Source organism: Ischnura elegans, chromosome 4 (assembly GCF_921293095.1).
Source record: "Ischnura elegans chromosome 4, ioIscEleg1.1, whole genome shotgun sequence".
NCBI classification, from domain to species: Eukaryota; Metazoa; Arthropoda; class Insecta; order Odonata; family Coenagrionidae; genus Ischnura; species Ischnura elegans.
Window position 1 is genome coordinate 100897124 of NC_060249.1, and position 288358 is coordinate 101185481.

The following is a 288358-nucleotide window of genomic DNA, read 5'->3' on the forward strand; positions in this document are numbered from 1 at the left end:
CACCTTCTCCCTCGCCTAACCATCTTTTTTCACACTTCCTGATCCTGCTTTCCCCACACCCCCTTTCCGATCCGCTCGGAGGGCGAGGACTCAGAAACCCCATTTGGGGTGCGTCGTATCCAATCCCGTCTGAAGCGAGTAATTCCCGGCTGCTAGGAGAGCACGCATCGCTCACCCACCCCAACCTCTCTTTGCTTCCGCTATTTTCTTTTTCATATTTATTTATTTTTTTTCCTTGAAAGGCCTCACTTCAAGGGCTCAAGCGGATATCCAAGAGTTCCATATAAAGAAGCTTTATAAGGTTCGCGTCGCAGAAAATTATAATTTTGAGCAAAATGTATGGCACGATATTACATTTTCCGTGGTATAGAATTGTGAATTACTGTACGGTGAAAATGGTCACCGAATGAAGTTGCTATGAATTGCATTTCAAATGTGCTGCTGTGTTAAAAAAAATATATTTTGAACAGTCATTTCGCTGACACCATTTTGAATGCACGGTATTTACACTGTAGGCATAATTTCAGCCTAAGTATGTTTTTTGGAAAGTGAGGAAAATTCGAATATCAACTTTTGATTTTAAATTTACTTAAACTGTTTTCAAGTAAATCAGTGAAACAGTCCGAGTTATAGGATCCAAGGGGTAATATTCAAAGAAGCAGCCACTTCACATGCATTCAAACGCAGAGCTATACTCGGAGGCAGTGGCGTATCTATGGGGGGTGGGGAGGAGGGAATAGATCCCCCCCAAAAGCCTCAGACAAATAAAAAAATATTTGAAACTATTGTGTGATTTTGACAGATAATCAATGCATCCGCTTAAAATTAAATTGTTAGTGCCAAAATGACGTAAAACATATTTCCACGCTATTCATTTTTCAAAAATTTTCCTGGAGCTTCCGTTTCCTGGGGGGGAGGGCCGCTACCCCAGATCATCCCATCCCCCCCCCCCCAAAGCAAATTCTTAGTTACGCCGCGCCACTGCTCAGAGGTGCTAACGAAAGCGGCCGAATTCAGATTTTTTCGGTTTCACTCCAAGATCGGAGAGGCATGGCTACTGATTTAGTAGTACCTTTATCTAACCCGAAGAAGGCTTTGAAGTGGTTCACACAAAATCCTTTCAATTAGGGGTGGCCAAGGGATAGGAACCATGAATATGTTAATTTCATACGTTTACGGCTCAAGTTGAGTCTTGACCTCATCCATCCAAATGAACATTCATATTATGTCAACGAGTTTTTGAGTCGGAATACGCACCTAATGAAAACTTTTTCTAGACTCCATATTGCTTTACTGTTAAATCAGAAGGAATTAAAACCAGAGTTTAATTGAGAATACGATATAAGTCATTGCATTAAATTCACCTTAATAAAACCTGAATTTAAGAAATTTATTTTATATTTAAGAGAAAGGTTTTGTTAAAGTGCTCCAATTAAGAGTAATTTAGGCACGTTAAAGGCAACTTAAGAACCCAATTTTACTAAACTTTGTCCTATAAATGTGTAAGCAAACATTGAAAAAAATATCATGGAAGCAAGTAAAAGTATGCTAGGTGTTGGTCGCATGAAAAAAAAAATATATATATATTGACGTTTACCTCTGAGAGAATTATCGAAGGAGTTGCCTTTTTAATTCATTTTGTCCCACAATTACCTGCAAATGCTCGTTAGTTCTTTATGATATTTTTTGGGAAATTTTGAGATAGCAAGGCTGTGCAGGAGAAATTCATACTTGTCCCATAAACATAATTTAGTCAGCATGATAATCTAGAATTTTCAAATCATTATATCGTCGTGAAATTGCCGACTAAATCTTGTATCTATTTAAAGTAGTGCACATAGCAAGTAACTTTATGCGTAGTCACGCGCGTCAGTGCGAAGTTCTTTACTCCATGAATGAATTTCACCATAAAAAGATAGTTTTTGATATCTTATTCGTAAAACCGATTCATAAAATCCGATAATTCAACTAAATTCTACTTTTGAAAAAGTTGGCTTAGTTGGTTGACCTATGGCATGCGTATTATTCATGTAATGCGCATGTATTCTGGCCATTAATAGTGGTCACAGACTCATGTTGGGGAAGAAAGAAGAGAATTTTGCTACCACTGTTGTACTATCTTCTTATCGCTGGTTAATTTTTGGTGTCACTAAGCCTTAGCGACGAAAGAGTCCAACAAATAAGGCGAATAAATGATTTTGCCGGCAAATGAGAGATATTGGTTCAAATCTCGTATAATTTAAATAATTATTTTATGACAAGCGTCATACTGTGATTATAAAACGATAAATCGTTTTGAAAGAGAAAACCAAGCGTGTAAAATACTTCGAATTCAGCCTACGTTATGAGGGATGACAAATACGATGGAATATCTTCTAATAACGTACTGACAGTACCAAGGGAGGAATCATATCGCAGTAGACCTATTGCGTTGTCGTGCTAGAATCTAAACAAGGCGAATAAACACCTTTACTGGCAAATGAGAGATACGGCTTAGAATTCCGTTTCAGTCAAATAATTGAGAGGGTGAGAAGCCAAGGGGTACAAGTGATATTTTTCTCAACAGAGTTAGGTTATGTTAAATGTTAGAAGAAATACACAAAAATTGGTTGCCAAGGGATACGAGTGAGTCTCAGCTCTGTGCTGACATAGAGTGGAGAATCAAAAGGCGCCATATCAAATATCTAATTCATCTCGTTTGTTTTCTATAACTAATTTCGGTGCCTAACAGTGTAGAGAAAAAAGAAATCACTTGTACCCCTTGGCATCCAAACCACTCAACTGATTTATGCTGAGCGTCATACTGGGGTTATAAAACAATAAATCAATGTGATAGCAAAAATAATAAGTGTAACTTATTTCAAATCCAATTTACATAGTAAGGGATGCCAGATACAATGGATTGTCATTAAATGACGCAATGAGAGTGAAGCATATCGAAGCAGTCGACCCGTTGCGTTGTCGTGCTCGCGTTAATGTGATTCCCCTTTTGTGAGCACATTGAAAAACCCTCCGATTCTCCCCAGCACTCTTCCACATTCGACTCATTTCCCCAAACCTTACTTATTGCCAACATCTCGCGCCTCCCTCTCTCCCCCTGCGTCAGCCCCGCCTTTTTCCGCCCACGCCCCTCCGAATTTCCCTTTCATCTCAGCCACACCCCTCTCTTCTCTCCCTTTCCAGATTCCTTCGAGCGTTTTTCCCGAAGATTAAAGACGAAAATGGATGAAATCATACGGTTCGAAGGCATGTAAGGGCATTCAGTCATTAAAATGCGCTGATGCCCTCGCGTAATGAAGTCAGTCCCGCCGTTGCCTCAAAACGGGCAGGGAAGGTGACTATCGCCGATGGGAGGGAGGGTTTTCAGCGTGGAGCGCAGGGGAGGACAGGGAAGGGATGGGCGTGGGTGGTTGTCTGAAACTAAAAGGAGTTTACCCCGTGACGGAGAAATCCAAAATGAATGCTTTACGCATGCGTCGTTAAGAAAACTTTTTTCTTTCATAGGCCTAGCTAGCAATGTTAAAAAGTATGCTGAAATTTTTTATATGTTTTTGCATTTAATGTTGAAAAGGTAAAATTGTGTGCAGAGAATGTGTAACCTAACATCAGAAGTGTATACAGATTATTTATTTGGGGAGGTGAGTATCAACAAAGGTTACGTTAAGTAATTCAACTATGTTAATTTTGTTTGACATGCGGCATGATATGGTGGAGGTTCTTAATATTAGTTAAATGAAACAGTACAATATTTCCAAAGGATTTATTTGAAGACGACGCATTTCGTTGTTACAAAAATTTGATAATGTTATAGTTGTGCACTCAATAATGTTGTTGTAACAATCAAACGCGTAGTGTTCTAATAAATCCTGTGGGACTATTGAAGTTACTCATTCAACTAATAACTAAGTAACCATTTTTTAAAACCATATATTTTTTATTTTTGCTATAATAGTGTACGAAAATATAAAAATGAAGTCAGTATGATAGTACTTTTTGTTGGATAGGAAGTGCTATAAAAGCACCAAGTGAAGAGCGGTGTACAGCTTAAAGTCAAAACTTTCATTTCGGGGGGCTCAGTCCCCGTGCACCCCTTCAAATGTACGCCTCTTAAAATCACTATATGCGACATGGGCCTGCTATCGACTCATCTCTGGGCGATGGAGTTACGTCATTGTAATCGATTCATACAGTGGTATAAAAATAAATGCGAACGTGTGCAAAGTAATTGATTAGTACGGTGATTGGGACTTAACTCCATAAAGTAACGCCAGATACCTTCATTTCATTTAAAACCGACGGACGATTTCTGATGGGTTAATTTGTTTTCTCTCTGCCAATGAGAAAAAAAAAATAGTCGTTGTTGATGAATCGCATCCATAAATTAAAAAAATTCTCGTTAGAGTTTTGCCACATACCATTTTCATTGGATTCTCACAATTATTCTCATACCTTTACGGATTTCCCTCACCATTCACAGCGTCTATCAATAATATGACACACGAAGTACGTAATCCCCAATGGTTGTTTTAATATGAAATATCAAAATGATACATCAGAGCTCCCTAATATTTTTTCCCGGCGGGCAACTATGCATTGATGCGTGAGACGTAAATAGTTGTAAGCACTATATTTATTAGACATTTTCAAAGAAAATGCTGGAAAATTTCATCTTAAGCCGCACTATATCTAAATAAATACCTATTTTCCTTGGGTTAAGTATGTAAATAATTAATAGCATCTGATCAGATTGTGTGATTGCTTCCCTTAGCTTGACCACGATTATTTATCTTAATTCTTGCATTTTAAACAGACGCAGAGAATAAAATTGTACATTTAATTAAAATAAAGGTTTAACATTATTTCATCAGTTAAATAGATGAATTTAGCAAAATTAAAATGAGAAATTTGATTCAACAGAAACTATATTCCTCCTTGGTTTCAGGACATCCACGATCTAAGGGTGGAGTTCTTTAATTTCTGTGGATCATTTTTCTTGTTTGCATATCAATCAAGACCATGATCAAGACATACCTTACTGGAAGATCCGCTGATAACTGCTAAGAATACATTGTGGGATGAAATTGGCTAATCTTTGTTTACTTTGGTCTAGCGTTAGCCTTACCTAATGGAATTAGAGAGCTTGCCGTAATGATATTGATGAATTGAGAGAGTAAATCACCATTGAGCTACGAAAAATAGTCTATATCGGTCAAAAATAAATAATGAGTTTAAACAATGAAAGATTACTGGCATTTTGATTTTTAGTCTGCGAAAGGGCATGGCCACTAAGCATTTAACTATCGAAAAATTTTCTTTCCCTATCAAATAATTCTGTTTGTTCATATACACTCCATTATCTCTCGCGAAAACAAATACGAATTGCGTTCGCCAATTGTAAATTAACAGATTTTTATTTTATATGCCAGGGGGTTGGAATAATGTACCGAAGATTAAAGAATGAGTGTGAAAACAAAGAGAAAATTCGGTTTATAATAAAAATTACAAGCGAATAACGAAGCCAAATAGAAAAATATTATTCTGATTTAAGGACTAACAATTGAGGGAATTTAATCAAAGAGGCTTATTAAGGCTTCCTCGGAAAATTCTCTGTCACAATCCCATTTAAAACATATCAAAATAGAATTTACATTTTTAAGCAAACATACAAATGCCAACGTTTGTTTTACTGTTTATTCCTTTAGATTAACGATAAATATTCGACGTGTAGAATCTCATGTCATCGCTAGTTTCATGTTTTACTTATCCGCCAAAACTCTACATGCTGAAAGTAAAAATCGTGGAATGAATTCGTAAATCGGGAACGGATGAATAAAATTAGAATAAATAAATTATTTAGCATATAAACGCTTTCTCAAGTAAGTATACCTCTATCGCTTTGCCAAGTGCGAATTCAATTTAACAAGCATAGGATTTATCATAGCCATTTCATTTTTTTGCGTATGCATAGATAATCGGCGGAAATTATCCGATTCACTGACAGTTTTCTTCACCACTAACGAATCAAGGTACGAATCAGGAGTTGACGCACAGTGGACTGCAAATAAATAATTTGGCAATAAATGAAAATATCTTCACGTTTGGCCATCTCCCGAAAGGTAAGTGAATTTTGGCACTTTTTAAGGGCATACATTAAGGCATTATTGTTCTTCCACGCAATATGAGTTAATTATTGCTGCAAATAAGAGATGAAATTTACTTCTAAAGATTTTATTACACGACTATTTTTCTCAAGATCTTGAACAATTTTGATGAAAAATATAATTATGGAACCTGGATAGCGTAATGGCCTGCGCAGTGACCCAGGAAACCAAAGGCCCGAGATTCTATTCCCAGTCCAAGGGAATTTTTTTCTCATGGCCATTCATGTATAAGTATCGTCACTTACCACCACTGAGATATTACATCAATAATTATTAATGCTTACTTTGTTCGACGGAAGAGAAAAATCATACTCCACCTCTCACCCTCTAATTTTATAAAATGGAGCACATTCAAGAAAGAAATATGAATATTTCCGATGGTTTCCAGCCTCATTGACATACTACTAAGCCCGTTTTGGCAATAAAAAGAGATAAATAAAGCATGTAAGGTTATATTGACGAAGTTTAAAGGTCATCTAAAGAATTTTATGCTTTTACGATGAGTGAGAATGATCAACAATTATTGAGCGTATCCAACCCGCGTGCCACACAAAATGTCTGCCTGGGGTGGCGCGCCCGCACTCTTGGTATTACTCGCATGATCTATCCATTTGCTCTTTGTTGTTCATATATATCAAAGAAGATTTGAAGATTTTCGGATGAGGCAGTAAAAGAAAGTTGTTATTTCTCACTTGTCCGACCGGGAACCAAAGGGTAATAAGAATGAAAGGTATTTGAATTGATCCACTGCAAACGTCTAACGAGTCGTTGTCAAAAAACAGAAAAGTGATAGAATAATCCGAGAGTGACATCACCTTTTGTTATGTCCGAAAAACACCCAAAAATACCAACATTTCAAAACTTTAAGTGCGATGCGGCACGTTTTCCCGGTATCCGATTGCAAAAATAATCACGATTTATTTTCTCACCAAATGGTACGAAACTGGGGGGCCTCATGAAAAATAAATTCGAAAAAATTAAAAATAAGGACCAACCTAGCGTCATAAGCGTGGAAATTTTATTTATTCATCATCACCAGTAGCCATCAATCCTAAGATTGATTCGCAGCATATCACCTCTTTTTCTTCAATATTTTAACACCTATATAATTATTCTGCTTCACATCTTTCATCAACTGGTACATATATCTCATCCGTTGTCAACATGTGTCGTTATTCCCTTCCAACTGCCCTTCAACGATGATTTTCATCATACTATTGTGTCTCGTAATGTGGATGATTAGTTTTTATCCATCTTCTACCCAAAGTTTTCAAGAGACTTCCTCACCTACTTTTCTTAGAAATTCCGCATTACTCGCGGGATCTATCCATTTGCTCTTTGTTGTTCATATATAACAAAGAAGATTTGAAGATTTTCGGATGAGGCAGTAAAAGAAAGTTGTTATTTCGCACTTGTCCGACCGCACCTTGAACATGCAGCGAGCGCATGGGATCCGCTGCAGAAGGACTCAATCCGCGAACTGATTAAAATACAAAGGAAAGCTGTGCGGTTCGTCAAAAACTGCTACGGGCGTACAAACAGTAATACCCAGACGTTGAGAGAATTAGGCTGGGAGCCGCTGGAGACTCGAAGGTTGCGCGCTAGGCTCAGATTGCTTGAACAATTGAGAATGGACATCTTTAAGAGCAACACGGAGAACATAATATTAGAGGCCTACTATATTTCCAGGTCCGACAGAAGCGATAAATTAAGAGAGATATTTTGCCGAACGGATAGATATGCGAATTCCTTTTTCACCCAAACCATAAAGGACTTTAACAAATGGCAGTCGTAATTACGTAAGAGCATTTCCTTTTTATGTGCAAATGGTTGGTGTCCTAACACCCCCTGCCACATGCCTTTTAGGCGGCTTGCGGGGTAGTATGTAGATGCAGATGAACAACACATTAACAAAATCTTGTCAGCAGCGGAGAAGTCAATTTTACATTAAACTTAAATTTTACATATAACATTGACTTCTCCGCTGCTGACATCGTCCATACCTCACTGCCATAAAGAAGGGTGCTGCAAATGTAACCTCAATGACTTTCTTCCTCGCTTCAATCCTGAAAAAGCATGCTGCAACGCCGGCTAAAATGTCGTCACGAAGATCAAGCGACGCGTAGGACAACCCGGAAGCCTAGCTGCGCCTACTTTACCATTCCGCGGAGGCCACCATCAGCACGTAATGCCATTTTTAAGGTGCCTTGAAAATGGCATTGTGGGCCGAATCGTTGGTCGGTTGAAATAACGAAGAGTGAAAATGGGCAATTGCTTTCATTATGTTAAATATCAAATAATTCCACACCAACTAGCTGGCCTATCTTACCCGTGGATCGACCCATACCTCATAGGAATGCCGTCACTCTTTGTCTACGACTGCTTATTTGACGAGTAAACTTGCTTATATGGCAGTTAACATCATATCTAAAGGTAGACTCACCTCCCGCAATCCGGTGGATGCAGTCGGTGGCTTTAAGCTTGGTAGTTATTCATTAGTCTTCATTATGTTGGATATATTGGACCAGTGTGTGATACCTATCATTTTAAAAGTTCTAAAACAAACTAATTTATGTCTTCAACACGCAGGAGGATAAATAGGAGAGAATGTAATCTAATAAAAGATTATTTCTCTTAGGAGCATCATCTCTCTAGAATCACCACCGTTTCCATCCAGCCCGTCTGCTTCCCTCCATGATTCTACTCAATTGTTTCCGCCTAGACGACGATCTGGGAACCAATAGGACAATGCCGTGTAGCCATTTTTCCGCTTCCCTTTTTCCCATTAGCGCACGAAATGGAAACTCACAGAGAGAGAGAGGGAGAAGGAAAGAGAAAGCTACTCTCCTTGAGCTATAATTTATATTTATGCAAAAATGCAAATGCCTCGGATATTTGTATTCTTGCCTCGGGGGACTGTTGCCCCGGTATGATAAAACATTGCTCAATTCCTCGATTTCCCGTCTTCCCTCACTCCATTATAACCCCTCCCCAACACCAATATCCCTTCTACCTAGTTCCCCGACCACAGTTCCCCTTCAACCCCTCTCCTTTCCTCGGGCTCTTTTCTCCAGAGTCCCCAGGCTCCATTCGTCACGTCGTTCGCGCATCTGCGAACTCCATCATGTCCCCGAACCGTGAAGGAGAGTAAGAGTTGAGGGCACAGATTAAGATGCTGGAGCATTAGTAAATGTTACATTTGCTTGTAACTGACTCGTAGATAATGCGAGGTAGTTAAATAGAAAGCAAATAAGCTTGGTCCTCACTATCATAAGTTAACATTTCCATTACTATTCCAATCATCTACAACAAATGGTGGATTTCAATATTAAAGACATGTCTTTAAAGTCTTTCAGAAAACTACAGTTTGAAGCTTAAATATAATGTCTCCAATTTCATTACATTGGTTGATGGAGCAAATGGAAACAACTTACGCACGGAAATAATGGGAAAGTCATCATTACAATGTCGACGATTCTGTGTTAAGGCCTGGTTACACGATGCATTAACCGGTACGAGTTAATGTATAAAATTATGAACACGAATATGCACCGTGTAACCACCCAACTTGTGAGAATGCATGAAGAGAAAATTGAACCTGCTCTAGTTCGGTTCATTCGTTTACACATGTTCCGTTTCGGTCCACACAAATCTTTCACGTAAACAGACATGAACTCGTGCATGTTAATGCACCGTGTAACCAGCCCTTTAAAATTAGGATGTACCAATATTAGAGGCCAGTAATACACACAGTTACTTCCATTCTCACTTATGCAAAGTTCTTAGTGTGCTACTTGGGACTCGGGCGACGTAGGTGAAGCAGATCCGTGAAAGAGGATCATAGGTCGTCCATCGATGAGGCCGTTATCTTAACGTCTTTAAAAGTAGCGGATAGTGCGTTTATCTTGGCAGCTATTGGCCATCCTAGCTAGGTATATTCATGTATCATGTGCATCAGTGCAAGACCGTCTCATATAAGAGCGCCAGGTTGCAGATTAAGAATGAGTATTAAAGAGTAACTAGCAATACCTACATTTTTATATCCCAAAATATATAATGCTCTACCCTTACCTGAGAGAAAAGACAACGAAAAATATTTTTTAACCTGAAATTATGTAAATTTCCGACAACTATCCCCACTATTTGTCACAATCCATGCACCTTTATGAACGCAGTTCAGAGTTTTTACGGCATACGGTGATTATGGATTGGAAGTCAAGAAGGAACAATTAGCAAGAGTGAATAAAATGAAATGGACAGAAAGTTTTATCGATATAAATTGTGTAAATTTAATGTTTGAATTACAGTTTCTGTTATTATTCTGTTCTGATTTTCGATACAATCAATGCTTGAAACTTGCTTTAACACAGATTTGTTTTTGGTTGAGAAGAAGTTGTTCGCAAAAAGAAGAGGGTTGATGGTTGTCTTCGTTGGATTCGGGAAAATAGAGGAGATAGGCTGATGCTGAAGAGATTGATACGATTAAAAATTTGTTATTATTTTAAAGCCATTGTAAATTACTATTGCAACAAAAAAGAATCTGATGATACAGAGATCATTCGATATTAAAATACAAATCAGAGACGAACTACCACAACTATCAGCTAATTGGAATCTAACCAGTATAACTGAATAAAACAAGGCTCCAGAGTGCTACAAAAGAAACGAAATGTACGAATACGAAAATCTAATAGAAGTTCCTCGGGTGGATAGACCAGGGGGAACGAGAAATTGTGCGCTAAGGGAAACTTTCAAGAGGAAATGGAGGAGCTTCTCGAAAGATAAAAGCCATCTCGGAGAAGTATTCCCTGATAAGATAACTCAATTACGGACTCGACGAAAATGCCGTGAGGAGCGAACAAAGAGCAGGAATTATGGACGAGAATGAGCGAGAATTGGGAGGGAAAACATCGCAAGAGAGAAGGCTAGTGGACGTTATCAATGCGGAGAACTCGGACTGGATTCTTCAAATTGAGTCTTTCATCCCGCGGGGAAAAGGAGAGCCGCAGTGGGAATGCTCATCGCGGGCGCTGCAAAAAGGAACGTTCATGACACGAAGGAAAATGGGAGGATAACACAAAGTGATGTACACCAGGAGAAAGAGGGGGAAAAAGAACGATTTACCTCATACTTAACCCCACAAAAGACAAAAGTATTCTTGAAGAACGAAAAAGAAATCCACAAATGAAAACAATGCGAAGAGCAACAAAAAAGAGAGTTATTTAACCTCCCAAGGGGTATAGATATTCATTCACGGCGTGGATTGCATTCGGAGAGGAGATAGAAAAAGTTGGTCCATCTAAAAAAAAATGGCATTTCATAATTCATGCCTCAGTGGCGATAAGATTGCAAATGAGGGTACGGTGCCTTGGTAGTTGGTGTTGTGAAACACTATCTAACGCATCTACTTGTGCTATGGATGGAGAGAGAGAGCAAAGGGAGCATATGGTCGAGGGCGTAAGATGTTCCACTTCGTTATCGGTAAACAGTTTTCGATAAAATATTCACACACGCCCCGGCATCTAATAGAAAAATAACGAATTTATGCAAGTTAATTTCATTTTTTAAGTGAAAACTAGATAATTAGCGTGCATAGAAAAGAAAATAAGTTTTTAGATCAGGACGTCGTCAAAATTTGAAGTTTTTACAAACAATTATACCTAAGCCTCACAAGCTCAAGCACAGAATGTCGCTTACAGGAATGTTTTTGAGAAATCTTACATCTAGGAGACTTACAATTAAATTCAATATAGATAGATTCATGATTCTTTTTCCACAAGATAAAGCGTAAAAAGTGGTATGTACCATACTGAAGATTAAGATGAAATATCGCCACAGCTTACGACAAAAACGTTACTCAAGGAAAATCTAACGTCCAAGATCGGAGCCAGCCTGACCTATGATTATAATGCGTTTCTAATTAGATTTGCATTTACACTAATGAGGAATTTAGTAAGAATTTTTAATTTAAAAAAATGAAGGCAGCACTCACAAGGAATTCACGATTATAAAAAAAATAACCGCCTGAAATAGGAGTTAAAAAGAGTTAGCAAACTCAGACACGTAGAGAAAAAAACGGAATACCTGAAAGATTCATAACATATCAGTTCAATTTACTATCACCTCTGGCAGCTTTGAAATGTTAAAATTTTATTCGCCGTATACGCTGTGTAAATATAAGCAATCACTTAAAAATCCGTAGCAGTAGCACATTTTGCTTTCAAGTTTTCACACCAGGAGTATGAATTCAACACCATTAGGAGAATTGCTGAAAAAATAAAAATAAAAATTTCTGCAACGAAAACATCCCACTATCACGAAAAGAGAGAAAATTTAAAATCACGAGAAAATATTGATGAAATAATATGAATAATAATTATATGAAATGAAAAATAAAATTTCTAAGCAGAAAACAAAATTTGTGGCATCACCTCCAATCTAATCTCTCTGTGAATACGGTTTATATTATTGGGAATTAAAAAACCATAGGCATTTTAAACTATACAACTTCAGTAAAATAAACATGGCTTGACTAATATATTATCTTCCTAGTGCCATTAGTAGAAAGTTTGAATTCCAACTTATTTCAAAGGAGAGTCAATTAAGTGAATCGACAGCTAGTGACCCATTTATTTCCGTCAACTGCGTATTTAAGGCCATGTTGTGGCCCATATTTTCTTACAGGGAAGAATTTAGTTTTGATTTGACTAAAGATGAAGAGTAAGGGAACAAATTCTGGGAACCGACAATGAATCAGCGATGAAAAGGCTTTTTTTCGAATTTGCAGGAATATAATAATTTGCAATGACTTAACTCCATTTGGTCTTAGAAAGTATTCACAGGTACCATATCGTCGTAGATAGATATAATCGAGCAATCAGAGACTCAATTGAAGTTGTTTTAGACAGTTATTATATGAGAATATAATGCTAAAAATCTTGTGTATATTGTATCAAATGTGTCATATTTAAATTTAGAAAAAATCTTACAAGCTCATCATGAAATCAAAAAGTAATAGCAAAGGAATTACACCAACTGTCCCCCGAATGATTCCATCTTATAATAATCGTTATTCCGCAGCTACTATCTCTCATTTGAACTATTCAAGATCTAAAGATCGATGACTACCCGATATCGTATCCAAAGCTTTCTTTGTCCGATCATAGCGAACGTAATTAACATCTATGGAACGAAATAACGATAGCTTATTCCCGAATTGAGTAAAAAGTGAATCTGGACATCTTAAAAAAGGCCACTAAGAATATCCCAATGAATTTAATTTTTGAGAAATCTATTCGTATATTACGTGACATTTTTTTTTCTACAAATCGAGCTTTAATTTTTCCTTTGCAAATTGAATTTTCTTTTCTAATTCTCCAACTTCTTCCGCACTTCACAGTACAGAGATTCAGACTTCAGTATGTGAATGTCCATTATACAAAGAATAAATATAACTTGGGATGTGCGAGTGCTCGAAAATTCGAGTCGAGTCGAGTAGTTGGTACTCGACTCAAATGTTTCGAGTAGTTTCGGTTAAAGAGGTGTAGAGGCCATTAAATTCAGAAAGCTGCTGATAGGGGTCGCTATCAAGAAACGCATGTATTAATGTATAGTGTTTTAAGTCAATAAGTCGTATTCATGCCTTAGCCTAGGAGTTTGTGCATACGTAGCAGTCAACCACTATAGTAGTCGACCTGGCCGCCGAATACCTTTTCGTCAGCCGCGGCGGCCGACCGTCTTCTGACCTGGCGGCATAATCGGAGTGGACCACTGCGCTGCATCGTGCATACCGTAAATGCTAAACACTATGGTGCATACTTTCTTATGCGATACTTTTATGCCCAACCATACTTTCCTTACTCAAAAACCGAGAGAATACGTAAAAATTGTTAATAGATATATGGAAAAAATGCAACATTCCGGTTTAGGCGGGCAATGCCAGCTTTTCCCGGCATTTGACTTCACAAGTGGTGTTATCTTTTAGTAATAACTGCGTACGTCCGACGTTAATTTTAATTTATTTCTTGCATTTAGTTTACTTGTTGAACCAGCAAAAAAAGAATTGCTATGGTTGATTAAAAGAAGTAAGAAACAAGGAAAAATATTTTTTGGTCTACAAACCTAAAGCGAAGTTCTATAGTTCGTTCGATTTGTCCTCTTAAATTCCATGAAGATTCAAGATCCATAAAAATCGTTGATATAAAATTTAATAAAAATTCCCAAGGTTCCCAAGTCTTGAAACTCTTGCAAGAAGTACTTGTCGAGCCCCACTAGTGTGTTGCGAAAGGAAATTACTACAGAAAGTAATTATGTAATATGAATTCAAAACCTGCTGCCTGAGCATGTAGAGCAATTAGTTTTTCTGCATGAGAATTTTAAAGGATCAAATATTACATTATTCATTTACGTATATAATCTTTGCCACAATTGTATAAATGCCTTTACTGAGGGCTCTTACAAGCAGTTTGGATACATATATTAATCAAATTGAAGACATATTATTAGAGGTAAAATCATTTAAATTGTTCTTAAGGAACTGTTAAAGACACATTAATTTTCATTTATGTCCTAATTGTGACTCAATTACCATCAACGTTCCTCATTATATTTTCCTTTTTAGATAAAAATAAGCATTCAGAATAGAAAATTCAAAAGGGATTTGGCAAAAATGAGGACATATTAAAGCATGCACTGCTGTATTGCCTAGTTCTATTGTTTGTATTGCCTCGTTCATGTATCGTCATACTCGACTCGACTCGATACTCGCGAGTAGTTTTGAACTCGACTCGATACTCGACATCAAAAAGTACTACTCGCACATCCCTAAATATAACTAATCGGTACTTTTTCACAGTAAAATTTATTATTTTCACCGGTTCCAGCTCCTTAATCCCATTTTTAAGGGGCTAAAATTTCACAGCTCGTGAGACTCAAAATGCAGAGCTCCAACATGGGGGGATAAACAAGTCAAAGATAACATGATAAGTAAATGCCATCTTTTAACTCATTTAAAAAATACCAGTATCAGGATGGGAAAAGTGTTTGTCCCAGGGATACCGGGAAAAATCAAGGATATTTAATTTCCTTTCATTCTGTCGTAACGAATTTTTGCTTTTCTAGTTTAAATACAATCAAATAACGTTGAGTCTTGTTTTACATAAGTATTAAGGAATTTAAGACATTTCGATATTAGTATGTATCCCAAAGAAAAAAATATATCTGAGAAAATAATTGAAAGGTAAAATTATCATATTTTTGATACAGGCAATTCTTTATTACAGTCTACTTAACATGCACTAAATGTTTCACTACATAAGCATATTGTATACCAAGGATGAATTTCGCCATGTCAAAATATTTGGATAAACCGGGATTCCAATCTGATTCCTCCGATTGCTGGTCAGGCGTGCCAGACAGTTAGCCCAAAAAGACATCTTAAGAATGTGTTTTACCGAGCAAGGTGTCGGATATTGGCCAGTAATATGAAGTTCCGCGATTTTTTCGTGGTGAGCTTCATCCTTGGTGTATATTAATTTGCACCCGTATGTGCAACTGCGTTCTAAGTCACTTGTTTCATGCAAAGATATATAAGCATACGTTTTAATCGAGTAATACGCAACCAAAAAATACCGGTTGTACAGTAGGTAATGGTCCTCTTAGATACGCTACCGATTTGAACCCAGGCCCGCGGAATGGGAAGCTAGCACTCTCTTAACTATCGCACCGACACGATTCCCCTCAGAAGAGCGAAGCGGATGTGCGTTATGCGAAGGCTCTTCCCACCCCCCGCTCGCGCGGCACATCGAAACACCCCCTGCCAGACGCCCACGTATCGAGGGAATAAATCACGCTCCCTTTGGGTTGGCTGCGGAGGAAATGAAAACGAAAGGGCGGGAAGTAGTGGAGGGGGGGGTAGGGAAGGTTGAGTACAGGGGGGGGTGCCGCTAGGGGAGGCGCGATGCTAGCGCCGGAGTGGGCAGAAACGGAGAGAACGGGAGGAAAAAAACAGGTTTTGAGATAAAAAATAATAATGGAGGGTGAAGGTCCATAGTATGAAATGAAAGCAGAAATGCAGAGAGAGAGAAAAAATAAATAATTCCTTATACAAAATTTATAGTTGCCCAGGTGGATAATGTGTCGTAAAAAGTTAATGAATCGACGAATAATATCGCCCCAACCCGCTGCCTGTGTAATGTTTTATGATATATTCCCAGGACACCATTCAGGCATAACAATATTAATAAATTTAAAATATGATGGAAGTCCCTGAAAATCGATAAAATTTACTTGAATCATAAACTTACATGTATCAGGAAAGGAAATTTAAACATATGGTATGGCAAATTAATCCAGAAGCTAAATCCAACATTGGCGCATCGAGGGATAATTACTTAAAAATTGTGTAGTTTTAACAAGAAAACGGCCATTACATATAGATTTACATTTGTAGCATAGCAGACTCTTCAATAACAAATGGAATTTATTGGGAAGTAATTAAACGAATCTATCTCAAGGCTCACATTTTCAACCCGAAGGTTAGTTTGGTTATATAATGAGAAAACTCGCCAAAATTCTTGCGACAGGCGTGTGAAAAACGCTAATTCAGGTTAGGAGGCCCAGTTCCTTTCCCTGCAACACCTCGTTCATTGCAGAATTTGGCTGGACGCATCTGAACCCATCATTAAATATTTAAACGTGGCACCTTTTATTAAGGTAATGGTGTAAACGGTAGCATTGTGGAACTAATGCATGATCTTAATACTCAAAGTTTCTTTTCTCCTTCCACGGTATTTTTTTCATGAGCACTAGAAGTTTCACTCCGTTAAAGAGTCCGTAATAATGCCGTAACTGGCTATATCAGAAATGTTAAGCATAAAAAATGGAAGACACATTGATTTTTATAACCTGCACCCATCGGCGAGACACCACAAGCTCTGACTACTAGCTAATTCTTAATATAATTGAGGGGGGAGAAGGCAAGGGGTACAAGTGATTTTTTTTCTAAACTGAGGTATAGAAACTGATAGAAGATATGTACAAACATTTGGTGGCCAATGGCAAGGAGTGTTTCACTGTTCTGTACTGACATCGAGTGGAAAATAGAATGCAGTACTAAATATTTAGTTGATCCTGATTGTTTTCTTTACGTAATTTCCTTACCTAACTCTGTTTAGAAAAAAAACTCTGTTTGGCTTCTCACTCACGTGAGGACAAAGAAGTTTTTTTTAATCGGGCCACAATACAGTCATTTAGCAGTGTGCTCATCTCAAGTCCCCACAAAAGGGAAGCACATCAAAGTGCCGGGGGACCCAAATCAGAAGAATGTGAGATGATGACTGCTAGTTTTGTTTCGGTGAGCGGGCCTGCCGAGCAGCCTTGGGAGGCCGACTAGTGACTGAGGTGAAGGTAGATTGGTGGCGAGTGCGGTTGAGGGCGGCGACGCCTCCGGGTGCGGGCGGGTGCGGTAAAGGGGTGCGGGCCAGACCGACGACCTGCCCAGGAAACAATTATCAGGAGATTATGCGGCGCCATTTAGAGGAGGCCAGCGAAAGATTCGCATTTTTTCCCCTTCACCTCGGAAAGCTAAAAAAGAAAAGGAAAAAGGTACGGGTCCCTCTTTTTTATGGCGTCCAGAGCAGTATTTAGGAACGGCGGAGACCACTGCTAATGACTGCCGTTGGCTTAACTTGAATGGCAATGTTTTCACATACTACAGAGAAGACAAATGCTTAAAATCCCTCTCAGGACAAGAATGACTCATTTACCGACTCATCATTTCAGGAGATACTTCACTAGCGCTGTGAGTCTAAAAAGGAATCCGGAATAAAATTTAGCGAAACCAAAACCTTTAATATGAAAATATGAATCGGAATCTTGAGCACTTGAAAGAAGATACGGATATTTGGGAAGAAAAATTCTTTAGGTCTATGCTGACGTCCTGAAAACAAAAATATGCCAGAGGGATACTCACAGACTGAAGACGCGAAAAATTGTTAGGGAATATGATGACAGCACGAAAAGCGGTGTTGTATGTCTTTGAAATATATACCTGAATGGTTTTAGATCATAAATCTTAAGGAAAAAGAGATAAGGACCGAGATTACAATATTCAAGTCGAAAATGCAAAATAACTTTCTGGAGTTCAAATTGCTGTTCATTTCAATATCCAAATATTTCATTTTGTAATTATTTAATTCCACCAAGTCTAAATGCTGAACACCAAGTTTAACTTTGAAAACTTTTATAACGCAACAACAACAATTCTGCAACAAACTGGCCAAATAACAGCATCATATATCTTAGCGTTCGCATTTCTCAACACGTGTGTAAAGAATTTCATTTTCGGAGCACACATTTGTCATTCCCAACGTTCATTCATCATCCAAATCCGTCTGGAGCAATCCGTGGTTTAGCAAAGCATTTCAAATCCTCAACCGGAGTTCGCGAAATTTTAGATTGAAACGCAGCTCTTATTAGAGGCGGATGACGCTCGCGGAACGACTGCACGAAAGAATTATGACAGGCATCGTGTGAGGGTAGAAGAAGAAATTTCGGAGTGACATCTTTGACTGAGGGTGAGGTGACATTTTTGACTAGATTTATGAAAGCGTTCAGAGTAACGATGACGAAGATTGAATGAGTTCAAAGACCACAAAAAAAGAAAGGTATCCAAGAGAAATCTTTTATATTCTTCCCTGAATTAATGAAATAAAATGGCTGATAAGGAAAGAGGAGGATAGCTGTTTCATAACATTTTTTCAGGTTAGAATAAATAAAACATGCTTTGTGTCTATATGATGTCCAATACATCTAATTCCTGGATTCACCTGCTTGATAAAATCCTTACGTTTAATTGTTGTTTTCTCTTTGCTACGGATCTTCATACTCTGAATACTTTTATTTTACTTGAAATCTCACCACTGAACTAAGAAAATAAAAACCACGAGTAAATATTTTACTGGTGTCGAATCGAGTAATTTCAGAATTTTGAAAACAACTTAAAATACAACATGCTCTACAGCCAATATAAAAACATACCTAGGTCATCAAAAAATAAAAACAAAATGATATGATATGTTGAATTCTACTGTCTCTGCATGCAGGTTACAATAAGCAAAAATCAATTTTAGAAATAAAAGCCAAGTAGCAGGCTATGAAACTTTACGACGAAACCCGTAAATGCACTCTAAGAGCGAAAGGTTTCTCGTCGTTTACTGAGGAAAAATCATTTGCCTCATGATCATCCGCAAACCATGGCCCTCAGAATATGTACCCCTAATGCAATAACTGTTTATCCACTTAGGTGAAATTTTAACAATGTAGTATTAGTGGCCGGTAATAGGAAAGATAGCGTATTGCAACATGGCATAATATGTCTCGTACCATGTTTTTGCGTTTTTTGTGCTGCAATACCGGGAATAAAGAAATTGAACGCTAAGAAACGTTCGTACATTGTCATATCATTTTGAAATACTCTGGTTTGAGTTTTTTGTATCACTTGGTCCGAGCGATTTCTAGATTTGCCTAATGAATTATCCAGGGGAAAATTCCCTTACACAGGGAATCGAATCACATCACGGACATACGGCTTTTGGGCCCACTGTTCAGTTCACTACGCTTTCCAGGTTCCTTGATTCCCGTGGAAATTTTAAGTGGTCACCAACAGAAAGCCAAAGCCCACGGCCCAATTCATGTGAATTTCAGCGCTGTTATCACGGAAGACTTGAAATATTACGAAGATATATACGTTTAACGTTAAGACTTAAACAAGTTATCTATTTTAATTTTATTCATATTACACTCAAGATTGTGAAGGTAATGTACTATTGTCAATCAGCTTACCATTATTGCATGCAGGTTACAATAGACAAAAATAAATTTTAGAAATAAAAGCTATTTAGGGGGCCATGAAACTTTACTACGAAACTCGAATAGCGAAAGGTTACTCGTTGCTCACTCAGCGGTAAGACTCTTAAGTCGGTTAGAATAGGCTTAGGAATATCTCACCCCAGACTAAGGTGAAATCTAGACATTAGGAAGGAGGGCCAGTTACTTCACTTGAGCCACCTCGAATCACAATTATTTTTTGGTTTTGCGGTGTCCAAAGACTTCGGGTATCGGGTTAGCAGCCCAAAGCTCAACTGACTGGGCCAACATGGCTGTCCTTTCTCTGATGCAAATTTGTGTGACGTTACGGGACCTACTCACTTGAAATAAGCAATACGTCACCAAATGACTAAAATCAGGGGTTAGGAGAGTACGAGATCAAGAGCCGTTTTCCAATCTGTAGTAAAATTTTGTTCGTTTACTATTCTGTTGTTAACTTCTGGAAGTAGCCACAGCATGTGCTGTTCAAATGTGAGCAAGAGAAGGAAGGGGTCGTATGCGAGCCAATGACTATGTTCCCGCACCTTCCCTAAGCCCAGCTTCCATTTGGACAAGTCCTGTGTGAATTTTCTAGTGAACTGGATATCAAATTTGTCATTTCCTCTTCCTCCTGTTGATATAACCATATTTTATGACGATATTGTACCGCATTGGCTTAAGCATATAGCAACGCTTTGGAATTAGCTTATACATTCATGGTAAGCTAACCAAATTTGATGCACTTAGAATGAATGTTATTATTATTATTAGTTTATTATTTATTACAAAAATAGTTCCTTGAATATCCGTCATTCCCTCTGAGCGCTAGCGAGTGAAAGAAGTGGACAAGGTAATGAGGGAAAAAATGGAACGCAGTTCACCGTATGCCAATTGGAAACACCCAAGAAAGTGCAAGAAAGTACGATATATTCAGAGATTACGTGGTGACGAGCAGCAGCACTGTTCATGCCTATGGTTTATCGACCATCCGAAAACAGATTTGTGCATTTGAAATCCTGGGCACATGACCTCTCATGAGATTCGAGCACATGCCCTTGGGGCCAACAGCTGCTCGTAATCACACGAGTCACAGATAGCACGGGCGTGCGCGATGACAGGGATTTCTCGACAGAGCCAAGATAGCTTAACGCAAATGACATTTGCAGGGATGAGGGAGAAAGTACTAACTGACAAGTTGAACGGGTAATTAGTGCGATCGCGGCATAAATTTAATCATAGGTCTGACTCGAATACCATCGGTGCGGTGCCACTCTTGACGCTTTAATACACCGACGGGAGGCAACAAATGTGACATATCCGGCGAAACTGATGCACGGCGTTAGCTTTTGGGATTATAGCGGGATCCCCCAGAGGTGGCTATAGTCGGACGTAATCGGTAGGTGGGATCGACAGGGATTCCGTGGGGAGTTCAGCCACTTGGCGCGCGCGGGATACGGTCGGCTAATTCGAAGGGAGTGAGACAGTTTTGGAACTGTCAACCTGAGGAGAAAGTGACGCGGAACCGTTGTTGGAAGGTCGATGAGCGCAACTAGCTTGATTACGTTTGAATGCTCATGTATCAATCGCACCTCATCCAAAACTGATAAGAGGACACAGCAGCGAAGTCTGATTAATGACTGATTTTCACCAGTTTGTCTTCTTCAACCACATAGCCTTTGGAATCATTATGTGCGTTAAAATGGACATGACGTTTGCGGGATTGTAGCCCTTTATTGTCTTTAACTGCTCATTATTATGGACAGCGACCACAAAATTTAATAATACACGACATTTAGCCAAACGCTTTGGCTAATGAATGGCTGAATGGGTCAAGAGAAAATGTTTCAATTAATACTTCAAGTTATATCTACGTTAAACAAATATTGGAGGACTCTTCAGCCGGAGGTTGATTAACACCTATTTTCACTAGTGTTTTCCTCCATTGCATCAAGAGGAAATGTATCTTACACGGTTTAAGTTTCTACAAGTAATGTTTAAAAAATTCTGATGATAACAATGTTTTAGTTAATGATCAGGCAAATCATTTATAATGGTATCAGGACGGTTCATTCGTAAAATTAGAAGCATGAACTACGAACAAATTAGTGAAAATATTCAGCCACATAACCGAATAATTTTTCAAGGGTAAATTTCTTCAATTTTGAATGTCTTCCGGGATTCACTCTTTTTTTGTAAGCACTGAGGCCAACTAAATGAAAAGATAGCAGTAAAATGTTGCGACGGTCAAAGTTTTCAAAATTACATTGGAGGGCTCTAATATGTAATATATAATGGAAATATTTACGAAGTCCTAGAAAAGCATTTGCTGGAACTCGTATTTAATCATCGATGAAAAGCATGGCGAATATTTTTGTGGCTAGTCATTTATACACTGTAGGTGATTTGAATGTTTGAAAATGTAGATTATGTAATTCCGATTAAATCAGTAAACCAGAGATGAAATTTTTGATTGAATCACAATCAATAGGAAAATATGATAAGAAAACTCAATGGTTCACACCATTCTTTCAAAAGATAGAAATGGATTGGGAGACTTTCTCCATGATTGCTCTATTCGGCCTTCTTCAGAAAATGTGGGATCACGGTAGCGTGAGAACGTTCTTGATTACATTCGCACCGAGGGAAATCTCCTGATGCTGTACATCAATTATATCAGACGATATAGGGCTTTTGCTTGCAATGGTAAACTACCCATGATTACAAAAGCAGCTCTTATAACTCTGATGAAACACTCGCAGCTGAGAACCGTAGGATCGTAAATAATCAAATCTCACTCCATGTTCACCAAATATTATGGGGGTAATTAAAAATGACCATTGTAACGTCTGATGTTTTGTTTGATCTGAGTTGTTATTTTGGTTGTGAAGGGTTTGTTTGGGGAGAGGGGATTGTTGAGTGAGATGTAAAAAAGAGAGGTTTTGTGGAGGATTTTGGAGATAATAGAAGGAAATAAAAAGGGTTCTGAAAATTAATAGTCTTACGTTACACCATTATTGATCTTTAGTTTAAATGTAACTATCAGAAAAATAACGCGAAATAAAAATAAAGAATAATTTCCTCCTTAAGTTTAATTCATTGAATAACAGAAAAAACTCTATCAAGAAAGGGTTTACCTACGCTAACGTCTATGCCTACGTAACTTTTTGCCAGCCATAAATTCTCTTTTCTGAGGGAAGAGCTCACCTCATATTAAGCCACTTGCGCGTTAATTCCAAACATACAGGATAGTAGTGTCAATTCCTCTCCTAAGACACCCTGTCCTTCAAGCATTTTTGTATGGGTTTTAAGAGGATATTCATTAAACCAGATTAAAGGCGATATTCAAAATATTTTTACATAGGGATATGAAACATACACCTCGATGACCAGTGGCGTAGCCATGGGGGTGAGAGTTTCCGGGGTATAATCCCCCTTGAGCTTTTAAAAGAGTCACCAAAACCGAGTAAGATAGCCTCAATAAATAAGAAAACACTTTATTTCAATAAACACTCGAAAAACGTACTGTTTTTAAATCCTAAAAATCATGTTTTCATCATCAAAAATCCCAAAATTTACCGGACCCCCTCGTCACCATGGGGTGTTTTCCATAGACCCCGGAAGGGCCCCGAAATCTTCGGTAAACCCCCATTTCAAAACCTGAATCCGCAACTGGCCTTTATCTATTACATATTTGCAAATGATACACTCACCCATACAGAAACATCAAAAGCAAGCCGATGGCAATGCGTAAATCGTTTGCAGCCTTTGAATAATTATGAATCGAATGAATAAATCAATTCTGCCGAAGGCGTCTGGAAGCTTCGCGCAAGCACACGGTCTATAGCGCAGCACCATAGACACAGTTCAATCAACTGTATGAGCATTGTTATTTTTCCAGCCATGACATCGACCGCCAGGCTTTTGACGTGAGTATTCCAGTCTACACAATCTGCTGTAGACGCGTGCACACAACGCGGCATAAACAGCGCTGCGGTGGAGCGTACTGCTAACTACGAGGGTTGACGATGTTCACTGCTTTGTTTGACTCACCGGACTACGAATATTCGTCTAGACAAGACACAATTCTCACAGGGTGGGCCAATGCACTCCAGAGATTCCACCGATTCGACGTCTCTGTCACGGCTTGTAGGAACATCATGCTCTATAGCAAGTGATAACGATTTTTTAAAATAGCCTTTAAATTTAATAATAAATCTCTTTTCTCTGTTTTTAAATCATACCTCCATTGTAGAAATAATTTTTACGGCAATGTTTTTTTAACAGATGACTGATGTTCGGAAAAATGGACTTCTTGAGGAACTCAATTATTTTGCACAATTATTTAATACAAAATTGAGAAACTCGATCAATTATTGTTAGAAGCTCAGTAGGGCAGTAATATCCTACATAATGGACTAAAATTCACCGAGAATAAAAAATAAACCCTACAGTTTAGTGGACTTCCATAGTCAAAATGTGCTTAATCCACACATAACAAGATTATGTGTATAAAGGTAGGTGCATTTCAGCGTATTTTAGAGCAGTGTCAAGAGTGTCATATCTCTTTATTTCAAGTCTTCTTTTTGTATTAAAATAGAAGTTTGGATGGTGTTTTTTCAGACAGTATAAGTTTCTTTTGTGGATCTTCTAGTATTATTGCCTGGTTATTTAGCGACAGACTCGAAGAATTTGTTGCTCATGGGAACGAGTCGGTGACCCCAACATGAAGTTTCTTCGTAGGGACGCCTATATTCCGCAATGAATAATGTACTGAATTTCAGTTGGTATGTGTGTGGAATATAGATAAGATTATTTACAATCATAATTGAACATGTGTAGGATATGATTTAGTGGCTCCAAAATATTTTTATCAAATATTAGTTCACGAACGATATTTCACATATTTCTTCGTGATCATTTTATTCAAACCCGTAAGTAAAGACTTTGCTTAGAATTCTGGGGATGCTGATTTATCTTGGTTGGTGATTCTTCCCTTAAAAACTCGAAGAATGAGTAAAATTAAGGTAGTTACAGACACTCCATAAGCCATACGGCCAAAATAGACTACAGAGTAAAATTATCACGATAAAGAGGAAAGTATCGAACCGTCCAAATATATTTTGTTACTCGGATAACTTATTCACTTCATTTATCTGCGATCTTTTCCATTAAACGTTACTTTAAATTCTTAAATGGGAAATGTACCGCAATTAAAAATGACAAAATGCATGGTCAAAAACACCATCCTCTCTTTTTCAAGTAAGCAAATCCAGCATGAAAGGTGAGAAAATAATAGCATAAAATGAAATAAACTAGATTAAGCTCTCCAATGCACTCAAAATTTACCCCTGATTCATTGAATCAGACGACAAGAGGTACAAAAATAACGGATTTCAAGTATATGCTCGAAATTTTGAACTTGAGCTGGGTTTATACGCCATGGTTTTCCGATGCAGCAGCCAACTATTAAAAAAAATGCTAGACTAATACTTTAGAACAGCGAGTACGAAGGAGACAAGAACCGATTGAAGACGTGGTCAAACTTGATTCCATCCATAAGCAGAAGTTGAAGAAGCAGCAAAACGCAATATGAATCGATAGTTACGTAATTATACCGCAAGTGACAATTTTGATTTAATGGCATGGCAAATAATGTAGTTATAGCTTGCTATTTTCACAATTTATTGCTTTTAAGAGAGCAATCGCAACCCAAATTTTAAATATACATAATAAAAAATCAGAGATGTAAATGGATCTCTTTCGCCGTTGGAATTTCATTTCATTCTTTACACCATCAAGCATAATGACACTTCATGATAAAAGAACACAAACGGTAATTTCCACATTTTTCATTCAAAACTCTACAACCAAGGTTGTTGAGTTTTGAGTTGAGATCTTTTTTGTTCTTTTATCATGGATATATCGAACTTCTACAAAATCGAGCCTGAAACGATATCATACGTTCATAATGACACTCTTCGGACACTTCTGTATTGAAAATAGAGGAAAGACATTGTTTCTGAGCTAATATCATAGCAGTCTGCTTCACCGTGCAAACCGCGTTTAGAATTTGAAATGGCAAAATAATGGAGTTATTTTTTTCCTCTCCCCTTTTCATTCCATTTGCTATCCTAATACCCTGAAGCCCTGGAGGTGTTTGGGACGATGGTATGTGAGCGTTAGACCTTGAATATCAAAAAAGCATACATTAAGAATCATACATGATTAGCTTAGGGTGCCAGCTTTTATCACCAAAGGGAACCTGTAGAGTTCCGGTTGGCTTCCCTCATTCACGTCCTACAATGACGAGGGAGGGAGGAGTGGTGTCGGAGCCAAAAAGACGAAGAAACGTTCGCGGAGCGCACCAAAATCGCTCCTTAAGCAGCAGCACGCGCGTTCCACGTGAGCGGCGTGGGAAATCACGCGGAAGGGACACGATACGCAAGAAAAATGAGAAAAAGCGGCCCTGCGGAAGAAAATGACGACAATGCAAATCAATCACGCCAGCGTCATGTTCTTGTTGAAAGGGATGTATGTGTTTGGATAAAAAAATTTACACGGAGGATATTTCATTTTCGACTCCAAGAATGGCCGGGAAAGCTGAGTGGGCTTCTTTTTGACGAAAAATCGATGAAACTCTGCGGCGGTCAGTTGAAGCTAAAGGTCGGAATACCTTTACGGGCAAGTGCTACGGTCAAAGAAGTGTAATATATTTCACTTGCACATGAAAATTTCACCACACACTCTTCTATTTGACCTCTGATAAGTAACGGCCACAAAATAGGATTTCATGACAATTTTTTCTGTCATTAAAAAATCACATATTTATACTTATTCGCTTGTTAGTAATTGTAATAGATGTCTTGTCGATAATTTCAGGAATGTATAATGAATATTAGCTTTGATCTCATCGTCTTAAACCTACCTCCTTTGAATTTGATTCCTTAAAATTAAGTTTAAATACGAGTTTCCGAAAATAAGAAAGTGCATAAGAAAGATCAAACGAGTGGAATGTGCTACAGACCCACTCTGATGGATTACATAACTATTCGACACCAACGAGCGCTCAGCTAATTTTTTAGAACATCCTTATTTTTCAAAAATTGAGTTATTAAAAATATCTATAAATCGAAAAGTCAATAGAAAGATAAATACATGGTATATTCCCAACAATTTTGGAAATAATTTGCACAAAAATCTTTGAAAATACCAATAATTTTCACACGAGGTCTTCTTATCGACGAAAGCTACGAACTTCATTTTCTATATTTCGTTAGTAAATGACAATTTTTATGATATTTCCAAAGCTGAGGCCAAGAAAACATTAAGTCTCGGTGGTTTTGTAAACAGTTTTCTTCGTATTTGAAACAATAGCCCCCGGTTTGGCGAAAAAAAACGGCCCATTTTGATATAAAAAAAACAGACCTGAAATTTAGTCGTTCTATGTTTGTTTCTTTATTTCAATCTACCACATCATAAACATAGATAAATAAGCACCCGAAAATACCGATGTTAAGTTACTAAGAATGATGTATACCCGATAATGATGGTAATGGTAATATTCATGAAAGAACACGCAGTTCCCGCACAATAACTCTCTTAACATTACTTCAGCGCAGCCAAGGAGGCATGTCTAAATTTTTGTCTCAAAGCCACCTGAAGTTGATGTGATCTTCGCAGACACGCGGACCCACTTGTTCATTATTACGTACGTACTCGTACAAGATAAAAATATCACCGACAACAAGCGACCCACGGGGTTGTAAGAGATTTATTTTTTTATAGGGGCAAAGAATTTGTGTGGGACGAATATTATTGGCTCGTTAGAGAAAATTAATTCGTGATGAAATAAAAGAACTAATTTTAGACGAAAGTATTCAGTCTTTATTTTAAGTAGGAAGATCAGTGGAATGAAGAAAAAAATAATTTTGGATGAGTAAAAAAAAAAGGGCTGTGATTAAAGATCACAATAAAGCTTGCGCTACGGTTCAAAAAATAAAAAAAGACTTCATTTTCAGAAGCTGGAATTTTGCAAAATTCAATGAATACATTGATTGAATAGATACTTCATTGCAATATATAAATATTATTATTAAAAGTGGTGATGGCTGCAATATTGAACTTTAACTTGATGCAAAATACTTCTCTTGTCGTTGAAAGGGCGGGAACAAGTTACGATAACGGATAGAATAAAAAAAGGTAGAGCGAGCCATACCTTAAAATAATGCGATAAGAAAGAATTATTTCTTATCAAGAAAAATTTATAAATCGAGAGAAATTATTTTAGAAAGAAAAAAAAAACGTGGCATTAGGTTCAAGTATGCCTTATAATCAGCCCTAGCCATGAACAACTTGACAAGAGAGAAAGAAAGAGCTCAGTCTCTGATACTGTGACAAATGATACTTAAAAAACTAAACTTGCGAACTTAAGTGTTAAGATAGAATAGTGGAAGTGGAGTAAATGAAACCTCATAAAACAATTGTGAACTCTCAATGGGGTACAAATTAGTTGTTTCAAGCCATGGAAACCAGCGTAATTGTAAGCAGAGGAAGATAATGATTCATTTATTGCAAATAAAAATTAGCATATAAAGTAGGAAAAAAACTATCTACACACAAAATAATGTTATCGAAAAAAAATAAATTTACCATCACCTTTCATCGAGAGAAGCAGTTTTCAGGCCACAAAATATAACGTTAAAAATCATTCACTATAAATTAAAATTTACAAGTTCAAATTATGTTTTTAACCGAAATATTAGCGGATAAAAGAGATAAAAAGCATACGCATATTTTGGCTTAGCCAATAGGTATTTAGGCTCAGATGGATATCCTCAGAAATTAATCCTTGGCCGTGGGAAAATAAGTGAGACGTATTTTTTAAACATCAGTGGAATCCTGGAATTTTGAATTTTCCTCCCCTCTAACTTAACATAAAGGTGACATTGATACGTTTCTGAGAAAGAAGAGATCGCATTATAAATAGGCCTTTGAAATTCAAGTTATAATAAAACAGCCCAGCAACGGGAATCCATGTTTCTGCTAAGTTGCAATTCAATTCATACCATTCATCCATTAATATAACCACCTCCTCTGAGGAAGTCCATAATTTGAAATATGGAGTATTAACCAAAATAGTTACCATATTAGTAACTGCAATGCAATTCAAATTTTATGCAGCTAAAATAAAACCCTCAAAGAACTTATCGAGAGAATTAAAAACATTCACTAAAATGAGATTTATTTCCTCTTGACCCCCGCATTTCATATTCAATCAATATATTGGAAAATACAAGATCTACATCAACATAATGATTGAATACACAATTTTCGTTAAAATTCTAAAACACACAATGATATCCGAAAATATGACTGGTGACGAAAATGAAAGAAAGGCTACACTGTGCAATATGACTGAATCGTACCGAACAATGTTTTAAATTTACAGACTAATAATGAAATGCTTCCAAATCCACCTAAGACTAGCATTAAAGGCATCCAATTTCAAATATTGGTTCCCTGTAATGCTTTCCCCTTTCATTTCCAGGATGGACTCACTGTTCTATTATCTCCACGGCATTTATTCCTTCAAAGTCTTCCAGCTTCCTCTCTGAAGGAAGACCCAGCGGCTAAACAGTCAGCGTCCCAACACCCACTACTCCCGCACCTACTTTTTCCTACTACATCCACCCCTTGGCTCTCTCCTTCTCACAATTCCTCGTCACCAGGATGCCCTCACATCAATTTCCTCCTGAGAAGTCATCACTAACATCGTGAAATGGAGCGCTTAAGGCAAAGCAACGTGATGGAACGATATTGTATCGCAATATATCACTCGACAAAAATCGCTTCGAAAAAAGTATCACGATAAATCGTATTATATCAGATGATACCAGGGGCGCAGCTAAGAATTAAGGCTAGGGAGGGGTTTTAGGCGCAATTAATACTTAGGAGTTTGGGGGTATTGCATAAGCGGGATTTGCGGGGGCCCTCCTCCAGAAAATTTTTAAGTTTAATGGTTCAAAATGGCGAGTTTTACGGCTTTCTGAGGGATATTTGATATATCCTGACACTATTCTATAAGTAATCCTAATCCAATTAAGTAAAATGGATTAAACTTGAATATTTCTCTGATCTCTTGGGGGGGGGGTTTATCACCCAAAACCCCCCCTCGCTGCGCCACTGGATGATACATTGTAATATTTTATCGTGTGGCGACTCTTATTAGGCGATACTGGGTGATGGACACGTTACGATGCTTTATTCGACGTCTTATTTTGATACTTGCCTTCGGACTATACATCACGGTTTTTAAATTATTACGGAGGCTTCCACGGTGAGTTGATTGGTGATAGTTTTCTGGGTTTACACCGCGTTGATTAACGTATTTATTTAAGTTTTTTTATACATCTATATATATTTTATATAACAAGAGATCAGGACTCTTTGGAGTTGAGGGTTTTAAATCGGATGGTCGGGAACCATGCAAAATCAACGCGGTGTAAACCCGGAAAACTATCACCATCACGGTTTTTATCGGACGACCATACATCGCCATTTTTCAAAGTTTTATGATGAATTCGCGATATATTTCAATATTGCAACTTGTTCCATTATTCTGAAGAACCTTCAAACCCATCATGAGCTCTCTTCACAATGTACGAATATATCGGTAGGTATGCAGAGTTTTGAAAGATCGAAAGAATATACTAAGGGTGAAAAATTACTGTGACCGTCTGATTTCTGCGACGGAGTGAGCTAATAATAGCACCACTTTCTGACAATTATAATTGAATTAATTTATAAGGTTATCCATAGCTAGTAACGTTTATTTATGTGGTGATTATAAAATCATACGCTACAAAAATCAATAATCAACTAAGCTACCACGGAAGAATAAAGAGATACAAAAGCACAAACCAACGCATTTAAAATACATGCAATATATAATTTGGCGACGGTCGGTTAAAAAAAGGCTAAAAGCCTTTCTCGACAAAGAACTATAGTGGGCTCACCCACACAGATAACATGAGATTTTCCTGGAACATACGCGATCGAATGCAAAGGGAATAGAAATATGAGTCAGAGGAGGAATGGAAGTAGAAGTGGGGGGTCCGAAAAGAGTGTTTTTTTTGGCGACGCGGACTGTGAAATCCTTTTCCACGAGAGGGGGATGAATTGGCGGCGATAATAATAACGAGTCCAATTTGGGTGCTCGAGAGAGTGTTTCGCCGGATAAAAGAGGATAGAAGGTTAAGTGTAGGTTGAGTGCGCATGCGTGGAGCAGCCCTTGATCCCGCAGAAAGGGATATTAGGCTAGAACTTGGGTATGGGGAGAGAGAGAAACGTATTTATTTACGTTTTTTATACATCTATATATATTTTAAATAACAAGAGATCAGGACTCTTTGGAGCTGAGGGTTTTAAATCGGATGGTCGGGAACTGTACAAAAAAAAAATAAATCGCTCTTGACTTATACGCGCCCACGCACTCAAAAAAGATATCGAAGAGTGGTAGGTAGAGCGGTGGTAGATTGGACGAAAGAGACAGGGATAAAAGAGGACTGTAGTGGGAAACAAATTAGAATGAAGGTATCAAAAGGGATATTCGGCCCTCGGAAAAGCTGTGAATCAAGTGCGGGAGGCTCAATATCTCCTCGCACGACGACTACTCTGGCTGAGTTTAAATGGGTTAGGGAAGATACGAAGAGAAGGTCTGACGCAGATGTGAGGGAACGAGAGAGATAGTCGATGCTGCATTGAGGGTGAGGGAGAGGCAAGTGATTCATCTTTCATTAAAAAACCCACGTAATGGCGGTAGCAACTTGACCTTTCAAAGCGCTCTCTGCGATACACTCCAGTGGATCCGTCCCGTACTTCTTATGAATGACTGTAATGTGATTACTGTCGTCCAAACCGCGTTTTTATGCCACAGGTATTACTTTTTTACTGCTTTAATTCGGGGAAATAGGGTAATTTGATATTTCGGGTAAAGCAAGAAAGTTTTTACTTTTACTAGTTGCTGACTTTATTTCACACTTCGGACCCCCACGCATGATCACTTATCTGTATCATCTAGTGCTCTGTTGTTTAGCATGTCTGTTCACTCTTTTCCAGCATTTTCCTCTCCAAAGTTAGTCCTTTTAATTCACTATATTCTACACTTCAGTGTATCCAAGGTTTTAACACGAATTTTTCCCATCCGGCTCTTTCCTCTATTGTTCCTTCAACTGTCGTCTTCGACATGCCCACATGCTTTGGAAAGTGGTCAACCCATTTCCTATAAATGTTCATTATAACGCCCAGAAAGTTTCTGGTTTCTCCTACTATACCTCCAACTTACTCCCATCATCCATTTCCTTGCTCACATTTAAAATGCCTAAAATGTCTCATATTTTAAGGTGCTATGTTTCTGACCTATGAGAAAACACACTCCATACATTATATGAGTAATTCTTCAGGATTTTCGTCAGGCTGAAGTAGCTTAGTATTTCTCTCACCAATGCCTCTTCTATTGTTGCAAATCCAGTATTTCCCATTTCTGTTCGTTCACCTGGGCACAAAAACCCATCATTTTCTCTATATAATCTGCTGCCGAGTTTATCCAACGCTCTTTAAAATTTGTATCGCGCTGCGGAGTCTAAATTTCTGATTTCTTGCCTGAGACCGTTGTGAGGGTTTAAAATTCATACAAAAAATGTAGTGTTAGAGTCAAAAAACTCAGTGTACTATTTGTCTCCGTCTCATTCTGACATCAGTTGTTTGGCTTCTCGGCCACGTTGATTTTTCAGCTGTAGGGAATCACGAGTCATGGAGTCTTGAAATTATGGCTATTTTTTAAGTTGATACAGAGAAGTGAGATTTCCGTCAGAAGGAGGAAATGCAGTGGCGTAGGAGGGGGTCCGGACCCCCCGAATTTCGTTTCAAAAAAACAATTTGTTTCCTTCATTTAAGAAAACAAAATATTGAAAATAATCAATTTACAAAAGATTTCTTTGACAATGGAAGTTTTTTCGATAGTGAAAATTGTTGAAATTTGTTAAAAACCCTATATTTAAAAACCCGTTTTAAAAAAATTTCCACCTTGGTTTTGGACCCCCCACCCCCCGAACAAAAGTCCTGGCTACGCCACAGAGGAAATTTGTGAGGCCTTACCATAATTGTATCACCATATTATCAGGGGTAATTAAGGGTCTTATTTTTTGGTGTTTGGCTACGATTTTTGAAGTTGAAAAAAAATGGGCGAAGGGTTTCATTGAAGTCGGGGAGATGGAGGCCTTTTTTGGTTGTCGCATATCCCGAGTGGTGTTGCACATGGGTCTTATTATAACTTTTTTCTTGTTATTTAATGTTGTTCAAAAGGAAGCGGCAAAGTGGGGATTGGGAAATTAAGGCCAAAATAAGTCACCTAGGTCTGAGCTGTGCTATCTTTACTTGTATAACCATTAGACTGTCAGGGGAGGTCCAGGCAAGAAGCGGATTCCTACAATTAGAAATGGAGGAAGAGTTAAAATATGGAGAGGCGGAAATAGGAGTATGAGAGAAATGGAAAGAATTGAAGATGAAAGAGAGGATGGAAAAGAACTTGAGGGGAATATTTTGAAGAATTAACGCTCTAATCTGTTTTTATTACAGGGATTGGAACAGAATGGGCACATAAAACGACCTCCTACAAAAAACACAGTTGGAAAACCAGTGACGAGAGCTTCAATTTTCGTCAATGTAAACGAAGAGGATTAAGATCTTCTTTTCGGCCATAGCTTCGAAAACTTTACGAAATTAAATAAAGTTTGTTTACATAGGCTTGCGTAGAGACAATTTCAGTTTGAATAAAGTAAAAATTGGACTAAAATTCCTGAATTAGAAAGCACTACAGTGAGAGAGTATAATTCCTATCAAGGAATAAGAATATCTTTATTTGTGAATTTGACAGCCATATTCCTAAATATCCTTCAGGTACAGATTTTCAGTATGTAGCTACATTGAGGATGTGATATCCTCAAGATACGCCGAGGAATTGCTATTTAAAGATAAAAGTTTGACTACGATGGATAAATCTTTGTTAAATAACAGTGACAGCAATTTCGAATTTTAATTGAGGGTGATAGAATATTTTTAATTAACAATGAACGCGATAAAATGACCGTATCATTTTTAGTTTACGGTCTGACTTGGTAAAGCGGTTGACATTGGAGTAGAAGATTTTTAAATTTAATGATGGACCCTCTAATCAGAATCTTAGAACTTAACCGCGGTAACTAGGGTACCGCGGTCGTTTATTTAATCTTCAGAGATCGCATCAACTGGATGCTTTCGCCTTAGTATAGTAGTAAAGTATAGTGATATCGTTCCATAATCCATAGTCTCTCAATTTTTTCAACCAGTCCTGGCTTTTGTGCACCCCCTCTATTCTCTAGGTATCTGTATCTATTAAAGAGCCGCAAGGCATGAAATGAACGTCGAATCGCGCACGAGAACAGGGAACGAGAATAAACGACCAAGCTTGTTTCGATCATGATAAGAATTCTAAAAAGGGCTGGAGGGGAGTTTGATTATTGACAATAGAAAAACCAGATATAAATTATTATTGAATTATGACTCTCTTATCAAATATATCCAATGAGTTCTTTTTGATAGTAATTTTACTACCTTATGTCATAGAATGCATGTGATGCCAAGGCTTACAACAGAACCAGGCTTCTATGCTTCACCTAGGAGCGCCTTATTCCATACTTACGCTGGTTAGAAAAGTATAAAAGATTCACGAAGCATAAAATTACTTTTATGTAGTGGAAAGGGGAGAGGCGCCAGATGAGAGTAGTAGGTACCATGAAAAATTGGGAAAAGACGAATGGGCAATTAAAAGTGTGCGCAGCTTAGCAATTATTCCGTATATAGGTTTAAAACGTCTATGGTGGAATAGTATTTGGTAGTAATAGTCAATGGTCCCGTTTATAACTTGTCCTCACATAAATCACTGTTCTGCCTTCGGCTTCGTATGACGTATTGATTAAAAACTCACTTATTCTATGAAAGTATTAAAGAACCACGAGGCAGAAAATGAACTGCGAATCGCGCACGAAAAGAAGCGGCCACGCTCGTGTTTTTCTAGATAAGGATACAACGAACTGACAGAGAACGGACGGAGGGGGAATTTTGAGTGTGTGCGACCTGGTTATCGGCGATTAGCGTCGCAGGGCTTACGCAGCGGGGGGTCAGCTTTTGAACGGGGAGGAGTCGCGAGGACCAACGTCCCTTGACAGTAGAGGGGCCGCCCACCCACCACCCTGCTCTTCGTCGTATCCGTGCCGAAGGGGTGCGTCCGGAGCGACGCCGTGCCTCTTGGAGGGTGGGGTTGGGGAAACGTAAACCGAGGCAGAATAAATGAGGGGAGGGAAAAGGGATGGATAGACGTGTTCTCCACCCCACTCGAACGGTCTCGTTCTGTCTCTCACCCGGAATGACCTCACGGACCCCACGTACATGCCCAACAAAGCGTATCTCAATTCACACCCCCTCTCTCCTCAGAATCGCTTCCCCCGGTTCGAACACTTACTTCATATGCAACGTTCGCACCAAAGGCGATTTATGCAACCGGCTTACGTATCGGTGGTAAATCCTCCTGGACATTTTTACTGGTTCCGTCATTGCTAGAGGTTACACAAAACTAAAGCCAGTCAGTCATAGATGGTAGACTAACAAATGCAGCGAGAGATTCCAATGTATTTGCTTTTGTAATGAGTGACCTCTTTTATTAACCAGAGTGAAATTCTCTGGCCTGAAAGGGATAGGAACGCTTATGTTAAACCTATCGCTTTTCTTTAACTGATAGCAAACACTGGGTATTAAAAATAGCGCTCACAATACTAATAAATAGCATGATATTTTCAAAACAGCATATACTTATCGGTTTGATGGAAAAGAAGAAATCTGAGAGATTTTGAGAGTATAAGATTCTTTTTTCGGCGGAAAATAGTAACAATTAGTACATAGTGAAAAAAACCACCGAAGAAAATGTACTCCTTAGTTAACGGTTGATGTCTTTGCACCCCCTGCCACACACATTGAGGCCGCTTGAAGTGCTGGGGATTCGGTTAGGGCGGTGGCAGGAGTGTTGGTTTCCCACCCCGTACGCCCGGGGTCTTATCCTAGCGGAGGCACGCATTGCAGGGGTCATATGATTCCCGATCCCGGAGTGCCATGTGGACTACACTGTGTAGGAACTTCTGGTATAGCACTCCGTCCGTCGGTTGAGAGGTTAAACCGAGGTTCCCTTGGCGCCTTTCGTTAAGAGCAGGTCCAGGTATCTCTCCACTTTTCCTTCCTGATCTTTCCCTCTTGGTGAAAATGATCGTAGCCGATCGTCGCCCCCTTCAAATGCCACACAATACCAACCCAAATGGTTTAGTTTATCAAATAGATGTGGAATTCAATGCAAGGTTAACTTATGGTCAACTGTAAATTACTATATTGTAAAAACCAACTTAGAGCAGTGCTGCGAAAAGCGGAGGACCCTATTATCTTATAGTCAACGTTCAATAGAGTATTCTTTCAACAAAAATATTTTCCGGAGTAAGAAGAGAAACCCAGTCTTGGAAGAGTGAAGGTTGGCGTTAACATAATGAGCTGCGGAATCTTCATAGAAATAATTTTAATGGTTGTGGAGGCATAAACATGACTATACTAGAGGCACTCCAGGAAAAGGGCTGAAAGGACGCGATTGGTTAAACGTACCTACTTCCTCCATCGGGTCGATCATGGAGGATACGCTATAGCAGCACACGGTGGATGGAGGCGTTAGCGAGAAATATTCTGGAAAGATCTAGGGCACCATGTATTGTGTTTGCATGAGACCGATGGTTAGCTCTGGACGGTAAAATGAACGGAGAATCAGTAAACGCTGGAAATGAGCACAACATCCCTCATCTCGCTTCACGGCGACCTCACCACTAGAAGGACAGGTATAGCCATAGGGATAGAAAACTTACGGAAAGTTAAATCTAAGCCTATAACGCGTCACTCATACAACCCAAGATAAAACAATGTTCAAGTAAACAAAACCAACTTAACCAGCAATAAAATTCCAATAGCATAGATTAGTATAGAGTATTAACTTGAATAACTTGACTAAGATCTAATAATTACACAAGTAATATAAAATTTTACAGCCCACGTCATCTTCACTCATTCAGTTTTAATTTCCTACATCTCATCATTCCTCATCTTTCATTTCTCTAGCTTTGTTTAACTATTCGTCGCTTCAGGTTCATTATTTGTATTTCAAAATGTAGTCTTTTCTCTGAGAGTTCTGATTTAAATATTTGCCCGACCACCTTGTTAATGAGATCCATTCTGCTAATAAGACCGAATTATAGGACTTGTCACCTTTGAGCTCACATATAACATCCGTTATTATCTGAATAATTTACAGTAGCTCTTAACATATTTAATGTCGTCAGGATTTTGCCTCTACTTTTGAGTTAACCCTGCATATCAGTGGAGCCTCATTTTGATCCTCTCATTGATTGTTTTGTGTGCCTTTATTTTTGATTTTCTGCACTTGGTACTACCATTTGTTCTCTAATAATATCTCTTCTTTCCATAATACTGAAAATGCTGCGTATGATCTCTTGGTCGCTGCTTGCGTCACTGTCCAATATCAATCTTCGATGTATCGTTGAAACTTTTCTTTTGTATAGTAATTTTTAAAATGATAAATCTATAGTTACTACAAACCTTTGACTTGAAAAATGTTTCCCACGATTGGTGGTCCGACCTTTAATTTATGATTTTTCATAGTTTTTATCGGCAGAGGCTAGTTCGCCAATAAAATAAAAACTATGGCTGAATTTGTCAATACATTATCTTAAAAATATCTAAACCGAACGATAGAGTGAGGAAAAAGTAACTTTTAGAAGAAGTCTGCGAAAACATAGTATAACTATTAATAATGAAACACTGACTTGCAATTTTCCACAAAAATAAAATTTAATTCGACTCGAGTTTCGATGTTACTACATCATTTTCAAGGAACAACTGAGAGAGGAGAAATGGGATGGAAAGTGCTCAAGGAGGTGGCTGGAATGTGTAGAAGTGCAAGGCGTGGGGGGGGGGGGGGAGGGAGGGAAGAGTGGAAAACCCCTCGAAACTCGAGTCGAATTAAATTTTATTTCTGAGGAAAATTGCAAGTCAGTGTTTCATTATGAATCAATTCCACTCCATCTCGCTTGATTCTTCGAATTTTATAGTATAACTATTCATTTATAATCTTTAGAAAAACAAGTAGATGGAATTTATGCATAAGCTGCATTTTTACGTACGTTTTTACCATGAACTACTCTCATCTATATTACCTAACGCACGCAGAAACAAAAAAATTGCCCTTTCTATTGCGCTAACTCTAAGGAGGAACAATCGTCTGTTTACGCCCTTTCCAGACAGGCGGACAAAAGCGACAGTTTCTCTCCAGCCCGCCCGTGGGATGTGTGGATGACGAAAAACCCCCCGCCAGCTAGACGCCCTATCATCACGAGGAAAACCCCTGACCATATCCAAGCCCAGAGAATACCCCTTATAGTAGGTGTCCCTGCCATAAAAGTCCTCCCACCTCTCCCCCTAATTCTCGCCTCTTACTCCCCCCCCCAATCAGCAGCCAGGCCTCCCCCTCTCCTGAACACCCGAAGACCCTTTGACCCGAAGGACATTTTCCCCGGGAGATTGGGACTTGTAGGGAGGGAGAAACCTGGAGGAAGAACAACTACATCTCCTGACTCGGGAAAGTGTGAGGGATCTCACCCGGGTCGAAGGAGCGCACTGTTCGCCCCAATAACGGGCGACCCGGATGTTTTATTGTCGCGATCGGAATTCCCAGCGACGATCTTCCCCGTACCTTTTCCGATCGCTTCTTTCCCTCTCTTATATCCCCCTCACAAACACCCTCCGGGATCGTTAGGGGCTGCGGGGTCTATTAGCAAACTAGGAGGGAAGATACCTTGTAGAGGCGGAGGAGACAAACAAAACTAACGCATTTAGCGAGGCAGTTAGACTGGTTATCTCGTAATTACAACCAAGTCTCGTTAAGACAGTGCACTGAGTAGTATTAGAAGATATCTGGCTATCCGTTTGAAGGCAAAGGAAAAAGCTCTTCAAAGCACCGATTAAACAATGCTTACAATAAAATTTTTTCACCTCTTGGAGTGCTATCGTAAATTTAGCTCCTTCAGAGTGAAAATAGTATAAAGCCTCTTTCAATACCTTATATGGTCCATAGTGAAGCTCCTATTTCCTGTATAAATACCTATTTGCTGTACCTATTTCTGAATAAATTCAAATGCTGAATCCAGCCATATTAACCATATCTTTAAAGAAGCACCTTATTCAGGCCAATCCTTAAATTTTAAAAGAACGAATTATAATCCGAAACATGCTTATTTTCCGACAACAATATATTTAACTATGACTATAGCATCCAGAAAAACGGACTGCGGTACTGTTTCCACCAAAATTGATACAAGATATATTGGTGACAACTTTGAATTTTTTCTGTGATATTTAATAATGCATGATGAGTGAGGTCCTCAAATTTATCTCTCTAAATCTTGCACGCCTTTGAAGGAACATTTCATCGAATCCAATTTTGACCCATCTTTGTTTTTTTCGTGAGGTTTCATCTATGATCTGTAACCATTCCTAATCAAAATATATTCTATCCTAATTTCAATTCTTTCTACTACGGAGGACTCAATGCATTAAATTTTACTACGCTCCTCTCCTGAACAATTTTTCGTCTTAATAATCCGATAATTTAAGCTTAAACAGACCACTGGGTTTCTATGAATACATTTTCTACCCTGACTCGTTAAATACAGCTCAGCCATTTCCACATTTTTTCTATGGTCTTTCTATTTGCTCATTCCATTTTCTACGAACATTTTGTTTCACGGCCAAATGTAAGTCTTATAATTTATTTGAATGAAAGAAAAATACATAGCCAGGAATATGCGTGCATTCGAAAAATTTTATCTAACCTATGAGTCATATGGATGATAAAAATAATTATTTCTGTTATCTGAGCCACGAGATTTGATGCACCGAAGGAATATGGAGGACATTTTAAATTTTTCAATAGACATGCAGCCGTTCAAAATTGTGTCAAGAAAATTTTTTCAGGCTTTATACCACGTTAACACAAGGCGGTTAAAAGCTTTTTATCATGGTTCGAAGCCCCGGAAAACTTCATTGGTATGAATCGCCATAAGAGTACGAAATCCTATACTAAAAATATTTTAGAGGGAAAAAAGGTATACAATAGCGTTACAATTATATTTTATTGATGCCGAAATAGGAAAGTTGTCCGCTTTAAAATTGTTTACTTAAATCCAGAGTATTTATTTCATGAGGTAAAACCATAATTTCGTTTCAAGATCGAAACACTCGAAAGAGTAGAATTTGATCCTGGCACATATTGCAACGAATAATACGAATCACGAAGAGCCAAGTCAGCGGGAACACTACCTACTAACGTCGAGTGGAACGAATAAGATCAAGCACCACTGTTTGCCATTTAACCATGAATCATGCTCATGCAATGACCATTCTCACAGCGCAAATCGCAAACGGTATGCATGCAAGCATTACTACTTGAACTTAAAAAGGATATAATTGGATGGGCGTGATAAACGATTCTCGGCATTAATTAAACTGCTTGTCAAAATACGACTGCCTGCATTATCTAATCGCCGGGAGTGCTGTAAACTGGTGGCGGTGCATTCGAAGCATCGCAAGCGCGAACACAGAGTGGCGCAGGGATAGGACGATGCGTCAGCGATTTCGGTATCAATTGCAGAAAGGCACACGCTACCTCGTAGACGCAGGTGTTATGGAAATTCTCCAAGTCATCCCGGCTCCACAGAAAGGAGATTAACGGTGATTCCATCCATTACGCCACGCTGTACATGAAAATACATGCCATGTAATGAGACAAGAGTGACAGGAAGTAACAACGCCAGCTTTGTCTCGATGACTTCGCAGAAGGAGCAGAGAAACGAAGTGACTAACAACTGGTACGTGGCCAGAAATTTGTTACGCGAGTGGAGGCCATGGTTAAGCTTGCAGCAAGTGATAGCGTCTGAAGCTTCTCCTCATAGTGTCAAAATAAATGAAATACCGCAAACACATACGTCCACGCTATAGAGAAGTACAAAACTACGGTTTTATTCATAACTTTTTGTAAAATATAAATTAAAATGAAGATATTTTGATGAAAATAATGTTCACTAATGGAAGAAATTTCTACCAAAACGTTTTAGGTAAGAACACGGAATTTTGGCGATCCTAAAGCCCCAATAACCGCCTCGTAGACTACGTGCCTAACTAACTACTTCCTTGCAAGCTAGTTCAAGTAAAATAGGGAAAACTTCGGATGAAACTAATACGTGCAATATCTAGAAGAGTAGGTGTGTGAAAGGAAGTCTAACACGATGAAAATATAGAGGGAAAAAACTTTAAATCAATAATGACTTGCAAATTCTTACCAGTACTTGGTAAAACGTGTATATAATATCGTGGGTAAACTCTTCTCGGGATTCCCACCGCGTTAATTTTTCCATAATGGCCAACGTTTTAAGCTACGACTCGGGGCTCATCCTCAGGGCTGAATGTTGTTTTATTTGACAACAATGGACATTGCGGGAAAATTAAACCCGTGGGAATCCCGAGAAGAGTTCACTCACATCATTCGCCGGGAAAGCATCAAATCATGTATATATCGTTACACACAATGACGTGAATGAGAATAAATCAATTGATATTCCAAAAAAATGTCGAGGAAAAGCTTAAGCTCTGTTTCATTATACAATGGATTTACACGACGTTTTATCACAAATCAGGCAGTGGAAATTGTTAAAAGAAGAATAAACTTCAATGGAAACCTATTTACGAATGGAGCTGGTAAATTGAAAATTTTTACGTAGTAAAGCAGCACCAATGAAAGAAATATTATTGGGTTTAAATTAATAAATAGTATGGGTACTTATTGAATCTGAATTTATGGAGAAATGACTAATCTCACGACCGAATACTTGTCACTGAATTGTGCGACGCGTTGGAAGAACTGGAAATTCAGTGCCACGCCAAGCGTTCGCGGCGAAATTCTAACACTTTAGACGAGTCCTCAAGATAGCGTAATAATGTTCTCAATAACCCTTAATTGATGGAGTGTTCTTGAAGCATACGATTTAATGGAATTTACTCCCACTTACTTTGTATTGGTAGTTTAATTTTAAAAACTTTTTCAGAAATACGAAAAAGTGCCGAGGTGTGAGGAACGGAAGACCAAACACATCCCACTTCAATTGTAAGTAATTCACACGCCCACCTTTTCCCTTTTCGCCGAAGAAGAATTTAATGCATAAGCGTATCTATATATATACGTTTCCACGGGCACATAAATTCGAAGGATTTCTCAGCCTCTCCTCCCCGCCTCAACCCACACGAGTGAGGTGAGGTAAGAAACGATTTCCAGAAAGCCGAGAAAAGTGTTTTAGAGCACGTATGGCCGCGTGCAGCGGGAGATGTAAATGGATACATGCGGAAAAGGGAGCCCGAGGCAAACTGGGAAGGCTTCGAGGAGGGTAAGGGCGGGATTTTTCACGGAATTTAGAGTTCCAAAATCCCTGGAAAGGGTTTCCGGAAAACAGGGTAAAATGCATTGTAAAATAATAGCAGAAAGATTGGATGCAGGAAATTTCGCGAGAGCAAACTGCGAGACGTCAATGATTTTTTTACGAGTGAAGACTAAGCATGACCGCCATCTATATGGATTAAATATCTCATTTGAGATTGATATTATGATAGTTCGATGTTTGTTGCGCATACCACCCACCAGTGAACAAGCACTCAGGAGAGGCGCAAAAAGGCCATCGTTTGACGTCCAGTGCGATCCGGGATATTTCGCCTATCTTTCGTTTTCTTAGCTCTAAGAAGGCCGTCGCAACGTTTGTAATTTCATTATTCACACACTGTACAGGAACGTCGATTAAATAATCTGAAAAGTCAGAGACCTGTGAAAAATCATACAACCATTAATGGTAATCTACCGATTGCCGAAGTAATAGTTTGTGCACAAATTAGTGCTCACAGCTTCCATTCTCTCTACAATTCATTCATCCAGCTTATCTTTTCGGCTTTATGCATCTTTTCAGCCATTAATCTATAAATTTCCTTATTTTTCTACATCTTTCTATTATAAAAAGTTTCAGATGACTGAATACATGTGTTATTGGGAACAAAGGGATGAACTAAAAAGGAAGGTTGTTGATAATCGAAGAGAAAAGATCAAAGACCGAATGTATTCTTCTAATTCGATGTATCGACAAAATAAAAAGAAGCTATGAAATATTTTATACCATTTCTGCGCACACTGCATTATTAACCCTTTATAACCCAGAGCTGCTTCTGGGATAAATTAAATTTCAAGACTTCTCATTTTAGAAATATGAAAATTTTCTGCTCAATCATAATTATTGTGGTAACTACATATTTCGCCATTTAATTTTGTATCACAGAAAAACGCGCAGTTTGAATCTTTTCTGAATAGAGCTGAAAATGTGGACATTTTTGATATCACTTTAAAGCAACATTGGGTTAAACTGGATTAATATTATATCGCTTGCATAAATGTATTGAATAAGGTTTTTGGTGTTAACGACGGGAGTGAGCTCTTGCAAATCGAAATAAGGTAAGGAGGAAAAGACGGATGTAAAAATGGAGGTGGCCATGGAGAGGTCCTGCAAAAGTGACGTTGATGCCGACGCAGACGTTTCGTGCTTTTAGCTCGCGTGTAGCAGCGGAGAGGGTTCGTTACTCACTGCCTGGTCCGCACCTCGAAGAGATTCTGCTGAGTGTTGCGTTTAGGGTGAAAAAAGGAAAACACGAAGACATGGTCGGAGGTTCAGCACTCTATGGGTGGGCGGCCCACCCCTAGGCGTCGCCTCCCACCCCTAACCGGTCTCTTGCCCTCTCCACCATACCCCAATCCTTCCTTCTCGCACCCAAAACTCCCTTCTCCCAGCCATCCTTTTTTTCCTCACAAAATTCCCGCGTAGGGAGTTTACGATTACCCGACATTACCTTTCCGGGGCTTGAGGAATGTAGATAAGGGATTCTATATCTCCGGATGATATCGTTTTCACGTTTAATGTTTGTCAATCTTCCTCAGTAAAAAGGTGTGGTACTTGTGGTATTCGTTGATGAATTTTAATATTCAAGTAGTTATAAGCAGTTCTTTCACCTTAGTTATTAACGATTCTTACTAAACCTTCCGTTTTCTCTCACATTGTTTTAGAAAATTTCCCCTTTTCCGGGGTAAAACTACCCATCAAAATTCCTATATTTTAAAATGAAGCGTTGTGGTCAAGTTTTATTACATATTCTATCCTTGTTACACACTCTTAGTTTTCACTTTGCGACTAATACACTTCCGTTTTCTTGGAATGATTTAGCTCGAGAATTTATTTTATCGAAATAATTTCATAAAATGCACAAATTTAGTAAATGGGATGCAAATAAAGACGTATTTCCTATTTGACCATTCCTCTGACCGTGTGGTATATATTGGAATGACGATGTAAATATTTGGCCCTCAATACGCCTTATGAAACAAAAATTTTATGGCTAATTTGTTTAAATGTTAGGGAATTTATGGCTTCTTTTTCTTTTGGTGCACTTTTAATGCACTTGAAGTTGTTATGTATCATTTTTCAGATAGGGGTTATTGTTTTCCTTTTATTTATTTATTAGAGCATACAGTTGAGGGAATTTGGGACACCTACATTCTCCTGCTCTCTCTGATTATCAACAACCTTCCTTTTTAGTTCATCAAAATATATACAAATATATATATGTATTTTTATATATATAAAATCTTGATGAAAGCGCACTAAGCGATAATATAAATATGTGGCCGATCGAGGCGAACGAACAAAAATTGTACTACTAAAACATAGACACACGTAAAAAAAAAAGGGACACACAAATAAACGTTCAGACGTTTCAGCGGATTGATCCGCTATCCTCAATGCTGAAGGTGACCTTCAGCATTGAGGATAGCGGATCAATCCGCTGAAACGTCTGAACGTTTATTTGTGAGTGTCCCTTTTTTTTTACGTGTGTCTATGTTTTAGTAGTACAATTTTTGTTCGTTCGCCTCGATCGGCCACATATTTATATTTTTATATATAGGTATATATTTGTACATATTTTGTTTTTTTCCACAAAGTTCTCATGACTACGCCTGTTCCAACAGGTAAGGAATTAAGCATTTTAAGTAAAAGAGATAATACATTTTCGTCATATGCTATTGATTCAATTCCTTCTTAGTGAAAATGCCAACCCTACGAAAGGTAACATTAAAAATTATGAGAAGGTTTCTCTACTCACTAGAAAATACAAAAAATCCCCAAATTGTGTAAAAGTATTTAATCCGATGCGTCCACTTCAATGATGAAAAGTTTATGAAAAAATCTGCCCACCTGTAATTTTATTGCAAAATGAGACCTTTGAAACTAATCCTAACCCTAAAGTAAAATGAACCGACAATTATGCGCTTAAGAGAGATCAAGTACCCCAAAAATTTTGGGGGAAATTTTTTAATTTAAAGCGGCAATTTCTTAGAGCTTATCCTTTTGGCACACAACGGGGGTGGGAGCTATATTAAAATCTGAAAGACACGCTGAAGAGAGAGATACGGGGGAAATGAGTGAAATGAAAGTGAACAGCGGGAGAGGAAAGCCGGCGATGGGAAAAATATGAAAAAGAGACGGAAAAGTCGGAGCTACTGGGGCGGGGGCGGAGGGGTAAGGGGATGGGATCAAGAGCGTGGGAGAGAATATGAGCAGCGGCAGGGGGTGAGTGACGAGAAGAATAGTCGGCAGAATTGGCCGGTGAAGCGGGAATGAACAAGGGCAGGGGGTGTTATGAGAGGATAATATTGGATGGGTGAGTGGAATAATGGTTAGACCCGTGCAAGACGGTGTCCTCTATATATTAGAACGGTATGCGGACTATAGTATCATTCAGCTGTGTTCAACCATATTTTCATAAAGGAGCAAATAAATTATCGACTTCATTTTTTGATACATAAATTGCATACTCCCAGAGAAAACTTTTGGTGTTGCGCAGTGGACTGAACTATTTCGAGACTGAATTCATTTTATAAAAGCCGGTTGGAGCGGTTATAAAGGTAATGCCGGCGGGCCAATGTTTACCAAATTCACGACTAACTTTGAAATTGACGTATGCTTTTTATGAATTCAAGTGCCTACATGTATTCGCTGCGGTGAGATTCGGGGAGTCGGCGGCATGATGTATACTTCAGGAGGAGTCGATTTGTGTACTGCAGCTCGGCCTCCAATTCCTACGATAAGACAACTCATTGGCCATTGGCCATGAGTGACGAAATTGAAGTTTTGGTGACATTCAAACTCCAGTTTTTCAGTTTTTAGCGCTTTTCTAGCTCTTGCCGTTTTCTACTTCTTTTTTTGAGCCGTACAAATCACAGATGTAACCTATTCCTTTATTTCATTGAGATAAATTTCATTTCAGAAATAGCTTTATTCGTTTTCTCCGACATTTTAGACCATACCTATCATATTATATTATTCAGCTCATATTTGTTTTTTTTACTCTTGCTTTTAAATAATAATCCTGGCATATATATTGTGAGACATTATAGAATTTATAGAATAATTGCAGAGTTTAATTAAAGTTTTTAGAACGACTTTAACCATTAGTAGCGAAGTTGAGATGACCCTAAAACTCGTGGATTTTAGTTTCTGGCGTAGTGAGTCTCAACTCTGGCCATTTTCCCCTTCGTTTGAGCAGTATATTCGTAATTAACCCCTCCATTTTATTAGGTTCCATTCCATTCTGTGGTGCGGACGCTCATCCCAATTTTCTTCGAAATCTGCTTTCTCTCTCCATAGCCCAGCGGTGAGCAGCCCTCACTCACCCTCCACTCTCATACAAACTTTCCCCGCAGTCAACCGGCTGATTCCTTCAGTCTCCTCCCATTCTCATCCCACCCTCAAATATCCCCTTCATCAACCCTCAAATTTTACCCCGCCTCCACTTTGACCCGCCCTCCTCTTTAACCATCTCCTCCGCTTAACTACTTTCTCTAGTCTTTCCTCTAAACAACCGCCCACTTCAACGCCATTCTCTGCTTCCCCATCACTCTTGCTCTTGAATTATCGTCCTCATTGGTTTTCCGAAAAGCATCATTCTCTCATAATTTTCTTCATTTCAGGCTCCGACGGAGCTTGGAGCGCAATAATTGCTATGGTTACCAATAATTTGCTATATTTATACCTTTTTGTAGTCGGCAGTATGAAGGAAGATGGCCGCAAATTGGAGATGGAGAAGAGGATTAACAGACGGGTGGAGGAGAGATGCCTTTAAAGGTCACGTTTACATGAGTAGAGGCTTATTCCGACGGTTAGACGGAAGTGATGGCTTAAAATTAATTAATTAATTGCTTTCGCCTATTTAAATAAATCATACTGGGGTAAAATTGCAGATAAATGGGCTTAAAATAATCACTTATGGCACAGAGTAATTATTAATACATAGATAAATTAAAAAACATCCAGTATTCAGGAAAAAAACTCATAGGTGTAGTTAATCTTCAACGAGTCGGTGACAAACATTAGATGAATGCACTTAGAGACTTGGACATGTACCTCGGTCTACGATGATTTAGATTTTTGTCATATAATGAGAATGTGGCAAGAGAACAGAAATGATCGCAGGGACTAAACTTGTTCCTGTCTACATGCATAGACGTGGTGTTCTCATTTTCTAAGAGATATGATCCGAAACTTACCTTTTGAAGAGCTTGATTCTGATTCCTGGCCAAATATCTAAGGTCCACTAAGTTTGACAAAAAAATCAATTGTCCACAGCTTTGGTGCCATTATTTTACTTTTTCATATCAATTAATTTTATCAATGGAAGTGGAGCTATTTGCCAACAAAGAATGCGATAATACGAAATAAATAATTCAGTAGTGTTCCACAAAACTTCATCATTCTTCATCACAACTTAATCAGAAAGTCCTTATCAAGGTTTAATAATGAAATATAGTAGTGGAAACCCAGGGTCGGAGCAATAAAGTTTTGTAGAACATTACAAGTGAATTTTTTCGCTCTAAAGATATGTGGTTCCACCAAGTGAATCCTGAAAACTTGATGCATAAAAGTATGCGATGAATTATCAAAGTATTTGTTTTCAGTTGTTCAATCTCGTAAAAAGCTGCCTGAATGAAAGAAGTGGGAAAAGAAAGATACATGGGGTAGAGTATGGAGAGGGATGAGCCCTTAAACCCATTATAACCCTATGTTGCTTCTAAGCAACATCAAAATTGTATACATTATATGTTCAATTTAAGAAATATCTAAACTACGCATCATTTTGTGGCATTGATTGTAATGACGAAATATTCAGCTGCCACGATAATTATGATTGGTTGCAAAATTTTCAAGTTTTCATAATGAAAAATGTTGAAATTTGAATTCTCCCAAAAGTAGCTCTGGGTTAGAAATGGTTAAGTCGAATTTTTCGAGTGTAGAAGAAGGGTAATGGAGGTGGTAAGGGTGTGCGGCTGCTTGGGATAGTTTAAGCGGTAGGAAAGCAAATGGGGATGAGACGGGTACTCCCACCTCGTGCAATGAAAGGCTATGAAGGGAAGGAGGAATAGTCGAGGAGATAAGAGGATTGCAGCCACTTCAAGACGAGGGGGAGAGAGAGAGTATATAAGGGAAGACAGAGATATGTATATGAAGGAAAAGCAAAAGGATGAGGGAAAAGAAGGAGGAGGAGAAGATGACGACTCGGAACTTCCCGCTTTACTCTTCGAGAGGAGGAGCTCAAACCCCACTCCCTAAAAACGAGTCCCCTCATCCCTAGCTTTTGTTTTCCATGCGACGAGCACAAAGCGGTGAAATATGAGCGATAAGTCTTGAATATTAAAGAAGGGCTGAAAAATTAATAATGGGAGACCGGAAGGAGATGTAATTTTCGGGGAGGGGAAGTGAGGGAGGGGGTACGAGTGGAGAGGATAAGTTGACTCCTGGAATGGGGAAGAGAAGAAGATAGTGGGCCCGCGAGAGAGACATGGAAGGACAAGGAGGGTAGGGCAACGGGGGGGGGGGGGGGGGGGGGTAAAGGATGTCATCCGAGGGAACGCACGAGAGAGGTTGGGCCGAAGATTTTAAGCGAGCCGAAACAAATGAGAAATCCCAAAATTCGGTCCGTGTTGATAGAAATATATTCCCTTCTTGGATGACACCCGCGTAACATTGGGAAGGAAAGAGCAGTTCCTTGCATTATGTCTTCTATTTATTTCTTTATACTCATCATCCCGAAAACAGCACTATTTGGCTTTTACATGGGGGGGCTACAACAAATGACATCGGGCGACCACAAACAACTATTACCTGGTTATCGGTAACCTACCCAGACGGGACTCGAACCCGCGATATTAAGTTTAGCAGGCTGTACCCCGCCGCCAACGATGCCGAGGGTAATATTTTATATACATATTGATGAAAAATTATGTGACAAAATTTTAATCCTGGATAGCTGATGCCAGTAGGAGCCTAAATTATTATTGATATTTAGTTCGAAAACAAATAATTTTTTTAACCACAGAAACTTTGAGCCTCGAGCTCCAATTGGCAGAGAGTTCGCTCAGTTGCCGGATTCCCTGGATATATCGCGATATTCTGCTGGCAAAGCGTTTGAAGTCCGTAGTTGTCCAGAGTATCCGGCAATAGGGCACACTCGCGGCCAATCGAATCGCTCGGCTCAAAGTTTCTGTAGTTAAAAAAATGGTGCGTTTTCCACCTAAACATCATTTGTAATTTTGGTTCATACTGGCATCAGGTATCCGGGATAAAATTTTGTGACAATTTTTCTCTACCCTGTATATTCATTTGTACTTTATCTGGAAAGCGGTATTTAATTAACAGCTATGTATAACATAGTTATCAAGCTTCTAAGAGGCAAAGTTTTTGTGGATTGATGTCATAGAGTAAAATAAAAGTGCATGGGCCATGGAAAATTTAAATACTATATTTATACCTTATGCTAATAAAGCTTTATTAGCTTACCTTATTGATAGTGAGTATTTTCACTGTGATGGCAGCCGATAATCATTATTTGATAATTCACAATGAAGAAATGTAATATCACCTTTGATGGCATTCTAGCTATTCACTGAAGTCGCTGAATCGCCAAAAATGTAAGTAGACCGTTGTACAAACATTTAGATGTAATAAAATGTCACCGTATTCTAATTTCTACATCTTATCTTCCGTTAAGCCCAAGTTCACCAAGCAGTTAAAAATTTGTTGATATGGAAATACAGTGAAACTTGGTTATAACGTCATCAAAGGGACCAGAAGGATTTTAGCGTTATATCCGAGTGGCGTTATAAAAAAAGTAGCCTTAAATCTGAGTGAAAGGACAAAGTAAAAACGCAAATTTTCTGCCATATACAACACTGTTTACTGTGATGTGGCTGATGATCTACCGTACCTAACGAAACAAACAATACAATACAGTGTGCCTGTGTCAGTGACCTTGTAGAATGGGAAGGGATAAGACCCAGGTATACGGGACAGCCCCCGCTCCCTCCAGACACAAATTAAACAAAAGAGTTGCATCCCGCCACCAGCTCAGCGTCCAGCTTGTGACCTGTTTTTGCTTTTGATGTTTCTACACATGGTTTCTATGAACAATCACACTACCACTTTTGCAACCTAAGAACCGCAACATTTTTGACGCTATACCCGAGCGTCGCAATATTTGTTGACGATATAAACGGGTTTTCGTACAACATAAAATTTTCAATTTTGGCTGGTCTGTATAAAATGTGACGTTAAACCCGAGTTGACGTTACAGCCGATGCCGTTATAACCAAGTTTCACTGTATATTACCATAACTTTTAGTTTTTCAATGAAAGTTGAGAGAAAAACTGAAGATGTGAATCAAGAGGAACATGCACAAAAAAGAATAAATCTCTGATGTTTGCAGACTAACATCAGACGCAGGATTTACTAAGAGAAATCAGTACCAAGAACTTATAGAAGCATAATCAAAACGTCTATCAGGTCTCCTGCTAGAAAAAGGATAAGGACAAATTAGAAAATGATAACTTTACTAACATAGCTAGGGCATTAAAGGTGATGAATCCGAAAATATTTTGTCGCTAATCATTGGAGTGAGCTCTGATTATTTCTCCACTACAGAAACCCATCGGATATGCTGGTGTTTCTCTTGGAATATTTGTGAAAAAGAACACACATCCGATACAGAATATGATCACAAAAGTAAGCTCTACATCATGTTTGTAACACTAGAGTCAAAGGAAAAGACATTTACGAAAAGGAAGTTTGATAACATGAAAAATCCGCCTCAAGGTTATCGTTGACCGAAAGTCCACGTAGTTTACCCGTCTTCTTTCTCCAAAACAAAACTTCATAATGAGAAAGGCATTTTTATAATAGCGTGAAATATTTCACCGTATTCCTTTACAAAGAAGCACTGCTCTACGTAAGTAAGAATAATACTTTTGAAACCGTATAAAATAGTGTGAGCTGAGAAAACGATGCCCAAATAGTCACCGAAAAGATGGGCAGACGGAATTAACGCATATGAATTCTGCATATTTTACGAATCTCATTACTTTATGTCGGAAAATTGCAAAGGAGACACTGTTTATAACAGTAACGTTGATGTGCGTATGGTCGTTATGCTGGTAAATATATACAGAAGGCCTGAACTAAGATAAAAAATATACAACTATATTTTCAAACCCGATAGCGGTTATCACAGAAAATTTAGACTGAATGACAGAAAATCAATCGTGTTGCCAAAATTATTATTTCATCGACTCTGTCCAAAAATAGATACTTTTGTATGATTCATATTAGATATGTGTTAGATTAAATCTACGGCTCGCCTATTTCATACGATAAGCATGATACTTGTAATCCAGATGTTGAAGTAGCAAACCTAACGAGGTGAATGAAAATCAATGGTACAAGGTGAATCTAATGAAACTAACTCTTACGCATCTTCAGGTTTGAACCTGAACATGGAGACCTTTAACCATCGCGTGGGAGTATCGCTTGCTCCTGAGGCGAAGCATATACTTTTGATGTAAAATATAGGTGACAGAATAGTGAGTTTTGACCGGTAAATACCTAAAATGAGGTTTTTTACAAACAAACTTAAGGAATATAGCTTAATGCAGTGCTTAGGAAATGTACAGATATCAATTCAACTTAACATATGCCATGGATCATCATCATAAGGACATTTTTCATTACCGTTGGGGTAAAAAAATAATCCAAGTGTTCATCCGCGCCCTTAAATATTATGCTTATGCCCTGGCATTGATTTATTTACAATTATGCCCAGTGGCATGAAAAAAATCTATAAATGAAACATATTATTTCCGAAACGATTTTGATCCACTTCCTTGAAATTAAATAAAATTATCCAAGCTCACAACTTTTCTTTAAAAAATAAAAAATTTACCCTGCAAGCTTAGAGCTACATGATAATATAGTTAAATGACTAATTTAAATGGCATTAACTACAATATCGATTCCTCATTTAAGAACACAGTTACGGGCAGTCCCCTTGAATATGCAGAACGGCAAACCATGTGAGACTTGAAGAGCGGCAAGCGTGGAATGCTGTCGTCTTCCAAGAGTCACGGAGATGGAGGTCACCAATGACATTTGGAGCGTAATAGGCTGCGGAGACTTCAGAGTGCTTTCCGCATTCCACAAATGACAAAGTTTGGTTAGTGAAGGAATATAAGAAAAATCAAGTCAGAGGTAGTTGATGAGATTCGTACTCTTGTAAAAGCCGAGTTTTGCGACCGTTACCGAGAGGAAGAAATGTGTGGTGCACTATTTTAAAATAATGTAGGAAATACGAGTATGCTATATTTTATACTAATATTTGTAACCATCAATCACGCAACTCAGGTTTATTAGACTTTATTGGAGCAGCGAAAGCTTCATAATCGTACTTTGTATATAATTTTTTCATAGAGAGAAATAGTTAATTCAAGCTACTGATCTCTGATTTTAACGTAATGTAAAACGGTTGCATGTAATTATCATATTAAAACGGTTAAATGAAGGTTGGAAAGGATTTTTCTTTTCTTTCCATTTAGTTCTTAAATGTTCATTAATAAAAGATCTTTTATTGATGACACAGTAATTTTCTGACCATGGCTAATAGTTGATCACCAAGATTTATTAATTTTAACGGCGAACTATTCCAAATGTTCAACTTACTCAATTGAGTGCGATTGATTTTTTACTTCATGCATATTGCTTTCATGTGAGAGGTTTATTTTATCCTTTGTCATAAAAATTTCATAAAAATTATAGACATTAGCTGCACTCAAGAATTAGTAATTTCATTTCCTCTAAATAAAATATTGTCAACACTGAGTTACTATAATTAATTACTCCGTACAAAATATTGAATTAGTTTGTGGCAATAAGTGTGAAAATGCTTCCAGAAATTACTAGACTTGAAGATTTGAAATCGATTATTCTCATTGCCAGTAACGGATTCAATTGCAACAGCGACTTTTTCCTCTTTTTAAAATTTCCTAGAAAAAAGATTCACTCGAAAAATGGGGCTTTTTAGCATAACACTTTGATATCCACATTGCCATTCATATCTAAATTTATAATACTAGGTATAACTCAAAAGAACATGCTTCATCATTTCACTATTTTTTTAACTTAAGATAAATATCAACGCTTAAAATTTCTCTTCTTGGGTTTCCTTCCGAGGGTAAGTCTACTTTTTGACCAAATCAATATCATTTGGCGGAATATATCGTCTCCGGGTCTTATGACCTCTTATACAACCATAAAAACCGCAATAAAAGCACTTTAAGGGTATTAATCTTTCCATTTACTTCTAAAAAATTCAAATTGCTAGTCATGGCATAGGATGTTTAAGGCATAGTAAGAAATTTCCCATGCCATAAATCAAATCGTTTTCTCAAGGAGTTGATCAAAAGGTAAGATAAGCAACAACTTCATTTAATTTTAGGGAAAATTTGGGCTGATGCTATTCCGTCAACTACTTTAACCGAGTAACAGATAAGCGAAACTCGAGAATCAACAATACTTCGACATTTTTCCATCCATCAATCGCATAAAAATATATAGCTCTCTATTTAAAGCCATATCATCTCATGAGCAAATCATACATTCTCGGAAGTTTCTATTAAAAAAAAAAATGATCGTTCAAACGGAATATCTCTAATTCATTCTGCGTTGCTCAGCAACGTTATTAAATCCCACGTCGATCAGTCATCCAATTCCACGCCAAGTAGCCACAGCATCATCGTATTCATCGCGAGGCTCAATTTCCATTTAGACCGACGCGTGGCACGGAGAGGTATGCAGGATGAGGAAAGTCTCTCATGGAAGACAAAGACTCCGCGCCGTCTCAAGAGACACACGAGGATGGAGGAGGAGAGAGATATAGAGGGAGAGTGTAGCATTCAACTGGGCCATTCAGCCTCTCATCCACTTCTCCCAGCAATTACGAAGTTGAATTTGGCGCACGGGCGACCCGGCCAAGGCCCCGTGTCGCTTCCCTCGGAGAAAACACTTTTGCAACAGACTCAAATCTGCTAGCGAGTAAATTACTCCTTGGGATTTGCGAGCGGGGATGGACTGGGAAAAATCAGACGTCCGCGCCCCTTTTTGCGACGACTTGATGGGAAGCTTTAGTTTTAGACGTGTTTAGACCACGGGTGGGACTTGATGGGGGCACGATTGGGATTTTGCAAGAGTGAAGAAATCCATGTAAAATTTTACCCAAACGCGTAAATACTGTCTTTGCATACTAAAATAAAAATTGCAATTTTGAACGATTATAAACGTTTATTCCGACCTAGATTTCGATGGTGCTATATTATCTTCAAGGTAAAAATGGTTTTTGCACCTTGTACATTCATCGGAACCGGATGACCCTTTACATTTTGTACCTTGAAGGTGATGTAGTAATATCGAAACCTGGGTTGGAATGAAAATTTATAATCGTAGAAAATTGCAGGTATTTATTTCGGCATGGAAAAATTCCACTCCATTACGCTTGGATCTTCGGATTATATTCTATGATTGCAGTCAATCACCGCGACAAAGAGGCCATCCTCTAACCAACTCTTCTAACAAAAGTGCAGCCACAGATTAAAAAAGGAAAGTAACTGCTGAGAAGTATGTCGAGAGCATTATTGGACAGAGTTAAAAACTGGATAACATGCGACTCGTTGACATATTTACACCATATCAGGGTGGGCCTCTTCCGTCGTATCAATTTTGGTTGTGGTGTTCAAAATCTGAGTATAAGTATATATTTTTGGAAAGCTCATTTGAACTTAAAAAAAAAACTGCTAGAGTATTTCACTGGGTCAGGCACTGTATTGCTTCCGACGTTACTGAGACCAAGTTATAAGGGAATCGGAAAAAACCCATGTATTCCCTACTCGTGGGCTTGGATTCAAATCTTGGCAGTAGTGGACAGTTATCCGTGATTTCCCAGTCTATTCATGAAAGCCATGTATCCGATTCAAGAGCAACACTCCATAATTCAGATGGGACGATAAGCGGTGATCCGTTTACCGCTCTGTCCTATCATTAAGAGCAGGCTAATACCGACGCCAGCTTTCCCAAAATTTATTCTCTCCTACCCTTCTCCACGGCTTAAAGATGACCTAATGTATTGGTGACCTTCTCAAAATAACTACCGATATTCCCTCTATCCTCAGTGATGATACATGGATGTTGGAGATGAAGAGGCACTTCACACCTAAAATACTGGCAGCAAAATATATCTAGATCCCGACCAGATTGAAGGCCTGAATGAAATGATATCTCGGACATAAAGATCATTTATCAATGATTAGCAAAATACTATTCCAAAAATTGAAATAAAACACCAAATTGGCTTCATTACCAAAAAATAATTGTGTATCATCAACATAGGATAACTAATCTCATTGTAAATGAAAAAAAAATACTGTGTAACAGCTGTGCTTCATGGAACGTGTAACACATTCCGAGAAATTTTTTTAACGTTAAGTTATAAGTTTCTGACGGCATAGAACGGCCTCATTTCAAAAGATGAAACAGAAAGTTGCTCATTTAAGTTAGCGAAACTTTGAATTCCTCATTGTAGCAGATTCCTAAAGGAAAGTCATTAAGGTAATCATTACCTATCGCGTGGAAACACTTTTCTCGGCATTTCATGGAAAGAAAAGAAAGAGTGTATATATCAATGTATAGATGTATATAAAGAATAGAAAGAGGACATAAAGTTCTTTTAACAATAATGCGGTCACAGATTAAAAATAGAAAGTTAATGTTTAGCTGCATATTGAGAGCATAAGTGTATTTTAATTCAGCGATTGGTTATAAAAACAAAATTGGTTACAATGGCATAAGAATAAAAGTAATCCTTGAGTTAAAAGAGGAAAAAATGTTTGCGTGGCACAGAGCTGGGCAGACAATTCTCATTCCTCATAATTTTATGTGAAAAATGTAAAATGGCAAAACTACTGATTGACCACAAGTCAATGTCAGGTAAGAAATTTATGATCAGCTTCACATAAAGTGCCAGGTATCTTTTAGGTAAATCATCAACGGATACACAACAACTTTGGTAAATAAATTTGAAAATTGAGATCAATATAAAAACTGAATGTAAGGCCAACGAAAAGCGTGGAATACTTGTTGTTTAAATTTGACGTCAACTTCACTCAAAACATGAGTGTTGATGCACACTCATGTACGATTTCCCCCCCAACCCTTTCCGAGCATGTCAAATCCCGACTCTTCAGGAATTCCCATCCATGAACCCTTTAAGGACCAAAACATACGTATTTTCCAATTAGAGCTGCGAACATTGTGCCTGAAGTGCGGTTCCACTTTGATGATGATAGACTTGAAAACGGTAGCAGTGTTTGAGACAAGAAGAAGGGGAAACTTGCAGTTTCACGCTTGTTTTTGTGAGGATGACAACTGCAGAGCTTCCTGCTTGCCGTGAATTGCCGCAGCAGCGACGTGTTTACCACCTACTCAGTTAACGAGTTTTCCTCAGCATCCCTATACGAGGCACAAGTCCCTCAGAGCGATAATGCCTCCGCGAAAATCAATCTTCTTCGGCTTGTCTCATTAAGAATTCCTGTATTCTTGCAATCATTTTTCATGAACTCTGAACATTTTGCTCCAGAACTATTAAGATGTTATTTTGATAGTACACGGCATTGGTAAGATAATAATATTTCTGATATCTCTGTGTAATTGGGAGTGTCCTAAAGAAGTTCGTGAATTCAGCCTTCAACATAAATTGACAAGTTCTTAAAGTAGTTTCCTTTCAAAATTTTTTCCTCTCTTTTCTGTTTGAGAATACTGGAGGAAAAATTTTACCTACCTTCGAAATCTTTTGGCCAGATATTTTTAGACTGATGAAGTTCACGAAGAATCATATATATGCTTCCACACTACCAGCTAAACGTCCAACCTATAAATTCGGATTGAATATGTCGTTTCATCAGTTGCGCCTAGCAAAGTATTCGAAGTACGGGAAACAATGATAAAACAGGGCATAAGTACTAAAAAGCAGGATATTAATTTTAAACGTACTTTGCATAATAACATATTTTCAATTTGAGACAAAAACGACCAGCGTTAACGCGGCACGTTTCATGTAGAGTTTTAATAACCTCACAATAGCAACACTAGTGTCATTAATGTTGTTTTAATGCCGAGGAACTACGCAATAAATTATTCAAAAGGTTATGTATACGTTATTTGAGGCTTAGAAGAGTACCACAGCTGAAAAACAGAACGTTGGAAAGCTGATAGGCCCAGGCACTAAGGATTTCCTGGCTAACACACAACCCTTGATAAGAGTACCTATATCCTCCTATCAGAATGATAATTTGACTATTCCTATTAATCTTCTTCCTATGCCAAATACGCAACTCTCACAACAAGTGAACACAATCGGGAGCACTATAACAGGCGTAAGAGTTTAGAGGTCAAAGCTAAATATTGCTTACCTGAAAAACAAAACGAAATTTCGCAGAATACTCCCCATGTAAAACTGCAGGAAAAAACTTTTTGTTTCTCCAAATAGACATAATAATTTGCTGTTGTAATCAAGTTCTTCACGATAACCAACTGACAAGGCTCTTACGGAATATTTGTACCTAGAAGATGGCACTTATTGCAGATAATTACCAAAGAAAAGTTTTTCTTCCGCCGTAATACACATAATATTCTAAACATAGACTTATCTAACGTAAAGTATTGGCCGCGTAAAGGAAAAATCATCCCAACCAGAGACTGAATTACGACTACGGTGGAATACATTTGAAAACGCTGAAGGTCAACGCAACCAATGAACACCAAAAAAGAGTTATTGTGGTAGTGACATGCTTGGTGATTGATAATTATATATTTCAAAAAGTCATAAATAACTTTCATTCCCATGCGATTGAATACTATTAAAAATTAGAGCTCTATGGTGGAACTAATGTACGTGAACATTAAGAATTTATGTATTATTTTCCCCGGCATTTTTCAAACAAAAATACATTTTTACAAAATGATAAAAAATTGGTGTACTCATATATAAGAAAATTCTAAACGGTTATAACGTAAATTCAGACTTACGATTTATTGCTGAAATACACAAGTATGCAGCTGAAGACGATATTCCAAAAGAAATCTCGAGAGTTTACGAAAATATAGTTACCAATGCTGTATATGGATGCAAAATGTCGCTTAAAAAAAATAAATGATCGTTATGGTAAAGAATCATAACTTTTTAGGAAGTAAATAAACCTGAGAATTTCATATTTAATCGTAACAAGCTAGCACAACTCTCATTAATTATTTACTGAAAGAGGGTCTGAAATATTCAAGAAAAGTAATAATAAAAGGGAGTATTATGAGTGTTAGGAGGATTTAAAAATGAGCACCGATAAATATTTGTTCAGGGAAATGGAAGGCGTCACGTTAAAAGGCAGAAGGTAAACATGGAAAGGAAATGTAAATATACAAACCGTGGATTCTGCTCAGTAGACTCTCACTCTTTGTTGCCTCATGAATGGATTTAACACCGTGTGACAAAAAGTGTCAAGATGAAGATAAAATAAGGTGAAATATTTCTAACAAATGGATCAATATGCCCTATATCTGAGAAAATTTCGAAAATGATTACTCATAGAATTTAAATGCACATAATTTCGCAATTTCTCCATCTCTTCCGGAGATATTCAGGATGATGCCAATAAATGTGTAAAACAAGCCTCAAGAATTAATGTAAACATTAAAAATATTGTGTGTCAAATGATTAAGTTCAAAATAATTTCATAAATATAATTTAAAGATTGAGAATACCGAATGACACAATTAAAAAGTTACTTTAATGAATATTATTTATTTTATTTTTGACTATTCAGTTTTAAAGTTACTTTAATGAAGTTTATTAATTAAAGTAAATTGAAAAACTCAGAAAAATTCACCGTTAAATTTAACTCACGAAACACATTATCCTTGAGTATATGAAATATAGCAAACCTTAACTGTGCTGAGTGTTGCGTCATAAATCCTGAGGGATATTTTCCCAAGTGTTCTCGAGCTGAAAATATTGACTGTCGACGTAGTCTTAACGGTAAAATTCGACGAGTGTTCTCAGTGTTCCAAATGAAAAATGAAATGGATTGGGGCGACGGACCCCTTTCGTGAGGTGTGTTCCCCAATTTCAGTAACCTATTATTAACCAATTGTTAATTCAATGAAAACGGGAGAGGATGGTAAGAAAATCAACCCTTAGCAACTTTTTGGTTATTTTAACAAAGTTAAATAACGTTTTTTTCAATTTTAAATTGTACACGTCTTATTTTCGGAACCCTCCCTATTTGTAAGACTGCTAAAACAAACCAACTCCAATTTTCATTTGTAAAATATTTTCCGTGATTATCATTAAAAATTCCATGTTTTTCTTGAGTCACTTTATATCGAAGTAGAGTATACGCTCATTAGTATTCCCTGAATTCCCTTCATTACCGATTGATTGCTACATTAGTAGTTACTAATGTAACTCAGTTATTTCTTAATTATACACGATGTTGTTGTCTCTTTTAACTTATTTATTCAACTGCACTGGTAACTAATCAACAACATTTTTCTTACCCTTGACAGTCCTTTGATATTTACAAACTTCAACACTTAATGAGGTTGATTTAAATTAACATTTCGTTAAAATAATTACTCGAACTCTTTCCCTTGCTAATTAATCAATAATACAATTCTTGGATTCATTACTTTAGAAAAGACCCATTTTAGAGCTCAATATCTTCAATCAAACCCTTGAGAACGGCTTCGTCATGATGTCCGCTACTTGCTTCTCCGTTGGAACTTGCTGAACCGCGCAAGGTATTTATTTTGTGATAAATGTTAACTAATATAACCCATTTGCATTAAAATTTATGCATCACATATCGATATTTCAACACAATTTACGTCGAAAATGTTCGAAATTAATGACTGAATAAGTATAGTTCCGTCAGTAAATTTTCTTCATAAGTTATCAGACATGAAATAAGTGACTAATGTAATGCTGTAATATTCAATATGCGTTTATTTTTGCCCAGTTAGAAAAATTTCCATTTTAATGTTACTTACGTTAACTTCTCATAAAAAATAATGCAGTGATTAATTTTAAAGTACCTAGATAATTAAAGAATCTACGCGGCTCTAGATTTCATACTTTCTAATATCACCGTTAGGGAAAATGCAATTGCTCAGTCAAATGACGGTAAAGAGTTTGAAGGAAAAATCTTTACAATTTGTTCGGTATTTATTTATAATAAATATCTTATATCTTATGTAATTATATCTTAAATATATAAAAAAGTCATGGAAATCATCAGAAAATCAAATGGAGAAATTTGAACTGGGAACGAGGATACCAAAACACATAATGAAAGACATTAAAATACAATTGAATTAATTTTTAACATTAAAATTCATCTTAATCAATAGCCACAAAAATATACTAATTTCTAACTTTAAAAAATATTCGTTGGAGCTCCAAGTTTCACAGATAACAGGAATTAGATTATACGCATGAAACATGATAAAAACTAAAATATGAATTGATGCTTTCCCGGCGAGTAACTTGGGAAATCTCTTCTCGGGATTCTAACCAGGTTAAATTGAGGCTGCTTAATGCTGTTTAAAAATAAAACAACATCAGCAGCCCTGAGGATGAACCCCGAGTCGGAGCTTGAAACGTTGGCAATATGGATAAATTAACTCGGTGGGAATCCCGAGAAGAGTTTAGCCATGATAAAAACTGATAATATATTAATAAATACTCAGGCTACACTAAAATGTGCATAGTGAATTAGTTCCTTTTTTCGCACAAAAGCATGAGAAAATGAACGAAACTCATATCTAAATAAATTTAAATGTATTTAAAGTTGGAGTAGTTGGTTGGTTGGACTTTCCCTCACTTAAAATCACTTTTTGTGCCTCTTAACTCCTCTATGCTACCTTTTTAAACAAGAATATTAGGTGAAATATACATAATTATTTGAAATGCTGTAATAATTCCTGAGCCTTTAAAGATATAGGCTTGATTCTAACATTTCTAGAAAATAAAACGTCATCATACGTGTGACACATGTGTTTAAAATTCTCTCCAAAATTCTTTTCTCAGAACTCGTCATTTAATGAACATCGGAGAGGAAGATTTTATCTCGGTAAAACGGAGAATTATCCAGGATTAGGAAGCTTGGGAAGGCTTTGAAAATGTGTGATGGAATGAGTGCGAATGAAGACATAGGAGGAGAAAGTATACCCCGAGATCTTGGAAGTGGAGCAGTTGGAGGGGAATATAATTAATCGGAGAAAGCAGGAGGTTAGGAAAAGTAGGGAATTAGGATTGGCGTGGATACGGTGACGCGGAGGTGAAAAAAAAGATCCAAGCGAGGCGAAGACCCTCTTCCCTTCGGCGATTACCAAGGCTGACGGGGATCACTTAGGGCCTTTTTCCTGAACACGAAAAGGCCGTTCCCCAGGCGCTCCGCAAGATCGACATGCTTAAACGAAACAAGTCCTGTGCCTTCTCAGCAAAAGGAGAGAGAGAATCATCAACGGCTATCTGACAATGAATAACACCGCAATCTCTTTAAATCAGTCGTGCTTAGAGACTTTTCTCGGTGAAGGGTAAATAAACTCGGATTATGTTACTATCGCGCAGAATATCCCGCGGTATTTTCATAGACTTGAAACCAAAGCTTTCGAGTTCAATCCCTTCTACCGTGTATTCAAGTGCATTGTTTGACCTTAGGGTGGAATGGATTGTACCCATACTAGTATGGATATTTATAGTGAAGCTAATACATTTGGACTTTTATGATTCTATTACGATACATTACAATTTATAAAGATATTATTGGAAATATGGGTACAAACTGTTACTATTGGGCATTCTTCATCAACTTATTAAAGTTAAATGAATGTTTTTTCCTTATTAATCACAGCTTTAAATAACTATTTTATGGATAGTATGACCAGTTTAGGACAGCGCGGGTTAAGACGTTGTTTTTTGTAAGTTAAAGGGAGGAAGAAGTCGATTGCGACAGATAACAATTCATAAACATTTTATTTAAAATATGGGTGCAAACTACTATCGGGTATTATTCTTCACCAACTTACAAGAGTTAAATGGAAGTTTTCTCCTAATTGATCACAGCTTATAAGAACTATTTTATTGGATTTTATGACCAGGTTTAGGGTAGCGCGGGTTAAGACAGTTTTTTTGTAAGTTATAGAGAGGAATAAACGAAGGATATGAAAAGTTAATCTCTGTGGTTAGTAGAAAATGAGAATAGGATGCATGCTTGAGAGATGGGACATTGAAAGATACATATCTCAAATGTAATTTTCTGCTTCAGAGTTTCGCAACACTGGATTGAAGCTCACTCCATGGTATTCGGATTAGCCGCGTCTAATTTGTTTTCAAGATGACGTTTCGTGTTCTATGATGGCCAATTCTTCAGATCAAGTCCGAGTGCCGATAGATGGAAATGGCCCCCTACATATACCATCCTAAAGGTGGCCTTCCAGTACCGTAACCAACCAGCGTCGAGGACCCCGATATTTGGTGTGGGTTTGCGTATAAATCTTTTCCATCACAAATGTAATTTATAATTATTCCATGCAATAAAATAGGAATCATTTGTATATTACCAATAACTATGGTATAAAATGCGACCCAATTCTTGGCAAACTATTTTACGCGATACATTAACATTCCAGTGTCTGAACTTTTTTATTTCATCATATAACTCTTATATTGATTATTTTACCTATTATTTTACGGTATTAATATCCGACATCCTTTTGCTTCACATGATTTGGAAACATCTTGATTTAAAATCTTCAAACTCAATGCTGCATCTCACTTTGGGTAGGCCTCTAATTATATACTTTACGGTAGCATTATAACGATAAAAATCATTTACATGTAATATGTCATGAAGGTATATGATTTTGGCCTTCTGATTCAGAATCCAGCTCCATATTACTAGCTCCCTTTCTGAGAGAAATCTTGGGTGAAAGGTGGGTGAAAGCACTTTACTGGCTGACTGGAAAACTCTCCTTTATATCATATATAAAATATAAGATAAGGCGTGCTTATAACATTCCTAGAAAATAAAACGTCATCATGCGTGTGACACATGCGTTTAAAATTCTCTGATAACTTCACTGAAACGGAGTTCAGTGGTATTGACAGTACTGGCCAGTATATTGGGGAATTGAACGAAGGCTATTGAAGGAAGCTATGAGTGGGATACAAGAGGAATTTTGGGCCATGCGAAATTAGCTTCGAAACGCGATACACTGGTGCCGGCATGTCGCTGCTAAGCCCTGCTAAGGGGTGCTAAAAGGAGAGGGAGGCGTCTCTCAATATGGAGGGGCGGAGTGAATTTGGATGGTGCGGTTCCCTCATGGTATTGGTGCGGGGAGAGAAATGAACGATAAGAAGCTGGAGGAGAGAAAAGAGAATGGGAAGTTGGTAACGACATCCACTTAGCTTCGGCGGCACTTGTAAGACCAGGCTCCCACCCAACTTCTCACCCCAAGAATGGGCCAGAATGGAGGAGGTGGAGAGGGTACAAGATATGTCGGAGGTAAGAGAAGGGGAAGAGGATGGTGAATAAAGGAGAGGGGGGGTAAGAAGGAGCCAGTCGAAAGATGGGTGCTTCAAAGTTGATGCCCTGGGCCATAATGGAGCCCAGAAAGGGATACTGGGGAGAGGAAGACTTTGGCGGGAGAGGAGGAAGAATATAGGGTGGCAAGGTGGCACGTGTCGGCCACCCCATTTCGCAAGGCGTTCCCAGGGTCCGGTCCTCAGGGGGAGTAGGGCGAAGAAAGGGCCTGCCGCCCCTCCTCTGGAAGTTCTGTGTCTGAAAGGCGAAAATAAAGAAAGGAGGATGCAAGGATTCAGGCAACCCAATCATCGTCAACCATCGGATTAGACTAAACCGTGGAGGTCTAGCAAGTAGTGCCTTTGACAATTTATGGAAAGGCCTTGGTCGTGACCCTTGGTGAAGGCTACGAACTTAATTCAGCTACATTTACGCAATACCCCGCAAGTCGTATCAATAGGCGTGTGGAGAGAAGTGCCAAAATATCAGGGTTTTAGTTGTGTATAAACTAAAAAAATAAGGTGTGTGTATAGGGTGATATGAATTCACTTTTGCATTTATTATTGTTTATTATGCACAGCCCATTGTTTTTCGATGGAAAAACGAATTCCTATAACAAAATAGACTATCCGTTGAAGTAAAATTCCCTTTATTTCATCATTTCTGTCAGACTTGGAAGTAAAGGGCAATTTTTAGGCAAAGGACATATAGACTCGAATAAATACCAAAGGAAGTAATAGAAGATGGTGAGACATAACGGAAGAAGAGCAAGAATGTATAACGCTGTTAATCCAATGACATCATGATGCGATGGAATATGTTTTAGAACGAGAAGGAAAATAGTGGAACTGCCTTCCCTACCCTGATTGTGTGAAATTCAAATATTATCGATGGGAGGCCACCAAAGTCTTTCGCGTTGAAGAATCGAGTGAAATCTAAAATCTTGTTACGAAAACTTCACTAATCGTGACGTAGTGTGAATAAGAAATTAAGATCTCGAGTACAGCGTCGAAAAGCTCACCTTAAAGCGCCTTTAATTATGTATTGGCGTAGTTATCTGTTGAAGCAAAGCCAAGTCAACTGCAAGGAAGACAGCAAAGCCTCAACTTAGGCCTAAGAAATACCAAGTGACCGCAATAATTACTTTTATAATGGCTGCTTGGTCTCTGCTGATTTTGGTGGTGAATTTCACTGATTGCTCTATGTCATATTACACCAAGTTAAGAAAAGTTCATGCAATCTCGGCTTAAGGCTTACACCTCAACCTTTACTTATTTCGAGACTAGACCTCGAAAGAACTGTTTTTACTAGCGCCCACTCTTAATAGGCAACACTTTTTAGAAAAACCATTCCAGCATGATCTACTTAAGAGAAAAATGGTAAATGTGGGTCTATTAACACACACGGCCCGTTCGTTTAGCGAGAACGCGTGTGCCTTTGCACGCAAAGGCTCTAAGAGGTTTGAATCTAACCATAAAGTAGGTGCATTGAAGCTAGATGAGTAGTAACAATACAGAAACCATGAAACTTATGAAGTCAGTTAATCCTACGGAAAAAACTAAAGACAGCCAACCAAAGATGAATATTAAATTTGTGTGTATATGCATGTAATGCTCACCAGTGACTCGATAATACCAATAACACGAAGACTCTCATTAAAAATACTCGTGGCATAAAGGGAAGTGGAGGTCATTTCTATAATGATAAAATAAAAATGAATTGGTGGCGAATATTCATCCAGTTGATGAAAATTGCATAAGATGGTCGGGGGTACGTTTTTGTTGATTTAAAGACATAAATGGCTAACAAAAGAATGTAAAATCAAATAGTGAAGCAGAACAGAGCATGAGATGATGCACATGAAGATGTTAATCGAACGACTTTATCATACGCTAAAGATTGCGAATAAGTTAAGTGCAAATTGAGATTGAAATGGAGTACCATCTTGGGTCAATCTCGGGATTTATGACTGCTGATGATACACTCTCCAGGGCTGCAGAAGTGCTTTCATGGGTTAAAAGACGTCATGCCCCCACAACTTGACCCAGGAGAACAAAATTTTCCCTTCCAGCAGCGAAGTAGGGTAATTAGGGGCAATTATCGGTTTCATTATTTCGACGTGTTGAGAGAAATTAATGTTTCAGCCATTTTATTCTTACGCGAGAGCAGTTTTTTAATTGCTGAGTTCCTAAAATATTGGAGTGAACTTTGGGGGAAAAAGTGGAATGTTATTTTTTTCGTCTCAAGATGTTATCCAGCGGAACTCTGAGCTTCATTATCTTAGAGAGGAAGGAGTTCGTATTTTTCGACAACGGCTTCCCACCGGTTTATTATCTCAAGGGAGTACTATATAGCATTCTAGGAGAGTAGCAAAAAAATTAAAGGCAGTCGTATAGCTCATTCGAGAACCTTAAGGGCAACGTTGAGCGAAAAAATGAGTAAAATATGGTATTTTGTCCGTAATGAAGTGCTAATTAAAATTAAGGGGTTACTTATGATAACTATTCCAGTTTTTAATATTTTTACACAAGAGATAGAGAAGAATGACTAGTGCATCTCAAGTCAGCAACGTATGCAAATAAAAGGCTCACAATTGAATATTTATTTATACAGCTTTTCGTAATGGGTTTTATAATTATTATAATTTTTAATTCTCTTTGCTTGAAAATTAGGGAAAACTTCAAGAACGTAAAGTTGATTAATTTGCAGTAAATTTTCTGGTACCATTCCCGGAGGCATTTGAAAAAAAAATCCACTAAGAATGCTTTTTATATGATTTTTTGCACATTTCTACTACATGAAAGTGATAAATTTGCGATATATTTCTACGATTTAAAATTTACAAGAAATATTTGTAACAAAACTTAATGGTATGATACCGCTGCCTTAGAAACTCAATATACGAAAGATAGGTTTTAACCCTCAGATCTTATCAGCTATTTGGTCTACGAACAAACAACATCTTACGTTAATGGATGCATATCGTCGTTCGTTGAACCGCGAGCTTCATGTAATCCCAAGCTTTTTGAATTGTTCTCACAGTCTAAGGTAAATATGGGATCGCCATTATGGGGTACAAGAATAAGAAGAAATTGGTCATTTGAAATGTTCAGTGACTCGCGCATAGAATGCTCCACCCCCCGTTATTTAAAAATGCACTCGTAGGAGCTGGTCGCACATTATTTTCGTGAATAATGGCTTCATCGATTCTGGACACGTGTCACCCACGTGCGGGCGACACGAGGAGAGAAAAGAAACCTCGGTCGCTGACAGCACATCATGCCAAATTCACGCCGTTAACGCACGCCGCCACCTAAATAAACTCTGCTCCGACGAGAGGGAGAGGAAACGGAAACTTGAGCATGACAGCGAGGAGAGGAGGTAGTAATGCAGAGGGTACGCGAATGGGAGCATTTTCGAGTCTAAGCGAGCAGCTTTCTTTGCAGATATCTCATTCGTTGTCCGGCGGGCTGGAAGAGAGGAGGTCGGCCTGCCGGTCGGGAGGACCTTGTCGCGTCAGCCAGCCGCTCGGCAAACAGTCCCAATAGACGTCGGGAGCGAACCGAAGGCGTGGCGGGGCAGTGGGGATGGGGAGGACAGGCAGTCGGCGACCGATGGGTGCTCGTCAAACACGAGGGAGACAGTCCCGTGATGTTCCTTGCCTTGCCTCTCCACTAGACAAACAGATGGGACACGATGAATATCCGAAGGCCTTTTTGTCCCATTAATCTCATGCATGCGAGGCGGTGGATCGAGGGACTGTGATGAGTGTGTACGGTCGAGTAAGCACGGCGAATGGGGGATGGACGAGGGTTGAGGGATGCTGCAGAAGGGATGGATGTGCGAAAACGGGTGGTTTCGCATTGTGGAGAGAGGTAGATGAAACGGATGCAGTCATATATTTGCTGGGTGAATAAAAAGGTATATATAATGGGTTATTTACCAATGCTCCAAACATATTCAAATAACGACGGTAGATAATTATGCATTTTAGCAGAGAGGTTTCTGGGATTTACACCGCGTGTATCCATCTATGGAGATGATAGTTTCGCGGGTTTTTCTACTGGCTTCTTCAGGACACTGAAGAAACTGTCGTCTACACAGCTGGACGCACACAGTGTAAATCCTGTAAACCTGTAGACTGAATCTTCGCCACGCCACTAAAGCCTACACAAGGAGCTACGTGATTTATATTCACAATATCTGTAGGGAGAGCGTGGTAGTCTAGCGGGTAGAGCTAAGCTAGCGCTTATATTAGAAAACTAATCCGATTTAAGAATCTGTGGTCTCAAAATGTGCGAATAAGTGCGACAAAATATGAAGAGAGCTCCAGTTTCATGCGACGACAGCCGTGCCTGAGGCGCCTAAAGGTGCATGAAAGACATAAATGCAGTCATTTTGAATGTAGAGGTTTTCAACCCCGATAAGACGTTTTCTGTGATAAAAATAGTATTTTAGAGGCCTTAGAGCAAAAACGCTTCAACCGTTTTGTCGTATCACGATTGCTTCATACCGAAACGCTACCTCAAAGGCGGCCACTGCACGCCTACCGCCTCCCTGCCGCAAGCCGCGCCGCGCCGCGCATTGCTAGATAGACATCTTCCCTCCTTCCTCTTGCATACTGGCAGGGTGGAGCTAGAGTGTAATAATGACAAGCCGGGAATACTGTGATTAATTTGTCATTTCAATTTGTTTAGATGTACCCGGTACAGCTCTTTGCTGCTTATCGAGGGGTGCCGCGTTTAAATCCTTCTCATACCCCTAGTGCTAAAATTCTCGAAGTGGCCTTGGATAAGTCACTCCCCCTGATACCATTAGTTTGTGATGCTCTGAAGACTGTGGGTTAATCTAGGGCGAGCTCTACCCTTTACTATCCAAACCAATCTACGGGTTATATCACTGAGTGTGTAAATACTGTTAAGCACTGTAGTGGATACGGAACACATTCGAACACGAAGGGAGATGAAAAATGTGATTATAAAAGTGCTACATTTGGCAGCACTGTCTTAGGTTACTAGGAATTTTAGCTTCATATTGACTGTGGCGGATGCGACACAGGATATGTAACGAAGGGAGATGAAAAGTAACATAGAAACTCAGAAAAGATTTTGGCTAAGGTATTGATTAAGTATTAATTTAAAATTGACCACGTATAGACTCCTAAATTACCTTTTTTCCTGTACATATGGAATTTAAAGGTACTAGCTCAAATTAAGTTTAATAAAAGATAATTTCGTATGCTAGAAAAGCAGTAAAATGTGAAAGCGGTGTGAAACTTGCACGGAATAATAGAGCTGATAATGAAGAGATACTGAGGAGAATACACAAAAATGATAAGCATTATAAGAGAAATGGAATGGAGGAAGTTTATCAAGGAAGAGAAAACCGAATGCTGAAGGACGTCAATAAAGAAAGGGATCCTAAAGAAATGGGAATGAAGGTCCAACATGGAATTATAACGGTAAGGATGATGTACCCTTTAAGCCAACGCGATAGCAAAATCTCATTGATGATGATAGGCAATATCAACTGGCAGGATATTAAAAAGGTTTTTACGGAGAAATTTATTAAATATCAACTTAAAAGTTGACCACAGATAGAATCCTAAATTATATTTTTCCTGTACCTATGAAATTAAGAATTACTTGATCAAAATATAAGATTAATAAAAGATAATTTCTTAAGCAAGTTGGAGCTAGAAAACAAAATATCAGGAAAATGGCAAACAATTTCTACAGGGAAAACTAAGTATAAAGTACCGGGGCATCCAACCGCCATGAAAGAAGGTAGTGATGACTTATTTTCAATTTTGATCTTGTTTGAATGCAAATAAATCCCAACCAGAGGTGCTCCCACGAAGTATTTTCACATTCTTCATTCTATAATTAAAATAGTGAGAAATCAAAATTGAAAATTCCTCAACTCGCTCTAATAGTTCCATCACAGATACTTATCATAAGAGTCTGCGAAGAAGGGCTTATTATTCTGCCAAGCAGGAATTCTTTCAATACCCAAAGTAAATCTTTTCTCTCTCTCGTCATTCAATTATCACGTACATAAGAAATCATTTTATATGATGTATTTCACACGCTCTATTCCAAAAACTGATGCAAGTCCCAGGAGACGGTACCAATAGACGTTGACACAAGAGGTGGCTAGTTTGAAAAAAAAATTAATGATTTGTAAGGCGAATTACCAACAAGAATAATGCGCTCGAAGAGGGCTTGCTTAAGTAAGGAAAAATTTATCATATGCTACATATGGAGCATGTTTCTATATGAGAACGAGGGAAAAATGATGGAAATAAGATAAATGGATCGATCGAGTAAGTGATTTTGAAGTGCTAAAAAGAGTGGGAGAAAAGAGAACGCTTCTAAAATCTTTCAGGAGAAGACGGGACGACTAGGTTGGCCACAGTGGTGCAACTAGGAATGTGCTTTGGGGAGGATAAGGGGTGTTAGAGAGGGATACCCCCCAGGACACGGGAGGTTCAAAAAAAAATATGAAAAATAACATGCCTGAAAATGAATTGCAAATCATGTTGGCACTTAAAACTTAACTATTATGATGCAGTTATTATTTATCAAATCCAGGCTAGATTTTTAAATATTTTTTTGATTTCTCTGAGGCGTTAGGGGAATACATCCCCTCATACCTCCCGTAGTTACGCCACTGGTTAGCCACATGATGAAACATGATGACCTGATGATAATAATCATAGAAGGACTGGTGGAGGGGAAGAAGGGCAAGGGACGGCCTCAGATGAGTTACATAGGACAGGTTATAAAGGATGTAAAAGAGAAGAAATACGTCTCTATGAAAAGGCTAGCGGAAATGAGAGCGGAATGGAGAACTGCGTCAAACCAATCTTAGTATTGTTGACGAATGATGATGATAATGATTGGATACTCCTCTTAGCCTCATGCTGGGGCCAATATTTTGCAAAGCAACGCATTCACTGTTCACATGATCAAAGGTTAGCGTGAGCGGGTGCTGCGGGCTCCGACAAGGACATTAAGACGAGGAGACGGGTGTTGTGCATACATTGTGAGGGTGAGGTGAGCGTGGTGGGCCGAAGATGCACAGTCCATATCCCGTCATCCGTTGCGACTGATTCCCTAGAAAGAAAGGAGAAAGCACACTCCTTTGAGCAGGGTCCGTTTTCCATCCTCCCCTGCTGCTCCCCAAAGACCTAATTACTGAGAAATTGACTCGTTTCGTTTCAAGCATCCAGATGGGGTAAGGGCTGTGACCAAAAATCACATATTGTTAGTTCGCAGTGACCCAAATATGATACAGCCGATAATACACGCAAGGTAAAATTGACAGAAAAAAGACGACTATTTTACGATTTTCTGATAAAACTTCGGTGTAGACATTGTTGTAATAAATGACGACTTTAAAATAATGGTGGAAAAGAAACATCAGTTTAATTCAAATAGTAAAATGGGCATAGCAAATTTACAAAAATAGTTAATTATGATGAGAATAAAAACAAATAAACCAGTGTAAAAATCTAGAGGTCTTTATACAACTGGTCCAGAGAAAATTCTAGTTTTTCATTGCCTCGATTATATTTTTGCTCTGAAATTAAATTTTCTTAGAGATACTTTTGAAATTGATTTACGAGAATAACAAAACCAGTAATGTTTTTTTCCAGGATTTCCGATGCTTTTTAATCGCCTCATACATTTTTAAAGCCCTGTAGCTAGATCGATTAGAATTAATTTGCATAATATACTACTGCACAGATTCAACGGAAATAAGCTAAAAATCATTAAACAACTAAATTTCACTGTAGCTGAAATCCAAAGGATGCTACCTGTTTTGAGAGAGCGTTAATGGTAAGTATTAATTTACTACGATATTAGCTTACCCATAGCAATTTCACCCAATGAGGTATCACACAATTTTCTCATTTAGATTTTAATGCAATAGTGAAAATAGGGCATCACTACAACCCACCGCAGATATGGTTTCTTCTTCCGTTGGAAACTGGCCTAATAAAAGTTCATTAACTATCCCGTATAACTCCAATAGTTTTCCGGAAATTCTGAGAAGCTACTCTTGTGTTGGATTGAAAGAGAAACGCTTTTATCGGAGAATAACTAGGTAATTCATAATATTTGGATCAATTCCATGATATCTATACCAATTTCGCATCAATTTAAAAAAGCCAATTTAAAGTAGCCAAGAGTTGCATTCTTGCGGTAATTAAAAGGCCACCATGTATATATATATGTACGTGTCAAAAGATTTTATGATTTTTCACTTCTATCACAAAAAACAATAATATCAAAATCAACCACTGGATCATTTCTAATAGGAATGAGCATACTCTAACTGTAATGGCACATCGGGAGGAGGTGTCTTTAAATCAGTGAGTTACGGAAAATAGAAGCTGCAGAAAAATTTGTTGATAGAAAATTGAATATCAAATTCATAAGGGTTATGAGGATGTGTTAAGAAACGTGGAAGGAGAGGGAAGGGAAGTGTTATGAAATAATCCCGCAAAGAAGGTTAGGGTACACCATTTGCTAAAATAATGAGACATGGCGGGCTTATTTAGACAGCCGTCGACGGACAAGTGAACGGAATGCATGGGGCAAGGCATATGAAGGGCGAGGGATATTCCAGGATGAAATAGACAGGGAAAACGTACACGTGAAAAGTTTGTGCAATATAACGAAAAGCCGAGCAAATGGAGAGCTGTTCAGCTGTCAAACCCAACTCAATGTTGTTTCCCGATGATAACAATAACTTTTCCATTATATCAAATGAAACGAAAATGTTGAGCATGGAATCAAATAACAAAAAATTAAGCCATATTTCCACTTCTCTTTTAATTTTTATATACCGTGTGTTTCAGTATGAATCCGTAATACCTCAGGGAGTGGCTGGAGAGACAATTTATAACATTTTTGTCCATAAATATGAGGTCGCAACTAGTTATTGAGATTTGCCAACGCAAACAGTTTTTTGGATGCATTTCGTAATCACCATGAAAACGGTTTTTCTTGGATATCCGGCCTTTTAGACATTTTATTTAATACTCAGGATTTTTAAGGACTTTAAACAATTAGGGGTGGAAGAAAATGTGCGGTTATAATTGTCTGAAACAATTAATCTTTGAGCTCTTTTAACTTTTATACACCGTGTGTTTCAGGATGAATCCGTAATGCTTCAGAGAGTGATTGGAGAGACAATTTTGAACATTTTTGTCCATAAACACGAGAGCTTTGAGGTATCAAAAATACAATACGAATGCGAAATTTCACCCATTTTGAGATAAATTGTTTCAGATAATTGTTGTCGCACAATTTAATTTAACCTTGATAATATTTGCAGATTCCTCCTGAAACTTCCAGTACAAATATCCTGGATCACCAGCACAGTATATTTCATCTGCGGCCTTCCTTTGCCGTTCTTCCCTTCCACTTGTCCTTCAAATATCGTTTTCACCACCCAATCACGTTTCTCAATGCGGCCAATTCAATGTGAATTTTACTTAATTTAATCAAGACTTTTCTCCGATCCTATTCTTCTTAACATTTCCATGTCATGAGATCATTTTATCTTCTGCAGCACCACATTCCGAACGCGTTCAAACATGGCTTCCCTCCTGCTGTCATCGTCCACGGCTCACTACCACGTGAATACATTTTCCAATTATAATTCTCAAAGAATCCCTCCATTACTTTAACTCTGATGGGAACGTGTATTACATCTTTTTCTCTTCGTTAAGTGGCCATCTCCACAACCCACCCGAATCCTCCTTCCCATCCTTGCGCACAGATGGAGTTGGTTGGTCACTCCCTCTTGAACGAGAATAGTTAACGAGGCGGCAGTAAGAGGGGCCTTTGGATAATGGGAAAGAGATGGGAGAAGTGGAATGGGAGTAACAAAGAGAATTGAAGGGAGGTTGAGCTAGCGTTGTTGAATGGTGACCAAAAGTAAGAGGATTAATTACATTAGGACGATTGTCTGAGCTCCTTCCCGGTCGTGAATACGAAACTAGGTCTAAGGTCCTCTTGAACGGTCATGAACGTCTAAGGACGGATTACTGGAGAATTTGCGTCGGAAATCGGGAGTCATCAATTTTAGCGCTCCCCGAGACCCGTGAAAACAAAAAGCGAGCGAATGAATACCACTTCGTGAATGCTTCTCTCGAGTTCAAACGAGCTACCTCGTTTAGAATCACGATTGCGTTCCCAGCTCGACGGATCACATAAGCCTATTGTTTCGTTGAAGAGAGATTTATTGGCCTATTCAACAAACGATGCCAAGGTGTAAAATTTAATAAATTCGACGATAGATAATTAATTAATCAGGAATGTTTAATTCCGACACAACGCTGCCGAACCTTTATGAGACATTAAATTAGCGAAGCAAATGAAAATCAAATCAGTCGAAACGCAAAATATGTCATCTCATAACCATGTAATGATGCTTTTGAATTATGCTTTACGTGCATAGAACACCCTAATTAGAAATACATGGTCCACAGTTTGCTCTAATTATATTCTCCCTCGATGATTTTGTGTGAAAAAGCCCATTTCAAAGCCTAAATACCATCCACAAATATCTGCTAATCATTTGACAAGGTTTTCTTCAAAAGATATTTTCAGGGATTGTTTATCTAATTTCACCTTTATTAAAAATACAAAATGTGATGGATGGACTCTAAATTTGACGCAATTGTTAATTAGGGGTTATATTGAAACAAAGAGAGTGTTACCTGCTTCTTAATCAATTCTAACAAGGTAATCTCACAAGAAAGAATGTATAACATTTCACCAATATGCCTTATTTATTACATCTACAAACACTTTGAAATGATAGTTAAAGTACCAATTTATAGAAATTGGATGCTTTTGTTAATGTTTGGATTGTTATGATGTTTATCAATAGTTTATCAATTTTAATAGAAACAGGTCAATATAACCTCCAAACAATTCGATTTTCAAGAAACTATGCATAATTTGTTTTACAGAGAGCAGTTTTAACATTTTTTACATCTCTAAGAGCGATATTTCCGTATTAGGAGCCAAAACAAGTAACAGAAAATTACATTAATGGAAACCCTCCGTATTAGGTGTTAACACGATTCACTGAGAATTTTATTTATGGGAACCCACAAATAATTTAAATAATATTTTTTCGTATCTATTTATAGCCAAAGAACCACTCGTTTTGCGACGCCATTAAGATTTTGCATATATTTTTCGATTCAGTGCACAAAGCGGCCAGTATTTCACGCATATCTCTCCAAGCTGAACCACCCAATGGCATCTGGTTAGCATCACTTTGGTAATGGAAGCGCCAGCAAATGCTTCTCCCAGTAAAATAATGAATATGGGCCGGGGGCTTACATGTTAGTATATTTGCTCGGCGTACCCTTGCTGCTGGTGAGCCTCAAGCCGGTTTAATCGCATGAAGAAAGATGGACTGGAGTGTGGCGGGCATAAAAGATAACCGGGGACCCGAGTGAACTTGAGTGAAGAGGGGGGAAACGTAATTCTACTCTAAAAAGATCCACTGAAAAATATTGAGCCTATAATGGTGTATGTATCAAGTGTTCAGGCTTCACTTGGTTCAACCACATGTCCATAATGTGAAATAACTTACTTTGCAATGTTCCACAAAACTTTATTATTCCGGCCCTAAGGTTCAATAAATAGATATTCATTATCCAGACAGGATGATGGATAGATGATGAAAGATGAACTTGATATTGACAATCCATTTGTGGAAAGCATGGATCGGAATAATAACCTTTTGTGAAACATTATAAAGTGAGTAATTTAGCACTATTTTAATAATGATGAATATCTAGGAGAAGATAAAATGACATATAACGACTCATATTAAGCAATAAAAGAGGAGAAAATAAGACGAAAGACTAAAATTCGTGGGTAACATATACTTAAAAGAGATTCAATAGTCTCAATATTGGTAAGAGTGGCATTTAAGTAGTACCAACGAGAAAAATGAGAAACCAAAATGATTTTCAAAAAGTAATACATTGGCACCGCAAAAGCTATTTGCTCTTCGTCTAATTAAAATATCTGATAAAAAATAAAATTCCTTCCACTGTCATATGACAGGATCATGTCGTGTAAATGGCGTAATTCGTACCGCGGTCATGCCAAGGAAAATATGCGTGAGTTAAAAAAACAGCTGATTTTTTTCGTCAAAATGTATTATAATAGTCAATAGATCAGCGCAAACCTTTCCAATTTTAGCCATTGGGTTTCATATATAATTGGTTTTAAAGGAGTTAACTACAGACGAAGTAAAATTTTTAAATGAGAAGCCATAATAAGTGTAATCTTTGGACGCATCACTACCGTTCAACGGGTCGATCGTCAATAGCCTCTTAATGCACAAGATGGAATTTAAACTTTATTTCCTTATACAGATTTACGGACAGATATTAGATTTTATACTTCGTGTTGTCAATCTCGATGGAATAATGATCCAAACTTCAGAGTGAACCCAAGAAAATGCAAATCAGGCCTTCATTGGGAGGACCTCCGTGATCCTAAATACTTCAGAAATGCATGTCGCATTAGAAAATTTTCCTCGTAAGATTCATAATGAATTGCGATTTGGACGATCAACTGCTGGAATAATTTAAAATGTTTTAATTCACAAAGGACAGGAGTCATAGTTGCTTTTCCACATTTTAATTTGTAATATACGTAATACTTAGCTCATGCCCAGTGCGGTGTAATAAAGTCATAATTCCATTGCACCGAGTTATTAGCCAATACGTACCAATGGTCTTCGATTGTCGAAGATTGATGGTCAAATCAAGACCACCCTATTTTCGGTGGTGGTGGTCGAACACTATTGCCAATCGTCGACTCGGGGGTCTCGCTAACCTAAGTTTCATAAATGCATTGTGAAATAGTTTGAAAAAAGTGAAGAATTAATAAAGTCCATCATCCGCTATCTACTTTTCGATTTACCCGTGGCAAAAAATTGACATTTATCAAACACCCAAGTACTCTTCCATGCAAAAGTACTTTTGGAATGGAAGAACGAGCAGAAAGAAGGCCTATGATGAAATATACGACAGAAATTATCAGAGATCTACAACAAAAGAGCTATATAAGAGTGTAACACTGAAATGAGTGGAGAGCTGGATCAGACTAATCTTCGGATGGTTTACTGGAGATAATGATTTAGTCACATATAATTAACGAATAGAAATGCGATATATTGCCTACTTCTCGAACTGAAGACGATACGTCACAAAATTGCCCTTGATTTGTCCTCCTCATCTAAAATTTCCCCTCACTTCCAGGTGCCGTAGCAGAATTTTTTTACATCCACCCTGTATCCCTTCCTCAAAAACCCTCTCCATGGCCGGCTCCTCTTGCATGGAGGAGGGTATTAATTCAGGAATTATTCAGATGCAGCGCGTGGTGTCCCATAATATCTGCTTCCTTTAGCTCGTAATGTTTCCCAACACTCGCTCTCCCTCTTAACTCTTCGACCTTAACCCTCCCTTCTACTTCACCCCCTCTACTTCATATGCCTTCCTACTCATCCACCTCATAACTACTTCCTACTTTAAGAGTGGCACAACCTTACCTTGGCAAATTAGTCACAGTACCACGTAAAAGGTACATTTTTTCGTACAACAGAAGCACTGATCATTCACAATGCACATATATTAAGGTAATTATATTTTTCTTAAAGATATACATATTAGGATATTGAAGAAAGATCGCAGGCTTTACCGGCATATGGTGTCCTAGAAGGTTACACGGGATTTGCACCGGGTCAGGTTTTCCATCACGGCCGTCGTTTCGATGAGAGAGTTGTCCATCGTCATCAAGCCATTATGACGATGATATAATGACGATGGACAACTCCTTCATCAAAACGTTGCGTCGAAAATTTAATTGATGGATTCTTTCAAATCGGAGAAGTAATAAATAGGATAGAATTGAACTGTATACTTATAACCACCTCATTTCTACTTCCTACTTTAAGAGTGGCACAGCTTTGCCTTAAATTAAATACAGCACCACGTAAAAGATACATTTTTTTCGCCCAGCAGATTAGCACTTATCATGAATGGCTTTATATTAAGGTAAATACTTTCACGTAAAGATATAAGTATAAGAATAATACCCTGTAGATATTTGTATAATTTGAGGCATCCTTATTTGTTGAATGTAATTTTGAGAAATTTTATCAATGAAATGTTTTGAATCGGGGAAGCAAAAAATAGGATAAACTTGAAATGCATACTTATAACCACCACAATATTACTTCCTACTTTAGGAGTGGCAAAGCCTTGCCTCAAATTAGTTACCGCACCACGTAAAAGATTCATTTTTTCCTCCAGCAGAGTAGCATTTATCACCTACGAAATATTAATAATAAGATAACTTTTTTGACGCAAAGGTTTTACGGATTAGGATATTGCCCAATAGATATTGGTATAACTTGAAGCATTTGCTGAATGCACTTTTGATTAAAATTTTATCAATAACTTGTTTTTCATTGGGGAAGTTACAGATCGGATAGAATTGAACTGTAAACTTATAACCACCACACATTAATACTTCCTAATTTGGGAGTGGCACATCCTAACCCCAAATTAGTCACAGCACCACGTAAAAGATACTGACCAAAAGTTAATCAACGAATTCTTTCAGATCGTGGAAGTAACAAATATGATAGAATTGAACTATAAGTTGAAGCATCCTTTTTTGCTGAATGTACTATTGAGCAAAGTTTTATTAATGAATTCTTGCAGATAGGGGAAATAACAAATAGGATATAATTGGACTTCTAACAAATCAATGGAGTAGATAACCAATCGTACTTTTAACATAACCTAACCATGCTTTCTAGTTTCCGATTTATGAAAGCCAATTGGTACACAGGCCTTTGAAAGCATCAATCTTTCAAGGATTAATGGTTTCTTTTCTGTATGTAAGTACAAAGTGGAGTATTCTTTAGACAAAATAGCGAACAGGAATATATTTAATCCTCTGCACAGCATAATTTTACCTGAGATGCCGTTTTTCTTGGGGTAGACTTCAGAGAAAGCAGCTTATTAATTTAAAATTTACTAGATCATCCTCGACAGTTCTGAAGAGCAGGAATTCAGATGAAATGTCGTCCATTTCCATAATATGTAATGGGTGAAGAAAAAACACATATTGATTCCATGGGCTTGGAAAAAGAATTTATTACTAAGTATTTACTAATATTTACAGAGAAGAATCCTAGGCCGTTTGCATCCAGTGTTCTTCTAATGACCCAGATTTATGAGGATTCAATTCTTTTGTTAACTTTCGTAATAGTTCATTCTTGTAACTCATTAATTTCTGAAACCTGTATGAATGTTTCCGCATTATTGAGAGACCTTACTTAAAAAAAAACTTTCTAATCATCTCAAAATTCATTTTCATTCGGTAATACTATTACGATCTACTGCCGTGATTTATTCATGGGAACGTAATAAACACAATATGCACAACAATGAAATAAAATTCTGCACAGAGAACTAAGAATTAAATCCTTTCCCTCCTTATAAACACAGCCGCATATGCAACTTACTCACTCATTCAATCACTCATTTATACAAATTCCCGACCACTTCCAGCCTGTTAGATCCATTGCTCCCGACGGAAGGTTAAAGCTTAACAGTATGGTTATAAACAATAATTACGATTAATCTAAGTGTGATAGGCATTGTTAATGCTAATGATTATTCTTAATCAATAATATTAGAAACTAATCTACAATAGCTGCTCTCAACAATCAAATCAAACATCCTATGGAATACATAGATGCAAATGGCGCAAAGTAGTTATTCGTGTTTTTGACCGTGGTCCACCAATTTTAAAAATCTGAAAAAAATTAGGCAAATACTTTAGAGTAGGGGGAACAACATATATTTTTTTCGGCGTGTTTATTGTTTCCTAAATTTTTAATTTAATTTTGAAAATTTCAAACTTATGTAAAAGTTTAGTTTTCGGTCAAAAAATTTTGAAAAAAATCAAAATGATAGAGCGTAAATATATTTACATTTTAAAATCAAGAAAACGGTTTTATAAAAATAAAAACTGGAGATATTGTTAAAAAACTAAAAATCGTGTTTCAATTTTTTTGGGGTTGTTATCCATTGTTAAGACCTGAAACTTTGGGGAAACACATAATTTTGGATGCACATTAAGTGTTTATTTTTCAAAATATCGGGGGGCATTTTTCACCATCTTAACCTGCTAGACCCTTTCATAATGTATTATATTCCAAATTTTTATACTTATTGAATAAACCTATATGAGCTACCTTTTTTGCCCTGATTCGGCAGTGTATGTCGGGTAAACGTATGCTGAAATTGCGATCTATAAAGATCGTGAAGACAATCAAAGCGCTGACTGGTCTTCAGAGGAGAAATCGAGTTATTTCCTCATTTGGGAGAAATCTTGGGCAAAAAATGGTGGCTAACAGTTTCCTCGCGTCTTTTTTATTATTGACCAATGAAATCTTTCATTTTTCCATTGCATTCCAAGAAATCGTCAGCCATTAGCTCTATATTATCACAAAATTTTAAAATTGACATTCTTTGTCGTAACCGATATTTAATTCATGAATGTAGCAATTTGATGCGTTGATAGGATCTTTCCCCGCATTATAAGGATTCATCCCATGGATAAGAAGAAAGACAGTAGTCGATGAATTACTTTAACAGGCCCGTAAAAAGGAAATATAGCAAAAGACATTAAGTATATCAGAGAAGGTAATGCCTTGAGGCTAATTGTATAAATGAAAGTTATTTCATGCCAACAAGTCATCGTCTCTGCACACGCGAATTTATAGAAGATTATTACAACACGGCGAGTAGACTTGTAGGTGAGGGGGGGAGAAATTCGCGGCGAAGCGGGGTCGAGCCGCTACCCCGGCCACCGTGGCGTGGCAATCGCGTGACGTCAGGATAACAGCCAATCGGAATTGACTGCCAATGTCGTCTGCATATATTGCTGTATTTACGTATTACTTATTATTTTTTCTTATTTCCTTTAACCAGCGCGAATTTAGGGACAGGATTTTGTAGGGATCTTATAAGGATAGGGGTATTACTGCTTCCTATAAGTAAAAAATCCGATTACGCTTCAAAAGCCTTTATTTTGAGCTGGTGTCTGTACATGAAAAATCGGTATTACAACAGAAATTATTCTTTAACAAGCAGGACAGGAGTCCACAAAATTCACACGTAAAGCGGATAAGGATTAGTTTGTAAGAATTAAATGGAACGAAACTCCCACGTACCACTCGTACGTTCTACCAGTCTAAACTAACATTGTAAAAAGTTAGGAAAGCTCAATTCAGTAACATGGGTTACAACCAACACACATTAAAATAATATTTATACATTGAAAATCTAGTCATTATATTAACAAATAAGCTTCCATCATAACAATTAATGTACAAAATTTTACTGTAAATATCAGGCTATGAATATAGTAATGTGTACTACAGTATAATGTCCTACGTTTGATGCAATATAATTAAATTAGAAGTTGAAACGAAAACCAAATATGTACTGTTTCACAAACTTTTTATTTGCTATCAAGACAAATTGTCTTGGTAATGATGTTGAAACTAGTTGATAGCATTAGTAAAATAAGACATTGCAATATTTCCACTGAGTTTTATTATGACACTACGTGTTCCGTCGTTACAAACAACGTTATCAAGTATGATCAAGCAACACCTGATAATGTTGTTTGTAATGACGAAATGTTAGTGTCATAATAAAAGTCAGTGGAAATATTGCAATGTCTTATTTTACTAATATTAAGAACTTCCACCATATCGTGCACAACATCATACAAGATAGTTGATACCAAATAAAAAGTTTTAGGAACAGTACTTGGTTTTTGTTTCGCCATGAATATTTCATCATTCTACTAAGTAACGCCCAAATCAGTTGAGTTTAAATGAGAAGGCTTCAGACATATTGGTAAGGGTGGAAATCAAATTGGAAATGGGAAGAATTCACTCAGGCAGATGATTCTCGGTAGCCTACTGAACCCGGTCGGCTACAGATGATGTTCGGTTGTCAACGAAATCGGGATTGTTACTGACGATTTTTAGTTGCCTACCAAACATGGTAGGATGTTTCAAAAAGCATATAGCTTACTGTAACCGGTTGGAAAAAATTTCAGCTGCAGTTATCCATCCATATCTCAAAGTGCATTCGTATCAATGAAAAGTAACAAAGTGAATCTTTCCTATTTCCAATTTGGTTTCCACACACACTATTATGGCTGAATCTCTCAAATGTACTTATCATACATCAAACTTAGGAGATTATACTGCACTGTACAGTGTAGAGTACGATGAACAGAAAACCACTACTAATCCATGGTATCTCATTCCAGTTTTTAATCCATATTGCACAAAATTAGTAATCAAATCAAAATTTTGAAACACAGGAGAAATTACTGTAGTGAAAGGGATGTTATTACATATCACTTGAATTGAGGTGACTTTTGGAGTTGAAGTAAAGCCAAGGTACAAAACATATTATTATGAAAATATCTTACCATTGTCAATAATGTCATATGATTTAAGACTCCCTTACAAATTCGAATGTGTTTTGTTGTTAGGATTATGTACATATGCAGTAAAACCTCTATGCAGTGAACCTCTTTACATCATAAACCTCCACACTTCATACCACCCCTGCGGTCAGTTTTACATGTAAATTTATAGGCAAACCTCTTTGTAGTGAACCTCTTTATCTCATAAAACCTCCACTTATCATACCAAGGAGATACTCCCGAGACAGCCTAACTACCTCCAAACGTCAAATTGCCCAAATTTTGGTCCCCCCCATTACGATGTATAGAGGTTTTACTGTATAATTGAGGATCTTAGAAACCAAGAAAGATAAGTGCAATTAATTACCAAGAATTATCAGCTATTATATAAAAAAATTGCACTAGTCCCCCTAGGCTTCTATGGTCCTCATTTGATATGTAAAATGAATGACTAAATGAATTAATCTAAAAAATCTTTACACATGAGAATACAACTCAAAGCAAATTAGCAGTAGGAACACTCGTGTATTTAAAAATTTTGACTGCAGTAACTTTTCAACAGTCTGACTGAACTATTAAATAAAAGCAAACAAAACAATGAGGTGGGAACGGGAAAGATTTTTCTGATTACAGAAAAACCCGACTCTCTGTCTTACTTTGAAATTTGATTAATTTACCCAGCCTTAAATATTTATTAATTTATTTCTAAGGATGGAAAAAATACACTTTCGCATTCAAAAGAATCCTAACTCTGGAATAATGAACAGTAGTCTCCATGTAAACTTACTACGAATTTCCAAATTAATCAATTTTAGGGGAGTACAATCCACATTGAAATCATGTAAAACTCAAGTTCGGAAAACGTCAGAAAATTGTAAATGCCCTACTACATGCTTCAAAATTTCCATTAAAAGCTGTCCAGATTTGCCAAAGCAGTATCCACTCCTTTGTTTGAAAAATGTTTTTGGGTGAGCGACCTTAAGTGTTTAGGGTGGTAAAACATTTATCCTTGTGCATTTCTTATGGAACAACCGTTTTGGTTACCAAAAATCGAAGGCAGCATTTCTTTACTACCTCCTTTAGGCAAGTTTCATTTGAGATATGAAGTTATAATTTTCACATTTATGCTTACAAATAGATGAGATTCACTTGTCTAGCAATCCATTTCTTCCCACGATAATACCTCCCTTGATAAATGCAGTTATACTGATTAAATAATTCATATTCCCCCAACATCAATAAGGACATAGGTATTTACTTCCTAACCATAAATACCAAGGGCAGGAAACAGTAATCTCATCTTCTGAAATCCATCACTTAGAAAACCAGATTATCAGTGCACTAGATAATAAAATGGAAGTTGCTACAATATTTTTCGATTTCTCAAAAGTTTTTAACACTGTGGACCACCAATTGATACTCAATAAACTTGACTTGATGGTTTTTGTGTCATAGCTAATTTTGATTGAAACCTACTTGTCGGACCAAATTCAATTTGTCATTACCTCAGTTAATGGTGTAACTTTCATTTGCCTGGGAACAGGCCTAAAGCAAGGAGTTCCATTAAGCTCTTTCCCTGTGCCTATCCTATCACTTTCAGACATAAATGATCATATAAATAGTTTTCTACAAATAAATGGTTCCAATCCATTCCCTATGCTGTTGACACCAATATTGTTCTCACAGCAACAATAATTTTGGAGAATTGAAAGAAAAATGCAAAAAGTGAGTCATACCTTCTCTACCTATCTCATTGAATACATTGGAGTTCCTCGTCTAAGACAATGGCCATTTTTATAGATCAAAACAAGAGGCATTTAGGCTATGAATTTTTTAAAAATATGATGCCCTTTACTGTCCTCTGTTCAAAAAGTTGGCTGTATTACCACTGCCATGCAAAAATTAGAGGTTTTGGTACTCGTTGTCTTTAAGTAATGGTTATTTTATTAAAGTTGGTAGCAAAAACTGTAACTACTGTTTTCGCTAATATTTCTCATATCTTGCTCACTAAGGGTGAGGCCTTAAGACAAAGTTTCATTACACTTCCCTAAAAGACAGAGAAAAGAATGTCTCATAAGATACAAAGAAATAATATCTCCTTCATCTTAAACAGAAAACAGTATGTTTATACATATCTTGAATGGTATTCCCATCGTTGATTGTTGAAATAAATCAGGCCATTATAAGTACCAAATAATTTTGTAAGGTGTGCTAAGAATATGTTGGCTATGTTGTGTAATCTGACTGATGTGTTCTATTGAATCTTGGTGCATGAGTAATTAAACAGACTAAATGAGTAACAGGGAAAGATACTTTCCAAAAAACCATACCATACAACTTTGTGAAAACATCAGGAGAGGTACAGGCTAATGCTTGGTCAGAGAAATGCAATTTGATAAATAAAACATAATATAGAAATACCCACTATAGAGACTGCACAGAATTGGCGAATCACAAATATATCAACTTTTTCAATACCTTCTTCCTAAAATTCCAGATGCTGACATTTATCATGCAAGGGGCCACAAGATTTCCATTCGAGTTCTTCTGTTGGGCACTTCCATTAAAGCTGCAAAACTGCTTTATGAATTGAACGATTTCTGCAGTCACACTCACACCTTAATCAATCCACCCTGCAATAGACAGTAAAAATAACATGGATGTCTCCCTTACTAAATTTATCTATTTACAGTTTCTCATATCTATATGAAATCATACTCACCTAACCGAACAAAAATGTCCAAATGGAGAACACAGTAATCGACAGAATACATGGGCGGCAAGGCTCCCTTTCATTTTCTCTCTTCACCTAGGATTAAGAGCAGAGGTGGATATCTTGGGGAAGTGAACGATATTCCCAGTGAGTCTTCTACTCAGATTCACAGTCTCCTCATTGTGGGTCTATTTTCCAGCCCTTGTAATAGCTACACCACCAACTGTCATCTACAACAAAATTTATAATTAATTATGGTTATTTACATAATACTGACAATTTTGAAGAATTTGCTAATGTTTATACCTCTTCTTTATTGTCATATTCCATGAACATGTTTCGTGGGCACTTCAGGAGATGTGGAGGATCATCAATGGTGAACATTTTTTCACCCGCAAATCTGAAATAAAGATAGGATATCTTCGCCAAAGTGTTGGAGGAATAGAAAGGACTATCTTCAAAGGGATTACTCATCACGCCAGCTTCCCTAATATAAGGGTACTCCCGTGGAAAATTATCTTATAGTGAATGACTGTCTCTAGCATGGAAGAAAATAATGACCTAATAGTACTTAAGTCCCCACCCTTTGCACTTGCATTTACCCCGTCATAACACCATTTACAGCACATATATAGTATGACACTAATGAAAAAAATCCACAGATACTCCAAGAACATAAGAATATTATACGCTAAGTACGATATGTCACATAAAAACATATTGTTTCATTAATTTTGAAAGTGAATTGGAAGAACAGGGATATACAGCGGAACCGCCGTTCTCACCTACTGGCTTTCAGCGCATTAATGGCCAACTTATACTACAAGATCCTTTCACTTTGTACTTACAGATGTTCATTCCGAGGAAATGAATGCAATTTGATAGGGATATCAGGAGTTTTCCGCGCGTCGTATCCAAAAGCATGACAACGTTGAGACCGGTTGAGACGAAGGCATGTTTAGATTCAAACGATTACAAACGGTTTGCTACTGTCTGCTAGTCGCTGCCGATTGGCTGTTACCCTGACGTCACGCGATTGCCACGCCACGGTGACCGGGGTAGCGGCTCGACCCCGCTTCGCCGCGAATTTCTCCCCCCCTCACCCTCAAGTAAACTCGCCGTGATTACAAAGAAAATTGACACTATCATACACATTCGAGTAAGAATAAAACAAGCAGATTAGTCAATGGTACGCACATCTCTAGATATCATAGACATCTCTTCTTCATTAAGGAATTCACGATAATTATAATCGTCTTAGCTACCTATTTAATAAATTAAATGAAAATTAAATGGGAAAATATTATTTATATAGTTAGCATTTAATGTTTATTTTGGATATTCAACGTGCCAGTCTAGTTTTGACGTCTGTCCCATTTCACACTTTTGCACGGAACGGCAATCTATTTTAAAGATGAGTTCATTCAACAGAAAATCATCGGTGATATATACCAGACTGAAAAAGTATCAGTGCACCATCTAGCCACAACAATAATAACAACGTTTGCAGCCATCAGTCATAAATGAAAACTCTTGGAGGTTGCACTCTGGGAGGATTTTACAAAGCATAAACTAATTGGAACTCCCTTTTTTTAGAAGAATTGAACTCTATCACTCAAAATTCTTGGGAAATAGTAGTTCATTATTTAGCTCAATTACGATATTAAATGATTCCACATTTGAACTCACAGATAACATTAAATGAAAATACTAGCTTTGGGGATAGTTACGTTTGCTTAACGTACCTGCTTCGGACATGCTCTATTAAAAAATTAATGACGAATTAACCGGGCTCTGCTCTCACAGTATTAAATGTGGTCATTAATTTCATGATATAGGCCAATTTCGATTAATTACAATTTTTCCGTAGACCATCGTTATTTCAGGATTCATAAGAAAATAATGACAAAAGAAACCTTTTTTAATCAATTATTAATTACGTTTGCCTCTTTAACACAAAAAATTAATTTTTCAGGTATTTTATGACTTTATTTTAAATGAATCCAACCATTTGGTTATCAAAATATTACTAACGAGAAACAACTTCACCTAATGGTCCATGAATTTCCTTACTCTCTTTTTAAAGGTCGGAAAGATGTGGGAATTATTTTTTTCCAACGTTTTATCGCAGATTGTTTCAGAAAAACACGTAAATCTTATTCCATTGCAATTAAAATAAGTAACTTTTTAGTAGTGTATAATTTCCACGTTGAGAAATTTACCTAAGATTTGCACTAGGATTGTCGTCAATCGCCAATTTGGAGGAAAAGTATGCTAAAAAACTATTAAAAAATGGTATTTTCAATTTATATCAAATCCCGTTGGAAATTTCATATGTACTGGAATTTCGAGATTCGGGCCTCACTTGGAAGAAATTGTAAATGTATATATTTATCTATTTTTGCAGTGTAAGAAGCAATATTATGGTGAAATATACACAAAATAATTTATTTTTTAACGATAAAACGGTAAACGAAGTGATTTCTGGGATCTCGTTGACTCCCTTTCGGATTTTATTCTATTATTTATTTATTTAATTACAAATAGCAAATAGGCCACTGGCCAGCGGGCAAGTAATTAGTAGATTAAATGTAAAGCCTACCCTACTACCACATTATTAGACAAACAAAAAGAAACAATATGAAAAATACACTCAGAGAGAAGCACAAATAAATAAATAATAATGATGAATAGGAAGAAAATCACAATAGAAATTACAAAAACCAAGTCTTACAATAACAAAGTCAATCTCTGCAATGAGAGGCTATCCTTACTCTCAATTTGCGGCAGCATTAAGTATTTTGAGGTCCTCCTTAAAAATATTTGCAGTTTTTTGGGTAAATTTTAAAGGTTTCTTTGGTAGAGAGTTACGTTCCCAAATACCCCAATTAGTAATGAATGAAAATTTATTTGGGTTTGTTTTTATTTGCGTATCCACGGAAAAAATAACTCCGTCAAAAAGAAAAATGGAGCTCACTTTGGATGAGAAGAGCTCCTTCATGTTCACTCGCTCTCCGAAAATCCGTTTAACAACAATCGAAACTTTGTGACGAAGGTCGCCCCGCCCAAGGATCGAGAAGTCGAGGGGGCAAGGGAAGGTGCCCTGTGGGACACGGGCAAGAATGTCGGGAACAGTTCCCGTCCTTGGCACCGTTCTTGAGCGACGCATACCCTTTCGCCGACCAGGAATCGACTCCCTGCGACCTTGAGTCCTTTCTCCTCGCCATCACATTCCCCCTCTGCACTATCCAGTCCTCTGGAGGCCTGGGGTCAAAGGTTACGGGGACCGCGGTTCCAATTTCGAACGGATAAGAGCCCTTTGTCACCAACCCCACCTCCCTCGTACTAATCCCTTCCTTCTCCCCCACCCCTGGGACTCTTCCAATCTCTCCCTCTTCGATCTCCGATTATGCCTTCCGATATCACTATCGCGAGAAAATATCTTATCGTCAAAAGCCACACGGCCGGATACAATATCGAGTTCTTGGGGGGAATTCTGTCGTTAACATTCTCGCGTAGTGTGAGCGTTTTCTGAAGTATACCGCGATAATTTTGCGAAGAGGACCTTTTTTTTTTGGTTTTCTCACCTTCTATAACGGAACAAAGCGTTCTGAATATTTATCGTGAGAAAGAAAGATGATTATGAATGATAAATAATTTTATGAAGATGAGGACATTCTGCGAGCATCGGAAATCAATGACATAAAGTTTTATTGATTCAGGACAAATTAGTTAAAGATTTTCCTGTTTAAGAGTTTTTATGCGCTGATGAGAGTGTTTGGTTTTAAATTATATCAAGGTAGACTCAGTTATTTGGTTAAATGGCACAAACTGATTACAACCGAGATAAGTTGTTTAAAATAGAGTCACTAATTTCCATTAGATATATGATTTCGACCTTTATTATTGCGATAAAGATATACCTCTCATTTTTCGAGGTAATTTACTAGCCATTTAACTATACAGTAGCTTCTAGTAAACGATAAAAAATGCTGGTCTCTAGAAACTCATCATCGTCCGGCGTCATTAAATCATCATCTGGCGTCATTACAATATGTAGTGTACAGCAAAGAGATACGTATAAAAAATTAGGGATGTGCGAATATAAGTTTTTGATCTCGAGACGAGTTGAAAACTACTCGCGAGTATCGAGCCGAGTCGAGTATGGTAATTTCTGGACTAGGCAATACAACTGCTCCAACATATTCTCATTTTTCCAATCCCCTTGTATATTTTCTATTCTGAATGTTAAGACTGATGCAAAGAGGAAAATATAATGAGGAACGTTAAATTTATTTGCGACAGAATTACGAGATTAATGAAAATTAATGTCTTGAACAGTTCTATAAGCTTTATTGAAATGAATTATACTATTGTGCTATGTCGTCAATTTCATTAACGTATATATCCAAACTGCTAGGGAAAACCCTCTGTAAAGACATTTTCGTAATGGTAATAAATATTATGTACGTAATTAAACCATTTAATATTTGATCATTTCAAATTCTCTTGCAGAAAAAACAATTGTTCTACATCCTCAGGCAGCAGGTTTTGACGTCTTTATGTTACAGTATTAGTGCCTGATGACAATTATCTTTCGCAGCACACTTTGGTGGTTGGGAAAGCACTTTCTTGCCAAAATTTCAATATTGGGAACCTCGGAAATTTTTTATTAAAATTATATCAACAATTTAAATGGACCTTAAATCAACATGGAATTTTAGTGGACGCAGCTAACGAACTATAGAACTTAGCTTTAGCTTTCTAGACCAAAAAATATTTATTTTATTCATTTCCTACTTCCTTTAATTAACATTAGCAACTCTTATTTTTGTAAGTAGAAGAAGAATACTAAACGTAATAACACATACAATTACTGTGGTTTAATTACTGAACTCCCAAATCCATGAGGTCTTACAATCAGTCAGATAAGACGATTTGATCACTCCATCATCCCAGGAAGAAATTTAGCACCTCACAGCTGTCATCATTTGGGCAACTGATATGAAACGCCTAGCGGCTAATAAAACTTTCTCGCTAATAAAACCCTGCGGTAAACCTCTACCGTCCATTTTATGTCTCCTGCAGGTTGATCTCTCGGCTCGTTCCAGCCGTTTGAAGAAACCACCCGGAATCACACAATCACGCGAAGAGAATAAGGACTTGAGGAAGGTTGGGAAAGGGATGAGGGTATACTGCGCAGACTTTCTTGCGAAGCCATTGGCCGAATGGCTACGCGAGTCATCGTTCCATCCAACAAAAACAGAGCCATAATCGGAAGGCAGTTACTTTATATTGTAGTTTGTCCCAAGTGTAATGGTCCAAGATAAATCACCAATAGAGTGGCTATTGCTTGGTTTACATACGCTAGCTAAGGGGCATTTAAATATAAAGACAATTCTCATTACTATTTTTTACCAACTTCAAGGGGGTTAAAGTTAGACGAACTCTAATAAAAAACATCCAAGACTTGCAATCGAATTCAAGCCTATACAAAGGTGATCTTTCAGTTGTATAGACCTCGACGCAACCCAATACTTTAAGCTTTTGAGAGACATGTACTGGAGAATTCGGAGGTGACATTGATTCACTATTGAAAAGCAATGAAACACTTAGTACAAAAGTTCACGCAGGTCTTCCATGCCAGTCTAACTATCGAATTATTTTATATATTGTGAAATTTTATAGGTTTTAATGAACCCCATCATCTTTCTTAGATTATTCTTAGTATTAAATATATAGGAGGAGACTAGATTTATATGATTGATTATTAGATATCTCAAATAATTGGTCAGCTATCTGCAAATTAGTAGATAAAACCAATGGCTGGATTTCCTTCCACCGCTTAATTTTTCCTTAATTATGGTGAAGGTGATCTTTCAGCCGAGCATAGGTTTATTAAAACATTACATCACAACCAGGTGATAAGTGAATTCTGGTATTGATTCGCTCTTCAGGTCACCAAGAGACCGAACTCTCTTCATTCCATTCATGAAGACCAGTATACTCATTTCTTCCTTTACATAATCCAGACGCATCCTATTTCCTTCTCACATCTTATAACTGTTTCTCCTAACAGACCACACCAAGCACTTCCTCATATTCTTTCGTCTTCGTCCGTATCATCTTCTGCATTCTCCTCTACACAAACATTGATATAGCCTACAACATTATTTTCTTCTCCTTCCCAATATTTTTCGTTTTTACACCCATCTTTCAACATTACTTGATAACACTGGTCTTATATATAATTTTAAACGCATGCTTCAATGATAATATAATTAAAATTGCATCATTAGCCCCATTGGAGGACCACTTTACTTCGTGAAGGCCATTACATGGGAAAACATCGGAAGGCTCAGCTGAAACCGTCATTGACCAGAGGGATCTGTTCCCATTGTTCTAATACAAATTCAATTGAAGTCAAGGTCAACGGTCAATTGAAGTGGGAAAGGTCGTAATCGATATAATCATTAATCAACATCTCTTCACTAAACATTCTCACTAAATTTACGATAAGACGTAGGCTTCTTCTACAAGACAACTTCTTGTACAACACACACACCAGTAAATTAACCATATTAAAATAAACTTGTTTTAAAACGTAATGAAAAGAATGCTTTCACTTTGAAAATGCCATTAATTGCCTTAACCTGGGTCGGTCGAAATAAACGAGTGTGGAAATAGAAAAGTACTACTCATTATGTTGAATATCACAGATTTCTATCGAATTACGCCGGAAACTGTATCTTTTAACATCGGCAATTTCATATCTGTTGGGGGAGATCTATTTCTTATCAACCATTGCGAGAAAAGCGAGTTGTGTTTAAAATACCACACCCGTACAATAGGGTGAAGGAGTGGAGCGCGCTTCAAAGAGCCTGTTTCACTCAATTTCCAACCTCGCCTACACGCGGTGCACACTGCTCTCGAAGGCAAGGCAATGTCGACCGAGAATCTCCCGGGATAAGGAGACCTCCCTGTTGCGCCAACAGACTTTTAGAAAGTGGAAGAGCGGACAGGGCATAGGCTTTTCATTCTCATTCTTCACACATATTAACTTACATTGAAATAGTAATTTTTTGAAATTTCAAATCTAATTTCCTATATAGTCTCCAAAATCAAATCACGTTCAATATATTAATTAGGAACTACATAGATACTGCGCTATATTTTCAGTGAAAGGAAACAATATATTTTCAAGTATATTTTAAATGTGTGACATTGACAATTTTAAATTTCACAGTCCGAAGGGGACAATATTTTTTATTTTAAGAAATTATTTTTAAATTTCAATTTTTTCCGTTTTTCGCATACAATTTTTCGGGGTAATTTGCATTTTGAATTTAAAATACCATTTTTAGGTGTAATTGTGTACCTAAAATGCAATTGATGTGTGTTTTTTCCCACATTTGCCAATAAGGTAAATCAGGGTCACTTTTGCACCATCTGGAATTCGAATTATATTCACATAAAGCAGATCAACCCTAAAAGAAGGTGAAACGGTTGTTTTGTCATCCATTTTGAAATGGCGCTTGACCAGCTACATGATACTTTCGGTTCTTCCGGAAGTGATATTAGAGGTTTTAAACTCTCAAAATCGTTTCATATTAAAAAAATAAATTCACTCGTGGATATAGGTACTATAATTGAGGTGCAACATGCTACTTCCGATTTGAACCGGAGGTAACCTCTCGGTAAGATGAGGCCTATATCACTCAGAGAAACAGTAAAAAAAAGTCAAGTAACAGTTTGTTATTTTTCTTTTGAAATATTTGCAACGACATACCACTTCCGTTATCAAGTGCTATCTGTTATTAATAAATAACGTTTCATAATCGAATGAACTCAATGAGTCATGTGATATACGGGTATCTTTCAAATTAATCGGTGTATTACTTAAGTATATTCATACTACATCCGGTCTGAACTTTAGTGTATAATAGCAACTTCTAATGTAAAAAATGTAAAAACCTTGTCAAAAAGTGAGGATAATTGCAGAAAGGTAACGATAATTGCATTGTTAGAAAAGGTGCAGCGGTTGAGTAGATAAATGCCGAATTCTGAACCGAAAGTAATAATTCACGTACATACATCTTATAAAGCTGAAAAAACGAAATCAGTCGAACGATCGTCATATCTGAGAAAATGATTTAGAGATTAAGTATTTACCACTTCCGGTGTGGACTGGTAGTAAGATAGCGATCAAATATGACCTGTGTTTCTATAACTAATGTAAGAATTCCAGCAATAGATTCCAGAATAAATTTAGTGCTTTCCCGGTGAATTGACTTCGTGAAATGTTCTCGTGATCGCCACCGAGTCAGGAAGTGCATAAAGGCCGACGTTTCGATGTCCGACTGTATATAAGCAAGAGAAATATCTCACCCGACACTCACAGCCCTGAGGACGATGGCCGAGTCGGACATCGAAACGTCGGATGTTATGCAGTTCCTGACCCATTGGCGATCCTGACAACATTTCACGAATTCCAGCAATAGTTTGTCCATTGAAATAGGTGGAAACTTTGGGCAGCCACGGTGGAAAAATTAAATACACATACCTAGAAGCCAAAAACAATACATTCTTCTTTCCTTGGGCATTCGTATAAAATATGGAGAGCATGACCAACTTGCGTTGGTCATTGTCTTCACACCTGCGTACATAGCTACCACCAAATGACGAGTAAACTCGTCACCCGCCCTCAAGCACTTAAAAAGCGAGGACTTATCGCTCTCCTTCCATTTAAGCACCGCATCGCTATTACACGCTCTCTCGTCCGACGGGGCCATCGTCAAAGATCACGCCCATCGTATCTTCTCTCGCTTTCACAGTTTCCCTTCTTCCCCCCTCAACATCTTCTTCCTCTCTTCATTTCGCCTCCCAAGCGCCAATTACCCTCCCACTCGTTCCACGGGATCTCCTTCGACAGGGCCACGAGAACTAAAAGCCATTTCGACCCTCCCACCCCAAAGTTCCTTCCTCCTCTCCGTCCTTTGCACTATTTCCTTCCTCCAGTGCCCATCAACGAGACCCCTACCACGCGTATCCGGGAACATACCAACACCTCCACCCTCTTCAAAAGGTCCCTTCCATCCCCCTATCCATCCTCCTCGGGGCCATTCCAACCTCTCCCCCTTTTGTAGCAGCATCCGATATGGTGGTGCCTCTTTCCCCGTCCCATGACGCAGCGGTGAGGTCCAAGTTCAGCGGTCGTTACATCTACAGGCTACCCGTTGCAATAAAAGGGTGGAAGGCCACCAGGAAGGTAAATTAAAGCACATAGTGAGATTAAAATTGCCACGATCAACACAGAAAATATTAATACATACTTAACCGGAAGTTAGCAACAGCTTAAAGCAATATTTAAAAATTTGTTTCACTAATATGTTCCATAATTGCTTATCTAAGGTATTGATACCCATTGTATTGTAAATTCACTTCCTATTTCACTTCATATTTCTACATACTTAACAGTAAGTTAGCAAGAGTTAAAAGCTATATTTCAAATTCTATTTCACTAATATGCACATGTATTACTTATCTAAGGGATTAAGACCCATTGTATAATAAATTCACTTCCTACATGGAACGAAGTTTAAGCTGAAAGTGACTCGTGTAATTGATGTTAAAACTTATAATGTTCGCTATAGGAGACTAAAGGCTGGTATATGAAGCAAGTGAAAGCCACCAGTGAGGGAGAGACAAAGATAGAACACTCACCAATATCAATATTCAAATTGTACTCATTTTTCATTGGTAGTAACGAAAAATCATAGATACTGGTGATTTTAATGGCAGTTTGTACCAGAGTGACGTATTTTATTGCACATAATGCATTTTCTCCATGAGGTAGGAGAAGGTTCTCTAGTATGGGACAGCATGTTGCATGAAAGAGGCAATTTTTTGACCGATCGACGCCACGGGCAGCACCTAATATGGAATTAGCGTGAGTTAAATGATGTCAAATAACATTTTCAGCTATACATATTTGTATTTCATTGCGACGAGTTCTCTTAAATTGAGTGTTATAGTGATTCCGTACCAAATTTTCATGCATGGAGATAAAGTTATACCATCCAACCTTCATCGAAAATAAGTATAAATGTGTTTAAATTGTCTTAGTAGAACTACGGATTATTGCAAGTAAATTAAGACCGATTCCCTCCATCGGAGTGATAATTTTCCCTTGAGAGTGAATGTTCGGTCGCGTAACCGTTCGGTTCTATGGGATAGTTGCATTGAGGGATGTATGGGGCAAAAGTGAATTGCACAATTAGCACATTATATGTACTCTTTAACTAAGTAGGAAAAACTTCTTTATTATAGTACTTAAACGAATGATGTACGTATTGATAGAGGAAGGATGATATGTACAATTTAGAATGTAATGCACTGAAGGTATTTCGGCTTTCGGCTACTTACCTACTTAGTTCTCTTGAATGGCTGCACGTATAGACGTACAAAATATGTTCGGAAATAAACCCAACCAACTTTTAGGTAATTATGTCAAGCAATTTTTATTTCAAAAATGTTCTGATACGAAATATTCCTCACCAGAATAGATTGGTTTTAAGATTAAAACGTTGAAGAATAAAAAATGAAGTTCTCATAATATAAAAAAGAATAAAAAAATTTATCCTTGAACAACTGAAGATAATTTTACCCATCAACATTCAGGATAAACGCGGTTATTTCTTATTAAAAGAGAAGTCCAATTTGTAATGAAAACATATGTGTGGTAATTTTCATCCAAACGAATTGAATATTGCTGGAAGCACAAAATCGTCCATGTGCATTAGAGCAGGACTTCTCTTGCATATCGATCAGTTCCGGAGTGCTGCGCAGGAGAGACACTTCTAATCTATTGACTTCCCCTAAACTCAAGTGCTCGTCTTACCTCGGCTCAAGAATATGATCCATTCGTTTCGTAAATGATCTCTTATTTGCATTCTCTCTTCAAACAAGGCATACTGCTCATCCACTCCGCTCGCAATGTCCGCATGTTGAAACTCTATAGTGTTTGGTGATGACTGGCAATGTCTTATTAAACCCATAACTCAAACGTCGACGTGAGTTTGCAAGAGGCTTCCCTTATGATTAAGTCAAGGATTAGTCGCGGGATTAAGTTCAGTACTCGTAACACAGAGAGACATGCGTCACAATGAACCCTCAAATTTCTCATTACATATCCTGCATATTCTTAAGTTAAAATATTTTATAATTACAAATGCTGTTAGCACCTTTAACACGGTTTATTATATGAAAACTAAATAAATGAAATTGATTTTGGCGAACATTAAAAAATTATTTTGAATAATACAAAATGATGCAATTTTGTAATGGTTAGCAGTAACCTTTACTATGGGATACGAGCAGCACAAATTGCGCAACTATTTACAGGAAACAGCCTTCAAGATGAGACAGGGGTAAAGTCAAAATGGGGAAACATTCTGAGACAAAACATAAGAATTCTACATTTTTTCGGATCATTTTATGCTTTCACTTCGCTTGGTAAACCTAGAGGTACGAAAGAAATACGTAATTTTGAATTTAAATATTTCTTTCCGTTGTTTTTGCCGGTATTCCACAAAAAGAAGAATACGCTCACAAGAGAGAATATGATAAATAATAGAAGAAAACCATTAATAATAAATTACATTTATAACACGTACTCAATGAGGTAGGCGTAGACGATGAATGACAGCAGAAAAGTAACAATGTGATAGCATTTGAAACGTAGGTATAATTTAGAATGATGAAGATGAAATGCATCGACAGACTGCATAATCAGGAAGTAAAGGGGAGTAGTGAGGAAAGAAAAGTATTCCAAAAACCCTGAGAGGAAGATGGGGTTACATAGGTAAAATAGATAAATAGATAAATCTCTATTCGGGCGTATCATGAGACGTGTTGATTTGATGATGAAAATCATCAAAAAGCAAGTCGTAGACAAAATTGGCGATCGGAAGCCACTATTATTAAGCTACGTTTATCAGGTGATTTCTCAGGAGAGAAAATATATTATAATAATGAGATTAGTTGATAAGAGGATTGAGTGTTGAGCTGCATCAAACCAACACTGCAATTGCTGACCAAAATTGATTACGTTTCATTGTTATAAATAACACAAAAATAATCAAGGTAGACATTAGTCATGCCGATGTAACTGGGTTCCGATGATATGCCTCTTTGAAACAAGGACGTTTAAAATGTTTTGTGCACATGTAGATGACAAGCGTCCGGAAGCAATCACCCTCATCGCTTTCGTGCAGCACCTGGTGTCGCTGTCACGAGACAAATTTAGAAAGGCCGTTCAGGAAATTCTTGACACCAAGAAATTGACGATATTGTGACGCGATCTCAACTGCAGAGTGACGCAAAAAGGGAACTGAACAGTGACGATGACGAGCAGGTGAGTTCAGCCTGACGTAACAAGCGACAGGGTTTGCTCGCTTGAATTTATGCTTTTTTCTGGAATAACCTGACCTTCGGGGGTGTTCAACCTATCGCCTTCTGACATTTGACCAGTTTTTGATCAAAGACAATTCACACTCGTAAAATTGTCATGAAAAAATTTACCCTAGTTACGTGGCTTATTTGAAAAGGAGTGCATTAAGATTAAATAAAATCAAAATCAATGCTCATGGATCCCTAGTGTTTCCTAAGAAATCTAAATCAGTTCTTTCGCAGAAAATAAATTAGCAAATGGCTCTAAATTTTTAAATAAGACATAAATAACGCAACAGAAAAGTTAATGATTATTATTTCTGCTTCACTATTTTGCCACGTGGGATTCATGAGACGTGAGGTGGAAAAGCCAAATTAAAAGGTATCAATGCCTGAAAATGAGGAAGCACGGAATAACCAGATTTAGGCTGTATAATTCTTGTGGTCGGGGTGCTTGATTGTGTTCCGCTTCAGCGTTGAAGTAGGGGCCTTAATTATCCAAATCTTTAACCTAATACAGGTGAAAGTAAAGAACGAAATGAATGCCAAATTAAAAAATACACATTTTACATGTTGTGATAACCCGGTAAATAGAAAAAATATGTTGTAAGTGTATAGATGGGAGATTTATATCATGATGCTATATTTGGATTAATAAAATAAAGAAATTGTATGAAACATCCATGCACACTAAAGAAATTATTTTTTGCCGTAATTGACACAATGATGCTCGGTGCCAGGGTGAGTACGAAATATTTTTATGGATAATATGCATTATATTTTATAAAAGAAAAGATATTAAATATGAAAATACAATGAGGAGTAGTTTTACAATTTTAAAAATGCGTAGTTTGCGAAAATAGGCAAATTATTACTAAAAATCTTCAAAAATCCCGGGAAAAATAGTGAAATAGCAGAAAAAGAAAAGACAACTGTATTGGGAATACATTCTTACAGCTTCCGGCGAAATGGCAAATCCCTAAAGAGCGAAAAAAAGTTACAAGGGAGAAAAATACGATTTGACAGTAGAGCAGGAAGTTATGGAGAGCGGCAAGACATTGCGAGTCTAAGTGAATGTCAAAGCGAGGGATTGAAGTTTCCAACTGGGGCCGAGATGAAGAGGAGAGGAGGATAACTGGTAAATAGAAGTGACATGCCCCACAACCGACGTCCTTCGATGCACTTTTGGAAGCTAAACTGAATTTGCCATACGTATCACGGCGCCGGAAAAGTTTTGTTGAGTTTCGTAAGTATAAGAGCACTTTCGGGAACTGAGCTTTAGCCCTTCAGTGCCGTGACAAGGTAACAGAATTGTGACACTTATAACGAAGAAATCTCATCCGCCGTAAGTGCACTCGCTTGGAGTGCTCCGCGACTTTTTCGTTCTTACTCTGATTTTTCAATAGCTGGTGTCTCACTCCCGACTTCTATTTTCCAACTTTCCTTTCTTGTTTCGAGCACCGTGCCATTCTGAGATGTATTTACGGAGGATAGGATGGAGATAATGGGGAGCGGACCACCATCTCAGATGAGTTGTACTGAAAAATATGATCATTAGAGTGAGAACAAAGAGCGGACCGGCTAGGGCGGCAGGCTGGCTAGGAATTATCACCGCGCAGTGGTCGGAAAGGCCGATCTAGTTGGTCAAAAGTCAAGAAAAATCTCGCAGTCTCCGTGGCGTTCAGAATTCGTGGATCTCTCCATTTCCCGGGTTTTCGCCGCGTTTTGCGGTCAGAGGTGACGACAGTTTCGCCAGGATTCCATCAGGCGTCTTAAGGTCGAGGTGATGATTTCCGTGTTTTTGCCGCGTATATATAGTTTTCCTTCCTCGCGGCCGCGGTGCTGTTGGCCGGTTACTCGGAATCAAAGGTTATGCTTCCGAGTGAAATATTTGAGGGCAGGCCCTGACTTTGTGAAATGCGTATACCTGATGTACGGACGGGAGTGAGCTCTATCCTAACTCATCGAAACTAACCATTGAGTTAAAGAATTAGTCAGTGACGAATAGAAGGCAACGTGTACGCTGAAATTAAATGTTAAAGTGATTGCAATATTTTCGTTTGACCATCGCAAGAAATTAATTACTAGCGTTTCATATTCGCTTACTAAGTAAAAAAAAAAAATTGCTAGAAATGGTATAAATGTCACAATTTTAACCTGTAATGACATCCAGTTAAATATCCGGGGAGTAGTGTATGATGATGTGTATTGATGGGTATTTACAGAGGTTACTATCAATTATTTGTTGGGTTAACTGAACAGAGGGAACCTAATTAATTTTTAGAGCCTTAACCACCAAGAAAATAATTTTATTTAGGAATCATATAGGCTAAATTGTAAACAAATCTACTGACTAATTTTTGCTAAAAAGAAAATAAGTATGGGGGCATTCACTCGGACCAGGAATTGCTATTTTTAAAAGATTTAAAATTCGTAGCACTCATGGAAAAGATAAAAGATTAAGACGAAAAACTGCCCTCCTTATTCAGCCGATTTCTATTAATTGTGAAATGAAAAGATGCCAAAGTTTCCACCCACTTTTCAGAAGTTGGTGACTTCTCAAAAATTTATGGTCTTTTATTCGTTTAGATAGAACGATTTTGAAAGGAAGAATCGACCACTTGACTATTAATAACCTGCAATCACACTAAGGATAAGCGGTGAGTCGCTCGCCATAAATACGTGACTTTATCAACCTTTATGTGAAACCCAAGCCTTTCGCCAAGAAAAGCTGTAAAAGTAGGCGACGGATGGAAAGACAAAAAATATGAGTCTAATAATTTTTATAACTATATCGACAACAAATAAAATTTTGTGAGCCCGTTCCGTTGTACCTTTATTAGACTGAGATCACTGCTGGCACTGATCACCTTATGGCTCCTAAGAAAATTTCACATATGTGTATGTTGATATTGGCTATATATATGGTTTAAATGAATGACATCATTAATACATATGAAAAAAAGCAGTCCAGAAAGAGCCTTGAACGCTTTTAGATTCCAATTTATTTTGGTGTATGTTACCATCTTCTTTTCCTGCAGTGTTCACAGATCGAGTGATCTTTTCTCCTCCGTATTAGCATCCCCCCATTAATGAAAATTGGATCGGGAGATCCGTATGTCACTCACCTTCCGCATAAAAACGAATGCATTATTCATCCGACGGCTCGAATTCGCTCTACTGTCAGGATTCCCCGCACCTTAACGTCACCAACAGGTACGATGGAAGCGTTTTCCTCCTCCATGTAGTTGGCCCAACTGTCCGGAAGGGATGGGGTAGGGGAGCGGCAAAAGAAACTGGTCTGCCCTCCAAGGAAGCAGAAATGTATTGGTGCTGGCTTCAGGGATAGGAATAGTGCCTGCCATGTTACAACTCTTGTTGATCCAGACTATGCATACAATTTCGAAATACCTACTTGTTTCAAGCAAATATCACAGTTCCTTGTGTAGGTAATGAATTATCATCGTTTTCCAAGCATACTTATTAATATATGCACTTTTCGCACAAGAATCTTTTTCATGTAATATTACTTTAAAAGTGTATAACTGTATTTTAAGGTCACCTATTAAATGTACTTTTTAATGAATTTTTATCCTGGGATATTATTACCTCAGATTAAATATAAACAAAAGGAAAACATTTAAAAATCTGTAGCTCTGGTCCTTGGAAAACCAAAACACAGGCTAAGGTCTATGATTGCCCTGGGGAAAAACGGGCCAGACACAGAATCGTCAAACTGTAATAATAAAATTTAAAGAATAATAATTAATCCATTAGCAAAATTCGCTCCTTCATTCTGAGGAGTATATCGGTTGCCTCTTCAATAAAAAGGCCACTCTCAATTTCACCAAAAAGTAAAAGTTAAAATAGGTTTGCTGTAAAATTGAGGCCCACATTAAAGGAATACAATGTAAGTCGCAGATTAGCTGAGATGGTGGCAACAAATAATAACACGATTATCACGCAACCCTCGCCCACAACAAAAGCCAAGTCCCTGAATGGTATCTTTTAATACATTAACAAAGTAACTAAGGAAAAAATACTGAAGCAATAAAAATAAATATACTTATTCAAAGGAAGTCCAAAAACCTAAAATTGTATAAAAACTGAAGAGCGAACAAATGATGAAAATACGTGAATCATTAATTTTACCGATGCATATATCGTTTGATAAGTGTGAAGATTCTCCCATTAACACAATGATTATGGACCTAAAATCTATCACAAAAAACAATGTAAAGGCCGTTTTACACGGTACACGCAATTGCGCAATCTGACGTCCGTGAGAAGGGCAATCAAAATTGCGTCGTGTAAAGCGGTGAATTGCTAGAACCCATGCGAGAATGCGTGAATGCGAGACGGAAAAATAGCCCCTGTTCTAATTTCGTTCATGCATTCGCGCAATTCCACGCCATTTTAGAAATTAATGCAGCTCTAACCTGCGCAATTCCGTGCCCGTGTAAAACGGCTTTAAGGCTTAATTAAGGCGATTTTTGCATTAAAACTCATTTTAATTGAGAGGAAAGAACACTACTGAAAACTGCAATGAAGAGAAAAGGGCATACTTTGAGAGGGAAGGAGGCTTTGAATGCAGCAGTCGAGGGAACATTGGAAGGAGATGTGAGAAGAGGAAGAAGAAGGTTGAAGATGGCGGACGCGGTGAGGTTAGGAAGAAGCTACAGGGAAACTAAAAGGGAGGTCTTGGACAGAGTGAGGTGGAGACGACTTCGGGGTTTGGGACCTGCCAGTGGAGGTCAGGAAACCAGCTGACGATAGGGGCGCAGCGAAGAATTAAGGCTACGGGGGGTTTTAGGCGCAACTAATACTTTGGGGTGTGGGGGTATTGCATACCCGCAAGGGTAAGTGGGAGGTGCAGGTCCTTTAGAAAAAATTGTAAGATAAATGGTTCAAAATGGCGAGTTCTACGGCCTTCTGAGGGATATTTGATTAATCCTAATACTATTCTATAAGTAATACTGATCCAAATAAGTAAAATGGATAAAACTTAAAAATTTCTCAGAGCTCGCTGCGCCACTGGCTGACGATGACTCATCCACAAGCATCGTAATTTTAAGCAGAAATCCCAGCAAGATGAATTTGGAGCGGAAAATCTATTGGATAACTTATCAAAACAAAAATTATAAGGTTGCGTTCGGCAGGTATACACTACGGCCAGATTTTGATGATAATGTCCCTCCGTGGTTGGGGGAAGAAAATTATTCTCATACCCATCCATTCGGTACCATATTTTTCTTCCTTACTGATTCTATTGATCCTGAATATTTAGCGCGATATCGATGTCTTTTATTCAACAACCATAATTTTATTTTCCAATTCGTCTGAAGCATTAAAAAAATTAAACTTTTTTATGATGCTTGACGAGGCAACGACCACAACGACTTTTAAAAAGCTGTCTTTTCCTCTGGCTGCTCAGTAAAAAAAGTGGAGTTTAGAGTATGCTTCAATCTACTGCATGGAACCCCCTCGCTATTTCCACAACCACCACCATTTCACTCTATCTCCCCTCCTCCGTCCCTGGGGGGGATTGATCACTGGCGCCACACGAGGAGACGGCGGTTGAGGGGTGAACTAGCGAGAGAGAGAGAGAGAATTAGCAGCGATGCGGGGCCCGAATTAGTATTCCAGCGGTTTGCGGCGCGTCAACATTTATGTTCATCGGGTGACATTAGGGTGTCGAGCCGAGGCGTAGGGGCCGTGCACGGGCGTGGGAGGGGAAGGTAGGTAGTTTACCCGCTCCCCCCATACCCTTCCATCGTCCCCCTCCCACGCCCGTGTGGCTATTGGATAGAGCGCTGGAAGTTAACGTCCAAAATCTGATTTTCCCAAGAATGGAGAGGGGGAAAAGTTTACAGAACGCCATTTTATCGAGGGGTCATGGGATGACTTTGCCATATGTCGCCATCCTGCTACGTTTTTCGATCGGTTCAGGGGCTCGTAATATTATTTCTTTTCATTTTCGCGATATTCAGCAGAAAGACTATGGTGCATAATAAGAGGATGATTGTAACGAATTTGTAGGTATTCAAAAACCAGGTCTGCCAACGCTTCGGTTTGGTTTTATCGGGAAGTGCGCGCCGTTTAAATAAGAGTGTGTCATTGTTGAAATGTGTAAAAATTAAGTTTCTCAAACAGCCGAAGGAATTATCCTTTCCTTTGTTTACACCTTTCGAAGAAACTTATTTTTGCAGGCTGTCAGCCATAAGAAGTAAATGCTTTAAATTTATCGCCAAAATTTATTTTAAGGGGTGCCGAAGTAATATTAAATGTGATGGTTTTACGCAGAGGAAAGACTAAAGAGCAAAGATTATATATAGCCTGCATTAGGATTACAGCCACGTAGTGTCTAAGAGTAGCAGTCGGTGCAAATTTATAAAAACGGTTTCCTAGCAGCCAAAGATTTTTCAAATATCACATTCTAAAAAAGCAAAAGAGGGAAACATAAAATTGCAACGTTTAATGTGCAAGTAAAAATAAATCACGAACACAATAACAGGAAGAAACAATAAAAAAGTTCTCACAATTTCTCAATAAACGCTTTAACAGGCTTGTATGACTTATTAAAATACCAGCTAGAGCAGAAAAAGAAATATTATGAATATTCTTATATTGAATTGTATTTTTTTTAAACCCAATGAAAAGAAACTACAGCTTTGTGGTACTCTTTGTTCCCATTAAATTGCTAAGAATGCAGAAAGGGAAGGCTGAAATGCAGGACATCTATATTTCAACGGAGCATAATCGTTATAAATTCAGAGGGGGTCGGATGGAGAGCTTGAGGGATTAGGTTTTAGGAGGTTGGCGCGGTCAAGCTTGAAGGTTACCGTCTCTTAAGGCCGTTTTACACGGGGTTCGGAATTGCGCAGGTTAGAGCTTCATTAATTTCTAAAATGGCGTGGAATTGCGCGAATGCATGAACGAAATTAGAACAGGGGCTATTTTTCCGTCTCGCATCCACGCATTCTCGCATGTGTTCTAGCAATTCACCGCTTTACACGACGCAATTTTGATTGCGCCTTCGTACGTACGTCAGATTGCGTAATTCCGTGTACCGTGTAAAACGGTCTTTAATTCGCACACCATGCACTCATAAGCAATACGTTTTCATTCTTGTTGGCTGCAATATCGAGTAGCACAAGCACCCTCATTTCTGGACAGGCTAAAGAGAACAACAATGAAACTATTCAAAAATTCCCCACCGATACCAACACTACTTGCCAATACATAAAATATAGTTGTTTATGAAAATATTTAAGCGTTTACACCAATACTATTAACTATCGTACGAAACATGATTCGGCTTAGAGGCATTGCCACAAGATAACGAAAATCCAAGGACCTCCCTTAAGCCATGCACCCTCTTTTCCCTTCGAAAGAAAAAGTTACGTGACTTACCTAGCCAGGAAAACAACGATGATGCTACTTTTATTCTCGCTCAATGTAGGATTTGTACTAGATTCTTTCTACGCATAAAAAGTTTGAAAATAGCCTTCCCGAAGCCTTCCGGTGTCCTTATTTTCTCGGAACTCATGTTTCCAGCCTGCGATTTTTGCTGACAGTTCAGGATTACATAATATTCACTCCATATTTATAAATTACACCACACTATATTGACAATGGGAGGTTTATTTTTGGCTATATATTTTTTGGGATTCCATTTGTCACTTTTTAATAATGCCATTGATCAAAGAGGCACTGAAACTATCGCAGCCATCTTTAGATTGCTAAAGTGTCCTGTAACAAAATTGATCACGTACGTAAGTCGTATTACTAATCACTAAAATAGATTTAAAATTTTGATATAAATTTCACCATACTATTGCTGTAAATTCTCTGATTAGCTGATATGGGTCCTAAAAACTCTACCTTACCCTTTTTTCGAATATATGAATTTCTTTTGAGGATATAAATGAACAACATAGTAATCAGTTTTATGTTACCAAGGATTTGAACCCTTTTTGCGCTTATTTACTAATGCTAGGTTTCATTCCTGAATTACGCTTCATCTTACAAAACCCTCACTACTCGCATTACGCATACCTAACATACGAATACCATGGCAATTGTAATATATGTATATATATTCGACAGTTGAATGAATGCCTAAAATAAATTAGAAAGGTTAATATATTTATTTATGATAATTAACCACCTAATGAATAAACCAATAATGCACTTGAATTCCAAGGTACAACTCAGTGCCAGGCTTTGCAATATGAAGGAAAAGGTTCGAGAAAAAGTTTTGGGTGCTTCAATGACATCATGATTTGAATCCATTCATCATACACTTCAAGATGAAGCGGCCTAGCGTTCCAAAGGCAGCTGACATAGTGAGATTCAATTCACTTCTTCAGCACGATTAATGGTGATTTTTTGAAAAACAATCGAAGGAAAACAGTGTTAGTGGGGTTAGTGGGCTGCCCTGCTATAAATAAATGTAAACAAAATACGTAAACTTAGAATATTGAAAAATTGCTGTGCGTTAAGCATGAAGCCGTATGCAGGAAATCTTTCCTATTTGACCCATTTCCCGTAAATTCCATTTCCTCAACAAGTAAAGCAATATTTCCTGGTATAATCCATTTCTTTCTCTCTTCCTCGTTTATTCTGGGAAAGACAAGCACCTTTTTAGAGGAAAAGTACTTTGGAAAGAGCCCTAGTCTTTCGTTCAGTCTTTGCATGCATTCGGTTTGCATAAGTCGAGTACGCGAATTTTTCCTCAAAAAATTCCTGCACGATGCAACAGCAGAAATATATCGAGAAAGATACTGTATATAACTAGGATTCTTCAATAATTTTTATTGTCGTTCAAAAATGATGCTTTGCACACAAATGCATCATCATTTTATATGCTAACCTATGTAAAAATCTACCTAGACCGCCATGAAATCATATAAAATTGAATAAAATGTCATTATGATTAAAAACTTTTGGGCTATGTCGCCGCGTCAATTCTTGGGTGGCCCCAACGTTTCCCGACCGATGCTGGTCGCTTTTTCAAGGGATTATTAATTGACGCGGCGACATAGCCCAAAAGTTTTTAATCATAATGACGAGCACCCGCGAAAGTTTTAACGATGAATAAAATGTATCTACATAAACAGTTGGAATGTCTACGCAGCTATTCTTTTAGTACAGAATAATTTAGGATGAGAAACGCTTTTTTACTTGAGTTGCTAACCATCTTTTAACTCCTGACTTTCTCAATCTGTTCAATCTCACCGTTCGTTACGCATTGAATGCAATTGATTATTCTATTTACTAATCTTTTAATCTCTTATTGCTTGTATAATTAAATAATATATTTTATTGAAATCTATATTGTATGTACTAAAGTTGAAAAAATATGCATCTGCACAGCTGTGAAGCCTATACAATGTAAACCGAGAATAGTTATACTATACTTTATTCGATTGATAACACCTTGTAATCCGATTATCTAGACTGAACGCGACATCTTCTCTAAGAAATCGTAAAAGATACGGTCTCTTTAAAAAGGACGATTCCCAAAAAAATGTTGTGTCGCAAAGTTTATCGATACCTATTGATGAAATGAGAAAAAAAGTATTTTGTAAGCCGAATATCTCGACACAATACATTTTCAAAATAGAAAAAAACGTTTTTATCCACACGATATAGGGATGGCTCGCACATATCTCGCGCACGATGAAGCACGATGCTGCACTAAGAATAAAGAGATCGGACATAATAATAATGGAGCCCACCGGTGAACTGGAGCCGAAGCCATTATTCCCCACCGAAGACGCCGACTCAAAAGGATCGCGGAAGAGGGGGCGCGTCTGCTGAGAGAGCCACATGGATGCTGGAGTGGCCGGCGTGCAGGCTTTGGACGACGGCGGCGGCGGACGGTGTATTGAAAGGCCCGGAGATGCCTCTTGTGTGTGTGAGGGCAGCGGAGGAGAGAGGGCTAATGGCCCACGAGTGCTTGCCTCCGTATGGCGAGGGTGGGGAGGGCCATAGAGGAGAGTTCGGCCAAAGGCCAAAAGGAGAGGAGGACTCGTTTATTCATTCAACCGTGAGCGACCCGTATTCGCGCAAAAGTGGGTCAAGTTTGAGGCGCACGAGAATAATAAAAAAAGGAAGGGGGGGTAGCAGAAGGAAAATAACGCGTATGTATGGAGGTGGACGCGCTGTGGAGTGGAAGGCCACCGGTGTTGACCTTACGAACTCGGCGGAGAGAGCTTGCTCCGTCGCTGTATATATATGTTCGCGCCAGGAATGGACCGCTCTCTCTTGTAGGGGGGGGGGGGGGGGAAGTCATATCTCAGCGTGACGAGAAGAATGTTTGTCTTCGACGGGAGTCGAACGCGATAGGATAAGGGAGAAACTCCATCATCACCAGGTCCACCATAAACGAATTCTAGGTGGTACTGAAGCTTAATAAAAGTTCCGACTAGGGTTGAGGAAAGGTCTTAACCACAGATATTTCAGCCTAGCAAACGTTGAAAAAGAAACATAGGGGTATTAATAAAATAGATAGTGAGTCTAGAAATCATTGAATACTAACTCATGTGATGACGTTCCTTCGCTGAGTTGAGCAATTCTGTCGCATGTAACGAAAATCAAAATTATATTATGGTAAAATGATGACGAATCCTAGAAGGTATTAAAGCTTAAAAAAATCCGAATAGGGTCCTGGGAAGGTGCCAACTACAGATACTTTCTTCTTCCATACTTTGAAAGAGAAACATTGGGCAATTATGGAATAGATAGTAAGAATAGAAAGCATAGTATACTTACTCATATGATGGCTCTACTTCACTAAGTTGAGCAATTACGCCATCTAAAACGAAAATAAAATGTTTATTATAGCAAAATGAAGTCTCATAAGTAATGTAAAAATAATGTATCTAAAATAAAATCCAAATGCACAGAAACTTGAACATAATAATTGTAGGCAACCGGTTGTAGCATACGATGAATCTATTTTAATCCTACCAAGTACTAAAAAGATGTAGTCAGGTGAGGCATATATACTTCAACGAGTAAAAGTCAACTGAAGGCCACACGAAAAAATTGCAGAAGGCAAAGAGGTCATAACACAATAGGTCGACCACTGGCATCCTGAGGGTACATTTTCCAAGAAAAACCACGGAGAAGACACGTATCTTAGCTAAAGAGGGAGCATTTACATAAAAGATAAGAATGTAAAATAATGAAAGACTTTAGAGAGGGGTAATTTGTAGCAAAAAAGATCAAAAATATCATTAGCTCAAAGGCAGGAAAGACGGAGCAAAGAAAAATTAAGGAAAAGCTGAAAAAAGAAAGACAACGCATTATTTGCGAGAAAGACCGTAAAAAATGATGGAGAAAGATGGGGAAAAGAAAGAAAGCAGTGCAAAGTTCAATGCCATTTTAAATGAACGCAGAAAATCCCAGTGAAGGTGAGGGTTAAAGGGAATGTATAGAGGTCTTGGACGATTCTAAGAAGAAAAAGGAACGCGTGACATTATGAAGGTCCATTTATGACCAAGAAGACAGATACGACAAGAAGGCGCCAAAATGCTTGTTACTTAAACTATAAAATCACTGTGACGTAATGTTAGTAAACGAAGTTACCAAGAAATAAAAGATCGTAGGCTTTCCGGCGAATACTGTTGATAAAACCTTCTCGGGTTTGGCATCGGGTAAGGATGCTTAACACTAGACGCTCCGGAGCGGTCATTTTCACCTAGTATGAATTTCAAATGGCCTCCTCTTCCTTCTGGACTTTTGATTTTTCGTGCCATTTAATGAATTCTTGTTCATGAAAGCATCGAGTAGATTTATGAAAGTTTACAAAATGGTTTTATTATTTCCAGAACTTATATTCTAAGACTGTAAGAAGTACTCATTGTCAACGTTCGAAAATCGGATCACTTTAGCGCGAAATAGCATTAAATCGAATATTTTATCAGAGGAAATGTTGGCAATAAAATCCAAAAATCTTGAAATGTGATAACTTCGTATTTCATGTCTTATTTTCAGAAAAAAACCGACAAGGTTAGACAAAATGCAATTAATTTACTTAAACTTAGGCCATGCGGAAATTTGAATAGGTATAGACTACATAGGCCAGTATTTATGGCATAAGCATTAAAATTAAATCTAATCTGTAATTTTTCTTCTAATACAAATGGGGAAAAATCATTATAAAATTCGTTTTTTTTGGCGAATTATTTGACTGAAAACAATATGTTCAGCGGTTAAATTATTTATCATCTAGAAGATTGAAAAAAAATATAGCACAACAATGAGGCAAACAAAATGAAATAAATACTTAACATATGTTAGATGCAGAAAATAATATTACCATATATAATATCGTTTTTAAAACTTCAAGACCTCCATATTACTCTCGTTTCTTCTGAAAATCACTGGATGCCAACTTCATCTATGGAAATTAGATAATACATTGCATAATAATCGTAAATGAAAGACTACGTTATAAAGAAGCCGGAGAACTGAAACAAGAGGCAAAGAGGGATAAAACGATACTTTGCTTATTTACAATTGATAAAATATTGACTATTCACATGTATTTTATTGCTGATCGTCGTCTACTCGAAACATCGCGTAGTCATGAACAGATAATGAAGGAAGTAACCGTGGGTGATTTGAAAATATTTTATTATTATACAAGTTGATGCATAACATGCAGGGTGAACCCCATAAAAATTTCATTCTAAAAGGATACTTCATAGAGCAGTTCCCAAACCCATAATCCATACGGTAGTGACTTCAATGGACCCTAATTTTATGAATCCATCTATCTCCTCCCTAAAGAAGCTTGAAGGGTTCGAACGAAAGCGATGACAAAGTGTCTCTACTACATAGACAAATGGCATTTACCCAGAGTGCATATCTAGATTCACGCACAAATATGGGCGCTTGAATGAACGGAGAATATCATAATTGAGCAATCGTATCACCAGAAGAATTAAAAAAAAATGACGTAAAGCGTTGGAAAAAAAATCTTAGCATGTGTAACAATCACAAAAGCTTATGAAAGTAAAGCTACAGGAGATAGGCTAGCACCGGAGACGGCAGACGATAAAAGAATAAAGTCGTATGTTATGATAAAGGAGAATACTGTGTTAATGAATAATTATGACTTCTCGATGCGTTTGTCGACATGTTTCGGGGCATTAAAAAAACACATAAAGATGAAAACGGGTAAATGTGGATTTCCAAGACATTTGGAAGAGAAATACATTTGATCGTGAAAATTACTGTTGGGAAAATCCTAAGCGCCGGCTTCACGAGTAAACGCGCAATTTAAAGAAAAAAGTATTTTATTAGTAAGTAGGCACATTATAACGTAAGATGCATCGTCTTGCAGCAGACAGCAGACAGACAGGCAAGTAAGCGATGCTGCAGACCATGATTCATAAAATAAAACATATTGAGAAAAAAAATATTTTTGACTACAATATTTTTTTCACCTGGTGGTACTTTACAGAGCCAAACTATTCATCATTGAAAAAAATACGCATTTTCTTTATCTGACAAAAACCCATAGTGTTTTTTTTTGTTCAAAGTTGAGTTGGAGGAGAATGCCAGTCTATATTTCGAAGTAAGGCTAGATGAAATAAGATATCTTTGCTTTGCTCCCACGTGCTTTTGAAAACAATGATGTGTACTATTCGTATTATTTTCCGGCGGGGCAAGTGCACTGCCTCTCCTTGGCTTTCTGCCAAAAGGGGCGGCTTTACCAAAGAATAGGATCCTGTCCAACTAAAACGCGATCCTCAGTGTACAGATTGGAGGATATTTATCTGAAGAGTGTCATAAACACTGACTTGCAGCCTTCAGATAGCTACTACAATTTACGGAAATGCAAGAGACAGATATTATGGAATGAAAACAAATTCACGAGAGATATTTTTCTCACTATAGTTAACCGTCTTACAATATTTCAAAAGCTGTGTGTATTAAAATTATTGAACCGGAACCGAAAATATTCTTTCCTGACTTTAATATTCGTATAGCCAAATCATATGAATGTCATTACTCGATAGAATACATATTAACATTGTCACTAATTGCACTATTATAATTCATTTTCGGGAATACGTCTGCGTGCTTAATATTTAACTCAACGTTTCATTCCACTTACTGGGAACGTCGTCAGGATTTCTCGACGTTGAGTTAAATATTAAGCACGCAGACGTATTCCCGAAAATGAATTATAATAGTGCATCTAATCGCTGCGAAAACCTTAAAACTAAAATTGTCACTAATTCACAAACGATATTCAAAAGCGGAGAACAATATGCTTATCATCGTTAGATCAATTTTCGAGAAACTGGCTTCATTTCCAAAGAGAAGCCGCTGAATTGAACTCACTCGCTTGAATATCTCTCCTACATAGCTCTGAAAACAATGTTTGGTACTCGCATTATTTACCCTAGGGGTACATATGCACAGCCCCCGACTTGGCTTGCAGCCAGAATGGACTTCCTGAAAAAAAAATAAATATTGAAATAAAAGAAAACGAGCAGTCTGTCCTGCCTTTGCTTTCCCATCTGGAGTCGTCTGCGTGTCACGGACAGTGCTTTCCCTCTCTCTCGTGCTAGCGGTAGATCGCGTGCGTTCCGCCCGGACATTGTGCGTGCGTCAGTTTTGATGGTCTCGTCGACGACCACAGAGGAGGGGAGAGTGATGGGTCTCGCCGAGATGAATGAAGAGGAGGGCGGGGGAGTGAGTGTAAGCCTTTTTCGCTCTGGAGAGGCTGTCTGTCTGAGAGAGCCGGAATGGATGAGTGCAGGGGAATAGGACACGAGGGCTTGTCAGATTTCGTACAGGGTTGAGGGCCATCGAGGTCGAAGGAGGAGAGGATGGCCTCGGCTCCCGAAACCCTTGGGAGGGTGGCACAGGGGTTTGCGGAAGGAATCGGCGCGGATTTTCAGGGGCAGAGAGAGATTGCTGCTCCCCGGTCGACGGGAGAGAAATATGAGTGGAATGAATTGGTGGGAAAGGTGGACAAAAGGGCCTCCCGTAAAGTAGATCTAAGTTTATTTTAATTGCCAAAACTATTATCTTGAAAAATAAAAGTATCTTGATATAAGTAAGATGGAATCCTCTTTGAGGGATAATGTATAGTAAAAAGTAAAAAAGTCTGACTGTTCACGGTGAAAAAAATATATGCAGCATTAACAAACATATTTAAAAATGTGTCTTTAAGTTTAAAATACTAGATAAATGGAGTGATGTAAAAAGAGAAGCTAATAACTGGACTTTTCAATGTTAAAACGGGTGAACAGACATAATACGACGAAAACTGAAAATTTTGAGAACCTTCTAATAAGATTGTCTTGTCTAATAAGCTTAGCAGGACTCATATTTTCAGGAATATGCGTACTGCAAAATTTTATTATAACACCAAATATATTTTTTTATCTTTTCTTATTTTTTCACTGTAGATTTGCTTGCTACTAATTGTTTACTATTTCTATTACTGAAAATATAATTTTTGTTATCATCTTACTTTCACCCACAGAATGTTTGCTGATTTTAGGCGAGGTACAGGTTACACCAAGTACTTTCGTCTTTACATTCTGAAATTAATAATTTTCAAACAATTCGACTAATCGCAGCTTTTTGTATCGTAAGAAACAAGTTGTTTTGTCATCCGATATGTTTTAGGCTTTGGTGCATTGAGCGAGGCACTACACCTCTGCCAGAGATAATACTTGGTACGATGTGCACTTTCCCTGGTTCCCACAATCTATTTCAACTAAACGCCATCCAGTCACCACAGTCACAAATAGTGTGCGAACCAACATGTGGAGACGGGTGTAAAGAAAGGGGATGTGAGGGCTCTAAAATATCATGTTTACTATTGACAACGTTTTATCCGGGTCGAAAACTCAACATTCAAAATAACTGCATTAAGGCCCCATTGGCGCCTTTAGGCGCCTCAGGCACGGCTATTCGACGTCGCACGAACCTAAAACTTAATGATAATATTTTTATCACCATTTCGCATCATTATTTTGAGACCACGAATCATTAAATCGGATCATTTTGAAAAAATAAGCGCCGGCCTAGTACCAGTTTTTTAATAAAATATATGTATTAAAATTAATTAATGTAACCAACGAATTCTATTATGATGGGAATAGAAAGGCGCTCTTCTTCAGCACTATAACTTATGCATCGCACCACATTAGTCATAGCTCGGCGATATCAGTCTGAAAATCATGAAATGCCCCGAAATATTTTTCAATGTTGGCCTTAGCATTTAGGTACCGCACAGCCACATTCAGTCCTCATGTACAGATAGATGCTTACTGTGAGGGAAGTATAGCAATCTTAATATCAAGCTTTTTTTGCTAGTTTTTTTTAACCTGCATTTGATCAATAATGTAGACTTATTTTTTTTACCATCTATATATGTCTCAAATGGTTTACTTTACATAAGTGGTGTCTTGGAACAATTAGCAGCGCCGGAACGCACTTTCCTCAACTTTTTTTTACAAGTGAAATATTACTGTGTTTTTTAAAATTACCTTTTATGTCTGCCTTTTAAGATAAATTTTTGTTTTGGTTACGAATGTATATGTATATAAGAAATTTTGAGCAGCAAAATTTATAAAAGTGTTAACTGACTATTATGTCCTTTCTTAACCAGTGCCGCAACGGCGTTCCGGTACCATGACACGACTGATTTATACGCAATACTTTATATGAATGAATATGATTTTTTTGCTCGATTTATTTATTGAACGTCGAAAGTTGAAATACGCGTTCAAATTCAAAGAGCTCAGAGAATTACGAAATGCTTTACATGAATTGAATATAATTATTTTCGCTCATCTACTTAAATATCTAAACATGAAATGCGCGTTCAGCATCAAAGAGTACGGAGAATTACGCAATACTTTATATGAATTGAATATAATTATTTTCGCTAATCTACTTAAACATCTAAAATTGTAATACGCGTTCAGTTTCAAAGGGTATAGAGAATTTGAAGGAGCATGGCCGAAAAAGAAAACACGATTAACAAGAGGGAGATAGTATAGCGACTGGCGTGGCTCCGAATCGGCGACAGGATAAACCCTGCGAATGGGAAAACTGTGAACAAGGGGCGCGGAGTGATAGGGAGCGGGGGCTGTCGCACCCTGACGCGCACAGGCGCTTGGCACCCCTGCGGAGAGGGAGAAAGAGGGAAGCTTTAGGGTCGGATAATGACGGCGAGCGCTATTATGTTGCCTTTTTATGGAAATAAGCGGAATAATGAGAGAGGGAGACCCTAAGGAATGACGTTCATCGAGAGAAGGGTGGGGTGGGTGTGACTGCAAATCAATTGACTGTTCAAACCTCTCTCTCCGCACCATCCTCCCATTAGAATTTTCTAGCTACGCCGCCGCCACGCTAAAAGCCTCGTTAGTCTTAGAGGGCCGCGTTCGGGTAGTAACGAGTCCAGCCCCCACGAGCGTGCGCTTGAAACTTCGTAAGCGGAATGGGAATCTTAGTTAAATAGTAATTGCGTATAAGAAGAGATGCAGGGATGAAGGGAGATGGTCCATTGTTAAAAAAATAACTTTTGAGAGAATGGAAGAAGGTACACCGAAATATTAATTGGATGACACGTGTTGGGGAAGGTAATGGCGACGGAAAAGAAGTAATTATTATCTTCTACACGGGCGGAAGATATACGAAGCAATGAGTCTTTTTCCAGCAAAATACCTCGGTTTCTTTGATGTCGATGCAAATTTGGAGAAAACAAGGCGTTCAGTTTCCTTAATTAAATAACATGGATAGTGAGCCGTCGAGGTTAGGAGATTTCGAATGGAGTAATGAGGTTTATATGAAACGATTAAATTGTCTACCTCGCTAATTATGACTAATGATACGGATACATGCTGGAAAGGAGATTGAAGAAAATTGACATGGCCATGCGAATCCAAAGATAGTCATAAAAGGATTAGAAAATTTGAAATTAATGAATTAATGATGGAATATAAGAGGTGTATTTGCGTTGTGGAAAGCTTTAGCTAGTATTTTAGCGTATCGATTTTAAGAAAAATTATATTTATAGTCTAGAAATGAAAAATATGAACAATTGATGGTTGTGTTTGATGTGGTTTTGATGGTCGAATAAGTGAGTGTGGCCTAAAAATTTTTTGTTGGCTTTCCTATTGGATCCTTTTTTCAAGACTTTTGAAAATCATTTCTATTTTCTGAAATATTAATAAAAAACGGTGTAGAAGGCATAATAGAAAGGCATTATTGCTATTCGAGGAATTATGCAGCATAATTTGCTCTAATTGTGGATACAATACATGAAAACACACAGAGAAACATTTCCACCAACACTTTTCCACCAGACTTTTGTCAAGGTTGCTGGTTAGAAATGCACCGGTACAACTCGCAAGGATAATATTACGCTAAAAACATTTTTTTCTGTAATTTATGGACTAAACTGGATAAAAATTTATTCTCTCAACTTATCGTAAATTTAATTTTATGCGCAGTAATTGTGGTGCCCTTACTCAACATTAGTAAAAAAACAAAAAGTAAAAGCAGAAAAGGAGGAAAACAGGATTCGGTAGATCTACTATTACAATAACCGCAGATTGGTGAAAGAGCTGGTTTGAAGAGCAATAACATTCGACAATCGTCCATGCTGTCACGGACTCTAAAAGAAGGGCTTGTCAAAAGTGTGCGCCAAAACTACAAGGCTAAAAACTACAAGGATGTAACGTATCAAAACACATGCATTAAATCTTCCCTTGAAAATAATCCGATGGAAGAGTAAATGTGTACTTTCATCTCGGCAACTTTGAAATCGCGTCTGCGGACGACGCGGGGGAAATTTAAGGCGAAACTTTTGCGAGAGAGGGGAGGAAGAAGAGAAGTGAGTCCTCAAGATTAAGTGCGCCTTCGTTCGCGGCTACGCAGCAGCAGCACGCCCAGGAATAATTTATAAATGGGCGAAGAAGGGGAGGGATGCGGATAAAGAAGGAGGGAGGGGGGTAGTACATAAATAGAGGGATGGGCGAGCGAGTAAGAAAGAAGCGGTAAGACACGGAGATGGTTGGGGGAAAGACGATAAAAGATGGTTGCATTTGAGTGCGAGACATATAGTGCAAGCAGGGTAGGGTAAAGAACATTTGCGGTGGGAAGTAAGGTTAGAAGGATGAAGTGGAGGAGACAAGGAAGAGGGGAAAGAGTCCCTTTCTATGAAGACTGAATCGAATACGATCGTTGGACATTCACAGATATACGGATGCCTGAAAGCATAGCAGCTATTAAACGATACCCATATGTGATTCAGGGCCGTATTCCAGAACGGTTCTCAAGTCTTATTTAATCAGGCTAATTCTTCCTGACTCGCTTGAGTCACTAAGATCTATACTCGGTTGCCTTGTTGTTACGAGAACACACAGGAATTCAAAAAGTTGTACATACTCGAATCCACAATTGATTCGTCGAGTCCAAATCGAGTCGCCAAATTGCAAGATGCCCGCTGCCATCGTCACAAATTTTTAAGCGATGTATCTCTCGGAAAAATAGTTTCACCATTGAAATTGTACACCTTTAATACCAGTTTATGAGGAATAGTAGACCAAGGATGAAAAATATTAGGCAAATGTATAATTTTGTAAATTTAAAGACCCTAAATTTTCGCAAATACTCTGGCTCAAGTGAGTTGAGAAGATATTGGTTTTTAAAACTAGAAATCAAACTCGAATCGAGTCTGAGATCAATGGACCATACGTGAAAAATAAAGTTGCGATTCAGGCTTTACCTTAAAATACACCGAAAAAATTAAGCGCACCCTTGCCAAGAACGAAATGAGAAATCGCGATGGTCTGTAGCGCCGCTTTTCTTTGTGTTAGTGAACATTCGTCGGGGAGAGCATAGCAGGGAGGATGGAGTAAGGAAAACAAGGGAAGGTGGGGAGGACGGGGGAAGAGCTCCCTTCCATATCAGAGTGCACTTGCTTGGGGTTTTCGGATATGGGGGAGGGGGTTGGATCTGTCTGGGGAGAAGTAGGGCGGGAAGTTGGGGGTGAATAGGAGACGAACTGAAGAGGGTAAACGGAGGATGCGATGGGATCATGGAAAGGATGGCGAAGATGGCTTGGTGAGGGAGGTGGGGTCGGGACGGAACAGCCAGGCTTCGCCCCCGGGCGCCCTCGGGAAGAACCGGTCCCCTCCTCCGCCGTACTTAAAAACCTCCCTCGCACACATAGCTCTCGACCTTGTTTAGGGAAGATGGGGAATTATTTTTTCGAAATTAGCGTTTGTTGATTTATGCGGTGCACTCGAAAGCGATAAGTATAACCGCTAGGTTTTAGTGGTGGCTATAAAACGCATTACCAGAATGATAAAAAAAGAAGAGGGTACGATTTCATTAGCGTCGTTATTTGTCTGTTTCGAGCGACACTCGATATGGTACTCTGGAAAACTTCTTTCCCCTTGATTCACCTCGATCATTCCTGGCTTCTGGTTTGATGGTTTACGGAATATGGTGGGATTTCAATGACAGTCTTTGAGTGAGATCAAGTTCCCGAAAATCAAAATTCAAAATGATAATGTGAGTCGTACCCGAATGGACAGTACACCTAAATATTCCTAATTAATAATGCCGCTATTACTATGTGATCGTTTATTCAGTCCAATCCATTAAATAAGTGTTTGGTAGATGGAATGAAAACAGAAGCTACGGCGAAAAAAAAATTGTTTCAACCCTTCTCTAATGAATTTCAAGTACGGGAACGCGAAATTTTCCGCCTAATTGGCATGCGTTGGTGACGTCATTAAGGTAAGTTTTCATTGACTTATTTAATTAGTACCGCGTAGTGAGGGAGGAAATCTCTAACGAAAGTCTAGAGAACAGCGAAACAATGCCGATTGATATGAGGAGTTTAAAACCGACTATCAGCAAAGGTCAAAATTAAGGATGTAGATTTTTTCAAAGTCGCGTATGGCTCGGGAAGCAGGCAAAATAACGAGTAACGGGAAAATAACAATTATTTATTTTATTAGGCTTACCTCAACCAAAAATATAAAAATATAATACGACCCTACGCGATGTGAGCTATGAAGTACTGTGACTATGGAAGTGAGAATAACTTTACTGTTTGAGGTATATGCTTGGAGAGGGAAGGTGACGGTAAGATGGGCGGAAAGAATGAAAAATGAAGAGACACTCCAAAAAGTAGTGGATGATGGAAAGAGGACGCTGTAGGGAAGGCAGATAGGGAATATGACATGGGCTGGTGGATGGATGCATTGTTAGGGTGGAGGTAATGAGGGGTAAGGGAATGCTGATAAATAGGGGAGGAGATAGATGCAGGGGGGAATGCTGGACAGGAAAGAAATGAGGAAAAGGTGGAGGGGCCAAAGACGGGATATGAGGCAGAAGTAAATGAAGAACGCTTTGGACTACGTGGTTAATCGGAGATTAAAATAAGGAAATCTCATTTTAAAAACAAAATTCACTAACTCATTACTACCACTATTACTTATAACACTTCTAAAAGCAGAATAAGTAACAGTGTAATTTCCAAGAGAACTTAATTCTCCTTTTGTTGCAAAACTGTTTTCCTCAATTACATTATTTTAAATCAGCATACTAAAAGGGGGTTTATGCATGTTGATAACGTTTGATTAGAGATAAAGACAAATCAAACACTCCTACTATCACGGCAGAAGGAAGGCCTATTAGCTACAACGTTGGGATACTGGTAGAAGGTCCAAGATTTAAATTCCGTGTGAAGACTTAGAATCATCCAAGGAAAAATATCATAGTGACCTCAGGTGGTCTGAGAAGGCCACTATATTATTTGCATTCCATACGATTGCGGCTTCATCAAATATGAGCTCTACTTTCACCTTTCCAGCAAACCAGCCTTCCGGGTTGAAGCATTTAGCTGATTTACTTTAATGGTGTATTTTTTTCTAATATTTCAGGTATAAAAGACAGCAGGAAATTACGCATGAAGCACAAAGCCTAAAAAAATGGAAAACAAATCCAGGAAAAATATGAATAATATAACAAAATCGATAGGTCGTTATAAGTTCAAGTGTCACATATTATATTTTTTCTAATATCGATTTTAAACAACCTGAACTCAATTTCATGCCTCATTTGTGATATAGAATCTCTGCTACTATTGACGATTGGTAGAAAGATATTAAAGGCAGAGAGGTTTGTACAAAAGAAGAGTGGAAAAGTTAGAAATAACTTCGTACTCGGATTTGGTCCACTGCAAACGAAATTAACAGTTCAGTTTTCCGGCAACAATTCCCAGAAATTTTATATAAAATCTCGAGCATTGAAAAATCCTTGCTGAGTCCTGTCAAAGAGCAAAAAAATATAAAGGTACTGAGTGCAAAAAAATATCGGAATTAGCGAAGCTATAATAAAATACCTGCTTCACAGTGAACGATTTAATAAACATTCCCCGATACTGTACGCTTTTGGTGAGAATTTAATTTTACCACAATAAAATGGGGTACGGTGTTCATTTTGCGATGTGCATGGTAAAAGCTAGCTAGCGCTGGTTTGTATTCAGAAGAAGCGAGGGAAAAAACATCACCACGATTAATGAAATTAGTTTCGATACAGGCAATCACATTTTTCCCGCGACTGTGTGCGCTTTGCGAGACCTCCGCGCGGGTCGCTTGCCGTTGAAATTAATGAACCGCGCTTATATTTTGGAGCGATAGTCATCCAGCCCAAAATATTTTAATGGGACAGCAAGCAGCGTCATCGGCAGTATAAAAGGGACCGAAGTGAAGGCCTTTGAGCGAGAACGGGCCTCGCAAAGCACGACCCCAGACCGTTAATCGGCCGTAACCAAATACTCTCACGGTCCAAAGGGGATGATTGAAAATAACGTCGAGAATGGCCTACGAGAGGGAAGGGAGGTTTTTGCCATTAGTAAGGTAGTATATCGCGTCACTCGGGCACCAATTAGGTTTTTCCGAAGCTGGTAATAAAAAGCGTTGATCCATGTATATATATATACCTACGTATATTGCGTATCATGTGACACAATCGATATCCTCTGCCCCATTTATAAATCTTTGAGAAACTACACTTCTTTTTCCACCATATCGAACACTTGCTACTTTCTTTTTCTCCTCTCAAAAGTCACCATTTCAACCATATCATGAATGTCTCAATCATTTAATTGTCACTTTCAAACCTCAGAACCTATTATCATGGTATGAATACTTGGAGATTAAGTAGTATCGTAGCCAGGTGGGATCCAGCGGGTCCGGATCCCCCTCCCCCCCGAAATATAAAAACAAAACTATTTTCCTTCATAAAAGAAAACAAAATATTGAAAAATCATGGATTTACATAATATTTTTTTACAACTGAAGGTTTTTCAGTTATGAAAAGTGTTAAAATTAGTTACTTAGTACCCCGCTTTTTTTTATTTCCCCCCCCTGGGGTTGGATTCCCCCCGAATGAAGAGAGGAGGATGGGAACAGGCAGTCATGACATAGGGAGAACGGAGGTTTCCGCTGTATGCGTTGATGTTCTTCATTTGTGGTTACTACTGCGTCGGTTGCTGAGGCGATGACAATAGTTTCGCTTGAAGTAATTGCTGAAGTTAATGACTTTATCAATTGCTGATTGAAATTAAAATAAATAAGCAAAAGGGTTGCCAAGGGTAAAAGTGGTTGATTAGTTACAGGCTAAGATCAATCAGTCAAAGAGACAACAACGACGTGCATAATTTGAGATTAATAAGATCATTACTTACATTAATACTGTGTCTAATAGTTATTTATGGAGCAATATAAAAACTAAATCCAATAGTAGCACCACAGAAACTGTTAGGATTATGGATCATCAACTATGGTCAAGGATAATTGTCTCTGGCACTACTGTCAGCGAAATTGTCATCATCGCCACAGCAGTCAAGACGTGGTTATGGAGTAAGATGGAAAAGATCAGACGGACGGAAAGAAAAGTTAAAAGATTGCTTCGATATGGCGAGTGACAGAGTAAAAATATGACCATGTTAGATAAAATTCTTCTTTATTTTATAACATAAACACTACATCATCCACAAAAGCAAATAAATTAATTTTTCTGTCAATGCTTTGTTTAAGAGGAGGGACGGCAAGCAATTGCCCTGTCTCACTCCTGTGCTAATTTCGAGCGTATCAGTATTCTCTTTTTAACCTTTACTTTTCATTTAGACTCACATACGCACATTTTTGTCGATCCAATAACTATTTCTGGAAATCCATTCCTGTTTTCAATAATTTTCATTTCACTAGCCCAAGTCTTTCATTGTCTATCGAGCTTTGATTAAGTTTATGAACATTATGAACGGATCCTTATTTTATTCCCTATTTTGACATTTAAAATTTTGACACTGACAATTAGTCAACTGTGAAATTCATATTACTTCAAAAATAAAATAATTATCAATTTTATCCTTTAATTTTACTAGAAGACAAACAGAATAAATGAATGCCTATAAATAGAAATATATTTAGAATAACACCTCAGTATTCGCAATGAAATTTTAGTAATTATTCACAGCACAAAACACGTACACCAAATTATGGATATTCCAGGGATCCTCATGATGCGACAACATTTGTGTTGTGAATACGTCGCCGCTACCATAATAATTGATGCGAATTAACGCGGCGACGGAGCGTCCACCTGAACGGAGTACCCCAAGGCTCAGCGCTCGGTCCCTTCTACGATGCGGTGCACTGCTCTCCCCCTCTACCCGCTTTTATATATATACATAAGCTTTTGCGAAATTTGCGACCACGGGAGCGGAAATGAGGTTGATGATAGAGTTTTCATTAAGGGGATTCTCCCCTCCGAAAGCAGACGCGGAATATACACTCACACAGTGGCAGATCTCTTCATCCCTCCCTTCCAACCCACCCCGACCGGAATGCAAGCAAACTTAAGCGAAATGGCTTGCCACGTTTGGCAAAACTGGACACCGAAAACCAACGTCGGGGGGAGGAACTTTGATCTTGTCAATCGTATTTCAGCTCTGAATGGGAATTGCTTGTTCCTTTCTCCCTCCTTCCGACCTCACTCTCCAAAACCGCTTCCACTACATCCCTCCTCCCCGTCTATATCTCCCCACTGGAGGAGGTCCATATCTTTCTCCTCCACCCCTCTTTCCCTTAAGAGCATTTGGGGAAATGCAAACACAGTGGAGCACGGGAGAGTCTCTGGGCCAACTGGGAGATATCAGGGAGAGAAGCTGGGGTGAGATGCGAGATTGGCTAGCTGGCCCGGTGGAAGAGAGCTTGGGACCCCGCGTAGATGTGTAGGTATGTACGTAGAGCACGGAGGGAGAGTTGGAGTTCAAAAGCAAAACTGGGGAAGGGAGGGAGCCGGGAAAAGATAAGGGAATAATAGAATGGGATAGAAAAAGGATTTATTGGACTCGAGGAAACTGAGACTACCCTCCCTCACTGAGCATATTTCAAGCATTTCCCTCTTGAAATTTCTGCCGCAAAGCAATCCCAGAGATGCATAGCATCCCATTTTGTGCTTGTCATGCGTACTCAGTATCGCTGATTGCGCGGCCCACTCAAGATATCGCGAGGAACGATGCAGAATGGTTTGGCGGTTTCCAAGGGATTCCGTTTCTACCAAAAACCATCATTCATCCAAGAGCCTACAATCTACTCCACGGTTTCGGTGGGAATATCTCTGTTGAAAATTAATGGAAATTATTTTTATGGCCCATGTTTTAATATAAAATATATCATATCTACAGATGCGACAAAAAATTTCGCTTCCAACTAATAGTTAAGCAGATACATTATCAAATAAATATTAAAACAATGCCGACTGTGTTTTCCGAACTTATTTCTCACCTTCGCATTTTGGGATATACTTTTAAAATACTAAAAAAAATTTTTCGAATGATTCCTAAGGGCGGGGAAGCTGAGGACAATAGGATTCATGTTGGATGTGATTTCATAATGCTGACCTTCCTCAAAAATATATATGTGATCACATTCAACGTAATGAGTAGTTAGGAGTTTTCTTTTTTTTCATTGGATGAAGATGCAATGGCAAAGATTAACTAAAAATCCTCCTCGTACGGATCCAAGATAACAATATCAGGTGAACAGTGGCGTAACTAGGTATATGATTTACGGGGGGTGGGGAGAGGTAACCCCCCAGGCAACGGGAAAATTTTTGAAAAATAACATGCCTAAAAATGCACTTCACATCATTTCCACACTTAAAACTTGGGTTTCACTCGTAATCCCACGGGAAATCATTATAGCAAGGAAAAAATTAGTATACTATAATATTTTCTAAGGCTTTGAGGAGAATATATCCCCTCATTCCCCCATAGTTACGCCACTGCACGTGAATTATTTATTGGAACAAAATTAATGCTATTGAGATATGCTATTTATTTTTTAAAATTAATGAACACATGATATTTTGAATAATCTTCCACAAATTTTAAAGTAACTGAGTTAAATTAACTTGACTAATTAGAAACTCACCTCCTCAAAGTTCTAGTGAGTGAGATCTGTTATCCAAAATAATTACTAGTCAGGAAGATTGAAGGACAAGATGAAAAATGCATCAGGAATAGGAATAATAAATGAAGGTATTTTATAACGGTATCAAAAACTTCCATACTTTTATGGACTGTCCCCACCTTTTCATTTTCAATGCAGTATCTCACATCTCATTTTTGTCAACAGAACCTGAGACTAACATTTTGAACGAATATTTTGGATAACAAATAATTCTTATCAAGAAATTACCTCGCTAATATAATTTTTCTCTCCTGCTGCTGTGATGAGATTTTAGATCTTAAAAAAATATTCATTCGTTAAGCAAAAAACTAAGCCAAGATTCCAATGAAATTTGCTATAACAGTGATTATTTACCATACGGTCTGCAATTTTACTTCATTAATTAATACTATTCCGCCGATTTAAGCTATCTTACCATCATCCAATATTGAACAAAACCTAACCACCTCCATTACCTCGGCAGAGCTACTTAATTGCGAACTCAAAACTTTGCACACCGATGCATCCGTTTCTTTCAAAACCTATGCACGCGCTCCTCATTTCTCCTCCCCTGGGCATCATCGGTGGAACCGCAAAGTTTTCACCCACCGTTTCAATACACGTATGCTATGCTCACCTGCCCTCACCCCCTCCCCCATTAAAACTTGCCCTTCCACCCCTTTCCCCCGCGACCTCTCCTTGCCTGTGCCAATATTTGCTGAGCCTTTGATTGAATCATCGCGTTTGCATCCGCGCATGCGAACGCGGTGGGTCATTCAAAGAAGAGGCCGGCAAGGAGGGCGCGGGTCGGGCAGCCGAAAGGGATAGGCGGAGCGCAGTTGAGGCAGGGAGAAGGCGGCGCGGATCTTTGCCGGGGCGGCTCCTGAGGGCAGCAGCGGATGGAGACGGAGAAGGTAACAGGCTGGTAAACACGGACCCATAAACGGATTCTACCATATTTCTGCCGGATTAAACTCAAATGTCCGGAAAAGGGATTGGAAGGATGACTGCACGGCATTCGGAAGTGAGAGTATCGAAACGCGAAGCAAAGTTCTAAAAAAAAACCTCACGGAAGGGGAGTGTGTTGGTTGGACGAATTAAAAAAAACGAACGGAGAGGCGCATTTAGGAGTGGAACCATAGAGTTTAAATGGAAGTATCGAATCGTTGTATGGGGAAAATTTCATCCTCAGAAGAAGCAAGAATAGAATGAGAAGGTGCTGATGATGATGAACCTTTGAGGTCTAGAAGAGGAAAAGGTCAGCTTAAAAATGGACAAATAAATGAAATTATTTCCCTAATAAAGAACATGATATAACTTAAGAAGAAATCCAGAGAACGAGTAAAATTACTCTCGACGGTTGAAATACAAAAGTATCGAGTAATACCTATTTTGAAATCAAAGCTAAACTATAAAGCCTCTAGAATCATATTATAGAATGACTGACTTTTTTATAGATCAAAGCAGAATAAAACAAAAGTAGTAATTAATCGCAGATTCACACCTTCAGACCACATATTATCAGAAAAAAGGTTTCTTAAAATTAACTACATATTAACTAAGAGTTCTATCTGGAAATGAAGAGTACTTTACCATGAGCTAAGAACACTTCCACGGTAGACAACCCCTGACATACCAGGGGCAATAATTCAGGCAGCTTTCATGAAGCTACTCGACTCGACCCAGATGTCGTGGTATTTTCCTCTGCAAAATATTATGGATGGAGATATGATCACGGCGTACTATTTAAGAACCGTTACACTCGTAGTGTTTACCGGATGTTAATGTTTAACAAAAGCAATCATTGTCACAGCGTTCCCGGAAATCCCAGTGCGAAACATATTTCCCAAGAGAAAGGACTGAAAGGGCAGTTCACGGTAGGGCACCACAGGGAGCTGCTCTGAGGTCATCGTGGTGGAGATATTGACGTCAGCAGATCTCCACATCTTATAAAAAAAAAGGATTCAGCTACCTAAATTAAGGGAGTTGATCACCATGGCTGCTGATGGATCAAAAACATAACGAATGAAGGCCTTTAAATTTTTCAATTCATCAGCATCCCATTAAAAATTGGTCCGCGGGTTCAATGAAAAACTTGAAGTTGACAGAAAATATGAAAACATTAAAACTGAGCAGCAGAGATATAAGGAACTCGAAACTATTTATAGGATTACCGAAAAAATGGAGAGCAGATTAAATTTATCGCTTAAAGCACATGAAATGCAAATGATGGAAGAAACCCTATAACGCCGTACTAAGTTAAAACAAAATTTAGCAATCACCAGTGGGATATGCAGGATGTAGACAATAAGATAAAAATATATATTTTAATTTCATGAGTTTTTAATTATATACCAATTCAAAGGGAGTCAAAATGTAAAAATTGCCCAGGAAAACCGATGCATGTGTCTGTCAGGTCGGCCGCGCCCTACGCAGGGATAATTGGTGACTAATTTGAAACGTTTCTTAATGCACTGATAAATATTGATAACAATCTCAGACCGTGACGAATAGCGATGCAGGGCTATAGATGTTCGTTTAATAGCGGAATGTACCCATACATATTTGGTGAACACGTATTATTACTATACTTTTATTCTTAAAAATAGTGAGCTCTTAATAAAAAAAGACCATCGGGTGCAACTCAGGGGAAAACACCTTTATCTTCATTCATTTACTTATTTACCAATTTTTTTGCATTAGCTATTTCTTGGGGGCGAAAATTAGAAAAACGAGAAGATATATATCAGGTCACGAGATTTGTATTCGCTGCAGAGAGAGATAACAAGATTTCATAGCGAACGATACGAAGAACGTATGGTATGGTAAACGACGAAATATCTTGACATAATTCTAAACAAACGCCTTACATGGGCTAAATCAACTATAGAAAAATCGCAGGAAATTCACGCTGCTCTTTTTCCGTTCATGAAAGCAAGGACCCCATTGGCTCTTAAAACTAAGTTGCTGCTCTACAATTATTCTAAAAAAACCACTCCTAACTTATACCTCGCCATTATGGATGCATGCCGCAGCAACCCATCTCTAGCTCATCCCAACTTGTGAAAACAAAATAGTTGGAAAGATATTTGGCAACCCGTGGTACATAATTAATAGTCAAATCCGCAACGATCTCAAGCTCACTCCCATTTAAATTTCCTTGAATGCTGCATTGCTGAATTTCAACATTAATTTTCATAAACAAATAATCAATTATTAAAGAATCTTTAGGACTATACTATACCTGAAAAACCTAAACATAGAGGCTTTAAATGTGCCCTTATCCCTTCTCGTATTACCTTCCCTTCCTAATCCCCGCAATGCAATGGCAGAAACTTGAAAAAATGAAGAAGTATAGTATACGAGTCGACCCAGTTCCTGAAACCCCGAGATGATGACTGATTGGCTGGGAGCCCGGATCCATCACTGTAAAGAAAACTCCGCTTGTCTTGGTATGGTATTATGTTTGGAGGAGGTGACCGACAGTTGAGGTCATTTGCGCCAAGAGAAATGGGTACGGAAGAAAATGTGGAAGGAAACCGGGGTCGGCATTAGCCAGCTCTTATCGAAGGGAGGCGCCAAGGGGACTACGACTTGACGTCCTGTCCATTGGGCAGAGTGCTGTACTTGAAATGTCCCCCGCAAGACACCTCGAGCTGGGGCGGGGCAGTCTCTGAAAAATCTCTGCTACTACCGGGATATGAACCTGGGCTCACAGGGTGGGAAGCAAACACTAGGTACCACACCAACCAGATTCCATATGATACGTAGAAACTTAGGTTCAGAGTTTACTACCGGGTCACATGTTTTTTAAAAAAACTTTCCGATAACCGACAACAGAACCATCTATATAACTAGTGAATTATTTAAAAGCGCAGAAGCTTCACAGACGAGTTCATACCCGAGTGGCAAAAACATTTGAAATTATGAGAAACGTTACCGAGTGAGAAACCCGGGATGAATTCTGCAGAACCGCTTGTATTTAAATTTCATCTCCACAGTTTAGGAGGAACATCATTAGTGTGAATTACAGGTGGAAGATTCCATGATTAGTTCCATGAAAGGACCTTTTTCATTTAAATACTCAAAATACCCGTATTGATCCGATCCGTTGTTTGATCTGTCGCCTAACAGTTACTTGTCCTCTAACTGGCATAATAACGTTGACATTCCTCTTTCCCTCTCCCCTACTCCTCAGATAATCTACCTACAACAAAAATAGGTCTCTCTCATCTTAGGGGTCTTCATTCAGCTACCGTCGTTCGCAAAAAGGATTTGGATCCAATATTTTGATCCTGACTTAGGACACCATTAAGAATAAAAAAATAAAATATATTTTGCGAGAATTCAGAAGTCACGTGGAGATCGAATGGACGGTTTGCCAATATATTTTAAAATAGCGCGGCCAAATATTAATGTATTCCAAATTGAAATACGGATTTGAGTGAAAAATTGCGGAGGACCAGGGAGAACCGTAAAAGAGCGCTGCATCCCAAACTGAACGAGAAATATTCCATTATTTGCTTGAAAATAACGCACCGTGAATTAAACCACTCCGAAATGCAGCAGGGTATCGGGGGAGATCCGTAATTTCTGAAAAATTGAAAAGATGGTAATTTCAAAGTTTGCTACCCGATGAAAGATTTTATCTCACCGGACAATATCTAACAAGCAATATTTTAAAATATTCGATGAATATTTAAAAGCCACGTGACTACGCATACCGTAACTTGGATCTAATATCATTGAGAGGTATTGCATAGCGGAATGCCGTAATCGCCCCTCTGAAATAACGACCTTAATCCGCCATGGTCGCCAGTGTGGTTCCAATTGCGAATCTAGCGGGACAAAACTACTTTTCCGGAAACAAACCCTGAACTCTTGTCAAGTAAACACACGATTTTGCCAAATTAAACATAATATAGTTGTCTATAAACATATAAGGACATACTAGCTCAAATAAAACTAACAAAGACTTACTACATTCTGGTTTTTATGAAAAAATTGAAATTCAATAAAAATCATTTCGACGTTAATCAAAAATCAGAAAAATATGTCGGAAACCACAAAAAAATTTACTGCATATCTATTACTGCCCGTTTATTTTTATGGCCACGGGCATTGACAGAGAGATCTATTTCTCCATGTTTTTCATTTCCTTAACAGTAACGTCCTTACTTTCCTTTTCAAGTAATAATTTTTAGGGTCAGGAATACCTGGTCGTCAATAGTCTGGGATTATGCCATAATATGTTGTTATTATTATTAGATTTAAGCTCAAGATGCACTATAAAAATATAAATCATATAAGACTCACCCGTTGAATCTTTTTCCTCCCGAAATACAAATCCTTGCTTATATTGCTCATGCCAACTACTTTCATAGAAGCCCCTGTAAAATACCATCGTAAGTTTCAATTGCACACCAGACCTTAGGAAAGGGGATACAACCTCTTCAAATGCCAAAATAATGCACAAAACATTGTGATGCCTGCTTTTAATTTGACCTCAGAGTCTCGGTAATTTTCTTAAGACTAAAGAATTATCAGTTTTTGTGTTGGGGGATAGCAAGACAACTTTGAATTTAAAATTACTTTGTAGGAGGGATAAGTATCGCACTGTATCTGTTTGGATCTTTTGATGTCCATAAACTGTTGGTTAAAGAGGTAATTTTTCATGTGAAAGTCGAATGTCTCTAATGATGTATATGTCATTAGAGTCAAAATTCAAGTGAGCCTTCATGTACTTCGTGGCTATTTTTGGGGTGCTTGTAGTGATGTCTTTTATAATTACAGCCGTATTTTTCCCCGGAGCTCAGCAATGAAGGCTGGCTTGCAAAGCAAAGTTCTATGATTTTTCATTTACTAGAGGCCGACACATCCACGCTTAGTTTTCTAGTCACTCTCAGAAAATGATATCCGAGGTCTTACCAACTTTTAAGCTTGACGACTGGTACTGCCTTCTGAGTAACGGTGTCAAGGAATTTTATTTCACAGTTTACCCATGTGGAATGCTTTGACAGGAATCTGTCGTATTTGATTAAGCAGTATCCACTTTTTATTAAAACCACTATTATATAGGATTACAATCTCCTTATATCCTTATGGTATCCTCATTAGAGATTTAAAATCCTCATTTATATTTTACGTAATTACATAGACCATCTGCGGTCTCCATCTCCTGCAGCAATGCCAACTATTGCATGCGAGTTACCATCAACACTTTCATGGGTTTACCAATCGATATAATGATGTAAAAAGTTTGAGTTCACATTTATACCTTAATGCTAATACAATACCATATTTTACATACATAATTATGCAGCGATTATTAAAAATTAAAATATTCCCCAAAGTTCCAAAATCTCTCCTTGATGTGCCTTAGCAATAAAAATTTTACTTCCTTCTAAATGTTGAAAAACGGTCTCTTTTACAAAGGCGAATTAATAGGTAAGGAAAATGATATAAATTTCAACGCAAATAATAGAAATCACCTTTCAAGGGCGGGCACTTTAGAAATTTCTCTCGATATTCCAGGCGCTTTCCTAGTTGGTATATCCCTGGCCTGCATTTAAACAGTCCCCGCTTGTTAACTTCAGGGAACAATATGAGAATACAATGTTTTCAAAAGTGGAAAAACGGACTTTTGTCCCGCTAGATTAACGATTGGAACCACTGTGCCGGTTGTACAAAAATACGGTACAGAGTGGAAAAGGCGAGAATTGTTGGATATAGAGGTAATTCACTCCATGAGGCTCACTATTTATGTTTAACTGACTCTTAATGATGAACTTAAGCGATTGAAATACTTGTACTGTCCAATGTACAAATGTTACACGGAGAAAAGGATGAAATGGATCCTTTGAGGCGTGACTTGGTTAAATTCCTGTGTTGGCGTTGAATCACAAAACATTGAAGATTTACATAATTAATTTTAATTTTGAAACTTATTCGCTATATGTCATCATCGGGTACACAAATAAATTATTCGATTTTTGACTCAAAACGAAAAGGATGAGGTTTTGTACCAAGCTTTAATCAGTATTGCAGAAAATAGTGCGATATTGCAATAATGTTTCGAGACCACAGAAATGCCGGCATGAGATGCGGTATGACGCACCCCTTATAGGCTCTGCAAGCGCCCTCCTGGGACGACGGAAAGGTATCGGAGACGCTGGAGGGAGAGATTCCTGGATGCATGCATACGCAACTGACTAGCAAAGCGGGGGAAAAATAGAGGGAAGGGGACATTTAGATGAAATGCGAGAGAGATAAGATGGAGAGGATAGACGAGGGTGTCTGAGTACGAAAAGAGAGGAGTAGAGGGAGGGAGACGACGCCGCAGAGCGGGGTTATGGCACCACCACTGCCCCCGGGGGAGACAAAGTTGGGGCAGGGAACAGATGACGAACCCGCAATACTTGAGTGGTGTGCTGCATCGCCCGAGCGTGTGCCCATCCCCGGAATTGAATGCTCGGATGACCACATGCCGTCCGCCGCTTTGGTGGAGTGGGGACCAGACGATCGGGCAATGCATTAAGGGGACGGACCTATCTGATCGCCGCCTCCGCCGCCGGGGTTTTGCATTTCCCAGGGTGGCCCGACGTGCCAAGACCCTCCTCGCGCTCTTCTGTCCGAGATGACAGCTTACCGTGAATCACTGGGCGCAGGAGGAGAGAAGTTTGCGACGATTTATACATTTTTCCGTCGGACTTACACGGGAGGGGGTGACGGATTACATCGTTGGCTATACTCACACACTGGAAATGGTACCACAATCGCATTACCAAATGCGGGGATACTCCAATTAGAGGTGGGTGCCGCCGGCGCAGAAAACTAGGCTATGCAGAAGCGGCGTCGTAGAGTCTGCTGAATTTCCAAGAATATATGCAGTACTGGGATTCATAAACGATATTTAATCTTAGTATCGGGAATCTCTTAGAACTCAATTTTTAATCGTCAGTAACCAATTTGCGCCTCCGCAAACGTTAACTCTAGTCGCCACCGCAATAGAAAAATTTGTATCGTCTAAAACGCTTAACTAAAATCTTCTTCTTTAACAATTTTATACCGTATTCTCCGATTATTAGCTCGAAAAATGAAGAGACACATTCAGGGCTGTTCTAAGGTGCTATTAGGGTCAATATCTCCATGGCCTCCGACATGTCGGCTCTCAACTCGGGAACCGCCTTCCGGGAGTGTCTAGACTGAGTTACCGGCCAGTATTTACACCTACTCGTTTTAGCCAAGAATTTACTATTTCTATCTTTTATTAATAGTATAATCAGTGTGCAGCCCTATATATCACATTTTATGTTCACATACACCACAGTGATTAAATATAGAAGATTGTTTTCACAGGATAACTATTTTTCCTTCCTATAACAGGAAAAGTCGACAAAGGCACAGAGAGCATGAAGTCCCGTGCCAAAATATTTCTTAATCTCCTCAAAAGTACCTCAAATTTTAAATTTCCTTGAGAACACCTTGAGAAAATATTCATAACTTAATTACAACTTTCCTAACATAGATATCATAAGAATGAAAGTAGAAAGTGTCAGGAAACCGATGCGATCCGATTGAATGTTGCTCGTGTATTTGCATATTTTTGTCAAGTGGTATGGAAAAACATCATGAAAACCCATGATAAACTTTGACCAACCTTAGAAGAACAAGCGAGGGTCGATGAGGGGCATTCAAAAGTCACTTTTTCTTGAAAAACTCACGGGGGGCCTTGAAAAGTCACTTTTTCTTGAAGAACTTGAAAACCGTGACCTCTAGCGAAAACATGCCAGTAACTGTGCGCGGCACACTGCTCTGGAGGAATCCTAAGGAAACTACCGCGGGACATCACCTCAATGCAATACCATTCGCCAACGGCTCATGCGGAACAGAGATGTAATGGGTAAGAGGAGCCCCATATGGTTGTGACCAGATCCCACTCTTTCCAATCTCTAGGAATCCTCGATTGTGGATACATCGCCATGGCGATGGGAGTCAGTTTCCCGCCAGGGAGCTTCGGTCGGGTGGCAGGACGTATGGTTCGAAGGAGATGGTTTGTTACATACGTGTCGCAAGCACCTTGGGCGGGAGCCATATCAATTGATGATCCTCCGATATAGGCGATTGGGTGTTCCGGAGGATCCGTCGTTGCTGCTACACGTGAAATATTTTCGGGTCTCAAACGGGGCGTGAAGGATGACGCTGACCGCAGGTGCGACAACGTCCAGAGAAAGAGCGATGAGGAGGACATGGGGTTATTGGACATCCGTTCCATTTGCTGTTGTGCGACGATTAAGGTGACCGGAACAATTTTTTTTCCATTTAGACACGGATGTGCGAGAAATGTGAGCAGAGGGTACGGATAAAAAAAATATATTTCCTTAAAAGTAATTCTAATTGTTAAAGAAAAACTAGTAGAGAAGAATTAGAGCCAACATGGAAGTAAAAAAAAAAATTGGAAAAATAATTTTTTAAAGAAATATTTTGCTAAAATTTTTCTTAAAAAAGTTATCCAAAAATATAAACGTGATGTCATGACCCACCCTTCATCTACAACTTGTCCGGGCATTACATCTTTATTGAAATATAGAGACAGCCTACAATGAATTTAGTATAACAAATACTTAGACGTACACAAATACAAAAATACAATTCTTATCTACTTATTAAACTACAGATTAAAAAATATATGTTTCACAGATGAGGAACATATTTTTGTGGTTCAGAGCATGAAAAAAGTATTAGTCATCTGCTCATCTGCTACAACTATTTCTTTGGGATCAAGTTCGGATGCCTCTCGAACATTTATTGATAATGCATAGGATTTGATGCAAACATGCTTACGAGCCGAATGTTCATGGTGAACAAATGGCGAATCTTATATCTGCGTACGGCTGGCTATGAAAGCTAGCTTTGACGATTGATTGAATCACCCCTCCAGCAATTTTACACTGGAATATTTTTAACAATATATTAACCTTGATTTAATCGTCTACGTACCTTACTTTCACTTTTATCCTACATTCACTCACCGCACGCGGAATTCGAAAAACCAGGAATGCCAAACGTTTCCCCGTCATTGAGCCGACCGAATCACGAATTCAATCACGAGACACATTCCTCTGATGGCATACCTCAACGTGAATGGACCAGCAAGCGAAATATTGTAATTGTTAATCACATAAAACTCTAGCGGAATAATAGGAAGAAAAAAGAAAGTCAAATCGCACAAATTCTCGTATAGAATTTATTTTTTGAGTAAAATAAAAAAAGCTTAACTACAGTCGAAATGTGCCCTTAAATGAGCGGCAAATTGCTGCGTCAATTGAAAACTCACGATGTGCTTTCCCTTGAATAAGGTATCGGATTATAAAATAAGCTAGTGAAAAATTAAACACCGAGAGCTGAATACAATACTGTAGCGTGCTAGGGGCCCGCGAGAAATGCACGGAGTACCTGCAATGTTTATTTGGGGTAATTAGCGATTAAAAGCCATTTTACGCAATGTAACGCGAATAAGCGATACGAAGAGCAGGCTAAATCACTGGGATTTTTAGCGAGTAGCAGAGGAGAAAAGTTACGGAGCATAATGGTGGAGAAAGGTGTATTTTTACACAAATGTAGCTGTAATAGCACTATTTTGTTGTAAAAAATAGTGAATGTAGAAATAAATAATTGCAAAATGCGAAGGCAGCAAAAAGTTTCACGAAAATACTTATAAGGTCAGTCAAAAAGAATAACAGAGTGATGAAAAATAATAAGAAAATAAGTAAAAAGTATGGGATACGGGTTGTCCAACGTGGGTTACCCACATCCCGTAGTTGTATCTTTTCCCACTGTCTCTACTCTGTACGCCCGTTCCTAACCCCTTCTACGGAGATGTCAAATCCTCCCCCCCCCCTTTCTCAAGGGTATAAAGGTGATTTTCAAATGTTTTGCAGTGTCTTGTACCAAATGATGGCTCAGCGAGCCCAAACGCGTTGTACGCATTAAAAATCTTATGGAAAAGTGCTAAGATCTTTTATTTAGTCCTCAGGATGTTGGAAATGTCTCCCAACGAAACGTCGGCCTACACCATGCAGACCCTGAGCCGGCTGGAAACCCGAGAAGCTTTCATCCATGCTATTCACCACGAAAATCTCACATTCTTCAAAATGAATTCGTTTGTTTGTAGCATGGAGAAAATAAATTTTCTATATTCTATAAAGTCCCCTAACGACCACTCACTCATTCATACAAATGTTTGGGGTGAATGAGACGAGATACGACAAAAAGTCTTATGAAGACCCCCCTCTAAAATTGTCTGAAACCCCAGGAAAAATTATGAAAACAATAAATTTCCAATTATTTATCCGTCTATTCAATTAAAATTGAGTATGGGGATTAGTTAAAAAAATGGCCACCAAATTCCAATGGCGGCGCGGCAGTCATACAAGCAAACAATCATAGCAACATATTTGTTTATGCAAACAAGAGGAGCTAAATCGGGAAAGAATATAAAGGAATTAAAACGAAAGGATGATAAAGATAAGGTAGGATATTTACTTAGTAATTTTTGAAAAGTCAATCTTTTAATGGTTTCTTTCCGTATGAACAAAAATTTGATCACATCAAAGCGTATTTTTAAAAAGGAAAAAGAAAACTTTCAAAGGAAAAGAGGAGAAATACAAGGTAAGCAAACCTTCCTTAAAAGATAGGTAGGTAAAAATGATTTTGTTTTCATTATTTGTGATGGCGATAACGTTTTATTTTTCTTTACGTCCTTTTTTCTGTTACTAACCTTTTTAATGTGCAATGCTATCCGTGAGCTGGCGCATCAATGGCAGTGAATAATAGAATATGGAGAATAAGTGCGATTATAGAATCGAAAGTGTGGTTGTTATTAATTCCATAGTTTACAAATGCACATAATGTAGTTCCTCTCTTGTTGCCAATACACGATTGCAGAAGAGAGATATCTAAACAACCTTTCCTTAAAAGATCGGTAGGTAAAAATTATTTTTAGCGTTTTATTTTTCTTTGCGTTCTTTTTTTTACAATTTTTTTAATGTGCGAATTTTTTGTGATCTGGTGCATCATTGGAAGTGAATAATAGAATATGGAGGATAAGTGCAATCTTAGGTATTTCCAATTCAATTATTTGTCTTACGAAAATCACGTTGCATTGAGTGACTAAGTTATTTAGCTTAAATATATTCTAAATCATGACATTTATGATTCCTTGTTCATTAAAAGTTGTCATCTGCTACTCACCAGATGATTTAATTTCGCATTATATTGGATATAAAAGCTGTAAGGAGATGTTTGTGTATACCGACTTATTAAAAATTTATAGAGGTTTTCCTGGAGTGGTATCATTCGCAATCATGACGAATAATCTTTCAATAAAATCGTCATTTCTAAATTCGTCATAATAGGCCCAATTCATGCTAAGGATCTCCACTTATCAATTAAAATGTAGTTTACTGCAGTTCATTGTATTTCGTGAATTCGTTATGTTATGATATTAAGTAGGTATAAATTGAGTGTTACAGGGGAGCATGCTCTCGAAGTTATTTTGTATTTGAATTGAATAAATTAGAAACTCTGTCAGACTCATAAAAATCCATTTTATTTTCTTAGTCCCTCAGAAAAACGTTCCTCTTCATTAATATTTTATTTCCATATGGTAACCCACGTACTATACGCTCGTTTTACTAGAAAGTAGAAATATTACTCATATCTAATCTAGCCAAATGAAAAGTAAAAGATCCGTAAGTAGCAAGCGGCATACAAAAAGTATAAGACCTTCCATAGCGACCTAAACAAGGCTGAAGGCCTTTTACGGGGTTCTGGGGGGGCAGAGCCCCCCCAACGAGCAAAGCGTGTATAGTACATAGAGACGTTTCAGTATAAGATCAGACTATATCGTATAGACTTCGGTATAGTGTAATAACCACGTAATTAACCACATTGTAGCTACAAAAAGGCTATAAACTAATGATGAGGTTAAATTAGGCCAAATCAACTGCTCTTTCTCCATCAACACGAAACTATCCTAAAATACTCTATCCGTATCTTCTCACAGAAATAATTTAAAATTTTGAATTTCATCAGCATTATGACTAAAACACAAAACACTCATGTGTTATTATTAATCAGAAGCCTAAAAGCTTGCTTTCCGATGAAAAAGTAAATGCTGAATGCTTTTATGGTTTCGGATGGATAACAGAAGCCGTGTAAGCAGTAAGAGAAGAAGGCAAACAAACCCCTAACCTCGGTGCTTCTTGGATTTCGACAATCCACTGGGCAGGTACTTGACGAGATGGATCATCCCCTCATGCCTCGCACTGTCTCAGAAAGTTATTAATTCAGCCTTAATTCCCTCGTGCCACCAAAACAAGGAAAATGTGTGGCTGGTTCCAGAGGAATGGCATAATAAGGGTAGTGAGGTAACACACACTTTCAGCCGCGCGCTATCTTAATTAAGTCATCATGACCAATCTCACAGCAATTAAGGAGCATATATGCACTTTACATATCTTTATTAGGGATAGTAGATGGAAAACACTGAAAACCATTCTCATTACTGATATAATTTTTTGACGATTCGTGGGTCTTTCAATTTGCACATAAATTACTCTCTTTGAAAATTTTAAAGCGCATAATGTAATTGAGATTAAAATATATTCCAACTCGGCCAAAATATGTTTTCCCCAATTATTTGACGCGTGATCATCGATTTGATCCGCTAAATCACTAATTCTACTGAACTGATGGTCAAGTGACTTTCAGGGCATAACTCGCTTGATAGAGAAAATTTCATAGATAGTGAGTTTATATTACAAACACTTACAGGTGATCATTATTGTTCATAGGGACCATCTATGAAATGACTGAAAGGAATAATTTTCTAATTAGTTTAAGTCCATAAGTCTACTTAGTGAAACTGTAATGAAATAGTAACTTTAAAGTCCATGACGATATGCATTGATACCTTTCGTATGAAGCAAAAGATATTGAAGATTTAAGGCAACGATATTTAAAAATACCTAAATTAGTTTTCTGTAAAAAAAAACTACTCAAAATTTTCATGGAATAATAATTGTGATGCAAGTCTTGACTATCAGTGGCTTACTTTCCAAATAATATCCCCCTAAACACCAATTAGTACGCATTTGCAAAACTGATGGGAACAAATTGTGTGAAATAACTTCTTCCACATCCTCTAGGAAAGCGTTGGAACGCATCAACTCCGGAACCGATTTTAATTGAATGGAACAGCGACTAGGATTGGAAACTACTCCTATCAAACCGAAGAGAGCGGAGTATTCCATAGTTAAACACTTCTACCAAACGTAGTTCTGCACTTAGCTGATCTAAAAACGCGGTAATGCCGTAATGGCAATTCGAAATCACACGAACACCGTCACCACTGGGAATCGACAGAGAATCTGACGTAAACACTGCAGCCGTTAGAGGCGAGTGGCTTTTGAAATTCGAACGCCAAGTCTTCTGAACCAATCCACTCAGCAAGGTGGTTACACAGTCGAATATAGTTCTTACTCGATACTGGAAATGAAATGGCAAGTATCATTATGAGCCCTCATGCGAAAACTCAATATATATTTACAATTGGAATTAATATTAAACTCCATTAGTCAATATAATGGAATATAAATGCAATAGAAAATTTTCATAGCACATGAGCAATATCATCATCGATGTTCTTTTGGAGATATACAAATAAAGAATAATGGTAAATAAACGAAATTTTTACCTAAAAATCCTAAACTAAGACATGGTAATTTAACATCGACACGGCAATTCAAAAAGAATGAATATGCAGGCTTCGCTATAGGCTAGCAATATTGTAGGTGGTAAGTACTGTCACAATAGTTAGTATTGAGTTAACTATTTGTACAGAGAATGTAATTTGTAAATTTGATTACTAATATGTTGCTCGGGATTTTTTAAGACCCACAGTAAACTTGAGGCGAAAAAAGGTCACATGATCTATTAATACTCGGAGAATCCGGGCACCCTAAAACAAAGAAACTGGCTCACCTAACCTGAAATCCTCACACCTGCAGCTTATTCCGGGGTGATCTTCACCTTCACATACCTAATACAACCTTCAGGCTGAATTTTTGAGGAAGAGCAGCTCATAAAATATATTACTAGATTTCAGATAATACAATAGCCAAAGGCCAAAAGGCCTAAGGGGCAAGCCCATTTATACACACATAAAAACGAAGTGGGAGTGTAGACGCAACAAATTTACTCCATCTCTATCAAACTATTGACTTTGCTATGTGTAATTCCCACTTCAATGCATATGTAAAGTAGCTTATCTTTAATCCCACGATCAATATTTACTAACATAAGTAATCATTTTCATCAGGCTTTTTTAAAATCCATTTTCAAAATTGATTTTCCATAATCGAAATTTACAATCCCATCCTCCAAAAATTCGATTTCCGCATTGATAATTGGTTTCAATGAGAGCTAATTGAATTCGAAGAAATAAAATTTCATTTTTAAACGTCAACTTTAGGTTTAATACAAAAATACTTTGTTCTAACATAGGAATTCTTATATTCGCAAAATATGAAAGGAATAAACAATTATGTAAATTCTGGATATTTAGATGAAATATTTTTAATATAAAGCACCTAACATCATGTAAATAAACGTAATATAAAAAAATAAACAAAAAAATAATCTTTTGGGTATAAAATTCACCCTTGAGGTAAATTTGGTGAAAAGGTGTGAATGAACTCGGCATAACGAAATATAAGAACGAATTTACGTGCAAGTTTAAACAAATTCCGCGTAAATGTCAATTGATACATTGAAATTTAAAGATATTACAACTAAAACGACAGCTACCTAAAACGTGGTAAAATGAAATCTTGTGTTGCATCGAGGCGGGATGAGTGCCATCAAAAAATATATAGTCGGGGAATTTATAGTACAAGTGTTTTCGTTCGGTCTTGATTATTAATTTTACAATGCCTCGAATCAAAACTGATTCAAAACTCATTTTTAACTCAAATGGATAGCAGGCCTAACAAATAAATTATTTGCTAGAATTGTGACATTATTACTAGAATTATTATAGAATATTTACTAGAATTGTTACTATACATTATATATTAGAATTGAATTAATGACTTTGATGCACCAGTGCCCATACTATTCCTTTTTCCTCAAAAGCTCGTTAGTCTACTCTTTGATTGACATATTAATTTTTACAATTGAACAATAATGCATCTCATTTAATGAAAAGATCACTTTAACGAATGGGTTGAATATAATTCAGAAAAAATTTTAATTTGATATATACTGTCAGACAATACTTTAAACGTATTTTAATCCAATACATATCTAGATTGAAAACGAGAGTAAAAATTTTCATGGTAAAATCATTTCAATATAAAAACTACGGTCATTAGAAAAAATCCATTAACTCATTATTGCGCGCATTCATAAATATATAACCATTTCCTGACGCTCATGGTCATTAAGATAACATGACTAAAATTTCTTTTTCAACGAGTGCATTATAATTTAAACACAATTTATTTTGTTTACAAGCCTTTTATAGAATATGAAGCAGTAGAGTTTCTGGGTTTGCAAAATACAACGTTGAGTGTCTACTTTGAGTGTATACAATGAGTGGGCTAAACAGAGTGTCTCTAGCCTCATGAACAGAGGAAACCTACTGCTATTCGCTATAATAGTGCTCAGTCTTGCATACCGCAGGAGAATTTTGAAACTACTCTGTCAGGTAGGTAATTCACCCCTTACTCGATTCTCATTTTTTATCCTCTCTAGTCTTCCAATCCCCAAAATAGTCTTTCTTCCACTTCCTCATAATTCAACATTTTTTCCCTTTCACAAAAGTCTTCAACTTGTCGCTATCTGTCAATACTCCGCCATCCTTTCCTTTCTTTCATCTTGGGATTTTTCAGGAAACTTTCTCTTTTTCTCAAACCAACCCAACCGTACCCCTTTGTCTTTGCATCACAAAAAGGTTTATTTTTTTCCATTTTCTCCATACCTGAATATGAACAGAAGCCAATATCCGCTCATCTTCAACAAAAAGAGACCAAATATTTTCGTTTTCTATTTAAAATAAAAATATCGAAAACCGTCTTGAAAGGGTAGACGGATGCTATGCCTGAATTCAAGGTGGCGCTTGAGTATTAAAGGCAGAAAAGTAATTCCTCCGGCCATAAATAACATTGGTGTTTTCTTGTCGGGTGATTTCCCAATGGGTAATATTCCCACGCAGCACATTTGAATGCCAGCTGAATGGAATAAAATAGATACAAAAATAATACAGAGTGTTTTTGAGTTACCTAAATATCCGTAAATTAATTTTATTTCATTACAGTAGAGTGAAATACGGACGAATATAATGGTATAATATTGAGAACACTCCATACATCCAAAACGGATAGTTACGAGTGTAACTAAGGCGCCATGCTTGGAAAGCTTGGTGTCTTTAAATTTTAGATTTCATTGTGAATACAAACGGGTACTATACTTTTCTCTGTGAAATATCAGGCAATGTTATCATTAGCAAATACGTATTAAGACGACTGGGGTAGGTTCTCGTCCTGCTCCTCCCCAGAAGCAAGGGATAAAAACGGCTTATTGAAGATAAACGTCTTATTAATATTGAACACAGAATCACCTACCGTTCATGGTTGAGTACTTTAAGCACTATAATAAATATTAGAACACATTGAAATCATACCCATTAGAGACCGTATGCAATTCAATTGGAGCAGGTTGGTCTTGTATTATCTGTATTGAACTTTGTGATTCTAATCCAGCTAAAATAAATGGCTATTTGAATTAATGAAAGCTCTATCGCCCCTTCATCGTATATTTTTTTCTAAAGAAATTCTTACCATTTCCTGCAACTATTTGGTACAGTAGAGTAGCTAACTGCTAATTACATTACACTATCATATTCTGTGAAGCTCACAAAAATAACTAGTAATTGACCCAACGTCAATTTTTGCGAAAATTTATTTGAAATTAATTCACCAATGAAATTGCAACTGAATTGGAACATCGAAATGAAGATATTTCAAAAGACTTTTTTACGCTTTCAGTTACGATCACAAGGCTGAATGAATTAAGAAGAAGCATGGCAATAGGTCAGGATTTTCTTTTTCTTAGCTTGGATGGTAATCAAAATATTTCCTTAACTTAGACCTGCATTGTCACTGAAACTAAGTAAAAAATTTAATTCAAATAAAATTTCTGGCTATATCCAATGGAAAACTCATATTCAACCTTCGAAGTACAAGCAGAAAGATAGGTTTTGTAATTTTATTGAAAATGAAATTTTCTTTCGTTTTTCTGTAGAAACTCCTTCATACACCTACCTTTATATCTATATACGTTTCAGGTTACAATCACGCAAAGGAAAACTCATTACTCATATTCAACCACTACAGCACTAATAGAAGAATACGATTTATAATTTTATTGAAAATGAAATTTTCTTAAGTTTTTCTATTGAAACTTCTTGGGCTACCTACCTAAATATATAAATGCGCGTCATTTTTTATTTACATCGTAAATTGTGGGATTGGTAAAATATTTCTTCATTTATTTAATTTCTTTCCCCCTCAGCAAATTTTTTCGGGATCATAAGGATTCTTGAATTCAAATCTCACTTTTGCAGGACAAAACATATAAAAATGAGCTAAAAACCTGTACTGAGCCAGATTGTAAAAGCAGAAAAGAAGAGAATCTCTTTCATTCGGGTTTTAAAAATGTAAAAATATTAGGCTTTCACTCTCGAGATTACCCGCCGACATAAGTTGACCCCATGAGGGTATACAGTCGGCATCGCAGACCAAACGGGTGAAATCGGGCGGACCCAGCATGCCGAGGACGCTATAGACCTGCAACCACCCGTGAGCGAAAAAAAAACTTCCCGCAACCCGATCCTCTCAAACGGCTCGAACCACCGCTTCTCCCACGATAGTACCTCCTCTCTGAAGAGATTGCGAGGAACCGTGAGGCCCAGAGCCGATTCGAGGCACTTCATCGATCAAAGAGCCGATTCAGCGTTTTGGGGGGCGAACAGATACCCTAGTACACAGGTAAGAGTAAACCCCAACCTCTTGCAAGATCAAGGACAAGAATTTATTGGTCATGATTCCATTCATTGAATTATACGAGTATCGAGTGGAGATTAGGAGAACCAATACAGCACCAAAATTTAGGCATTCATAAGATGCACTGGCTATAAAATCTTGCAAAACCTATATACTTTCGTCGAATGTATACTTCAAAAGGCAGGCAACATTTGAAGACGTTGGTATTACTCGATAGAGAAATGGTAGAGAATTGACCTTTCCCAGGAGAGAAAGAATCATATGCCTTTCCATGTCAAGTGGGCTAAAATTGTTATTTTAAATGCATAATGAGTCATTAGCTAATTACCGGTGGAAGGATATTAACATTGAGCCTTGTCGTCGAAGCGTTTGTCTGTGAGAATTAAGAAGATTTATAAATAATTAGAATACTGTACAAAACGTTTTCGTGAATTTTCATTGCTACTTCATGATTAGTCAGTCAATGGAAGAATCTGATTGACTTAGATGCAGTCATAACTATATTATAATAGGATTGGCATTAATTTTTTAAAATATACATTTAAAACATTTTAAACCTTATTATAACATCATACTTCCTTCAAAGGTCGTTGCATCTTCCGCGGGGATAGTCAAATTTAAAATATAATATCAATGACGTTTAATTGCAGTTCAAAGATACACTATTAATATATATGCGACGTAGATCCTTTCGTTTATATGTCGTCATTTCTATTCACCAGTCCTTGAAGGCGCAAATGACCGAATTCGTGGCCCACCTCCCTAATAAACCAACTTCGGCGGAAAGTGCTCTCCCTCGGACCAATTCTTTCCTCACGCACCTTGTCCCGCTTTCTTGGAAATTATGCACGCACGCCCAGCTGGGCAAACACCACGCCCTTGGCACACTCTTAATTTTGCCTCGACCCTTCTCTCCCTCCTCTAGAACAGCAGCTACCAAGTTAAATCACCCCTCTTCCGCCCTACCACTTTCCCTTCCCACTTCCTAACTACCCTCCCAACCACACAAAGATGGACGAATTCCCCTGTCATTTGTCATCACAAAACCCTCTTCTCCCGCCCTCCAGCTCCTCCACCTTCCTCGACCCCTTCTTCTCTAAACACATCAGCCTCTACCCTCAGCGTGCTACTCACGCGGCCTTCTTCCCTTCTTCCGCTTCTTCCTTATACTTCCACTGGCTCTCCCACTAAATTATGCTTTTTTTCCCCTCAATCCCAAAACCAACCTCCCTCTTTTCATAATTCTTATAATTAGGGTGCCAGCGTCAGCGCGAAAGCGTGGATGTAGTCAGTGGACAGGTTTGTGTCCCGATCACGTAACTGGTATCCCTGATTTGCTTTCCCAGAGAAAATTGCGCACTTGTTATCGTTTAATTGTGAACAGCGGTATCCACAAGGTGTGCCACAACTATTTACAAAAAAATTAAAGATGCTTACCGTAAAAATGCTACAAACATTCAATATAATGTAAAATGCTTAAATTATGCAAATAAAAGACGATACAAGATCTTAATATATTACAACGTAAGGAAAAATTTTAAACAGTCAATATAAGTAGACTGACAGCAATGCCATTCTTGACCTGCTGACTTCTGCTCGAAACTGTTTCTGCATGTCAATCACCGATTAAAATCACTAGAACAGAGATCCCAAGTGGAATAAATTCACTGACCAAAAATTAAATACAAATTCTAATATACAGATTTAAAAATAAGAGGTATTGATAATATTAATTCCACCCATTAGTAACCTAAAAATTTCGTTATATGTAAGGAAAAAACAAATTTACATGAAATAAACGGAAAATGGGTGACTTCGTAGCAAATACAGTTAGTTAAAGGTCATATTTTCATTAATTAGTCCCTCCATTAACGCAGCGATATTTAATTTGAGGGAGTCCATTAGGGTGAGGATATATTCTAAGGATATAAAATTTCCCCAATTTGAATTCGTAAACATTGAAATATGTAAGGGGGAAAATAAATCTGCTGATTGGTGAAGTATCATTTATTGAAATAAAAATGCACGCTTTATAGGATTTTTTGATGATTGGTTCATTGCACAAACCAAATTTCCATTATTACATATTCAGTGAAAAAGGATGTTTCGTTGTAATAATAATGATAATAAGTTGTATTATTCCATATAACAAATTTATTTTGAATTAAAAACGTAGAATAATATTAGATTTGCTTGATGGAGAACCTGTTTATGGGTATCATCAAATAAAAATGCATTACGCTTTTACTGAAAGATAACTATAGCTCGTGTAGTACATGACTGTATTTTAGCACTGAATGCACTTTACAGCTACTTACTAAAAGATTTTTATAACTGATTTACATCAATTTTTTACAGCAATAATGGCTCTTCACTCTCTTTGGTGAGAAGCTAAGAATATGAATTTTCCAAAAAATTTTCAGACTTTGAAGTAGAGCATGACTGGGGTAACACATTATATACCTCTTTTCCTACATCAAAAAACACCTTTCAAGCAACGTCAAATTTGGTTTTGGTAAAGGTATACTCTATTTACCTTGGGGTTACATCTCCCCTCAAGTAATTTTTGCGGTACACACAATCTATCCCTGAAAATTAGTCTCACCAACTTCCTCCTCTTCACCTTCCGCCTTTAAAACTTATCCCTGCAGTCGAGGCAACTTATATCTCGCACTCCAATCTTTCTCCCCTTCCCCCTATACCTAACCAAGGAATCTTTGTTGACCTCGCACACACATCGATAAATCTGAGAAGCAACTTGTGAAGGTGTGAACAATTCTAGCCCTGCTAAAACATGGATGTTTTAAGAGTACACTCCCCGCAGCACTATTTTCTAGCTGTGTGCGAGGGAAATTCTCCACTAATTCTCATCGCACCCCCGGTCGGACATTCCCATTAATTCCCCTAAAAGCTTATCACGTATTCAAGTACTTAAAATGGTCTAAAATGAAGCTATTCCAACGTAGCGTAACTGCTGAAGTAACAGTTGAATTTTAGTGATGCAATTAGAGGATATTTTTTCACAGTAAAGTAGTTATTTTACTAGAAGCTAGAATAATGGGAAATAAATTTACCTTGGCCAGGAGAACCACTTCTTGTATGAAAAAATCCTACACCGATAAAAAATGGATGCTACGGATATACTAGTATTCATTTTATAGCTGTTGTTAAGGAAATTTCGTACCTCATTCTTATCTGGGCCAGGTTAAATAAATAAATCAAATCAAATCACAGGCCAATGTGTATTTTCATCATTACATAGCCTTCTCTATATATTAACCATCATGCCCTATTCCACTACATTAACCATAGTTACTCCAAAATGTTACCATGAATGCCAACCAGAAATTTAGACCATAATTTAAATACAAGTATAACCGAAAAAAAACTAACCAATAAAACGGCAAAAATATGTTGCCGTGAATACAATAGTTCGGAAACTGGCCAGGTATGAAATAAGTATGATTGCGGTAAACTCTTGGTCTATAACCGCGAGAGTGAGCACGTTTCTTCTAAAATGTCTAATGATTGCTGCAAATTTTGGCACTACTGGAACTATTCTGTTCCGAAGTTACCGTTTCTATCTAAGGTGTACACAGTATCAAAAATAGGGGGAAAAGCTATGGTTGTAACAATCAAGGATGGAAAAATGTGAATGCAACCAAAATTTTAAGAAAGCTATAACAGCGCTTTATTATTTGCTAAAATTGTTTGCTTTAAAAAATTATTTTGGTTACATTTCATATTCGAATATCATTTTTTTTGGGTTAAAAGAAAATTTGTTGAAAACATTCGTTCCAATCCAGTTCAATCCAAGGGGTAAACCCATTGTTTCAATGCAAAACCAGCTTCTTTTTTATCATCTCTATTACCCAAATATTTTTTTCTCTCCAAGAGTAAAAACTGAAATTTTAGTAGCACCGTTTGTAACTCACCAGAAAGGTGATGGATTTTATCATGTCAATTTTCATAGTAAAGGAATCTTATCTAAATAGCACATTTAAAAAATTACAGCCTTACAAAATATGATTTTTCTACCTATATAAAAAATTTCAACTTAAAATTAAAGCAACTTCAGGTGTGAACAATTGTAGCCCTGCTGAGGGATGATTTCAATTAAATAGAGACTTAACCCAAGTTAAACTAAAACATGGAGTTGCTTTATTAAACTAAAAAAAGAAACTTAAAATAGATAAACAGTCCTAAGGAAAAGTAAAAATCTTTATGAGAAATCTACAAAATACGATCCTTAAGTTCAAATGTTTAATCACTCAAATTTTCCAAACAGCAAAACAAGGAAATAAGCTGCAGGAATTACTATTTTAAAAATTACAGCATTCTTAAATACCAAGGAATTCGGAGTATTCACATCCAACGTGAAAGTAGAAATTATTCTGCAGGCAATCGCAATTAGGAAAGATTCATGGAAAAACATATTACTAGGTATTGTAGCCACCTCAAAGTCTTAGTCGAAATCGTTTTGAACTTAGATAAAGAAACCTAACCTCACCTAAATATCATCAAAAATTAGAAATACTTACCGGAATTGTCAAGGCACTCATTCCCTGAAGACGATAGCGTAATCTGCCAAAACTTGGCGTCGGAATGGAGCCAAATCTAACTCACATGGAAGCCGGGGAGATTTTTTTCCAGCTTTTTTGACCGGGAAAACCTTCATTCAATGCATAAAAATTTTTCTTATGAATATTATTTAGAACTGAAATGGATCAGAAACTTAATATCGTCCATGAACACATTTTTAAACATAATACACACAAAATACCACGACACATTTTATGCCTTTTGCCTAATAAACTGCTGCATCATTGCCAACGCTATGGGTGATTCATTAAGAAATTATATTCAGAGGTACCCAGTAGAAGTCGTTTATCATAGATTACTGTGTAGAGGCAGCAAAGTAAACAGGAAATGAGAGAGCAGTAAATTTACCGATGCACATGCAAGCGAAGGTAGGTCACAGCAAAAAAAAAATGAATCGCCCGCTTTGACCTGGATTTGTAATTTTGATCGATTAAATAGGTAAATTCAAAGGTTTGCGGCCGACGCCACAAAAAAAATAGGCAACACTTCACGTTGGGGATTCATGCGATGAGTATACGAATTTATTCCAGCGAAAAACCAAGAAACCACTTACTTTTTTTAAATTTTCAAGAGTGCATCCGACTGATTGCTGAAAAACGAATGAATGGCATTGAAAGCTCTTGAATCCCTGTGAAATGGTTTTTCCATCGCTATGTCAGCTGCAGTGTCTGGGATTTACATACAAACGTACAGTTTACGTTTCCTATCCCTCTGACTCTTTTCCTAACTCTACGACCCAAATGGGCACCACCCATTACACCTACTCCCCCCTATAAAAGCTCTACTACTGCCAGGATAATCTTGCCTAATGATGTCCCAACCATTTGCATCTGACCGGAAAAGAAGAATTCTAGCGAAGGGAAGGAAATTTCGCGGGATTTTGATCCATAATGCCCGCTCACACTCGAGCACACCATTTGAGTGGCCATTTAATCTACTTGATTACACTTTCCGATGGAGCGGCTTGCAAGCGGCAAGGCAAAAATAGAGATAGAGAGAAAGAGATCCAGGGGATAATCCGCGGCAAACAGGAACCGCACGAGGCGAAGCCGTTTCGAAAGCACTCACGAAACAGAAAATTATATATACATATATCCTCGCGGACGTAATGGTCAGCCCACTCGTTAGTAGTGCCACTGGTGGGAGTGCGATAAAACAAAAAAAGAAGAAACATTTCTGTTGACTGTTGACTGTTTCATTTCCCGCAACTACGAAGAGCTTTATTTAACCGAAATCATTATGATTTACGTGCTAATGCAGTGATGAACACTAAAGAGGGAATAAGCTCTAATTTCGGGAGAAAAACCAGGGAACGATTCTCAAGGGTTTGATTGATCTGCTCCTAAGGATTCGAGATTAATTCAAAACTCATTTTTCACATAAAATATCAGTGCTGCGATTTCTTGACTAATGAGAAACTAAAATCCTTCAACATGAACATTTGCTGATCGTAATGGTCATCTCACTCGTTGGGCGTGGCGCTTGTAAAAGTACGCTAAAACAGTAGTGCCCACTCGTTAGTAGTGCCATTGGTGGAAGTGCAATAAAATAGAAGAATCAGGGCTGTTTCATTTCCCGCAAGTACGAAGAGCTTTATTTAATCAAAATCATTATGATTTACGTGCTGATTCATTGATAAGCACTTAAAGGGGAATAAGCCCTCCCTTAGAGAGAAATAACTGATAAAAATTCCCAAGGTTTGATATATGAGCTCCTCAGGATTCAATATTAATTCGAAACACAATCTCCTCAAATACAATATCAGTGTTTTGATGTCTTGACTAGAGAGAAACTCAAAAACTAAATATTTTAGCATGAATGTTTGCTGATTTCAATGGCCATCTCACTCGTTAATCGAGACCATAGGATTTATATTTGCCACGAGCAATATTTATGGCCATGACTCTGGAGGAATCACGCTGCAATAGAGCAAGAAGCGCTGTTTCATTTTCTGCTAATAAGAAGAGCTTAATTTAACTGAAAAAATTATGATCTACGCTCGATGGCAGAGAAACACAGTTTGAGGGGAGAACTCCCTTATTTTAGCAAGGTCCTGGCGAGTTGACCGGGTCCATATCCTCCTGGTATACTTTTGCGTGATTCGGTATTCAGTGTACCCCCTCCAAATAAATCCCTCCCGACATGTACTTCTCCATAAGAATTCCATAGAATTAATTTTTAGCTATGGTCTTGATTTCAAGACAAAAACCAGATTGCACCTCTATCCTCAGGGATTAGCTGTAAACATATATACCGATTAAAATACCTGATTACTTTAATGCCAAGTTAAATATCATGCTCAGATAATGACCAGCGATCATTTGGCATGAGAATTTATCTGGTAATAGCACCGAAAGTGGAAAGACCCTTATTTCAAGACGGAAACCTGATCGCTCTTCTAAGCCATTTGATTCGTGCACTCTTAAGGCCTTAGGTACTTTTATTTTAAACATATTATCTAAATAAGGTACCAAGATGCTGCTATACTTTGGCTAATTAGTAACTCTGATATCGAAATATTATAGCATGAAAATTTATTTCGCAATATTTTTCGGGCTCTAAAATTGACGAGTGCGCCTATATAGACGAACAGTCATAAACGTTTAGCCACTCCAAAATATGCTTTTCTTTCACTTCTGTATTGTAGCTGAAAAACGAAGAAATATTGAGTTTTTCTCAATATTATCAGCTTAACTTCATCCAATCAATAATAAACAGCTGTGATTCCTACTTTATTTTATTACAGCTACCTACCTCAGACTTATGTGAGCTTTTTCTTTTAAATCGCCTTATTGGGGGATAAACGTAATTCAATAAAATCTGGTTCATATAATCTTAAGGCTTAAAAATCTGACATATATTTTCGTTATGTATTCCACCGTTAGTCTTTATCGAAGAACCAAGCTTTGATTCTAAAGGAATTGCGCGAATCTCTCCTTGATGAACTACTTACTTAAATATATAAGCTACGAATGGTAATTCAAAATATCTGATATCAAATTGGGGATAAAATTGAGATTTGATCTGCTATAAGATCGCCAACTAAAGCTTAACCTACGGCAAGAGAAAATTACAATTCCAAATATGTTCACAAAATTCTCATTATTACACTCTGACACCCAATTCAATTTTTCTTCTTTATCTCTCCCCAATAGAAAAATAATTTATTTACTTACAAACTTGGTTGGCTGCATTAGAGAATGATGCCGTGTATCTATTTATTGTTTAGCGATTTTTACAATGCGGCAAAACGTAGCGTGCGGAAATAAATTTGGGGGGAATATTTGGTAACGTCTCATTGAATCAAAATTAAAGTTAGACAATAGCGGCAAGTCTCTTTCCGTAAGCAACCTGAAAGGCTTAAGCAAGCTTAGGAGTCTAGGATAACTAAGGTTTAGTAGGCCATAAATGATATCTGCGATTGGATTACAATGCAGGACGGCCAATTTGAAGCTCATCTCATTGATATACCACCAGCAAACAAGATAAAATAATGCAAAAGATAATGACGCTAATTTTCAGCTCAGCCCATTGCTGCGATGAAAATTAATTGGTATATTTTTTTTGCTATTACAAAAGCACGCATTATATAAAGGGTGAACTTAAAACGCTACTGATCCTGTATCAACTTCAGGTCCAGATTAAGTAAATTAGGGATTGTAATGAACTTATATTTTATAATCACTGTAGTTCCTCGTCTACATTCTGCTAACATTTTCACTTGATAATTTTATCAGATTACCATTCTTTATTGTGTAATGCATAAGAAGGTGCAGGTGGTTAGGTTGGAGCTCAATTTCTATTTTTTAAATCGCATTAGATTTCTTTTATTATTTATTTGTTTATACTTATTTATTTTTATGCATAATATTTTCTTAATCATATTGGTTTACATTTGAAGACGAATTGATGCATTTAATAGAACTAAATTTTCCTTTCCAAATACATATCATATTACTTTTCTGTATTGGGTTACATTCCTGGGACTCCGGGAACGAGGCGAGATCCATGTTTTCAGCTAGAGTGGTTTCACATTACCTTTCAGTAGGTATCAGATTTTATTTTGGAAAAGGCAGACGGTTATCATAAGATTTACGAGGTCAAAGTATTCAAAACTTCATTGGTAGGTGTTCAACCAATGGGCGCTAATATTTGTCCACTCTGTTCCCATTCCTGAGAAAAATTTGTAGTAGCCTCTCCACTTTATCCAAACATTTCTATTGCCATCAACAAACTTCAACACTGAAATTTAATGGACCCTAATGCACACAGTAAGGACATAAGAAAGAAAAGCTGGTTTTGCGACGGAATGCTGAATTGTTACATAATACCATTCTGCAGTACTCATGGTGTGGAATATGTTTTTATCCAATAAACTGAATTGAAATTCCAATGGAAAGCATATATTTTTTACGAATATAGTAGGCACTCATTGATTGTGAACAAAAAATTTCAGTTAACCCGTGGACCAATCCATAACCGATGAAATTGAGCCCCTATTCATGATGCATATTTATTTCGTATTCCCATAAATGGACAATCACTAAGCATTCTGATATACATGCACAGGTAAATCATTGAATTCAGATGAGAAGAAAAACTAAATAAATTCTAGATGAGAGAGGTGCTCTGAAGTGAGTGATTCAAGTTTAAATTTATTTTCATCGGTAACTCTTACCATTTGGTTCCGCAAGATCATTCCTCAATTTCATTAATATCTCCGTAAAATTATTAATATTAATGCTCCAGTACTGGATATCTATTAATTGATATTAACATGAATGAAGTTGAAAAATCATCCAATCCAATCAAGAGATACGCAATCGAAATCTGCGTGAGGAGGAGCCCAAAAAAATAACGGGAGGATGGCTGCATTTGTTTCACGTTTGAATGGTTATATTCCATGTTTTGAAATTTCAAGCTCCCAATAATAATTTTTATTGAAAGATAGAATGGAACGAAAGTTAAGTGCATCCAAGCTAATAAAATATGTAAAAGAGATTCCAGACGAGGAAGGCTAAATAGGATAAAATCTGGAATAGCTATGAACAATGAATGCATTTGGATAAAAACGGTATACTGAAAACCAATTGAAACTCTTTAGCTCTTACTAGGGGAAAGATATTTATGCATATAAAAAGCCTTATTTAAAAATAAAATGTGAAAAATTTCTTTCATACAAAACGGAAAATCGCGAAGGACGGAGAGGAAGTTTTTATTCTTCTAAAATCTATATGAAAAGAAAGAGTTTTTAATAATACCAAGAGAGTCTCTCTTATGACAAGGTTATCTTAGCTCATGAAAATACATTGAGCATTTAAAAATTTCCTCGATCTTCCACGCAGTCAATGCGGTAATTATTCAGGCCCAAAATATTTCTACTAAAGATCTAAACGAATACGGAGATGGGTACAAAGTTTCACATGAAAAAAGAGCGTTTGAATATTCTCCAATCTATTCATCGGAAAAGCTACACAAATACGGGGATGGGTAATATTTTTCATACTAAAAGAGGACATTTAAGTTTTCTCCGATGCCAGTCATAACTCGCCAAAATTATTAAAATATTAATTCCTCAAATATCCTGTAATAATTCAATTGAGAGTTCAAATGAATAAAGCAAACACTGCATCTTCTAATTAAATGTATGGCAACTGAAAACATGAATCTATCACGAATCATGAAAGTATCCCACAGAAACCAACAATGCTTGCACTTTTTTTTCGAGAATGTTTAGGCGACCACGGCTATAATCCTCAGATAACTCAAGGGTAATGCAAGGACCATAATACAACTGCAGCCATGAATCGTTAATAAATTTTCGATAAATCGTTAAATAAATTTTACCTTAAATTATTAAGTAAAGATTTATTCATAGAAAATTTCCGAAAGCGATGCACCGATATTGAATTAAGAAGATGATAACCAATAAGGATGTCACAACAGCATATCAGCACTACTCTAAAACCGCACGACAATCTAAAATTCAGCATTATTTCAAAATTATTGATTTGAACTATATTCCTTTTGAAGACACTGGTTAATATTAAGACTCGTGTACTTCTTTTATGTAACAAAAATATATATCAAGGTTATATACTGATCATGTGCAAGAGTGAAACTCATACATTTTCTTAATATTAATAGGCATGACCTATGATGTAAACAACAAATAATGGCTTGCATTCCGTGCATATGAAGAAGGCTGGCTTTCTCTTTCTTTTCTAATGTGATTTTTCCCTAAAAGGATGTTTGAATAGTCCTGACCGGAAAGAAATAATATGTAGCTTGATAAGTTTGGGGGCATGGTTTCAATTCATAAATACGTCGAGAGAAATATGTAATTAAAGAAAAAGAATAATTCTATAAATAATAAAAATGAAAATGTAGTAATTACCATGTGCAATTAAGGTAGTGCAATGGATACTAGTTTAAAATATTTATTTAGTTTTAAATTATTTATGAATGCATTTTATTACTTGTTAAAGGTAAATTTCGCGGTTTGATTACGTAGGGATTAAAAATTATCAATATTAACAATATACATGAGTCACATGACTCGTCAGGAGGCCGTTGCTTAGGCAGATATAGTTAAGAGGAGAAAAATTCATTAATGTGTAACATAGCAATTACATGTGTAAGGTACTCAAGTATTACAATATTTATCAATTATATTAGGTTATAATTTATTTTCTAGTAGTGCTTCTTACTTTTTCATTTTAGTTCCGATATTTTTTAATTATTTTAAATATTGTAAGTAAAAAAAAACATCGAAAAAGTTTCGAAAACGCCCATTTTGAACACACATATTTCAAAAATTGCCCATCTCTAATGCCAGTTAGGGTTCATTACGTCGTGGCTCTGTTCTAAGCGTGAGAGTATGTCAGGGTATCCCACCATCCGCTGCATCGCGCGCTCGCTCTCTGCCGCGACTTCATCGACTGCCACGCTCCCAAAGTTCGGGGAACAATCCGTGGAAATCGCTCGCCGTAATAGGATCCTCTTCGTCGGCGGGAAGCCGAAAAAATGCAGGGCCACAGGTTGATTAAGGGAACAGACGGTGCTTCCGCCGAAAGATTTGTGTGTGGGATCGGCAGGACGGAGGAGGGGTGGGGGCGATTTTTTCCCAGAGTTATGAAGCTGCATGCAGGAGGATGAAATTCAGCTGGGGTTGATGTGAGGATCGCTTTATTTGAAAGGGGGGGCCTCCCCCCTCGCTAACTCAGGCTGCTCAGCAAATATAAGAGGGGAAGTGAGAGCAAGGATTTTAGAGTGGCAAGGAAAATGCAGTATTTTTGTAGGGTAAGAAGGCAACTCTCATCTTAGCTCGTAGATCTCACTAATGCTAACGTTGCGGTAGATTAACTTTGAAAACAGCGACACATTAGTATAAGTACGAATGTACCGCACTATGATTGAGATCATGGGCTGAATTACTTTCATTATATAAATATGAAATAAAGAACGTTCGGTCATACGATAAATTCTGAAATATTACAGCGAGATTTATTATTTCAAAAAATTGTACCAATTATGAAGGTTTTTTCACAAAAATTATTGTTTCATCATTTTAGATAAGCTCCAACAGATGTTTAGGAAACATGAGAGGAGAGTTAAAATCAAGGATTCTTATGTGGCAAAGAAAATGTACTATTTTTGTACGGCAAGAGTAGGCTCTAATCTTAGTTAATAGATCAATACCAATGATAACGTCGTTGTAAATAAAGCAGCTTTGCGAACTGCGATACATTATTATGAGTGCACTCTGATTATGATCATGGGCTGAATTATTTTCATTTCCTCTGATGATGTTAAATGTGAACTAAAGAACGGTCGGTTACACGATATAGTCAGAAAAATTACATTTCAAAATAATGTACCAATTATTAAGGTTTTTTCACTATAATTATAGTTTTATAATTTTAGGTATGATCCAACAGAAGCAAACTGTGAAAAATACTACGAATGTTGCCAGAGTTATGAGGCTGCGTGTAAGACGATGAAATTCAGCTGAGCTTGATGCGAGAAACGCTTTATTTAGAAGGCTCCTCCTCCTTCGCTAACTCAGACTGCTCAGTAAAGATGAGAGGATGAGTGAAAGCAAGGATTTTTCAGTGGCAAGGAAAATGCATTATTTTTGGACGGCAGAAGTGCAACTCTCATCTTAGTCCGTAGATCAATAATAATGGTAAAGTTGTGGCAATCGCACTAACTTTGGAAACAGCGGCACATTAATTTAAGAAGGAATGTATCTCAATTCAATTATATGGGCTGAATTAATTTCGATTCCTCTGATCATGTTCCTCTGATTATGAACTAAAAAAATGGTCGCTTAAGCGAAATAGTCACAAAAACTGCAGAGTAATTTATCATTTCAAAATATTGTGCCAATAATGAAGTTTTTTTTTCACTTTAATTATTGTTCCTTCATTTAAGGAAGGTTCCAACAAATGCTCAGCAAAGATGAGAGGAGAATTTAAATCAAGTATTTTTGAATGGCAAGGGAAATGCAATACGTATTTTTGTATGACAAAAGGGCAACTCTCATCTTAGTATACAGATAAATACTAATGGTAACGTTGTGGTAGTCGAATTAACTTTGCAAACTGTGACACATTAACTTAACCTCCTCGGTCCTGGCATATTGTAAACAATACATCGATGTTTGAACTTTTCACCGATTGACTAAGTGAAAGGTTACTATTTCAGTAGCTAGTAAGCTATTGACACTAGTTCAGTGCTTCATGACAGATGACAGCATCATACAGAAGCATGCTTCACATAGATTGCTAATGCTTGTAAACATGTAATTAATCAGAAAACATGAATTCAGACATAAATAACGATAGATATGTCCAACGACTGAGGAGGTTAAGAACAAAAGTATCTCACTCTGACTACTATACGGAGTGAATTGTTTTCATTTACTCTGATGTGGTAAATATGAAGTAATCAACGGTCGCTTTAATGTAAAAGTCAGTAATATTTTAGCGTGATTTATTACCTCTAAATATTCCACCAATTTTGAAGGTTTTTCAATATAATTATTGTTTATCATTTAAGGTCGGCTGCAACAGATGAAAGTTGTGAAAAATAAAATATTATATGCCTTTTTCACATTATTTATGCTGTATGGTGCTTTTGAAACGGATCGTGTCACTGCCATACATTCACAAATCTATAAAATGCTTTCCTATAATATATTCAGAGAGTACTTTTTTCAGTCATTAGGTACTGGGTAATACATCCCACTATTTTTAAGTGATCAAACAAAAATTGTTAGCAAGATAATCGTGGCTGTCCATTTTTTCCAATGAATCAATTCTGCATTAATTTAGAGAAATATAATTTTGAAGTTATATCAATGCACCCTTCAAGTGGATAGCTTGAACTCATGCTTTATCCACAGAAAAAACATCGTGGAGTTTTATCACGAGAATTTATGCAAAATTTTATTTCACACCATCGTGAATGCTGGCTAAAAAATAGAATAGGTATTTTAAAGTGCAGTGATAACGCCAAGTACGCAAATGTGCGCTCCGCTATGTTTTGTGACGAATTTGATTTGCTTTAATCTCTTCCGCTCCGTTATATCTCCCTTAAGATACGTAGAACTCTAAATAACTCAAGGAAGGTGACCATAAGATCTGATCAGAGTAAGCAATAGCCAGATCGATTTCAAAAAGGCATTGGAAACACAGATATCACGAGGATCGTCATGTGCAGCTAAAATTAATGAATGGGGTTTATGTCACTTTGATTAGCTTAAAAATATGGTAAGAATAGTTTCAACATGTTTGCATATTAATCCATTAGATACGCATTATTATATTGCATATAAATTACTAGCTACAACATTCGTCATTGAATCAAAAATTGAGTTTTGGATTCGATTAATTCCAAACGGAAGAGGTAGGGAGAGTTTGGGAATATTTGCGAGTGCACCAAAGGAAGTGTGCACAAACGGCTGAGCGCAAACTTCAAAAGGGCATAAGGAACGAAGATAAAGCCCTTGCCGACAGATGCAGCTATAATTGACCAGGAGGGTTAATTTGGCTTTTATTAGCTTAAAAAACATGTACGGTAAGGCAAAGTTCAGTTATGATTAAATAAATAATATCTTTAAAGGCAGACACTTTTTAATGTTAAATCCGACTGGTTTCTATAATCTCTATTCATTTTCAAGGGACACAGACTTATTTCTCGATGCCAGGGCGTTTGTACAAATAATTATTTGACTCCAGTCTCGAGAGCGAAATGTCAGACTTGTGTACATTAATTCACTCGCTGCGAGAAAGGAGAGTGAAACACTTGATAATGACGCGAAAGTGTTGAACCGGTCGGAGTGTACTGATGAACGTGAATACCGCTCAAAAGGTTAATTCTATTATTTTTATTATAAATTCGAAATTCCACAAAAATTACTCAGCAGCCATTGAGATAACAGTTCGGCTAATTAGATAACTAATAATTAAGAAAAACTTAACATCACTTATGAATCAAAAGTTAATTAGTTTATTTAGCATGGTTAAATTCTGAAACGATAATTAAATTTAATTGCAAAATGACGCACTCAGTGTTTCAACCCGAAGGTTAAATTGGTAAGGTAAGGGTAGAGGTCACCCCAGTCTAAGCTAAAGGCGTGTGATATCACACATTTGTGGCAAAATGGCCAATTCCTTTCCCTAGGCTACCTCGCACTTCGAGTTAATTCTCCTTTGGGGTCGTCCGGAGGCTTCACCCGGGATCATCTACACCTACATAATATCCCGCAAGCCGCCTAAAAGGCATGTGGCGGGGGGTGTTTTCACACTAGCCGTTTACAAATAAAAATAATGAAGTGCTATAACGAAGGGAGTTTGCGTTTATTAAAGTCCTTTATGGTTTGGGGGAAAAATGAATTCCCATATCTATCCGTTCGGCAAAAAAATCTCTCTTAATTTATCGCTTCTATTGGACCTGGAAATATAGTGTGGCTCTAATATTATATTCTCCGTGTCGCTCTTAAATATATCCATTCTCAATTGTTCAAGCAATCTAAGCCTCGCGCGCAGCCTCCGAGTCTCCCAGTCTAATTCGCCTAACATCTGCATAACGCTGTCTGTACGCCCGGAGCAGTTTTTGACGAAACGCGCAACCTTCCTTTGTATTTTATTCAGTTCGCGAATTAAGTCTTTCTGTGCCGGATCCCATTAGCTCGCTGCATATTCAAGGTGCGGACGGACGAGTGCGAAATAGCACCGTTTTCTTACTTTCTCATTTGAAAATCCTCCCACAATACGCTTGACGAATTCTAATTTCTTCAGGGCTATGCCGCAAATATTTCTTGTATGTTTTCCCCACGTGAGGTTCGAGGTTATCGTAGCTCCCAGGTACTTCACTTCGTCTGTGCCTTTATGTTAAAACCATCCACAGCATAAACATGGTTATAGTTGGACGAATTCTGCAAGAAATGTACCGATATGCATTTGCTCAGATTAAGACTCTTGGCTCCACAAATGAACGTTGTTTAAGCCCGATGACAGAATTTCATAGCCAGAGTGATCAGTAATTTCGCGATTGATGACTGCGTCGTCAGAAAATAAACGTATTTTACTGCTAATGCGGGAGCAGAGATCATTAATGTATACAATGAACAAAAGGGGGCCGATTACGCTTCCTATTGGAACACCTGATGTAACTTTTACTACATCAGAGCTAATTCCGTCAAGAACTACTTTTTGTTTACGATTACTCAGAAAGTCGCGTATCCAGTTTACCACTGTTTCGTTTAATCCGCATGCTGTAATTTGTATAAAAGTATGTTGTGAGGTACCGTGTCGAAAGCTTTCTTAAAATCTAGAAATAGTGCGTCAACTTGCCTTTTAGATTCACTAGATTTTAGAACGTCGTGAAGGAAGAGCGCGAGCTATGTTTCGCATGATCTACCTTTTCAGAATCCTTGCTGACAGTCATGGAGGAGGTTACGTCTGTCTAGGAAAGTCATGATATTGCTAACGACGATATACTCAAGTATCTTGCCTATAATCGATGTCAATGAAATCGGACGGTAGTTGCCTGGATCATGTCTGTTTCCCTCTTTGAATATGGGTGTAACGCTTGCAATTTTCCAGTCTAGCGGTAACTTTCCTTCGGAAAATGACTTCTTGAATACTATCTCTAAGTAAGGTGCGATCTGTGGAGATAACTCTTTGAGGACACGCGCGGGTATTCCCTCCGGACCCGTAGATTTTCTATTCTTAATCGATTGTAGTTTTTAGTTATCCCATCACGTTGTTTAGACATTTCTTCCATGTATTCCTAAGTATATGGTATGCCTAAATTAAATTGAGTATCACCAGTAGTGTATACACTTTCGAAGTGGAGATCTCTTCGGTCAGAGTCCGTGTGCCCTATCGATAGGTTTACCACGATCCAAAATATATTTAGAATATACATGAAATGAATAAAGTAATGGATTGGCTTATGGTGGATAATGTCATGTCGTCCTCTGGCCACAAGTTATTATTTAAGTATTTTACCGATTAAAGTAGGGAGCCTCCCCATCCTTCAAGTATTTCCCCCTTCAATTCACTTTAAGGCCTACTCTCTTTCTTTCTATCTAAAAATCATTTTTTTCTTCCTTCCTCTCCCTCGTTTACGGAACATCCACCCTCTAACACAGTTTTAAACATTCCTTGCCCGCTAGGCACTCCCTCCATGCAGACTTTCTGTCTCCGCCGTATTTCATCTAGAAGCTGCCTCTCTTCACCCACCATATCCAGCCCTTCATTGTTCCTCTTCTTCTCCGTCTACTCACCTTCTCCATTCTTCTCCACACCCACATCTCGAACGCCTCCAGTCTTCTCTCGTCCCCTTTCCTAAGTGTCAACGTTTCCGCACCGTTAAGCGTTAAAATCCATATTAAACTCTTCACTAACCTTTTATTTAAACTCTTACGTAGCGATCCCCTTATAGCCTCTTTCCTGTTCAAGAAGCCCTCCTTTGCTAACGCTTTCAAATTTTTTTTTTTTTAATTTCATCTTATCACTTATGGATGATAAGATAAATAGTTCACTTCGCATTTTTACACTCATCAAGTTCAGAAACGAGAGTAAAATTCAATGTTGGCATGACTCACTCAGTGTTTCAACCTTCAACAAATTCTCTTTCTAATTTCCTTACTACTGTATCCGGCCACAAGTGATGAAAAAAAAACCTGAATACCATGGGCAAAGTAGTCACCAGAGAGAGGTCACCTCAGTACCTACGCCTCGCACCAAATCAGCCACTTGTCTCGGTTACCTTTTGTCCACCAACAGTAAACCACTACCGTACGCCTCCACCTTCGGTATGACGTTCACCTTGGGGCTCACAGTTCTCAGGACACGGCCGCGGCGAATTTAATGCAGTTTGAACCCCATTTCTGAACCGCTCTCTCTGCCCTACATGATCTCCATCTCGTGGCGGAAATTAAAACCCTCTCCTTCCTCCCCAAAACTTGCAGAGACCACAACGAGGACCGTCATCAGTCGTCTCCCAAGTCTCCGTTTCACATCTGTGTCCCTCGGTCTCATTACGAGTTGAACTACAACGGTTGGCTGATTACCTTCAAGGTGAATCACACAAAGTCACCTTAGTGATATTAACTCCCGGAAATTTACAATTCGGGCTAATACTGCGGGTCGTTCTTAAGTCAACTATAGTAAGATCGCTACGCGGACGCAAAGTCGCAATGAATTAAAAGAATTAGGCGGATGGAAGGTAGGTAAAAATAAGACACGATGAAAAAATCTACCATATTTCATTCTTTCATGAATAAAAAAAATGTGAAATTGGTCTGCGAGTTCTCATGGTTTCGTGAAAACAGTCAGCGGAAAATTACTCTGCGATGAATCAGTCGGATGTAAACCTTCCTTAATCGGTAGATTACTGCAATAATTACCCACAAGGAGGTTGTTCAATCAAACAATATATCGCAAATCATTAGACGATTTAGAAACCAGTGGCGTAGTCAAGGAGGAGGATCACGTGCCAGACAACCAATGCCCCCCTCAAAACTAATTAGCAGAAAAATATTTACTAATAAAACAAATTTTTTATACTCCACCAAAATGTTAAAAAAATACCCTCCCAGAAAACCATCAATTTTGTAATTTAATGTTCTAAAGAAGAATAAAATGTGATTTATCGTGATGAAAATGTTCACATTTTCCTCATTTGGTTTTCTATACCACCGACCCACCGGATCGTGCTCCTCCCCCCTCCAAACAAATCGCCCTCCTCGAAATATTGAAGAAAAAATCTAAGGTAAGAAGAAAAACATCTGCCTCATTTAGCCACTTCCTCATAGTTTGACTAAATGAATAGCTCGAAATTGCTGACCCCTTTTAGTGAGTGTCAGCGTCCGAGTTTTGGGTCATTATATCGTTCGGAGAGCCGCTCATAAGGATTAGCTCACAAGGGCGTAAAAAATAACGAACCATGGGTAGAATATGCGATAAAGGGTACCTCAGGAGCGGTAACGTATTCGACCGGAGTGGGTGTCGTCACCAACTAATATCCGGTAGGGCAAAGGATTTCTTCTTTTCTTGCTTACGGATAATGAGTAAATGATTTCTTCATTCTATTCCTTGCGATTTGCTCGAGAAGTTTGCAACGGAATAAAGACGAAAAAATGTAATTCTATTCTAAAACTCTATCACATTAAAAAAATGGCGAACGAGCCTATTATAACTGTGTGAAATGTTTTACGGTTGTCTACACAGCTGTCCTTAATGACTTCAAAACTTGCTTCATTCACTGGAAAATTTCCGGCTTGTCTTGGTAATTCACATATGGCTTGAGCTGCTCGTCGCAGAGCGCTAAATGTTTCAAAGGCTAATAGCATATACTCACCTTTTTTGCCGGAATGTTCCTATTTGCAGACATCGTCCACCACCCTTCCTCAGGTACCGTACTACAACCATTTTAGCGCGACCGCCATAAACGCCGCGTCTGGAAAATGTCCGGTTAATTTCGTCCCTCATCCATGCAACATTAACTCTTTCCTCTCTCCCATCCCCGTACATTATCATTTCCGACATTTTTATCCCTTCATAGAGTCATGTTGCTGAAAATAATGTTTCAGGAAACACTTATTACCGAGCCATCTTCCTCCTCTCCTGAAGAGGACGCAATACTTCTGCACGACTAGTCTTCATACGTGGCGTATTACTTGCTTCATAGTTACAAATTGAAAATTTTAGGTTCCGGGGTAAAGCGTTGGCTTTACGCCTCGTGTTCCTGGGTTAAAATCTCGGCTGTGTCGGAGAATTTTCACAAGATTGCGCGCAGGGGCGGATTCAGCATCAAATTTCGGAGCTGACGGAAATGACCTGGGTCCGGGGAGGGACTAAGGAATACCCCCCGAGAGGTTGGGGTGTTCTAACTTGCAAATTTATTTTAAAATAAACATTTTTTGCTCAATTTTAGGCACCCAACACCATGTTCTCTAATGACTAACGATTCGGAACACAGTTTATTTTTGACCTTTCTTTTTACTCTTGGGAGTGTTACTACGCTCTATACGATAAATACACCTCAAACCCCTCACTTGTAGCCATGCATTTGCTTAATTTATTTTGTGTATTTGAATATGACCATTTGCATACACATTTCCTTTACCATTTTACAAGGATACGACAACTATTAAACTAATTAAAATTAAAAACATTTCATAAAATTTTGTAGGGGAGTCATGACCCCCGTGACCTCCCCCTTAATCCTCCCCCTAAACCCTGCTAGAGTAGTGGGTGGAGGACGTTCCAAGTGCAAAACTCCGTCCGTCGGATGAGACGTTAAGCCGTGATCCCCTTGGCGCCTTTTGTTAGGAGCAGGCTAATGCCGACGCCGGGTTTCTCTCCCCCTTGCCTTCTACTGCTCTTCCCACATTACGCAAATGACTTCATCTGTCGGTCGCCTCCTGCAAAATCAATGCCTTCTACGTATCGTTCGCCATGAAATCACGATATCTCTCTGCATCTACTACGTATCTCATGACCTACTACGCATATTCTCGTTTTTTTTTAATTTTCTGGGAAATCCCAAAAATAACCAATCAAAAAGTTGGAAAAGAAGAAAATGAATGAAGAGAATGGTGCTTTTCCCTGAGGTACACGAGATGTTTTCTTTTACTGATAGCATACTATTTTTAAGAATAATTTGATGATAACAATATGCATATACTAAATGGTGCCGATTTAATAACTAAACTAAAATGAGTTGCCCGTTAACTCGTCCAAGTACTACACCGTTGAAATTATACCGTTATTTGCTCTTAGGCAGGTTTCGTTGACGTTCGGGTCAGTGGAGCAGCAAGGAATTTTGTTCAAAGGGGGGGGGGGGGGGGGGGGGGGGAAGGTCGAAAACTAAGCGTGGAAATAAAAAAAAAACAGGGTACTAATTAGAGGGTTTTAATCCAATTTTAACACTTCGTGTGAAAAATCCACATATTTTCTCGCACAATTTGTGCATTACGGGTGACTCCCGTAAAGTTATCACCGTGGCTAGTCCCGGTATATTTAAATTAATTTTAACACTAATCATAATCGAAAAAATCTCATTTTACAAATAAATATTTTAATTCATGATTTTTCAATATTTTGCTTTCTCCAATGAAGCAAAGTAAATGGTTTCAAATATTTCGGGCGGGGGGGGGGGGGGGGGGGGGGAGGGGGTGTTCGGACGGGTGTCCTCGCTACGCCCCTGGTTGGGGTAAAACTTGGGTCAAATGTTCAAATACTGCCTAACTAGTAATCCAGTGCACGGGTTACTCGTGATTTTATGCAAATTATGAATGGTCAAATTCCCTGATTTATTGCCGCGATGTGCTATTTTTGGTGGAGAAATAAAGAAGTTCAGTACTTCCTCTGTAATCCGGCTCTTCACTTCTTCGGCCCTGCCAGTAATCCGGAGTTTTTATGCAGGCAGCTACCAAGCGAGTAGTTAAGTAATTTCGAGTATTCTACTTCGCAAGTGAGCCCAGTCCAACACAGAAAATAGGGAAAGTAGCGCTTGCTGAGAGGGGAGCCTTCCAATTTAAAGGAATATTGTGCACTATTGACAAAAAATACTATAAGGTACAACAATGTAGGTTTAATTTTTCTTTATCGCAGTTTTACCTTTTGTTAAAAATTCAATGCGTGTATGCACTAATGTAGTGTACAATACAATACGTAATATAAATGTTGGGGAGACTAGCCTAGTACCGGACACATGAAGTTTTTTAAAAGTAATATTTTCTGCAATACATGTAGGACAAAAAAATGAATATTTTGGAACGTTAAAATGCTTATTGATTACAGAAAAAATCAATATTTGCAAAACTCAGTGGTTAAATATATAAAATTAACAAATAAAAAGGTTTACTTTTTGTGATGGTCCAGAAACGCTTGCCCAGTACCGGACACTTAAGAAACACGTGGATTACATTGTTTTACATAATAAAAATAAGCATTTAACACACGTATACCGAGAGCTCGTTGAAATCTTGTTTCTAGCTCTTCAGAGAACGTCTTCTTAAAGTGGCCCATAAGTGTCTTCATACCCACGTCCCCACCTCCTGTTAGCTGCTTGATCCTGTCCGCCAGCGTACTCTTTGGGACAGAGAAATGGAGTGAAGCTTGTCTGATAGTAATTTTATTTTCCAGTACTTGCTTTATTTCCATTTCATAGATTCCTCTGACCAAATACCCTTTTTTCTCTTTCGGCATCGTGTGCGATGAGTTTGTAAAGAAGAAAATAAGGTTCAGTGAGCTAGAGTCAGTGTCCCCGTACTGGGCAATTCACGACTGTCCGATACTGGGCAGACGAGGTGGGGTGATGCTTTAACTTTGACCTCGCAAACTAGTGTTTATAATTAAGTATCAATTACTTCAATGCATTTTCTATGTAAGTAGCATCAACACAAACTATAGGAAAGCAAAATCTACTGACCAGGTATCATAGTTTTGAAGCTTAAAAATTACGTCGGGAGGCAGTCAATGGGGCAAAAGTAAATACCTCACTCAGTACTACTACAGGATTGGCAGGAAATGGCTTCCTCCTACGCAGTGACTTTGGGTGAAATAGCACTTTCAGGGTCAGGGTACGTGACCCTGCTATCTAGCATATTTTTTCGGAAACACACACTGTCTGGTACTGGGCAGTGTCCGGTATTAGGCAAGTCTCCCCTATGTATACAATAAATATAGCTTCTACCATTTGATTGCGTCATTATTAGTGATTTCCAGGATTCAAGTGCTTTCGGTAATCAGGCAGTGCACTGGTCCAATATCTGCCGCATTACCGGTATATCACTGTATAGTAGACCCTTGCTCATATTTACGAATAAAAACCTAAAATACAGAAATTTTTAATTCGAGGTAATAAAGAGAAAATTTATTTAAAAAATCGAGAGAGTCAATCGTTGAAAAGAATCTATTCAGTAGGTACTGAATATTTCAAGATGATGGTGCACATTTTAAACAAGCTATATATCATGAAAGAGACCTACCAAGAGGGAGGGATGCTTCCTTCTAAGCTACACTTCAAAAATTCAGCTAATAAAGTACTTCAAGGTGCCCTCACAGATCACATAAGGACAATAGAGAAACATCAAATGGTCTGCCTTTACAAGGACATTTTTTACCGATCCATCTGGAATAAAAGCCTTGTAAATTATTAATGGCACCCGAATTGATAAATTTAAAGCAAAAGTAAGGATAAACCAGAAGAGAATATAAAATTTCAGAACCCCAATTATCAAAATTTAAACATGCTGAATGCATTGAGATATGGGTCTTGCTAGAATTCTGAGTCCTTTTTCTACTTCAATTACGAGTAACGGCACTATTACGAAGAAATGAATGCTATTATGATCATAAACCTGAGTGTATTCTTCCTTGTTAACCTTTCCGTATTCTTTCTCATTATCCCTTCTGCCTCTCAAAAATCGTACGTATCTATTTTATGCATCGAGGAAAACGGCCCTATTACACATCATTAATTTGCTTTTACTTCTTATTTGTTACCTGCTTTCATGCATGGATGAATAGAATGGAGTTTCACCAGCTGCTATTTTGGCAGTATAGAATACCGTTGTTACACCTCATTTCACATATTCCCATTTTTTATCTGACTGAAAAGCCAACAATTAGGTTTTCCTTCTCGGTGCTTCAAATTATAATCCTTTGATGATAGTACACCTGTTTTTTTAATCAAATTTTAGCATTAATTTGAAAGAATGCTTGGAATATCCTGTACAGCATTGAAAATGGAAAAACTCTTCCCCTTGAACGATGAAGTGGCATGGAATTGATTCATCACATACAACCCCAAGTATATTTTGGGCGGTAGGAAAAATTACCCTTTCTTCGATCACATATGAGTGGGTGAGAAGCGAAGGGGGTACAAGTGTTTTATTTTTTTTATATAGAGCCCGGTACAGAAATTAGGTATAGAAAACAAGCGAGATAAATTAGATATTTAGTAGTGCATTTGATTTTCTACTCGATGTCAGCACAGAACAGAGACTCACTCGTATCCCTTGCTAACCAGGTTATTGTGTATTTGTACAAGCAATTAACTTACCCTTCCCCTGTAAAGAAAAAAATTACTTGTACCCCTTGGCTTCTCACCCCCTCATATATGCCATAGCCAAAAATTGAAGGCCAATGGGACCTAAATACGCTGAAACAAAAATTGGAAGGCATTTCACGAATTTAAACTAAGTTATATCACTGATTATAATGAATTAAATGATCCACATTTTCAAATCGCATAGATGAAAAACGATAAAATTGTTTGATTTGCAACTTCATTATAATATTTATCATTTAATTCAACGTCCCATTTCATTGCAAAAATTACTGTTATCTCATCATTCCTATTCGGCATGAAATGGTAACCCCCTAGGGTGTGCTTTGCTCGTCTAAATAGATGCGGTCTCGTAAGCTTTTGGAAGATGTGAGAGCAATATTGTGCCTTTTTATTGTTGGGAGAGACCCTTCTAGGAAAATAAAACACTACCCACTAGCTTATTCATTCAATTTAAGGGACGGAAACGAGGTATGCTCTTGCTCACGTTTTTTGTGGGACTTGCTCCATCTTCTTGTGGATGAGAACGTCAGTATGAAGCATTCTTTCCCACTCTACCTCCCCTAAGTACATTTCCTATTCATTCTTTACCTCCAATTCATCTCCAAGAGGCTAGGCGAACTGCTCGCTCCCCCTCCAAATCTTTATCTTATCTCACCTCTTCATTCAAAGTTATTTCTTCATCACGAATTCCTCCACATCTCCGTAGCCGTTTCCAAGGCTGGGATGTTACTTTTTCCGACATATTCCACATGAATCACAAAAGGTAGTCTCAACCACGTATGTGAGATACAATATACCACGGTACATTTCAACCAACATGATCATGTTGTCTTGCACCATTTCTCTCTCATTGGATTAACCTGGGATTCTCACTTTGGAAAAAGGATTAAAACGTTACGATACCTCATTTGGCTATTGAAATTAACAACATAATTCACCTGTTCAGAATTTTTTTGCCAGAAAATGATATCGATGATTAAGTCCTCTCTAGTTTCCAGGAGGGTAAAGGTGTTGATTGACACTGACTCTCGACAGGAATATTTGGAATTCCCCGTCGAATGGGAGAATTTTTACGCTCTTGATTACGGAAGATATATGCTTTGAAACGCTACGACGAAGCCTGTAAGCACCTTTAACTGATAGAAAACATTTGTCAATAAGACTAAAAGGCAGTTATTAATGCTGTAACTCTTTCCTCCTTACTTTTTTGACTGCTATAAGCCCGCTTTAAGCACAAAGTTTTTCGAATAAACAATACATTGGAAGAGGAGAATGACAACAGCTCTGCTGATATCTTTACTCATATCACCTACTCTGTCCCTGACTGCGAGCTCTGATTTTACGATAAGCCGTACATGACCGTGAATTTCAGATTTTTTCAAGGATTTACTTCACTTATTTTCTAATTAAATAAATTATTTTCTCTGAATAACTAATAGCCGGATATGTTAGCCACTAATGGCAAATGGAAAATGAGGTACACGGTTTCTTTAGAAGAATGAAGGTGGAGTTACAAGGCAAGTAGGTTAAAGGCACAAAATTGAGGCAGATAAAAATTTGCCAAAGACCAAAGATAGATGCGATTGCTATTCTTTCGATGGGAAGGAAGCAGTGTTGAATTTAAAGTTGGTAAGTATACATTGAAAGAATTACCTATCGTATTTACATTATACCCCATTCTGCATTTGCCATATCCGGCTATCCATTTAACATATCCGGCTATTAGTTATTAGAAGGCAATATGTGGAGTACCCAATAATCCATTTGACAACTTTTTAATATTTCATTGACCACCAAAAAATTTGAAGACGATCGATAATGTTTTCGAAGTATACCTGCTTTAAATACACCACGGCTTCCTTCCCACCCATAAAATGGCAATCAGATATACCCTTGGTGTTTGACTAACCTTCATCTACCTCTAATCTGTACCTCTAACCTTCTTGCCGTATAACTCCAGCCTGAATTCTTCATCTTCCTACCCCTACTTCTCTTTGCAACACGAGAGATAGAGGAGAGCTAAATGCTGGGGTTTGCTCCACAATGGCCTCCTATTTGGGCAAAATAAAGATGCCACTTTATTGGCGGCACATCCGCTTTTTGCCCCACCCCACCCCCTCCGTCAAGCCCCCCAGGGCCGGAAATGAGTCTCTTTCCATGGAATTGCCGCCCCTGCTGGACCGTCGCGCGGTTTTTTTATTTCTCCTGGAATTCCTCGCGGAATGTTTTCATGCTTGAATAGTGCCCACAGTTATTATTTTTATTCCTCCACTCCCGGAATTGCGATTCATGCATTTATTCAGCACATATCACTCTGTAACTCAGGTTAATTAAGGTCGGCTACTGCGAGGTCCGTGCACACTCATTATGAATACAGAAGAGGAGCTGATTGCATGGATGTTATTCGCGAGTCACAAATTCATGTATCATAGTGTGTGCCCGCAGGGTCTCATATTCGAAGAATTTTACGCATTTTTCGGAGAAGCGTTATTTTATTGCGAAATAAATACAACAAACATGCAGGAAATCTTGATATTGTTGCATGTAAATGCAACAATACCGAGATTTCCTGGATTAATATAGAAAACTATACCATAATTGGAATCATTAAACAAACAGGAATATACACAAGTGGTTACTATTTTTTTAAAACTTGTATTCTTGCTCTGCAACCTAGAGAGTCAGGAATATTAGATGAGGTCATTAAACATAAGCAAAGAGAGGATGAATGCTTCACGGGATTCCCACCAGGTGAGAAGTTCTATCAGAGCCGACGCAGAGTGGGCTAGAATCGAAAAAAGCTGGCCAAAACCTCAAAATCGATTTTTTTGAGCTAGGAAGTTGAAACTTCGCATACACATTCTCAAATAAATTGTGCATAACTACCCAGATTATTTTGGTCCTGTGTTTTCACTTTAACAATATATGTGAGGTCAAAGTTGAGCAAATTTAGCGAAAAACGACCACCCTCGATTTTTTCTGAAAATTGCCGACTTTATCCTCGTGCAGTGGTTTTATAAATAGTTTTATCGACAAAACTGTTATACCATCTTAATTGACACTTCTTATTCTTTCATTTGAAAGGTTTTTAAAGATTTTGTTTCATCAATAACCATAGATACATAACAAAATGGCGGAGCCTGTTTTCAACCCATTTTTTTTACATAAACGTAGAAAAAAAGTAGACATTGTCACCGGCTTACACTAAGTAACTTATATCATGTCGTTCTTTGAAGCTTCTATATTGTGAATCTAAAGTCAAACCTTGCACCAATTTGCAACCCCGAATTTTAAATCGTTTTTTCGAACGCACGGACGACTCCGGTTCTGGCCGGCGGCGGCGGAGAGTACGGCGACGCGGCAAGCGGGTGGATGCAATATGGTCTCATTCACTTTTATGTGTGGATAACAGATATATTAGTGACAGAAAATAATCACCAGAAAGTAAAATTTATAAATATTGCTACGAATGACTCTCATTATGCAATCGCTGGGCACTGCAAGAGGTGCACTGAAAGGTTTCTTTCTTTGAGTGCATTCCATGGAGAATGGACTTATATCGCGTGCTTAAACTGGGGAAACGGACTCTTTTATTAACTAACAAGCTCTATTTCTAGGCAAGAGCCCTCGATGATCCATTGCCTCCACTTCCTAACCTGCCATACATATTTAAAGGCCTTCGGACAACGGTCGTTTTATAGTATTGTTGTAGTGCCGAGTCCTTCGAACTTGTTTTTGGTTTGAACTCCTTTTAGCTTTAAAAGCTTCGGAAGGCATATTACTCACATCGAATAATGTATTCTTTCTAAGAATAACAGTTCATTTAAATCTATGTCTTATGCTCAATATAAAGTATTGATTTAAATCTCTTACCTATATATCAACGTCATTATTCTTTATGAACTGCGCTGCTGACAAAATGGTTATTTTTCAGGAATATTTTACCATAAAAACATAACATAAACAAAAGCAACACAATTTACGCTTTTCCCAACTAACATACAGCAATTAGCACTGTCAGCAATAAAAGGTTACTGTTTTTCATTCACTATCTGACGAGTTTTTATCACTTTCACTGTCTGAGCTAAAGCATTGTTTTCCTTTTTCAAAAACAGATCCATTACATTGTTCGGTAAGCTGTGTTTCCTCCTGTTTAATTGGCATAATTTTTGTCATTATCAGTTATGACATTAGGAGTTGTCTTCGAAATAAATCCCTATTTGTGGCCACTCGTGCCATTTTTCTAGTCAACCGTTCACGGAACTTTCTCACGTCCTTATATCGTGCCTATATTGCTTCCCCTGTCAGTTGTCGCAATTAAGAATGGACTCTGTTGCAATGTCAGCTCCTTGAATGAAGACCTTATGCACGGTTGGTGGCATACCATAATTTTATTTAAAGCGTCAGTGAGAGAGAGAGAAAATTAAATTATTTGGAGAGGAAATCTAGAATAATTGTGATGACTTTTGAATACTCGTGCCTGTTTCATGCTTCGCCTAACGAACAGCATTTTTTACCTAAACAAGACGGCACAAAGGTGCTCACTAGCAATAATTCATGAGACATAGGCCCTCGTTCCAACGTGCAATTATATTTCACATGTCCTCACTGCTATCAAAGCCGTGTTTGCAAATTAAAGTGCACTTTATATGCGACGCGAAACTAGGATCTGTGGAAATGCACGTTAAGATTCGAGTCGCAGTAAGAGAACAGAACCATTTATGGAAACTTCTTATATAATCTCTGCTACAATAACTTCACTCGGGTAAATGAAATCATATGCTCGCGTCACTCTCTCATCGCTGGGGTTAATATTATATCCCTGGCATTTCAGATTTTCGAAGATTCTTGCACCGAAATTTGGTGAGCTGCATGGACACAATTACTTATTGAGAGGGCCTCTTAATCTGACATAACATAATATTCGGGGTTGCATTTTATCCACTTGGCAAGAGTTCTTCTTGCCTCCGAGGGTGGTCACTGTATCTTCCTTTTGCATTTGTTTTCCTCCTATTCGCTCTTTCGATACAACCCTGCAAACATGAATTGACGTCCATCTGCACTGGCTAAACTAGAGCAACATGTAAATTGTGCTGCATAAGGAATAGTTATTAATTGCTTTAAATCAAGAATATAAACTAAATAAGAATAATGAACTCTTCAAGCACCAAGACAGTACTTGATTTGGCAAAATTCGGCAAAATCAAGTACTGTATTGAGCCATTTTCCATCACGTTTAAGGAACAGATTAACTGTTATTTTTAAAAAGTTTATTAGTTAGTAAAAGAGTCCGTTTCCCCACTTTAAGAACGCGATTTAAGTCCATTCTCCATGGAATGCACTCAAAGAAAGAAACCTTTCAGTGCACCTCTTGCAGTGCCCAGCGATTGCATAATGAGAGTCATTCGTAGCAATATTTATAAATTTTACTTTCTGGTGATTATTTTCTGTCACTAATATATCTGTTATCCACACATAAAAGTGAATGAGACCATATTGCATCCACCCGCTTGCCGCGTCGCCGTACTCTCCGCCGCCGCCGGCCAGAACCGGAGTCGTCCGTGCGTTCGAAAAAACGATTTAAAATTCGGGGTTGCAAATTGGTGCAAGGTTTGACTTTAGATTCACAATATAGAAGCTTCAAAGAACGACATGATATAAGTTACTTAGTGTAAGCCGGTGACAATGTCTACTTTTTTTCTACGTTTATGTAAAAAAAATGGGTTGAAAACAGGCTCCGCCATTTTGTTATGTATCTATGGTTATTGATGAAACAAAATCTTTAAAAACCTTTCAAATGAAAGAATAAGAAGTGTCAATTAAGATGGTATAACAGTTTTGTCGATAAAACTATTTATAAAACCACTGCACGAGGATAAAGTCGGCAATTTTCAGAAAAAATCGAGGGTGGTCGTTTTTCGCTAAATTTGCTCAACTTTGACCTCACATATATTGTTAAAGTGAAAACACAGGACCAAAATAATCTGGGTAGTTATGCACAATTTATTTGAGAATGTGTATGCGAAGTTTCAACTTCCTAGCTCAAAAAAATCGATTTTGAGGTTTTGGCCAGCTTTTTTCGATTCTAGCCCACTGTGCGACGTTTCAGAGCGTTGAGTGAGGAGGATGGCCGAGTTAGCCATTGAAACGTCGCCTCAGTTAGAACAGCTCTTCATCTTTCTCTAATCCCCTTTTAATATTAGGTGTCGGGGTCCACTAGACACTTTATAAACTCCCTCCTATTCTGAGCGAGCCGCTTCACATCATTCATACTCAGTCCGCGCCGAGCTGCCAGTCTCTCCACATAACCTTCCCACTCCAGCCTTGGCCGTCCTCTTCCTCGCCCTCTCTCCGGTCTTGCTTCCATCACCTCTCTTGGTTTCCTATCCTCCTTCATCCTAACCACATGTCCATAACATCCTAGTGCTTTTCTTTCCATTGCTTCAGTGATTGAGTCTTGCTGGAATTGGGCTCTGATTGTTGTATATCTTACTCGATCTCTTCTAGTGCGTCCTGCTTCACGTATGGGATATCGCATCTCGCAGCTTTGGAATATACTCATGCATATATCTAGTTGGGTAGGGCTCTCCGTTCCATACATCAATACTGGCTGGAAAATGGTTTTGTACACACACATCTTTGTCTTCTCCATTATTTCCTTCTTGCCTACAATTGATCTGCTAATTTGATAATATACCTAATTTGCTTAATGAACTCTGTGCCGTACTTCAGAGTCTGGTCTTCCATCACAAGTAATTTGTGTCCCCAGGTATTCGAAATTATAAACCTGTTCCAATTCTTGCCCTTCCCATGTTATATTCAGCCTTTATTGCACCTCATTCTTTGACACGGCCATAACCTTGCTTTTCCCCACATTCATTCTCATTCCATGGTCTCTAATGATATCCGCCCATTCTTCCACTGCTGTTTGCAATTCTCTCTAGTTCTCGGCAACCAACAAAATGTCATATGCATCAAGTAAAGACTGGACGTAAACTGAAACATATCACCTGGTGGGAATCTCGTGAAACATTCATTCACATCGTGCGCTAGGAAAGCACCAAGTCTTATAAAAAAATTGTGATTTTGGCAAACAATATTAGGTACCATACCATAACATAAACTTGACTACTGACTGATAATATGATTCGAGTGGTTAAAAGGGAACTAGACGTGTGCAAGGGAACTAGAAACAAATAACACATACAGTACTAACATGTCATGTATTATATGTGGCACAATGTGGTGGAAATACCTAATACAGAGTAAATTATACATAACAATATTTTTCATTGTACTAGACTTATATACACACGCTTTATAAATTCGCCACGGAAATTGCTCAACTGTTGCTCGCAAATATGACCCAATGATAAATTGTTTAGATCAGATTAAACGGTACTGTTAAAACATGTGAGACATTTCTGCAGTACAACACACACACTAGACATAATTAGCATATAAAAAAACCAAAGGACGACGCATAAGGAAAGAAATGAGTTCATTTTGGAACACTGGCTGATAGTAGAGTTTATAAGATGTATATCAAACCAATCTCAGAATCGCTTACCACTGGTGATGGTGACTTCTAATGATTAGGTTTGTTCATTGCAATTCCCTAATATATTGTTATAATTATTCAGCCCTGACAAAAATAATCGAATTTTGATTTGAAGTGATGAGGAGCTGATCTGAATGCTTTTGATCACTACCACTGCCAGTGCAGCTCCAGGGGTCATAGGATCACGCAACCCTTTCCACCGCGTCAAAGTTTCAGTCCACGGGAATGGGAATACTTATAGGTGAATGCATTATGGTCGAATATATTTGTTCAACATCCTCAAAATACCTGGTACTGATGATTAAAAAATATTGGGGGAGAGTTGTTAAGCTCTGGAATATGATAGCACCGGGCTTGTATTAGGTTTTTCGCTATTGTGGACGCATTTAAACGGCCAACGCTTACATATTAAAAAAAACTCTATTGTGTATCTTGTGTTGCTAATATTTTTGTTAGCCACTCCGTAGTGTGAGCATAAGCTCTGGAAGCGACTGTTCATCAGGTTGGAGATTGAAATAGGAAGGGCGTCGAGAAAATCAACGGTTGTAAGTACTCTTATCCTCGAATATGAAATGAACTTTTCTTGATCATATAAGTTTCATAATAGAAATATATACTTCTTGGAGGCAATGAAGCTCACAAAAATGTGCCTGAAATGATAACTGTCAGAAATGGAATGTTGGACGAAAGAAAATCCATGTACATTTTGGTTCTATCGTGATTATCCCGCAGTCACATGAAATGCGGAGGGCGCTCCAAAGCGCGGGGCCATCGTGCGCCCTCCATAGTATATATTTCCTCGGAGATGTGTATGTGTTTAGTGAGTGTGTAGTGCATGTGTTGCCGGGGCGACAAAAAAGAGAGGCACCCGGGGAGCGTTGTCATGAAAACCACCCACAACACCTTGCCGTGCGAATTCGGACAATCGACCCCGGCGCTGATTTATGTGAGGAAGACCTTCCACTGCTCTTAGCAGAAGGCCATTCGGCCGGGCTTTCCCATTAAGGGGCTTTTGAATAGTCCTACAGCGCCGTATCAATTATGGAGCCAACTTTGGCCGCCCGCAATAGACGGACAGGAGGGGGGAGGAGTTGGAGTTTGGGGGGTTTGCGACCCCCTGAACTGGAGATCGAGGGGGTGTAGATGAATACTAACGGGTTTGGGGTGGAGAGGAAAGTGTTAGAGGACCACCCGCCAATGGCCGCGATGGTTGGCTGGTTGGCTTTTCAGGGGATGACGTTAATACGTTGCCGACGACGGCTTTCGAGAGGCGTCGGTGTGAATCGAAATCGGTGGGCTCGCATTCGAAACAAATGAAGGTTTCTGGGATGAAAAAAAGGGTTTAAAGAGGACTGGAGAGGTAGGGTCGTTGTATCAAAGTTTTAGGGAGAGAATCGAGGGAAAAAAGAGCAATGAATTAGTTTGCTATAGTATCTACAGCTATTTTTCCAACGTCGATTATGGCCATGATAAAACTTTATATAGAATTGAGTTTAACATCTTAGGCGATACCATTTGGAAATCGTAAATCGATAACATGATAACGGTAAAACAGCTGTTTTATTTCCACAGATTTCATTTCTTAACCGATAATAGGTTTCGACAATATACACTGTCATTATCAGGTTATACTAAGAATCTATTCTAGAAAAATAGCAGTAGAACTATTATATCTTTATCATTATACCTGGGTCATATTTCTTCCGCAAACTTTAATAAGTGGTTCGCTTACCTTTTTAACATTTCAGTCAGATATTTAACTGCCAGAAGTCAAGTTTCCATTGCAATATCTTCTCACTGAAATATTGGAGTAGCCTGTGAAAAAATGTGACCCACCTGCCAGCACTACAATTCTACAGATATATCTTACACGTTTTAGCAGTTTCACAAAATATGATGAAATAAAATTATCCTCGGGCCATAAACTATGATTGTACTCCGGGGTAAGTGTAAATTTCGGGGAAGTGGAACCTATGGCTATAGTCGCATAAGTAATATATTTTAAGTGGCGCTCCTCGCGAAATTTTCATTGCTCTACTTTTGATAATACGCGGGAATCGCCACCTACCCAAAACTCTCGGTAGAGATGCTGAAATACACTATTAATTGGAAGTGCATCATATCTCCTCATATAGTGACCAAGTGCGGCACATCATTTTACGATTACCACAACAAGAAATTTAGGTATTGCATTGAGATTAAATGAGTAAGTATCAGTTAAAGAATATCTTTACATGCTGTTTTAGTGAGATAGATTAAATTATGTTACATATGAGCAAAATCAGTAGAAGTTCCCCTTGCTTGAAATTATATTGCAAATGGGGCATACATTACTTTCCACTTCCCCATCAAATATAAATTGTCAAATAATTTGTTTCAGAAAAGGCTGGGATATTTCCTTTTGCAGTAATTCCTATGCAAAGTTATGAACCACAGATATATAGGAGATGGTTAAATTTGAAACAAAGCCAAAACGAAATCATTCATCACTCATCAACATTGACACTTGCACGAGTTATTCCATCTCCGCCATCAGAAGAGACTAGTGTAGAAACTTCCCAAGCTCTGTCATTAGCAGTGACGGATGAAGAACCTCATCTAGCTCTGCCGTCAACATCAAATTCCAAAGACATTGCTGATTCAAACGGCCTTGCTGTCCCAACATCAAGCACGCGTAGGATCTCGTTTGAGGAATTACTTCTGGAGCAAGTACAACAAGCAGCAAGGGTTACGCGTGGAAGAAAAAGAATATATGGAGGGGCAGAAGTTTTCACGTCAGAGGAGGAAATTCTAAAACAGAAAGAAAATAAAACAGAAAGAAAATAAAACAGAAAATCTGAAAAGGAGGTGAAAAAATAAGACAGTAGTATATCATGAGGAAAGTGGTGATGAAGATAATGTTGTGGAATGCTTTCATGACTTGGATGACCATGAACTAGAAGACCAGATGAAAGAAATGTAAGAAGAAGATAATTTCACGGGCGAAATACAGAGAGATTTATTAACAGTGCAGATGAGAGACGGGATTCTTGCAAAATGTTGTCATAAGAAGAAGTAAAAATGTATGTTGGACAGCTGACGGATAAGGACGCATGTCTGCCTGTGAAAATTTATCGAAGAATTCATTCAGCATCAACATTCCATTGGCCCAACATTGAAGACAAGAGAATACTAAAGAAATTTTTCAATTTCTACTGCCTCCAGCATTTGAGAAGCGAGGAACATTCAAATTTGACATCTCATTTGATTCCTATAATCTGAGTTCAATATATGAAAAAGAACGATAAATGATATTTCTATTGGTGAAATATGTCGTTGATTTATTTCTCCTTACCTCAGTGATATTTCTTTGAACAGGCTTTGGGTCACACTTGCCCCAATCATCGCGGCAAGTGTAAATGCTGACTACAACTAATGTTCTTTGTTACAGGAAGGAAACCATTGAAATATGTGTGCATTATATTTCATTTGACGTGGGAGCATATGCATCTTAAATAGAATATGGAATATTAATAAAATTGAATGTCAATTCAATATACAGTACCTAACGACTAAAATGTCAACTATATAAGTATGAGGTTCCATTTACCTCCGTGTACCTTACGTGAGTTAGTAACTTGCGATCAAGAGCATTGCAGCATGATTGTAGCGAACTATAATTCCTATAGAAAACTATCAATTTGAGTGATTGACATGGCTGGAAAAACAGTGAAAAGTGAATTAAAAAGGGAATTACACAAAACATTACTTATAAGTAGTACCTGTAAGTTTTCATATTTTAAGGAACTGAAGTATGTACATCCTAATGACGATAGTCGGAGGGAATGTCTGTGATGCTGGTTAAGTGCAATTTGTGTAACAGCAGGTAGGCCTCATTTCCGTATAGGCCTTCTCAATGTTATTGTAAAAGCTAATAAATATTACATTAAGTAATTCTACACTGAAAATGTTCATCACAGTGAAAATTTTTACAAGATCTTTTTTTGCTCTGCTTTTGTTATGCGCGTGAAGAGTTTTTTCTTTTCGGTAGCTATCAGTGATTTGAAAAGGTCTACAATATGTACAATTCCCAATAGATACAATAAGCAGTGTGTTGTAATCATTCTGCCATACATGCTCAGTACAACAACCTTCTCATAGGGACCCGGTAATTGCGAAATCAATATCAATTTCCAGTCGCCCCTATAAGACTAAAACATAATTAATCAGAATATTATCTCCCTCTTACGCACAAAAATATCAGTATTACCTAAAAACAAAGGTTACAAAGGAAATGGATGGATACTCTGGTAAATTTATTTCATTTACTCTCAAGGTGTTCAATGCAGCTCATTTGAATATAACTATTCTTTCCGAAGGTTTTCCATATTTTATTATTTTTATAATATATATCAATGCTTCATGATAAAGACACGATATCAGTTATATTTTCAAGAAGTTGAAGTGAATACAGCAAAAAATGATTTTCTAGTAACGTTATGATTAGAGCCCATGACGAAATACAACTATCTAATAATTAACTAGTAGTTAGCTATTTTTATCCCAAAGTTTACTTTCGCTCATATTATTAACATATAAACATATAGGGATGGTATATAACGGAGAATGATACAACATCACTGGGGAAGATAGCCTTGGTATGCCTAAGTTAATAGTCAAACACCCAATTCCGTATCAATACTCACTGCCCATAAGAATATAGAGGAATAGGAACGTATAGGAATTCATGAAATAGAGAATTTTATCGCCATTATTATTTCATTCATATTGACAAATTTGAGTCATATTGCCATATATCTAAAAACAGGCAGTAAAGTCATGTTCCTGGAACATATATAAAGCTGCAATACTCGCTATTAACTGGAGCATATGAAAATAGGATGGATCGATACATTGAATAATTGAAGCAAGAGTTGCGCAGACTGTTTGGATAAAACCAGGCACTTCAACCAAATAGCCGCATAGCTATTTTCCAAGCACTCTATTTTGGAAAAATTGCAGAAATCGGCGGATTCAAATGGAATGCAAACAACGAGAAAGCTGACTCACATAAGTTAAATATAACATTTTTCTGACAAACAAAGTTTCTTCTCTTGAATTTCCATTTTTGATTTTGCTTGCGTATTTCGTTCAAGCCGTTGTTTACACCGAAGTGAAAATAAACTTGTCTGCATACCCGTGATTGGTTCCCGGAGGAAATTGGATAGAGCATAATGGTAGGATCGCACTTGCTTCCATTACTAAAATAAAAAAAAATATTAGCATCAATTACGCCTGGGAAGCACTATGGGCGTCATTATACATTGTGCTTCTCAATTTGGGAATGGCTCCTACCCAAGAATGCGATGAGAAACATCAAAAACCAAATACCATGGGCCCTGAAGGATATCCATCCCTTCGAAACCAAAATAGTGAAGTAATCATTCAATAATATGTATTTATTTAAGTATTCAATATGGTGTGTTTCAAGAGAATTAAAAAATTCACAACACCCAACATTGAAAACATATTTGAGAACGTTTTCAATGCATTATCCGATGGGTCCACATCGTAACGCTTGGATGTATTCAATTTGTATCTGGAAATTAAATGCCCCAAAAGTTACTTAGCAGAGCAATGAAATCCATGAGGAGGCTCCACGTAAACAGCAAGAAGAGAGAACCTTAAGCAGTTCTTTCTGGCAACATCAAAAAAATGTTAACCTACCAGATGCAAAAATTTATAAAGAAGATGCCCAAAACAGCGAGATATTCTCTGTTAATATTTGTAAAATTATTTACAGTCTATCTGCTAAAAATTTCAAATTAGAATAATTAACGATGAAAAATGATTTTAATTCCTCGATAGCATCGCCCTCACATTTCAGCCACATCTACTGAGCCCTTTGCCTTCTTATGATCCCATCCCCGTCTAACTACCCAGACTTACCCGAAGTGAGAGTTTATCAGTTCATTGGAGTCCTGAATGAAGAACTGCATTAAACCAATCATTGACTAATCGATACAATGTTGACGAATGATTGATCACCGCATTCTATGAAACTACTAAAAGATGAAAGATTTTGTTCCTCTAAATCCGAATGAAATACATATTGAACTGTGGGGTCTATCACGCTCGACAAGGGTCGAATTACGGCAACGGATTGCAAGCCTCTCCTTTCTCCAAATGATCCAGTAGCTCGCGCTATATCACTGATTTAGAGGATGGCTGTCTCCCGAATCAAATCCGCATTTGGTGAGCCACCTAGCAATTTCAAGTCGTAACGGATCGCGTGGATGGAAGACTTGGAACGCAATCTCGCAACGCAATATTGCATGTATTAACCATCCTGATTAATGCGTGGCTGCTTCACACGGTACACTCTGGTAACCGCACCCATCTCCAGACGTCATACCGAGTTACCGATAGTGTAAGGCAATGAATGCCCTGAATAATTTCCCATGAAACAATGGGGGAATTTCCTTGCCCTGACGGGCAGCAGGTTATTACTTTTGATACTGATGAATAAGAGATGAAAGTTGAACACCAAATTAGAGACAAAACGACCGGAAAAACTGTGCTTTAACGATCCAGATAAGTGGGATTAATCTTCGTCGGAAATGCTATGAGATAAAGAAACCTCACACGCATAAAAAGGGTTTTCCGCAAAGTTCTTATTAAATTCAGGTTCGATTGAGCAAAGTAATTCAGGTAAACTGATCATTGAGGAATAATACAGTAAACATATTTAGAGATGTCTTCACTCTGCAATGTTCGACAAAAGTGCTTTGATTGTCGTCAGGTTCCTTTATGAGCCTTTATAAAGATTTCAGTGTCGTTCCGTGTAGTATTTACAAAAAGTTACAAATATCATTACATAATAATGATTTGCAAAGAGTTGACGCAGTCTGTAAATAAAAAAAAGACTTTCCGAGGACCATTATAAGATGAAGTTATATCCAAATAACACAATACGCTTCCATAAAGTGGGAATGTGTGACTGTACTATTAAAAATATCTATTTAAAATATTTAATAATTTATTACACTTTAAGAAAATCAAGTGGAAAAACGCGGAGTAATCATAACGGACGATGCCCATCAGGAAAACACCACTATCTGTGAATGCTATTTACTAAAACGCTACTACTACATACCTACTCATCGAAAAATCCCCAATTATTCAAGCCCCAATAATATGAGCCTATTTCTAGTATAGTGGTGGACTGATATGGAGCAGCTAGGGCTGATCCGTTCAAAGTTAATGGAATACCATTGGAATGAAATAATGGAACAGCCACTGTTTTAATGCTCGACGCGAGCATTGAAACAGCACCCAAATAATATCAACCGGTGGAGAACCCGAGAAGAATTCATTCAAAATGTTCACCATAAAAGCTTACGATCCTACTTAAAAGTATATATTATAGCTGGCTTAAAACCAAAACATTTTTACTGAATGTTTTTTCCTTTCTCAGACCTTCCTGAATACATACCTGATTCCTTCGTAAAATCCCTGCTTCCCCTGTGGGTTATTTTCATGCGTAGGATGTAGGCGTCTCTATTATCTATCTGGAAGCACCATGTCATTTTTTCTATCCCTGGAATAAAAGATGGTCACACTATCAGACGCATTAATGAGCATAATACAGTTTCGCACCAATAACTCGATTTCGGATGGTAATAACTCCTCTATTTAACCGTCGTGGCTTGCGAAAACTGTCGATTCACATCAGCGGTATACTGAGGGGGCTCATACTGTATTCCAGAATGTAGTTTTCAACCCAATTTGAGAATTTTGCTCGGATGTTTTTTCTTCTTTGCATCATTCCATGCGTACACATGGTCACAACCTAACCCCATAAATAGTCAATGAATGGTCTCCCATTCACCAAAGCAAGCGACTTACAAGGGTATGCATATGGCTCCTTAAAAGTGCTTTGTGATTCCAACCTTAATGATTCAGTCAAAACGTTTCGACACACTCACGTTACAATCGGAACGGAAGACAACAAATTAAAATTTATACAGATATGCATTATTTTTCGGATGAACCCGATAGGGGCATCAAAAGCGAATAATAACTGAGAGTTCGCAGCGATGTAATATGCAGAATAAAACGATAGATGCTATACTAAAAATGGAGTGAAAAATAGAGAAGACATTTTATAAGAAAAAACTGTAACTATTGAAGGGAATCATGATTATTAGTAATTACTCTTTTAAACGAGACAAAAATTTTCATTATGGAGAAGACAAGTCAATGCATAGCAATAATTAAAGTGAGCGTAAAAATAGAGCTTGTAAAATAACTATGTTGAATTAATATAAAGATAAACTAAGAGCTGAATTACTTTGAACCTTCTATAACTGAGGCAAAGCGTAATGAATGAATGAGGAATATTGAGGGAGTAATTTGTCTTAACTTTGCGAAATTTTCATCATGAATGGCTGGCTTGAGTAATACCTTCAATGCATGGATTAAAAAGACATCTGTTTTATTCCGAAAGATGCTAATCAATTTTTTGTACACAAATAGAGTAAAAATAAAAATACACCAAGTACAATAAATATACCAAATTTATGTATACGAATATTACCACCCTATCTTTTCCATCCAATATCAATAAACAGGGTAAATAGTAAATACTTTAAGAAAACATACAACAGCCAGCCATATGGAATATATACGCCAGCCAGCATTGGCATATATATTCCAAATACACAGGCATTAAATAATTGTTCTGCTTTTTGTTTATCTCACACAAATATATATATGGAAAAAATCTATAACAAATTTTAATGCTCCGTAAATATAATATTTACAGAGCCATATAAATCACGATAGCACCGATAAAAAACATTCAGGGCACGATTTCCATTTTCGTGAGGGTGCTTAAAATGTTTTGAGTCAAAAACCATTATAAACCCTTTCGAATCGAGGTAATTTGAGAGGCAAGCATTTTCCATCGTGGATAATTCATGGAGAAAGAGATTTCGAGGGGGAGGGAAAGTTAAACATAACGTTTTCTCGTACGGATGCTGACTGAAATTGGAGAAGTTGAAATAGCAAATGCACGAGCGAAACAAGTGGATCGGTGCATACGCTCCGCTGTTTGCTTCGCTTGAGAAAGTGCTGCTTGCGTCATAAAAAAATAAAATGGAATTCTGTCATATATTAAAAAAAACATACCCAAAGAAGAAAATGAGATCGGTGACTTGTGCGGGATAACTGAAATCAAATTTCCATTCCCCGGGGTTGATCTACGAAATGGGCTAACTAGGCAGGCGTGCACGATGCATAAATTTCTGAGAGGAGAGGAGAGAAAAAAAATATACGTATATATAGAGCTCAACGTGAAGTGATTTCACGAAGGGCTCGTTCCGATTCCGCCTGTATCATTCACCAAAATTGGAATTCTGGCGCTAAACCACAAGAGCTAGCGACAGATGATATTTTCAAGGCTGTCCCTGGTGTCATTTATTATTCAACGGGCTTTAAATCTTTGGGAACGGAGGCGTGGATGTGCGACGAAACTAAAAGAAAAGATATGATGAGAAAATTTATATGATGAAGTGAATTTTTCTCAAGGCGCGGGTTCACTCCCGAATATCAATGTAAAAATATAACACCTCTATTTTTTCGTACGATGGAGCGTCTTTAAATCGCCAATTTAAAGTGGAGTTATCCTCTCTCGGGATTATTGAAGCGTTATGTTCTTTCGGGGGCGCTACTTCCAAAACCTAAAAACGAAATTTATGAGAGAATGAAATGTGAATGAAATAAAATCCAAAGAATTAGAGGATCAATTTTCTCCCTGCGCGGCCTGTATTTTAAGCTCATCTCAGACGATGGGAAAACTGTATTCTGCCTGGGATGAACGGTTTTAGTGTTAAATTTAGACACTAAAATCAATGGATATATCTTGATTACATTAAAATAAGGTAATTAAAAGTAGAAAAACCCTTACATTAATATTAAACGTGATAGAAGCAATTAATTTATGCCATTCACAATGAAAATGAATAAGTTGGACACTCACATTGAAATACGCTGGCAACAGAATATTTATAGATTCAATAGCTATGGATTCAATATTAAATTCAATTTGCTTACCTTTATGCAAGGCTAGAAGTGTCCCCAGCCTTACTCCATTTTAATTAAAACATGCCATTCTTTCTGAAACTACCCGTCTATTTTTAGAGTCGAGTATTCAGAATATACTGTTCGTTTCGATAATTTTTTGTGCAATAAGAAGTTTAAATTTTACCATTGCCATCTTTTAAGTTAAATTCAGGAAAATAAATGAATTCTTTATTGAAAAGCAATGGCAGACCTCTTTCCCGTACAAAAAATGGCTGCAATGCGTAAAAAGATAGGAATTAAAAGCGAGCCCTAATTCAATGCTCGGAGCAAGAGGGAAATATAACGCAATTTAAAGATCTTCTGCTTGCCTTGAATAACAGGTCACGCAAAGTGGCAATAATAGGATAGAGCCGCCAGTACCATATGGGGTCAGTCGTTCACGAAGCCAACTTACGAGGTTCACTGCTGGGGTCGACTGTAGTATCTAGGCTTCATGACCTTAGACTGAGATTCTGAGTAGTTAAATTTTCCATTACTAAGCTGTAATAGACAAATCGATTTTCTGAGACCAGATAATGGAATCTAGGGAGCTTAGGTGGTAAGTATGGTGCAATATTTTATTTAATCATCACTTCCTAGATAATAGAGGGAGCAACAACAGCATTATAGGCGCAAAGTACAGGAAAGGATAAATGTACTCGAAATGCGGATAATATGATCACTTTATCTAAATTGGGAAAGATTCCCCTGTACATTATAACTCCAGCTATCAAAGAGAAAATATGCCGTTAAGGACTAAAAAATGATATTAGAATGATGAAACTTAATGCTAGAATAGTACCAAATAAGTGCAGCGTTAAATATAAATTGCATACATTGTTGGAAAATTGCTGATACAAAAATAATATATCAAGAGAAAATCGAAATACAACGAGTTTCAATTTAAACTACTTAAATATACACATCAATGCTACATGATAACAATCAAAGGCCAAGAAGCATATTTATACCTATGTACAGTTTTGGAGTAATATTTAACTTGGAATAAAAAAAATTCTAAACAAATTACGGCATACCAATTGGAATGCTTATCTACCAATAATGTGGCCGAAGGGAATTAGCATCCCAAAATTTGGAAATTACACACGACGGAATTTGTTTAAAGAGAATAAATGCAGTATAACATATTGCTATCGCAAATATCTAGCACGAACAAATATTGAATACTTAAAAAAATTAATGCCTATCTGGTTTCATAACTAGTTCCGAATCACCGAGGCATATGATTCCTTCTTTTTGATACTAATTGAATGTGCGGTGACCTGTACGCTGGCAGAATTTACATAATCATTTTCACGAAACGTTAAAGAATAGGATCAGAATCAATGTGACTATATAGGATTTGCTCCTGTAATGTGGCCATCGAAAGCATCCCCGGCGCTGATATTTAAATCGCTAGATTTCATTTACCTAACCTCTTCTACCCCCTCAAGGGCTTGCATTTCCAAATTTTAACTGAACCTTTCTCGTAATTTATTCCATCTCCCGATCATGTGAATTTGATTCTATGTTTAATCTAAGTTCTTGGGTCCTTTGAGCGCCGGGAAGCATTGAGCGGCGCGGGAAATCTTTTTTCTTTTTTTTCCATTTGATTCCTTCATTTTTTTCTCCTTCTGCCTCCTTCCCGGTAGCGCGAAGTATAAAGAGTCCCGAAATATATCAGCATGTGCTCTCGTACATGTATATGTGGCACATATGTATTTGCTTCGATTCCACGCTTCAATACTTCCGATCTCATTCAATGTTATTCCTGCCATCCGATTTTCCCGGCTAAGCTCTCCATCCCCCTTTCCTCGGCAAATATCTTACGGATCCAATCAACGTCCCTATACCCTCCTCCCCACCCAAGTCTTATATCTCTCCTACTGAGTTCCCATTCCAACTACCTGTCCTACTTTCTCTCCAACTCACACTCCGCTACCTTTTATCCTCTTGCGGCCATTTTTCCTCGGTTCCTTCAGGGTTCTTCGATCCCTTCCAGCTCTCCTGACTTAACTCGTATACCACCCTTACCGACACCTTTACCCTGACTAATCCCTCCTCTTCAACCCTTCGTATTATTTTAGGTTTCTCGTATCTCGATTTTTGCAAACTCGTTGTGCAGTGCACACAGAAAAACAAATCTTTTGGCATACCCATTTAGCGTGATTGGGCAGAATTTTTGCACAGTAAGTGGCATATTGTTCTTTTCAAGTTCTTTCTCATAGTTGGCGTTTATATTTTTCTTACAATGGAAAGAAATAGGTTAATTTTCGAAAGAAAGTTTTCAGGATTCGATGCTTGCAAAGAAATTAAAATGTAAAAGTTTAAAGGTTGATTTTAGATTTCGGCAATACAAGGTTTCATTCATCTAATTCAAATTACCGTGTGAAAAAATATTTAAAAATCAGCACTAACAAATTTAAAATGCACCCCGGCTTCGTTTCGTATATCATATTTTCGTATCGTGCGGCGTTTTAAACGCATTTATTGATAATTATGATGTAAAAATGCAAGTAACTACGTAATGAAAACGAGTTTTGAAACACTACGGTTTCTTTCTTTCTAAAGTTTTTCTTAGCTTTGCCCGTAGGGCATAGTGGTAAGCCGTTAAGGGTGTATTAAATTTCTTTATAATTCCTCACTTTAGTCTTTTGCATTCGGAAGATTCCAATGCACTTTTGCAAGGTGTTCCAACGGCCATAAGAGGAGGATAATGTATTTCCAACAGAAAGATTATCGCACCCTATTTGCTCTAAAAATAAAAAAATGAAGTAAAGAGTAAATTATTAACAGATATATTGTAATAAAAGAAGTTTCAAGGGATGAAAATGGCTAATTTATTATATCCTTTTTAATATTAATGTTAGCGTTTATATATTTTTCATCATCATCATCATCAGTAGTCAGCAATCCTAAGATTGGTTTGACGCAGCTCTCCATTTCTCTCTTCCATCCGCTAACCTTTTCATAGCTACATATTTCTTCTCTTTTACATCCTTTATACCTGTCCTATATAACTCATTCGGGGCTGTCTCTTGCCCTTTTTCCCTTCTACTTGTACTTCAACGATTGTCTTCATCAGGCCATCGTGCCTCAAAATGTGGCCAACTAGGTTGTCCCTTTTTCTGCTTAAGGTTTTTGAGAGGCATCTCTTTTCTCCGACACTTCTTAGCAATTTCTATGCATAATTTTAATCTGATTAAGATATACCTCTTGATTTTAGAATCTATATTTAACTTTTGAGGAAATGGTTAAGATCTTGTTTTGGGTAAGTAAGGATGGCTCTTTTGAACATATATCCGCGTGTTGCTGAGAAAACATTTACAAAGACGACATACATAAAAAAATCATGTTCAAAATAAAGATACATAAATAAGATGAATTACGACCGTCATGATATTTCTCGTGTAACGCTGAGAATCTTTAAAATACTATTCTACCCTCATAAGGTCAGGAAACCGTTTCCCATACATTTAGTTATAATATATTACTGCTACCAATTTTTTCACTTGGAAACATTTCAGAACAGCATTACTAATTAATGTAACGAGCATTTGCAGCTAGCTGTAGAGATTTATATAAAATATTTGAGTTGTGATCCACTTAATCTTTTAATTTCATTCCTTTCTGAAAAACAAGTGCCTTGAGCGGTATAGTTAATAATAATTAAATTATAATTCATAGCCTTTATTTCTACGCCCGCTTACCGTAGAGCTATGGTTTTTCATTGATGTTGCATTTATTACTTTGTCAAAGTCAAGTACTACCAATTAGATTGATATACTGCCCATTTATGCCATAATTTTAAAATTCTTGTTGAAATAACTGATAGCTATTTATTCTCAAATATTCTATCTCAGAATAAGCCAAGCCTTAATTTAAATAAAATAATAAATAGTCATGTTAAATATACCGACAGAAGCAAAATATTTGGTAGAAAGTCATAAAAACGTTTATTAACATCAAAACATTACAGTGTTTCTCCCACGCGGCGTTTAAGTTCTCCCATTATAAATGCAAATTATAGGCTCGCAAATCAGACTTATAAATTACTACTACTTACTACAGACCGTGTTAAAAGGTTAAACTAACGAGGCCGCGAGAATTAATTGCATTTTAAGTAAAATTATTTTCGGGGAATGCATTCGAGAGCTAAATTGATGATTCGGCCTTAAAATCGGCTTGAGTGACTTCATTTTCAACTTCTCATGCCATGGCGTTAAATTAAAATATAATGGTAATATGGAAATATTGGATATAATTTTCAGATATTTATAATATTGTGCTTACATTTACTATGTAATGAAGGTAAATCATTTATGGTGAAGTGACCCTATTTATAATTTTTACCTTCATTTCCACATATGTATCTCCAACCCCTGAAGGCTAGTCTCCACTCTCTCTTGATACATACTTCTACATTCTGTTCAAGACCAAGTCCCCTCTGTTACATAGCAACCCACCCCACGACCTCGTTCCAGCATCGTTTTTAGTCACACCAATTTATAGACTGTCCCGCGCAGTTCCCCCGCTTTCCACCAGACGTAGAGCGGACCACCTCCCCCCATTCCATCCCCTATACACTCACCCCTTCATCTTCAAGCTCTTAAATCTCGCGGCCGCCTTTCAAACTTCCCTAACCACCACCCTTTCCACATCGACAGTGACTACGGCCATGCGATCGTGAGTTAGGCAGTAAAATCGATTACAGAGCAGGAACTAAAAATGGATAATCTAAAGAAGGGAAAATGAAGGTGGGAATAATAAAAACATATCATATTCATTTTCCATCAACCCTGAAGCATGTTGTAGCCCCCCACTAAATTCTCCTACCACCAACTTTGTGCGCGCCGATTCTGCAGTTCTGCAAACGGAACCAGTATCTCAGAATACGCTAGAATAATTTAAGGATTAGTATTCTGTGGTTGAGGTAATCGAAATGAAATTCGTCGTTTCACTTAATTAAAAAACAACTATATTCGTGGTATTACGATACAAGTTCACAAAGCAACACAACGAAAGAGTCTTGAACATCGGAGTAGTCGAGGACACAGGCAATGTCTCTCGCTCCGCACAACCTTACACACTGAGCAAACGTAAGCGAGTGAGTGAGAGATGGTCAGCCTGTCTGTTGGTCTGCCGTCGAGCAGCATGTGACGTGGCCCGAAGACAGTTGCGCAGCGATATTCGAAAAAACTTTTTCACACTCATAAAGAAATTCTCGCTATCACCCATAGCGCTGGTTTTACAATGTGTGGTTAGAATTTTGCGGAGTAGGTAAACCAAATTTAAAGAATCATTCCATTAAAGATAATGAGAATTCGTAACTTGTCTGCTTTGCCGTAACTTAAAATAATTTAAGGTTACGGCTACGTCATGTTCCCCTTAATGCTACCTAGACTTTATAAAACTGGCCCTAAATGACTTATCGCACGTAAACCATGAGGAGTATTATTTTGCCGTTTCTATTCTTCACTTACGCTAGAACGATTTTCCTCACCGTACCTTTTTTATCATGAGGAGGCTAATTGATATGTCTCGCGTTCTTCTTAGGGCATTCAGAATATTTCACTTTTCTCCCACTCATCTTAGAAATCGAAAAAAATTAATAACAGGACGGCAATGGTAACTTGGGCATGCTAATGCCCAATTATACATATGCCGTTTAAAACGAGGATAGTGGATTGGAGAAGGATCTTTGAAGGCTAAAATAGAAGCCTAAATCACATTTTAACTTCATATTTTCCTTTTCTTACACTTTCCTCCTGACACTGCCTCAAAGGTTTCTCTACCGCTATCTTTCTTTTCTTGTTCTTGTTCTCTGTCTTTCATAGTCTTAAATACATGCAATTATACTAATACAATCTAATACTAATCGAATATTCGTTTACTTAGCCAAACTTACATGAGTTTGTTAGGGGCATGAGGTCAAATATTTCAAAAATAAAAAAAAATTATATCAGACATATTCTTAAATGAAAATTTGGAAAATAATTAGATACAAATATATGAAAATACCTATTTCAAATATATATTTGGACTTGCTAATTACCATTTAGGTCTAATCACCGAGACTAAGCGGAATAAAGTACTCAGAAATGAAATTTAGGAGGGAACATTATTCAGATAAAATTATTCTAAAAATGCACATAATTACATGTACTGTATAAGTCTAAAATTTAGTAAAGAGAAAAAATCCTTAGGTAAGCAGCCCTAAGTTTGGGAAAATCATTTCCCAGAATGAGAGATGCCAAAGAATTCCGTTTCCCTTGTTACTGATCAGAATAGTACCACTTCAAGCAAATATAGGGTATATATATGAATGGGTAAATATATATTTGTGATAGAATAAATATATCACAATGCTATATGCTAATGAAAATCACATCATCGCCCAGAAAAATATATTCATCCTGATTCTCGGGTCACGGAGCAAGTTGGGGAGGAAATTAATTTCGCTAGCAGCAGCTCCGAAGTAAAGTAAACGAGGCCACCAGGAAGTCACCTAGAAAACGATTTCTGAGAGGAGATAAGGGGATAAGTCTTCTTCTTCTTCACTAATTCAGGAAATTACAGCCCGAAAATAAAGATTAGGGACATCAAATACTGGGGCATGAAGGAAAATTTCTGTTTTGATCTTATAGCGAGGCAAAGGAATCTAATCTCACTTCAGCTACTAAGGAATAAAACGTAATAGAGCTATAGGCTACTAGTGCAATTACCGAGACTGAATCGAATGAGCTTGAAACCAACGCTGAAGCGCTAATCACGGAATCTTTCCCGGTAAAAATTCGTTTAAAAAATAATGAAAGATATAATTGGGGAACATAAAACGCATTATTGACATTTGTAAGTAATTGAACGAGAAATACAAGCGATGCAACATTTGCAAGTCCAAATAAGTCGTTAACTACCGAACGATAAAAGAAAGTGAGAACGTCAATATTGAAAATACAGAAGTGATTGTTAGCAAAATTCCATGCAAAATAGCTCGCAGAATTATCGAAAATAAAACATATCTCTCATTGTAACATCAAATTGTCCATATATTTTGATTAGAAAGTAAAATTCCAATTCGAAAAGTCAATGTATAACTGGGCTTTATTTATCTTGGCGTGATACGGGAAATTTATATACATAAAAATAAATACTTTAATTCAGCTTGATATACGGTTAATTGAATTCAACATCAACTCTGCAGCATCGCTATATTTAAAAAATATCGACCGGTACAATATTATCCGCAAACATAATATCTTACTAAATTTTCCCAAGACAGCAGAGTGAAATAAATTTCGTGTCGTAAACATTGTCGTGTCTTCATTACGTGGTGAGAGTTGCAAAGTTTGGAATCCAAATGGGCACGGGGCACATGCCCTCCCCCCCCCCCAAACCCTTAAAAAATATGCCAGATATTTAATACGGTCCAATTATCATTGCGTTCTTTTTGTATTGCGAGGTATCCTTGTGCCCCCCCAGAACAAAATCCTGGATACAGCCTTGCTTTTGCCCCCCAGAAAGAAATCCTGGATCCGACTCTGACTGCATTCAATAAATCAGGGAAATGAAACAGAGCCATCACTACCAATTATGAAAATTACGTTAATGACTTATGTGACATATATGTCACCTGGCGAAAAAAAAGTTGAAATAGAGTATATAATGCCTAATTAAAACATAAATGGTGAAAAATAAATCACAGGTTTTTCTCAATTTTTAAGCCCTGTTTTTCTAAATGAATACATGAATAAATATCCACCTATTCATAGCATATACGGCGTCGAATTGGACCGGAGAAACTACGGTATAGTTCGATAACGCCAGTGATTTCAGCAAAAATATTTTTCATTCAATATTTCAAGCAAGCAATTTTTCTAATAAAACAGTTGCGCGTATGATCTTTCAAAAATTAACAATACCGTCCACAAAAATCAATAAAAATATCTATTTTAGGTAATAAAATTTTTACATAAGGAATGGGGGTAAAAAAGGTATTACATTGAGTACATTTTAAATTTCTACGGAATTTCCATCGCTCTCGGATATTCTTTTCAAATTTGCGGTACCGTAAAAAAGAGTTATATTCGACACGTGGAGGTACTTTCTAAAAAAAAGGGGGGAAAAAATATATCCTTCGCAAAGCGTCGCGTCAAACAGGAAGGTACTCGGTGACCCCTCGCGCTACGCGAAATGTTGAAGGGAAGAGGAGTTGGGCTATCACCCCTTCTACCTCTCTCTCTCTCTCCACTCGGTAGCGCGTCGTCTGCTCCCCGGCAGACGCGGCGGAAAAAGCCATCATCATCGCATACGCCCGATTGAAGAGCGCGTCTTTTTGCTTCCTTCCCTCATACTGCTGTTCCGTCATCCGGATTCTACGCTGCATCCCGAAAACCACTCCGATACCAAAGGAATAATTACCGGAAATTAGCGACGAGCAAGTCAGCTTGACAGGCAAAAATCTCTCGAGCTGAAACGGAAAATGAGTGCCTCGTAATCACCTTAAGCAGATTAGTGCGCATTGTAACGGAAGGGTGACAGACAGACACGCGCTTGTTTGCGGCGTGCGTATACGAGAAGGATATGAGCCGACGCATCTCTAGTTTGCGGTTTAAAGATTCGTCGGGAATATAGAGATTTAGGGAAGGATCACCTTTGTCTCAGTGATAATTAATCTCGAGACATCAACGCGATTAGTATATATATAATCTATTTCTATTCGTTCTTCAACCATTCGAAAAAATAATTAAAATTCCGTCGATTATCTCTGCTTTTCCATCAGCAAGCTGAATTGTTGATACACTATGTGCTCTATTTTACAATATTTTTGATTGATGTGAGAGTTTGTGTATTTATTTATTTTATTTTTCATTATTTATGTGGTTATGCTGGCTTAAGAAAATGTGGTAAGACATACCACGTAGTAATTAATAGTAGTAAATGCTTAAATGTAGAGGTCTCATCATCGCAAGAGAAACTCCAGTATTCAAAATAAAGCATCAAATACTATTACTGCAGCTACTCAAAAGGTATTATTGCGTAGTTGAACCCAATCAGCTGCAACGTGAATGAATGTTAAATTCAGTTGCACAGAGTGTATCAAAACTTCAAAAAGTTTATCGAAATAGAGATAACCTATGTCAGTTCATTTTTATTCCTTTTTTTCAAATTAATGAAAAACTCGGAGAAATAGGAAAGCGCAAACCATTGTGAACAACTCAGGTGATTAATAGTAAGAAAACATAGTAATGATGTATGCGCCTATTATTTTTTTCTGAGCTGACTGTGTGAAGAATGGAGACTTACAAAATTAATCTCTTCGATTTTCACTACATAAAAGGAGCATACTATTTTTGATACAATGCCATTCCGGAGGACTTCAATTTGGGTTATTAAAATACATATCGAAATGAGCATATACCAATCCTCATCTTTCTCCACCTTCCTAACTAGCTGCTTCAATTTTCACAAAGACTTTCGACAATGACCAGGCTTCGCAATGTGATCCATCGCGCAACTCTTCTTACGTTGAATAATGGGAGCTATTTTATACATAAGAGTTTCATGGAAGATAATGAGTATGATAATACTGCTTTGTAATAAATTTACAAAAGGAGTGGAATCCATGTTAATGTTGGCTTGTTTCAGCCAATGGCAGCGGTCATTTATGAATCATAGAATTAGAGAACACAGGAAGAATTGATGCGATAGGTAGAGAAGATGACGGTAACGTTAACCTTCTTTTCACGAAAAATGTAGGATTTTATATGGACAGCGGATTATCTGCCCATCCAACGAAGGGATTAAGTAATTGAAGTAATCAATCCAACCATAAGACAAACTCTGTCACAGTTGCGATTTTATTTTGGACCCTGGGAGATGTAAAATCAGCTCTCCATAGCCTCTACAATAGCCAGATCATTATGATTACATTTAGGAAGGGATCATTACTATCATACTCCTAAGGTATTTAATACTATGAAAGGAATTATGTTCCATTTAATCATGAAAATTCATTCAATTCATTTAATGACGTTGCATGTGATATCTTAGTAATAATCTTTTCCATCTTTAACAACTTGAACAGCTATGCCGATTGAAAAACATATTTTTGGAGACGGAGTTGACTGTGTGGGTACCTTGGACCACAATTACTCGGAAAGTAAAAAATATGAGACAAACTACACCAAGGAAAGCGAAACATCAAGCCAAGAAAAAAATTAGCTAGTATAAAAAAACAAACTAAGGGATTTTATTGCGGTTTATTGAAAGAATAATTTCATCATATCACTTTTGTACCTCCTTAATTTATGTGACTTTGGTCGAAAACCTATTTATACTCAGATAGTTTTAACTCACTAGCACTCACTAAGTGAGTTGGTACTTACTCAATAAGATCAATGCAGGAGTAAAATCATTCTGTAATGACCGCTGGAAAAATGAAGTTTTGATTGAATGCTGCGGTTCTATGAAACCACTTGTAAACTGAGCTGAAGTTATCCTGCGTATATGGATGATGCAGTGTATGAAAAATCGCACATTATTTGCTTATTTCCTAGTAGAAAAGGGTTTATAACTAAAAGCATACCTCGAATGAGCCTTATTTTTATAAAAAACTGTGAAAAGTTATTTTAACTTTTCGAACATGGTCGATATGAATTATTTGGTGATCAAGGTAGGTACATACACCTTTCCTATACTCAATTTATCAGTCAGCTTCAAAGCTTTTTCATAGGTAAAGTTGATAAAGATATTTTCCTTTTAATTTTTATGGTAATTATTTAATGGTTGACTATCGAGAATAACTTCTAATTTAAAGAATTGAGTGAAATATTATCTTTAGTAATTATACTTTCAAATACTTATAAACAAGAATATTTCATTTAAGCACTGAAAACGTAGGTAGTGTTTTAAGCATTATCCATCTGTAAGAGTATTAATGCCACCGCCATTATTATTACTAAACGATTATATATTCTTGCATTTCTACTCCCCACTGCGGAACCCATCGGTAGAGTCCAAGAAGGAAGGAGATTCCATCGATAGGCGTCCAAATGACTGACATGTTAGTAGTTTGAGGGAAGCGCCTACGACCTAGTCTCAAGCTAAGCGCTGGGCATACCGAATATTCGAGATACTCGTGTCTTAAGATTAGGTAAACGACTTAAGATGGTGTTTTCATAGAGACAAATCGGTATTGATCTTCTATAACCTGTATAATCACTGCAAAGCCAGATAGTTCATGTTAAACGAAAGGCAGGATAAAAATATAAACAGTATAAGAAGAATAGTATTAACGTTCTTATTAGTTTTGATAAAACCTCGGTTTTTCCTCGATCAAACACAGTTTTGGTGATTCTTCGATTGAAAAATTAAAAAAAAACCTAATTGGTTTATTGAAGTTAAAAAAAACCCTTACTATCGTGTGCTGCTAAATTAGCCCCAACTACTAAAGGATAGGAAGAAAGAGACAAGATTTTGATAGCGGCAATAATATGTTCTAACCATTGTGCTAAAAAAACATAGCTTAGGAGCGCACCTCACGTTCGTTCTTCTCCATTCTCGTTTATCCAAAATGTAAAGCCTTAAACGTAAAGAGTGGAGGCATGGAACTTTATGATAATGGTTCTTTCCCTTCTCTCGTGGGAACTCACTGCGGAGGGCATAAAGGTGAGCATCGACAGACGCCGATGTGCATGTCACTGCCAAGCAGTTTGAGGATAACGTAACGCGGCTCGTCCAAGCGCTCATCTGCAGCTGGAAATGCAGAGATTCGCGAACCCCGTCGACGCAAAAGGGCTCAAGCCTCCGTCTCGGCACGCGCTCTATTTTCCCTTCCCACTCGCTATACGTGTTCAGAGCTCGGTGAGGGCGATAGAGAAAGACAGAGAGAGAGAGAGGATTGGCGCATCTCGCACATCGCGGGGTGCATCTCTTAAGAGACGAGACCTTGGGAGCCACGGGGAGTTATTTGTGCCCACGTGTGTGTTCCAATTCTGACGAGTTTACGCCAAATGCAGTTACTAACCGAGTGTACGCCCCGCGCCGCTCAGCGGCTCAAACCCAAAGGTGCCCGTATCTCGGTAAAATTTTGGAGTTTACCACCCCAAAATGTTCCAGCCAGCTGGGAATTCAATCCTACTCGGGTCTTCAGCGTGGCAATTGAGACGAGAACAGAACTGCCGGGCGAAAAGCGATAATCCAGCCGAAACTAATTTCGAATGTAGAGCACTTTTGAATTTTTTCCTTTCGTAGCACGGCCATAATCCCATTATTTATTTATTAGGATTTATAGCCCATCTAAAAAAATATATGCTTCGAAGGGTATTTTAAGTGGTATCACACTTCATAGTCACACATCCACCTTTGGTAAATATTACAACGAAGAGAACGTTTCCATGCGCATGAAAATGTTATAAATTTCTTTTCTTTCACTGTTTCAGTGCAAAATTTTAGATGATTCTGATGTTTCTCTTCATTATATGAAATCCAGAGGATTATATATAGTACATTCATTGTAAAACAATGTCTTCCACAATACCATTTAAACGAACGTTTTATAATTCTATTACCCTAGGGCTCTCTCATTTCACTTTTTAATTACATTTAGACACAATATAGATTAGTCGACTGGCCTCTTATTGTCATCCACGGGTAGAAATAGAGCCTTTTTAAATACAGTCAGGGGTTGGTAATTCGTTAAAGTAGTCCATAGAAGATATTCTATAACGTTAAATTTCAAAAATATATTTTACCAAAGCTCAAGTCTGCCACGCAAAAACATTATCTTGTCAGATATTTTCAAAATGTTCCAAATTGGGAACCCGCGATACATTATATAAATGATCACAAATTTTCACGAATTTATAGCCAAAAACACTTAAATATGAAAACATGCTGAGAAAACACGTAGGTAATCTTCACTCTATCTGCATGCAAGAAACACATAGGGATAATTTTACACTCATTCATAGAAAATCATACTAAATTCTCTTATCGATTACCTTTAATTAATATAACAGTTCCATCTATTCACTCCATATCTCACTATCTTTTCATATTCCACATGCAGGAGCGGATTACATGTATCATCTTTCAATTTGTAGAATAACAAGGGATTTCACAAACTAGGTAAATCAACAGATATTATTCATTTATCAAAAAAAGTGTTTAAAAAATTATACATCAAAATGTGTAGCTATCTCATTTTTTCCGTTGTAACTGTGTCTATTGTAACTATTTGTAAAAGGACATTAGTCCGTTTAATAAATATTATTATCCCAAGCAGAAATCAATATCCCAACAGCATCCATACAAAATTTCTGGCGTTAGCATATGACATCCGCGCAATATTCATGGTATTCCAATTAACGTTATATGGGTATCTTTCAAATATCCTAAGGACACGCCAAAAAACGCTTAGATATCTTCTCAACATCTACTGAGCAGATAATGGGTGTGCTTATTATGGTTTTTGGTAATCTTTAGATACACAGAAAAACATTTATGCTCTTCAATTCTATATAGAACGTATGCCTACTAACAATGGATACAGTGTGGAATTAGTTTTTTTTAACATCACGGACATTACAACTTGGATATCGACGTAACATCATTTTTAAAACTCGCAGTGGATTTTACAAATAGGCCGGTGGATGCTACAAGTAAGTAACGCTTTCAAAATATCCACCGTGTAGTAGAAACGTATTTTGGATATACCAACCTCATTTAGATATCTGATGGATATCATCTGCAAAAGGCACCAGCTGCATACTCTTTCTCTTGTATCGAATTCTAAACACCTCCTTACCTATCATGCGAGTTTAGGAGTCTTGACACTGTCCACATGACAAATACACGAGGGAATCACAATCTTGTTATACCTCACCACCGAACTGCCATTTACAACAAATCATTTACCGTTACTGCATGTAGGAAATGGTATAATCTTAACGTTTCAGCTGGGAACTCATCATCATTGGCATTTTTTAGAGAAGGTTACACAAAGCACTTTTCTCTACACAACTAGCTGGATAATATAAACGGCACTGGGCAGCTCCTACGACCCAGTAATATGTATCACTGAATGTTTATGTATATATGTTATATTTTATGTCTTACTTGCATGCGTAATATTTGTGCATTCTATGTATCTCTTTGCATATAACATGACATTAGTTTTCACTCAGTAGGGTTTCGCAGGTTTTTCACGCCCCCCTTCTTGTGTGGGCGTTTTCCTGCAGTTTTTTCTCTGAAGGTTACTACTCTCTTATCCTCAAGTTTTTTCCCACAAAAAGAAATCTTTTTTCCGACAAAAAATTCCACCTAATTTATCTTATTTGAAAGTTCACCAATAAGGCATATTGTACATTTTTTGTGTTGTAAACTTTTATTAACCGATTTTAAATGTTTGCAGTGACGCTATCGAGGGGTAAGGTGGAAGAGGGGATTTATTAGTCTCAACCTCGCCCGGATGAAGACATCTTATTATTATAATTTGCTGCTTGGGACTATATTTACCAACCATGCACACGAATGAAGTTCAAACGGTGCGATGGAATATGGCCTACGACGAACGACTAAGTTAGACCACGAATGCGCAGTTGATCATCGCACCGAACCTCACCACCACCCACCTTCGACGGTTTCAAAGAGTGACTGCACGGTGCTGCACTCCCGCCCACCCACCCACGCCCGCCCAAACCACCCCATCAAATTTCCCACCCAACTCAAAAACCTTCCCCTCAATACCTCAAACTCCCGTCACATCATACCCTCCCAACCCCCCCTTTCTACCGTCCTGGGCAACAAAGCGATCAACCCTTTCCCACTACTATCCCGGAGCCACCCGCAAAGCGAACAATTACCGATGATCGTTGAAGCGCGAATAATTCGCCAGCCGATGCCTTCCCCACCTTCCCCCACCTCCTCTTTATATTCCCTTCCCCTCCTCCCTCTCCCCTTCGCCGCCCACCGTGACCTCAGCCCGACCGCTCCCGAAGTGATCGTTGCAACTTCATGCTGGCTGACACGTCACTTCCGGTGCCATTGTTTCCCCCCCCCTCTCTCCTTCTCCATGCCGACATACACCCTTCCGGTCCGCGAAATTGCCATCTCCCACCTAACTTCCTCCCCTTCCACACTGCGAGAACTTCCCTTAATCACCTCTCCAGCCCCCGTTTCCCTCTCTCTACCTCTCTTTCCACAGAGCCAACATCCAACGAACCTCTTTTTTTTAATCCAAAATTATAAAAAAAACAATGGAAAAAAAAATTCTAGGCATCCTCTATTGAAGCCCTAATTAATTTTTTATCTTGAATGTGATTCAGGTTTACCTCCTTCCATCCGTCAAATGAATGAGAGGGCAGAGGTCAGGAAGTAACAAGGCATTTATATATCCAGGGACGCTGCGATTCGTGCCATTCCGTTCAGTGGTCCGTTTTGTTTCCCGAAGAAATCAAATGTTTTCGCGGCGGGAGATTACTGATGCCCGCAATATCTCTCAATATGATAAAAATAAGATTGATTCTCATTTTCAGAACTTGATGACTTCGATTACAAGTCATTGATGTGCGGAAATTATATTTTTCACGAATTACCGAAATTAAAAAAGTTAAGAAAATATTTTGGCTGAAAAATTTCCTCTTTTGACAGATAGAGACCATAAGCCAGATACATATGACCACTAATTCGTATTTTGATGTAGAAAAAGGACCGCTTGGCATAGAGGGAGATTATAAAATATTTGAGCATCAAAGTATGTATTTTTCATTTCTATCATTGATGCTTGTGTTTAATACACAACTCAACAATAATACAGCTTAGAAGTTCATCAAATATAATAAATTCATCCTTGCCTTCGATACTCATGATTCCTGGTTGATACGTTGATTATAATCAAGGAAATGTGTGAGGACCATAGCGACCATGCATAATTACGAGAAGAAGTGGATGAATGTAAGAATTTATCACTTTCACCATGAAGATATCCTAGCACTGGAGTAATAAACTTACGATAGAAGCGTAAAAAGTAGAATACAACAAGAAAATTCTACTTAAGCAACTTAAATTCTACTCCTACTTAAGGTGCCTGGGAATTTTTAATTTTGAGGTTGTAACGTTTTTAAATATCCACTACTAACTTAACAAATAATTTCAGTACAATTAAAAAACAAGCTCTATATTTTGAAACTTGGGAGCAAAAAACAACATCAAAAAGCCACCATGACTATCACAATCCCATTTACATTATCCGTACTACCACTCACTGAACCACCGCCATGTACTGCACCAGTGTGTGGGTCTTGAGCTCTTCGTATCCCTTTCTTCCGGTCTCTCTCTCTCTCGTAGACGCCTCCTTCTTCTCCGCGTCCTTTAATTCCTCCTGCCGATCCTGGGTTCTGCCGTATTTCCTCCTCCGGTCGCACAATACACCACTCTTTAATTTTTCTCCCGATCCTTTCTATCACGTCTATCTCTTCCTTCTCTCCATACACGACTCCCCTTTTTCCGTTCACAACAATCTCCCCGTCCCTCACTACCATTGTTAGTTTTAAATTATTTACAAACAACATGGTGGCTTGTTTACATTATGTAACAAGGTGAAACCATAAAAATATCGCAGATTCTGTACTCATTAATTCCTGTATTTATGTATTTTTGATACTTGACTCATAGTATATGGAGGTCATTACTCATAATAATATTTTTCAGGTGTTATACGAGTCATTTTTGACTCCCTGTGAAAAAACCATTATGAAATCAACAAATAATTTTAAAAGTCATTCGACATTCTATTTACTGAAAAAAACCTTGTATTCAGAGTTTTGATGAAGCGTAAGGGATAGCCATGAAACTGATTCAAATTTTCAAATCATTCATTACGGAAAATAGCTTAAAAACTCCGATATATCACAATGAAACTTGACCAGAGGGTCAGTCTTTTGATTCGATATCGTACGTTGAGTGCAGCCTATTTTAGGAATTAATATTAAATGAATAGGTTCTCCTTCAGAAATAAGTAAAGCCCAAAATATATTTATATATTAATTAATTAAATATAATAGAGCATTACATCAAGTTAATATGAATCGTTTAAATTTCATGGCATGCTTTCATAAATTGTTAGAGTTATAATATTTCATTTAATTATTTTTGTGTTGAATCGCATAATAGAAAAATGGGTAATAAGATTGAAATATCTGAAGGAATTGCCAGGGTTCATTGAAAATTTATCACTCGCGCTTAGAGCAGTTGGATCAATCATGTTACAATCTTTCAGCATCCTCAAATATACTTTTATTATCCCAGAGTATGACTTGTTTGCCCCGAAGAAATAAATTTTTCTAAACGTTGGCTATCGTCGAAAATTAAAATTCAATCATTGGCCTAACGTCCAGAAAGATACGAAATTAGTAAGGTAAAACCCAAGCCGTCAGAGTGAGCCTCTGGGGATGGGTACTACAGCCACCACACACCGGTCCTCAGGCTCTTGCGAACGTTACAATGAATAAGTTCGTAATTAGATTAGCATATTCGAAGAAATTGTCATGATTCAATGGAAATTTATCCCTCGCACTTACGGCGGCTGCGAGGAAAATAACAGTAAACAAGAAGCTCTGTGTTGTGCGGACACCGTTATTCTGCCAACGCCTAAAATCCCGCCAGCTATTTGGGAACACCGACAACCCCATTCTAGTAGTATTGTGTTAGTTATGTTGCCACTTTCGGGAACCATAAAAACAGCGGAAGGAAGGAATAAAAAAAGAATGGAAATACTTGCTCTCCCAGCAGAGCGGCAATACACGGAACAGAAAAATCAAGCCCAGGGTCATGGAAAAAGCACACAATGGTGGGTGGAGAATGGGGCTGTGGCTCTGGTTAAGAAAAAAAGGATGTCGCGATGAGCAGGGATACAAGAGGAAATATGGGGAGGGAAGAGAGAAGAGGGGAATGGGGGATATTAAGATGCGGAAGAGGAGGCAATGAGGGGCACGCAGGTTTTGCTACACGGCTATGGATTGCGAGTGGAAAGCTGAGAGGCAAAATTCTGTAAGGGAATGAAAGGAAACGAAAGATGACATACTATGTGTAATATTTCAAATCCTGCCGCGTGAATGGCGGTGATATATTCATGAATTGCCATGAGAAAAAAATTCCCCTAGTCCGGGAATCGAACCTTTGGTTTTCCGGACCAATGCGCAGACTACTACGCTATCCAGGTTCATTAATTCCCATGGCAACTGTGCCGAGGCTCATGGTACTAGATGTTTTGCCCTCGCGGTCCATAAAGGATGGCAACGCGTGGGAAATAGAGGGAGACACCACGGAACACCACGGCTTTCCGGAAAGCCAAAGGTCCGTAGTTCGATTCCCGATTCAGGGGAATTTTTTTCTCCTGGCATATTCATGAATATGACATACTTTGTTTCAGCTTACGCCTCGTTCCAACTATTATCGTCAGAATATAGTCAAGTTTTTGCGGAGAGATGTCGTGGAACAACATATCGAATGATGAACAAAGTATCGTTTGGCCTACTTATTCTACTATGACAGCTTACTACACTTGTTTAGATGGTTACGCAATCATCATCAGGCGCTAGCAAAATCCTATTTCAGACTGTGTGCCCATCCGTGGCACAAGCTGAACCATATCCAGTCCTCGATAATCGGCTCCGTGCATATTTTCGGTACACATGAAGCAAAATAAACCTGATATGGCCTTTTTATTCTTAGATTTCTCTGTTTGCATGCATCTTTTCTGAAAAATCAGTCATCTTTACCTTCTTAGTCTTAAATTTATCACATTTTTTAGCCTGCTCAGCTTTAACAAAAGTGGACGTCAATATCTCTGAGTGTTGCCTTTTGTGTTTATGGTTTGTTTTGGGAGCGGTTATTGCTGGTATGGGTCTGATTTACGTGAAGGTCGTCGAAGGTTTGTCCTAATGGCATGGTAAAATATGTAAACCCTAGTATAATAGTAGTAATAGTAAAAAAACAGCAACCGCATGCATTGCGGCAGCAAATAACTGTGGTTAGTGGGCCCTTTCTCTACTGCTCACTAATACAAGTTTTCTTTTGTTTTTGATTGATAAAACAATTGGTGGTGGTAGTTGTGCTACTCTTCACTCCTGTTTGTCCATGTTATGTTGTAGTCACATAAATGTTGTGTGTCTCCTGCGAAACGAAGACCTATTCGTTTTGCCCATCGCCCGAATACTAGAAAGGTGCATAAAACTTTCAGATACCTTTGGCAATTAGTGGAAGGCTACAGTGACAAAGTAAACTTAAAGAAACGGGCCATCTAATAAATGGATAGCATGATTGATTACTAGACAATTAGTGCGAAAAACATACGTACAAACCCTAGCAAAAATCGTAATAAAACAATAGCAATCGTTCTTATTCACTTTAACGAAAAACACATGTCTTAATTGTTAAGTTTTTACTGTTATATCGTCGCCCAACCGATCAGCTTACCCGGCCTACGTGTATCGTGACGCCATCTATTAGCTATTTGTGAAAAAACCGATTATTCTTCTTACCCACGCTATACATCTTGCCCGGGCCTACCCTAGATATCTTCTAAGAAGCATATATTTCTAAAAATATTTATAAAAAGAATTACTAGAAAACTTAAGGAAAATTGCCCATCAACTTCACAGACGAAACATTATGATATCATTTTCGCTGATATCAAGAGACAGTTTGAGACTACTAATATTCTAAAGACGACACTGATATAAGATAAAATTATTTCGCGGTTACCACCGCTCTGACAATAATGAGACAAATTCTACACATGTGTCTTTCGATGCAAGAAGGAGTAAGTTTTTTATGGACCAGATGATTAATTCCTTTTGCAGCCACCTAAAAGAAAAAAGCCAAAACTATTGAGCGCATTTATTTACTTGTTAACAGAGGGTAAAAAGGTGACGATGAACGTAAAATTTGCAAGAGATGCGTTGAAGGGTGATTTCAAACCCTGAATTTTGATATTTACACATCGTTACAGTAACGCTAGACAAGTTTTTGTCCCACTATTGCCACACGGATTCCTTGTACTGCGACCCCAAAGACCGATTAATAGTCTGAGCACGGGAGGAGTCACTAGAAGCAAAGAGACGGCACGGAGTTGGTAAAAACGCATGTGTGATCTCGTGGAAACAACGGAAATCGTCGTTTGTCGTATTAAAACAAATATATTCCACGAAATCACAGAGTTTCCGGGACTTGATGGAGTGAAAATATATCGAGGGAAAAAGAAATACGTGCGACGAGAAATAAATACAAGCGAGGGGTAAAAATGATCAATGGATCGGCAAGAAGTCAATGTACGTATATCCTGTGCGAATGAAAAAATCTACAAAATTGAAATAATCCATTATACGCACGTTTAAAGAACTATTCGATGATGTCCAGGGGGATTCTCTTTTGGGTGTATTCGCGTCACGGTTTGGATTACTGGCTAACAGGGATTGCCCTGTGGAGGTTTCCAGCAACGTAAATGAAGATTGTTGGCCAGTAATTGAAACTGTGACGCGGGCACACCTAAAAGAGAATACCACTGGGGATCATGAACCGTGGAATTTTAAATCTATTAACTATTCTGACCTCACACTACGCCAGACCTCCCAAAAAACCGCAACTATGAGATCTACATTTCCTTGGAACTCAAAGTTTAGAAAGACATGCGGTTACTCCCAAAATTAGTTGATATTTTGAAATATCAAGCATCTAAATTGAATGAGAAGAATAGTATGGAGTTTTCAATTTTCACTGTGTGTAATGCGGGTTGCGTGACTTGTCAATAACTGATGACGGTTGACATACATGTATGTCATTAACGTTTTTTTGCTAATTGCGTAAAATGGAAACATAAAATTTCGCAAATCCTGTTGTATTACTTGCAAACACCACCGTATTGAAGGTAAATCACCCACACATCACTGGAGATTAAGGAGAAAATATCATCCGCATTGAATATGTTAAAGTGAAAGTAAAAACGTTGCAGGCCAACTCTTATACACCACTATATACGTACCAGTGTACCAGTTGATTTTATACAATAAATTAATGTAATTGATAAACTGGTATTGAAAAAGAATTAACCTTCCGAGTGATATATAATTTGATTTAATAACGCACTTTATGCTATGAGAATGGGAAAATAATGAAGTATTTGGCACCAACTCCCAAATAATTCAAACGGAACTCGTCGAGTACAGTTACAGCTGAGCTGCTTTCAGCACTTTCGGCAGCTAACATATGCTTCTACTAAGGCGCGAGGCAGATGTTTAGGTTCCGCATAGCACAAAGGCAGATGAATGAGGACACAAAGTATGCTTTGACATGATATAATTTTCAGTGAATGGAGTCACGGAATTTTGCTTGATGCCGGAGAGCTGTCTTAAACTCCTTCATAATTTCCTTTCTGGGCGCATTTCATGTGTTTGCATTGACGCAGTGCCGTTGTCTGTAGTCTTTGAAAGATGTGAAATGAAGGAAAATCCCTCCCTGGGTTTGAATTTGGTCCTCATTCTTATTCCTTGAATAGGAATAGAGCAAAGTCTAACCCAAAGCGCTGCATACAGGCCTTTTTACGGCTGTAAATGAAATAAGAAGGTTGATTTAGGCAGAAAATGAAACTATAATTAGGACCAATTAAAAAGGTTGAGGAAAATAGTACTAGGAATAACTGAAGGGAATTATGCAGCACTGCCAGTGCTTTAAGTCAAGCAAGCCAAGCAATGCAAGCTCATATGGCATTAGAAATCAAAATGCCAATGTTACCTTCAATCAAGGAACGTTAATAAATTAATTCCCGAGAAAATCCCGGTCAAGGCGAGATCATTTTTTCCCTGTGGAATTTTCACATAATTCGTGCATTGCGGGTGACGCCGTAAAAGTCATCACAGTGGTCAGTCCCGGTTTACTTAAATGAAATTAGAATGAAATGAAATTTAATTTTAATGCAGTCATTTTATGCTGACATATGTGGCACAGTATTTTTCCACAAAAGGGCGGAAAAATATGATGCAGAATACTTAAACCAATATAAGCTATCATAATTTTAGTTGTGCAAAACTATAGACATTTTATCGTGAAATCATCGTGGGTAGCAAGCAGGTTATGACCTCGGATATGGAATTTGATAGAGATATGAACTTCTTTTAAAGTTCTTTCAAAGATAAAGAAGAAAAATAAGAATAAAGACTACATTCATACACGAATTTTAAAATTTAAGAGTACATACAGCATTAAAAATGAATTATGTCGCAGTGGATGCGAGGAATATCCTTTAAGTTTTAAATACAAGTTAATTTAAATTGGGGATCTAATCATTGTGTACAAGAATACTTCCCCGTGGATCAGGATAAATAATATAAGGGAAATACGAATACAGAAAGCGATTAGCAGTCAAGATCTTGCGCTAGCTATTACAGCTGAAATCATCGCTTGTAGAATTTTTCCTAGCAAATTTTATAATGTTCCGTAAAAGTATTTTAAAATCCGGGAATTTCATCTATTGAAAAAGCTTTCAATTGAGCTTTTGCCATTCAAGAATGTATTTTCAAATAGCCAACAATGGCCATTCAAGAATGCATTTTCAAATAGCCAGCATTGGCATTTCAAGAATGTATTTTCACTAATTATGGAAACGAAAGTGAATTTTTCTCTTTTTGTAATATTCCCTGTAATTGAAAATTTAAAGTAATTTCCAGAAAACTTAGTCGACCATTGCTTTAAGTGAGAGGGAGAATGGAAGATCGAAAATGTTCAAGCATTAATAGGATACATATACAAGGAAACTAAATTTTGCAAACTCACTTCATTAAATTAAAACTGCATTGAACACAATGCCTCGCTACCAACGCGTCTACATGTTAATTAACTCCAATTTTCAAGGCGGAAACGTTGAAATAACTAAGGGGGCTGAGTCCTTCATAAAACAACAAGCATATATTTCCTTAAAATATCTGGGCAGAGATTTTATTGATGGAAACAAATTTAATGACTCCAAAAATAATTCGTTCAATTCATAGTGCAAAAATAGTTCTATATTTTTGGAGTATTGTCTGGGGAAATTAAAAGAGACTGAGTTTGAGTTGAAAGAAATTTTGGTCAGCAGGTCCAGAGAGAAATATAAATAGCCGTTTCCTTCGGGTTCGCCGATGTGCTGATTATTGCTTGAAGACGAGGCAAGTCGAGGATAAATTCCGATAAAATAAAACAGAAGACAGAAACAAGAAGCAGACAGCAATCAGAGATGGAAATTGTAAGTGGTGAGGATATGGAATGAAAAGTCAAGGATTAGGTCATGCAACTGCAATCCTGGCATTCCGCTGCAAAATTAATTAACGCTGCTAAAAAGTAATTTAGGATGCTGGACACGTGCGCTTTTCTCTAGACACGGATTACAATGCGGTTGCCTAGATGAGGTAAAACGAATTAATTGTTTTCATCCTCCATTTTGAATTATGCCGGTAAACCTAGGAGGTGTTAGCAATTTCTTAATGAAAATTCCGAATTTTAGCCGCTATTTTTACTCGTTGAACTGCTCAAAATTCGATTCTTAGAAATTGCTAATTTAATCTCCAGACCATTCATTTAACACAAATTATAACTTTCGTTAATTACACGAGTCTATTAAAAAACTGGATTCGTTTGTAAGCGGTTAATTTTCATTGTTTTACCGTTGGAAAATAGGAAGAAGTAGTTCAAATCTGACATGATTTAGGATAATGATCCCGTTGTATCAACTAGATAATCAAATAAAAACTACATTCTTGATTTAAGTATGAGATTAAAATATATCAGGGTGAAATATTCGTGGTACTAGAAATTCCATCGAAATAGCTTCAAAAGTAGGGTCAATGCTAATTAAAATGTCAATCGTGACTGAGGTCGAGGTAGTTTTGAGTCGCTATAAGTTCTAAACCCACGCCGTTTAACATTCCTTTCACCACGGTTTTGAACGCAAGAATGTAATTAGATTCAGTTTCGACGAATCAAGTATTCCCACATTAAAAGCGATGATATTCATCGGATTCTTTTCACAATTCATTCACGTTACGCGATCTATGACATTCGTAATAGTCGAGCTTAATGCTGAAAATAAGATTACTTGTTTTCCTCATTAATAACATCTCAAATGATATAAAAGTTAAAAAAAAGTAAAAAGTTTTAACAGGTGCCAAATTTCCAACACTTAAACATCGCCATCTTTTAATATAGAGTTTCATGCAGTTGAACGTGAGCAGACAAATATTATTTACAGCAAATTATCTTATTCCCAGTCCAAAAAAGATGGGATTAATTGTTACACCATGAGAAACCACTTTTTTTCAGTGGTAACCTTATTCTAGGTCTTGTAACAAAAAAAATAATTTTAGAAGCCAACTTTTAAAATGGAGTGTCTTATGCCGATAAGGAAAAAATTCCATCGAACATTCTTATTCAAACAAAAAAAATATCATCTGTCACTAGTAATGCCGGTTGAATGGTGTTTTGTTCTCACGAATATATGAATATAAAATACAAATCTTCACTTTTAGTACCGATTTATTTAAGTTCATGATTTCATATAACAACGAAATTTATACACATATTTACCGTTAGGAGTATTTGATTTCAAGTAAAGGCCCCGATTCGATGGATAGACTCTTCTCTAGGCCGTCTAGAGTTAACTAGTTTCCATGATAAAACTAGTATAATAATAGGTAGAAAAAGAAAAATTTGGAGCTCAGCATTCGATTGTGTTTATGACAAGCATTGCATCAGCGTCTGGCATCTTAGTGAGCATAATCGACTTTTGAAAATAAATGTATTAGAACCGAACTACGTGCGCCTTGAATACGTAATGAACATCATTTTCTATCAAAATGTACACTCAAACTTACTTTCATAAATAAATCAAAGTCCTACTTGAAACTTTAATCTTCATATGTAGGTAAATTTAAATTCAGAATCATGTTGGTTGGATTGCATCTTCGTCATATCTTGGCTCACTACCAAAAATGGAAACTAATAACTTCACCAGAACTGCAACGCTAGGATAAAAACATAATGTAAAATTCGACACATGGGCGTCCTATAAAGCTCCCCTAACAAACAGGTTTCAATAGACTTTGGTAAAAATCATTTTCAAACCATTCAATCTGTCTTAAAATCTAAAGGATGTGAAGCAAATCGTGATGAAGGAAAGAGTGAGCATGCCATGTAGAAAAGTAGAAAAAAGCGCGAAAACAAGTTGTGGGTCAAATGACCCCCAGCCGTCCTTCTAGGTATAACCTGTCATAAAAATTAAAAACAAAACGTCACAGTTGAATTTACAGTTATATATAAAAATATAGACCAAAATGAATGAAGTGAAAAAGTATCAAAATTAAATAAAAATATTTTAACTAGAGAAAAATTAATTTCAATTCTGAAAATGGGTCAAATGACCCCTGCCGTCCTTCTAGTGTTAAGCAAAATTGAAAGATAAGGACACGTGTCAAGAATCTGTGGAAAAAATAATATTTCACTCACACGACTTGCGACCTCTCGATTCTGAATCGCTGTGCTAGATACGAGACAGATTCATAAAGAAAGGGCCGTTTGGTCACAGGAAAAAATATACTAATATGTAGAACACTTTATTGGCACTTATAGTTAGAGTCAAACCTACGCTTCAAACACTTCTATACATAATCGCCGTTCACTTCTAAGCACATTTCGTACCACTGCACCAGCTTCTTTACCCCCTCTCCATAGAAGCTCGCCGCCTGACAGTTGAGTTCTTGAGTTGACGCCGTTCCTCTTCGGTTTAGAAGCGTAGTCCACCGAGCCACTGTTTTCAGTGCAAGAGAGGAATTAGTCGCCAGATGCAAGGTTAGGACTGTTCGGTGGGTGTTCAAAGATTTCCCAACGAAAATATTCAATTTTCTCATTGGTTTTGACTGCTATATGAGGAGAAGAGAATGACGCCAGATTACAGTTTCCAGCGTCGTTTGTTTTGAATCACACGTCTCCGTTTCTTGAGCGTTTTGCAGTGCACATCAGCTGTTATTTCTTTCCCACGTTCCATAAAATCCATTCAAAGAACACCGTTTACGTCCCAAAAAACGGTAGCTCTCAATGTTCGACTCGTGTCCGGAGTTGGCTTAAATTTTTTCGATTTGGGTGAAATGAGTGTCGCCACTGCTTCGATTGCTATTTTTTCCTGGATTTCAGCGGCCGACAATCCTTTTGCATACAAGAATTATACGACAGAATGCACTCCACAGCTGGCGGGATTGGTTGGGATCAACAATTGTCGCGGACATAGTTGTTTGCATACGCATTGCAAACGACTTCTGAAAAAAAAACAAATGCTGCTATAGCTTCTCAATGAATAAGTAGATGGCGCTGTAGGAGTAAAACTGTTCTGAACCACCAATATTTAAACATAATCAAACGGCTCTTACTTTATGAATATGCGGAACTGATTATGTTGAACTGGAGGAAAGAAGTCGCCTGAAATGAGCTTGGACAGCACAATCTTCGATAGACGAGAGAAACATTGTTACGATATATGGAGGCCACATAGGGCCGGTTTTATAATATCTAGTAAAGTTTTTTTCAGAGCAAAAAATCAGAGTTAAAGATATCTTCCACTTGTAGTCACATGTTAAACTAACCGTTGTCCTGAACAACTTTTCACTACTTTAATATTAAAATAATTTTAAGGTTACTACACTATCATGTTCCGGTTTACGTTAACTAAACGTTATAAAAACCGGTCTTTAGAGATTTTAGACACTTTAGTATCTCTTAAGCGTGAGTTTTTAATTGACCCAGGGGCGTGTACGCAGGATGGACCAATTTTTAAACCCAAATGTCATCCATCCCGTAAGTGTTACAGGGTGTAACACCTTACTACACGCAACCACTCAGTAAATATTTTCAAAACTATTCCCGAGGCCTGAGATTTCGAGGAAAAATATCATCCGAATGCCAGAAATTATATTTTTAGCCCAGACACGAGGAACCAACCCGTTGTCATTGACGGCCGATATGAATTATTTGGTTAAAAAATAAATATATTTTTTATAACTTTGAATCAAACGCACTGTAGGTATAAAGTAAATATTAGTAGAATTTTCCGCACCGCACGGAGATTCAGCATTTTTAAAGCTGACATGCATATTCAAAGCATGAACGCAGGCACGTTTTTCGATACATATATCAGGGGGAATGGATGCGTAATCTTCCCTTCTACATGTATATAAATTAATGAGCATCGATCGACACTCCAAAGGAAATGGCTTGTTTGATATTTACTTTATTCATACCAATGTATAATTATTTTAGCTTGATTTGGTAGAGAAATAAATCCTTGAATAAATCTTGAATGATTACCAACCTTTCGAAACTTTAATTTTTCCGTATAAAATCGTTTCAGGATTGATTTGGTGGAAGTTCGATATATCCCCAAGACAAGCAACGCGGTAAAAACCCGAAATATGGAGAAATCTTCTAATCAAGAACGCCATGAAAAACTACGAGATAATATCATACCAGCTTGTTCTCCAATGATATGGAAGTGATATGGTAACTTTTTATACTTAATGAAACCTAAAAGTTTGTTTGGTACTGGAGGATTCGTTTCATGACTGTGCGCAATTCTTACCCTAGACATATGCTCGAGCTGTACTATGGATCTAATCTCGAGCTGTATGGATATGCTGGGTAAAAATCATCAGCTAGGTTAGTAGCCAAGAGACCCGTTTCTGAATAAGGTGGCACCGATGGCATGAGTTTAGGCTCTCACCGCTCCATATAGATCATCTAAGTCAATATATAAAATTATATCTGTTGTTCGTTCATGTATTAACTGGATTAATGAAATAAGTGAAAAATTAGCAAATTTCCAATCTACGAGCATTAAAAATAACTAGATTTTTATGCATAAAAAACGTGACAAGTATATTTTATGTTGTGACAGGCCGAAAAGTCCCCCACGTATTAATTTTGTTCACTATAAATTAGTTCACGAGAAGCACATGTGTTAATTGGGACCCAATCAGGCATATTGAAAATTCGAATTAAACAGTATATAAACCCACGCTATTTGATACGGCTACTGGCATTTCAAATGCATTCAACTATATATATTAGACTATGGAATAGATTTTTCTCATCACCGAATTCCACTTGGGACTTTTTTGAAAGCAGATAAGTGCCTTTTCGTTGGATTTCAATGAAGAGATTATCAAATGCCGTCAAGGAAGTAAAAAATATGCTTCTTCATCGCATGAAAAAATTTCCGTAATTACAAGTGTATTACATTACATTACTTTGAAGGCCGGTTTTAAAATGTCTCGTTAAATTTTGAGGAGCAAGGAAACCTGGGTCAAAGTCCTCTTTCATTTAAGGTTGTGAGTTTAATCGAAGGTTAATCTTAGTTCCTTAGTTCTACAGTGACTTTAACATATCCTGAAGTCAAAATTACAACTGCAATATGCTCCGGTTAACGCTAACTAGTCACTATTACACCGCAATTTAATGCGTCATCTTAACGTCCTGGTAAGTTTTAACTGCATAATCACAATAACAAGTAATATGAGTTCTAGTATTGGTTCCAAGAGGTTCAAATGAATGGGTGTTATGACTGTGTAATAACCTCGAATTGCAGACGCATTCTTAGAGACTAACCTTTTTCCCTACCCAGTTCTTCCTTCTTTCCTGCTCATTAGGTCACAGTGATACCAACATACATGGAGACGGCTATCTCCCGGATCCAGTACCAGTGCCAATGCCAGTATTTGAAGATGACGCAATAACCACAGAAAATAGTGGCGGAGTAAAAATATTTATAGTGGACAAACACGATAGCCTTTTATATTATAATTTCATTTGAATATTAAAAAGCTAGATTCACAGATGTTTAAATACTCATATAAAGAAAAGGCGATTTCGGATACCTTCATGAAATTGAACGATAGTCTAGATAATCTATTCTATAGGTAGATTTTTTTTCATTTGAATTTCAATTAACAGATCATATAAAATTGCCCATGTTAAGAATAAGCGATTTTGGATATCTTCATGAAATACTGCTCGTTTGTACTACTGATCCTGAAATGTTCCAACACCTCGGGAATACCATATAACCACCAATCAATCCAGCTCCCGCCTTTAGGCTTCCTGGCTCTTCGAGTGACTCTCAAGCCCTTAAAAACTCTCCTTCCAGGACAACCAATACCCTTTTCTGCGTTGCCTAGGAACTATTTCCACCATTCTTAAGAAACCGATTCCGTCCACGGCCAGCTTCACGCGATACAATTTATCGGACTATCAATAACCACAGGGGGTGATTCCCATCTATTCCCAGGCAACAATTTCGTACGTAAATGCCTTCAGCCTTCTTATCCAATGGCAACAGCGACGGAGTTGACGGAGAACGTTACACAAACGGGAGAATTACGAAGAAACGAAATACCCAAGTACTGACCGTCGCTCGTAAACATTCGCGAGGTTCTGTAATTCTCATTCCGTGTGTAAACGCGCAACGCCCGACTGGTGTCAGTAAGGTAGATGTGAAATGTGAGCTCGTTTCGGTAATTGATTACTTACTGCATTTTTGGGGTGCTACAAAAATTCCTTGCGTTTTACCCCACTTTTATGGAGTAAAGCACCCCATGTATTTCGGGGTAGGAGATAAGCGACTGATGTCGTCGTCAACGATAAAAGTGTGTCTGTAGTTCTTTCCAGATGTCAGACAGTATCATAATTTCCGGCCTCATGCGACCATAGGCGTAGCTACAAGTGAGACGAGTTACCTTTATCAGGATAATTTCAACAAAAGATTCATAATGTTAGTTCCAAAAATAAGCAACCGGCTAACAAAATAAACATAGATATGGTAAAAATGTAAAATCAAATATATAAAATATTTGTTCACGAGGTATCGTTAAATTGCTCCTCCAGGCGCAGGTTGCCAAAACGTCGTAATCCCATAATATTTCCTGATGCATGTCTCCATTTCAGAGTTTCCAATAAGACTTGCATCCGAAACCAATCATTTCCAGTTTTTGAAACCAACACCTCTGCCATAGAAAAGTAACGAAGGGAGTTTTACGTAAATGTTTAGCATGCTAAGGAAGCAAATGGGTATACAATTGAGCTTAGTTTCCATTTTAGAATTCCAAGATTGAAATAACTATTCAATTATTAATTTTCACCCATATGTGAAAAAACATCTCTTTTGGTAAAAATATAAAATACGTGAAGCATTTCTCAAGCACCCTTGACACATTAAATTCATCTGGGTAAAATAATATTACCCATCGAATCCATTTCGAGTATTCGTTCTTCGCGAATTTGAAGCCACTGCGTCAGTTTCCATACTGACTTGCAAAATGAGAATGTATTTCACGAACAATTTCCAAATTTATTTGGATTTCATTTTACTATCACAGAAGTTCTCTCAGTCTGGATATCGAAACCGAAAATAGGCAAATATGAGGTTTGATTCTAGGTCTAAGGAAATGTTTCCCCGTTCAACTAATACGAGGTGAGTAGTAAAACTGAATTTTTCCATACCCATCACACGATACATCCTTATTAGAATCCATTGTAAGAGAAACCCGTAGCTAATATCTGAACAAGACTGTATACAAGTCGATACGGTTCTGTTTTAGATTTTCCCAACCGGCGCAATATTTCCCGGTATTTTAGCCGACAATTAACTTGCAGTGGCATAAATCTGGATGATGAATGAAACACAAAACTAGGGAAATAGGATTTGACTCGATACGGCTGCCCGTGTGCTGAAAAAGCAACGCCGGCCCTTCGTGGGGCAGGTCGAAAATTGCTTCGCCCCGCACGAATGGGATACAAACGCTGGCAAGACTCGAATTTATGCCCCGCGAATACTTAATAGATGTGCGGAGAAAAGACCTTGGGAAGTGGCCGAGACCATTACTAGCGAGGATTAATGATGCAGCGATTTCCACAGTGATTGGCTCAAGGCACGCGGAAATAGCAGAACGCTTAGGGTCAGCGGTTTTTGACGGTAACTCGAACTCAAATGTACTTTTTTTTCAATTATCCTCTTTCCTTGGTGGTTTCTGGTTGCCGAAAGTACACACGCGCTTACAATCAAGGAGGTGGAATATTTTCCCAAGGACTTCTTCTAAAGTAAAATCGTTCTGTTAATTTTCCAAAGGGCTTCTTCTAAAATAAAATCGTTCTGTTACAACTCTCTAAGATAGCGTCTAGTTACAGCACATGTATACTATAGCCGTATCTAGCTGGGAGAGGTGAGTCTAGGAATTCTATCCCCTTCGAAACACTATGATTTAACCGTCTTAATCGTACTCCCACCAAATGGACCTTCTCCCAGGAACGTATTCCCATTAAAATAAAATCCAGCTACGACCTTGATAAATGAATACAATGGAGGAGATTCCTCCCTTAAAAACTTTCTTTATTCATTCCTCCTTTTTCCTTGATAGTTATTGGTTTCTGCAAGTACATGCTTCGAATCACTGAGGTGGAATATTTTCTCAATGGCTTCCCCTACCTATATAAAATCCACCCTATTTCATCTCCTCTATGATAAATTCTATATGCCGCAAGTACATGCATACATACGTTGGAAGGGGTGGAATATTTTCTCAAGAGTTTCCTGAAAAAATAAAATTGGCCTCTCACTCTTTCCGCGATAGTATATTCGCTCTCTTTTAATTGGGAGATCATTGATGCTTTCCGATGCCTCACCAGGGTCCCCAAGAATTGCCTACACTACTTAGAAAGGATGGGAGAGGTGAGTCAATGGGTTCAATCCCCTCCAAAACACTTGGATGTAATAGTTTCAATCATACTCCCTCCAAATGGAGCCCCACACAGGAAGGTATTCCCAAAACATAAAACTCTAGCTACGACCTTTATAAATACTTACAATAGAGCAGATTTCTCTTTATAAAATTTTTTTTATTCCTCCTTTTTACTAGATAGTTTCTGGTTTCTGCAAGTTCATGCTTCGAATCAACGAGGTGGAATATTTTCTCAAAAGTTTACCCTACCTATATAACAATTAACCAGCCTATTTCATCTCTTCTGTGATACATGTATGCATACTATAGAAGGGATAGAATATTTTCTCGAGGGTTTTCCTAAAAAAAAATTGACCTCTCTCCCTCTCTCCTCCTCCAACCTTTATTCGCTCACTCTTAATTGGGGGAACATTGATGCCTTCCCATGCCTCACCAGGGTTTTCAAGAATTGCCCACACTTCTTAGAAAAGGTCCATAAGATCCTTCCACACACTCTCCTTTCTTATTCTCCTCCCTCTCTCACGACACGAAGGATTTTTTCTCTTCTCCGCGACTGAGTAACTCTGGTCATTAATGCAGGGACATGTCCGCTCGAAAGGAAAAGAAGCCCTCGGCGTGGGAGGAGGTTGAGTGGTAAGTTCCGCAGGGTGGTGCTTCTTGAGTGCGCGCGCGGCGAATCTCCCCTTTTTAAGTGGAGTCCGTTGAATAAACAATATGTTGCATTTTAAGGGGGTCCCCCTTGTCGAGCCTCGCGAAAAGTAACCTGTGTGCCTCTGAATGCATTTGGAGAACGCAATTCTCGTCTCCTGAGAAACGAGACAAGGGCGTAATCCACGTTGTTAAGGACACACGGTCGCTTTTTGCGCGGCGTGATAAAAAATATACGAGTGGCAAATGTGATGACATGCGCTGAGAGATGTGAGGAGTCACTCCATCACAAGCTTATAGAGATTTGCATATTGGGTACTTTCGCACACACTTCACGTGCCTTCATTACAATTTTCTTGAGGTCATATCCATAACGTAACGTGCACTTAGATTCTTGTAACAATGCGAATCGCACTTATACTTAGAATGCATGTATACACGGAAACCTCGTGTATGCACGTGTAGGTACATTTGTGCCCACTCAACGTTCCTCCATTTCAATTTTCACGAGTTTATATCCATAATGTAATGTGCACTTCGATTCATGTAACAATTCCATTCGCAATAATATCTAGAATCATGTGTATTGATTGAAAACACGTGTATGCCGGGACGGTTTAATGTTCATCGATTTAACTATCATAATTTATATCAAAGTAGGTAGTCTATCGTTTTCAGTCCCGTTTTGCTCCGAAAAACTAGATGGCATGACTCTTATCTTCATCGTGTTATCCACTATCCACGCCTAGGGCGTTAGGTAGGCGGTGAGTATTTTTCAACAACGTGTATCTATATACCATAAAGCCCCTTAACGACCACTCATTCATTCACTCACTCACTCACTCATACAAATGTTTGGGGTGAACGAGACGAGATACGACAAAAAGTCTTATGAAGACCCCCTCCAAAATTGTCTGAAACCCAAGGAAAATTATGAAAACAATAAATTTCCAATTATTTATCTGCCTATTTAATTAAAATTGAGTATGCGGATTAGTTCAAAAAATGGCCACCAAAATCCAATGGCGGCACGGCGATCATAGAAGCAAATAATAATCATAGCAACACCTTTGTTTATGCAAGCAAGAGAATCTTAATTGGAAAAGAAGATAAAGGAATTAAAACAAAAAACATAAAGATAAGGTAGGAAATTTAGGAAGTAAAATTTGAAGTGTCTATTTCTTTACGTCTTCTTTTCACATGAACAAACATCTGTTTACATCAAAGCGCATTCAAATGCAAAGCGGAGAAATATAAGGTAGCAAATCACTTTTTGTTTTTGGTATATTACATCGAAAGTGTGGTTGTTATTAATTTCAAAGTTAACAAGTGCACTAAATGCCATTTTAAAAAGATGATTCGTGCTGTTGACTATAGTTCGTGTCTTGTTCGCGATACACGATCGTAGTAGAAAGACTTTAAAACAAGACTTACATAGTATAGGTAGGTAAAAATGATTTTATTTTCATTTTTTGTGATGGTGATAACTTTTTATTTTTGTTTACGTCCTTTTTTCCGTTAATGTCCTTTTTAATGTACAATGTTATCCGTGAGCTGCAGGAGTGAATAGGCAGTGAATAATACAATATGGAGGATAAATGCAATTAAAGGTATTTCTTATTGAATCATTTGTCTTGCGAAAATCAAGTTTCCTTGAGTGACTAAGTTATTCAACTGTAAACATTATCGAAATCTTGATATTCACAATGACTTGTTCACCAAAGGCTGTCATCAGCTACTCACCAGATTTATTGCGCATTGCGTTTGATATTAAAGCTGTATATTTGTGAGCTGAGATATTCGTGTATCCCGATTCATTAAAGCTTTAAATATAGGTATTTTTGAAGTGAAATCATTCGCGATCATGATAAATAATATTTCGATAAAATTCGTCATACTAGCCCCAATTCATGCTAAGGAACTCCATCTGGTGCATTTGCACAAGATATTGATATTCAGTACCTACGTAATTCTATTGTGTGTACCATCTCTCTCTCTAAAGATTACGATGGGAAACATCTGTCACATCTTATTCATATATCAAGAATTCGGTTGAGAAAAATAATTAATAAACGTGTTTTTCATTGTAATACGTAAAGTCGTTATGTTATGATATTACGTATGAATTGGGTGTTTCAGTGGAACATGGTCTCAACGTTTTTTGTATTTGAATTGAATAAATTAGAGAGACTGTCAGGCTTGTAGAAATTTATTTTATTTTTTTAGCCCCTCAGAAAACGTTTCTCTTCTATAAATAATTATTTTAATATTGTAGCCTACGTGCCATGCGCTCGTTTTACGTAAAAGTGGAAATATTGCTTTACCTAAGCTAGCCAACTTAAAAGTAAACGATCCGTAAGAAACAAGTGGCAAACAAAAAGTGTAAGACCTCCCACAGTGAGCATAACAGGCCGCATGCCTTTTTCGTGGGGTCTGGGGGGCCGAGCCCCCCCAACGAGCAAGCGAGTTAAGCTACATGTAAGTGCTATCACAACATCAGGTGAAAAAATGCAATAGAAATCAATAATGACAAAGTTTGTATCTTTCATATCTTTTCCTACTAAATTATACCGACCCAGTTATATTTATTATTCACAAATAAGGGCATGCAAATAAACCAAGTATTCGTCAAAAATCTGCTGCTATTGGTAATATTATACGTTGAAATTAGTTAAATTTATAATAAAATTACCAATCTTTCAAAAGAATGACCATTATTTTTTTAATAGCCGTGCATTCGGTAAAGGAATTTAATCGCTCTCGGAGAAATTAATTTTTGTACTTCTTCGCGTACATTTTGCGTCTTCCAATACATTTCCTCGATTTTGTCTTCATAGGCAAATTTACGGTAGTGCTCACTCCGAAGTCTATCTGGATATCGCCCGCAAATATTGCCACTCAAAATTATTCAAAATATTTCTCGCACGGTCTGAACAAGGATGATAGTTTAAATTCATAACGTTTAATTAAATCATCATATTCACCTTTTACTTAAATAGCTCTTTTCCTACGCTCCAAAATGAGAGCAAACGAGAGTGGGCACAAAGGTAATCGGTTTCGGAAAATAAGAGCATCGAAGTCAATCCCCATAATGGTCTCGTATTTAGCAAATACGTATTTGTTGGGTGGTATTAGATAAATGAAGTAAGTAAGTCGTCTTCAGGGAACATTGTAAAATTTCTATTTAGAGTGTAGGTAATGTGCCAACTGAAACTCATTTAAACGCTAATATCCTATTATCCACACTTTAAAATTTCACTCACATTTGAGATTATAAGTACCACTATAAAAATAAAATAAAAACGTTTTAAAAGTATGTTTTTAATTGTGTGTGAAGCGAAAACGCCCGATGATTGGCTGGTAGAAAAGTGACGTCATAGTTCAGTACGAGGAGGCACGGCGGCACGGCCATAGTACTTGAATTGAATACATGCGACGGCGTGGTTATGATTCATTTATTGAAGTGCAGACGTATCGGAGTTGTTCATTGTGACTTCAGGGCTATTATTTGATCTATTTCTCCTCCATTGAAAGCGATAGATTGCGTAAAGATGAAGGAATATGGTTATTCTTAGGCTGATCCTAGCAAGCTTCCTGTTACTGATTCCATCATGTTAACAGGGTATTTTAGTGAAACTGTAGACTTCGTCGGCGCCGAAAGTCGATGCCGAGAAATAGAAAGATAGCTGATGTGCATCTGAAATGTTTTATAGGTAATAACAAAGTGAGACTTGCGTATAATATTGACGAAAGCGTATACTCATGCGAAATGTGTATTCTTTTGGCAGTCCGGTAGAGAGTCTTATGGTGAACTTATTTCCACCTCGAAGCGGTCGATGATTCTTTCAACTTAAAAATACCTTGCCTGGAGGGCGACAGGAAGCTCCGAGGAAGCCAGACTATCAATGTTTTGATTTAGTAGCGATAATATAGACGAACTTCTAACACAATGTACCATCTTGTGACTCAAAAACCCCGAAGTCACTTCCTATTCTGCAGAAAGAATCGGTCAAATGCACTTCGATCAATATAATAAACACAACGTCTTCAGGTGTTAAGAAGTTACTTTTGTAATGAAAGCCTTCCTAAAGTAGCATTAAAATGTGAGTATTTTCCAAACAGAGTCTTTAATACATTTTGGGAGCTTTTCTCACGATATACCTGAAACCTGCTCTAAAGGCGAGCTCATCGTCATTGCGATCGGTTATCACTTAAAAATTCCGTATCGGAAATCCTAGAGGGATGACCTTCGACGATGACCGTGATCACCTGCACTCTCACTATCACTGGAACCCGTGGTGAAAATATCATCCCAATCCAATTTCTATTTGGTTTTAACTGGGGAAAGAGCAACATAGAACTGCACATTCTTTGGGCAACTTTGAGTTTGACTTTCCCTCAAACACCCCATTTCCCCTGTGGTGCACATCAGTCCTATCTTTATGCGATGGCCTGACAACCTTTAAATGGATCCTTGGTTTATCCTGACAACCAACTAAATGGAAATTGCTGATCCACACGTCTTCCTCTATCGCCACAGTTTCTAAATCAAGGGCCGCGGAACATTCCTCTTGTGACTCAACTTTTTCTGAAAAGCAAGCAACGGCGTAGAATGAAATCAAAGAATGCTGCGATTCATCTTTGTGAACACCTCTGGATTCCATTCTTTTTCCATCTACAACTTCCTTTATCTTTCGGGGTAAACTACGGGACAAGATAGTGTTTTAATATTTTCATTAATTTATAACAAAAAATAAGTTCTAAAAATACCCAAAAGCCATTTTATTAATCCGCACTGATGATAGTAAATTAATGTGGAAGATGAATGCTGTAGACGTAGTAGTTTTCCCTAGGTTAAGTTGCAAAGTTCATGAAGTTGACAAAACGGCTAATTTTTCGGTGCGCGGAGTCATTTAATGCACTGGCCGTGTCTACATTTTTCAATTTTTTTGTAATAAAATAAATCAGAATTTAGGATAAAATTTCCTTTAAAATGACGTATAGTTCATTATTATAGCATGCAGTGAAGCCAGGATATAAATTTGCAAAGTACAGCGGCACATCATTTTGACGCCGACAGTAGAAGTAAACGCTGTCTTCTTGGCTGGCACTCGAATGCATGAGGATCAACGTTGCTCTATATTTTCATATTTCCTCCCTTGATTTTAATAATCATGGAATTTTCTATGCCCTTCCGTAACTGAAATTGAACAAGTGCCATAAATAATTTGAGTCCATCGCAACCATCGATAAACACCTATCTCGATTTTTGTTGAGAAGTTGAGTTTTTATTCTACGGCGGCCGAGTTATCGAAAAATCTCAATTTCAAGTTATTCAGTCAATGAAATATGGAAATATTATTTATATTAAAGTTATCTTCGCTCACATAGCACACGGGTTTATCATTCCGTTTATTATACTCTTATTTTTCCGTAACGCTCATCCCGACAGACGGCATGCATCGAGGCTTTTCTTCTGATTTCCTCCGTGGGAATGCAGACGAAAATTTTTTTTAAGACTCCTACTGAACTATGACGTCACGGTCTAAGATTAGTGGGGGCGGTATTTTTTAGCCCGCGAAACTCAGGAGACTTTTGGGAGTCATTTTCTAGTGTATAAACTGAATTTTAAGCGGAAAAAAGTATTTTGCGGTACTAAGTGTTTACTGTAGTATATCAGCATACTGTTTATAAAAAGTATGCAATTTCCCTATTGAATACGGTAAAAGGTGAACTCAGTACTCACACTACTCTATGTTTCATTAACTAATTAGTATGCTTTTTTGCTCGGAATCTAACGTTTTTACGCTCTTCTAAAGGCCGTATCACATTAGCGACTGCGACCGCCGCTGCGACCGCGACTGCGGCTGCGACTGGCCCGTCGACCAATCAGAGCGAGGCAGTCGACGCTGCGACTGCGACTCAGAAGAACCGACCGGCTATTCTTCTGAGTTGCAGTCGCTGCCAATCAGAGAGCTCTATTTCAATCTCGCGCGCTTGCGGCAGACGTGTTCATTTTGGTTACCGTAGCGAGGGAAGTTCAAGAAGGTTGTGAGATAACGCTGAGATAATTTCGGATATTTAAAGTGAAGATGGAAGCCCGGCATATTAGATATTAATTGGGGTTCTTTATAATGACAGAAGAATCATCCACAGTTTATACAAAAACCAAGTAGCCGTGATAAAATCAGGGCCCAGCTGTGAAGAAGCAAGAATTAAGAAAGGAGTGCGACAAGGCTGTACATTGTCACACGTAATTTTCAACGTTTACATTGAGAAAGCCATTAATGAAATCAAAGAAAAGGAATTGGGAGTGAATATCCATGGAGAAAAAATTAGCATGCTTAGATTTGCCGATGACATAGCCGTTATAGCAGAAACAGAGAAGGATTTGAAAAATATTCTGGCTAATATGGGTAGGGTAATGAGTAGATATCAACTGAAAATAAGCACGAAGAAAACCAAGATCTTAGTATGCAGCAGAAGAGAAGAAGTCAAGACCAACATTAAAATAGGGAGGCAAAAACGGATAGAAGTGGATGAATTCTGTTATTTGGGAAGCAAGATAACTAGTGACGGGAGAAGCAAGAAAGAAATTATCAGCAGAATAGCCCAGGCGAAGAGAGCATTCCACCAAAAGAGAGACCTGCTCACAGCGGGAAACTTAAATGTGGATGTAAAGAAACAATTTATAAGAACCTACATCTGGAGTATGCTCCTATACGGAAGTGCGGCATGGATAATGACCGCAGTGGAGAAAGCAAGGATAGAGGCCTTTGAAATGTGGTGCTACAGAAGAATGATGAAAATCAAATGGATCGACCGAGTTAGTAACGAGGAAGTCCTATGAAGTGTAGGAGAGAAGAGAAGCCTCATGAAAACCTTAATAAGAAGACGGAACAACCTTATAGGCCACATCTTGAGACATGATGGCCTGATGAAGACAATCGTCGAAGGACAAGTGGAAGGCAAGAATGGAAAAGGAAGACCTCGGACAAAATATATGGAACAAGTAAAGAGAGATGTGAAAGAGAAGAATTACGTAGGTGTGAAAAGATTAGCTGATAGGAGAACTGAGTGGAGAGCTGCGTCAAACCAATCCTAGGATTGTTGACCAGTGATGGTGATGATGATGATGATGATGGACCCGAGTACACAGGCCACTAATAATGAAGTACGTTTTAACATATTTTAGGAACAATTTCAACAATTGCTGCTCCCTATCCATTCTTTAGGCTTTCGTAAACAAACAATCCACAAACAGAAACGTTCATACGTGCGCATGCGCGACCATGGCGTTGGCCGCAATGTGTGATGGGGTGCAGTCGCAGCCGCAGCCGAAATCGCGGTCGAAGCGGCGGTCGCAATCGCTAGTGTGATACGGCCTTAAGACGCTACTCGGTCGGGGCAAACACTAGAACCCCAGCTTCAGCGGGAAATGGAAAAATGTAGCAAATAAAATGTATGCAAGAAAAATTATATTGCCAAAACACCAGTCTTATATCACACGTCCTCCATCAGAAGATATAAATTTAGGATCGAGAGACAAAAATTGCAAAACTAATTGAAATAATTGTTCAATCTACAGTAGAGGAGAAGTATTAATACATGAAGTATTTCTAACTTCAACCTTCCGTGCCATTGAATTCACGATGAGGCCCAGGTAATAAATAACATACAGCCAAAATTTATATTCTAAAAATACATTGATAGCCAAAAATAAGTGAACTATCGTAGCGACAAAACTGGAAAATACTTCGAATGGTGTGAAAAAAGCAATTGTGAGATTGATGCGGCGTTACAAATGAGCTAAGTAGCACTCCTTTATCAAAAATGTTATACATAGTAGATATATATTGATTAAAATCAATTACTACCAGCATCGTGTTTTAATATTTCTAAAGTAGTTTTCTGCAGACTTTTACTAAAGAATATTGTGTTGTGAAAACTGTTTAATTTAAAAAATTAACATATTTGGCATGATTCTTTACATGGTTTTACAGTCCTTTCAGATACATGGAACTTAAAAAACAATTTGTTCGATTTCACCTCACATTAGTATTTGAAAATATTTAGGGATGAGGAATTAGCACGATTAATCCGTAATCCTGATAAACGGAAGCCAGTAAGTCGAGCGTTGACATTCAAACGCCCCGCAGCTCTAATTTTAACCGGTGGGGTCGTTGGAGTTGAAAACTACTCGCAGCGAGAGAGACGGAAAGTAAAAGCCAGCCAGTCGATGAGCACCAAATTCCCCCAAGGATACGAACGCTCTCTATGGTGGCATTCCCAAAAAAGAAGCAAAAAAAATTAGGCTCACCATGGGGAGAAACTTCCACTGACTCCAGGTCCCACGGGGGACAGCACGCCCGGACACCTCATCAAGAGCAAAGGAAGCCTGTGTTTTCCCAAAGTTGCTCAAAGGTCAGAGTCTCATGTCACAACAGCGATGCATCACGGTGAAAACATAGCCCTTTATCGATCGGATCTGTGTTACGCGATTCCAACTCCATTCCTTTGGTTAAAGGGAAGAATTAGATAGGTACAGAAATAAATGAAAGGGAGAATTCACAACGAACCCAAAAAAATACACAGGATACTTTTGTTCTCGGACCGTTTCCTTTCTCATGGAATGTAAGTCTAAGATATACAATATTTTGTCCTTGCGACAATGATTTACAATTTTAAAAAGACATCTATAGGTTAAGATATGACACCTAAAAATGGGAGCACGTTAAAATTTCTTGAATAGCGTATTTTCAATGGTAAAATTTAAACGTTTCTACGTTAACTGCCATATAATAAAATTAAAACTAGAAATAGCAAAAACTAACATAACTCAATAAGAATGACAAAAAAATAGAGACATACATTATGTGAACACAAATTCACCCAGACTCACCAGAACGTAATTTGGAAAAAAATCAATGACGATGATACTATTGTACATTTACCTAACTGCTATTTTAACAAAGTTCTTACAAGTATTTATTGGATTATCAAAAAGGTCCAAGTTAAAAATTGTATTGCTATCTCTCATCACACAAAAAATAGGGAAGAAAAAATATCAGATGTATCATAAAAATGGAATACTGATAGTGAAGTGCTTCGGGATGATACTATTGGAACTCTGAGGGATACTAGGGATAACAAGGTTGAGTATTCAACATGTTTATTTAGAATACGAAATGTAAAAATAATGGCAAATTACTGTTTCGTCAGGTATCCATCAAATGTAAACACACAGGTATATTTGACCTCATTAATCTACCCTAAGGTTGGTTTGGATAGATGAGGGTAGAACTCACTCCGGGCTATGCGCGAAATTCATATATATAATCATGGGGCGCCATTTCCTTTCCCTGGGACCCTTACAGTATTTAAAGACTCACGACGGCTTCACTCGAACGGATATTTATCCTTGGCCCATCAACCAATAGCCCAACGATCAACCCGATTGGCCACCATTGATGGCTCACCAAGCTCTTCTACGTACTGTATTCATGAAATTAAATCCATCACTGATCTACAAAATCACATTAGTAGCAGTGCCTTATGAAACACCGATGTAGCGTACAAGTCAATAGCATAAAAGGAGTTGAGTCTTATGAAGCTATAGGATCTCTATAAATTGGCTCGTAATAGTTATCAACGAAAACTAGAGATCTCATTTTTGAACGAAGAGAATTATTCATATCTGTGCACCCATTACACGTGCAACTGTTCTCAGTACCGAGATACTTGAAGAATGTCCTAGGACTCGGTGGCGCACAAAGTGCTCATTTAGCATCGCGGCACTTAAAGCAAGAAATTCCTTGAATGGTTGCGTGAGCGCAAATTCATCCTTGGAAGTTGGAATATTCATGTCTCATCCTCGAAATTACGACTGAAGCCGACATCTTATCACCTAGAGTTACGTTATTCATACCCAGCGCTACCTCGTGAGCATCCATATCCGCAGTTGACAGTAAAAACAAGGCTACACTCATATCCTATAATTGTCCATGGCTAATAAATTACTCACGTAAAACTTATCAACTAAATTATGAAAAAAGTGTCCTCTAGCTATCAAATGCATACTTACTACGTTCACCCACAAGGCTTCGAAAACAACTAGCTCTTTGAATGACTTTTCCTAGTAACTAAGCTAGACATCAAGTATCTCAAACTAAAATATTTACGGGATTGTTTCACTAGAAAATTTAAAGACTCAAAAAATATTATCTTGCGAAATAAATTGCTCACCATTTAAAACTGTATTCGAGAATTATTATTTATAACGTATTACGCGGTGATAAATGGAGATGGGAATAATTATTTTAAATATGTCTAATTCCTCACTATAAAAAAGAATCGAAATTCAGTTTTTTTTATCTTCACCGCCCCGAAAACAGCGTTTTTTTAGTTTTTTTTTAGCAAACAACAACATAGATCCTAAATACCCGGAATAACCCATGCCCGGGATAGGGGGTAACCTATCAAGGCGGGACTCGAACCCGAGACCTTTTGTTCGGCAGGCTACGACTTTACCCCGCTGCCTCCGAGAACAAGTCACGCATTTCTCCTCAGTTTTAAAAACACGAACGTTATAACAAGACAAGACCCATGTTTCTTGTATGCTCCCCAGTTCCGGACAACTACAATGAAAAATCATTTACAATTGTTGCCTCAAAATTGTGGAATAATTTACTGGAATTGGCTAAAGACAATACTTCACCAGAAATGTTTAAGAGAAAGACTATCTCACACTTACTTTCCAGTGACCCTTGAACGCTGACAAAATTAATTGATGAATTTGTTTATTTATACGTTTAACGCTCATTTAGCATTAAAAGAATAAATAAAGTTATTTTGCTATGTTATTGAATGATTCATTACTAACCCTTAAGACTATTGTCAACGCACACATTGTAAATTGATACTGTTTCAAAGGATTTAAGCCTCCTAGAGCAATAAATGGATTTATTATAATTATTAATGAAGGAATGTAGGCTCTAGGTGCAAGGTGATCTTTCTATACCAAATGCATACAAACTATGTGGTAAGCAAAAATTACCGATGTTAACGATGAAATAAATGCGTTAATCCAGGCCCTAGGTGCTCAGAGAACTTTTCATATCCTACGATTACAATCACTGGGGTAGGTAAAAGTTTTTTCGACGATTCAGTTTAAAAATCCCACAAGGTAAACACAGAGAGTGTGGGTCATAGAGAGAAGATAAAGGAGAGGGGGTGATAGGGTGGGGGGAATAGTGAAGACATGAGATCGAATCCCTCCCGTCCAGCCATTAGCTCGCCTTCTTGGAAACTGTTAGGCAGAGCAGGAAGAAGGAGACTGGGACGCGAACCTCACCCTTCCCTCTCCTTGGGTCTTTCCTCGTAAGAAGCCAATTAAGGATGCTCTTCTTCGTCTATTGGGAAGTTAGTGGGAGGAGGACACAAAATGGTTCGTTCCGAAAGTAGGGAGGGACTGAGGTGTGGGAAGGAGATGGCGGTAGCCTAATAGCGGTAATAAGCCATTGAAACTCCCCCGATGCTCCCTCACGGGAAACCATTGCGATCGCTTGGAAACGTCAACGCAGACCCATCACTTCCTCTCCCCCGGAATTATCAATATCCATGCTGTAAATATCAAAATTTAAATTTCGTAGAGTGGTACAATTTTTCTCTGGTGCCATGATTAGTATAACAAATCCTACAATGTCATCACTGAAGCTATTCCATGCATGCATTTTACTGAAGCTCATGTTTACCATTTACTCTTCCCTTTTTGGCAGAGTCAATATTCCGTGTGTAAAATACCAAGCTCTGAAAGCTTGATCTCCCTTTAAAACGGTGTCAATTGACGTCATTCGCACGTCAATCATTAACAACCAGTTTATTTTCGCAATGATAATGCACGTTAACATAATTGAAGGAAAATACTCGCATATTAGACTTCCTTTGAATCACTGCGTAACCACTGAAAATCGGCATTTGGCTTGTCTGCTAAGGGTTGTGCTGCGTTGACAATCAGCACTTACCAGAAAGTAGCTAAAAATTTTGAAAGTTCTCTTCCTTCTTCAATATTGAATTGAAATCTTGACATGGATCACAGGTCTCTTAATGCAATCGCTCATCACTTAAAAGCTATTAAAAACTCACGAAATATTTCTATGGTCAGAATTTTCATCCCATTATTGGGTACACATAAAAATGCAGTGTATGGTTCCAGGATCTAAAACAGCTTTCTCGAATTAATTGCGGCGAAATGGATCTATAGACGACTAATTCATCAGTCGTAGACGGCTATAAAAGGTATAACAGTACCTGCTGTCTTCGCCACAGCAACCGACGCGGTAGTGACTGAAATGAATAATTTCATAACAGATAGTCTTACTATTTAAAAGTTGCTTTCTTCAGTGAATCAAATCATCCCTCTCACGCCCTCATTCGGTATATCACGTTTTCCTTTCGCCTCTAGGAAGGCATTCGTGAAACAGTGAAAATAATATCAACTCCTCGGTCAAGTATCATGAATTATTTTCTCTTTGGATCAAAATTTGTGATGACCAGGTTTATACATCCTTTGCAACGTCCTAGCTAAACGTAGTTCACGGGTCGTTTTAAGAACTAAATGTAATTTTTAGTAGCAGATGCAGAACAGGTAGTGAGAACCCACATCTGAACATATAAATTCAGAACAAATTGTAAAACATGCAAAAGAACACTTTTTTGTGAATGGCATAGCCCTTTAAAGACCAAAAAAACTCATGAATTGATTTTTATAATTTATTTGCATATCATATTTATTTATTTTACAACTAATTAAGAGATATTATGGAATAAAACCCGAACAAAATTTTTAAATGCGTTTTCAAGCATGTTCCTAAATGGAAACACGCCACAAAACTTTGCTTTTGCTTGAAAAATAAATGTGTACTTGGCCAAAAACTAAATGCAACAATGTTTTATACACTGATATTTTGAATAAATAAGCATTTGTTACTGGAGAGTCAAATATCGAACGAACCGCCTTCTCGCTACCGAGGTGATGAAAGTAACCAATTATGAAAAGGTATAATTAAGGACCAATGTACACACAAGTCATGCAATTCACTTTAAAAATACTTCCATACTTTATTTACATAATAAAAGCTATGAATGTAATCACAGATTAGAAACATAATTTTCATGAATTTTTATAAATCTATTCCCAAATGATTTAGAATGGACTGTAAACGATTAAGGGGAACTGCGATTGAAAGACCGGCACCATAATTTAATGAAAGTGATTGGACATCCATCGAGCGCTTAGCATCGAGCCCGATCACTCAAAGGGAATACCTCCCACAAGGACTCTTCCGAATATTACATGTAGTTCCAACTTAGCTCGCGCATTTATCAAAAGTTCTCGATGGACACATTCTCCAGCACTTTTTCCAAAACATCATGGCGGTATGGCAATAACGTTATTAAAATGGATGAATAATAATAGCTTCAATGTAACATTTTACGATTTAACAACATTGACCATGATGCCGGGCAAAAAATCATAAAATATTACCGCATTCAAACTTATATATATCTACGCCGGCAAAATTGCCTAAGGTGGGGGAGAATAGTGAGTGAAGAGAAGGCACCTGGAAACAGAATTAAGTGGTATGTGCTGTATTTGGCGGCGCAGCAGTGGAGGGTAGGGCATTGGAGAGGTGAAACGGACTGCCGAGCACCATGTACAATCAATGCTTAGATTGGCGAAAAAAAATAACGAAATTTCGGCTGAAAAGGACCTTACTTTCACGTTTTTCATCAAGAAGTACATTTTGCCCAAAATATTCAATTTTCGGTCCTCAGTACTTGGAGCCCTTGGAGCACGGGTTGTCGTTACTTTGAAGTAGTAAAATTTTAGAAAAAAAAACTTCATTTAGATAATTTTAAGATGGTAAAAATATAAATTTTCCAAAATTTGATGAATTAGGGCTAGCCTAATGCACATACCCATCATAGAAATCGGAATTTAAAAAAATTCGGAGGGGAATTTCGTGAAAACGGAGGGGGATGTCAATTGGGGGATTAATCTGACGTCATTTTTATAATTACTATAGCAGGAACAGTCCTCCTGGAATATTTTCAATGACAAGAGATATGACGTTACGGAAATCCAGCTTAATTTTCCTACCCTAGGAAATGACATTTTCCTGACCCGGAAAAATGTGCCCTTGCATTGCTTCTAAATTTACCCCACCACTCCAGTTTGTGTCCTTCGCATACTTCCTTCTCATTAAATGGTAAACAGACAGTTTCTATTTAAGTAGAATCTATATCAATGTATACTATCTGTTTTATTGTCAATCCTTATGAACTTACTATCTCAAATTGTTTTTTTTTGAAAGTCACCTTTCATTACCAGTGAGCATTTTTGTTCCTTTATGTTCCATTCATTTTGTCGGCCTCGGATGAGGCGGAGTCCTCGCCTGCCAAATAGGAGGTCTCAGATTCGAGTCCCGCCGGGGTAAGTTAACCTTATTCTGAGCATGGTTGTTTGTCTGCGTACAATTGTTAACATATTTATAACCCCGAGTAAAAGGCCGTACGGAGCAGTTTTCGGTGGTATAGATATAAATCAATTATTAAATAAGAATAAAATAGGCAATGATGTAGGTATAGGCACCGTTCCCTAATTTACACGCTGATTTACTCTCAAAATTGGTATCAATTAGTGTAAATATGAGAGATTGTGCGTTTAATTGATAAGTGTAATTAATTAATAAGATTAATCTCCGATTTTAGGGTCAAATAACGATATTTTCGGTGGTGTGGCAATAAATGTAGAAGTTCATTTATTTGAAGGTAACTTAATCAGGTGATATGTAATGGAATGATATCATGATTTTATGAGAAAGAGAGAAATAGTTCTCTGATTTACACGCTGTCTTATAATCAGAAGTAGTATCAAACGGAGTAAATTTGTGACATTTTTGTATGTCAGGTATTCTCAAGAAAAACAAGTTGCACTTGAGGTTGACTGGCGGTTGGGACCCGTCGAACATTATTGAATAAATTTGTGACATTTCTCTTTTTCATCAAATAAATACGAGTTTAACAATAAGATCAAATTAACAGGTATAGTTCTGAGGAATAAAATAAAAATACATATCAAAGCATGAAATGGTCATGGCAGAGGAATTTTCGACGGAAGGTATATGATTTCAAAGATGTGGAGTCTAGATCTGTGGTAATTTGGTATGGAAATATTTCTCTAAAAACCTTAAATGACATCCCAAATATATGTTTTTTTAATTATATCGTAAAAAACCCTAGTATCACAGAACACACAAGATAAAGACTAAAAACTCACATTAATAACTGTATTTCCGGTGGCATTACCACCTTCCTCGGAGTTAGGTAAAAGACTGTAGGTAAAAGGTAAAGGATAGCTGAGGGAAGGGGAAATAGAGGGGAGGTAGGGTCCAAAGAGGGGGGAAAGAGTAAGCTGAGGCAATTAAGGGATTATTTAATTATAGATATATCTACATCATCTATAGAGGGATTTTTTTAATTATAGATATATCTACACACTTTATGTTCCAATAATAATATTAAAAATACAAGAAAAAAACCATCACATATTCTTTGGCCGAACAAATTTTGGAATTTCAATTAAAAATGAGCATATGATTGAAAATATAATTGGTAAACATGAAACACGTTATGATATACTTAGACAAAAATGCACATAAAAACAGTGAAAATGGTGTCTTAAGGTGATATAATTTTATTTAAAAACAAAAATAGTTTTTATGCCCCAGTGAAAAAAATCGACAACAAAAACACGAAAATCTCCCGTGATTAAAACTATAGCCTGAAAGGAATGTATTATTCATTTCAGACGGTGAATCTGATACATTTCCCATCCCTTATAACCTCACCTTAGAATGTTTACCTATAATCGAGACATTTGGGCACGGCTTCACGCTTAAGTCTGTATATCCGATAAACACGGGAAGGACAACATCATCATAATTTCATGAAGAACCTGCCCAGGGCTTAAAAACAGAGAGGACCCAACTTTTATTCTCTCTCGCGAATATATATACTTTGTTTTGGGACGCCATTACCTTGACCTTTAAGTTGAACGCATAACGAATTCACGCTACATCCCCGTCTCCCCCTCCTGACCCTGCTATCGCGTAGTCTTTGGGCCATTCAGCCAAAATCCCCAAACCTTAAGCTTTCCCAACCCCTTCTCCCCTCCCTTTCCCCGGTCACGGCTTCAGAATCTCATCCGATGACATTAATTATTGTTAGAGAATTCCAGCATCTCCCCCTCAGTCTGCATCGCACACAAACACGCGGAGAAACACTATTTCCAGGCAATTCGCAATTCTATCGAAGAGAGAGGCTTCTCGAAAATATCCTCACCATTCTCATTGAAGTCTAAGAGAGAGGGAGAGCATACCCCTTCCCTCGTTAATTAAATCACACAATCTCCTCCACAATGCTTCCTAATACTCATTTCGGAATATTATTTAATTTAAGAGCCACGGGCATGCGAGATAGAAAGGAAGTGAGCCGGAAAATGCGTGGCATTAACAGAGTTGCTTCTAATTTTCAGGCTATCCAGGTTATTGGCGACTGAGTTCCTGAAATGGAGTTCTTTTGCGTCGCTCTCGCATTCATAAGCGAAGCGCACGCTTCTTCAATAATCTCCTCAAAAGATTCGAAAAACGTTCGCAGAGCGAATAAGAGATAAAAGTCAATGCGAGACTGGATTATTTTGATTTCAAATTAATACCTCTTTGCCTCTGAAAATGGAGTACGAATTTGCATTCCGGTGTACCCAAAAACCATTCAGAGCGGTTCTCAGCGTGTCATCAATATATACACTTGTATGTTTATACGTAAGCTCACGCAAGCCAATTAACGCATCAGGATTCACCGGAGCAACATTTAGACGACAATAATTAAAATTATCCTCCAAGTAGGCACTATTATCGGCGCAAAAAAGGTAGACCGCTGAACTTTAAGCATTTGTATGAGATTTTCCCAAAGCTCCATAGAATCGTGTTTTACATCGTTTTACTCATTCTTTATGACTCTACAACAATGAATCATGAAACATGGTTTAAATGTAAAAGTTCAGCTCCTTCAGTCGAAAGAGTGCAGTTTAACACGCGAAAAACTATGAGAACGGCAAAATGGTTGTTTTCTTCATCTCGTCATGGATAAAATATTTAACTGCATCATTTCATTGTATTTTTTATAATGAAAACGATATTTTCGCATTAAAAATAGCTTTTTAAAACTAAATGTTACCCATTCATTGATTTCTTTAAATGGCCGTGAGTTAGACTTCAATTTCTGAGGTGTAAAAAATTAAATGAATATCGAAGTTACGTATGATACATGAAAAAAATATTTCTAAACTTTTCATATAAGGAAATGTTTATAATGTTTTTCTTACTTAAAATATACTACAAAGACCAAAATCGCCATTTCTGTAGTGTGTATTGCCGCGGGCAATTCGACTACAACAATGAAATATTAAACGATGTTTTAAAATTCATTGTTGCAGTCGAATAAGCAAAAGTAAAACGATATATTACACGACCCTATGGCAGAATTTCATACAAATGCTTCCATTCAGCGTTTCACATTTTTTGCGGTGATTGTAGTGCTTTATTTATGGCTATGGGGAAGCAAATTATCCCCAGAATAGAACTGGATTCAAAAACTGTGATGATGAAAAATGCTAATATTTCAGCTTTATTTTAATTCAATTGCTTGGAAGAATTCACCGAAATAATATTTTCATGAAGCGAGGCATTGATATTTAACTCAAAGATAGCATTTCCCCTTTTATCTCACTTCATTTGTTGTAATTTAGTTCAAAATTAAATGCAATTTTCATCGTAATATGTAATTAATAGTTATTTATATTTCAAAGAGAAAAAGAGGACTCATTATGCCTAAACGAATACACTAATAAGAATGAAGAACCGATTAAACCATCATATAATGCGAGTAAATACCTTACGAAGTTCCCTCTGCGACAGCGCAAATACATTTCAATAAGTACTGTATGAAATAATGTTTTCATATTTTTAATCATCACATGAAGTAACAACAAGACTATCGGGAGTAAGATTAAGAACTAAGCTTAATTTAGTTAGAACGACTAGTATGCATTCGTATCATTTATGGAAAGGTCCTCAATTATATTATTTGCAATAGTATTTTTAGAGTGATAACATCCTTAGAAATATTTTTTTGTGATAATGGTTAGCGTGTTAGGGAGGGTTTCTACACCTGCTTCACTGAACACCGTTGGTTGACGGACTGCAGAGAGTGAGTCATAGTTATTTTCTGAATTATTTGTAATGGGAGCCGTTTTAGTACCTGTTCCCCTCATTCACGCATTTCTCAGGATGGATAAGATAAAATAGATCGAAGATAGGAAAGATAGGTAAAAATACTAACATACCTGCGTTATATGAACACTAGAATGCAATTGGAGTGTTAAATACCGTGAAGGTGAAACAATTTTCTACTAATTCAGCAATAAGTCACTTTTCTCTGAAAGCTGCCCCAAGCGTTGAAAAATGTCGTTATGAGAATGAACTTACGGAATAGGAATTTTGTTCGGTGCGGCTGTGGGTTGGACGCTAAATAATTGTGAGAGGTGATGGGATAAAACGCAAATTTCAGTCCAATCACCTACTTTCTAGACGGACTGGAGAGAATTCTTGCAGCGAGCGAGCGTAGGCAGTGGGCGAGGCGTAACGTGTCGCTGACAGCTCCTTTCCTCTCGTACACAACGCCGGGGCTATATCCGTGGGGCCTTGCAAGTGGCTGGAGAACAGGTGAAACTCTGGAGGAGATTGAGGGTCACGGAAGGCGGATAGAAGAGGCGGAGGCTAGGGAGGTACTTTTCCCCCCCTGACGGCTCGACTTTTCAGCGAGCCTCGTAATATCTGAGCAAGAGAACAAGCAGAGCGAGGAGAAATACCTCACTCGGAACGATTCATCATGTAGCACGAATGTGTGAGCAACAACAAGCGGACATGACCACAGAAAACAAGAATTTGTCCAACTGTCGGAAAAATAAAAATATTTAAGGTAAGAATTTTTTCTGAGATACCAGATTAATATAATAATATTTTAACGATAGATACATATGAAAAGCCACGAAACACACAGTATATGATGCATTGTTTGAAAAAATGACATGATGAAAATTATCAATGTACTTAAAATAAGGCAGCTTAAATATTTTCCCTGAATTTACTTAACTCGTTTCCCGTTTCGTGATATTACAAGAACAAAAAAATGCACTCATTCTAACAATCTTAACATTATTCCCAAAACGCTTTCACGATATATTTCCGAGATCCAGACGAGACACTAGGAGATTAATAATGTGTGAGTTTAACGGCACAATTGAGGAGGAGAAATCTCATTTCAACTTCAAGAGGATGGATTAAAACAGTTGGAAATAACTGAGATTAAGTGTGAATTTGCGCGGTAAGAGAATGAGTGGATGGAATCAAATGAAACTCGCACCAACTAACTCCGAACATCCCGTGATATCCTTGGCATCCGGTACGCCGATATCCCATTGAAATATAATTTCCGGTATGGCATGGCAATGATAAAGGTGGTATTATATCGTTGCAGATGAAACGTGGCTTTTAGGAGCGTAGAGTGCCCGGTTTAAAGCCGACCGTATCCTTTATTTGCTCATTCACCCCCCCGTAAAAATCTTCGCGGGACGGTTTTTTTTATTGCAAATATTTAGGGGCGTTTTTTTTTATCGACATTTCATTCTACAGAGCTCACAGTCAGTGAATGATCCTATCTTAGCATATAAACAGTAGACGGTTACAGAGGGTAACTAATTTAATCTATGTATGCTTCTTTAAGAGAATAGTAATGAAATTTTGGCTGAGCATTGATTCATCTAAGAAATAAATTGAAAAATTGCAGACTAACAGACTCAGTTTTCAAAACCGGAGGTTGTATGAGGTAGGTCAGGATAGAGCTCCTCCCAAGCTAAGCCACTAGTGTGTGGAAAACTTCTGGCGCAACTCCTGCTGGAAAAATTTCTTGCTTTCCCGGCAAATCGACTGCGTGAGGAGTTCTCGGTATCATCAACGGGTCCTAAACTGCATTTTTGCCGACGTTTCGATGCCCTGCATCGACCTCAGAGTTATGAGGACGCTATCTCATAACCCTGAGGACGATGAACGAGTCGGACATCGAAAAGTCGCCAGTTCCTGACCCATTGGCGATCCCAAGAACTCTTCACTCAGTTAATTCGCTGGGAAAGCACTAAATCTTTCTGAAAAATATCAGTCTGTGTTTATATTCTTTACTTACGTAGTAAAATTAACATACTTATTCCGGTAGCGATATACGAGGGCTGTTTGGAAATTAACCTCCGTTTGCTCAATAGGTGACAATTGGAGGGTGTAATGCCGCCATTTTTGCGTAGGCACGAAAGGCAGGTCAATCGGCTTACAGTCATGGTAGAGTGAAGGTCGTTGGAGCGCTAGTTGGTTTTTGGTAGCTAGTCAAAATGTGTGCTGCAATAGTAAATCCCGCCGAGAGTGAAGTACGTGCTGTTATTTCATTGTTCACAGCTAAACAATATTCGATAGAAGCAATTCATTGGGAACTTTGTGCTGTGTTCGGCCCAAATATTATGAGTGAAGAAGTTGTTTTAGAATGGGTTTTTGCATATGAAGAAATGGCTTGGCTTCCAGAGATTTGAGGATGATGAACTCAATAATGCGTTACCAGATGGCTCAAGGCACAGGCGGGAGATTTTTTTGTAGAATTAATTACGAAGTCAGTTTATAGGTATGATAAGTGCCTAAATGTTCATGAACATTATCTTGAAAAGTAAAGGAAGGTCGTAGTTTTTAGATGTACGTATTAAATTTGGTAAATCTACCTTACGTTTTATTTATAAAAAAGGAGTTTAATTACCGAACATCCCTTGTATCCATAGCTATCGTTACCTGCAGGTTGAACTGCTTAAAATTGATGTCGAATTCGCAGTTGGGTGAGGATTTCCATTATAGCCGACATTTCGATAGTCGAGTCGTCTATAGCCCTCAGCCCTTATGGCTCATTCAGCACTGAGGACGAAGGGCGACCATCGAAACTTCGGTCACAATCGAAATCGTAACCTGGCTGCAAACTTGACAGGAATTTATCGGCATCATACGCCGGGGGTAACTTCAGATATTTCCCACTGAATTGCTTAAACTTTGCCAATACACAGAATCAACACCTCCATTTATTTGTGCTATATTCGTAGTTAACGCCCACACGAGTCGAGCACTCTAATTAACTACGGTGGGAGTCAACTTCCACGAGATAACAAGGCCATAATAAACAATTTATAATATCAGTTTATATACTGATCTCTAAATAACTACACATATGTAACATAAATACCGCCAGCAGGCGAATCCCCTTGATTGCTCACGACCCCTGTCTCACCCCCCTCCACCGTTCTCTCCGCCCCCACACACCACTTACCTACTTACCCCTCCCCTCACACTCCTCTCCTCCTCCTACTCCAACGAACGCGGGTGCTCACGCAGCAAATCGAAATCCTTTTAGAATAGGCCCTCGTCTCCTCTCGGAGGGGAAGGGGGGAATCGGAGGACGCGAGAAAGGAAGGTGGGTGGCGGTGTATGAATTCCGAATGCTTCTCACTCGAGAGTGTGAAAGGGAATCGGAGGTGGCGCCACGGGTTGGGATGGAGATGGGAGAGAGAGAGAGAGTGGTGTGAAGTACGACACGGAATTTGGGAGGGAAAGATGATAAAAGTGCGCCTGGCTCACGCGGCGATACGAATCGAGACGAAATCGATAATGACATCGGAATAGGCACTAAAACCTGACGCTTTACCTTAAATACTGAAAATTACTCGTATATACTTTTCATAGTATCGAACCATTAATTATAATTAATGTTTAGAAGAAAGCATGATTGAAATCATCGAGCAGCTTGCAGATTTCTCCCACTCTTAACCCTTTTTTAACACTTACCCTTCTGACCTTAGTTCTGTATATCTGTACCCCAGTGATGGCCATTTTCAATACTTTTTTGTTATTTCTCAACCAATCTCTTATGAGAGGAATAGTTGTTTGGTATCATTCTAAAGAATGAATTTTGCTTTTATTCTTTACATTTTTTAATAGAGGTTAGATTTAGAGGTTTATCACTTCGTTAAAAAAATGGCTTACAACGATTTTTCAAAAGACGGATGGCGTAATATTACGCCCAAAGCAAAAACGAAGGATTTCACATGGCGTAACTTTACTACAATAGCACGCAAAGTGCTAAACGTCGCAGTGCTGAGAGAGCAGTTAAAAAACGATTACTTACCACTATTATTAAGACAAAATTTCAAGGGTGCCAACACACTTCTTGACAAGTGAGAAAACATAGCAAATGAGTTAGCGATAGAGAAATATTTTCCTCCTATGCATGCGAATATGCATGATTAAATACTGCTCCAATTCCGTCCTCATTAGTGATAAATTCAAAAATAGCAATCTACTACAACATTCAAAGCTGTCGCTTGCGATATATCTGCTGTCATCGATTTCTACAGCGTTCAAAATTGAACAGATCCCACTACGTTAACAGAGCGAATGGAATCAACATCGATCATGTTCGCAATCGATTCGTTCTCTTTTCGCCTTCCTTTGCTGAGGCTTCCCACATGTACAAGTCGAGCGTCATATTAGTTGATAGTCGACTCCAATAGCAGTCAAATTCGGCATTTAAACCTAGCTTAGGGCCAATTGGCCATAAAATTAAAAATAGCAACGACCATTCCCATCCCTCGCCAATCCTATCAATATATTACATAAATTTCGTAGCGCCTTCTCCAATTGCAAATTAAGTGATGACGGATCCCAAGGTGATAAAGAATAGCAGCTCTCTTTTAGCAAATTTAAAGTTCCGTAGGACTCCATTCCCGTATTTTCCCGATACAGATCATCATGTCTTTCTAAAATTCTCATTTGTCACGTGGAAAAATTTTGGGCCTCTTTCAAACCAGCGGTTGCATACCATTGGTTTTTGGTCACATTTCTAAAACTTCATGAATCTCAATACTAGCACTGGGGCTGCCCTCAACACAATTCCCCAAGCATATAAACTTTAATTATAAATATTTTTCATATATCTCACATCGTTTACCACCTAACGCATGCATCTTAGACAGGGTGGATAGTAATTTGTTGCCGATATACAAATAGTTCTACCACAAATAGTTTAAGTTACATACTTCAGTTTACCGTTAAAATACTTTCATGGTAATTGAAAGACCTTAGGGTTTTCAGAATACTCCATTATGTTTGCTCTACCTATTTAGATGACAAAATTGATTATCAAGTATGTAATAATCGCGAGCAGAATTCGTAAACGAGCGGTGCTTCCATAATCTTGCATGGATTCTCATACAATTTGTTGCCAACAGATCAGATCATGAGCTTAAAAAGCCCTCCTTAAAAACACATTAATTATCAAATCTGCATGTTGTGAACTTGAGTTCGGCCTTTTTCCCATTCCATCAGTTCTTGCAATTCTGTGTTCAAGCAGTAACATTAAATTACCTGAATTCAGCAATAGAAATTTTTCACTTAGCTGGCCAGAAAACTCCTTTAGAATCCCAGAAATGGTGAATATATATATCTGAGGTTCCGACACTGGAGTAAATTTTGCATTCTATCAAGAAAGCCTCATTGAAAAATATAATCATCAGCAAATATGCACTTATCATCATCATTTCATCACTAATTTAAGTATAACACACAAAATATCAACAGCCTGGATAATATTATTCATGGGATTTCTTTCACTCAATTCAGTCAATTTCTTTCCCTTTGCCGGCCTCGGTGGCGGCGGGGTAACGTTCTCACCTGCCAAACAAGAGGTCACGGGTTCGAGTCCCGCCTGGGAGGGTTTCCCCGTCCCAGGGCATGGCCGTTTGTGTACGTTTACTTGTTACATTTGTTGAACACCCCGGTGTAAAATGGCCAATAAGAGCTGTATCCGGTGGTTTGAGAATAAAATATAAATAAAGTAAAGTTACTAATGGCAATTAGATTTTTTTAAGCAACATACACTAAATGGCTAAATTCAGTAATCGAACTGATTCACGTAACCAGTGTGAGGATCCCTTTAGAAGTCAAGGGATGCTAGTCCTATGGTGTCTCCAGGGACTTGGACAACAATGGACGTCTAGTTTGGAAACGCAGGGGTAGATGGGGGTTTTTGAGGCCCGAAAGGAGAGAAAGGGGATGAGGTTCTTGGGTGAAGTAATAGGAAAAGGGGAGGAGGGCATCTCAGTCTCATTACCTCAACCGCCACTCCCACAACGCTGCCGAGAAACAGTTGCATTCGGGCAAACTATTGTTTGGAGAGTGTTGTCGGATCTCTCTGACGAGTATCCTCCAATCCCTTTGAGATGATTTCAAATGCTTAATTCGCCTCGGTCCACGGAGCTGGTTAAACAAGAGAGCTAATGGAAATCAAGTAAATTCCTTAGTTAATACAGGGAGTTCCACTGGCAAAGATATTTGTATGCCCTCGGCAAAATATGGAAACGTAGAGGAATGGAACCCGACGCGACCCAAAATGTCTCCAATGATATCTGGGCAGCCAAATGTGGATTCGGGTTATAGCCAGATGACGCAAACAGTTCGAATAACTTTTTTTGCAATTGTAAAGCACAGGCGGTATTCGTTCACAAATGACTCCAAGGAGATAAGTAGAACGGTGATCAATGTTAACATCATTCGAACTATTTCCTTTGTCAATATACCTACTTAGAATATTAATCGTATGTCATCGTAAACTCAGCATCAGTTATTAAATTAATTAATCAATTAAAAAGCTATACTTCACGCTCAAATAATATATACGAGATTGACTGATGCTTAAAAATGTTATGCATACCTAACACCATACAAAACGGGAAAAATCTCCAGACATAATTAATATGTTCGCATAAGATTTTTTTATTTATTTTAAATTTTTTATTATGAATTTAATTATGACTAATAGCAAAAATAGTTTACTTTACTACTGTGTTTTTATGTTGGGTGAAGTTTAAATAATTGAATGAATAAATAAAAAATGGGTTTCACCTTCCAGAACATACCGGCGCACAGTCAACAGAGCAACTAACGAATACCTAAAATGCGAAATGTATGATTTCACGTTTGATGCGATTTTCAAGGACTCGATTTCATATCGGATATCCTGAAACGTATATGAAGTCCGTGCCTCGTCGGCTATAAGGTAAAATTGAAGAGCAATAAACTTGCACTTTAAAACGTTAGATCGCCAAACATAGAACTGGACATGCGACTTCAGTAACCAATCAGTGAAAAGGTATGGTATTTGAAGGAGGCGACAGACATCTAAGGTCATTTGCGCCATGAGGTAGGGTATGGAAGGAAGAGTGGAGAGAAACCCGGCGTCGGCATTAGTCTGCTCTTAACGAAAGGCGCCAAGGGAACTACGGTTTAACATCCCATCCGACAGACGGAGTGTTGCGCTTGAAATGTCCTCCACACAACACTCAAGCAAGGATCGAGCAGTCTCTGAAAATTCTATGCCACTGCCGGGATTTGAACCCGAGCCCGCCAGGTGGAAAGCCAACACTCTAGCCACCACACCAACCCGATCCCCTCGGTGAAAAGGTCTCGCGACAGTTTCCCTATGGAAACGGAAAAGCAATGGAGATGGCCGGAAACGGAGTAAGCCGGATGGGAAATTGAGAAAGGGAAGCTTGGTGGAAGAGAGAAATAAGCTTAGGGAAGATGATCGGGTTAAGTATCCCGAAAGGAAGAGAGCATCGTCTCCCCATTCTTCAACCGATCTTGAGGGAAAGCCGTCCCGGCGCCACGAGTCAAACAAACGAAGAAGACCTCTTCATCCATTTGTGCTGTTTAGAAAACAGATGAAGAAACTCTTTCTTCGTTGGAATCCATGCATGCAGTAAAATGATGATGAGATGCGAAACTAAGGCAACTGTGTACGAATATAATATATCATATGTGGCACAATATGGTGGAATCCTCAATACTGATTTTAAAAAAACATTGTAATATTTTCCATTGAACTTACTTCAACACGAAAAACATTTCAATGCATTAATTTCAGAAGTAATTACGAACCTCGTGCAACAATTAAATTTTCAGTCATCTGAGTGAGGCCCTGAGTTTCAACTGTTAGGCCATTTATTAGTTTAGATAGTGAGTTGCACCTCGTCTGAAGTACTAGATAATAACTTACATGGTAACTTACACCCCATAATGATGTAATTTATTTCACCAGTAAGATCAATAAAATGAGTTGATGGTTTTTGTTTTTTGCATGGATTTTCAAAAGATTGTGATATGATTTTCCTCTTTCCTAACGCCTATTTTTTAGGTGGGTTCATTATTTTATGGAACAGTACGAGAATAAATTCTGGAAAAAAGTTGCAAGTTTTGACAGCTAAACACGCGAGCTAGGATGTAAGAAAAGATATGAAACGATATTCACTGCCTTCATACGATACTAAACTTTACAAGTGGAGAAAAAAATGACTAAAAGTGTAGCATATTACCAATAAATAATTTTAATACAATTGTTTTCACTACAATGAAACTGGGATGGAAAATTTTATTAAAGTTTAATAAACGAAGTTAATTGCTAAAATAGGTATTGCTAAATTTTTAAAATAAATGAACTCTGAACATGAGAAATTTCTTGTACGACCAAGATAATAAAATCTCCAGATCATATTTATCAAATTCAATGAGAGAAGCTCACAAAGTTGCTCATGATTATTCTGGAGGTCCTTATGATGATTTCCTGCCATCGCAATTGGAACAACACTCAAACAGGTACCGAAATGCAGAAATGCTATTTCTATCCGACCTATTTTTCCAATGGCAAACCATGCGCTGTACTGCTCCAAAAATGTAAAATACAAGGGAGTGAAAGGACCTTAAACTAGGGTAATTTAAAATGAGCAGGAAAGGTCTTTTCTCCGTCAACCGGAGCACTCAAGAGTCACGTCATCATACGCCGAGGGAAGGTCACATACCAGCCCAGAAAGGAAGATTCCTCTTCCACGATATTCCTCTATCATCCAACTAAGCCTCTTTAGCATTATTTAACAAGGGGTTGGCTGCTCTGGGAAGGGCAAAAATAGAATTTTTCCATCTTTGTGAGGAGGGTTTTTCCATATTTGCTCTTTTGGCTTCCTTTAAATGCCTAACAGCTACACTAGACATTTCAATAGAAAACACACATGGAGAAGTATCAACGACGGCAATCGACCTCGCGAAAGTCATTCACATTAAAAATACGTAACAAAATAAGATTCAACCGTAATAGATGTCTTACAATCCAGAAGTATCTAGTACCATGCATGTCTATGCAAATGACCATAAACAGTGGTAAAAAGCCATCTTTATCAGAGAAATTAATATTCCTATCAGATTCACGTATTTTTTTTACTAAGGTCGGAGTACACTATTAAAAAATAAAACCAAATTTTCAATGAAATCTGCCAAAGTTCCTATTCAAAAGGCTGAAAATATTCTATAGAGCTTAAATGATACATAAGTCATATATTTTACTCAGCAATTCATCATTAGATTTCATGAGATTCAATTTTCCATTATATAATTTATCAGTACTCTCAGTCGATATATTCTATCATATACAATAGTATTTTGCAAAATATGTCTTTAAACCCTCTCACCTCAAATTTAGCCAACCTACTTTATGGATACTCCCTAGCGCTAAATGTAAGAAAGAAATTTTTTATGTACTTTATAATATATTTTTTTTCTACCCAGTAACTTATGAATAATTATCTTATCTTCGTACTGTGCCAGGATCAATAGAACTTTTACCGGTGCTGAAGTTTGAGAAAACACTGGAATAAGAAATTTCGACAAAAGTACATTCCAATCTGACCGAAAGGTGCATAAAAGAAAAGGTTATCAAAGAATAAAGGACAAGGATTGAAGTGATTAGTTTTTGAAAGATTTAATAATAAAACTCTCAAGCAAATCCATTCAAAGTTATGGAAAGCGATAACATAACAATAATACACTCGTGAAACATGTATTGTTAAACGAACTTACAACAGGAAAAAATGAATGCAACATGAAAATGTGAAACTGGGTTTAGTGAGTAATCACAATAAATAGGTGCCACATGAAGCAAGGGGATACGAGACGAGGGGATTGCGGAAAATTAGACACCTCAGCTACTAAGATGAAATGGAAACATTTGAAGGCGAAAAGAGTTAACTTATTTGGTTGAAGCATTCTGCGTTCCCATTCGGTAAGTATTCGGATGTCATTGAGAATTATTTAGTTTCCTCGGAGAAATTAAAACACAAAAACTATTTTCTTGGGACGTAAATGTAAACCTAACAGACAACAAACAAATAAAACATTTCTGTGAGAATGGTTAGAAAATACCAAACAAAAGCAATGACCTTTGGGCAAAACCAAAAACCAAAACCTTTGGGCCAGTCAGCTTGTTGAATAACGTTGGCCCAAAACCGTAGACAGCGCTACAAGCCTTTAAAGTTAAAGACATAAAATATTTAGAAAAATCTTCTCGGGATACCGCGCGGGTTAGATTATTTAAGAGCGCCGACGTTTCGGGTACCGACTCGCTACCCATTCTCACGGCTACGGCTTGAGTAGCCGTGAGAATGGGTAGCGAGTCGGTACCCGAAACGTCGGCGCTCTTAAATAAGCTAACCCGCGCGGTATCCCGTGAAGATTTTTCTAAAGTTGTTCGCCGGGAAAGTGTAAAATCATATATAGACATAAAATAGTTTATTTAAGGATCTTGGCCTTCAAATTATTTACACGGATAATGAATTTGGGACGGAAGTATGAGTATAGAAGAAAAGTCCAGGAAATAAAAAATGACTGTCTGCCACACAAATTTATTCCAATAAAATTTCAATAACTAAAACTTCCCAAACTAAAAATTTGTTTCTTTTTTGTGACTTCCAATCGAATCGCACATGCATCGTTTTATGTAACTGAGATAGGCCTCGTGAAGAACAACTTAAATTGGCCAAGCTACGCATTTTTTAAATGTCAATAAGACGTCTGTTGGTTCACAATAGCTTTAACATGGCTAAACTCGACCTCGAAACAGTCGATAGTTGAGAATAGTGAAAAGTTCTATTAAAAGTAGCCAAGAGCAAGGAAGGCCTGCTCCAATCTATCGACACTTTCGTGAAATAAATATCTCTTTAGTGAATTGCATGACTATTAAACTGTCCGAACTGCGATTGATAGAATGTTATTGTTTTACTTTAAAGTGTACATGTTAATTTACGCCAGGTTAAATTTTAGCGAACAGGACTTTTATCTCCTATTAATCTACCATCACACTGAGTTCAAGGTAGAATTGAGACGTCCTACAAAAACATAGTCGAACGTTCATTTCAAACCGGTATTTCTCCACTTGTAAGGTTTAGCATCTTATGAAGGCAGTGAATGTGATTATCAAGTGAAATTACGCCAGGTTAAGTTTTTGTGAACGGGACTTTCCTATCACTCGGCGTTCAAGTTAGAATTGATGTATCAAAGATAGAAGTAGTCGAACGTTCCTTTTCGTCACTTTCGGTTTTTCCTTGCGGCCCACGGCACTGAGCCAAAATCCGAAAAAGCCGGCCAAAAGTCGAAAAATGAAGTTAGCGCAAATCAACCAAAAAGAGTTGATATTCATTATTAAGCATGTACTCTTTAAGAAAGGCTACCATAAAGAGCATGGAATACGTTAATATAATTTTTATAGTTGGTTAAAGTAGAGCATGTCGGAGTGATTTTAGCGACCAAATTTTTCCCGTTGAAAATAGCTAAATTTGTGGCTTCATTATAGAGTCGTTGTTGAGAATATTGGTTTCAAAGTACTTTTATCCATAAAATTGATCTTCATCAAATGAATAGAGACAGTGTTTGTTTCATGTTACTAGTTAATTAATATTTTTATAGTTTTTCAAAAACTGTATTGATTTTTCATTGAATTTTATGTTTAACGATAGTAATCGTTTATATCGACATCAGGCTACACGGAGTTATTTGCACTGTGAGATAGATAAAAGCATATAGAACAATGTTCAGAATGCAGTTTTTGCGGCAGCTTGCGATAATAATTTTAACAACCATATACATGTAAATCCACCCCGGCCACTCTGACCACTGTGGCGGCCACGAAACGGCTGCGGGACTAAGCGACGAAAGCATATGATATCCGTGCATAAAGACGACGGAATGCCTGTTCAATGACATTGGTCACTTGAATACATATTTTATGAATAATTGTCATCTTAATTTTTGCACATTATACGATAAATGGCTAAATTCAACGTACATCTTGTCGGAAATAATAATTTCTTACTATATTGGTGATTGGCAATTCTACGATTAGGAGGTCATTGGGTGGTTTCTCAGCAGAGTTATGGGCTAAAATATCTTTGAAAGTATTTTCCCAGAATTTCGGATTTCTCTCAAGCATCATGGGCAGGCTGCGGTCGAGTGGTTTAGGAAGGTGATGCACGTGCAGTGGCAGGCACCCGCGACGTTTGGTTGAGAATTAGCGACCCTCCGTACTTACTGGCCCGACAATGCTGGTTTTATAACCTCACCAGAGATAAGTCTTCTCTACTTCCCCTAATTCATCGACAGCTACCCCCAAGTTATGCTTGCTACACTTTTTTGTCTCTTTTTGACGACCCTTACCGCCACTTGTTCCGACAAATGGAATTCTTAGTTAGTATCCCTAGGGGTTTTCCGGTTGTTTTTGCGTACCACATGCATCAGTTGTCCTAGAGAAAGTGTCGAGTGAATATCCACTCTAAGTGACTGTGCTGTGTTATAACACTGGATTAATCTGTTCAACGTTAGAAGCGTTTCAAATGAGGATATAGTTAACTAATAGTACCTGGTAACCAAAGCCTCCTTGCACCCGCCTCCGTTTCGTTGTGACTTCAACAAGTGTACGCCGCATCCATCGAAAAAGATTTTAGCTTCCATTGTGGCGAGAAGCAGATAGAAGTGCTAATGGTAAGCAAAATTTTAATTTTTTTAATGGATTCCTAGTTGGAGTCCGCAATTTTTTTTTGATACCCATGTGAGAATGATGATAGTTCGGCTGTCGATGGAACTGATTACCTGATATTTTTTATTTCATTTAGTAGTGTTTGGTGCTAAATTTGTGGGAAACCATGAAGAGTAGAGAAGTGACACGGTTTCAACTTCATGGAAAAATTGTGGGGAAAAAAATACCACGTGTATGTTGGCTAAATTTGAGGTGAGAGGGTGTAAACACATAGTTTGCAAAATACTAATGTATAGGATAGCATATATAGACTGAGAGTACTGATAACTTATATAATGGAAAATTGAATCTCATGAAATCTAATAATGAATTGCTGAGGGAAATATGTGACTGTTGTTTTTCATATTGTTTTTGTACTGAAAATTTACCTTATGCACAACTATTTTATAGCTTTAAAGTTGTAGAAGAAATTCTATTTTTCCCTTGATATTTTCATAGCAGAAGGTAGGCGTGCCCCTGTAGATTTTGCCTCCCGAATCAAATTAGCCTATTTTAATTATTATCACCCTTCTAAACATTATTTTGGCCTAAATAATCCTATATAAGTTCAATTGCATCTTTACAATACACAATTTGAAACAATTTCGTTAATGTACTAATACTTTAGACTCTAGCGACTTTTGGCCAGTTGTTTTCGATTTTAGCCCACCGTGCGGCGCTTGTAATAGTATGCATTATGCTCTTGGTGTCATTCCTTTTCACCGTCTGTAATTTTGGGACCTGTGCTCGATCTGCAAACCTTTTCACTCACGCCCTAAATTCCTCTCTCCTCTTTCTATCATTCCTCTTCGGCGTTCCCTCCTTGATCCACTGTGTGTGTGATTCCAACCGGATATAATCGCATTATTCCCTCCGACTCCCTCTATCTTTCAGAAGGATGAGCTCTCGCGCTTAAGAGGAAGGAATCCCGGAAAGTACGCCCCTTTGTGCGTAAGTGGATTAGTGTAAGCTATCCGCTAAGAAATTACTGCATTATTTAGGGCATTATCGCTTGATTTCGCAAAATAGGAAATCACATCACAGGCTTTCCAACTATTAAGGCAGGTCCCTGGACATTTTACGTTCCAGGAAATCTCCGTTACCTCCAACACAGGATCAACCCTGCCCTTTCCCTTCGGCATGCCCTTAAAAATTCTCACTTCATACTACTTCCTCTAATAAAATATTTTCCTTACATAATTATTTCATAACACCTGAATTCCCCATTCACCCGCATTTTTGTTGAAATTCACCGATTTTCAACTGCGAATGTAGGGTTTATACGTCACATTACGCGCTAACGAAATTCTTTCTATATTTTTGACTTTTAGCTACCACTCATCTGTGAGGAACTTTTTGAAGAAAATAAAAAAATATATCTAAGAAGATTTACAGATAAGTTCCGTATTTTTCCCAGTTGGAGTTTTGGGTAGCCAATATAGCGTTACTGAGATGCTAGACGAATGCAATTACATAAGTTTTCAAAGTGGAGTTCGTATCAGTTCTACTTTTTATAACTTACTTTTAAATTTGACATCATTTTTACTAAAACATTTGATATGGAACTCGAATCATTCAACGAATAGTTGTTCCTCCATTTTTTAAAACCTAATTGCGTAAATCTTTTCCATGAATTATTATACAGTATACGGTTCTGTGTTTTACTTGCACATGCTACACCCATTTAACAAGTATTGAGCGAACATATTAACGTAAAAATATTGGAGAACCAGGTTATGATACACATTGACCAATGAAAAAAAACATGAATTAAGACAACAGATTTACTGCTGGATGTAAAATCGGTTTAAATACGAAGAGCCTTACGTGACGCTTGCGTAAAGCTCTTGAAGCATTGCTAAGATCTTCACTTCCTCAATAGAAATATCCGTTCAGAAATTATCAGTAAATTATATTGGTATGTATTTACTTCTACAAGGGAAATCTGCTTTACCAGTTTCCTAATTGCTAATAACCCCGCTAATCGTTATTGCTATGCAACTTCTGAGTCTGTAGCAAGAAATCCATTATCGCAAAGAGTAATGACATGTCAATGGAGGCAATTAGCGTGAATTGTCGAGCTTTACGTCTTTCAACCAACAGACCTGAGTGGTGGAATGAATCAGGGCCGACTGACAAGGCTTGTCGAAAATATCCTAGAGGGCTTTAAAGGAGAGAAAGGCATTTGCAGGGTCGCATATATAGAAGACAGATCTGCTGCACTTCCCTTCGGAGAGGCTGAAGAGGGATTTATTGGGGAAGGAAAATAATGCGTGGGACAGTATGGGGAGCTAAAAACCTTCAAATGAGGACAAGGAGATGGATTCAAGCGTTCAGGTTGTGCCGATAAATCACATCTACACACAAAAATAGAAAAAGATCTATTTATTACGGATTTCTTTAGAGATATGTATAAATGTCTACAAGACAATATTGGAAAGCGACGAATATCTCTAAATACCATCTCTCAGCTGCTCATTACCTTAATAAATTCTTTTTTTGGTGTTTTTTGAAGAAATCAGGGAAGCATTGCTGGCTTCAATTATAATTGGGAAATTTGTGATAGCTGGTGAAGGGCATGTATCGCCTATCTAATCCATGTTAGCTCACGACACGCTGGAAATTGTTAAACGCCATTAAATGAAATACTCGCTTATTTTCTCATCAAAAATATATGATCCGAGGTCCATCCCAACTTGGCAGACCAAGCTTCAGCGTGTACATAGTATAAGGGACAAGGATTTTTCATAGCAAAGAGTTCATTCACGAAATAATAAATGCATTCCAAGCTTTAAAATTTAATTTCAGTGTAAGTTCTTCCCAACTTGACAGACCTAGCTTCATCGTGCGCATGGTACAAGGGACATTCAATTGCAAAGAACTCACACATGAAGTACTAGAATGTTTTCCGAGCTTTAAGCGATGGTTTCAGCGTAAAATTCACAGCTGACCTAAGAGTATTGTACATCTACACATGAGCGTATCAAGTGAGGGACAGGGGGAGGCAGCTCCCTCCCCCTAGAAGCAAAATTTGCAAAAGTCTTTAAGCAAAAATCAGTACTGAATTGAAACGAAATTATTCAACAAATTTTCTTTAAACCAACGAAAAATGATATGTATTAGCATAAGGAATGTAGCTAAAAAGAAAACTATTTTTTCAAGGAAATAATCTCATAAACTAATAAAGCGCTGTTATAATTTTCTTAAAATGTTAGTTTCATTAACCTTTTCCTTGCTAAAATGTCACAACTTGGCTTGCTCCCCACCTAGACCATGGCTTGCCTTCCCCCCCCCCCCTAGTTATGATCCTGGGTGCGCACTTGCATCTACATCTACATATTACCCCGCAGCCGCCCAAAAAGGTTCCTGGCAGGGGGTGTTTGACACCAGCCGTCTACATATAACAAATGCTCAAACAAGATTACGACTGGCATTTATTGAAGTCTTTCATGATTCGGGGGAAAAACGAATTCCATTACCTATCCGTTCGGAAATATTCTTATTTTATCTTAATATCTATTAATTTATCGATTCATCCGGATCTGGAAATATAGTGGGGCTCTAAAGGTCTGGTTACACGGGATATTAACACGTACAAGTTAATGTACGTTTCCGTGAATGATTTTGGAGTTCCGGAATGGAACATGTATGAATGCATGAACCAAATAATTAGAACAGGTTCTATCTTTTTTGTGTATGCAATCGCACAAGTTGGGTGGTCACGGTGCGTTTTGGCGTTCATTCCCGCGTTCATATATTTACACATTAACCCGTACGTGTTAATGTATCGCGTAACCAGGCCTTTAGATGATGTTCTCCGTGTCGCTCCTAAATATATCAAATCTCAATTGATCAAGCAATCTAAGCCTTATGCGCCGCCTCCGAGTCTCTAGCGGCGTACATCAGCATTCCACCACCACTATTGTCATTACAAATATCTACATACATACGGTTCTACCGGCTAATGAGCCATAAAAAATGCGCTTGCGAGAAAGACGAATGTGGCAGTAGGGGCTAAGGAAGAGAATCCAAAGAAAGAGTTCCAATGTGAGGGCAGGCTGGAAAAATGCAGTGAGCCTTAAACCAGTCTACGAACTCCAAATACGGATAGCGATGACAAGGGAATTTCCGGAAGGGAAGCTTGCTTATAGGGGTCTAGGAGGAAAATGGGAAAATAGTGGTAGGATGTAACAGGGTTGGTGTGACGGCTGGTAGGAAGTGGGGAGATTTTCTCGTGCCGACTGTTTCGTGCTCGGAGGCTGCTGCGGTCTCCCAGTGGTGCTCAACATAGTGGCTTACAGGTTTTGCACCGCGTTGATCCATTTGCGAAGACAGCAATTTTGTCGGGATTACAGTTCATAAGTTGTCTCGTACCAATTGTTGCGTTAACTGGGGCGTACCAAATGTTGCGGTCCCTCAGTAGGGGTGCCAACTGGTGATGAACAGTGTCTTTCGGGGTTTACACCACATTGGTCCATTTGCATAGACGGCAGTTTCGTCGACTTTAGCCCGGTAAAAACAGATATTGACCCTTACATAAATTCCTAACAAGCTGAAAATTTGCGTGAACGTTAAGGATACCACTCTTTTGAAATACTGAAAAGTCCCCATCGATCCCGTGTGTGCAAAAAATTTTAAGCTTCTTCTTAAGGACTCGCGAGGAGAAGAGATGAGAAAGAAAGAAATTTTATGACGACACATGATTCTCGCTTGGCTCGTTGTATTTTAACCTGTTTTGTGGCGTATTATTTCTTTAAAAACTACGCAATAATCTATAAATGCGTAAAACTGCACAGAGAAATCTCTTGTCAGCATTTATGTCTACGTCAAATATGAAAATCTTACCTCAAAGAGTGCTTCAGTAAGTTTGATAGATTTGAAATACGTATTGCAGTAATCGTTGATATGGGTCGACTCAATTACTATTTAAGGTACTGTAACGATGAGAGTAGGCTTGCATCGAATATTTTATGAATCAACCCGGCCTGTCACCCTTGATAAGTATTTTAAGTAAAAGCAGGGTATTCTTAATATCCCTTATAAATTCAATATTAAAGCGAAATTTGTGAGCAACTGATACGCCAGGAAAACAGACAAGGAGTGAGAGTTATGGTACCTCGTAAACCATTCCACGAGCTTTAAATAAGTGCCCACGATGAGATGGGATGGACTTCCGGAATTTCCGTAGGGGATAGTTATTTGCTTGGCAGGCCCTCGACGAAAACAGGAAAATAGTGGGAGCATTTTGTGAGACGGCTTTTTGGGCTGTTGTCTCGTGCCAAGGGGCAGCTGGGGTCTCCCAGCGGATGACCCAAGTGGTGCAGAACGCACGAGGGATGATAGAGGGATCCTTAAGGACCGCACATGGCCACCATCTGCCGCGCCCTCCGTGCAGACGGGGGAGGGATGGCTGGGCGATCTTTTTGGCGTGGGTGGAATCCCCTCCCTCACCCCCCCCCGAAAACTCCTGATTCACGCTCCAGGACCCAGAGGGTGACTTTTATGGCTCATCCGGCTCCTCCTTTTCTCGTCTCCTCACAACGTCTGGATTTCTTTCTGGGCGAATACCCTCTCCTCCCCACCCCTTCAACCATTCCTCCTCCCCGTCAGTTAAACTGCGCGTGATTTCCGATGCGGTATCCTCCTCTCCCTCTCTGTCTCTCTCTGGCCGTCGGCCCAGGAGAAGGGGAGGTCGCCCTTAAAGGCCGTCGTAAATATATGGAGGCCGTCATTAGTGCTAATCGCGTGTAAATTACGGGAAATAGATCAAGTGTCTAGGGAGCTATTTTAGCTGTGCTGCTGCTGCTACGGTAGTCAGACGGTTTTATAGAGCCATGAGTTTAGCCAAACAAGGAGTTGTTAGTGTGCCACTACTTGGAAAAATGAGCGAAATATCACTGAGATATCACTGGATGAGAACATATGCTCGGAATTCTTTCTAAGGGAATGACCGCATATAGACTACAAGTAGAGAATGTGCCTGTTAATGGCAATGCAGTGACATACGACGTCTGGACGTATTACGAATTATTCCAGAGCAAAAAAATGAATCCTAACATACAATGCCATCTCATTGTGGCCTTCAGATTTCATTAAGTGCTTTAACCAGAGAATTTATGTGCACTTACGTCAACGGCCTATTCAGGAACATTCAGCCTCCTTGAAAATTACCTCTCGGAAAATTGGCATATGGATGTAATTTTGTATAAATTTTCACATAAAATCTGATTTTTCAACCACTCTAAATACTCGTTTAAAATTTTCTCTATTCTCTTTTTCGTGAATAAAGAAGCCTAGACTATAAATTGGAATGGAGTCCATTTCATAAGCGACTATGGCTCTTGTGAAAGTGCAGGATATATTTGGAGAAGACTTAATGGCTAAGTTTGAAAAAAAAACATAACCGTGAGTAGTAGACGAAAAGAACCAGCAAAAAAGGTAAACGACAGAAGTATGAATCTACAGTGTATAGCGGTAGTTATACAAGAGATAAATAGACTTAGGATATGTAATACGTAATATATTCATCATCAACATTCTCCTCCATTCATGACAGGCACGTGCTTATGGACAAATAAATACCAACATATGATAGGATCTTATTGATTCAAGTTATTGCATTATTATATAAAAAATGCAACATCATATTCGCATTAATTTACTACAATTGGTTGTACGTGGGAAGAATAATGGCCCAGATAGTACATCGCTTGGCCTCCTGACTGAAGGATTTTGGGTCCAAATTGCACCGTCAAACAGCATCGTATAAAAATCCTCGGGGGGGGGGGGGCAAGGTGTCTCAGGGTAAGGAACCAGTAGTAGCATAGCCAGGATTTTGAAATTGGGGGTTTACCGTATATTTCGGGGTCCCCCGAGTTGTATGGCAGACACCTAAGGTAAAGGGGTTTCGGGGATTTTTCATGCTGAAAACGTGATTTTTAGTACTCAAAAACAGTAATTTTGTACGAGAATTTGTAATAGTAATGCATTTTCTTTATTAAATTAGGCAATCTTACTCGTCTTACGCCTCTTTTGAAGACTCAAGTGGGGGTTACCGCAAAACTCCACTCCCTGACTACGCCACCTTAAGGAAATGGACCCTGTAGCCGAAATAAGTGAGCTTTAATGTGTGAGGCTTAGTCTGGCATGAACTTTACCCTTTGATACCACTGCTCAATTATTAATTTAGCCGAACAACTATGCGAGTGTCAGGTCATGTTTATAAACAATTTTTTAGACTCGGACACTTGACTTCGCCGCCGCCGACGGCAACGTACACAGCCTGGATAACTATCCACAACTCCACAGATACTCATAAATATGCTTGATACTTCACCTCGTAAGGTCGGAGTATACTAGCGAGCATCTATGGACTTCGGAAAGGTCAAGTATATTGTGATTAAAAGCTAGCTTCGCGGCAGGCATCTATTCTTGTTCTCATTGATTTTTATCAATGATGATGGGGACCTAGTAGCATTCTTGCTCCCAGGAGTACCAAACGCCGTCATATATATAATTTCACCCTTTGTAGCGTTGCATTGCGATGGTCAATTGTTCTTATTGACTTTTCCATTCTGAACTGCGTCCCATAGCAGTATAATAATAATAAAAAAAATAATAATAAATTCTCTAGTGCCAACATGTTCCGACAGTTACTATCATCGTGATGATCCATACGAACAAATACAAAGCCTTCCATGCCCAGGACACGCAGGCCGGCCTCGAACCGGCAACTTTCAGTTTGGCGGGCGAGGGCAAACCCCTACCGCCACCGAGGCCAGCCATAGCTAAAAACTAAAACATATATTTCCAGGGATGGCGTGATTCGGGTTAATGCTTTGGAATGTATGCTGAAGACGCATAACCCTGATAATAGCGATTTTTATTGTTTTTTCACTTGACTTCCCTCCTGAATCTTCTTCCGATAGTCACATAACCTCACTAATTATCTCCCTTACTCTCTCGTCAATAGCGATTAGATTGAAGACGAGCAGAATAGTGTGTCAACGCAACTTAGGGAAGTTATTTTTTTATGGGGAAAGCTGGCATGTGTTACTCGAAAACGCCATATACCTAGTGACCTTCTACGATATCATGCGGGTCAATGCGGGACCTTTTCATGTCATTGGTACTCATATTTAATTTGGTAATTGAGCGCCTTACGACAATTGTTCATAGCAACGAGGGCTGCAAATTTCACCGCTTTCTCGAAATATTTTTGCTTGTTATCTTCAGCGTACTTAAACTAAGTAATAAATACTCTAGAATGTAACTCAGTTTTTTAATACTTTGCAGTCCAATCGTGCCATTTGATGAAATGGTGAGACAACTTCAAAACTTCTTTTCGCGTCATTTTACGGAATAATCTATTCAACAATATTCAAATGAGTTATTCCGTCACTAGACCTAATCTATGTTTTTCTTTTCATTTCTAGCACATATTAGTAGTATAGTTCCTTATAGGGGCTAGTTAATTAGTTGGTATTAGGGGTATAGTTAGTTCCATTTGAAGACAATAGATAGCATAAGCATGCAGAAATATAATGGTTTCAATTATCAGGAGTTGAGAGGTTATTTACTAATGGATTTTTGAAAAGTAGAAGAAACAGCCGGCATACGGGGAATGACCGGCGGTTTTTGGACCAGCGTCCCAAGTGTGAAGCCCTCACTTCCCCCTATGTAAATGCACACGAGTGGATCAGCAAGGTATTTTGGTAATTTGCTTTAAACGCCATACAATACCTGGTCTCATATCGCTTGATTCCCACCATTAGCGGTGAGCATGCTTTCTACACGTGGCTGCATGCAACTCCTGCCTTCAAACAGCATACGAATCGGAATAAAAAGCGGTTATGAGTGTAGGATAGCGGGTGAAGGGGGTATTTGGGGGGGAGGAAGCGAAAGGGGGAAAAAATGGGTGAATGCGGTGAATCACGATCCGACGTGAGCAGCGTGCTCTCTCTCTCGGCTTGAATACCAAATGTGGACATTTCCGCTCATTGGGTATTTTTAGACGCCGCACTTGGCAAAGCGATCAAAGGGTCGACTCCGGAGGAGATGCCTTATGCTTCTTTTTTCTCCCTCCGGTTGTAAAAAGAGGAAACTTCCTTCCTCGAGCCAACTTTGATGCAATAATACATACGTCAAGATCTCGCAGATTTATTCCAACTCTCGGGGGACACACAACTACTGCATCAATAAATAAAAAAGATGTTGTTCACAGCGAAGCTAATAAGAAGAGGATGGTCGTGAAACTTGGAGCCGGTTTTGTTATTTCCGGTAAAACATTTTTCGAATAGGGAACTGAAAAAAATGAGAGTTTTCAACTGGTGACTCTCATTACTACGCGAACAGTGATGACTAAGTGGAAACAATAGGATACAAATGGGATAATAAATAGAATCATGACAAATTTAATACTTTCGCGGCGAATATACTAGGCGAAGAGTTCTCGGGATCGCCACCGGGTCAGGATCTTCATTACTACCGACGTTTAGATGCCCGACGCGTCAGCAATAATGCAATTCCTGATCCGGTGGTGATTCCTAGAACTCTTCACCCAAATAGAATCATATTTAAGTTGACAGATAAATTATGTTAAATGGACATTACTACAATAAGCAGACGTTATTAAAGCGGTCTCTTCCTCTAATATTAACCTCAATTCCGTGGAAATCGTAGTGCTGCGCAATGATGCTTAAATTTAGGCTGGTGGAAGCATTTAAATTTCTTCCATATTTGTCACACACGCCCAATTGGTGAATTAACAATCTCCGAAAGCTTACGTGGTTTTTAAAACACTTAAAATGGATAATATATACTAAGTTCCGTGAATATAATAGAGGTTACACATTTAGATTTCAATCTCAGTAAGTACTGCATAATTGCCCCATAAGATAAAAATGGCAAACTCGATCCCGCAAAATACTCCGTCACTCTTTGAGCTGCAAAAAAAATGCTGCTGAGGACAGCTAAGAAGAAGAGTTTTGACCCAGAAATTGAAGCCTAAGAGGAGCCTAGTAGAGTTTGACCTGATATGCTATGCTAGGATTCTGAATAATATCAACCGATTCATGCGTAAATTAAGGAAAGTCTGACATATAAAAATGAGATATAGTTGCAATTTTCCATTATTATAATAGTAAAAATTAATAATTTTGTGGAAAAGTACAACCACCTTTCATTGCCAACCTTCCACTGTATCACGCCTAAATCGGTTGATGCTATATACCACGTTCCCTGAATATAACAGAGGTTACTCATTACGACTTTAATCTTAGTAAGTACTATATTATCACCTTATAAAATGAAAATGGCAAAATCAATCCCACAAGTCACTCCGTCACTCTTTGAGCAGCATAAAAAAATAAAGGAGGGCAGGTGAGAAACAGAACTGTTCAGGGTGAGTGGCTGAGGAATGAAAAATCACTCAATGACGCCCTTTTCTCCGTGATGCTGCGACCCAAAGTTGACTACAACGGCTAAACGACATCCTTTCCTGCAGAGAAGAAGGGTTTCGATCCAGAAGTTGGAGCCTAAGAGGAAGTCTACATTATACTCTGTTTGTCTCAAGTTGAGAAAGAAGTCACGATGTATATTATTTTTTCTTTTTTCTTTTCAAAAATCTTGGGCATCTCTTGTTTTCCCTCTGACACCCTGGGGCGCACAAAATCCCAAGGAAGTTTGACTCCTCTCCATCTCTATTTCTTCCATCGGCTGAAAGCACGGTGGCATAAAACTTTCTTGACAACGCTCCCAACTTATTGGGAGCGAAGAGAACACACAAAAATTCGAAAGAGATTGAAACTCTAGGGCATTAAACTCTCTTAGCGCATTCTTTTTTTCCCAATTGAAAAATATCTCTGAATGTATTCGACGATGGCTCCCTCAATCTAAGGGTGAAACCTTTTAAAGCTAAATCTATAAAGTCTATAACTTTTGGATAAATTCACAAATCCCTCTCGTTGGTAATGATTTTCAAGAGTTCGAAATATGTCGTTCATAATCTCAGTGTGCTCCGTGGTAATGTCTTGCTCACGAATAAAAGTATGTATTCAGAAATCAGTAAGCAAAGAGATTTTCAGAGACATAGGTAGTAGAAATGATAACTAGTTGAGTTATTGCGAGTTGGATCAATGTCTACTTATGAACAGGAATACCACGCGTTTTATTGGAACTACCATGTGCGTAGATGAGGTTATATAAGATTGTTCGACGGAATAGGGAAGGATACAGTGCAAACTAGGGTATGGTAAATGATAAAATTTTTAACGGATTAATCTCCATTTGGGTGATTAGTGTTTTCGCTATAACTACTCATAATACAGACTGACAAAGGAGATACGGTGAAAAAGTCTAGACTGATACCTCATCTCTCAAGACAAATGCCAATCCCTTAGTTCCTCCGAAACTATATAAATATACTCATCCATAACTGCAAATTCGTTCCTGAATTATTCATGAGAATATCTTCCTTTTACCCAATAGTTTGTCTCAGATGCTTTTTCATTACTTCAATATGTCAATATGTCGACATTTTTCTTGATGATAAGACATGAAGAGAAAAGAATGCATATTAAAGGCTTTCATTAATTTAACATAAAGTTAAAAACCAATGACTACACCCCTATAGTCGATCAGATTTATTTATTCACATTAAGTAAGTTGTTCTAACAATTTCATATCATTAAAGTCCAAAGCTAAAGGGTACGGGCATAACCAGGATTTCTATTAAATTTACGATAAAAAGGTTCATGTACCTCAAATCACGGGATAGAGCTGGTAACAGTGTAACCATTAGTATTAAGTCGGCTTAGACGGCCCAACTGCCTGCTGCTACACAAATACAATAACCATAGAGGCAAGCTTTTGGCATCATGTCGTAGGAGAAGCAGTCCAAACCTGTCTCTTATTTCAGCGGCTTCAAACATGGGGAAGTAATACTATGTCTCTAACCTTTCTAATCATCGCATTTACAAAAGATAGAAAAAGTTTGTGATATGAATGTGATTGAATATCACACTATACGATACCACTCGACGAAAATAAAAATTACTAAACATACATAAAAAAATTACAGACTTCCGAAAAATCTACAAAACATTTGAAGATTTGACAAAGGATCAAACACTTGTTTTGCACGTCTCCTCCGCAAAGTTTGTCTTAAACTGCCGGAGTTCGAACAAAAGTCATGATCAGAAACTAGCAAAAAGTACAGACAAAAATAAAAAAAGTTGTTCCATTGGTAGTCTCAATGATACGTGTTATATACTAAGAAGCAATATAAGTACAGAACAACACAAATGCTTTCCTATGATAGTAGGTAGCTTATTTTCATTTTTAGCATGCGCAGTAGCATGAAACACATTCATTTTTATAATGTATTTTTCCGATTAAGACGCAATGTGCGATTTGGAAAAAAACTAAATCACGTAATTAAGCTCCTTTTTACGTTTGGTTCCAACAGTCTAGTATGACACACCGCGACAGATATTGAAGATAGTGCCGATTTCATAGCAACACAATATAATGATTCCCTGAAAATAGAATAGAGTAGGTACAATAGATTCGCTGGGGACACAAATTTTTCTTCCTTCATTGATAACTATCTCAAACAATGGGATGGTCCGTTATTCGAAAAGAAAGGCTACAAAAAATTAAGTAGGCATTTATTACCTGAGCGGAGGCGGACGAAACAAGGACAGATGCTACACCTCCAAATTTGACATCTCCAAGCGAACTCTCGACATAGTCGATTCATGGACCAAAGACAGGGTGGACTTTTGAATTAACTCGTCCAATGCTTTTCTATGCCGTTTTTACATAGTTTGAAAATAAAGAGATGATTATTATGAGGATTTATATAACTTTTAACTACGGGACTTGCAACTTGGGAATTGGCAAGTTACGCGGAAATTTACTAACGTCCAATCAAGTTAGAACCACGTACCATTACCCTTCCCACGTTTCACAGTGAGTAGATTGGATCCTAAGACTCAAGTCTGATGTTGTCTCTGATGATTTGACAACGCGAAGAATGAAGTAGGTGGAAACATTCATATATTGCTTAATATTTAAGAAAGAGTGGAGTGGAGTGTAGCAGAATTTTGCATCCTCTAATATGCGTTTTCTTCTTTTTGTTCCTTCTACACACCAAATTCATGAATAAAATTAAGACCTCAGGTCAGAGAAAGACAACATGCACAGGGTTCAAGTGGAGGTAGCGACCCCCTCATAAGAGATTAGCTCATGAAATCGTTACCATCACAAACCTACGTCATCCATCCATCAGAGGCTATTAGGGAGTTAAGCCTGGGAAGAAGGCATGATAATGCTTAAAATCACCCATCCAGGAAGAATAATGTTCTCATGGGAGTGGACTTAAATCTCCCCAGAGTCGATACATTACGGTAAGACTCTTCAGTACTTCAGGAACGCGAGAGAAGCGAAATTGACTCTTGAGACTGAACACATGGGCATTTTTCCCTCCCATCGTCTGGTAAGCCATTGAAGGGAGGAGAAGAAGACTTTGGAAGGGGTGGGTGAGAGGTAGATGGGGGGGCATAGAGGCGCAGTACAGGATATACGCTAAATTACGCCGGGGCTCATGCCTTCCACTCTAATGGCAAACGCAATTGCAAACTACGGAGCGTCATGGACGAGACGACCGACTATGCGATGGCCGGGATTATCCACCCAGTCTCTACTAGACGACGCAGAAGCAGCTTCGGCAACTAGCAGAGAGAGGGAGATAGATAGAATATAGAGAGAAGGAGCAGGTCTGATCTCAATGAAGCGTCCCGTTGGCGCGCCGTAGGACGAATCAATTAACAAGTTTCTCCCATTACGTGGGCGTGGGCACAATTACACTGCGCGCGCTCTGGCGCCCGCCCTCGGAACGTGCGGTTGAATGGGGCTGCGGACGGATGAACGGCACGGGCCGTAGGAAATGGCTTTGAAGGGTTGAATGATTGAATGGGGTTATTGTCGGCGGGTATTGGGGCGGGCTGAAAGCAGTGGAGATGGTCGCGTATGAAAGGGTTATGGGGGGGAGAAGAGTAGAGGGGGGGGAGGTGTGAGGATAGGGTGTCTGTCGACGTTTTAGGCCTGCCGGGTTGTTCTGGTGGGGATGGAATATTAACGGGTGATATTCCAATGAATCGACCCGAATAGCTGCGACATCATTGCGCTACATTAGGCCCAAACGAATCTCTGCTCAACGTCAATGCATTATTAGTTTTCTTTTGCTGCGGATCACGTGCAAATAATCAGCATGGAAACAAGGGCGCACCCAGAGGGGAGAGAGGCAACTATCACCACGTGAACGACGCGATAAAAAAATTTTTATAGCAAAAAATAAAGTTGTGATGATTTCTAACCAAGGGCAAGTAATCGGAAGCAGAGTCGATGAGTACATTTTAAATTATTTAATTGAAAAAAAACTCATTGTAGAACTAATGCCTTCAATAAAGTTCTTGTTTAGGATAGATTTGTTTACACAAGCTATCAACTACTATCTTATTTTACATGCACACAGAATCTTGAAATCTGCTCACAACCTCACGGTAGTTCCCATTTTGTTTGTGGCGGAGATCAAAATACGTAGCTGGTAATGGTCACTCCTCCAGAAATATTATAACCTCTAAAAAGCAAAGGAAGGAGGAGTGACTACCTCCGCAGAAACTATGGAGAGTGGGTGAAAATGTAACACCTCTCACCAAAGAATTGACACGCATAGGGCATAGTTGTGTGTGTCATGGCCATAATTTTACATTATTCTCTTTTTATTTAGTCTCTGTCATTCTGAAGGCTAAAATTAAAATGTATTTGTAGGAATAAAACTAAAATCAATGTGCCTTTCATTATTTTACAAGCGCACACCCACCAAAGCTAATTGACCCCATTCCTCGCACAATGTTCCTTGTCTTATATCTTATATGTTCAATGTCTCAATGTTCCTTGCCTTAGTCTTATATCCTTCATATCAATTTAAAAAGGCATCTGGAACTGACTACTGACACTAATTTACTATGCGATTCATCAGAATATTATAATGCGTAGTGTCTACGTGTGTCTATAGACCGTCAAATTAGTGGATTCTTCGCATTTCAAAAAGGGTCCTTTCCGGAATTGTTTCAAAATATCAGTTCCTAAACGTACAGTCCTTTTTAAAAATGCCGAGTGAGGAGTTTTTGTAGCATACCTTGATGTGTGCCATAGCAAAGAGGCACCGAACGACCAACCAAAAAGCGATTTTCGCGGTTCGTCGCAGAACCATGACACCAAAGGTTCACTTAAAAATGAGAACTGACAGTGCGTCCTTGGTTCCTGGAATGAAAGAAGTGACTGCTTTGAGCGGCCATCTACATACTACCCCGCAAACCGCCTAAAAGGCGTGTGGCAGGGGGTGTTAGGACACCAGCCATTTGCACATAAAAAGGAAACGCTCTAACGAAATTACGACCGGCATTTATTAAATTACTTTATGGTTCGGGAGAAAAAGGAATTCGCATATCTATCCGTTAGACAAAATATCTCTCTTAATTTATCGCTTTTGTCGGGCCTGGAAATATAGTGTGTCTCTAACATTATGTTCTCCGTGTCGCTCTGTAAGATATCCATTCTCAATTGTTCAAATAATCTAAACCTAGCGCGCAGCCTCCGAGTCTCCAGCGGCTCCCAGCCTAATTCGCTAACATCTGGGTAACGCTGCCTGTAGCAGTTTCTATTTATTTATTTTCATACCACCGAAATCAGTTCGTGTTGGTCTTTACATCGGGGCTTTTACAATTTTTTTTAACAAATACACGTTAACGAACAACCACGCCCTGAATAGCGGAAGCCTACCTAAGCCGGACTCGAACCCGCGACCTCTTGTTTGGCAGGCGAGGACTTTACCCCGCCTTGACGAACCGCGCAGCCTTCCTTTGTATTTCATTCAGTTCGCGGATTAAGTCTTTCTGTACCGGACGAGTAAGTTCTATTTGGCATGAGATGGGGGAGGAAGAAGGAGGTAGAACGCATATGCTGGGGACTTCTCAAACGCAAGGAAAGACATGAGAGAGTGAGGATTATGCTTGTGGATGAGCGTCTTCCGCGAGGAGGAGAGTGTAAAGCCGTGTTCCCTCAAACTTTCTGACGTTGAGCGGGAAAATTTGGAAATGTGAGTGCCAGAACGTCCTGAAGCCTCATCGCACGGGCCTACTTTCCACTTTAACGACGTTATAACGGCCGAATTTTTGCTTCGGACCTCACTCGCATGAACACAATGGAAGTAGTGCACTTCCGAACTCTCAGAAGCTGAGCGTCCTTCCAAGACAGCTTCATGTTTCACGGCGCGGAGAGTTTGGAAGCTGAAGTACATTGCAAGATACGAAATACGTCAAGGGAGTTTTGTAGCCCTAAAAGGGAGAATAAGATGCACGAGAACCATTGTTATTGCAAAAAAATACATTACTATTGCCAATGCACAAATACGTTATTATCAGTTATTTTGAAAAAAAACTCAAATATAATAGTGAAGCTGGGATAAGAATAATTTCCATTGGTTTACAGAATTGTACGAGGTACGAAGCACGTTTTCAGGAGTTATAGGATGCCATAAATACTATTTAAGCGTAGGGAAAACGTAGGTTTGGTTAGATTTGGGAATTAGATTTGATGTGGCCAAATCTCCCGTCCAGCGGACTTCAAATTATAATGGGACGGTAAAATTCTCAGCATTAGTTTATTCTCTGCATCTACATATACTTTTCCCCTTGATACTCAAATAAAATTTAGCCATTCACTTCTTTCTCTATTGTATTTCTGCTCATCAGACCACTCAGTGATTCAACTTAAAGCTTTCTTTGAGGTAGATGAGGTTTGAGCTCGGCACCTGAAAAATCGCTTTAATTTTTAAGTGAATACGCCACATTACAATGAAAAATTGCATGCATACCTGTGTTTCATATATATTTTTTACGCCTTATTATTACTTATATTCAACTTTTATTCTGTAATTCTTAAAAGTTAAAGCGCAATACGACACACTACATCTTGTAATTACTATATTCACAATCACAAGAGAAATATAGCCGATTGACCTTGCCGTTATATCTAGCGACCATATTTGTGTTGACCATAATTGGACTAACTGTATGCGTGTGCTAAGATCACCCCGAGTAAGTTTTACGCAATCTGAGTAGGGAGTCAGTTCCTTACCCTGGAAAACCTCTCAAGTGGAGGATTTTTATTTGGGGTGTCCGAAGGCATCACCCCACATGTGAACCCGGGACACCTAGATCAGAAGTGAAGTGCTCAACTCATTTCGCTGTCACGCTCTCACGCATGTTGGTTCTGCATCATCCACGTATTCAAAAATACATCGCGATGAAATGCGTCCAGTCCAATTAAACTGTCTCCTAAATTCTGCACCATAAGTCCTTTCCCTTGATTACCATCCAGAAAGTAGTTATTAGTCTCATTTTCTTAAATTAGGCATAACTTCAATCTCAACCTAACTTGTAATTCCATGCCACTCTTAGAAATTCATATCCCTCTAATTTTATTTCATTATTCCGATAAACACCCACTAAATTTTCAAATATTTTAGACTAACTTTTCCATTTCCTGAGTGAAAATAGCCCAGACATTTTCGTACCGTCTCAATTGTTTTCTTGTTCCCAAATGTTTTAAATTCTTTACTCATACTCTATTCAACATCCCTCAGACAAAGCTTCATCGAATAAGGTGTCATCCCCCTGAATTATTTTTCAAATTCATTTCATTTCATTTCATTGACACCCTATGTATATTTACCCTGAGATTGGCTTAACAGGTGAGGAAATCGAGGCGAAATAAGTTGCAGGATACTGAAATCCAGATTTCCAGGGCGGACGAATGACCTAGGTATAATCCCTAACTCACATCCCATTTGACACGTGAGGGGTACATTTTGTGGAATCTCCATTATACAGTACATTTTAATTTCTCGATCTAAGAGAACTTTCGATAGTTATTTTAATTTTCAATAGATATTATTCCCCAGTGCTCCTCTCTCACTTATTTCTAGTGCGCCTTCCTATTACCAAGCCAATGTCAAAAAGCTAAGAGGTGTGTTCAGAAAATAACGGGAATTTTAGTTTTTTTAATATTTACTTTTTCGGCTACATTAATGTTGCAGAATCAAAAATAGTTCTCATTAGATATATTATGTGGCAGCTCTTTTTTCAATCCTCGAAACTTTTCTCAAGCTCGATCTTTGGGATAGTCTTATCTCTGTCGGCGATTTATTTTAATACCATTTATGCTTGTAAAATATCGGCCCTTTTAAGGTTCTCTTTATTTTAGAAAATAGCAAAAAGTCACACAGAGCCATGTATGGCGGATATGGAGGCTAGGGAATTGTGTTATTTTATACAATACAGAATTCACGGACAAGCCAAAAATTCCCGCCAATACAGGCCAAAAATTCACGGACAAGCAATGAAATGTGAGTCAAAAATCGCCGAGCTCATAAAAACATGTCTGACCTTAGCGGCTGTCACAGACAAAGTAAAGAATGAATACAACTGATATTTTTATCATAATTCAGGAGAATGTTTACCAAATTAATAAAAAATTTGATAATCTGACTATCCAAATTCCAAACCATCGAAATTTATACATTGCCGTTGTTTTCTGAACACACCTCTTGTGCATATCAATTTAGGACGGATAGCGTAAAATATGAACCCATGACAGAGAGATGAAATTATAATGACATCCCTTAAATAACTCTTCTACTAATACAGTTGGACAGACACGAAGAGTTCCTGACAGAAAGAATAGGACATGGGAAATGGTTTAAGCGCAACAAAGGAGAGATGTGCTTGTTGGAGAGCGAAATTTGGAAAAAGATTAGAGAAACTGCTAGATGCACGCAAGCAGAGCATGGGGCGGTAGAAGAGGTCGCGGAGAAGAGGAAGAAGCAAGCCTTCTTCTCTGGGGAGAGAAAGACCTCGGGAGGAGGAAAGTGGTCGGTGACATCGCAGGGGAAAATTTCCAAGACAGCAGCAAGCGAAGGAGTCGGGGAGGATGAGAGTAGGTAAGCTTCTGTGCAGGAGCGGCCGGAGAGGGAAGAAATAGGAAAGGCGCGGTTAGGGAGGCATAGAGAGAGAGAGCCTCCTCGCGCATAAATTTCGTCAAAAAAGATTATTAGCTTTTGCCCTTTTTGGGAATGTGAAGTCACGTCGCTTCAAAACGTGACCCTGAGGGCGAATTGGGGACTTCTTGAAAAACCAACCACCACCCTCCGACCAAACTCTCTCCCTATATATATAATGGTGAAGGGAAAGGGAGGAGAGCGCGGGGCATGTGTATTTTTTTTTCTTCTTCCTTCCGCCCTCTCTCCCGTCTTGCCCGTGGCGCTGGCGCGGGAGGGCGGGCAGTGAAAGCGAAGCGGGTTGCCGAGATTGGCGCGGAGAAAGGGGAAGTCCGCGCAGTGCTGCTGCATTGGCGACTCCCAACGCATCATCCTCCACGGCATCCTCTCCCATCTGTGCGCGGCATCACGTGTGCCGCCGGATTAGAAGCGAGGGCTTATTTTCTTTGTGCCCATTGCCACACGCACCGCTCGCCTATCGAGGTGGGATAAGCCAAATGATGAGGGCTGGTCGGAGTTCCCTCAGGGTAGGTTATTAATGTTTAAATGGATAATGACACGATAGCTTATCAATGGTATACGACTGAATAAATGAAATTAGGATCGATGAAAAATGTATTCTCAACTATGCCTATTAAATAATATATCAGACAGTTTTGATGCATTCACCTAGTTTTAAAGAGGCTTCAATTCTCAGAAAACCTTCTTAATGATAGTGCAAATTTTTCAAAACCAGTTATCAGCAGTAAAATAACACTTGGAATAGCTCAAATATTTAATAGCGTGAATAAAAAATTAAAAACTCTTAATAGCCAGAGATGGAGTGTAAAGTAATGCCAGGTATTACGATTTAGTTATAGAGATTAGTTGTATTATTTTTACTTTACTAAGATGATCGAATAGATATAAAAAGGGCTTTAATTGGCAGAACTCGGGTATGTCAAAAATCACTAGAGTATTATATCCAGGGAATTTTCAGGTCAGTAAGATCAAGCACACGAATAGTAGAGAGAATTCTTTTTTTCGAGTTAATAAGGAGAATATGGGGCTTCATCTTCATCTCTAGAAACAGAAAGGTACGATTATACAGGTAATAACGAAATTAAGCGACTATGGTGTATTACTATACCAACATCCATCTTACACCACAAGGCCGGAAATCGGTCGCCAATAGTGGCATGCATCGCATTCTGGATTCTTTGACTCTCGGGAGGTGGAACTTAAGTAAGACAACAAGGTTGGGGACACTTGAGTACATTGACGAACGTAATAAACTAAAATCATAATTGCCATTTAATGGATTCAAATATGAAAAAGACGATAACATAAAGTAACTTTAGAATAATTTATTCGAAGAAGCATAGCGTTGTTTGAATTTTCACCTGAGAATAAAAAATGAAAGTCATGCGCAATCACGTGTAACTTTAGTATTCCTGTCACGGACATAAGCGTACGAAGCATCGCTTCCATGGCAGGAATGCAAATTCCTCTTTTTAGTTAGCACCATGTCTCAAGTGCATGAAGCAGAGAGATGCCATTTTTTGGGCTCTGGAGCAGGAATTAATTAAGCAAGTTAAAAAAATGCGTCCAAATAATCTCAGGCAAGAGAATATTTAAGGGTGTAATTTTAATTAGGGGGGTATACATTGATTCATAGGGTGCAATGGGCTTCAGAGGCACTATAATTCCCAGACGTAGCGTAACGTTTACAAAGCTCAAAAATAATATCTTTTAAGGCAACAATTATTAGTTTAAGAAAAATAATAGCGACGATAATACACAACCTATAGCCTTAAATACGTATTAAATGAAGAATAGACGCTTGTAGGCATTTATAGTTTCTTATCCAAACAAATATGAAGTTCTAAATTTATTAATATTTCATTTAATCATAATCATAGTATACTACTTCTTATTTTGCGTAAATGGAATTGAGCATTCATTCAATGAATTAGAAGAGTACCTAATGCAATCTTTAACCATTTTATATAGTATAAACTAATTATTTACCAGAGTGTAAATTATAGAAATTGAAACTCAAGTAAATGGACTAGTTACTTGTTTATCAGGTATTAATATTTTAATTTAAAATTAGTACATTGCGGGAATTGGTTACCTTGCATCTGATTTTACAGTCAAAATTGCGTTAATTTATTGACAAATAATTTGGAAAGGACGCGTATCTGCGTAACCTGTATTTTGCTAAATAATTGTGAAAAATGGTTTTAAGGAAAATGAGAGTTAAAAGAAAAGAATTCTATATGACACTTGACTCGCTGTAGGAATAAGAACTTCAAATGAAACTTATTTATGGTACATATAGATGGCATTATTACTTGCTAGGTAAATTTTCGTAGGTAATTATCTTAAGACGAGAATTTCAGTAGTTAAAAATGGCTAGGCTCAGACCATCTCCTTTCATATACGCGTAATTGCTCTCTTTTTTCTTACGGAGTCATGACTACCTACTCGTAAAATTTTTGTTGAGTGAATACTTGGCAAATAAGAATAAGGTGCTAGTCTTTTCTTGGAGATGAGCCTTTAAATTATTACTATCCTTTTCCTCTTCCTCACGGGGAAAGTTAAGCACCAAGCAAAAACACAAGCAAACCTCTCCTTTCTTTCGCGCACACACAAGTTTTTAAACTCGTAAAAGTTCGCAACATCACGTCCCGACGTCTACAGTGCCATGAATGTTACAAAGCTAATTAGCGAGAAGCGGCCCCGCAAAACCTTGGGAGAAGTTACGGCTCCGTTTGATACCCCCTTCGTCTAGACTCTTAGTGATGTTATTTAAAGGCGTGACGGATAGTTGAAAAAAGAGAGGAAGAGGGACTTGCCAATTATATTTTTTTTCCTCCACCATTGACCCTCCTTGGGGGGGCGTTTTAACAATGTCTAGCTGGGAAGCACAAGTGGAGAAGCTGTGCCTCGCCGTGGGCATAAATCAAAACGGAAAGAGGGCGCTTTTAAAAAGGGAACTTGACTTCCTAAGAATCTTAATCAGACTCCTCCGAGACGCGAAGATGCATAGCCCCTCAAGACTTTCCCTTCTTCGCCACCGACCGACAAAACCCTTTCTCCTCCTTCGCTCCCCCCTCCCTTTCCCCTCCTCTGCCATCGCCCAACGAAGACAGTTTCGGAAGATGCGCAGTTAGAGTTGACTTTGGACCAGAGGATCGGCGCGACATCCCGAAGTATCGCCTACTGCAATAGTCAGTAAACAAAGATTTTAATGAGATAGGCGAAATGCAGTGATTCCGAAATAATGCTCTCAGTTTTTATGCTCCAATATTGTTGGTGGTTTACGGCGATACTTCGTGGAATTTGCTGAACATTTTAATTGAGTGAATTAAACTTGATTTTTTCACAAAATGTTTCTTTTTAATTAAAAAACTACCATGGATTCAACGGTTAACCCTTTAAGGTCCAATAAGATTGCAGCCATTAGATCGCATAAAAATACGTTACAGGCTACTATTAATGCGCAGATTCTAAAAAAAATTTAAATGAAAGTGATATCTCGATATACTTTTTCATTTAATTTTGAGAGAATTTAAAAAATTTAGGACTTATACGCCCCGTAGACCTTAAAAGAGTTAACGCCAAGACGACACAACGTCACAAATTGGCGAATTATGCCAGAAGATGACGTCAAGGTAGTTAGAGCGGCATCGGTTGAAGTCACGTGATATACTCCAGCTACCTATTATATACGCAAAAGAGTCACCAAAAAAAGGTAAACAAAATAGAAGGCAATTATGAATGAAATGTGAGAGCAATTTTGCACCTCAGCACAATTCAAGCGTCAAAAATGATTTTTTAAAAGAACTTTGATGTGGTCAACTAGACTAATTTCAACAATGCTTCCAAACTTTGCATACTAAACTGTTGACGGTACTTTTGACTAAATATTCACAATCTAAATCATAAATAAATATATTTATTTATAAGCAAAAGATATGTAAGACCTATTTAAAAGCCGGGAAATTTAATATGTTTGCGTAATGTAGGCGAAGCCGGTGTAGTGGTTTTCGTTTTGCGATATTGGTACCAGAGATTCTCAGCCACCTTGAAAGTTTCAGGCAGTTTTTCGCAAATATATTTCTTATTTAATCGTGAGCTTACACTTTTCCGTACATATTTATATTTTTCGCAAATTTTTCTACTGATGAGTACCGTCTCAACAACATCTTTTGACAAACAGCTTCGCCAGCTCGAGAAAACCGCATTACTCCACAAGAGCCCATGTTAAATTATTCTAATTTTATGGTCAAATATCTCCAAAACGGCACATGGGTAACCCTTTTTCTATAAACTATTGAAAGAGCGGTTTGCAAAGAATGTGTGACCAAAGTTTCATCAATTCTTGTTATTTTCACTGAGGCTCTCTACCTACCTTAAGCATCGAAACCATGGTCGAGTAAAAAAAAAATGCCATGGAAATACAAAGATTAATTAATTCATTCAAAATGCTCCAATATAGTTATTGTTGTAAATAGAGTCCCTGTAAACACAAATTCCGTTACTCAACTTTTCCTAATGATGATACTTTGTATCGAAAGTTGTCGCATCAATAAATAATTGTGGAACCTACCATTGCCTTTTCTTTTTGCACTATCATGAAGGAGTTCCATTATGTTTTGCCTTACACGATTGAATTAAACTCACCTTGTTGTTGCATTGGGATTGTAAATGTATTCATGTTGAAAGAAACTAGCTAGAAACGGGGGAAATAAGATGGTTGGATGATTAACAAAATTTATAGCCGCCAGCCATGCAAAGGTATTTTACTATTTTATTCTGCAGTGACTCCGCCGTGTGACACCGGAAATAATGCATTTTATTAAATTTCTCCAATAATACTACAAATGCATCACGTAATGAATCAAAAAAATATTTAACACTAAATCAAAATATAAATAAACAATACTGACAGTGCATGCAAAAATATTTCAACAAATTAAAAAATATCTACGGATTGAGCAACTTGTACTACTTATTCTTAAGAACATTAATTGCAATGAAACTGGAGGTAAGATTGATTGAGGCGAGTCTTTGATATGATGTCCTCAAAATTATAGACCTAGCTGATATCCCAAGATGAATTCATTCACCAATAAATCACCAGATCTAACGAATGTCTCTCCGCTTCCTCTCATTTGATCCAAATAACATAACGCAATTTCTTCATTTTTTAACACCGGAAAGGGTAATTTAGCGTTAAAGGATCCTGGAAAAGCAAACTATTGGTTTCTCCCCACCAAAAACTACGGTGTTTTTTTTGCATCTCAACTTTGGCCACGGTGAGGTTATCTTCCCTTAATTTATGCCCCCTAAGAACTTTAAGAAATATATACGGCCCACCCTAAATGGCGGTGCAAATAACCTCAGCCATGTGTCTCTAAACCCGAACTTAAAAGGAACCATCTAAGACCACCAGATGAGATGGGAACGTTCTTCTGAGAACACAAAAGCGAGTTTTATTTCCGCTTCCGAAGAGGCTGGGATTTCAAAAATAGACCAGGGGATGGAAATGAGAGAGAGAGAGAACGGATACGATTGGACGGAAGAAAGAAAGCCCGGAAGAGAGAAGAAAGAGGGATAGATATATGGTGGCTATCACCGCGCGTGTGTGCTCACGGATGCGCCGGGGTTGACTGGCTGTTTTGGAGCACGGGCGGGAGTGTGTCGGTTTCCAGAGGGAGCACAGCAGAAGCGATCACATCCGAGAGCACTTAAAATACCGGCGGCTGCGGGGTCGGCTCTGGTTGGGGTGACGGCCTTTTGCAAAACGCATTAACTGGAGTCGAGAAGGACAGCCGCCCATCTGCCGAAAGCATCTTCCGGAGAAAAGGGTGGAGGGTGTTATTCTCTAGAGGGCTGCGCGAAGCTCAGACTTCACAATCGAGATGCGATGCATAAGTTAAAGATGGCGACGAAAAAGTATTAAAAGAATCGAGAGATGGCACTTTTCCATAGGTTTATTGAGAGTACGACACGTTTCGAACGTTAGGTCGTTGTCAAGAACAATTACTTGATAGTATACTTGATAACTACAATGTACTTGATAATGACCTAACGGTCGAAACGTGTCGTACTCTCAATAAACCTGTGGAAAAGTGCCATCACTCTATTCTTTTAATAATTACAGCATGTCATTCCACTATATTTCGCCAGCTTCTATTACTTATACAGCGACGAAAAGGTCTATCCATTTAGCCAAGTCTATCAACGTAACCAAGTCTATCTAGTTAACCAAGCAAATTACAAAGCATCTTCATCACTCTGCATGAAGAAATTATCCGTCCACATATATATATGACCACCAATTATGCTACTATCCATACTTTTCCGCGTTGAAACGCGGAAAAGTATAGATAGTTCAACGCGGTTGGTGGTAGTAAATTATTAAAAGAATAGAATGATGGCACTTTTCCACAGGTTTATTGAGAGTACGACGCGTTTCGACCGTTAGGTCATTATCAAGTACATTGTAATTATCAAGTATATTATCAAGTAATTGTTCTTGACATTGACCTAACGTTCAAAACGCGCCGTACTCTCAATACGTTGAAACGCGGAAAAGTATGGATAGTAACATAGTTGGTGGTCATATATATGTGGACGGATTATTTCTTCATGCAGAGTGATGAAGATGCTTTCCCCTTCCTCGAGCTTTGCGCGGCTAAAAGTCGGCAGTATTAAGCCGTTTGCAAATAAGTTGATGACGTAACGCGTTCCTGCCGAGCGGGTTTCCTCTTTTCTGCTACTCCTCGTTTTCTCGCATCGGTCTCGTGTGGTTCGTATTTATTTTTAAACGATGAAGTCATTAAATGAGCGTTGCTGAACGACTAATTGAACCGGGACTCAAATGACGTCACCAACCAATCAAAAGGGGGCGGCATTTTTGGCGTTTTCTCATTTTTCGATCATGAGCTAACGGGAGATTTACGTTGGAGGACTGCAGCGTACTATGAAGAAAGTTTTTCGTTGTAATTTTAGTTTTCCTTCCATTTAGCGAATTCTTTTCACTAATCACTATTTCGGAACTGAGTTAACGATCAAATCCAAATCCAATCCACGTTGCTCGGCACGTATACACACTTAACTGCCGACAACTTTATAAATAAGTTCCATTAGACCATGATGATACTTATACAATATCCACAATAACATGGTTTCATTTGTCCCTAACACTGTCAGTTTATTTTGGAAGATCCGAGTACGAAATTAGGTAATGACAAGGAGAAAATTGACCAACTATCAGTGAGTTAATGAGTACGAATGATATTATATTGGTTAAGTTAAAACAAATGCTGCTAAGTTTCTCGCGCAAAGATCCTTTCAAACATACAGCGTCTGTTCTGAACCCGACAATTTGAGAAACTTACAGCCAAGGACGGATCCAGGATATTTATCTGGGGGGGGGGGGGGGTCAACAACGATCTGACAGGCAAACGGTCATCTCATATTGGAGATTAGAACTTACATGCACTAATTAAGGTACGAAATATTCTTTTTATTTTAGTATGAAAGTTATTAATATGAAATAAAATGATTGAGGCTCCATAATACACAAAATACGAACGTAATGATAAGCGTATTAAAAATATTGCCTACATTTTAAGCGTCTGGAGGGGGGCACGCGCCTCCGTCCCCCCTCTAAATCCGCCTATGTTTACAGCCATCTGGTCCTAATTTATATTGCAAAATAAAGTCTCTGACACATTTGGCACGGTGTGTCCTCTGCCCTTCTTTCTTTGCCAACCGTCCCGATTTCCGACCGCAAAATACATAGAATTCAACCAATCTTTCACCTTGTACCCTGTTTTTACCACTAACAAGACATGCACCGCTCCGATTCATTATAATCCCGCATATTTAATTCCGCCAAACCTTTCACGAATTTCTTCCACCCAAAAGTCTTTCTTTCTCTTCATTTTACCATTCTCTTTCCCATCCATTTCGCCCGTTCTCCAGAGCTCCATTTTCAAAGGGACAAAAAATACCCTTTTTTTACCCTTAAAACGCAAGAATTCAGCGATTTTCCATCCCCATCGCAACTCAAAGTCCTCTTTTTCAACCCAAACCAACCCCCCACGCAAACCAGCCTAACGTGCTGAAGAAAGGAGTGGAAGGAAAAAAAATATATAGCACCTTTCTTCCTTTCCGGTTATAAATGAAACGAATGTCGAACCCTTTTCCGACATTCTACCTTTTCCCAACCATTCTTCCCGCCTTTTTTTCCGATTCCCAAACGTTGCCTATCGGCCTCGCCGCCTCCGCAGTGCTGCCCCCTGTCCGTCATAAATACAAGCGAATTGATATCGGGACTAACTCCCCACCCTACCGAGCTATCCGAACTCGCATGCCTCATTCCGGGCTTTACAAGGTTTTAATGTCAAGAGGAAGCAGATTTGGCAGGGACGAGAGAAGGGGCCGTATTTTAAGCCTCTTCTTCCGATTGGCTCTCTCTCTCTCTCCCCGTGCATTATGTAGTTACACGCACGCTCGAATTCCGGTGCTACCAACCCGATGTATGGGAAAAGAAGTGGCGGAATGGCTTAATGCTCGGCTGTAACAAGCGTGCATTCATATTTTTTTCCGGTCCGTGGATCACATGTACATTTATACATAAATCTCGAAGGGCTACTATTTTTTCTCCTTTTTAGAAAGGGAAGCAAAGGTAAAAGTGAAAGTCACACTCGTTAAAAAAAATAGGGCCATTCATTCGTTGGGTAGAGGATACATGAATCGATCCAAATTCTATCATTATTTACACACGACACAAATCTTTCATCGCTCAAAAAAACAGGACTCCTTGGATTGACCAATGCTCCCCATCATTTAATATACCTAGTTCAAATGCTTATCGCTCGATCTCGACAAGTGGAAATTAACTTGAATAATCATAAGAATAAAATCTGATGAAAAAAACTAGTTTAATATTCCATACTGTACTTTTTTACAACTTTTATAGCAAGGTGTTTCATTTTTTAATCTGTTCTTTGCGGAGCCTTTAAAAATACTAATCCTCCAAAAGGTTTCAAACTGAGGAAAAATAGCTTATACAAATCGTATCTATTTGTTCATACGATGTCTTATGATAAATAATTAGAAAGCCAAGGAAAAAGTTTAGGTCATAAGGGTGACATCTGATCACTACCTTATATTGCAAGAAATTTATCTACTTTTACAAATACCATGTCAACTTACAAATAGTATATTTTGGATACAGCGCATAGAATAAAGAGATTTTTATTCAATGAGAGGAAGACATCGAGGTAGTTGTACGAAACTAAAGCAGCAAATGAAATTAAATGACATCATGTATGCTGCCAGGCACTCCAGTGCGGAATAGCAAGAACATAGCTTCAACTCAGCCGATTAAACATTTCTAATATATGTTCGTAGACTAGAAAAGGCAAGTAGCCTTTACTTTAATACCAACGGATATTGGAGGAGCTTAAGTTATAAAAAAAGAGTTCATTGTAATTTAAGGCTAGAAGACATGGATCACCATTGTGATTTCCAGGAAAATCTTTGGTGGGGAACGGTAAAGGAAACTCATTTGTCCGTGAATAAAGGGTAAAAGGAATCTTGTCTCTCCTATTCGGGATAGAAAATAATTAGTTTTTCGACTTCGCGCCGAAATAATCGTCTCACTGAACCCTGATGGCTGGAGGTCGGGGTCGGAGAAACGGCTGGCCTTTTTCGGAGAGGGAGGCCGACTATGTTTTTTTACCTTCTCTTTAGTAAAGAGCCACTCTAAAACTACGTCGATTTCTCGAGCTTTGATGGCTCACAGAAAAATCGAGAGAAATAGAGTCATTGCCTCTCGAAATAGGGGTAAGCCCAACCAGCTACCAAAAGGCGGTAATGGGAAACAATTTCCCCCGAAATCGGTCGAGGAGGGGAGAAAAAAATATCCTCGAATTCGAGTGTCTCTACTGCTGTAGTCAGAGGAAAAAACAAAGTGTTATTCAGCCACTAAAGTTAGGGATTTTTACGTGAATTTCCCTCTATCATTTGTAGAGTCGTCATAAAGCCAATAGTACCTGAAGCGGGTTGCGGTTATAATAGGCTGCCGCCGCTGGAAATTTTATACCATCGATGCATACATATTTATTTCCAAGGGAAACTTTTTGATTTCTTAGCAATTAGAATTTTAGGCAATTTATGGTTTTCAAAACGTAATATTCCTTCAAATTTTCGCATAGCGGAATTACACGGCATGACATAATGATTTTCTTAACTGCTAATTTCTCTACAAGAATTCATAGTAAAATCAGTATAATTAGCTCAGAAAATATTGTTTGAAATAGGACAGAAATAAATTCACTGCTAAAGTAAATGCATGACTGAATAAGAGTCAAATGCCGCAAAAAAAAGCAAAATATATTGAATAATATTACTCACTCACTTGGCGGATTGACGCAAAGGTTGGTTTTGGATCGGTGAGAGTGAGAAAGGAAAAGAGAGAGTAGAAGGTGAGAGTAGAATTCACATTCTGATTAAGCCACGGTCAATTGAATTTCACATCTTCAGAGTAGGGGGGCTAGTTCTTTTTACTTTGCAACCTCTTCCCCGAGAATATTTCTTGGGGGAAACCGGAGGCAACACTCGGGATAGGATCCGGAGACCTTTAAATCAGCAGCATAACACTATAACCTTCAGATTACTCCCTTAGACTATGCTCCCTTCAAAATCAGCGTAACTGAAAATTTTGCGTTACTAGGAAAATACGAACCAATTTTCATGACCTAATTATTTCAATGCTTTATGTGCACTGTTTTGTGATTGTAAGCTATATTATTGGTTAAATGTCCGTCGTAGACACGGAAACTTCAAAATTATAAATTTTTTTGTATCGCGATTTTAATGTAAAACCAGTTAAGCTAATCAAGAATATTTTATAAACTGTCCACGGGATTGTCAACGGCCACCAACCACAAAAATATTAAAAGAGGTCCCTATGAATAAATGCAAAGGAAAAGAGAATCCTGTCATCAGTTTGAATTCAAGCTGTTAAACATCCAAGGAATTCATTCTTCCCTCACTGTTTTGACCTCGGGTGAATATTATATACTTAAGGAAAGGTATTCTCATTGAGACTTAAAGTTATATATAAATATTTTCATATGATCATAGTCGTCAGTTAGAATAAAAGACGCTGTGAAGTGCATGAAACCAGATTTGAGATACCGTACTTCATTCAATCTCAAGCACTGTCCTTCACCGCCAATGACTTCCTCAGTACTGATACTCAAAAGCGTAACACCTTCCTATCATTAAAGAGCGGAAGAAAGATAAAAATGTTGTTAGGCATATAATTAACAAAAATGAAAACGAATGGTGAAAATGAGATAAAATAATTTAGTTAAATATGATTTGGTAAGGATATTATGTAATGGCGCACATAATTACGCGGTGCCTCGACAGGATTTTATAGTTACGGTAAAAAAACCTGATATGAAGTTCCAAATACACTAGGATAGGAATATTTACTGTGGAAACGACGTAGCTCCATTTTATTTATTTCATTGGCCTCTTATATGACTATGTGGGCAGATGTGGGCAACTGAATTGTAATACCTGTCGAAAAAATTGACGCATGAATGAGCAACTTGTCTCATCCAAACCCATTGCCATCAAATTGAGCACCTGATAGTACATTGAAGAAAAGGAAAGTAATAATTAATTGGGTTTATGTAGCTTATGGCTCAATTACGGTAGTGACAAAAAAGTTAAAACAAATTATTTTTCTAATGACTTATATTTCAAATATTTTTATCAAGCTAAATGAATTCACTGAAAAAATTGACGAATCATTAGTTTCATTTACTTATTTCAAATTTTTTACAGATCTTTTGAAGAAAACAAAAAGTTTTCCGAAAAAATATTATTGCCGTCTTCTGGAAGTGGTATTTTCAAAATACGAAAAATGGCGTGGTCATTCCTTATGTCAAAGTTAATGTGAAAAGTACCAGCGTCCAGCAACGAGTCAAAAGGAAAAGACGTTGACAGTAAATAGATATAGGTGGTCTTTGAGGTACCCTTTGAGAGAATTAAAGGAGCTGACCCCAGGCACACGTGGCAGAAAAAAATGTTTCCTAAGAAATAGGAATGGTATTTGATAAGACCCCGGCGAAACTCAAAGCATGCCTTTTACTCAAAAAGGTAATCATGAGCTGAAATTGAATTTTCTTCCACTCCGACTGAGAAGAGTAAATCACCTCAGTAACTGAATAAAATATGGCATAGCGTCGTATGACATTCGCTGCAAATCTATGGCGTTGAAGAGCTACCATTTCCATAACGAGTGCCTGGAGAAGTCTTAAATAATTTAATATGTTTCTCAAAATGGAAATAAACGTATTTCGTTTTCGTATTGAAAATAAACTCCGTCGTAGCATAGACTTATAGGTGCTTCTAACACAATCAACGTAGCAACTTTAAGAAGGTAACTTAACAGCGCTGGCTGCTAAATAAATGATTCTTATTCGTGAAAGCGTTGGTTAGAGAAAAAGATAAAGTGTATAGGTTAAGAATATAGCACAAATATTAAATTTATGAGAAAAAATGGATGCCCAATCATACTGATTAATGACACGTTATATTGAAATAAACGGCAAAAAATAATTAATTCTCTTTAAAAACTGGAAGGATAAGATTACTCTTAAGAAGGTAATAAGATAACTTCTGATTTCACGAACACTTGATATATCGGATGAATAGCATTATAAATTCAGCGGCGTAGAGACTGGATGATTGAATTCTCCTAGAACAAAAACGAGCTTAGAAATGAGGAAGTCGAGGAAGAAGGGAAATACTGCAGTTTACATAGTTATTTTAAATACAATATTGTAATTCATATTTATAAATATTTTTTCTTATTTTTAAATTAAAATTTAATAAAATTCATTTTGAAAATATAAATAAATTAATGATATATACCATTTACAGTGATATCGTTGAATTCCCTTACGTTTTTCTCTGGCTACGCTGGTGTTACACAAATTATTGACTTAGCAATTAAATAAATCTAATAAATTCAATATTATATTTGAAGTGACTTGCATATGAGCATGTGAATAACTGAATCACGAAAAGAATTATACATTAGAGGGAATATGACACTGGTTTAAGCGTTTGGAATTGATGGCTTACCTATTTTATGACTGAATACCTATTTTAAGATATCTTGATCATCATACCGACATAGTGCTACAACATTGGGATACGTCTATCTTTGGTATATTGTTCAGTAATTTTTATTCCAACTCTGGCGAAAAATTGATAAGTAGTGTATCGCCAGAATTTATACTTTGAGTGACCAAAGCTCATTCCTCGTAAAGGGATGATAGTCAATACGCGTAAACGTATTGCACCAGATCTGAAGAAATCGTACGTGAAATTTATGAGACTTCAGAATTATATTTTAAAACTCAGTGATTAAAGCGAGAAATAGTTTTCGAGAAGTAAATTTCCTACGGGACTAGCCACTTGTCACATTATGGGAAGGGCTCTCTTTGAAGGAAGCTTAAGATGTCGCATTTGCTTATGTAAGCCGCGAGCCTTTTCTCTCAATACGGGAATTAGGGGTGCACGGCTTGAACCAATTTTCTTGATTCCACAACCGTTAACTCCCTTCTCAGCGGAAATGCCTTCTAGTATTCCTCGCGCAATGGGTAGTGGCATAGTCAATACGAAAGATGGTAGTTTATTTGTTTCACAAAACAGGAATGGAAGACATTTATTTTCCAAACTAAAAATATGGCTATTTCATAAATTAAAGCATAAATTTAAATTTTCCTGAAATTAATTCAAAAAATTTCATCTATATGGCAATAAAATGGAGTTCATTCGATACTTAAAAGTGAACGGATTTATCTACATGATTTGCAATCCTGATATAGGTGTACTTCAGGACACCATTTTTTCCCTGTCCCAAGCTAGTAATTTTATCTCCTTGAGGCTCATCTATCCGTTCCCTTCTTGATCCCTCTACCTACGTAGCTATTATTTTTTGGCATATAGTTAGCACAAGTAACTATGTTGAAAATTTAAATGTCCAACTATGGATGATCTGTGCCCTCTCTGCCTGGAATAGACGACAAAATATCATTTGAAAGCATTACTACGAGGACATGAATTCCAAAACATATTCAATAAAAGAAAAATTGTGAGATTCGGTATAGTTTTCATGGGCAGGGACTTGAAATTCTCGAGTTTCCATTTCCTAGGGCCTGTTTTATGCGAACATGGTGTCGACAAGAGCTGAATGGACACGGCCCGAGGTCACATTTCGAGCGCATTGACTTTTCGCACGTATAGTAGCCTCATAATGACGCTGATCGAATCCGTCACGTGACCTATGGATCTCAATTTTAATCGCAATTACGTCCGATCGTCAGCCTTGATGTACTCCGATGGCTGTTAATGCGAAATTCAGTCGGTCGCAAATCAGCCCATGAAGGGGCGATCGTAAAGCAGAGTGGAGGGCTTCCTTCTCCTCCCCCCCGTCCTCCACCACTCCCCCAAAGCAAAGGACCGACACGCTACGCTCGGCATGTGATAAAAGCACACGCTCGCCACTCCAACGCCCCCCCCCCCAACCCACTCCTCATCCCCCTTACTATAATCAACGGATAATCGATCCTGCAGCGACGGAGTAACGTTCTGCAACCGGGCCATTAGGAAACCGGGTCGTAATTTCTGAAGTTGGGATACTTTTCAAGCTGAAAAATTCAGGCGTCACTACGTGGAACGCTAATGCATTAAACATGAATAAAACAATGAAAGATTCAGTCTCCGTAGTAATTCGGTGGAAATCTTTGATGTTTAACATAATGAAAGCACTTGCCTATTTTCACACTTCTTCTATTTCTACCACAAGGTGTCGGCACATAAGGCCATTTTCTTGACTTTGAAACCACCCAAGTTCTTACATTATGTTAAAAGAATATAACAATTTCTGCCGTTTCATGGCAAAATTCAAATATTCCCATTTTTCAATAACTGTTTTAAAAATAGGATTGATTTTCTACAAACCAATTCCTTTTATGCCATTGTTACTGGCCTTCTCTTCCCACCGCCGTTCTTGACAATAAAAATCCTTACACAACGTCTCTACCCCATGTTTTATTCTTCCCAAAACCACACTTCCTATTCCTTATCCCTTTAAACTTGAACCGCAATGTTGTGCCTATTAAAAAATCATAATAAAGTCATGGCAAGCCCTTTAATCTAAGCAATGTCTTCGTAATATTCAACTATTACTATTTCAAGGCATCATATTAGGTTTAAATTTCTTGTTCACACCAGCACAACACTACACAAATAATGCTACATATACGAGGCAAATGTAAGTATGATTTGTGAAATGGCTGGTTGGGGAGAAATTGATGGGCTAACTGGAGTAGATCGCAGACGTAAACTGGAGTAGATGAAAAGGACATGTGTATTATTTTTCTCTTTCGGATAATGAAGCTGTAGACATTTCCGGTAGATACCGGTAGACAGTATTAATACTTTCACGGTACCGTATCAAATCCGTAAATACTACATTGACTGTATTTTTGTGATTGCATTATTTACGGCTGCAGACTTCGACCATATATAAGGGGGTCGGAAACCAATGGGTACAAGTGATTTGTGATCCTAAACAGAGTTAGGCACAGAAAGCAAGAAAACAATTTGGCGCAAAAGAGTTGAAAGTTAAGTATAGCGGTGTTAGGTAAAATAGTATGAGTTGCACTTGTGGGGTTAATACAAGAGGAGAATATCATACATGTATGACCTTTTTCTTTCAAAACAGTGGGAAAAAAGTTTTTCTAACCTAGGAATTTTGAAATCCGTTTTTGGCAACGTACTACGTACTAAAGTACCAAGTAAACCCGAAGTAATTCTGCCTATTGTAATCTTTTTAAGACCTAAATAAGTGTGTGGTTGCTAACTTTGGGGCATATAAAATAATTTTAATCTTAGTTGAATGTCCTGGATTCTTTTGTGAATTTTAAATTAAGTTTCCGATGCATCAAAATTTAATACAAAGCGAAAAAATGGATTACGAGCGAATCTGCCCGGATGAAACCCATTTGGGAAATGTACCAAAACCCTCGAAACGCAATTTCATGAAGTTTTGCGCCTGAAAGTAAAATTAAAAAACAATATTCTTTCAATCTTGACTTGATTATGACTTATCAACCCTAGGGTAGCTTCGATGAACTCATGGTCCATGTAAAATTTAGATAAATACGTCACAGCCCCAATAAAATACGATAAAAACATTTTCGAAATTCTCCACCACCAGAACATCAAAATCTCCGTAGCGCTAGGTTAATTAGTAGGTTACGCAGGTGATAGGTTTTGCCTTATTTTCCTCCATGAATGCGTACATAAGTATAAGTACTTCACTACACTTCTGACCTGAAGACTCCAGCAGGTTGGCTGGAGAAACTGTCGTCACCTATGGACAACTCAACGTGGAGAAACGCCCAAAATTCGAGACTTCGATGTAGAACCGCCGCGGAAATCTTAGATCCAAGTACAAATAATGAGGATTTATATTCGCATGCATTATATTTGTCATCACATTATAATACTCACATAATTCGATATCTCCACTGCATAAACGCTCAGCAGTCGCCCACCGAATCAAATCTGCTCATCTAGTAGCCCAACAATACGAATCCGCTCAGCTGGCAGTGTCCGGAACATAACCCCTCATCTCCTATTCTCCAAGCTTGGAGGTGAGCGTTTATGCTCCGGACACTGCCAGCTGAGTGGATTCATATTTTTGGGCTACTAGATGAGCAGATTTGATTCGATGGGCGACTGCTGAGCGTATTTGCAGTGGAGGTATCGAATTTCCATAACATCATAGGCTATCTTAAAATTACATAAAATTGAGTTCTACATACTTCTAGGAGTAGGATCAGGAATACTAATACCGGAAAAGATACAGAGAGTAACATATTTGCACCATACGCCATAACTACATTGCATTTACAATGCATGCTCAATGGGAAAATCACGCTGATTATTTGAAAAATATATTATATTCTTTCCTTCTGCGCCGTTCATGCCCGCTTGTACCCAACAGAGCCCGCTTCACTCCTCGCTGAACCTTTTCCTCGATCAGCCTAAGAACCCTCTCTCGTCATTCCTCACGTAATTCTCATCGCCCGCCACCCGATGGGAGGGGCGCAAGGGTCGAAGGAGGGGCCGCTCTGTTTTTTCAGCTGTCGCAGGTCGAGGGAAGGGGGAAGAAATCGGGAGGAAAAGTTTGCGTGGGAGAACAAAGGGGAAGGACAGGGGGTGTTCGGGAAGGGGCAAGTGACTTCAGGGAACGGAGAAAATATGTTTCCAAAAACCGTGGGATATCAAGTGCATTGGCAGGGAGCCGTTATAATAGTGAAATAGGCATATTAGGAATTTTATTACAGCCGTATTATATTTCTCTCAAAAATCATATCATCTTGAACATGTTGAATAAAATCCGCCATTCTTAAAAATAATTACCCAATGACAATGTAAAAATTTAGCTCAATATTTGGGCTTGGCTTTCCAGATCATGTTATCTGTATTTATATAAAAAAGAGGATATCTGATAGTCTGTCCGCTATGTATTTATTGCAAAAATGGTATGTAGGTGCATCTCATGCTTCCAAAGCCCGTATCGACACTTCTGGTTGTGTCCGACATTTTTGCTGGTATGCGTTCACACGACGCAACACGTTTACCCGAGCAACGCCGAGTGACCTGTTAGTTGATCAATAAAATTTGTAATTACATATATGCACCTTATAGCTGATTTTACTGTAGTGGTTGGTGGGATATAATAATATCTGTAAGGCCGCAAATGTTGCGCATCAAAGAATATTTGCATGCGTTTAAAATTGCATGTGATTACATTAAGCATTAGTACCTTACTACTATTAGCGCTAAGTAATTATAATTTCTCATATTTCAATAAATCAGCTGATCATTTTCTTCTGTAAATGTAAAGCCTTAATGAACTGGATTTCATTGGTGCGTTTTATATAAAAACATCGAAATGGGCGCTTTGGCTCTTGTGTTTGTTAAGCATTCTCCGATCTGAATGTTACTTGAAGAAAAATAAAATCATTATTTTAAATTTGGAAACATATATTATTGATTTTCAGCGATAAATTAGTTTTTCATCTTATATTCTGCTTCTAATATTTAGATCGGTGACAGTATTGCCACTGAATAGGTATCATATTAACAGGAAAATGGAAATCACCGGACTCCGTTAATACAGAACTCCTTCAATATTGCGCTAAAATTACAACTGCCTAAAGAACAATTGAAATTCATACAAGGTCAAAATCCTGTGTAGTATCTGGAAGAAAATCTAACTAAGAAGACAGAAGTGGAAGAGTGAACTCTGTTGAATAGTTCCTACTACGTGCGAAAAAACTTAATGATTATTGGGCGAATAATAAAAGACGTTATGAACTTTAAAACGAGAGATTTTCGGATTCTGAGCCTGCAATCAAGATAGAAATGCGAAACTCTGAGGTGGGCGTGATGAATTTTATCGGCTGACTACGATGATAGCTTCCATGGTGTTTATTATGTCCCGAAATTTTATACCAATTAATTTAACCCTCACTAAGAATGAGAGGCAACAGTAATTCGATAAAATCTATGGTTTAACATATTTTTGTGTGGTCTAAACTCAGGTAAACGCCAGTTGGCTGGCGCTCAAGTTCACGAGGGTCTTAACCTGCAACGACTTACCATGCAAAGAAGAGGCAATGCATTAACAAAAACTGAAAGTTAATAAAGTACTTCATACATGGGTCCGAGAATATACATATGCTAAACGCCGTTTAACTATTCATGTAATCCATTCCACCAGATCTTTACTGTCCAGATCTGTCTCAGAGTTTCTCTTTTTCTACAGGAAGAGACACTTGACAATATATTTCAATTTTGTGGAGTGATTACGGTAGTATTACTTTTCAACGGTTGTAGATCTTAACATAGTTGCTCTGTGGGGATAAGCTGTTGTCCCGGGTTGGGTTTCAAGCTGGATGGAAATTAATTAGTAACTTGAATCGTAAAACACATGTATTCTCTGTTGTAAGATTCGCAAACTGAAACTGATATAAAAAATCAACAAACAACAATGCACATGGTAACTAAGAGAAATATCATCATTAGTCAAAAATCCTAAGAATGGTTTGACGCAGCTCTCCATTTCTCTCTCCTATCCGCTAACCTTCTCATAGCGACGTACTCAGAGAAATAAACATTGAAATTGCATACACATATTATATACCAACACAAGCGAGGTCAGATGCATAAGGAACTAGAGGAGAATGACAGAAGTAGAGAAGACGGAGAAGGAAATATTCTAAATAAGGTACTACGGTAGAATCATTATGATCAATGAATCGGTAGTACTTGAGAGGAGTAAGAAAAAGTTAAATAAAGAAACATCGTGGGACAAGATTGCCTCTTGAAGACAAATGGCCTCATAAGAGACATTGAAAGGAAAGGAAATTTGTTAACGATAGAGGATTAATTGTGAAGAGAATTTAGTGAAGGGCTGCATAAAGCTCATCGTAGAAAAATCAACCCAATATAATGATGCAGCGATATTTGCACCATTTATTTACCCATTTATTTTTCTATTTATCTAAATTAACCCCGAAAGCAACAAAATGGGGTCTTTAAATCGGGATTTTAAACAATCACCGACAGACGATCACACACACCCATGCTCTGGAAGGGGAAACTCATCCCGGCGGGAACCCGTGACCTTCGCTATGGTAGGCCTCGTCCCCGAGAGAGAGACATTGAACTCATCCCCGCCGCCTCCGAGGCCGATTTACCCAAGGCAGGGAATCAACAGTAGCCATTTTTATTTTTGAACCCAGATTTACAATTTTTATGGCTTCTGGTATTGAATTGATTGATCATCCAATGCCGAAAATTCGACGACGCAAAAATAGCTCATGGA